At 38.5% G+C, this 288,358-nt stretch overlaps 4 protein-coding genes across 10 annotated transcripts; 3 read left to right on the plus strand and 1 right to left on the minus strand.

Moving 5' to 3' along the window:
• Positions 1–1,061: 1,061 nt before the first annotated feature.
• DACT2 (dishevelled binding antagonist of beta catenin 2) lies at positions 1,062–14,900 on the minus strand. The gene is given in 6 exon segments (XM_048935727.1): positions 1,062–3,101; positions 6,461–6,748; positions 8,162–8,294; positions 13,770–14,318; positions 14,320–14,519; positions 14,849–14,900. Coding segments are annotated over 6 exon segments (3,018 nt in total). The 3' UTR covers positions 1,062–1,305.
• LOC125689555 (sulfotransferase 6B1-like) lies at positions 14,375–51,792 on the plus strand. 2 transcript variants are annotated; one of them, XM_048936861.1, is made up of 9 exons: positions 14,375–14,477; positions 14,585–14,721; positions 45,415–45,491; positions 46,831–46,970; positions 47,646–47,735; positions 48,213–48,339; positions 49,525–49,619; positions 51,064–51,220; positions 51,388–51,792. In XM_048936861.1, exons 3-9 carry the CDS (start codon positions 45,434–45,436, stop codon positions 51,516–51,518), a joined length of 798 nt encoding a protein of 265 aa, XP_048792818.1. In that variant the 5' UTR covers positions 14,375–14,477; positions 14,585–14,721; positions 45,415–45,433; the 3' UTR covers positions 51,519–51,792. The 2 variants fall into 2 exon arrangements, with proteins under 2 accessions (XP_048792818.1, XP_048792817.1); XM_048936860.1 differs by lacking the exons at positions 14,375–14,477; positions 14,585–14,721 and having other exon boundaries at positions 45,290–45,491.
• Positions 51,793–54,986: 3,194 nt separating this feature from the next.
• On the plus strand, positions 54,987–61,183 carry LOC125689858 (sulfotransferase 6B1-like). Of its 2 annotated transcripts, none has more exons than XM_048937543.1 (7): positions 54,987–55,300; positions 56,727–56,872; positions 57,287–57,376; positions 58,078–58,204; positions 58,625–58,719; positions 59,097–59,223; positions 60,877–61,183. In XM_048937543.1, exons 1-7 carry the CDS (start codon positions 55,099–55,101, stop codon positions 61,005–61,007), a joined length of 918 nt encoding a protein of 305 aa, XP_048793500.1. In that variant the 5' UTR covers positions 54,987–55,098; the 3' UTR covers positions 61,008–61,183. The 2 variants fall into 2 exon arrangements, with proteins under 2 accessions (XP_048793500.1, XP_048793499.1); XM_048937542.1 differs by having other exon boundaries at positions 54,989–55,300; positions 59,097–59,253.
• A 35,231-nt stretch (positions 61,184–96,414) lies between these two features.
• Positions 96,415–227,666, plus strand: SMOC2 (SPARC related modular calcium binding 2). 5 transcript variants are annotated; one of them, XM_048935772.1, is made up of 13 exons: positions 96,415–96,902; positions 140,546–140,717; positions 152,902–153,008; positions 154,130–154,229; positions 160,290–160,337; positions 164,343–164,426; positions 165,252–165,326; positions 189,096–189,282; positions 194,010–194,092; positions 222,633–222,735; positions 223,630–223,904; positions 224,528–224,568; positions 227,368–227,666. In XM_048935772.1, exons 1-13 carry the CDS (start codon positions 96,828–96,830, stop codon positions 227,389–227,391), a joined length of 1,374 nt encoding a protein of 457 aa, XP_048791729.1. In that variant the 5' UTR covers positions 96,415–96,827; the 3' UTR covers positions 227,392–227,666. The 5 variants fall into 5 exon arrangements, with proteins under 5 accessions (XP_048791729.1, XP_048791728.1, XP_048791730.1 ...); XM_048935771.1 differs by having other exon boundaries at positions 96,417–96,902; positions 224,525–224,568; XM_048935773.1 differs by having other exon boundaries at positions 96,417–96,902; positions 223,630–223,877; positions 224,525–224,568.
• Positions 227,667–288,358: the final 60,692 nt, after the last annotated feature.

Genomic DNA, 288,358 nt, shown 5'->3' on the forward strand with positions numbered 1-288,358 from the left:
CGGGTTGAATTTCAGCTCAGCTTCCAAATTCCTGTGTCCGGAGGAAAGAATTGAGACTGCTTGTCTGAATGCAAAATAGTACCTTTATCAGTTTGTTAACAAATTTCAAGTTTTGTGTATGTGCCCTCAAGTCCACTCAAAATATGTTGTGTGTACAAATGTGTCTTACAGTAAAATTGCATCAGTTTAAGTGAGATACTACTGTCCTCAATGTAAAAAGTTTTCAAATTCACTCGTTTAGAAGCAGCTGCTAAAGTGTATGTTTCTTGACATGGAAGCTGAAAAGGATCCTGGTTCCTCCCGAGCTGTAAGTGAACCTCTAAAAAATAAATAATCCCTCTGCATAATGATAATGAAAAAGCTCATCTATTCCACCAGAGAATGCTCCTCATGCAGTGTCAGCATCTTACATTTTCCCAGAACCTTTTGCTTTAGATGTGAAAGACAGACAAGCAGAGTTTTCAGAAGTACATTAAATAATTTTTATTGAGTCTGTAATTTCAGGGACAAAGCTATAATCTCAGTCCAAGTTACCCATACACTGTTGTACCAAGCTCTCATATTCTTTCACTCATTCAATAAATGAACAATAACACAGAATGTTATTAAGAGGTGGAACTGAAAACAAAAACACCCTATACTCTCAGTTTTGAAAACAAAAAAGTCTTACTCTCATTTGCAAACAAACTGCCTTTAGCAATAACCATAGTATGTTTATACTGAAGGACAAAGTAATTCTCCTGAAGTTTTGGAGATGGTACATGAATAGTTGTCCTGAAAGAAAGTACAACTATGGAGAGCACTGAGAGCTTTTCCATATCAGCAGTGTAAAAGTGATAAATGCTGTTTTAGACTAGAAAGAATTATTCACAAGAGGGAGGGACATTCCTAAATCTCCAATTGGAAAGAGCCTCTTAGGAGGCCTTTGTATCTGAGGCTTTTCCTGTGGATGTGCATATGGACAAGATCCTCCCTGCAAAATGTTATGGCAGAGGTTGTTTGGACATGTTGTCTCTTACTGACGTTTTATTTTTATTACGACGACCCTTCTGCATAGTTACAAAAAAAAAAAAAAAGGCATCACAATATATATGGATACGTATTTACAGAATAAATGGCAAAAGAGGAAATTAGATACAGTGACATTTATATCCAGGCATTAACAAACAAAAAGGTCCCTTGTGCCGACTCAGAGGTTGTTCAAAGTTCGTTAAGCAAGTCCTTTTCTCTGCACATCGGTTCTCTTGTTTTGCAAATGAGAGCCAGCAGGATGTCTCAAGGCAAGAAACAGATGCTTGCTCTCCTTTAAACCATGGTCATAACCTTCAGAGAGGCAGGTTGGAATCTCCTAATCTTCTTCTTCAGTGCCTTTGAAGCTTTGATGCGGCAGATTTTGGGCACTGGGGGAAGAGGCTTGGAAGAGACCTGGACAGTCCCCAATTGTCTGACCGATCCTTCAGGCCAGATCAGCTCACTTTCATCCCCCTCATCATAGTCAAGCGCAAGGCTGCTACTGTTACTGCTGTCATCTGAATCACTTTCACTGGATTCACTGTCCCCAAAACGGTTAGCAGTGAAATCACTGACCTCTCCTTCGCTCGTCTCTGCGATGGTGGAGTGAAAGAGGGAAGCACACTCTGCTGAGTACTCAGAATGGTCTGATTCACTTTTGGCATAAGCTCCATGGTGATGACTCTTGGGGCGAGCCCTCATACTGACAGTGCGCAGGACACCGGCTCTCCTTCCCGGCTGCCTTGGTGCCCCTACCCCAAAGCCACCAGAGAGGCTGGCCCCATGGCTCTTGGCAGAGATTTCCACTGTGGACTGCCACTTGCGCTGCTTCTTCTTGCTGGCTGTGTCTTCACAAGTTGCTTCAAGGGAATAGAGTGCATTGGCAGAAGCTCCATAGAGCTCTGGCCTGGATGGCACAGTGGGAAGCCTGACCTGCACAGGGAACAAGCTAGACTCTGAGCATGACCTGCCAGTCACATCACCAGAGTACGAAGGTCTCCGGGCAAGGCTCTTCGCTCCATGTGGTCTGTGGGGCTGATTCCATTCAGCAGGCAGCCTGGCAGTGCCATGAGTCCCTCTCACCTTTTCCAAATAAAAGGCCTGCTTCCCAGGACGTAGTACCTTTTCACTGTTTCTCCTCTTTATCTTCACTGCTTTTGTTTTGGAGCTGGCAAACTTGACTCGGACTTGATGGGATTCCGCAGGGACAAACTGAGCGTGGACAAATTCACCGCGTGCTGCTCGCTCCTGACCTCCAGCATTAGCCAATTTGGCACTGCCACATTTTTTGAGGGACAACTTTTTAGGTGGGGTGTCTTTAGCGTTCCAGGTACAAAAGCTGGAGTCCTCCTGGCACAGCTGTGAGCATGAAGAACTGTGCTCCAAACTGTTCTCCCTTGCTTCTGCCAGGGGAGAGCCCCTTGCAGCAGACTTGGCAGGAAGACAACTATTCACAGCTGATGGTTCTGCATCAGGGAAACCGGACGGCTGCTCTTCATTCACACAGTGCATGGCCTCCTGCAGCTTGGCACATTCCCCCTCCGGCAGCTCTCTCTGCAGCTTTCCTTCAGCTTTGTTACTTTCCAGAGAACTTGCTTGTTTTTCCAGCTGGCTGTTGCTGCTGTTAATTTTCACTCCACCGGCACTGGGGGTTATAATGAGTCTCTGGTGCATTGTGGCTGGCTGGCTCTTTGTTGAAACCCGCTCGCTGGCATCGGCTCGATTGTTCCCTTTGCATCTTGTCAGCTGCAGTAATTTATTGATGTAACCCCCTGTTTTGGCTTCGGTGGTTGGCCTAGTCCTAATCAAGGTGGGACCTGTCACACTAGGCATGGGTTTGCTGGGGGAAGCCTGGAGGTCTGCTTCTGTGGATGTCCCCATTAGGGAGAAAAGGGGACTCTGTAAAGCCACTGCATGAAGGGGGCTTGGGTAAGGGTACACATCAATGCCATTCTTGGAGACCAAGTCATTCTGGAACTTGGGGTCCATGCTGAGCAAGTGCAAGTCTGCATGGCACAGAGGCGATGAGGATTTGGGATCTGTCTCTTTCTGAAATCTAGCATCTGCTGGAATGAGTCTCTCCAAGTCACCTACACAGTGGATGAAAATAAATAACCTAATTAAATCACAGACAATTACACTCAAACTGGCTTGTGTTAAAAACACTGTTACAGAGGGATGTGCTAACTTTTACTAAAATCAGTAGCATCAATGCAGAAAATAGTTTCAGTCCTCCAAGAATATCAAATTATCTCAAGGCTTTAGCAAAACAAAGATTAGAATACATTTTATTGCCTATGATAAAACTAATTACTTTCCAGGAAATTTCAGCTGTCCTACTTAGACGAAAGTGAATCTCTGTATATACAAAAATGTTCCAGAATTTCAGATCAAGAGGAACACACACACACAAAAAAAATATTTCTTAGTAGAGGTGAAAAAAGAATTCAGCAACCATACAGCCTGAAGCTAAATATCAGGTAAAATTATTCAATGCAACAAATACAGATTTTCTCATACTCTTTCCCCAGGATAGGATAAAGACTTCTCATGTCTAAATTACCTTATTAAAAACTATAACTCAGAAAGAAATTCCTGATATTTCCAGCATACAAAGAGGCGTGTGTGTGTGCGTGTGCGTTGGCAGAAGCTCTGTAGAGCTCTGGCCTGGATGGCACAGTGGGAAGCCTGACCTGCACAGGGAACAATATGTATATGTATATGTATATGTATATGTATATGTATATGTATATGTATATGTATATGTATATGTATATGTATATGTATATGTATATGTATATGTATATGTATATGTATATGTATATGTATATGTATATGTATAATCTAAAGTACTGATCCAGCTGCTTTAGAAGGACTTTGACAGAATAGTGCTTCTTAGCCTCTTTGTGGCTGGAAGCTGTATCGTCCTATAGACTAGAGTGATGTGATTCTACTTTTCTTCCACCCCAAATCCAATGAAACTTCCTAACCAGGTCTCTAATTTAATTTGCTATCATTGCCAGCCTCATGCCTTTCTCAAATAACTTGCTTTATACTCAAACTTCTTGGAACATTTAATTCCAGAAATAAATATTCAGAGGTTTTACTACGAGGCAGAAAATCAGGACTGCGTGTGGATTTTTAGTAAGTCTACCTTAACTACACAGAAAAATGGACTAAGAAACCTTCTTATTTTGACACAAGAAAAAAGACGTCTAAGGGCAAGTTACATTTGACTGCTGCATCTCCCTCTCAGGAGCATCTCCTATTCTGTGAGAACCAGGCTGTGTTTCAGGAGCAGGAGTGCTCCATCTGGATGAGTCTGCCAGTAGAATACTATGGTGCTAAGACTGCTGGAACTATCTGCAGTTAGCTTGGATTTCTTGGTATGGCAGTACAGACTGCACTACAAATTCTCAGCTAGCTAATTTCCTGGCTGCTGATTCGTGCTGCCATGAAAGCTAAGCATTACATCCAAACATATTTCAGTTACAGTGACTACTTCTGTTCTGTTAGAGGAAGCTTCTGGAAGAATTAAAATTTGGAGTTTTGTGCAGTGTCCTACCTAAGGTGCTCTCAACTCTGCTACAGCAAAGATCAGGATGATGACATCTCACACAATATAATTACATAATAATTACAACATTCTTTAGGAATGCTTTTTACATTCTCTGCAGCATAGAAGTTCCATAAAAAGGTGGTTTGTTCTACCACAAACTGATTTTTCCTCAGCATTACACTAAAGGGGAAGGCAAAACTCAAACACGTTCTAGCTCAAACAAAGCATGCCTTTGTGTAACAGAAATCCAGACTCATTACACGATGAGAAAGCATCAGGATCACAAGCTTTTCACAAGAATAACTTATTCACTACAAAGTGAACAGTTAGTTAAAATTCAAAGAAGTGACTCAGCACTGCGAACAAACCAGGAAAGGGTTAAAAGAAAGCTGTGCTTGTGGTGTTTTAGCAAGCTTTCCTGCTGCCACTGAAAGAATGGGCAACCTGTTTGTACCTGTAGTTACTGGTGGGGGCAAGCTAAGGAGAGGAAAAGAGAATTTCTTCCAGTTTTCAAATGATGCTTTTCTGAAGTAACATCTTGACTCACTTCTCTGAAACACGGTCAATTTTGCAGGAATTGTTTTTTCAAGAATACATGGAAGCAACAATCCCACTACTTATGGTTCTCATGTTGAAAAAAGGAAGAGGTTGTAGTCAGGAAGCAGGGAGTAAGAGGCAGGAAAGAAGGAGAACTACAAGAGGTCTGTATCCTCACTCTTCCCTGATTAACATCAACCATCCCTTTTTCTACTGGCCTATCTCCATATCCAAAAGTCATTAAAAGCCCCATTTGCTAAGAATAAAACCTTGCAACAGCAAGTCTGTAGTCTGAATTTGGAAGGACCATTAAGACCAGCTCCACTCATTAGCATCTGAGAAGACTTGAGAAGATTGTGATTTTATGTTGCAATTTACCATAATCACTTCAGGTGTGTCTGCACAGACAGGTACATCATACCTGGACTTAGCTTCTGCTCTAAGCAAGCCAGAGGTAAGCGAGGCTAGGGCAAGAAGCTGCAAAAATCACAGGAACATTGTACCTGAAAAGACATTGTCTACAGCTTTACTACTTCTATAATGGAACTGCCTCACATCTGGTTGGGTCACCCTAAGAACCACCCTAACACAAAGCTGTTCTGGCCATGGAAGGATTCAGAGTGAATAGTAACATGATGCCACTTAACAACTCAGTAAACAAGAGACTCAGAACATTATCAGGTTAATCCATTACATGTAAAGGTGTGACATAAATTCATAATTGATGCAGAACTAGGGTCAAGTCTGGTTTCCAGATGGTTGATTAATATTTGGTGCTTGTTATCCCTATCCCTAGTAAGTTATGAAAAAGAATATTGCAAATCCATATTAATTTCAATAAATATGGCTTGAAAAAGAAATCTTATCACACTCGTTTTACAACAGATTGAGAACAAAGACATTAAGTCTAGAAATGGCAATTTCTCTTAAAATTTGTTTTAAAATCTTTCTTGTAAAACTTGACAACTCTAATACTGAATTCACTTCATATTTTTCACACATCCTGTACTTTCACACAAGGCATTTCAAATATGCAATTTTTTAAAATTCAGAAGCAGGAAAAATTAAAAAGTTATCTAGAATTTCATTACAATTTTACCTCATGCACTTAGATACTTTTCTATCTCTAATTGCATCTGACCGCGTATTTGTTACTGTTATAAGTATCCAAGTATGAGGCAAGTGAAAGTGGTACAGTAAATGGCTGGGCTCTGTGGTTTCAATTAATTCTTACTTTGCGTATTTAAAAAGAGTGCTTTATATTGATTACACTAGTGGTTGTATATTGCTCTAAGAATAATAAAGAGGACTCTGACCTTCTCTTGAATGAGCACCAGTTCTGCAATTGATTACCTGTGGAAACTGGCCTCGGTCTGGACCTGGCAGGAGTCCCAGAAACGTCCGTGCTTGCTGTAATCCGACATCCATCGCTGACATAGGTTCCCTGCTGTTGGAAGCTCGTGTTGTGCACAGTAGTTTCATCTGCAGACTTGGGTCGGTAATCAAACACACTGAGCCTCGCTTTAGGGTGTTGAGAGCTGGGCAAGAGACTGGTGTGGGAGGAGGAGATGGACTCACTGTACACAGAGGTACAAGAATTGGAGAGTGAGCAAGAACCACCATCACTCAGGTCGTAGAAGCCTGCAGAGTTTAAATAAAGAAGAAAATATTTCTGAATTACAGTAACTAGGTGGAAGAAACAGAGAAGATAAATCTCCATTTGCTATTTGCTAAATTAGTGATAATTTATTTAGGCAAATTTTGCAAAGGCGTGCTCCAGAGCAGCTACCTTTTATTGGACTTCGGCATATGTACTTCGGCCCTGAGCCAGGTCAGGATGGATATGCACATTTAGTTCTGAGGGTGACATGGGGTTAAGTGTAGCACCATCATACTCTGTTCTTCATCGGAGAATGTCTGCGGTGTATGCTATGCAACTGGTGTAAAACAGAACCATCATATACTGTTCTAACTTGTGCTAGGTGCATACAAGCAGAGTTTGCTTAGGAAAGTAGACAAAAAGTAGCCTGTGCTCAGGTAAAACAAACAGCAAAGGACGCACTTAGCTTTCCAACTGTGTATGTGCTAAGTGTTCAACTCCTGAACACTCTTGACACTCACAGAAATTTGCACACTTTAGAGCTACCGCAAGTATTATCCTGCAAATCCATATGCATACCCATATAGATACAAAATGCATGATTGAAAACTATTGGAAGAACTATTTAGCGGTAAGATTCCTCTTTTCTGCTCAGCTGTTTGTAACATTTCAGGATAGTATTAATATTTAATGTTTATATATAAATCAGGCATTAGAAGACTTTCCCATAAGTTTTCAAGAGTTAAAAAAATAAATCTTTCCTCGTCTCAATGAAGACTGAAGGCTTTTCAGAATTCTGTTTAAGAGATGTTCCCATTGTCACAGACCAGATAACAGTAGCTGGTTTTAACAGACATTTCCCAGTTATAAAAGACAGAGGATCAGCTTTCCATGTCAATCAGACCAGAAACCTGTTTCTCTGTCTGTGAAAACTTCAGTCATCAAACTGCTGGGTTGTATTTTTCTCAGCCTCTTTCAATAAAGCTGCTTCATTTTTCTATAAATGATGAAAAATTCATTAGTGGTAATGATCTTCAAGGCTTCAGTTAAGTTCAAGATGCTACAGATTCAAGCAAAGTACTGACTTGGCTGTTGGTCTCCTTCTTTTCTACCAGGTACTCCAGCCACTTTGCCATTCTCTGCTGGACACAGTAATGAATAAATAAATCTGTATCCTCTTTCTCTTTCTGTTCATGGCTCAAATATCATTTTTTTAAATAAAAAATTTCCATTAAAAAAATACTATGGAGTCAAACAGCATTTCCCAAGTAAATTCACTTCCCAGGAAATTTCCCATCACCTCTGTGTGTGCATTCTATGTGAGATCACTACTCTCCACCTCAGTCCTGGGGCACTGTTTATGACCAGAACAAAAAAGAGCTCTGCTCAGCAGTTGACATCTTCAGTTCTACCCAATCCACATCCCTGGGAATAAATGACCAAGCGCACATTACCTGAGCTGGGGCGGCTGTCGCTGTCCAAGTATTCACTGGAAGTCTTACTGACGTCCAGTTTCAGCTCACTTATTCGCTGGTCAAGCTGATCCAGGTGGCTTTTCAAGCCGACATCCTGTCTCCTCAAGCGAGACTGTTCATAAATCAAGAAAAGAAGGGGGAAATGAAGAATAATCACAGTTAGAATCTCGGCAGAAAAACATGAATTCAGGCCATCTGTGCTGGTCAGATTCTGCACTCAAAGTATTTTGCTTAGCTAGGGACTGTTGCAATTGGCTCTCTGTAATGAAAGTGACATAATGGGCAAGTACAGTATGTTTTGTATCTCAGCATTTATTGCCTTCTGCCCAACTGAACGTTTTCTCAAAATGTATCATTCTGAACATACTATTTTAACCTTTGTTTATTTGTTTGTTTTTGTTATACCTATGGCAGGGACTGTATCACTAAGCAGGATGGCAGTCTTTTCATTAATTAACATATGATGTATGTACTGCATTTTCTGTACACTGCCTCTGGGTAGTGGATGAGATCAACATTGTGAATTGCCTGAAAGAACTCTAAGATACTTTCTGATGAATGGAAATTACTGTGCATGGGTACATATTCTACTAGCACACAAAGTACAGTCAGCATACTGAATTCTGCAAAACATTTAGTCTGATGACATCTCCTTATAGTAGAAAGAGCACATTACACAAATTGTGCCATCTATGTTGCTGAAAAATTCCCTTGCACATCTCATGTCTACCTAGCTACTTCCATATGTTTTATGCAAGGAAGAGTTGGCATTTGAATTCTGCTGTGAAAGTGACTGTATTTAAAATAATCCTTCATAAGATAACAACATGGCCTATTGCCTATTGCAGTCACTGACCAGGCTGATCTGAAGTAACAGCTCCCACAGTTGCTTCCCCAGTATTTATGCAGCCAGCTTAGCGGGGCAGATGGCCAATCATTAAGGTACCAGTCAAAGAACCATAGTTAGTTTCTGTCAAACTTCTCACATGGCACCTGGCAAATTATCTAAGCCCAGACGCTATTTAGGAGGCTTATAATTATATCATGCCTAGCCATGCATCCTACAGCACTCTAAAGAAAGGTAGTCTCTTGAAGTTGGTCGTAAAATGGTGCTCATAACCTATGTAAAGCCAGGTTTCCATTCAGTAATGGCAAGAAAAACATTCTTCTTGAAACACTCTTGAAAATGATCCTTCTTTATGAGTACATTTCACATTTAAAAGTGTAAATGGCAGTTCTAGCAGCATTTCCAACCCCTTATAAGTAAATAAATATGTAGGTCCCTGAAAGTATCTACAAAATTAAAGAATGTGCAGAAAATGAAAATCAGCATGTACGTATTTTCACCTCCACTTTCCTTATGTTGCGATTATTCACCTTTTAAAATTTGCATTTTTAGGTTTCTCCTCAGCTATAAATAGAAAACACAAGGAAAGCAAAGATCCTTCAGTAATCAGTAAATGATTAGAAACTGAGACTCAAACAAAAGGCAAAAGGCAGATGTCCTGAGTTTCACAAGGTTGTTGATAATGAAAAAACTAAGAAAGTATTTTTTGCACGCTGTTATAGAGAACTAGAAAACACATAAGCCACAAGAAATAAAGCTCCTTTCTGTTAGTGTTGCACATCTAGAAATGTTTAAGCTCAACAAGTTCGTTATTGCTTCGTAGGAAAACAGGTGGTGATTTTCACGCTTCCTGTCTCACATAAACAGAAGGAAGACCAGGATAATAAAGGAGATTTTCTATCCCATCTACATGATGAATGTATGACCTCCTCAATCCCTCTTCATTTCCTTTATAGCAAAAAAGCAAAAACATGCCATGCCTCCTTCAATCCCACCTACTCAGGAAATCATGGCTGGAATTAATTGCTTAATGATTAATGTTTTGCCAGCCAATCCCTCAGTCTGTGGTTTCTGATTAATGACGGAGAGGCCACAAGGCTCTCAGGTATTCAAAGATTATTTATTATACCTCCAGGTTCTGTCTGCGCTTTCACAGCATTTTAACCAACACACATGATTTACATCATCATCTTTAACCCTTTTATGGTGTCTCACACCACTGGGTTTTCGTGTTTCTGGCAGACTTCATAGCTTTGATCTTTCAGTTAACTCCTTCTGTTCTCCAAGACAAGAGGCACTTCTCACACTGGTTGGATAAGGACAACTTTTCCAGTGTGTTGCTTGAGGTTGTTATTGTTGTAATAACTATGCTAAACAGCACCCAGAACAATAAAACCTAAATACACTTCCCTAATTCACAATATGAATTTTATATAAGACAAAACCTGGAAGGTGAAACCATCTGTTTGCTTGGGCAACACAGATGCGACTTCTTCTGCACACTGTACAATGCAGGACCAAGCTTTTCAAATCAACTTGTACTACTGATGGACTACAGTTCATTCTGGAGCCAAGCCTGGGATATCATCATACTATCCACTATTCAAAAGGATGAACACTCTTTGCAAAGCAGGTTCCTTTGAGTTGAAGGAATTGGCACCCAGAATCAAGGCACCAAAAAGCACTCATAAGGTTTGACTATTCTGCTCTTCTATTCATCAGCTCAGTTCAGCAGTAAGGTTTGATATATACTGCTGTGGTCGTAGACAAGCATATACTGGTTTTATTAATCCAACTGCATTTTAGAATGAAAAAGAATATAGCATTAATCCTACCTCGGCCTGTACATCTAAAAATCTATTCACTCTTCGGTCTTTTCTGACTGATACTGCAAAGCAAACGAGTCTGTCTCAGACCCTTATTCTGGTGCAAGATGAATTCCTTCTGCAAGCACCTATTTTTCTCAGCTGACCAAAACTTTAATATTCAAAATATACATATCCAGGATTTACAAGATGTTTTCTCCTATTGAGAACTATTCAAAGGAGAAAAAAATGTGCAAAATGCAAGGTACCAAGTGTTTTATTTTCTTTTCATGTAATTGCTGTCCATTTTTTACATTTACTAACATCACAGGCTTGCAAAACAAAATCATCGGATTTCAATTAAATCAACAAGATCTCATAAATATATTATCTGGGAAAGTGTGAGAAATACTGTATGCTGCTGCCTTAGGTATCTGCCTACTTAATGAAAGTGTCACAGACTTCTTTCTTTGTACTGTCTGAATTTATTTGCATCTCTTCTTTCTCCTGGGGGTCACCATGATAGAGTTTGGCCAAGAGACTAGATTAGCACCTCTGGGATCATTATTGGCATCACATCCGCTTCTTTTCCCAGTATTTACTACAGATAATCACAGTATCTTGCACCTCTCAGAAGAGCCCCTGACCATGATAAAGAGCTATTTGTAGGGCAAAATAACCTGTGGTTGCTGGGGCTGCAGAAAGCTTGTGGCCTTGCTGCCTAAGACAAACTTCTGGATAGGCTAGTTGCTGAGGAAGAAACTGGGATGCTGGAGTGACATCCGCAAATGGTTCCTTAAGCATTTGAAGGCTCCGCTCCATCTGATCCTGCTGGTAGCACTCAACTCCTCAGGAAATTTCTGTGCCTGACTCCTCAGGATGCCTCTGTACTTCAGTTTCTCAACTTCATATCACAGGAGAAGCCTGAACTGACTCTTACTGATCTTGTATCTGTTGCCTGGAAGCCCTCAGCCAGCTCTGGCTGATAAAATTTCCCTATTTCATGTTGCAAAGACCAAACTTTTTATGAATTCAACAACCGCCACACAAAAGCCCAGGGCTACAACCCTACTTGAAACTTGGCTCAAGACACACTGCAAGGCAAAACCATGTTTACATTGTTAATGAGTTTCTCAATCTGAAAGCTTATAGAGCCGTGATCACATACTTCACTGTCCTTGGGCCAAGAACAACAATGATGAAGACATAACACTCCTCGAGCAATGCTGTGCTTTGCATTCCCTGTTGCTTTTAGTTTTAAATTAATTTCCTGTGATCATGAACAAAATTTTCAAAGGGTTTGACTGCAATATGCTGACCACAAGGCACAAAGGAACTTCTTTTCAGTCTGTGGTCTCAGTTCTTAGGATCTGTGGACACCTAACAGTTCTTTGAAGACCATGTTTTCACTTATGCTTATTTTAGTATAATGCAAAGTTGAGGTCTGCACCTCTTTAAATATATGTCTGCAATTTGCAGGGAGAAAAACAACAACAGAAGGCTACTGAGATGCCAGACTGGAAGGCTTCCAGCAGCCACGGGTCAATCGGAAGTGCTTTGTATGACAACCTTAGGCATTCACAGACAACCGCAGTTCTGTGGAAGAACCTGCCCCTGGTTTGATGCCATTGTGAATTTCCCCACTCAAGTGTTTCCATCGCTTCCCTCCCAAGTACCCCCAGAAGGTGTTCCCCATCTTACACTGGTATGTCCTTCTGAAACCATCTTTCCTCAGCACTGAGATACTCTCGCCCTCCGAATCATGCAGGCCCAAGGGACCATTTCTTTCATTTTATCGTCTAGTTTCTCCCATGCCCTTGAAAGCCTTCTCAAGTACCAGTACAGTAATAGCATCATAGAATCATTAAGGATCCAGGATCATCTAGTCCTGACAAGATAATCTTCTATTTTCAGCCCTTATGTGAAAAATACATAAACAAATGAGTAATTAAAGCACAACAGCTGACATTTAAAAAAAAAAAAAATAACAAAAACAAATAGTCACTCTGGTCAGGGGTCATGGGGTGTTTCTGTTAACCCAGTGGCCCCAGACGGGCAATAAATACTTTCAGTTCTTTTTTCTTTTTGTTAAACACGTGTATGAAGTGGAGTCATTAGTTAACATGATGTGTGACAGGTAATCAGGCGGCGGCAGCCCACTCATCCTGCGGTTTTTCACTTTAATCACCACAGGGCCTCTCGTGTGCTCTCACATCTGGCGGCCCCGAAGGTCCGAGCCAATCTTCTCCCCAGCTGCCGCCTGATAGACCTGCGATAGCAGCGAGCGTCCTTGCCGCGTTCGCACCCGGACGACAACTGACAGCAAGCCTTGTGCCAACACTAAGAGGTCTCTGCATTGAGATTACTGAGGTGCGCAATTGCCCACCTTGGAGATTAAAGCTGTGATTGCTGCCTCACTTTGGAAACTCGTTTCAGTCACGAGCTAGCGGGATTTTTTTCTGTCCCAAAAGCGTGAAGCAAGCGTGAAGCAAGCACAAGGCCTGGCATTCAGCTATTACTGTCCGTGGGAGAGCAAAGTGCTGAGTGCGCACGAGAGCCTTCTCCGCATGCAGTCCCGCACCTGTGTATACACACACACACACGGGCACACGCACACGGGCGCCCACGCCGCACCTGGCAGCGCTCACGCTGCAGCAGCGCTCCGCGCCCTCCTCTCATCTCCGCACAGCGCCGCATCCAGCAGCGCTCCCGGCCCCGCGCAACGCCGGCTGAAGGTTTCCCGCAGCGCCCGTCCTGCGCGGAGCCGCTGCCGACACCGCGCCCAGGTCCGGCCGTCCGTTATAAGGCACGGTTCCCCGCGAGTTCCGACGAGAGGGGATAGCGGTGGTGCCTTTTTTTTTTTAAAAAAAAAATTTATTTATTTATTTTTCTTTCCCCCTTCCTCCCCCCCTACCCGGCGCGTCCCGTCTCTTACCAGTTGTTCCTTGAGGGCGGTGAGGGTGGCCTCCAGTCGGAGCTCCTTGCTGTGGGCGCGCAGAGGATGCTCGCCTTCGCCCGTCGGCATAGCCAGGGCGGCCCGCACCAGCTCCCGCTGCCGCTCCCGCAGCACCTGGAGCTCCTGGAGGCCGGCCAGTGCCGCCTGCAGCCGCTCGCCCACCCGGCCGCGATCCCAGCCGCCCGCCCGCGGGGCGCCCAGCAGCATCCTCAGCGCTGGGCCGCGGCCCCGGCCATGGCAGTGGGGCGGCGGGGAGACGGCGGGGCTGGTCCCGCTTCGGGCCGTGCCTGCGGCCAGGGCCGCTCGCACCGCTCCGCGGCTGGCGGCAGAGAGAGTGCAGCGTGGCCGCGGCGGCTCCTGCGGTTTTGGAAGAGAGGTGGGGAAGGGGGAGGGAGCGAGAGAGGGAGGAGGCAGGGAAGGGAAGAGGGCTGCAGCGCCGGGGCTACCTCTCGGGGTGGAAATGCCTGGAGAGGAGCCAGCGCCCGTGCGCTGCCTCCTCCCCGCACGGGGCGGCTCCTGCCTGCCTGCCTGCTCCTACCCCTGCCCTGGGGGCAGCCCGCGCCTCGGCCCCCTCCCGGCGGCGGGGAAGGGCAGGGCGTCCTCCCTTCGTCCTCGGGAGAGAGCTGCTGGGGAGCGCCCGTCCCGGTCGGGACAGAGCACCCTCCGAGCAGGAGCCTGCAGAGATGGGTATAGCAGTGTCTATGTCTGTGTCCTGGGAGAACGTGCTCGCTGTAGGGGGACGTTTCCTGCCCAGAGCGTCTCTGAAAATACGAATGTTTTCTGCTTCCCTTCAGACTCTTTCAGATCCTGGCCGAGCCCTGCGAGTCAAGATCTGGTCTGGTTTGCCTGTCAGCGGTTCTACAACATGTGCACAAGACTGACATTGTCCATTTGAAAACAGTGAGGATTTTAGTGTACTGAGAGCTCTCAGGTATAAAATTTCCCTTACAAAACATATGGTACTTGTAACTTCATTCCTTCCCTTGTTCGTTAACGCTTTCACATTAGGCACACACACAGAGGGTTGGCACATGTCTCCTTACTCTCTAGAAACCAACCTTTTTCATCTAATTGCAGGCATTTGCTATTTAGTATTGAATCTTTGGTCATGTCTTTGGAAGCACAACAAACATCTATTTTGTGGGTTCAATGTATCTCTCAGCCTCACAAAAAGTCATTTCAAGAGCTCAGAATTTATTTTGAATGGGTTCTAGAAAATGTTTGGTCATGGAAATTCAAGTCTATGGAGCTGCTTCTACCAAGAGATGCAACTGTTTAAAGCTCCCAAGACAGGCAGCTAAAGTTTCTTAAGAGGCAATGGATTAGCTGTGTACATACCTTACTGTGAAGCAAAGGAGAGAAGAAGCCCTGATACCAAGAGCCTGGTGAACATAGTGGGGACTACATAATGTTCTGTTGCCTACACTGAAATAGGAAGCATTTGAATCCCAGAGAACCTGAAATCACTGTATTACGTTCAAGGAGATTCTAATAATTTCAGAAAGGTGTATGATTCTCTGCAAAGCAGTAAATTGGTTAGCCTGTGGTTATCTCCTTTTGGTCCTTTGATGTATCCTTAAAAGCTAGCATACTTTAATTTGAATGCCACTTGAGTTTGTACTGGAATACATAAGTTGAGCCTGTTGCTTTGTCAGTTGTTCTCCAAGTAGTCTTCTTTGAATACCATGTGTGGGTGGCCATTTCCTCCTCCAAGACTGAACCAGCCTAGCTTTCCTGGCAGCAGGCCCTAGCTGTAGAAGTGCCAGAAGCACTAGTGCAATGTGAAAACCATGTCCTTCTAGGAGGCCAAGTTATTGATGTGTTTGTTCACTGAATCCCATGAAACACATTATTTGGCAGCATCAGTAAGACCAAGACTTGCCTTTACTATGTTGCTTTTTACAGATTTCATGGTCTGTCTATTTAATGGTCTAGGAACATCTGCCCTAGATGTTGGTCCAAAGGGGTTCAGAGAGATCCTACTCCGACAGGTTTTGGATGGAACTCATGAAGAAGTATGACTGACGATCACAACCCTGGGGTGCTTAGTTAATGTTTTATAAAGAGTACAATATGAATGATGTAATCTATGTTTGTTTGTTTGTCCTCCCAGTCCATCTCACTGAAATCCTTTATGCAGAGAAATGCCTCAAAGTACTCAATCTATTAGATGGGAAGAAAAACTGACTGCAAAAGTGAGATGCTTTTCAAGGTGCTGACAAAAGAGAGCACAAAGTGCTGCCTCCTCTTAGGTGAAGGGTGGCAGACTACCAGCCGTGTGCCACATGTGACTAGGATCTTGCAAAATGGCATTGCAGATACGAGGAACTGAAGCATTTTCTAAATCACTTGGCTTGGAGTTGGTTTAAACAGACATACAGCACAGTTTCTTATTTTATTCAAACCGTATTTTAACTTGTTTAATACAAGTCACGCAAATACCACTTAGTGTATGTGTGTCCAACCTTTTGGTTGGATTGGGCTGCATTGGGTGAAGAAGAATCATCTTGGGCTGCATATATGTAGGTCACTCTAAAAGTGAGGCCTCCTATTTATTGCCATGGGAACTACAAAAGATACAATGAGCACAGTATTGCTGATAGAGCAAATTCATAGCTACAAAACACTAATTTTCAACATAGTCACCACCATTAGCTTTGCATTTTTGTCAGCAATGAACAGGAGCCTTAGTGTCATGCTTATAGAATCCTGCACCAGCAGAGGTGACCCACAGTTGCTTTTGCCACTGCTGAAATGCACCACCCACCACCTCGCTGTGCTTACATCCACTGGTCTACGTGAATGTTGGCAGGTGTTGACAAATGTCGATGGGTGCAACTGTTTCTGCATGGTGGAATTCAGTAACACATTGTGCTTGGAACTTACCTACATGTCAGGTGTTGTTGTGTCAGGCTGCCCCTCTGCTGCCATCTGTCTCACAGCAACGAAATGTAACAATATTGGTGGGAAGCTTCAGCTTCTACTGCCCTATCACAAACATCTACCTCTGATGTTGTGGACCAGCATCATAAAATAGGAGGCATTACTTTTGGAGCAGGCCTCATAAAATATATAATACTGTCAATGTATATAAGTAACAAAACATTTTTATTATTAATTAAAATACAAAAAGGAAGTCACAAAACCCTGAAACTAGTGGGATATTTGACCTTGTTTTTGTGGAACTAATGTATCGGCCTGGTTTGATGGCAGTGGCTGCAATTCTTGATGAAATTTTAGTTTTCCTGTTCTTCATCCTTGAAAAGAAATAGTTTCAACTGTACATACTGTCATAAAGTGATGATGTGAATCACACATGACTTTGATTGAGGAATACTTCTTTCTGCAATGGTAAGGCTTACAAAACTCCAGTAGAGAGACACGATCAGATCTTGGGGGTTGAATATCTGATTGCAACTCAATGCATTCCATTTGAAATTGTGCAGGTCATGTATTTTTGTTGACTGAAAATGGAATCGGAAGTAGACAAGAAAGTTGATAACTTTTTGGTGATCTTGAAACCTGTTTTCATATTCCTTTATAAAAATGGAATGCACAGCTGCATGTTTTTTTCCATTCACAGGGCAGTGCTTTGCCAATGTATCCAGATGCTTACAATTATTTGCCATAACTTTAGTTGGCATTACTCAGTGATGGTGTGAGGCAGGGAGTGGCCATATTGCAAGCTGTGCTGGGCATGAGTTGAACATACCTGGCTTAGTGTATAGTTGCTAGGTGAATTATATAATATGAGGTCATATATCTTTCTTTTCCTCCTTCACTTGCAAAGAACTATTATCTTTTTGTTCTTAATTTTCTTTCATCTTTTTTTTTTTTGTAATGTTTTCATACATTAAGTCCCAAATGGGCTATATCACAGCAGTATCTTTATTCTAATCAGATTCCTGATTATCCCCTGTTTTGTACTGATTACTTCACCAGAACTCTTCTGATGTCACCTAATCTTTTCAGATAACTCCACAAATAGCTTGTGCAATCTGATTTCTGGGGGGAAAAAGTGAAAGGTGTGAATTGCCCCCAGGTTTAAAACTATGAGATTATGTGGGACAATGGTAGTTACAAAGGTGAAAGCTTTACTCAGAAAGTGGTGAGTCTGCCCAGAGAAGCTGTGGATGCCCCATCCCTGGAGGTGTTCAGGACCAGGATGGATGGGGCCCTGGGCAGCCTGATGTGGTGGGTGGCAGTGCAGCCCACCACAGAGGGTTGGAGCTGGATAGGCTTTAGGGTTCTTCCAACCTTTTTTTCTATTCTATGATAGCAGTGAATTCTATGATATTCTTCTGTTTTGCATATGTGGATTCTGAGGTCATTACATAAATTGTGTTTTAAGAGAAAGCTGTAGTAAAGGTTTGATTAAATGATTGTGAAATCAAACACCAAAACGGTAACAACACAGTTTATCTGCATAACCTTACTCGGGGCCCTAGTTTATATGATATGATTGCTCAGTGTAGTTCTACCAGTCCATTTCTCATGCTGTGTATAGAATGAAAATTGTGTAGTGAGTGGGTGACCATTTCACATCCTGTTGCCTCATTTACTGTGGATTACTGAAGCTGCTTTGCATTCTAACTTACAAGTACCTTACAGTAGTGTATGGGAACTGCTGAGTCACGGCCTGAACCTCTGATTGATCACCTGAGGTGAGCAATGAGTCAGCCAGAGGAACACAGGTGAAGGCAATGGGCCTTCTAGGCAAGTGCCTCCTAGACCTATTTAAGAGCCGGCTACCAGTAGGGAAGGATCCCTTCTGGAGATCGCCTCTACTGGTGTTTTGTGGGTGAGCCTAGGATAAGGGTAAGCCTTCCATTTATTCTCTTTTGTTATCATAGTCTACTTTGCCTAACTCTCTTGTTTATTTTGTGATTACAACAGCCTAATATTCTTTGATTATATGAGTAGGAACTAATACTGTCTTTACAACATCCCAAAAAGTGTGCAGGTTTTTGTTGTTGTTATTTTCTAGGAGGCACTTCTGAGGCACTGCATTTCATTTCAGAGATATTCATTTTGGTGCCTGTTGGAGACGCCTTTGGTCTGATTTTTCAGACTACTTATTATTATATTGTTAATGTAGTTCTGTTAAATTTTTTTTCAAGGAGAGTTGTCTTTTTCTTTGGTTGCAGTTTTGAACAGTCAACATTTTGGTAAATTGAAAATGGAGTATTTTTGTTTGAATTCTTATAAAAATGAGGAATACAATTATTAAACACAACAAGAGAGCTGCTCTTATGCAGTCAGCTTGGGTGTGCCCACGCCTCTGGTATAGAAATGCCCTCAAAGCGTCCTAAACCATCAGAAATTAGGCAGGTGTTATTTACCCTATTTTGCAAATGAAGCTGTACAAAGATGTTAACACTTTTACTTGTAGCTGGTCTTGGAAGTAAAGCCACATCGTTAATTTCACCACGAAGTGACTTTACTCCCTGTATTATGAATACATATTAGCCATTTTGTGTGGGACTAATGTTAATGGGAGGGCAATTTGTATTGACCTCCAGATGTATTTAAAAGGAGAATAGTTGAATGTTGGCTTTGGATGAAGTCCAGCGTACAGAAAATGCAGTGGTAATACTAGACAGCTTCAAGAGTGAAACTACAGCTTGTTTTCCAGATTTGCTTATGTTTTGTTTTGGAAAAATCATTCAGAATCCTTTTAGTATTACCACCTTGTGGAGAGGTAAGTCTCTCCTGTATGGACTTCAGTCTGTGTACCTCTTAGCTGTGGTTTTAGCCTGTACTGACATTGGCATGCACAGCATTAACTGAGAGAGAAACTCATCCCATGCTGTTTGGGACTGCATCTTAGCATGACAGGAACTTCTTGGGTACACCATCATCTTTACTTTGCCATCCTGCCTCTCTGTCTCCTAAACTTTCTTGTTGCTCCTGGGAGCTCTGCAAGCCTCTTGCTGTCTATCCTGCTGAATGTCTCATGCAGAGGTACTGCCTGAAGGAATATTTCTGAGCTGTTAGCATCTGGCAGATGTGTAGGAGGTTATTTGGAGAACACTGAATCCAGATGTGGATTGAGCCTAACAAGTCATTATCCTACTTATGATAATCCAAAGTGCAATTATTGTACCTGTCATTACTGTTCATGTCCAAGAAGGCCTGTTCTGAGCATATCTTTTAATGGAGAAGGCTGAGGCACCTCTCAGAGGTGTAGAGTTTGCCTAGGAATTGGGATAGAACCTTTTGTTATTTTCAGGAAATGTTAACTTCAGCAATTAAGAATAATCTGAAAGTTGATTAAACCATTACGTTGCCCACACTATGTCGTGCTAGTTCTGTGCTAGCACTGTTTGCCACAGAAAGCACAGTACTTTGTCTTGCTCTGAGAGGTGACTGTAAGCAAATTGCATTCATCCAAGCATTGTGCCTAATTAGCAGAGCAGCTGCTTTTGAAAACATTATTCTTAAGGAATGATGATGTCTCAAGGATTACTTTAATTAGAAAGAAACAAATCACTGGTGAGATGGTCTCTTTCTAGAGGTCAGAGAATTCAATTTGAATTGAAACAAGTGACTTTTTGAACTATAGCTTACAAGGTAATGGATAGAGGGAAAAGAAGTGAGAATGCAGCTGGCGTACAGCTTCTGCTACGAAAACAGAGTTTGGGTGTGATCTTTATGAAGAGGATCTTCTAAAAACAGCTACTAGGGATTAGGAGGTGTCCATCTGTTTTTGCGATTATTTCTGTTTATTTCTTTCCAAGTCTGCAGATTGATTCTCTCCTGTTCTTCCCAGCAGGGTGGTGGGAGTTGTGCAGATGGGAGGAGGGATGAGCTTTCCCTCAGGACTTATACATGTTATCATGAAAGCGTTCTTTCTCACCTTTCTCCAGTTTGTGCCTTCCAACTGAAATCTTCTTGTCAGAAAGGCCTTGTTTTAGACCATGTAAGAATGTGTACCTGTTCATATATCTGTGGATAGATGCATAAACTGTAGATCAGGATCAACTGTTTTACAGATGGGGACTCAAAGTGCAGAATATGCAGGAGAAAAGAGAAAATGGTGGGCACTAGAAATCCAGGGAGGCAAAAGGAGTGGCAAAGAATAACTAGGATGAGCCTGAGGACAGAAGCTTGAGAATTAAGCCAGAAAAGAAGGGGTGCAATTATGTATGGCTATAATGGCTTCTTGGCAGGAACTTTGAAGGCGCTGCTGTCCTCATTGGACTGAGAAGAAGCTGAAGCACAAAGAAATCATTTGAACGGTAAAGGTCTAAGTTTATAACAGATTGTTACCAGAGGTGCCCAGGGAGAGCATGTGGTGAGTACAGTCAGTCTGAGGCCACTGCTCAGACAGTCACTGCACCTCTACCTGCTCATGTGACTGAACACAAAACAGGTATTAAGAAACTTTGGAATAAGTGAAAGATTTAATTTGGTTTCTGTGAGGGTGATAACTTCTTTTACATCAATCTCTCTCATCGGCATCTCAATGAGAATTCAGAACTGACTGCAAGTCAGTCCTGACATTATTGCCTATTCTCTCTCCCAGTTTCCCTCTTTTCCACATTTTCTCCCAATGACTACAGTGTTTTTTTTTTTTTTTTTTTTTTTTTCCCAGCATAATCTTATCTTCCTGATTTTGGTGGGCCCTGCAGCACTGTTTTTATGCTCTCATTAGCATTCATAATGCTCAGCATTTTCCTATCACTTGGAGATTTCATTAAATTATTGTTTAAAATCTCTTCCTGATCATTAATGATAATTCCAGCTATTAGTAGTACAGTTCCAGGCACTTCTTCTCGTTCGGTCCTTGCTCTTAATTATTGTTTTTCCTTTACTTCATTACCCTTCAACAGCTTTTCAATAGAAGTAATTATATTTGCCTATCCAAGCTGCCATTTTTTCTGTTTGCATACTAGATTAATCCAGGTGACATTTGATGGTTGCTCTCTTTTTTTACATGCTTTATCTATTTGTACTTTTGGGCCTTTTTGCTAATATTTGAAGTACTTCTGGTTTCCACACTTGTCTTCTAAAAATATTTGGAATCCCAGTCTGTTATTTTGTTGATTTGATCATTTATCATTTTCATTTAGCTTGAGGAATCCCAGTTTTCTCCTTTCACTTGTTCAGCATTAAGAGCAAATGGAATCATCATAACCTCTAAAGTTACAGCAATTGGAGGATGGCATCCCATTGCTTCATATTTCACACTGGACAAATCATGTCAGAGTCTTAACTAGCATTTGCATATGGATCTGTCTTTTCACTGTTTTGTGTGTGATCTATGATATTGGTATTTTCGACGTACTTACTTCTCTGAAAAACAAAGCAAAAGCAGTCTTGTGCAATATGTTAAGCCTACTTCTTTGAAAAAGGAATGTATCTCCAACAGGAAGAACTAAACATCAATGTGTGATTCTTCAGTATAAAATTTTCCTTTGGTCCTTCTTCAAGGTCTCTCTAGTTAACTCCGAAGCCCTATAAAGGAAGGGTACTACCTCTTTTCAGGACAGGTGAAATTTGAAGCTTATTGCAAAATAATCCCAAATAGTTTTTCCACCAAGAATGAAACTTAATACCGTGTTCTTTCATAGCAACATATTGACAAGCTTAGTTAAAGATGGCAAAAAATTTCAAGACATATGGTTAGAAAGCCCCAAGGCACCTATTCAGCAGGGTATTTAAACACTTGGCTACTTCAAAATAGGTGACTGGTCCTGCTGAAGTCAATAGCTCTACTTCTGTGCTTAAAGACAGGCATACACTTTAATATCTCTCTAAACTGAAGCTTAGGGTCCACTTATTTTAATCTTGTAAAATACTTCTTCACGTTCTGGATAAGAGCATTCAGAATGAAATGTCTTTTGTTAAAAATCGATCTGTTACTTTAAGGATAACCAGGAGAAACATGTTAAAAAAAAAAAAAAAAAATTCTTAGAGTCTTACAGAATGCTGGTATAGTTGACATTTCTGTTTATTTGCATTGGAGATCTGTGCAGGTAATGGGGGTTAGACTGCAATGCAGAGGATAGCATTTATTGACTAACAGACATTGAATGCATTCAGATAATGCACTTTTAGCTTGCTGGATGCTAAGAGGACTGCTACTCTTGGATTCTTTCTCTAAAAATAGCCCACCACCTCTACCAACAAGAAATACCTACGTCAACAACTTACTGACTTGTGAAGACTGCAGATTTTATTGGATGTGCTTTGAAATGCTTTCTCTCTTTCAGTAAAGATAAAATGGGGCAGATACAGTCTGCTTCACTGACGTGCATAAATGGTGGGAATATTTTTGTGAGTTTTGTCAGTTAATGAGGTTTGTATGATTGCTTGTTAAAAGTCATGCTGAGTGCTGTGGTGGCTGGGTAATGTATTCACTTGAATGACTTCCATTAGAAAATGCAGATCTATGTATGCCTGTAGAAGGGCATCAATGTCAGCAACATTTGAGACCGGAGAAAAGACCTTATCAATTCTTTGTTTTATTCTAATAGTATTAAAACCTAATTCCACTAGGATGCAACTGTATGGAAACACACATACTCAGTTGTGTGTTCCAATCATCACCTTACCCCTCTGTATAAGAAGCACACCTGTGTGCAAAACATGCCTTGGAGAGCATGTTTTCCTGCAGGCTACATTGGAAGAGTTATTCACAGAGCCTTCACTCTTTCCCCATTTTTCCAGTAGGTGGGTCAGTGGTAAAACCATAGCAGAAATTGCCTCAGAGCTGTAAACTGGCAAAAGTTATTGTGTACACCACACCACTGCAGTACTGCTGAATGCTGAATCAGTGGAACAATACTGTGGTGAACTTTTCTAAGCAATGAAGGAAACTTTTGCTTCACTTTTCATCTCTAAAAAGATGGAAAACTAAAATAATGGTATTTATTGCTCTTTCACTTTTTTATTTCCTATGAAGGTTAACTAAACCTAACTACTGAAAAAACCTGTATTACTTTGCAGAAATGGTTCTTTGCTCTCAGGCATATTGCAGCTCCTGTCATTTGAAGAATAGGAAGATAGTTCTTACTGTGCAAAACTATTTTTTCAGCATGCCCTGTAACATGAGCAGGTTTGTAAAACTGCTTTGACATGTCAGCACTGGCAGCATTCACATGCTTTGCTGTTCTCATGTAGGGTCTGCTAATTTCATTATTTGCTGCAGGATGGTGATTAGGGGACGTTTTAAGTCATTAGCGAACTATGGAAAAACAAATTGAAAACTTACATGCATGCTGAGATAGTGGCTGTGTGCTGAGCAATGGGATGGGCTAAAACACATATTGCACATTCCAGGCCAGGGAAGAAGAATGGGAGATGCATAGCTGATCTCTAATTCCTCTGCTCATGAGGCTACGGAGTTTAACATTGCTGTTCACCAATTTTTGTGTGAATAGGCAGTGAACAAACACGCATGCATACATTATCTGTGTCTTCTGACTGTGCTGTGTCATCCTTCAACTTATTCCTCTTCAGCAAATTTACATTTATTGTCACTTATTGTACCTGAGAAGATTTCTCATTTATATCACAGAATTATGAAATTGCATTTTTATTAGACTTGGTTGACTATGAAATACATTGCCATAGGAATAGTTGGGTAAGATAGAAGTCAGGAAATTAGAGCATTTTATAAAATATTAGGTCCTTAAAATCACTTGTAGTGTGTGTGAATATCAGCAACTCGTATCTAAATCTTCCTTAATCAAACCATTTGCTTTGACATATAATGCAGTATCAGTTAATTGTGCCTGAGGTTATTCAGTATTATGTGAAATACATACTACAGCACTTAACATGTTTTCCCTTAACACAAGAGGCCCATACAACTTTTCCACATGCCTTTCTGGTATAAGAATGTGAGTGTACGTGGTATCTCTTATTTCTCTTGCTGTCCTTTTGGCTGCAGTGATATCAGATACTCTTTCTTCACACCTGTGCCAAGCTACAAAATAAGTATATTGAATTTTACCTCCTGCTAAATATTCTTATAGTCAAATAGGTGTTGTGCAGTACTTTCTTGTGTGGACAGGTGTTCAAGAGCTTGCAGAAACTGAAGGGGGTCTTTATGAAGAGGGTGCCGGGTTAGACCTCCATCAAGACTGAGAAAGCAGAGTTGTTTTCCCAAAAGATGCCACTCTCTAAATCCTAGAGAAGCACAAGTGATGCTAGAGTGCATGACAGTCATAGCAATACTAGGAAATATTAAGTGGTAAGGACTCAGTACTTCCTACATATGAACTGTCTGTCTATTCAAGCTATTAATCCTGGTTGACTGTGAACATAGCTAAGTCTTTCTTGAAAAGTGTCCAGGTAATTAACTACCTCTGAGCTTGCTTGTCAGACTGTTCCCTCTGATTGCTATCGGGTTTTTGGGACAACAGACATGCTGCCACTGTGAGAGAGCAGCACAATTGCAGGAGTTCCTATGTCTCTTCTTCCACTGACTTAGGTAATTATGCTTTGATGCAGTGGGCACAGGTATTTTCTAAAATGCCAGTGCCAAAGACATGACAAAAGAATTTAAGAGGGGCATCTATTCCTCACTCGGGCTTGTATTACGTTAATATGATTTTTTTTTTTTTTTTTTTTTTGGCCATGCACATGCACAATACTCAGTATTGGCATAAGAACCAGAAAAAAAAAAACATGACTGCTGTGACTTTTAGGTCTGCATAGGGCCTGCATTTCTGGGTCTTGGTCAAAGCTTTACCTCAGTGCTTACCCCACTACATTAATTAAACCTGGAACTTGTTGAAGGGTTTGAAGATGTATGATCTGAAAATGTTTCCACAGCTTGGTATTTAAGAAGAATTACAGAAAAAAAACACCACTGTTAACCATGAACTTTGAGTGTCATAGAGAGAAGTAGAGAAAATCAGAAGTCACTTAAGGGGTTAACAGAACCTCAGAAATTATTCGGGTCCTGTCTGGATTTTATGGCTTCTCTTTCTATTATATCTGTTTCCTGTGTCTTTCAGATCAGAGACTTTTCCCTCTCAGGGAAGCCTTCTGGTCTTTTTGACCACAGAAGTACTGCTCCATTTTGAAGGTCTGAAATGAGGTGCAGCATCAGTGCCACTGAGTTCAGGCATGCTTTCTCATGTTCTGGCAGGACTGCATAGATGTCACTGTGATGGTGTTCCCAAGCTCTTTTGTGCCTCAGCACAATTCCAGCACAGCCATATTGTTTGTGATTGTGGTGCTAGCTCACAGCCTCACACCTGGGCTTGGGTATCCCCTGAATACATTGTGTGAGCTTGCCTGGCAGACACTGTAGCTTTCTCACTTCTATGAATTCTGCTGTAGACTTAGAGTAATGCAGGATCAGGAGGTACAGAATCTTTTTATCACTTTTGCTCAGCTGAAATTACCCATCTGGTTGTTTCCTTTCCTGTTTCTCAGATTTTTATTCCCTGCAGCACTGACAGGTTTCTTCTCTTTTCTGCCAGGGCAATTTTTAAAAGCTCTCAGCAGAGCAGGAAAAAAACCATGATTTCAATGCAGAAATCCTTATCCGGAGTTCGCCTTGCAAACGTGAAGTTAGTACCCAGACCCATGCTGGCAACATGGTAGATTTCTCTTTTGCCCTATTCCTCTGACCTTAAGTGAAATATATTAGAGCTTTTTTTAGAAAAGGAACGAAACAACAATAAAACAAACAAACAAAAAACCTTATGAGAAAAGCTAGAAGTCTTAAGACAAAACCTCTGTCCAAGAAAAAGGGAGGAACAAGGTTTTTTCCATGGTCTTCCAAAACTGAGGCAGCTGCTGTCCTCATTGTGAAGAACATCTGTCAAGTCTTATCAGCAGTCTGAAATTGTAGCTGGCAGCTATATTGGTGGATGTTTTTAATACCTGTAAAATAACACTGATCTACCAGCTGCAGTACAGATTAAGGACAAATACAGAAATGTTTGCAAAAAAACAAAGCATCTCCACATGTGTGGGCACCCAGAGATATATTTCATTGTCACAGGACAGGATGTTTTAGATTAGATGCCTAAATCTCCTTCCCTGCAAGGAAATTCTTGTGTGAATCCTGTAAAGCTGTACCCAGAGAAAATTTGGAACACTAGATTTGTTTTGTGTACATCTTCTGTTTGTGAATAAGCATGGTCCATTCCAAATCCATACTGGCTAGGAAACAGTAATCCACCTCTCCCTGGACATCAAATTAAGGTACCAACAGGAGGTCCTTGTCTTTATATTTGTCTGGAAGTTATGTTGAAATGAATGGCATTGTCTGTGCTCTCCACCATATAAGTTGATATACAGATATGGTTGCCATTATTTTGCAGTGACAGAGACTAGGACTAAGTTCTGATTGTTCTTTGGGTAAATATGGGAAACAGGAAAAAAGGTGAGACTGATGAGGATATAATGGTGAAGGAGATACTTACTTATCTTTTGAATGTTGCGAAAGAGAGGGCAGGTAGGACAAAAAGATATGTCTTCTCAGCCTGCAAAAAGAAACCTTCAGAGCCTTTGAGGATGCCAGCTGAATCATAGCAGTTTTTCCAGGGAATAGTTGTGGTGTATCTTCAGCCATCCTTTTTCCAGAGTATAGAGCAGCAACTTGCCCCTTGTAGTGTTGAAAGTGATGGTAAGAGTCAGAAACTGAAAGGTATTGGTATCCCATTGGAAAATAGGCCCCCTCACTTTGAAATCACATAGCTTTACCCCTTACTTCAGATAACACTAATCATGTGATGCTAGTTTCAGGACAGTATATACAGGCCAGACTGGACTTCGCAACACTTGGGTATTTTTTCCAGCTGTGCTGTATGCTTGGTGTTTGGGGGCAGGTGTTTGCCACTTTCATCCCTCTCATGTGTATTGAGGGCCTCCTAGAACAATCATGTGATGTGACACACAGGAGCTTGTGCTCTGTCTATGGACCTCTGGAAGGTTTCTGAACTAAGTTCTCCAATGAAGGCTGTCATTTCTGGTATGTGAGCTCTCAGCTTGACAGCTATAATTCTTGCTTACTTACGCAGCTGTCAGTGCTCATACCCAAAACCGCTGTTCTTTGGGCTTGCCACCTGTGTGTAGTTTCTTAGAGGTTACAATGCTTCTGCTATCAGAAAGAAGAGACTTCTGATTTTTATGATTCTCTCTTCATTTTAAATTAATCCAACCTGTCTTGCTTGGACATAAGTGGTGATCTGTCTAAAAATGTATAAATGTGTTTAAATTACGAAGTACTCAAAAGATGCTCCAATGTTTGTGAGCTGCCCAGCATTACTGGAAGTATGCAGCAATGGGCAAAAGTCCTATCTTGGGTAGAACTTCTCCCTTTGGTTTAAATTCCAGGATGTATCAGAAACACCACAGCTGATGTGTGCAACACAGTCTTGTTGTTTGAATTTGTCCTGTTTTGATGTGGCTGCTCTGCATAAAATGCTGTGATGCTTTTAGACTAGAGAGCTGGGAATATAATAAATGCCATAAGGGCAGTAAGACTCTGATCCTTCTGGAACAAGAAGTCAGTGTGTGCATGTGTAGGTTTCTCTGGATTTCAGCTTCTGTAGAATCCACCCTACACAAGTGGGAGTGTTTTACTTTGCCATCACAATCTCTAAGATCAAAGTTACAACTCCCCACTTCCCCTGAGGGATTAGCAACAAACTGATGAACCACTTATCTGGGAACAACTCAGTAGGGATTAAGCAGCAAACAAGCTAACCAAAAAGACTAAAGGAAGATGATCTCATAAGCAGCAATGTAAGAACAGAGCAGTTAATCAGTTGGCTTCAGATCCCATCCAGCAAACATCCCACTTACTCAACTGTTTGCTCAGACACCATGCTTGGCAATGCCTCCCAGAGGCATCATGCAGCTGTGTTTTTTTTATAATTCTCTACCTGTATGATTGATGGCTATGGCCCTTAGAAGTTGTTCCTTTTTGAAATTAAAGGAACACTGGGCCAAATTTGTGCTAGGTGAAGCCTAACTGGCTTTCTAGTATGTGCTGTTTTCTCAGCACTGCTGGTACCCATAGAGGAACATGAAGATGGAGTTGAAGGTGTGTGTACTGGAGAGAGTAAATGGATAAGATGCAGCCTTAGAAGATGTATATCCTATTCTGAAACTGGTGTTATTTTTTGCTGATCATGCTAGTTCATGCATTGGTGGGTTTTTTTGTGTGGTCCAGGGTGACATCTAATGGCAGCAAGTAGCACCACAGCTGAGGAGAAATAAACGGACAAAATAGTTGCCAATCATTTATCTAGTGACAAAGGCAAGGTAAATTTAGCAAGGGCTTTAAAAATAAATAAATAAATAAAAATAAAAATAAAAAAAAAAGGCGATATTAAAGTAAGCTATAATGTTCCATTTGAAGCTGTATTTCGACATACATTCCTTTAATGAAGCTGGCAAGCTGTCTAAAGTTAGAAAGTGGCAGAACTAAGTTGACTAAAAATGAGTAAAAATGTGTTTCAAATGTTAGCTCAATGAACTATCGGTGAGTTTAAACAACACAATTGGAAGAAGTAAGGGCAGTGCTCCAGAAATGAGTCAACCCCAAATATTTAGAATAAATTTTTCACATAGATAAACTTTTATCAAAATCAGCAAGGTGCTACAAAAATAGGTCTGGTAGTGGTTTGTTTGGAGGAAAACAGCATATTCTAATACAAGAACCTGTATCAAACATTTTCAACCAATTAGTGCTGTGTTGTAGCTGTTTTGAACTATGGAAATTGTAGATCTGTGTTCCCAACATAAAAATAAATTTACAGCTGCTGTATGAATTACCTTTTAGGCGCCAATAAAAGTGGTTTTGCATTACTAATTAATATTGCAAGACAAATATTTTATGTACTGCATTCAAGTGTAGGAGGCTTGAGTTTAAAACACACGATCCCAAGTAAGGGATAACAATAGCAAGAGAAGCTTTGGAATTATTAGGGCTTACCTTTTAGGGAAATAGCACTTTCCCTGTTTACCTTAGTTGGTAAACTGATCTTTATTTTCAGTACTGAGTATTGAATAGCATTGTATTTAGAATGGCTTCCGAACTGCAGGATTAGAAGGAAAAATTGAACTGTATTATATCTATATGCATATAGACAGCACCGCATTTTATCTATATGCATATGTTGGAGCACCTCCAGAGGAGGGCCACAAAAATGATCCAATGGATGGAACACTTCTTTGAGGTGTTCAGCCTGGAGAAGGCTGAGGAGGCTGGGAGGTGACCTGATAGTGGCCTTTCAGAATCTAAAGGGGACAGACTCATTAGCAGGGTTGGTGGTGACAGAACAAGAGGAATTGGTTTCAGGCTTAGAATGGTGGTTTAGCTTGAATATTAGAAAGTCTTAGTCTTTAGTGAGGGTGATGAGGCACAGGAGCAGGTTGCCCAGAGAGGTGGACGCCCTGTCCTTGGAGATGTTCGAGGTCAGTCTAAAGTGAGTTCTGAGCAACCTGACCTAGCCTAAGGGTGTCCCTGTTTGTTGCAGGGGAATTGGACTAGATGATCTTTAAAGGTCTTTTCCAACTCTAAGGATTCTACAATATATAGGTATATGCTTGTATGTGTGTATATGGATATATACAACAAAGTAGCTTGTGCATAGAACACTTAAAAAGTATCAATGCCTTAAAGGCATTAGAGCACACACATTTTAAAGGTAAGTTTTCAACTCTGGCATGAATCCATAAAAAAAAGCCTCACCTACAAGTATGTAAAACACATACATAGCTATTCATTTTGATTCCATCCTTGAAAAAGCTGAGCAGCATATGGGAGAAAGTGGCCTTAGTGTGTTTTGCATCTGTTTGATCATGGTATGCTGGTAATGTGTTCCTTCTCCATTCCTTTAGACTTGTGAATTCATCATAAAAGAATGAGGTTTTGCCTTTTGCCGTTGCACTAAATATACATGCATTATTTTCAAGTCATTTTGTTTATGAGTTTCTACATAAGGAAGTTTCTAGCTACCTTTCTGCCCAGAAAACTTTAGAATGGAAATGAAACACTGTCACGCATGTTGTAGTACGTTGTTCTCTGGCTGCATCATTTCAGGCTTTTTCCTTTAGCATCCAGAACTAGTTATGATCAGGAATGAATTTTAGATAGTTGCAGTGTTGCTGTCTAACCATATGGCTGTTATAATGGCTTTTTTTCCCTCCTTTTTTTTCTTTTTTCTTTTTTTTTTCTTATTTTTTTAGTATCATGTATAATTCAAACTGGAATAGCAGTTAAAATCTTAAACTAAGTACAAATGGGCTCTAGTTTTTAAAGGTAAGTGAAGTACCTTTATGGGCATGCCACTTTAACCTCATATCCAATGTCTTAGATGATAATTAAGGAGGCAAATCTGGAAATGTTTTTGGTAGCCTTAGGCTTCTCTTTGCAGTGTATTCATTGTGCTCAAAATGGGCTTTCAGCTGAACATCTCTAGCCTTCAGGCAAGGAGCTTTTCTTTCACAAAGCATTTGGTATCCAACAGCTGGAGGTCTGTCGTTTTAGACACTGGTTCTTTCTTCAGCTGTGGGGAAAGTGTTTAATTATACATAATTTCACGTCCAGGAAGTAACCTGGGAATGTGACAAAGAGAGCCTACAAAGCATACTTTGTCGGCACTCTTTGTGGAAAGACAAAGTGTTATTTTTTTCATTGTATTTTCTTTCTGAAGACCTTTATCCACCTCAGAGAAAAAAACCAGAATGCTATTTGGGAATACAAGACATTAGAAACAATGCATACTTTTTTTGAAGCCAGGACAATTAAGTACTGGAGCATTTTAAAACCAATGGGAGGTGACTTTTTAAAGGGCAGAAGTCTGAGAAATTCTGAATACTCTGTGACCTATTAGAGGTCAGTCTGACTGTGGTAACAATTTCTTCTATCAGCTGAACCGAAAAAAAAAAAACCCACCAACAACAAAATGTGTGAGTTGGGAATCTTAGCTGACTGTTACCTTTCAGAAACAAGGCCATGCAATTATGATTATTTCTTTAAAAGCATCCAATCAGCAGCAAGCTGCTAAGATCTGTAGAAGACAGTAGATGGCGCAAAAGTGTAAGGAAACATCTTGGGTTTTCTTTCCGGTAATTTTAGAGTGAGCAAGTTAGTCTCAGATTTGTTACTCAAATCCAACAAGGACTGTGTGTGGGAAGCAATGAAAGAAGTGCGATCTACACTGGTGCTGCACATAGCAACTCTGAAGTGAGTTGTCCTCAAATGCAATCTATTGAAATTCTTTGCTAGCAGTCCAGTTACACCTAGATAATTGTAGGTTTTTTTTCTAGTGTGATTTTTCTGTTGTGTCCTTCAAGTTTGGACTTTTGCTGCTTTACTTTGGGATGAAGTTAAGCCATCAGAGCCTCAGAATGATCAGTAAATCACCATGCAGTATGACCCCACACCTGGGCCATAGAAAAAGCTATTTTCAGCACTTTTGTTTCTGATTGTCCCTGTATCCTTATTCCAGGCTCTGTACCTTGGATGCTCTTGCCATTATCCTGTTCAAGGTAGACTGGTCTCTTTCTGTCTCCATTCATTCTGGAGCTCAGAAACTTTTCCTAATAACAAGAATGTGTAAACATTTTACTGAAGCAAGCGAGTCCTTATGAAAACTGATGTTAATCCAGCGTTTGCCAACAACATCTCTCCTGACAGGTTTCAGAGCAGTGTGGCATTGCCCTGCTTTCATGGGATGTGGGAGTTGGCAGTCTAGCTCACCTCCAGGCTCTGGCACTACTGTCAAGGAGCTGTGGGTAAAACAGACTAAGTGAAAAGTAATCTTTTTTTTTTTTTTGCCAGAGATCAAAACATTTTAGAATTTTTCTGCTGTAAGACGAAATACTGTCCTCAGATTGATCCAATCGCTTCATTTTTTTTGTGCTCTGTAATCTCTTAGAATCACAGAATGGTTTGGGTTGGAAGGGACCTCCAAGATCATCTAGTTACAACCCCCTGCTATGGGCAGGGAAGCCTCCCGCTAGACCAGGTTGCTCAAAGTCCCATCCAGCCTGGCCTTGTATGCTTCCAGGGAGGGGGCATCCACAACCAACAAGCTTCAAGGATCTTGGATGCAAGGGGCTCTGAACAGGCATGGAAAGGGAAGAAACAGGTGCCTGTCTGGTGCATTGAGTGAGGAGCTTAGTATCTGCTGGAAGCAATCAGAGGTTGTTTGATGAAAGAAATTCAATTTGAAAATTATTTTTTCGAAGGAAACATTTTCTAGTAATGTATTGGCTTCAATAGACTTCTGATAGATGAAGGTGGCTTCTTTCTATCCTACCTGGAGGCAAACTCAAACTTCTGAAAGTTGTGGCTATCTGACAACCAGGGTATTAAGGCTCTTCCTTACCATACCCAAAATAAACCATTGCTTGATTCCAGCCTAATTTATATGGAGTAAAGGACTCTGTGGAAAGACACTGTAACTAGCACTAGCCCAAGATGGTGCATACACCTGGGGCAGTATGATCTGCAGAGAAAAAAGACTGCCAAAATCACTAATGCAGGATCATCTCTGAGGATATAATGCACTCTCTGATTCTTTTGCTTACGCAGCTGATCAGGGAATCACTGCACTCCATTACATAAGGAGGATTTCTTGCTCAGCTTTTGCTGACAGATTATTGCTCTGCTGCAGTAGAGCCATACAAGCAGAATAAGGAAAGAAGTTTTGTCAGTACCAGCACTCCTGCTGTGGAGGTCAAAATCAAATGAATTTGTTGCAAGCTGTCAGAATTATATACAAATAGGCAGAAAAAGAAGTTCATGTGCAGTCTTCATCTGGCCTCCACACCTGTATGTGTATATACAGTACTTGTTGGCATTTTACTGTTATGTCGCATATAGTACAGCCCACTTAACTCTTCTACTGAAGAGGAGAGCTCTGGATTAGAGGAGATGTGGAGCGAATGTCCACTGCTGTTGGCTGTGAGCATAGAGAACTAAGCTGTTAACTTGAGACGGTTATTTTCTCATGTGTCAGAGGTCCTCATGGAGATTTCATTATTATTTAGTGGTCAGAGTTGAATAAGTTTATTTGCCAAATGTAGACTCAGGCTTTTTTTGGTAACAGAACTTGCCTTTAGTTTTTTGAAACAGTTAGAAGAAAAGGTGAATAGTTTAGTTATTTGCACCTGACATTTTCATTAATGTTAAAAATGGGAGCTTAAAAACAGGAAAGCATACAGATGTACAAGTACTTTTATGATAGGTATGTGCATAGTTGGAGAATCAGCTACTGCTCCCTCTCAAGTACTGGCACAGAACTGCCAAATAAGGAACAAGAGTCGTTTAAGTCCAGCAATAAATTGTGCAAATTGCACCTTGGTGAAAGAAAATTAGAGAAGTAGGTGACTGCTGCTGGAAGTCCAGTCCACGGCAAGCTGTTGGTCTTCATCCAGGAAACTGGGTAACAGTCCTCAGTCTCTATAGATGGTCAGATGAGACATTTAATTGTTCCTTTTGGATTTCAAAATAATGTGTGGGTTTTGTATACTACTGGGACTAGATTCACTGTGGGAAAAGCCTTCCCACAGATGGGTAGAAGATGGGTGGAAAATAGGGAATCTCCATAAAATAAAGAGACTCAATAAGGACTAGGAGAAATAATGTGTTTGTAAGGAAATTTAGGGCATGAGTACACTAAATACAGTCAGGATGATGGAATTTACTGAGTGATTTATGTACTCATATTATGGACATACGTTACAACTGAATTTTGAATAGTGGTCAAAAGGCTTAAACTCCATGGATGCAAGTTTGTCTGCCTTGTGATCTGCACTGAAGATTTATGCTTGAAGAATTTCCCAGCATTTTCCTCCTCACTGACCTCTGCTAGTTTTCCTGTGGTAAGGCATAGTCTTACGTATTTGAATAATTTTAGGGTATGATTCAGCTGAGTTCTGTGCAACTTTGTGGTGCCCTGGTTTCAGCTGACACAGAGCGCATTCTCTTCATAGTGCCTGGTATGATGTTACATTTTGGCTTTAGGAGAAAAACCATGTTGATAACGCACCAGTGTTTTAGCTGTTGCTGAGCAGTGCTGAGCAGTGCTGTACAAACCAAGGACATTTCAGTTCTTCAGCTTCTCATACTGACCAGCCAGCGAGGGGCTGGGGGAGGGCACAAGGAACCAGGAAGGGACAGAACCAGGATAGCTGACCTAAACTGGCCAAAGCAATATTCATAACACATGACATCATGTATAAAAGCAAAAAACTGAGGGGAGTTGTCCTGGGGGGTGATGCTGCTCAGGCACTGGCTGGGCATCAGTTGGTGGATGGTGAGCAATTGCTTTGTGTATCACTTGTTTTGTGTGTGTGTGTGTGTGATTCTGTCATTTAATGATAATATAACTTTAAAATGAATATTAATACAACTTTAAAATGAATACTAAAAATTAACTTGCACAAATTGTTAGGCACAGCACAAACATGAATTGTCTTCTTCCTTGTTATAACAAACACCAAGCTGACGGGTATTCAGTTTGATATAAAATTAGAAAGACAAAGTGCTTTAAAGCAAAGCACATAGAAAGCCATGTAGCCAATCAGATATGCATTTTTATCTCTTTTTTTTCTCCTTCCCACACTTACAAGAGGGAAAAAAAAATTGGTAGTATAATGCTGTGATTATGGATTTGTGCACCTAAAGGTGTTGAGGAAAGTCCAACAATAAAAATAGTAAAATAACTCTCATTATATGATGTATACATTGTATATGTTAGTGATGAATGTTACATGATCCAAAAAAATGAGGGAGCCATGTGTTTCACACATACTTTGCACAGGTTTTCCACTCTACTTTGGGCTTTTCAAAAATCTTTTTTGCTGGGGTTCTTCATTTAATAGTTTCAGTAGTTGAGGATCAAGTCCTCATTTTCAGGTCTATTGCCAGACCTGTTTGGCCTTCCGAAATCAACGATAAATGAGGCAACTAGTAACACTGGTTTTATGGTTTTTCCCATTACCACATAGAGAGGACGTTTTGGGTGTGCCCATTATAAATAAATAAGCAAAAGCACCAAACACAACAGTTTGCTTAAAGCACAGTGCACATCTGAACACCAAAATAACAGCTGACAGATATTTAGCTGGTGAGTGTATGTGAAGCTGGGGTGGGGGGGAAAAAAAAAAAAAGGTTTTGTATTCCAGGCTTGAATGAGAGCTCTGAGTTAGGAAGGGCAGGAGTTAGGGGTTAATAAACATGTAATTGTCAGTCTTAGATCTTTGAGAGACACTTAATGATTGGTAACTTGCACTGTAATACTCAGGTAAGAGCATGGAACATACCTGCATATCACTGGAAATTTATCGAACTGTTTCCATTTTGAGTGGTTGTTTTTAAAAATAATTTTTACATTTGAAGATCCTGCTCTTCATGAGAGTTGCATCTGAACTTGCTTTAGCAATACTTGTCTGAAGGGAGAAGGAGCAGGCACAGTTATCCATCAGTGGTAGTAGCAGATGCAGAAATGTGGTGTTAGCCAGGGCACTGTGTCACAGTGTACCCAGAAATTCAGAAGAATAAGATGGGAAATACTATTGTAGAATAATAATGAAAAAACTGGTAACTTTAATGTGTGACATTGTCTTCTAAGACATTCTATATTTGAGAAAATGCATGGCATATTTGAAAATGTGTGGCAAATAGATCTGTACTTTGGGAACTCATATGTGATCCATAGTCTTGTTTGTTTGTTTTTCTTTCCAGTGTCCATAGTACAGCTGATGAGAATTTTTCCTGTAAGTCACATTTTCTTAAAGATGTGTCCGTTATTTGAGAACCAGGTTCATGATGGGAGATTTTACTTCTGAGTGGACTGCAGTTTTGTCCAGAAGGTAGGGCTCAGCTCTTCTGCTTCCATGCTCTGTAGAGGTCTGTACTTTTATGATAGCAAAGAATGAAGTCAAGTTTCTACTACTTACCCCATTAGTGTACTTTATTTCAACTACATATATAGGTGAGGCAATAGCAGTATGCAGGCCAGAACAGCTTCCGTTCTTGTAATTTTCTATCATTTATACAACAAGTAAAATAATAAGCAATAGTGTGATTTATTGTAGAGAAAAGCTTTTTTTATTATCTTCTGAGTATCAAGAAGAAAATGCAACTGGACAAAACTCCCATGTTTTATACTATACCTGTTAAAGCCCCAACTAGGACAAGTCTTGAGTCATAACTACAGTACTAAATTCCTAGTCATAATGGCCATGTTAAGGAGAGAAGAAACTATTTTCCTAATCATTTTTCTCATACTCAAAAGTGGAAAGATTAATTTTCACGTAAGTTCCTGTAAAAATATAGTCTTTGGCAAAAAGTCATATTCTTAGTCTGGAAGTTTTTGAGGTGATTGACAATATTGACATGGTTCATTCTCCATAAGATAATATGAAACCATACTTACAGACCCTACAAGTACATTCATTGATATGTATGGCTAGGATCCTCTATTTTTAAGTATAATTGTCAGTTAAGCAAACAGAACAGTGAAATAAAAGCTGAAAACCAATCCTTTTTCAAATTGCAATCTAAGAAGTTGCTTAACTATGCACTTTAAACAAGTATTACTTAATATAACATATACTAAAGTTCTAGACATTTCTTAGATCAGATGTTTTATTTGTTTTATTACATGATAAATATTGACTCTGGCCAGAGTTGCGTGACAAGAGTCCAAGTTAAAATGAAGTCTTTAAAGAATATGAGATTCTAGTGTTCCATCCTAAATCAGGCTAAAGGTATGTTTAACTGTGCCCTATGTACAGAAGTGAACAAGAGAGTGTAACAAGAGGGAATATCCATTGCATAAAAATAATTCCTCAAAACAGTCTCCATGTCCCTAACAGTCTGTGACCTTAAAGCTTGTTTGTGCTCTTTGAAAAAGCTCTTCAGCTTTCAGTACCACATCATCATGCAGCAAGGATTTGCTTGAGCTGGTTAAATGCTTTTAAGATGAAGCTAGAACTAAGCTACTCTTGCTTGTAGCATGGAACATCTTCCTTTGTGTTACAGCTGGAACAGTAGAATTATTAGCTCATTAATGTAAAAAGTTATTTATAGATCTATGGTTATAAAAAGTAAACATTTTATTTTGCATTTGGGATCAAAGTACTTCTGATGTACTTAGCCCATCCTTGTATATTAAACCTGCCAGTATGTTTCCATGCCTTGCTGAGACCCTAAGTGGCAATAAAATGTTGACTAATTGTTCTGATTTTATTTTTCATGAAAAAGAAAATGTCTGAAAAAGCACAGATGTGCACTCTTCTTAGAGCCCATTGATCTGCTTCTTCCATCACACTGAGCCTGCTGGTCTGACGCTCAGTGACACTGCAATGTATGTTCAGGCTATCTGCCATCAAATGGAGTTGCTCTCAGATTGGCTAACCTAATCCCAATTCTGAGGACCTCTCTTGCAGTTCATCCAGCTCAGCTGCATTGTGAAGGTGTACTCTGGACTTTGTAAGAGAGCCTTCACTACTCACCATAGCTTTAGGCTATTGAAGAGTATATCCTCATTATTTTCAAATGTAAAACTACTTCTGCCATTTAATAATAGCATGTTTAAGAATAATCATAGAACAGAATCACAGAATATTCTGAGTTGGAAAGGATCAGCAAGGATCACCTTCGTGTTGCTGTACAGAGGAGCAGCTTCTAATCTATGAAGAACTCTAAGGCAACCATGAGGCATTTGGTAGTGTTCCCTTACATTAAAGTGAATTTTTCAGTCATTTTAAAGACAATAATCTCAGCATTCCTGTCAGAAACAAGGAAGGAGAAATTTAACTTTTGTTTCATAAGCATTAGCTGAATATTCTCAATGATGAAGAATCCATTCAATAGGCTTTCTAACTTTAAGAAATAATTAATTCGTAACTGCCTTGGAACTGGCTTAGCACACAGCTTTCTGCACGCCTTTGCTCTTTTGAAACCATGCGCATCAGATTCGCCAAATTCAGATAACCTGAGACAGAGTGAACCAAAGAGCTGGTGACAGGGCAGTGGTTCCTTTCCTCCTTTGCAGCAAAGAGGAAATGGGATCTGGTCCTACTGCAGCAAAACCAGATACTGTATCAGGCATGTTGAACCTGTGGCTTGTGGGCAGCATGCAGCTTGGTACTGCTGGCAGTGCAGCCCAGCTGCTGCCCCATGCCATCTGCCCCTCCTGCCACTGTGGCCCTGCCCCAGCGGTGCACCCACTGCTCAGTAGCAACCAAACATCAGCGGCCTGTTAACAATGTCTGAGCTGCAACCAGGGCGTGGGGAGAGTGCAGTGCAGTGCTAAGTCAAGTTATAGTGAATAGTTGTATGCATTTTGATTTGTTGGCTGAACACTGTCCCGTGAACAGAGAAGAGTACTCAGCCATGCTTTTCATTTTGATAAAGGAGTTTGAGAACAGGTTTCAAAATTACCAAAAAAATTATCTTTTCTTTTTGTGTATTTGCAACTCCATTTTCAGTCAACATAAATATGTGACCTGCGAATTTTCATATGGAATGTATGGAGTTGCAATCAGTCATTCTACTCAAAATTCTGATTGTGTCTCTTTACTTTTTATAAGCTGTATCTTAGCAGAGGGATATATTCCTCTCTTCACAGTCACACCTCATTCATGCCACCACTTTTTGGCAGAACATTTTTGAACAAATATTTTCATGGATGAAGTACAGGAGGAGTAAAATTTCATCAAAAATTTCTGATGGTACACATTGAGAACTCACTAAGAATTGCAGCCACTGCCATCGAAACAGAGTGGTGCATTAGTTTCGCAGAAACAGATTCACACATCCCACTAGTTCTGTGTTTTTGTTGCTTTCTTTTTTTTAAACTAAAAAAATATTAAGTAACAAAACTTATTTTAATATTTATATGCATTAACAATATTATATATTTTGAGGGCTGCTCTGAAAGTAATGCCTGCTATATTATTATGTTGGCCATGGTATCAGTGGTGAATGTTGGTGGTATGGAAGTAGAGGTTGAACCTTCCCACCAATATCCCATTACATTTTGTTGCTGTGAGACAGATGGCAGTGGAGGGGCAATCTGAAAAAAAAACTATCTGGCACAGAAGTGCTGATGAGACAAAGGTGTGTCACTGAAATCCTCCATGCAGAAAAAATGGCACCCACTGACATTCACCAACGCTTGTGAGTGTTTATGGAAACTGAACAGCAGATGTGAGTGCAGTGAGATAGTGGTGCATTTCAGCAACAGTGACGATGACAGTGGGTCACCTTTGCTGGTACGGATTTTTATGAGCACAACATGCAGGCTCTTGTTCTGGTGAAAATACATAGCTAATGGTGGTGACTATCTTGAAAGTTGGTGTTTTGTAGCTGAGATTTTGTTCTATTAAATAGTGTTATTGTGTTCTGTATCAGTTTTAGTTTCCATGGGACTAAATAGGAGGCATTACTTTCAGAGCAACCTTGTGTATGAGGCCCACTGAGGTTCACTCAGTGTGGCTCAAGCAAGATGAAAGGCTGGACACCCATGTATTAGATGACATCTGTAAGCCTTTTTCTCTAAAGTGTCATTGCCATCTTATACTGAAGTAAATCTAGAGATATAGACTATGGCAAGAGTAACTAGCTAGTTGATAAAGAGTTCCCAAAGTACAGCTACTGTCCAGTTAGTGTATTAAGGTGATAAAAAAGCAGGCTAGTCAACTTTATTTCACCCATGTCACAACCCAGGAGTTGGTCTGTGGCCACTCACTCATCCCGGAACCTGGGACAACCTGCTGGATAAGTGAAGCAGTGAGCTGATATTCAGCTCACCAAGGGGCCCCCTGTAGTCTGGCAGAATTGCTCAGGCTTGAAAAGAAATCACATCCACTAATAATATAAAAAAAGGTAAAACGTCTGTCTTGGAAAAAAAAAAAAAAAAAAAACCCCACAAAAACAAAACCAAACCGAAATAAAAAAATACCCCTCACCTCACTTGTCGTGTAGAAAGATATAAATGTTGTTTCCTATGAAAATATCTATATTGAATAGTAAAACCTGGGTTGGTACTGCTTCTTTTATGCTGCACTAGTAACTACAGGAATCTTTTAAAGGAAAAGCATAGATTGTAAATTAGCAAATGTTCAGTGGACTACTTGCAGCAACCACTTCTGGAACAAAGTTAAAATACAGTGTGCATTGCGAAGCCTGAAAGACAAACAGAGCTGGTAATCAATTCTTGAACTCTGATCAGAATTGCTGTTCCATAATACTTTAGAGAAAGGTCAAGGTTGCAGACAACTGTAATAGTATTCAGACTACACCTGTCATTACAGTGTTTATAATGTGTACCAGATTTTAATGCTGAACATTATGTGCTAAACAGTGTGTTTACTGGGCAGTATTTTAATTGATCACATACAGAGGATTCTAATGGCCATGCTTCACTATATTCCATGTTAAAGAAATATTCTCTTTCCTCTCTTATTGTGAAATTCTCTTTCTATTGTAAAATTCTCTTCCATGTCTCTAGAAGGCTAAGGGCCATTTGGCACCTGGGAGCCCTTATAAAGACCATATCAAATCAGACCACTTCCTAGCAGAATGGTGTCTGCCATAATTAAATTCTCATCTGAGTATGATAGAAATCAGTGGATTTTTTTTCACTGACTTCTGATCAGGAAAGATAAAAGCCCTTAACATGTCAGCACCTCTATTTGTTTGATGTGTAGTTATCTCTATATATGGTCAGAATATTAGACTCTGTCCCTGTAGCTTTGGGTACTATGAAATGAAGAGCAAACATCTGGAGAAGTTCTGCTTATAGACATCTCATGTTTTCTCAGGATTTGTTAGGTGTGACACTTACAAAAAGAGTTATGCTGGTAAGATCACCATGGAAGCGTCAAAAAAGTATTTATCACTAAATGATGTATCTGAGCTTTTAACTGTTATTCCTTCACTAAATATCATTAATCTTAATAACCATTAGTTGGGCTAAAATGGCACAGATAATTGTGAAGAGAGTATTTCTAGAGAATTGATACTCAAATTATTGTTTCCCCTGCTATTCGCTACATCAGCTTCTCTCACCTGTACTAATCTCTATGAGGATAGGAGGCTATGGATGCGAACTGATAACTCTCCATTTCCCAACCTCTCTTCCAGTAGTACACCGCAGTCCTCATCCTCCTCCAGAACACAAAACATGGAGTGCAGTCAGCTCAGTCCTTTGAGAACAAAGAAAGGATAAAGAATATGCTAGAGAATGGACCAAGAGTAAATAGGATGAGCTATGGGCAAATGCCCAAGTTGTCCTGGTGGCAAGGTATTCAGTGTCTGAATTAGCTTGTGCACTGGCAGTTCATCTTAAACTTTCTGAAGGATTAATTTACAGTATCATGACTGGGACTCAGCAAAATCCGTGGTGAAATATGTTCTGAAACAAATCACAGAAAAATGTTCTATAGTTCATTTTGCTTGACTTTTTAGTTCTGATGCTACAATATTTGAAGAAAACTGAACGTCTTTGATAAATTAAGTGAAAAAGAAGGCAACACACAAAACAGTTAAAATATGATACTTAGGCAAAGAATTATCTCTGTGAAAAAATAAAATTTTGACTTCATGTTTAAGACCCAAACTGCATACTTCCAGCTCCCATAGGGATATATACATTTATGTCTCATGTGTTCCACTGAGCGTATTATGTTTGCTTTAACATCCTGATTTGTGATCAGGAAAATATCTGTGAATTTTTTATTGTTTTCCCCCCTGTGAACTGTGGCAGTTCTATTTTTTTTTTGTTTGTTTGTTTTTTGTTTTTTGTGGGCAAGTATCCTGTTTCAAGATCCATCCTTAATCAGCTCTACTTAACATCTATTACGTTTGCGTTATATGCTTAGCCTCATTTGTATCAACTCATTACACGTTGTATGACATAATTGCTTTTATACTAAAGACTCCAGAAGTCTGACTGTTTCAGAGGTATTGACCATAGTGAGATTAATGAAAGGTTTGCAGAAAACAGAACATTTAGCGCATTAGCAAAAATCAGAAAATCCTCCAAAACATTGTGGAATGCTTTGTAAAGGGCTTAACATTCTTCTTTGTCCCCTCCTGCCCGTTTTTTCCTCTTCCTCTTTTACATTTAAGGTCAGGTTGTACTGATACATGATGATGCAATAAGTTACTTTTTGACCAACACTGTGAATTGGATCATTTTTCAGTCTCCCACTTCTACCCTTTTATGTGGTGATAAAGTTCTAGTTAATGTTCTCCTATATATATTTTTTTTAAGTTCATTTCACCAATATTTGATCAGACAAAACAAACAAAATAAATCTCTTTTGGTGGTGGTTTGAGAAGTCTGTTAACATACAGCTAACATGTTTAGGTAGTACAAGAAGACAGTTTCTCCAGCACAGTGTGTCACGCAATTCTCTGTATTTGCTGGCATGTTCTTTCTCATTACTTAGTGGAGCATTAACAGGAGGGAGAAGTCAAGCTTGCATCTGTGCTTTGGTAGCTAGCCCGTGCATTAATAAGAATGATGAAAGATGTGGAAAATTACTTATTTCCTACCTTGTTCCAGAGAGGAGATTAAGACAGTGAAAATTCTTCAGAGACAACAAAGCTGAGGCTGAAAAAAAAGCTGTGAAAGCTTAGATGGGACATATGGGAAAGACAGAGCTGGGTATTAATTTACAGACTAGGGGTGGTCATCTAACCTGATGGTGGGACTAGCTTTGTTCTGGTCAGGGGAGGTGACTGTCATGAAGGAGACTGTACAGTTCAGGAAGAAAGCAAAAGATGAAGGAGGATCATCAATAATTTTACAGAGGATTACACCCAAGTTTGAACAGCGTTTAGAGCAGTGAAGAATATGAACCTGTATCTTGTACTGAAGATTTCTTTTTCATCTCTCTATCAATATTACATATATTTTTAGAGTACCATAATGAGTGGATCAAGATCCATTTTAGATCACTTTGGAAAGCTGTTTTTGAAGACTTTTCCAGCATCTTAATGAGATAAATGCAGATCACAGAGATAGTTATGGAAACCTATCTTTTCTTATATGCCATCTGAGGGGACAGTCTCTGAATTCTGAGGCTATGTATGGGATTATTTCGTTAACTGGGAATGGCTCTTCATAAACAGATCATCTCACCAGGTAATTGACAGCTGGCAGTGTCTTGTAGCTATCATGGCAAAGTCACCAGTCTCTTTCTGCAAAACTCCACAACCTGGAAAGACCAGGTCTGATAAGTACGGGAAATGAGAAACATTTAGAGACACATTGGTGGCTTGACCAACAGACGCCGTTAATCTGGAGATTACCAAATCCTTTAATCTCTTTTTAATCTCCATGTTTTAAAAGCTGCTTCTTTGAAACTTTAAACCAAGTGATGTTTTCCATCAGTCTCCTGATTCAGCATTTGGCAGGATCAGAGGGTCTTTCTTATGCAACACATACAGTGCAAAGTTCACTCCTGTTCTTTCAGTTATGGTGTCATGGTTGGTGGCTATATCAAAAGCTCACATTACTAATATTAAGCCTGATTCATTTTTTATGCCAAGAAATTCAATTCTTCTCAAAATCCCTCCACATGACTTATTTCTTCTAATTAGTTTTTCTTCAGTAATACTGTTTTTCTGGTTCCTAAGGATAATGCATGTCTCCAGGGAAAGGCTGGCCTAACTTCTTTCTCTGGGAAAAATACATTGGAGATCCAATAGACTTTTCTCTCTCAAAATTTCTCTAGATAATTCTTCAGGAAGTAACTGATCTATATTTCTTTTATGGAAAACCTAGTCCAGCAATGCTATTGGCTTGAGTAGAAGAATCCATTTATATATCTTTTTTTTTTTCCTTCCTTAGGAAATGCCTACTCTCCCAACACTTCTTTAGCCAGCAAGTAAATATCCCAGTTAAATGCATTTCCATAATGCTAGTACATGTTTCATGACAAGGGAAATTAAAGAAAAAAAAAAAAAAAAAGACTAGCTGCTAATGCATTCACTAATATAATGAATATTTTGTCTCCCAATCCTAATACATTTGATCCAATTTCTATGGAAAAAAAGAAGAAAAAAAAGTTATGTAAGAAAACATCCCAGAGTGAATACTGAAAAGATCAGAACAGATATAAAGAATATGCTGGTGCTATTGAAACTGAAGTCTGTAATTCATGCCCTTCTTGAATTTTGATGTACTTTGTTTATCAACTCTGTGCTGTAATTACTTGCATATTTTTGGCATGTGATATTTTCAAGTTAGATTAGTGCTTTAACCTAGGATGCAACTATGTTTTTCTGTTTCTCTTATTCAATTATATCCAATTTCTGTTGATACTGAGATGTTCAGATGACTTAAGGTCTTTGTCTGGAGTTATGTATTTTTTTTACAGTTTCAGAAAGAGTAGTAAATTATTGCTTACAGTGTCCCACCCCCCTCCACCCCCTCCACAAAGAAAATACAAAGAAAAGAAAAAGCCCTGTAATGTGGCAACTGGTGTCTCTCTGTCTGTGTAGCATTTCACATTGCGACAGAGATCGTGTGTGAGAGGGAAGAATGGAAAAATCTAGGAAGAAATTTATTGATGTGATAGATAAGGCAATAGTTGCTGGTAATGCAATGGACCGTGATGAACTACTTTTTTCTTACAAGGGGATTCTCTACCCTGTTGCTTTTTGCAGTCTTGAAGTGTTCAGAGCCATGGAGTCCTTTGAAGCCAGAAGTGATGATGTCATTTTGGCAGGATATCCTAAATCTGGTGAATACTGCTTGCTTTCTTCATTAATTAATTTGTGTAATAACAAATAAGTAGATTGTATTTACAGTTTTCAGAAAAGTTTCCAGAACTAATTTTTTCCTCAAACATATACAACAGAGCTAATTACGAGAACATTATATAGGAAATTTTGCAAGTGAAATCTGATCTGAAATCTGATTTTCTTGGCTATAGTGTGATACATTTTTATTATCTTTAATTTTTTTTAGTTATGAATGTGAATGCACAAATTGGAAAGAATCAAAATGCAATTCTCAAACTTGAGATAACTAGATTTCTTGATATTGCAGGGTCTGTTCTTGCAGTTACGTAATATCGTTGGTAATAGTTTTGTATTTCTTAATATAATGGACTTATTGGTGCCTTCATGTGCAATGATACATATATTTTACTTTTTGATTTTCATATACATGTCAAAATTTTCTGAAATCTATTGTTATAAAAAAGACATTTTTGTAAATGCTGGAATTAGTCACACTGATCTTTATTGGGAAATCAAGAGATCTTTGATGGAGCTGCTGCTTCTGCCTGAAAGTATCCTACACAGGCTCTTGTATGTGTTACACATCCATTTTAATATAGTTATATTTACCCTTCAGCAATAGGATTCACTGCATCTTACAGAAGATAGTCACAGTTTACAGGTTTGTAAAGATTTTGTGTTTTTTTTAAAGCCTATTTTCTTTTCGAAGAAAAGATATGCATCAAAATGCACTTATTAGGACTGTAATGATAAAGATGTAGGAACCAGTGTCCACAGGTCAGGAAATGATAAGCTAATCATACAAGTTCTCAACAAGCTCTATTTTATGTTATTAATAAGAATACAATAAATATATACGAAATAATTTAGAGGTTTTCTGGATAAAACACTGTGTATTGGTAAAGAAAATGAGCATACAGAGCACAGTTTCAGATCTGGTATGTGCTGAAGTGCTGAAGTTCTGTGACCCATCTTTCTACTCAAGATAAAACTGTACAGCACATCAGAAAACATATATGATGCACTGGGTTTTGAGGTACAGGTTTACACCCTATCTGCTCTTTTATTTCTTACTTGAATCAATAGTTCTACTCCTTTCTTACTTATAATATATAATCCGTGATGTACTTAGTCATTTAAGTTGGTGAAAGATATGTATTGTTACGTAACAATAAATGTAGGGCCCTGAAGGCTGATTGTCCAGATAGCCAGCTGACATGTTAAAGAAGACCAGACAATTCATGAGATAGTACCAGCTACCTCTTGGTTGTCCTTTCAAATTGATTTATGCTTTTTCTCAATGCTTTACATGCAATTCTGTATTTTTTCCCCTTTCAGGTACAAACTGGGTAGGTCAGATCTTAAGTGATCTGGTGGCCACATTTGAAAAAAAAAGACTTGATGAAGAAAAAAGTGTTAATGATGAAGAGCTAGAAGAATTTCCGTATCTTGAAATTGGAGATACTGAGAAATATGAGGTGGGCACAGAATTTAATTATTAAAGATGCGAGAATGTGGTTCTTCAAACACTGAATATTTGAATATATGGTTTGAGAAATACTGCAGTCTTTGATGGAAACTATCCCATTTCTATGTAGGATGCATCTGGCCAGACTGAATCTCATCTGCATTACCGAATGCTGAAGGATAAATGATCGCTCTAGGGGGCTTGAGAGGAGCACATACTCATTAGAAATACAGACACTTCAGAAATTCAGTGTCACATAATCTGTACTTAAGAAGAGTTTCATGAAAAACTATATATTGAAATAATGATTTTCGGCTCTTCTACTAGCTCTTATTTATTACCTCTACTCTCTTCTTTGGATCCTTCAGCTTTATCACATCTCCAGCTAGATTCTGCATATTACATTTAGGTTTTATACCTTGTCTAACAGAACATATTAAATTCCTTAACACTAAAGAGAATGAGCAATGGATAACCTTCTTTCCAAATATTCATCCTTATGGTCTTTTGAAGGTTATTGCTGAGAGAAGTCCACTAAGATCCCAGGATAGCAATCATAAAGCATAATTGATCTGCCAAAAGCCGTTAATAAATTTTGCAAAGTAATATTTTATCACAGGCCAATGAAGGAGAATACTTGTAATAAAGGCACTGTCTACTTTCCTCCTTTCAATTGTTAATGCAGCGAATGAAGAAGTTACCTTCTCGAAGAGTTATATTAACTCATCTTGCTCCTGGCAACCTTCCAAAGTCTATCTTCAAAAATAAAGCCAAGGTGAGTGCTGATTAAATGTCATGTAAGGAAACACACAATCAGATGTCTTTGAAAGCCAATTTAGTACATTTCTGCCAAATTTAAAAATTATTTTTATACTTAGGTAGTATGCTGTCTTTTTTTGCATGGCTAACAGCTTCTGTTCATCTCAATAGATCTCAGTTCATCCTTATTGATATCTTTGCGTCAGTCTCAGCAAGGCAAACGTGGGGGAAAACAAACCTTCCAGCAGTAAAACACTATGTTTACAAAATTTCCTGAGTGGCTTTCTACAATGTTGTCGAAAGTTTCAGAAAGAATTTGTATTTGTGTGTATTCATCTAAATGGTTAATGCTATTTGTATTCTGCATGATTAATTTGATTAATCTGGAAAATATATTTTAATAACTATATGAAATTAACTTCATAAGGTGCTGATTATGAAGTTCTTTATTGCTTTTGTTTCCAGTAGAAATAAAATATTTCAAATTTTTTAGATATTGCTACTGATTCGCAATCCGAAAGACATAGCTACATCGTTTTTCCATTTTTCCAATGCCTTGTCAGCTTTACCTTCCTATGAGACCTGGGACGATTTCTTCGTAGCTTTCATGGCAGAGAAAAGTACAGTATATTCTTCTATGTTACTTATTCTATTCATTGACTTTGTCTAAAAACTTTGCATTTTGTAAAATCAGGTTCACCAGGATTTTTTGGCTTACAGCAAAAAAAAAAAAAAAAAAAAAAAAAAAAAAGCAACAAAAAAAGCCCCGGGGATTAAAGAGAGAAAATTAGAAAGCTGAAGTAAATTTTATGGTATCTGTCTTACTGGCTGAAGTTTGATATTCATCAGAACTGTTCTTCCATAAATAGCTTTAATTTGCACAAAGTGATATTTTCACTAGAAGAAGTTCCTCCTTATCTTCCTCTTGGATCTCCTTCACCCTTCCCCTCCACTGTATATCATCTTGTGCCCAGACAGACATTTGAATATCTACCTATAAAATTGGACTGGAGAAATGTTTTGGACTATGACTAAATGCATTAAAAAAAAAAACAACAAAAGAACAGAAAACAAATCTCATTATTTTATAATTACGTAAGTTCTCCAGGTTGCCATATCACATGGTTGGCAGAAGGGAGGGTTAAATAAGGCTTTCGAATTAAGGTTTTAGGATTAAGTTTCCATGCTGTTTTGAGTATTGATAGCATTTCAGCAGACTCACATTTGACTTGAAATACTGACTAGTTTCAACATATTGTCATTCAAATAGCATCATCTCACTGAGATGCGTTTCACACAGAGCCAGCTAAGCTGGGTTTCTGCAGACTTTTCCTTGGCTTCTTTGTTTTTATTGTGGGTACTGGCCATAGCCAGCCTTTGATCCCAACACTGTGCTTCTGCCCCACTGTTGCCCTCAGCTTGTTCCAGCACAACTGTTTGTGAAGTTGTGGACCATCTAGGGAGCTGATCTGGCCTAAAAAGAGGTCCTGCAATACAGGTGAAAAAGGGATTGGACCCCATATTTTTTGCAGCACAAGTGGAAGTAGCAGGCAGATCCTTTAGGGAAGGTGACAGATCCTTTAGAGCCACATTGAGCTGGTAAGAGAACTTACCCTGCTGGCTCTAGACTGTGTGTGTTGCAAAGATCTATAAATCTTCCAGAATGGGTTGAACTCTGGCAGAGCCGTGATTACTAATGGCTGTGGCTTAGGGATCAACTTACGGAGTAAAAGTTGATTAATATAATAAGGAGCTTTTCTTATGTTCGGTTATTCTTCATTTTAGGATTATTTTGTTTTATTTAGTGCCCTGGGGATCCTACTTCAATTACCTTTCTGAATGGAACAAATATGCTGCTGATGAAAATGTTATGACAATAACATATGAAGAACTAAAAGAGGTAAGGTTACCAATGGTAAGAAATATAGAATTGTAGAATCATTAAGGTTGGAAAAGACCTCCAAGATCATTAAGTCCAATCATTCACCTACCACCAATATTTTCCCTCTAAACCATGTCCCTTACTACAATATCTAAATGTTTCTTGAACACCTCCAGGGAAGGTGACTCCACCACTCCCTGGGCAGCCAGTTTCAACATCTGACCACTCTTTTGGAGGAGAAATATTTCCTAACATCCAAAATGAACCTCCCCTGACACAACTTGAAGCCATTCCCTCTAGCCCTATCACTACTTAAGTGGGAGAAAAAGCCAACTTGTACCTTACCACAACTCCCTTCAGGCAGTTATAGAGAATAATAAGGTCTCCCCTGAGTCTCCTCCAGACTGAACAATCCCAGTTACCTCAGGCACTCCTCATAAGGCCTGTGCTCCAGACCCCTCACAGCTTTGTTGCCCTTCTTTGAACACACTCCAGGGTCTCCATGTCTTTCTTGCAGTGAGGGGCCCAAACACTATTTCTGATACAAGCCAGGATGCCATTGGCCTTCTTGGCTGCCTAGGCACATTGCTGGCTCACAATTAGCTGTGCATCAGCCAACACTCCCAGATCTTTTTCCATCACGCAGCTTTCCAGCCACTCCGCTTCAAGTCTGTAGCATTGCTAGGGGTTTTTGTGGCTAAAGTGCAGCTCTTGGTACTCAGTCTTGTTGAACTTCATCCTGTTGGCCTCATCCCATTGATTAGCCTGTCCAGATCCTTCTGTAGGTCCTTCCCACTCCAAGGCAGATAGTCACTTCATCCCAACTTGGTGTCACCTGCAAACTTGCTGAGGGTGCACTCAATTCCCTTATCCACACCATCAATAAAGATATTAAACAGGATGGGCCTCAATACTGATCCCTGGGGAACAGCACTTGTGACTGATTATCAGCTAGGTTTATTTCCATTCACCATATTTTACACTTCCATATTTTACACTTCAAAGCGTAATTGTTTCTAAGCCAGTAAACCATTATACTCACATACTGTATAAAAACTGCATGATACATGTATGAGTCAGATCCTTGTTTTAGAGGACAGCAAGGTGGATTTCTAGCTTGTAAGCCTTTGTGTGTGTGTGTAAACATAATTCTTGCCTTCTCTCCCCCAAGTGATTTTAAGTCAAAATCCCCAGTAATTCATTTTTGGAGCTTTTGTATATTCAGCAGTGTAGATTTGGCTCAACTGTAAATCATATGCAATTTTCTGTGATATTCAGGAAGACAGATGATGTTTTCTTTAGAATAACAAAGAGAAACAATACATAGCACTCCAGTCCTGCTGAACACTGAAAACTCTAAATATGCAACCAACTGAGAGATGCTGGGTCTTGAAAGAGCTTTGGTAAGAAAGCAGTGTAATTTGTTTGAATGTCATATGGTATCTTACATTCCTCTTTTCAGAATCGAGCCCTGGGAGTGAAAAACATTGCCTCTTTCCTTGGGATTTCCCTGATTGGGGAAGAGCTTCGGAGTGTGGTAGAGAGAAGCAGTTTCCAGTCCATGAAGGAGAACTCTCTGAAGACCCATGGGGCTCTGGGCAGCATGCTCTTTCGCAAAGGTAAGGAGCTTCTTGAGGTCCAGAGGCAGAAACATGATACTCTCAAGAACCTAAGCCATTCATCACTGGCTTATTTTTTGCCCATATATTATAAAGTGTTACATTTTATGTATATAACTGAGAAATACGATTTCTTGTTTTTCAAGAGTTTATTTGCTTCTTTGAAGGTGGTGTAAGTGACTGGAAGAATCTTTTCAATGAAGAGCAGAATGAGAAAATGGACAAAGTATTTGCAGAACGTATAGCACGAACGAAACTAGGAGCAAAATTAAAGTATGAAGTGTACTGCAAAGCCTGAAGAGTAATGAAATGTGGTTAGACCAATAGCTTTCCACTGTGCTCTTTGATCATCTGAATGATATACAATAAAAAGCTAAATGAAACAATCAAAGCATCTCGGAATCATTGTAAAAGTCACCTTGCAGGAACTTTTACAATGACAACAATGAATAGCTGGCTTTTTAAAATAAACGCGAGATCTTGCTTTGGCTACATTCATTTGCTGAATATGATGGTAACTAACTATATTCAGATCAACTTGACAGGCTTGTTTCAGTAGCTACCACATGGAAGGAAATGGACTTTTTTGCTTTCCAGGCAAACTCGGTCATTCTAGATAATTTACATAGGGTTATTTAGCATGTGGAGATCTCTTTTTTTTTTTTTTTCTTCTTTCTTTTTTTTTTCTTTTCTTCCAAAAATGCCTCAGATCAGGTGACAATCTTGCAATCTTGCAAGATCTCCACAATTAAGATCACTATCAAAATACATGTCTGACATAGCCTTAATTAACGATGAAGAAGAATATCTTCCCTGTGACTTCAGCACAAACTGGATAAAAACTAGAGGGAAGATAATGAAAGGGAATGGCAGTCATCATTTTTAAGGACTTTAATCTGAGTGTAGAGTTTCAAACTGAAATTCAGATTACAGATTGGTATTAACAGCCAAGATGCAATGAGAAGCATTTTTATGTATAATAATTTCTCTTTGTGGAACAGAACAAAAATCTCAAATTAATTTTCATTCTTATATCATATACGTTTTCTCTTGGTCCACTGGAAACAATGTTTCTACCTGCATAAAAGTTGGTAAAAAGAAAATCATGGGGTCGATGTTTTTTTCTTGTGTTTGAAGATACTCCTTAGTCTATAGACCTTTGTGCTTCTTCTAAGAACTGCTGTTGTTTTCCCTGCTACAGACAACAATAAAGCAAAAGAGGTAGAGAATATAGACCTGAATTATGTTTCCTGCCATTAAAGCCAGTGGAGTGCTCTTAACCACAGAACTATACTTAGCATTCCCTTTGTTCATTCTTGATTTAGCAACAAGTCTACATTTAAGCTTTAATTTAAATTAATGCCTATAAATTGAAATAGATTAATTTTCATAACTGAAAATTCTCCAAAAATGCCAAAATGCTTTGTAAGTGGTTCTAATAAGCATATGGGATTGTTCTCGGGACTGTGGAAGACGTTACAGTATTCAGTTATTTTGTGTCAGCACTGATATTTGATACTGCAAACACAATATTTCAGACCTGCTCAAGGTCCATCTGCACTTAGCCACTTGTTCTGTGAAGAGGAAAAAAAACAACAACAAAAGAAGGCTCTTTAAGAATAGTTGAAATTTGAAAAAAAAGGTGATAGGGGCCCAAGCAATATATAGATACATCACCTAAGAAGTAAAATTTACAGATGCAATAGGAAAGAATAAAATGTTCAATAAGTTTTTTCTTTATTCTTCTAAAGATACTCAAGGCTGCCCACATAAATAGTAATGCAGAGTTTTGCAAAGGCACAGGAATGCTAGAAATAATACTTTATAATACTTTGTTTGGGGAACTAGCATGGAGGGTCCCATGGGATTTACTCTTGGAGGATAAAGGGCTCCAGGAAGGTTGGTTGCTCCTCAAGAAGGAAGTCTTAAAGGCAGAGGAACTAACAGGCTAACTAACTAACAGGCTAACTCCCTGAGCTATAAGATGAGCTGTTGGGAAAGAAGACAGGCGTGGATAAACAGGGAGCTTTTTCTGAGGCTCTAGGAGAAAAAGAGAATCTACCTCCTGTGGAAGAAAGGACAGGCAACTTGGAGAGAGTACAAAGACATTAGGATGTGCAGGGGCAAAATTAGAAAGGCAAAAGCACAGCTTGAACTCCTTCCTATAAATTGGAGCAAGACTCCTTCAACACAGTCTCCTGGGGAAGTTGGCAGCCCATGGCTTGGAAAGGTACACTCTTTGCTGGATAAGGATCTGTCTGGAAGGCCGGGCTCACAGAGTGGTGGTGAATGGAGTTAAATTCAGCTGGCAACCAGTCATGAGTAGTTTTCTGCAGGGGTTGGTGCTGGGGCCTGTCCTCTTCAATATCTTTATTGACGACCTGGATGAGGGCATTGACTGTACCTCAGTAAGTTTGTAGATTACACCAAGTTGGCTGGAAGTGTCAATCTGCGAGGGGGTAGCGAGGCCCTGTGGAGGGATCTGGACAGGCTGGATTGCTGGACTGGAACAAAAGGGGTGAAATTCAACAAGACTAAGTGCCGGATCCTGCACTTCGGCCACAAGAATACCAGGCAATGATACAGGCTTGGAGCAGAGTGTCTATGTAGCGGAAATGGACCTGGAGGTATTGATTGAAGCTTGGCTGAATGTGATCCAGCAGTGTGCCCAGGTGACCAAGAAGGCCAGTGGCATCCTGGCTTGTATTGTAAATAGTGTTGCCAGCAGGAGCAGGGAAATAATTGTCCCCCTGTACTCAGCTCTGGTGAGGCTGCAACTCGAGTACTGTGCTCAGTTTTGGGCCCCTCACTGCAATAAAGACATTGAGGCCATGGAACATGTCCAGAGAAGGGCGACGACCCCTGGGAAGGCCTTTTGAGGAGTGGCTGAGGGAGCTGGGGTTGCTTAGTCTGGAGAAGAAGAGGCTTGGGGGACACCTTATCGCTCTCCATAACTACCTGAAGGGAGGTTGTAGTGAGCTGGGGGTCAGCCTCTCCTCTCGTGTAACCTGTGATAGGACTAGAGGGAATGGCCTCAAGTTGCTCCAGGGGAGATTCAGGCTGGACGTTAGGAAATACTACTTCTTAGGTATTCTGAAGAGGCATGAGCCAGGATTCAAATAACTTCCCCCCATGTAAGAACAATTTCAACCAAAGATTAAACTATTGATAGGTATAGAAAGAAATAGAATTGATGACATACAGATGAATTTGACTAATGTAGTTGTAGAACATAAGCATTTGAGTTTCACATGAAAGCAATCTTTCTGTAGGAAATGGTGAAGTAAAAGATCTCAGATGTGATTATTTAATCATGAGAAGTATGATTTAGGTGGTACTTGACTTTAGCTCTCAATATATCACATAAAGCAATGATGTTACAATGATTGACTGAAAATAGAGCCAGCACCTGGAAGAAAGTTGCATTCATTAGTGGAGTAGTAGCAAATCAGATTAAGATCTACTATCTACATAACTACTATACGCTGGTCATTCTGTTCAGAAATTACATTGCATAGCTCAGCTGTTAAAAATATTTTAAGCAGTATTTTATGACCTTTGTAGGTCCTTCCTTTATTTCATTCAATGTTTTGAATGCTACCAATATTGCTGTTGCTTCCCTAGCAGTAATGCTTTGTAAAGAATAGACTACTCTTGGTATTTTCAGGCATGGTAGCGACTCCATGTCACTGCTATTTGTCTCCTGTCCTGTTATTTTGAAAGGGGATAACAGTTCAAATTGAGTTAATGAGTGATGTGTATCTTCATTTCTGAGTGAATGCCCTTTCCAGTTTCCTAACACACTGTATAAAGTTCTCTTGCACTGTGAAAAGACAGTTTGTATCTCTGCTTGAGAAAAGCTTCACGGGGTTATAAACATGAGCAGAAATAGGGAAAGAGTCATTGAAATTATAGAAAATGTTTTTTCAGAGAATGAAAAGACTTCCCCAGAAGATCTGCTGTTTTCCTATGATGATATTCTGTATCCTGCTGTGCTTAGCAGTCCAGAAACTTTGGAAGCTCTGAAATCCTTTGAAACCAGGAGCACTGATGTGATTCTAGCAGGCTATCCTAAAACAGGTAAGTGTTGCTTGCTTGATTAATACTTGATGCACTATGCTGTAATCCTGTAGTGTGTACCATCGTTTAGCACAGCAATAATATCTGAGTAATATCTGAGTTCTCCCACTACAGAGTTTTGTTTTGTTTCATGTAACTTTTGTGCAGTCAGACATCCCCTTGTGATTTTAACATTTTCCTGTTGTCTTAGCCTATTCTCAGAAGAGTTAGCTTCATGTTCACCATTATCTCCGATAGAGGAAGACTGTAGTAAGATGTGTTTCATTCACTGCAGGTCCCAATGATTTCAGCAGCTTTAAGCAGGCTCCTCCCCAGATACTTAAAATCTCTTGTACTTCAGTGTGTGACTGCACATTGTATACAAGTGGTAAAATTACCAGTGTTGTATTAATGCAGAATAATCACATTTCTTGATTTTCTAACTTGGTAATGCAATCTTGCTTGACAGTCTTGCTAATGCAGGACAGTATGTTGTTACCCTACTTTCTACAAAGGCAATACAGGAACTGTTTTCTAGAAATAAAGGTAGAAGAACTGTACTTCCCATGGACTTACCGCATTACAGAATATAAGTGATTCCCATGTGATTCCCATGTATCTAACTGGATGGAAAGGCATAAATGCTACCAGGATTCTTGATTTTTTTCCTCTCCCTTCCACACAGGCATTTTGGTTTCCTTTCTGTTTGTGCTTAATCACTTCACAGAGATATCTGAACAGGTCAAATGCAGAAAAAGGAGCTGATGATATTTATAACGTTCTCTTTGTATGCAGTTTGTAGAGCTGCATACAAGCAAAAATGTCCAGCTATGCATTCCAGAAGATGTAAAATGAAAACTGAGACTTGGATCTTCAAGACCAGTGCGTGCTTCATATTCCACCTGTGCCAGATTGCAGAAGTCAAGACAGCTGAGCCTAGTGCAAAAATAATGACATACCTTGATGGTCTTTTGATTTGGTCAATTAATCCTTCTCCTACCTTCCTGGAGACTGAGAATGAGGCCAAAATTTGTTGGCTGTGAAGAAACTGAAAACTGAAGCTAATAAGGAGGAGGGAACAGGGTAATGCCAAAGGTAATGATGTAGAACAGCCCTATGCTGGGAGCAACACTGCTGTTATTTTCCTTATGAGTATTCTGAGATGACAAAAGAGTGTCAGAGCTGTAAATAGCAATAGAGGTCTGCTTCTGTTACCTCTGAGGGATGGGATGTGTTTCTGAAGTGAGCAGGGTAGCATTACACATTTGGCTGACAGTTCTGCTCCTCATGGATTTTGGCATGTCCTGATTATTACTGCCCGTATGTTGAAAGGATAAGGTGCCCTGCTTCATAGATGTGAACCAGTTTGACAGGATATTCTGCAATTCAGTTGACAGGAAAAAGTGCAGATGTACTGGATTTGCTATTGGAGCATTTATTGTTTCAGGAACCAACTGGCTTGAACAAATGGTGAGAGAGATGGAATCAACAGATGCTAAATATACTGAAGAAGAAATGAAAGAGAGAATAAATGCTGAAAAAGAGCTACAGATGTTTCCACGTCTAGAGTTTGGAGATCCTGGAGTATTTGAGGTGAGTAGTTATTGAAAGAATATTGGTAATACTTTTTCTACAGGTACTAACTGTTGAAAAACAATGGCGTTATTTCAGAAGCAATAGACAGTTTTAGAGCAGTTACAAGTGTAAAGGTCAGCACGGCCAGCATATCCTATTGCCTCTAGTGTCCCAGTGCAAATGCTTCAGAGGACCAGCAAGTTGTGAGGACGCTCAAGGGGGTTCAGTCCTGGAACCAGTAGCTTTAATTCTCAGGCCTGTCTCATGTGAAATGCTGCTCTGTAGCAGAGGCTAGCAGAAGCCAACACCATCAGCATATCCCTGAGATTTCCTAAGGGGAAAGATCTTTCTCTGGTTTCCCCTTTACTTATTACCCATGATTCCTGAGTAAGTTACTTCTATTCTGTCCCATTTCTCCCACTTGCTTTAAAGAGGATGAAGAAGCTGCCTTCCCGAAGAATCATACTAACCCATCTGCCGCCTCATCTCCTGCCCCCATCTCTTCTCCAAGGGAAGGCTAAGGTGAGTCTTTTCTTTGTACCACACTGCAAAAGTATTTCCACCTTAAGTTAGTTTTCATCTGCCTGGATGAGATGGATTTTTTGCATTTTCATCTAGGCTGGTTGGTGCATAGATGCGTTTCCAGCAATGAAGAGGGAGAGTGCTATGCGTTGAGGGTATGAATAAAAATGCTCTCCAAAACCAGTAGCTCTGCTAATTCAAGTGTTTTCTGCCAGTGGGTTTGCATCTGGATGTTACTGCTCCTAAGATCTCAGAAACAAACTTCCAAATCTATATCAGGAAACTGAGCACGGCAAGTACTTATCCCACCTACTTTAACTTGCCTCTAAGATATGGGTACCTGTGGAAAGCCCAGGATGGGCTCAGGCTAATATGATCAGATAATCTTTGATGAAAACTGCTGCAGAGAAAATCGTGGGTTCACCCACAGCTTGTGAGTCTCCTGGTGTGGAGACCTTGAGCTCATTTCTTTGGATCTGAACTAGTTCAAAGCAGAGTCCCAAGGTTATCACTAAAAAGCTATTTCTTTTTATCTTTAAGCAAACAAGTTGTCTACAAAGGCTCTCATTTCTTATTAAACAAGAGGAATTAGACTGTCCTATCAGTGCGTGGTGCGTAGTTGTGAGCATATGATGTGCTGATAAGAATATGTTTTGGCCAGTCACCAAATCACAACCACATCATGTGTTTTCCTTCTGCAGATCCTTCTGCTGGTTCGGAATCCCAAAGACACGGCTGTCTCCTATTACCACTTTTACAACAACATGCCAGTGCTGCCCTCCTTTGCTACCTGGGATGAGTACTTTGCAGCTTTCATGAATGGGAAATGTACTTTGCCTTGCATCCTCTGGAATTCCTCTCCACCTGAGGGGCATACATAGATCCCTGGGCTTGGGAATCCTATTCCAACATACTTTCCCAAGACAGTCTCAGGACAAGAGGATAGGTTCATGTTATGGCTGAAAAGGGGTATGCCGGAGAATTTGAATGTCTTTTGTGACTGATTAAGAATGGTAAGATTGTGACAAAGACTGAGCCTGATCTTTCCGTTCTTTCAATAAAGCTGGAGGTTCAGTGCTATCTAGTGGCCATAGCTGGAGGATCCTTCATTGACCTCAACAAATATTACCCAGTCCGCAATTTCCCCATCATAGTGTAATGCTTAGATAGCTGTCTAGGCTGACTATTCTGAGTCAGCCTGTTTTGGTGAATATCCTGCACAGATATGCCTCTTTTCTTTATCTGCAGTGACTTGGGGGTCCTATTTTGACCACTTAATGGAATGGAACAGACACATCGACCACGAGAGGATGGTGATAATTAGCTACGAGGAACTGAAAGAGGTGTGGCATCTAAGCCAACTCTATTTCATGGGCATGCTCTGCAACTTTCCTGAAATGTGTAGGGACTATGGGGAAGAAAAACTATTGAATCAATCCTGTCTGAGCCTGTAGAAGGGCATACTTTTCTGAGCTATTCACGTCCCTGAGGAGGCCCATGAAAGGTTTGTTCATGTGTGGAAGGAATCATATCTGAATCAGTTGCTTTTGGGAGAGAAGAAAAGGCCTTGAACCTGAAGCCACCAGGAGTGGGTTCTCCCTCTGTGAATGCTTTCAGAATTCCATGGTGACACTGTGGGAGGAAGTTTTTCTCTGCTGGCATTTATAAGCTAGCCACAAAGTCTTTTGACTTCACCTCTTTGCAATGTTCCTTTATTTAGAATCCGGTACTGGGAATGAAGAAGATTGCTGCTTTCTTTGGATTCTCCCTGAATGAGGAAGAGTTTTCCAGAATTGCCAAGAAAACCAGTTTCCAAGCTATGAAGGAGAAGTCCAAGGAAACTCATGGTAAATTTGGGGACATCCTCTTCCGTAAGGGTGAGTCTTTGCAAATGGAGGATCTCTCTTCTAAAGTCATCTTCTGAGTGGTCACTTAACCATGAGTTTGCTGGGCTGACTGGGAAGGGCAGATGTGGATGAGGTCTTTCCTCTGACTTCTTGTACAACATGCTTCTGCCACTGACAGAATTTTTGGTCATTTGTGAGTACTGAAGTGACTCAGGTATCCACACTTAAGGCTCTCAACCACTGTTTCCATGTTGCTCTCCTTCCCTGTGGCAACAATGCTAGTTTGTTAGGCAAGTGAGTTGTGCAGGTGGAGGCTAACTGTGGAGTAGGTTATGTCAACAATTATGCACTAAATCTGCTTGGGTCCAGTGGTTCCTCTTTATGGATAGATGTTGGTGTTGCCTTTGTTTATGATTTATGAGATAAGGCTGATTGTGGATCTGGAGAGTAAGAAGAGCAAGTTGGTGTGATGTGTGGAGAAAGGACCCCTGACCATTTCTAACTTTGGAGTAGAGCTGCAAGCAGTCTAAGAGGTTGCTGTATGTGACTGTATGTGTCACTTCATTAAAATCCTTTTTTGGAGAAGCTGTGATAGTGTGGCAAGGATCTCTTGAACCTCATGTTCCCTGCTCTGTTTGCCTCCTGGGGATCATACTACATTCTCAGTGAGAGCTGAGAAATAGTCTCAATATGATTTCTCTCAGTGAACAGGCCAGTGGTGATTGTGTGGATATTTACTCAGATGTGAGGCCAGGACTGGAGCTTGGGCAGTCCAGCTGCTCCCCACTGCTCAAGAGTCTCTGATTTCTGACTGCTATGGGCATGGGCTCACTTTTGCCCCTTTCCTCTGCCATCCCTCTTCACGGTCTACCCTACTGCTCCAAATAACTTGCTCCTTCAGAGGGAGGCATCTGCAGATGAGCTCTCCCTTTGTGACAAAAGCAGTTTCCTCTTTCTTCAGTGTAAACACTGGATGAAACCACTTTGGAAAACCTCTCTGGCAGTCTGGCACCAATGCTCTCTTATTATCTTATCTTTGTGTCACGGAGTTAACTAGATCAATCTATGCCTGTGACAGGGGGCAGGAGGCCCCTGGGAAGGGAAAGAGAAAAGGTATAGGGAGATGGGAACTGGGCTCAAGGAAAGAAGAAAAAAAACAGCAGCAACGATGTGTGGAGGAAAAATTATTTTACTAACTATTATATCAGAATGTAAGATAACACAATATAATGCAATCTAATTGAAATTGAGACTAATAAATCAAATAAAATAGGTGAGAGAGAGAGTTCCCAAGACTGAGTCAACCTAAAAAGCACCCTCCAACACCCACTGCAAGGCAGTAAGAGGCTGCCCCATCCAAAGGGCCAGATCACATGACTTCTGTTATATAGGGATAGGTACCTGGAATTGGAGCATTAACACTTTAACTCCCAGTGCACTACATGTTATGATGTGGAATACTGAAAGCAAAAAAAAAGCACAAAACCATGACATTTTGCTACTTTGCCTCTTCTATGCAATCAGACCTCTCAGAGACATAAATCAGACTTATCCAATCTCACATGTGCTGTGAGTCTGCCCCACTGCTGCCTACATACTGTCCTCTTTCAGGAGCAGCTACCTTCAATCCTTGTTACTTCTTGTTGCACACAGGGGTTGTTGGAAGCTGGAGAGACCTCTTCTCTGAAGTTCAGAATGAAGAAATGGACCAAAAATTTGAAGAATGTATAGGAGGAACAATTCTGGCAACGAAGATTAAATATGATCTGTACTGCAAGACCTGAAAATGAGCAGAGGATCAGTACTGCAGCAAGTGATGGTCAAAGATGGTCAGTCGCCATGAGAAAAGAAAGAAACTCCTCAGATATTGAGCTTGTATCTCTAAGTGTTTGGGCTGTGATTCTTAGACTTGTGCTGGACCTTGCTTGATGTAACCAAATAAAATGTTTGCATTCCTTCAGCAAGCCCCTGACATCCTTCCAGAACAGAGATGGAGCACAGGCATTGTAAGTCCCAAGATGGTGTCCTTGTGGCTGCATTGTGGTCTGAAACAGAAAGCACATGGATAAAGACTGGAAGGAGCGGTCCTTGAGAGCAGCCCCGCAGAGAAGGACCTGAGTGTCTTGATGGATTAAAAACATGAGCCAGCAGTGTGCTCTGGCAGCTCAGAAAGCAAACGGTATCCTGGGCTCCATCAGAAGAGGGGTGGCCAGCAGGGACAGGGAAGTGATTGTCCCTCTCTACTCTGCTCTTGTGAGGCCCCATCTGCAGTACTGTGTCCAGGTCTGGAGCCCCCAGTTCAAGAAAGACAGAGAGCAGTTGGAGAGGGTCCAGAGGAGAGCCACAAAAATGATCAGGGGGCTGGAGCACTTCCCCTGTAAAGACAGGCTAAGGGAGCTGGTCTTGTTCATCCCAGAGAAAAGAAGGCTGTGGGGTAACCTCATTGCAGCCTTTCAGTTCCTAAAGGGAGCCTACAAACTGGAGGGGAATCAACTCTTTGAAAGGGACAAGGGGAAATGGTTTTAAGTTGAGGGAGGGAAAATTTAGGTTGGATGTCAGGGGGAAATTCTTTACAGAGAGAGTGGTGAGGTACTGGAACAGGCTGCCCAGAGAGGTTGTGGATGTCTCATCCCTAGCGATGTTCAAGGCTATATTGGATGGGACCCTGGACAGCCTCATCTAATATTAAATAGGGAGGTTAGTGGCCATGCTTGTGGCAGGGGGGCTGGAGATTCATGATCCTTGAAGTCCCTTCCAACCTGGGCCATTCTGTGATTCTGTTGTTGGAGGGACAACAGAGTCTCCTGGATAAGAGATTCAGGAGGTTTCTGGAATGCACTGATGATAAGTTTCTTCTGCAAGTGATACAGGAGTGTTGCAGATGGAATCTATACACTTTAAGTTCTGTGAACATTGTTGGCTCGTGTCCAGCTTGTCATCTGCCATTACCCCAAGTCCTTTTTGGCAGAGCTGTGCCCTGTCCTTCCACCCCCCATCTTATATGGATAATGGGGGATCCTGCAACCCAGATGTGAGACCTTGCATGTGGCTTTGTTGAATGTTACAAGGCTCTCCTGAGCTCAAGTGAGTCTAAGTCTCTCTGGATGGCATCTCATCCCTAAGATGAGTCAGCAGCACCACACAGTTTGGTGTCATCTGTAAGCTTGCTGAAGGTACACTTGATCCCACTGTCAGTGACATTAATGAAGATGTTAAAGAGCATAAGTCCCAGTACAGACTCTTTGAGGGATACCACTGATCTTCATCTGGACATTGATCCACCATCCTTCATCAGCACTCTGGGCATAATCTTGCAACCAGTTTCTCATCCATCAAACTCATCAAATCCATATCTTTCCAATTAGAAGGGTGTTGTGGGGGAACATGTCAAAAGCCTTACTGAAGTCCTGATAGATGACATCAGTGGTTCTTCCCTTGTCCACTGAGTCAGTTAGGCTATTGTACAAGGCCACTATGTTGGTCAGGCAGGATTTGCCCTTGGTGAAGCCATGCTGGTTGTCTCATTTCACTGCCCTGTCTTACATGTGCTTTAGCATAGCTTCCAGGAGGATCTGTTCCGTGATGACTGGGAGCCACAGACTTAGCAATATTCAAGTTCCTGAGGTGGTCGTGAATCTGATCTTTCCTTACAGCTGGAGGGACACTGCACACCTAGTCTCCACCTTCAAACCCATCTATTCGAGGCTGGTGTGAAGAGCAGTTGTTAGTGAGGACTGATGCAAAAAAAGTTGAGTATTTCAGCATTCTCCTTCTCTGTTGTTACCAGCCTGCCTGTACTGCTTACAAGGGAGGTTATCCCCTGTTTGGCTTTCTTCTGGTTGATGTACCCATAGTAGCCTTGTTCTTCTTTGTAACCTTTGCCAAACCCAGTTAACAGGGTGTAGGCATTTCTGACCATAAACAGCCTAACATCATCCTTACAGTCTCCTAGGATACTTGTCCTTCTTTCCACCGCCTGTGAATTTTCTTCTTGCTCTCAAGTTTGATCTGCAGGTCCCAGTTCAGCCATGTTGGTCTCTGCCTTCCTTTACTGACTTCCTCCAGCATCCTCCAGATGGCTCTTGTGCTGTATGGACAGCTTCGTTAAACATCTACCAACTCCGCTGCGCTCCCTTGTCCTTGAGAACAGATTCTCAGGGGGTTTTGTTGATTAACACCCTGAAGAGCTGGAAGTTAGCTTTCTTTGTCTGTTCCATATCCCTCAGGATCAAAACGGCACTGTTGCATGGTCACTACAGCATAGGCAGATCTGCGTGTGGACATGCCTCCATTTACTCCTTTCCTTCTGGCCTTCAGCTTGGTAGTGAGAGGATACAAGCTGCCGTGGATCTTGTGTTTTCTCTTGTGGCAAAGCTCGTCTGTACGAGGGCAGGTTGTGGTTCCTCTGCTCCTCTCTTTTTAGCCCCCTTTGACACTTTCAAACCCATTTACTTCATCATGTAACCTCGCAAGCAGGCTGACCAGATCATCTGCCTGCTTGCACTTCATACAGCTCTCCTCGCTGCTGTCAAAGGATGCAAATGAAAGGCTCAGGCACTGTGTGCAGAGGCCTGAACAGCCACCACGTGTCTGCCTTGGAATTCAGTCTGCATTTCTGCATCCTTTTGGATTTGTTCAGATGCCCTGGCTTTCTGTGGGGTGGGTATCGTGAGTGGGGTCTCTACTCTGGGAGGATGACCGTGTACATAGTGGGCGATAATCACCTACTGAATCTACCTCTCTAGCCTGCAGGGTGCTCACCTCCCTGATCCAACTGGCATGCCAACTGCCACATCATGTCCCCTGTATACAGGTAATGCTTGCTTGTGCTGTTTACAAGCTGCCTTAGTACACACAGGGAGATTATGCTGTCCCTTCTGGCTCTGCTTACGCTGCATCAGAGACACTTCTAGTCAGGGACTGGCCAGTGTTGTGCTCACTATCTATCTTAGTGCCGTCTTAGGCCTTCAATGTAACCAGGACTGTGCTGGAAGAAGGCCTTGAGTGAAACGGCCAGGCAAAAATAGCAAGGTGGTGGGGTGGAAACAAACTGTCACAAGGAGCCACCAACGAGAGGAGCTACGCTCAGCCTCACTCTCAAGGAAAAGTCTTCTTGGGACCGTGGCTGAGACAGAAATTGGAACAAATGTATGTCAACCAAGAAAGTAATTACTAAAACTAAGGAATTATCAGTTATCCTAAAAATGAGGTTTTGGACCCACCCTGAAATGAGACTCTGCATCTTTCAGATGAAACCTTGAGCCATTGGCATGGAGGGGCGTGGCTTAAAAATGAGTAAACGCCTTTCAAAAGTGTTATATGCATTTATTTCAGTTTTAAAAGTTTTGCTTAAAGCATTGTTGTATGACTGTGTTGCTTTGAACGCAGCATCCCAGACTTCATTTTTGTGGAAGATCTTTCTTGAGTGTTCTGATGAGAGGTCCCAGCAGGCCTGACTTCATGTTCACCAGTGACTGTGAGAGAAAACAAAAAGGTGTCGTGGTTTTCACAGAATTGTAGGGGTTGGAAGGGGCCTCCAGAGATCATTGGGTCCAACCCCCTGCCAAAGCAGGTTCCCTACACCAGGTCGCACAGGTAGGCATCCAGGCAGGCCTTGAACATCTCCAGAGAAGGAGACTCCACCACCTCCCTGGGCAGCCTGTTCCAGTGCTCCGTCACCCTCACTGTAAAAAAGTTATTGCACGCATTTGTGCGGAACTTCCTATGCTGCAGTTTCTGGCCGTTTCCCCTTGTCCTGTCTCCACTCACCACTGAAAAGAGTCTGTCCTCACCACTCTGCCCCCCACACCTTAGATATCTGTAGACCTGGATCAGGTCCCCTCTCAGTCTTCTTTTCTCAAGGCTGAACAGACCCAGTTCACTCAGCCTTTCTTCAAAGGAGAGATGCTCCAGGCCCTTCACCATCTTTGTGGCCCTCCACTGGACTCTTTCCAAGTGATGGATGGACTCTTTCCAAAAGATGGAGCACAAAGACTCAACAGAAAACTATAAGGTGTGATAGGAGAGTGCAAAGATCTGGAGAGATTTGAAGCCACCAGCAGGGAAACAAAGGAAGACAGGAACACAGACAACGCAAGATTTTTCATGCTTGACTCTCAGGCCGCTAGCTTTCTGAAGGAAAGTCCATAGTCTACACATGGGGAATAATCCCACCTCTGAAAGACCTGGCCTCTGAAGATCAGAAGGTAAAGCCCCCCTGTTTTCTCTTGGCGTTGCCCAGAGTCATTGGCCTCACGACAGAGAAATTTCTTTGTTGGTCATCCTGAGGCCTCTGCCCTTGGTTTCTGCTGGCCTCTCATTAGCTTTGCAAAAAAGGCAGAAGCGTGCGAGAATTGCTGTTGCTCACATTGTCACAGGTCTTATGCTACACTAGCAGGCCAGTAGATTTGTAGATTTAGGGAAGTAGACACCTCAGTTTCTTAGCCAGATGCTCTGCTTCTCACGCTTCCAAACTGTGTTGTATTTATAGGACTTCTCCCACTGTGTAATAAGAACACAGGACTATTTCTCTCCTCCCAGTGAAAACTCAAATTGAAGAGGTGCTGTCATGAGTGAGACTGAATGGATTATTTCTGTCTCAGAGTAATAATTCTTCTTTCCTACTAGAGGTAAGGAAAGAGGAGAAGATTACTGATAATTCTTACATGAAAACTAATTTTTTTCTGTAACTTTGAAGTCAGAAAAGGAAAAGAAAACAGTCCTCAGGAATAGAAGGGATCAAAGTGAACTCTTGTGAGAAGTATTCTGCCTTGAACTTGCACCCATCATGTGGACTGGAACCAAGACAAGGATGTTGGGTAGAACAGCCGTGAGATGAGGAGAAATATTGTATTACTTGAGGGAAAACCAACCAGCCAAACAAATGACAACAACCACCCCCACCACCACCAAGAAAAGGAAGAAAACTTACTTGTCTTATTTATTTGCAAGGCTTCTTCTAATGTCCTCACTCACCAGGAACAGTTTTTCTGACAAATCTAACTCTGCTTGCCAGTGTGCTATTTGCCACAAGCTCTCCTGATGCATGCTTTGGTCTCTCTCCATTTCTGATGTTAGAGCTGCAATTCTCTGCCTCTGTTGCTTTCTAAACCTTGCTTCTCTGGCATTGATCTCCTCTAGCTTGCTTTGAGAGGCTGCCTGCATCAGAAGAAGACAGTGCAACTTGAAGGAACAGGAAGAGGCAGACAGTGCCACATCCATGTGTCCTTGCAGCCAGTTCGCATATCCAATGAAAACAAGATAGCCCTGCTCAGTGAAGGAGCCGTGCTTCATCCCTACCATCAACACTCAGGGAAGAAGTCAGAAATGACTAAATGTCATTTTTACAATGTTATTTTTATCTCAGAAAGAAACATACCTGCTCTTTCTGCTGTTTTTAAATGAAAGCTGATATTGAGCCACCTCCAACTCTATAAGGAAGGGGATGAGGAAAAGGCTGCCTATTTCTTATGCACCAAGATCACACGACACACACAGAGGCGCTTTCACACATCTTTCTTCAGCTCTCCAGCTTCCCTACAAGGAAGCCAGAGGCTCTGCACTAACAGTAAGATAACAGATCATGCTCTGATCAGGAAAACCATCATTAACAATGACGTGTCTTCTACTGCTTTCAGATAAACGTGTCCTGCACTTGTTTTCAGATTATTTCTTCTCTTGCACTGTTTAGGAGAAAAGAACAGCTTAACCTGCGCCAACATGCTCACAGGCATTGCATACCTTGGCATTAACCTTGTCCAAGCCTTTCAGCATCAAGATGTCGTTCTCCAGGTAACAGCAGTAATCTTTAGAATGCTTCGGAGATGTTCCTGAAGCCGACTGCTTTCTGAAACTGTTGGCAAGTTTCTTCTGTATTTTTTCTTCTCGCCTCTTTTCAATCCATGCTGATATTTTATAATCCTCTGCTATAGCCTCTAGGCGCTGCTTGAGAACAGCCTCCTTTACTTGCAGCTCCTCATTTGTCTTTTTTTTTGCAGCAACTTTGAGTGCTCCAACTCCAGCTGTGCATAAAGGTCACGCACCTGTACGCAGTGGAAAAACAACAGGGTCCTATGTTTGCTCTCAGCTTATTTCTTCTCTTTCACTCGTTGAAGGAAATGAACAGCTTTGCCCCTATTAACGTGTTCACAGATGTTGCATACCCTGGCATTAGCCTTGTCTAAATCCTCTTGCAACTTGGACTTTTCTTTCTTCAGTGAGTCACTTAAGTCAGCAGAAGTTTTCAGGAATGCTTCTGCGACGCGCTGCTTTCCAACAGCCTCAGCAAGTTCTTGTTACAGCTGTCCAACTGTTCTCTAGAGAAACAATGGTGCAGGAGGGTGAAGCAAAAGGTAAAAAACTAAAGCCTGCATTTTTATTTTTGCTTACCAGTTCCTATACTTAGATCATATTTCTGAGTGAACCGCAAAAGGAAGAAAAGTGGTAGAGGAGAATCGCCTGATGCTCACTGGGGTGCAGAGCTGAGATTTGCCACTTGCCAAATGGCAGCAGAAAGGGAACAAAACAGAGGCAACTCGAGGGATGGCTTTCCAGACAGGTAGCTCATAGCTGGTAAATTCTAGAAGCACCAGATGCAATTGGGAGCTGCTCTACTTCAGTGTCCACCTGACCTTTTCTTCTACTTCGTCTGTTTCACGTTTAAAGACATTACACTGCTCTTACCTGGTTGGTGTTCTGCGCATCTTCCAGCTGCTGACTCAGTGAAAGGTTTTCATGTTGAAGCTGGGCCACTTGTTCCTGCAGAACTTCCCACTCTGCAGTTTTTTTTCTCAGTTCACCTTTTGCAAGGTATAAGGCACGATGTTCCTTTGCCTGCCTCTGGGCCTGGAAAAGTGCTTTTTCTGTTGCTTCTAAAAGCAATGTCTTTTCCTCAAGCACTTCTTCCCATTGCTCCAGTTGTCTCTTTCGCCTGTGAGCTCTCCTACTGGATTTCTTCTGCTGCTGAGGCAAGGTCTTGTTGCTCTTTTAAAACTCAGAGATGTTCCCAATGAGGTTTTCTACACAGGAGGGGTCAAATTGTCTCTTAAATCCCTGCTTAGCATCATTTGCTGAGCTTGAGTGACTTTCAAAGGTCTTGGTGAGACTGAGTGGGGCAGAAGTTTCCACTGCTACTCCATCTATGTTGGAGAGATGGAGCAGGGCAGAAGTTGCCACTGCTACTCCATCTGCGCTGCCCTCTGCCTGTTCAAAGTTATAGAATACAAATTGTCAACATTTAAGGAAATCGGCTCAAAAGAGGATGCCATGGCAAGCATTTTATAAAACCAGAAGAAGACTGTCACCTGCTCGACTTCATATTCCAAAGGGCCTTCTCCCTGGCTTTCCTGCTCTGTGCAGTCCCTGGGGTGCACGCGAGCACTGCGCCTAGAAAAGACAGAAGGCACGTTCAGTTGCGCACACTGCCTGTCGCACTCCTCACGGCCCTTTCTTGGCCACCTGTTCCAGACTGACAGCAAACTGGGAGAGAGCAGCACACACTTGCTAGTACATACTTAAATGTTGTTTTCCTGTATGCTATGGTATATCGGCAAGGTCTCCCTCAAAGCAAGACTGCTGTGAAAGACACAGCGCGCTTTACTCCCAGGGGTGCTGACAGCCCACAGTAGCCCCAGGCAGCCTTTCTTCCTGCTTCCAGTTGATACTGGCCAATGGAGGCAGGAGAAGGAGGGGGTGACCGGAGGGGAAGAAATGTCTAGAATGGGTGTCCCGTTATTCTGGAAGGTATATATGCACAGGACGGGCTATGTGCAGGGAGGCCGAATTTGCCTGTGGGCTGAGCTGCCATCATCAGGAAATGTGCTGATTTTCCCAGGCTTTTAAGCACACCTATGTGCCCTTGAGAACAGAAACCAGCAGGCACAGACCTTCTCTGTGTCTTTTTCAATCTCCACAAAAACTTCTGGATCTTCTCCATGATCCATTGGGACTGGGCACTACCACCAGCACCACCGCCACCAGTGCTAACACTGCCAGTACCAATACCACACATGCTATATGCTCTCTTGCAAGATGATCTGCTTCATAACCATCCCTGGCACCGAGGTCAGGTTGACAGCCCTGTAGCTCCCTGGCTCCTACTAATGACCCTTCTTGTAGATGGGAGTCACATTGGCAAGCCTCTAATCATCTGAGACCTCTATGGTTGACCAGGAATGCTGATAGATGATGGAAAGAAGCTTGACTATCACCTCTGCCAGCCCCCTCAGCACCAGGATTCCATCTGGCCCCACAGACCTGTGGCAATACAGGTGGAGTAGCAGGTCTCTTACAGTTTCCACCTGAATCAGTGGGTGTTTTATTCTGCTCCTCATCCAAGACTTCCAGATCAGGAGGTAGAGTACCAGATAACTAGTCTGACTTTTAATGTAGAGAAGTCATTGAGAGCCTCAGCCTTTTCCTTATCCTCGGTGGGCATGCTCCCTGCCACATCCAGTAAAGGATGGAGATTCTCCTTAGCCCTCCTCTTACTGTTAATACATTTGCAAAATAGGGTTTTTTTTCTGTTCTCTGTTAACCCAATGGCCAAGTGGAGTTTGAGCTGGGCTTCTGCTTATCTAATTTTCTCTCTGCACATCCTAACAAATTCTTTGTACTCTCCTCGATTTGCCTGTCCCTTCTTCCACAAGAGGAAGATTCTCTTTTTCTGCCTGGAGCCTCAGTAAGTGTTCCCTGTTCATCCATACCAGTCTTCTTCCCTGCTGGCTCATCTTGTGGTACGGGGAATTAGCCTGCTCCTGTGCCTTTAAGACTTCCTTCTTGAGGAGTGACCGGCCTTCCTGGATTCCTTTACCCTTCAGGACTGAATCCCAAGGGACTCTCCCTACCAGTGTGTCTCTTTCCAATTTATAGGAGGGAGATGACGCTCTTTTAATACCTGTATACCCGGCGTGATATTAAGAAACAACGGTTCATATGTTAGTCCAACCAGGTTTATTACAAATCCTAATCAGGAAGATGGGGAAGGGAAGGAGGGAGATAGAAAAGATAGGAAAGAAGCAAGAATTGCATAAGCGGGGACAGTCACCATCAGGATCCAGCAGCGGTCCCGTTGCACGACGTTTGAAGGACCGAGGCAAAAGCAGCCGGAAGGGGGAGGGGGGGGGGGCAGGGGGAGAAGGGAGCAGCAGCGTGGCCGGTATTGGGCAGCAACCAGGTAGCAGGAGGCAGTCGCAGAGCCCATGCCGGAGGAAGCACGAGTGCTCAGGCAGCAGGTCCAGGAGAGTTCGTCAGCATGCGGGAGGGAGTTCCGTAGTGAAGAATGTGATGGCGGACACCTATTCTCATGGTTTTCAATTCCTCTTTTATTGTTCTCTGCCTACTTAATATCCTTGGGCGCTTGAGCAAGAGTCATGTGAGTACCCCCTGAGATGGCCATCATCCTAAGTCCACACAAAAGACCACTTCACGGCTATTTAGCTGCACCTCATCTCTCTCTCCTTGCCTCTGGCCTCGTCCATCTGTGTCCCCCAGACAAAGGATTTCACAACCCTTGCCCAGGACTTGCCCATCAAAGTTCTCCAGGCAAAGGATTTCTCAACCCCGCCCAGGACTCGCCTGGACTTGAACAAGTCCAACTGTGTCCCCAGCAAGCTTTGAGACACTGATGTTAACAGAGTAATATCTTACACAGTGTCATGATTGTCTCCCAGTCCACCCTCCGGAAGTCCAAGGTAGCATTTTTGCTGCCCCCTCTCCTGACTTCACCAAGAACTGAGAACTCTACCATTTCATGGTCGTTCTGTCCAAAACAGCTCTAAACCTTCTTCTCCCACCAGTTCTTCTCTGTTTGTAAACAGCAGGTCTAACTAGTCATCTCTCCTGGCAGGCTCTCTTACCAGCTGCAGAAGGAAGTTACCTTCCATGCACTCTAGAAACATCCTAGACTGCTTCTTCTGCGCTGTATTGTATTTCTAGCATATATCAGGGAAGTTGAAGTCCTCCATGAGAACAAGGGCTGGCGATTGTGTAACTTCTGCCAACTTTTTGTAGAATGCCTCATCTGTCTCTCCATCCTGGCTAGGCAGTCTATAACAAACCCCCACAAGGATATCCGCCTTTTTGACACTCCCTGTGATCCTTTCCTATAGAGATTCAACCTTATCATTCCCAGCCCCAAGCTCAACAACACTAAAATACTCTCTAACATAGAGAGACACATCACCACCCCTTCTTCCTTGCCTATCCCTTCTGAAGAGCTTGTAGCCATCCATTGCGGCACTCCAGTCGTGAAAGCAATCCCACCATGTTTCTGTAATGGCAACTAAGTCATAGTTTGCCTACCACACAATGGCCTCCAGCTTCTCCTTTTGTTGCCCATGCTGCATACAATGGTGTAGATGTACTTCAGCTGAGCTCCTTGCCTCACCCCCAATCCTGTCACTGTACCCCCAGGCTCATCTCTAGTGGACCTGTTTTTATCCCCTCCCCCCTTCATATCTAGTTTAAAGCCATCTCCACAAGCCCTGCTAGCTCCGGGGCTAAGATCCATTTCCCACTTTGAGACAGGTGACACCCACCAGCAGCCAAGAGGCCAGGTGCTGAGTAAACTGCACCATGGCACAAAATCCCAAAATTCTTACATTTGCACCAGCCTCTCAGCCATGTGTTAATAAGATGGGTTTTCCTGCTCCTTTCAGTATCTGTCCCTGCCACTGAAGGGGGGAAAATATGACCCGTACTCCCATTGCATCTGCTAATTGTTCCAGTCCTCTGAAGTCCTTTTTGATAGTCCCCAGGCTTCTCTCAGCAAGTTCATCGCTGCTGGCCTGAACTATCAGTAAAGAAAAATAATCAGAGGAGCGAATCAGACTATGAAGTTTCCTAGAATTGTCCCCGACTTGAGCCCCAGGGAGACAGCACACTTCCCTGTGGGTAGTGTCTACTGACATACAGAGCCCTCCATTCCTCTCCCTCCACACCTCACGCAGGTAGAATCTCTGCTGCCTTTCACTGGCAGCAAGAGGCTTGGGCACTCACTGCGGCCAGAGACTTGAGACGACACATTTTTAGGCAGGCACTCTGAGTCACTGTGTTCTTTCTTGTCAGAGCTTTCTGCCTAGTGGACACCATTGCTAAATTTGCTGTCTGGGAGGCAGCTCTTCGGTGAATCAGTCTCCCAAGTAAGCAGAGATATTCCCCCTCTTCAGCCTCCCTGCCCAAGTGCGCCTCATCACATTCACTGTTTCTTGGAGCTGCATGGAGGCAGCATGGATCATAGTTCCCAGACACTGAGCAGTTGTAATTAACATAAGATCAGTGGGTGTTTTAGAGGAAGAGTCCAGTGCTTAGGGGAATGCAGCTTAGCTTCCAGTTAGTAGCCTGAGTTTTGAGGCTGTTTAAAAGAAACATTAATTTTTTTTTAATATATATATATTTTAAGATCATAATAGTAGAAAGGCTTTGGAATTTGGTTGGAAATTTCTCATACCTGATAAATTGTCACACAGATAGATTGGTCCTCTTGCATGGGAGGGAGCAGTCCCATGGAAGTGCCAAAGTGATTCATCAGTTGAAAATGAAAGATGCAGAATATCTGTATCATTCACACAGTCATGCAAGGATGAAAAACATTGAGGCAGAGTGTTTTCCATCTGAGTCTAGATATATCTCCACAAACACACATAGCTGGGACAGAGGTACCAGAGACCACGACAGGGGAACTGGTGGTGGTGGCCAGGCTCCGAAGGCCTCCCTGGTACTCCAGGATTGCCGCGATGGGCCAACAACTCCTTATGTTCTACTCAGTAGGCCACTGGCAAATGGTGCCATCGGCAGCTGTCTGAGAGGTAAAGGCTGTTACAAACCTACAACAACATTCTGGAGCCAGTACTCAAAGTGTAGGGCAAATAAATCCCTCCTGAAGAGCTAGGTTCCAATATATGCCCAGTTTGGGTTATGAATTAGTGTAAACGTACCTTCCCTTCTCACAGTATTGGGATGGTGAGAAAATGGCGTGAGCATTTGTGTTTGGCAGTGCATAAGCACAGTTGCTTCTGTTTGGAGAAATAATGCAAAGCAGGTTCCAGTTTCATAATTCTGAAGGGGCACTACCTAATTTCTATATCCTGTACTGTTATTGAAAAAGAATTATTAATCAAATATACTGTTAGTTACCCAGTACATATTTCTTTAGGGGGAATTCTGAGTTGCAGAAATTTGAAGGGGATTGTCATTCCAAAACCCAACAGAATTGGAAGAAACGACATCTACACATTGCAGATAACATTAAACTGAAATTGTGTTTCCACTCAAGAGGGGTGGGCACAGATTAGTGAGCTAAATGCATGCAGCCCTAATGGAAAAAGGCAGTGCCCTGAAGAGTGACTTGCTCATCTCAAGCAAAACAAAACAAAGCACAACAAAAACTTGCTAGGGGATCTCTGTGACTGTGTGATTTTGCATACAGGCTACAATCTTCCAGTCTTAATCAGTCTTTAGGATACCAGCTGTCTGTGAACACCAGTGCATGAGTATATCAAACTGTGAGGTGCTTGTAGTTTTGTTCATGGCAGTGTTTAGAAGAAAAACATTGTGGGGTCACATCACGGGCACTGAAGCAGGCAGAAGGGAAACTGCAGAAATATGTGTTGCAATGTCAGTAGTGCTTGCCTGTTATAGATACAAGATAGGGTAGATCAGCTGCTTAACTGGTCCCAGCCCGCTGCCTCCTAGGCCAAGACTGCCAGAGCAGAGATCTTCACACAAAGGTTAGCAATAAAGGAACTCCAAAAACACTATAAATACTGTGATGCAACTATATTAGTGATCTTGGCACCATGATTCAGTATTTAAAATAATAGGAAAATACTCAAAATTCATTAGAGCCACAGGCTATTTTTGCTCTAAGGATATGAACACTAGGTGTCAGTGCAGTCCAACGAAAGGCATTACAAGGGCTCCAGGAATTACCAGGAAAATGTCAATTTGGGTGGTTCGGTTTTTTTTTTTTTTTTTTTTCCTTTTGGAGGAAAAGTAGTTTTTGATGATGTCAGAGAACTTAAAGAAAAAGACAATCGTGTTATAAACGTAAGTGTATATATAAGTATAAACATAAATCTAGAAATTGTATGTGGACAGCATATTTTATTAGAAAGGAAATGGATGATGAAAACTACAAATTGCATTATAGGATGATCGTTTTTATCACACAGAAACAGAGCCCCATCTTCTTTAAGCTGAAAAGTTTTGAAAAGTTTTGCTGTGCTAAAACTTTTCAAAGCTATTTCCCTACTTAGCAGCAATTTTAGTATCTGATATGCACATCTCACACAGTTCAAGACCAGTGGGGCATGTTGGATTAAGGAGCACTGATAAGTAAGTACAGTGCATACTAATGTACAAACAAGCCCAGTAAGAAATCAACCATATCTCTTCAGCATCTCAAATTTCTTTGTTCATTTATCTTTTTTAAGCTTTTAAAATCTTCTCTCAATACTCTTTTCTGTCTGTGTCCGAAATATCCTTATCTCCTGTACTCCTTCAACTGAAATATCTCTGAAATAACTGAAGACTTTGAGAATTGGAAAAATGAGTGTCAAGTAAGAAATAGGGATTTATACTCAGAGCCAGTTAGTCCTTGTGTCTCCTCATGTCTGGATTTCATCATTTGCTTACTTGTAATGTAGAACAGTGAGAATGAGAAACAAAATTCTGGCAATGTGCTGTTTTTAATTTTTAATCTTTTTTTCTCGACTTTTGACAAATGATGACTTCTGTCAAAATAACCTCCCATAAAAACCTGCATACCTCCCTTGTGAGCTCTTCCTATGCTGATTAAGTTCCAATGAAATGTAGTGGCTTTTTATTTAACTTTTATTTATTAAATGTGACCAGACAGCCTTTGGATACCATTAGAAATTTGCAGATAAAGCAGAGGTCTTGTTGATCTGTGCCAGCTGAGTGCAGAGCCCCTCCAGTATAAACTAGACATGTTCACCACCACATCTTCAGGCAAGAGCCTGAGAAAACAGATGAGCCAAACATCCTGTCCAAAGAATCAACAGTCTGGGATACTGGCAAACCAATCAAGGAAATGAAATCCACAGGTAGATAGAATTCCTTCCAGTGAACTCCAGACATTCATGATGAAACACTGCTACTAAGATCAACAGGTAAAAGAATATCTCTGCTGTCTTCCTTCAAAAAGAGAACTCTGGAGAGTAATTGGGTATTTGCCATGCCTTCTGCTGGCAATGGGCTCAAAGTTGACTTCAGTCACCCACTGACAGGAGTACTTTTCACAGAAATGTGTGGATGATATACATCCACTGTTGCATTGCCACAATTGCAATACAATGCGTACTTGCAGAGGTGAAGCTCAAAGGACTGGGCTGTAGATTTTGCAGTTTCAAGGAAAGAATACTGATTTAAGGACTTGAGAAAGCTGTTCTTGACTGTGCTTTGAGCAAGGGGGCTTGACTAGAAATATCCAGAGGTCTCTTCCCATCACAGCTATGCTATGATCCAGAAAGTCTTGTGTCTTTCTAACTTCTAGGTTCATAGGTTATGTTACAGAGAAAAGATAGAGAAGTTGTGATTCTGCTTTATACTTTTGAATAGGAGAGAAAACTGTGAGTTCTGAAATGCTGTAGTAGGATCAAAGCACTAAGAAAAGAATGTGACCTCATAGTGGTTTTCTAAATATGCTCTAGAAATATCAGCTATTTTCACCCAGTTAGTTCAAGTGCAATGTTATCCTGTTAAGAATAGGTGTTAGCATGTTAAAGAGTTGCAGACTGAGGAACTTAGATCTCAGTCAAACCTGATGAGAGAAGTCACATGTCGTATGTGCTGCCAGCAGGACAATCTACCAACTCTGTAGGTATCCAGATCATAACCGAGGGAAGCTGGTAGATGACTGGAAATTATTCATAAGCCACAAATACAAAGATGTTTGACAAATAGTTTATGTCAGATGATGACTTTTTCTTGATCTTGTCGGAAACAAAAATCCATTTAAAGGTGAGCTGAGGTGAACCGTATAGTCTGGGACTTGAATTTAGCTTAAAATAAAATCTGGGAAAATCAGTTGTGCTGTTATATGTCAGGGCCTACATTTCCAGTTTCCTGAGTAAGCAGAATATATCATGATCAATGTGAAAGAAAGCATTTTGCTGAATTCTCCTTCTGATATCATTACTAAGCAGTATGGATACTCCGCTTTCTTCTGACAAACCCACTAGCAAAGTTCACTGTTTCTATTAAATCTTCACTGCCTTGATACATTTGCAATCATCCCATCATATTCCTTTCTTCTTCTGGTTTCCATCCTGTACTTCTTCTCATCTCAGCTTACTTTCTATCTTCTGATCACATTCATATATTTTACATAAATTTCACTGGCTTTTTAATTTTTCAACTGTCCTAAAACACAAATCCTCTTTCATCAGGGCTTTGTAAATGTCTGAGTCTTTCTGAATTTCTGATTGGCATCACTCAGACATTTCTCAAGCAGTAGTACAGCAGCACATCATGACAGCCAAGGAAAGAACTCAAAAAGAAATACAACCACCACTCAACATGCCTAGCAAAAAACCAACATGTGATGTAATTCCATAACCACAGGACTTGCTGTTATTTTGTCCTGATTTTCCTCAAACACTGATACTAGACTAGTAACTTGACAAGAAACATTTATTTAATAGCAGCCATACAAGTCTAAGAGTCTGAGCTAGCAGATTTACAGAATCACAGAATCACAGAATGGCCAGGGTTGGAAGAGACCTCAAGGATCATGAATCTCCAACCCCCCCTGCCACGTTCAGGGCCACCAACCTCCCCATTTAATAGAATAGAAAGCTTCGGAAAGGTGGAAACTGTAGTTTGCTTTCCACCCAGCCAGCCCACATGTACTATCTCTCTATTAACTGCCTGACAGGAGACATCTCCTTTCAGACACATCCCTGCCTCTTTGTTCTCTACCATCAGGTCACGAGACCTATATCGAAGTCTTGTTTTTTTGCATCACTTTTCAGCAACACATGGCCATTTTCTTCTGAGGAGCCTGGTCAGTAGAGGAAGTTCAAATAAGACTCATCTAGTAAAAATATAACAGGAAGTGTTCAGCCCCACCATCTTCAGCAAATCCTGGTTCTTCCTGAGAGCCACCAAGGCTTTGTTTGTTATACAAGCCATTAGGTTTCCTTGGCTTTTGGTCATTCAAATTTTGTCTTCTGTCTTGCTTTGTGAGGACAGCTGCAGAGAGAGGTTAAGAATGTGCAGTAACCCCATGCCTCTGACAGGGCTGAACTTGATACTCCCAGTGTTTATAATATATTGAAACTACAGTGACAGTAAGGTTTGCACATGTGCCCCAGGCACGCATGTGTATGCATGGTGGGAGGGCTCAGAAAAAAATTTTCTGTTGCTTCCTTTGCCACTCAGTGTTTTGAAATTATTGCTAACAATTCAAGACATAAAGTATCTATCGCTATGAACATAATCAAAAACTCCATTAATCCACACACACAAATAAATCAAAGTTTTCACACTGATAATTTCCCATGAATATACTTCAAGTTTTTTATTCCATAAATTGCCTTGCTGCAAAATTTGAGCTTGTCTTTAACAGATTTGTGGCATCATTTCTGCTGTCTGTGCTTGATAAATAGGAAAGCATTTCCTGCAAGAATTGTCACACATGCATTTTTTGTAATAGGCTTGAGGGAGAATATTTAGCCAGCAGTACTAATTCCTTCTCTCTGGGCATTCATGCCACTGAAATCTGATATCTTCAGTATTTAAAGAAAGACTGAAACATCGAATGATAATAGACAATAGCATAAGCATACATATTTCCTTGAAGTTATTGAAGATTCTTAGATTGTTTTTCCAATTCTGATCTTCCAGAATTTTAAATAGATTCATGGATTTATATGTGCCCACAGAGAACAAAATTTCATTTTAACTGCTCACAGAAATATAATTTATCCTCAAATATTTAATTTGCTATTCATATTTTAACTTAGATTGTCAGCATTAGAATCTGTGCAAAAAAATCAGGAACATCATAACCTCTAAAATGACTGATTTTCAGTTCAGTTCATTAGACACACGAAGAAACAAACACCTCTGTATTTTAACCACAATTTTGCATTATGTCATTGCATCATTCCAATTTTTCTTACGCCCTTTTCATTCAAGAGGCCAAATGGCCATTTTCTTTCCATTGAAGTGGCTTTTAAGAGAACCAAACTTCTCATTGTAACCTTTTAAACCCCTAACCTTTTAAAAGCCATTCATAGAAAGAATTACAATGATAATAAAATATATGTTGAAGGTTCATTGGAATTGGACAGACATTTTACAATCTGAACTCTTTTAGTGTTGTCAGTTCACAAGATTTAAGCTTTAAGATTTCTAAAGCAGGTGTTCTGCTTTGAAGCTTGAAGTTAGACTGTTTGTAGTTCTTAGAATAAAATATCACCATCATGTTGGGAAGTGTCCCATATGCGCAATTATACAATTTCTTCAGGGGGACAAATCACCCACTCAAGAGTGAAAATGATATCAGATGACTCAGTTTTGAACCAAAGTAACCCAATAGTGAGCATTTACAAATTCCTAAATAGAGAACATTTGGCATGTTAGCTTTGAAAGCAGAATTGTTAAAATCTGTGAGTAGAGCAGTTGCCATAAGCACGGAAGGCTGCTGCATAGAAGAGTTTAAAAATCTCTCAGGCATGATTGATTCAGAAAGGTGTGTGAGAGATGTATCTCTTTTTTTTCCTGCAAATCAAATTGAAGGAAAGAGGAAAATTAACATCTCTCCTTCCTATAGATGGTCCATTACTAGAGCAAGACATCAGCTAATGCACCTATGCATTGGACATTGTGTTATTAATGGTCCTCCTAATAGCTGGTGACAGTGAGAGAGTGAATTTCCACAGTTCACAGCCCTTTGTAAGACTTCTTCTGGAACATTTCTCTCTACTATCATCACCTTGACTCCCCCTCTGACCTCTTTATCAGTCAGTGAGTGGTACCAGAGGCTTAAGACACATAATCACAGCAGTGTGTGCCATGTGTGCTCTGCAGAGCAGCACAATGCAGAAGAGAAAAAGGGGGGGGGGAGAGGGGGGGAAAGAATTACTTTAAATTATACAGGTTCCTCTTAGTATTTCATGCAACAATGATAAAATGATTTAGTTTCACCTTCTCCTTTTGCATCTACTAACTTCACAGTAATTTCTATACTTAAACTTCAAGTGAATCTTCATATTTATAAATATTTATAAATATAAATGGTGAAAGTGCTGCCACTGATTTCAGTGGACTTTGGATCAAATCTATATCTATCTTAGAGCTCTGTCTCTGTCTCCATTAGAGACATATGAGCCGTGAAACCAGAGAATGAACCTGGCTTATGCAAATAGTTAAGGAATTTTAAAGTAAATTAAAAAAACACACTATTGTGTTTGCTTCCAGTTCTGCCTCACTTTGAAGTGAAATAGCTGCTTACTTTGGTGCATCCACAATTAAAGGTAAAATCAACAACTACAGGCTGTTTTATTTCAAACATGCTTTGTCCTCAGCAAAACACAGAAATTGGAAAACCAATGGGAAATAGTCTTCTCACAGACAAAGAGTCTGAGTGAATCCTAGTTGCTTGGTACAGATAATGTTGCGCAGATGCTTTTGAAGCACAGTAATGGTTCTTGGACTGCACTGGTGTCTTCAGGAGCTCCTGGCATCTTCCAGGGCCTCCAAAATTTTGCACTTGGCCTTCCAGATACATGTATCTAAACACTGTGATGCTACTGTTGGCTGTATCAAGAAGGGTGCTTCTAACGCCCTGCTTCACATGAAACAGCAGAGGCATAAAAACTCACTGTGCTGTCTCTTGAAATTGCCAAAGGTCCTCCTCTGAGACACTTCAGTTACTATTTGCAGTATTTGTGGTTGTTGTACTTCCACAGAGATCCTACACATAAGCTGTGAAGTGGGCAAAACTATCCTTCTCCCTCAGAAGAAACAATGAAAGAATATTAAGTACTAGATTATCCATTTTTTTTCTTTCAGAAACAGCAGGGATTCGTACTGCGTATCGGCTTCCATAATTGAAAAGTTGGTGACACTATTTTCAAGTCTATTCTACAGGAGAAGTTGCTTCAATCTTTCTGTTATTCTTTTCTTTGTGTGTTTTTCACCTTGCTAGGAGAACACTTGAATGTATCTCTTTGGATATGTTCAATATTTTAAATGGGAACTTAAATAAACCTTTCAGTTGGTTTGTTTCCTTAAAACGAAATGTGTATATTTCAAACTCAGAAAATCTGTTCAATTAGAACAATGCAAACAATTACCCCAGTTTGCACAGTATTTCTGTGGGCTGCTGATACAATGAAAAGAACTGCACCCTTTATATTCCTCTGTTTTTGCTGTGATGCCAGCAGTACCTTTCAAAAATCTCTGACCACAGATTATTGGCTTGAATACTCACTTAACCATGATTTTAGGCAGAAATTATGCCTTTTATAAGGGACTGTGTGGAGTGCTTTTTGGAATGTTCCTCTGTTTTTTTTCCTATGCTTGCTGTGTAGTTCCACACAGCCTACACAAAGTGCTTACAGGACACTGGATAGGTATAACCTTTCTAACCTCAAAGCACATCCCTCTCAGGCCATTATTCTCCGTGCTGTCTAGAATAGGGCTGTATGATTATTTGTCTTTTTACTCTGAGATGTTAAAGGAACAAGCATGCATATCCTCAGCCTTAGGCTCAGACATACTGTTCCATCCCTTTCATAGATCTTGGCCTTTTCTGGCAAACTTAGGATATCGAGAAACATTTTTTTCGTTTTTTTCCACAAGTCCCATTTCTTAGAACCAGGTCAATATGGGAGACACTGAAATTAAAGGCAAACAGGACCTAGAAATCATTTTAGAAACGCTATGGCTAATACTGCCTGGAAGCCTAATTACTGCCTCAGAGATTGCAGCAGCTGGAGAATCCTTTGGATTTTTCTCGTTCTGGCCATCTACTTGAAATTCTTAATTTCTTAATTTTCTTGAAGACAGCTATTTCTCTATTAAATTTACCAGTGGATTCAGAAGAGAGAGGCTGGAGAAGGGGTGAGACACAATCCAGATATATGCAGATCATGACAAATGCCTCATTTCTTTAGGAAATCAGAGAGAAAATCAGCTATCATCATTTTATATTCTAAAATTGTTTGAATTTCTGCAGGTTTCTTTCAGGTAGCATATAGCTCCCCAAGTTGGGCTGGACTGGCAGGCAGAAGCTCAAGTTGAACAGGGGTTTTCAAGCCTGTGGAAGTGTCCTCAGCAGCTCCATGGGAAGACACAGAAATCTGCTCTGTTCTGGACCCTCCTTTGCCCGGGACTAGACCTTCCCAGGTGCTCCACATACTGGCCCCACTCCAGCAAAGCACTTAAGCACATGCTTAACTTTCAATACATCAATTACTCATGGATAAGTGAGAGAAGCTCACCAGCCTGGAGAAGCTGCTGCTGCAGAGCTAGCAGTGAAAAGGAAGTGGGGAGGTGGTGACCTTATTGCCTCTCTTTCCCAATGGACTGATCTGCAGACATCATTCAGGCCCTGAGGTAAAATGATCACAGAGGCTAATAGGTCAGTGACCTGTTACTCTGTCGTTGGCCTAGTCCCAACCTTTGCAAAAGAGAGGGGAAGGGAGATGGGGAAGTCTGTACAGTTTGCCAGATGTTATCACACTTGATAAGACAAAAATTCACTTTCAGGAATTTTTCTTTCCTAGTTTGCTCCGAAAAAAGTTGTCAATTTAGAGGTCTGTGGTCGCAGAGAGGAAACTCTCAATCTTTTGTTCTGCCACTTGCATCTGTGACAGGTTTCCTTTCTCCATTAAGCTGTTCCAATTTCTAGCTCTGTGTATGTGAAAATAAGTTTCCAAAGCAAATCACAAATGTATGGGGTAGTTAGAGCTGTCATACTGATGTCAGGCGAAAAACACTCTCCCTTCCCAAGAAGAGGTACACCTTTTGCTCAACAGTGTTTTGTAACAATGATGAGGAATTTGAAATTTGTCTCTCTAATTTTTTTCTTTCTTTTGGAAGATGAGATAAAGGAAAAAGAGAAGAATTGCTTTATGCTGCTTGTCATGCCAGTCCTTCTCTGTTTCCAGAATTCTTGAAAAATGCTGCTGAGAGTTAGACAGCTGTGCACAACCACAATAACACATAGAAGTGACCCTAGGGTCACCTCTGCAGGAATGCGAACATCTAGCTGAATTTAAAGAACATTTAAAATATATATTCAAAAATAAAAATTATTCTGAAAAAAAAAAAAAAAAAAAGTATGGGAAATGGAAAGATAAGATCCATTCCTTTAGCTATGGAGCAACTGAGTAACTTTTCCTGAATGTTTGGAGGAATAGCTTTAAAAAGCACAGTGACAGCTAGGCATGCAGCTCAGATCCCCACTCACCCAGAGAGACCCTCAGGGACACATCTGAAGCTCCCTTCTTAAGAATCCCACAGTAATGACATTCTCACCAGGAGTCTACTCCAAACAGTTCTCAGAGTTTGTTTTTAACAGGAGTGTTTTATAGTGGTGGCAATATATATGGAGATAATTATTTCGAAGTCTCATTTTCCTTGTGGGACTTCAAGTGCATGCAAAATAATGACTTTCCAAGCAAACTTCCCTGGTTTATTTTCTGAACTCCTGTGCCATATACAACCCCCTGATCTTTGTAGAATTACAGATTGCTTCCCAGTCCTCTCTAGGATACCCCAGTCGAAGGAAATTTCAATCAGAACTGAGTCAAAGGTATGTTTTAGATGTAGAAAGACTGAAAATAGCTGGAAAGAGATCTCAAATGGATACTGAAGGATAGGAATGAAAATGGGCTTTCTAATTGAGATAGAGGACAGTTGTAATTAGATTTGCTCTCTAACTAATGTCTGGTCCCCTTTTGGTGAGTCATTTGCTCTCAGTGTCTCTGGGTCCGCAGCTCTGCAGAGGGAATCGCAATGATTCCTTTCTCCCATCTTTCATGCATTTTTTGCAATCTGGCACTTTCTTAGCGTGCAGGGAGCTACTGCTGTGAACCACTTAAAACAGAGAGAAGTCTCATTTGAGATGCAGTTAAGTGATGTGGCTTGCTGGTGACATCAGTTTAAGGACTCCTGCCCATCTCATCTGCTTGTCCACGTCTGTGTACTGCAATTCACTGCCCTGTCAGTTGTGCCTCTGAAAGGTTTTTCTGGAAGATGCTGAAACCAGAGCAGGAAACTTATCTAGCTAAAATGAAGTTTCGCCTGACAAACATCATTTCTCATTTAGGTCAAGTAAGTACAGTGATAAGTACAGTGTGGTCCCATCAACAGGTCCTAGCACAGGCAAGAGGGCTGAGAGACATAGCACAGGGGTGGGAACAACAACTTTGAGATTTCTCAAGATAGTTTAGGCAGCATTTAATTTCACTGCAGTCTGAGTAAAACTTTTTGGGCTGGAGAAACACTGAGTATGGTTATATGAGTATCTGCTGTAACTCCATTATGAAACACTGTTCTTCTGCAGAATTTCTATTAAAGTACCACAGCAGCTCTTCACAAACATCATGTGCTGTGTTCCTACAATACACCTGGCAGGCAGATACACTATCCTCTTATCAGATGGGCAAAATGAGCTGCACAGTGATCACTACTGGCTTAGCCATGCAGCAGGAGCTAATGCGAGAGGCAGCAAGAACCAGAACATCTTAATTGCTGGACTGGTGCTTTAACTCCCAGGCTTCTGCTGGAAACCAGTGTCCACTGTCACAAATTGCCAGAAGAAAGATGCTTCCAGCAGCAGTAAGAATGGGGTGAGGAGTAACAATGATATGACTTGCAGATGGCTTTCATTAAATGGAGTTTTTATTGGATTAAAGACACAATCTGGAGTCTCCAGTAGAACTGCTTGAAATACTTTCATCTAATCTTGAAGAGGCTTTTTGACCAAATCAAACATTTTGCTGGGAATTTTTCAACTCCACTGAAATTTCCTGGGGGATTCTTGGTTTGAAACAACAACAACAACAGAAGTCATTTCAAAACATTTATATTTTTTAGTTTTATCACTAAACATGAAATGTGCATTATAAAAATATATGCTTATGCTGCTGAGAATAATTGTTATTTTTGCCAGCTTTTAGGAGAAGCTTTGTTGTGGGTTATCACAAGGGATGGACTGGGTCACAAATATGGTTAAAAGTGATACTCTTCTATGTGTTAAAGTAGGAACGTGAAAGTACTTCATCCAAGGATGAAATCAGTGATGAAAGATCCAGAAAGAAAGCTTCCTTCTTGTTACATTCAGTGTTTATCTTCAACCTCTAGAAAATGTCCTTCTTTCATAATAAAAACCATTATCTTGTGACATTATTTTGGCTTAGGGGTTGTATGATCAGAGCAGTCAAAAGGTAATTGCATTTAGCCAAATGTTACCATTTTTATATACAATCATATCCTAACAAGACCCCATGAAGGTACAAATCATCTTGATTTGCAGTGCACAATTCCAATAGCATAATACAGATAGAGCTCACAGCTCTATATCCTGCTACATTCTAAGCTGTTAACATAAACTTTCCATATCTTTTCTTTTCCTGGGCAAATCCGCAGAGGTAAGCTCATAGACAGACACTGAAGCTACGAGTGAACAAAACTAAGTAAAAATTTGAGCGCTCTGAGAAGTCAAGGGAAGAAGCTTTGCCACACCAGGGTTTTGAGCCTATCTATGGTTGCTTCAAAAAACAAACCAACTGAAACTTTAGCTGCATTTTCCTTCTAATTTTCAACTGTTCAAAATTAGCTGTGGATCTCAGGCTCCAGTACAAACAGAGACCCAGACCCCACCTAGGCTGACTCCTCAAATGCCAGATAAATCCTTTCTGATTACAGTACATAAAAAGAAAAAACATTTATAATCATGGAAAATAATATCCATATTTTCATGAATAATGAGAACAAGCGGTGAGGGAGGTTAAGTGATACAGCTTGTAATTCTAAACTAAAGGAACAAAATCCAAAGCAAGTAACCCCCTGAAAGATTCAGAAGTCCCATCAGACCAAAACCAAATGTTTTCAAAATCTGCAAAAACCTTCTGGTGTGAAATAATGTTGAGTCTCAACGAGAGTGTGGTTAGCAAGAAACTGTAAATCACTGCACAGAGAGGTTTCTAACTGGCAAGTGGCAAACACATGAAGACTGTTTCTCCATACTTACGGCTTATGTGAATACAGTTTTTTTTATGCTGCTCATGTGGGAACAGGATTTATCTACTACCACTGTATTTCTCAGTCCTTTCATTCTCTTCTGAGCCCCGCTGGCTAACTCCAGCCCAAACTGACTGAAGGCTAGAGGCTTGAAGTGATTGTGGTCCTTTCAGGACACCATGTCACCAGACAGGTACTCAAGAGAGGTTCAAAGGGAGGCACAAAAGAGCTGTGGCAGGAGTTCAACTGCCTCAGCAGACACCAGAGACAGTAAAGAGGTGAGACCTGTGGTGAATATACTGACAGCAGGGACAGCTGTGGTTGGAGCTTACAGCCATGGGGTATTTCAGCTGCGGAATGGGCTAGAAGTTCTGCTGCTCATTGAACAGCTTCAATGTCTTATCACTGGCAATATCTGGGGAAAGAACCTCCACTCTGACTCAGTTATCTTTTACTCGTTTCATAACTTTGCTCTCTTTTAGCTTCATACTGAGAAAAAATTGAAGAACAAGTGCTGAATAAAGGCCCCCAAATACACAGGGATTGGGGCAACCAGCTTTCTTTCTAATACCTGATGTATGTCTTTCTTCTTCATCCTCCAGAAGTTCTTTATTCTACAGTATTTCCACTCACTAGGTTTAAAATTGTATGTATTCCTAGTTTCTGTAGCACTCACTGCTCCAACAGTATTGTATGAACCTCTGGTGAGGCTGAACTCCAGCATGACAGTCAGGGGTTCCTCCTGAGGACCATAAATGTTCTGAGAAAATGCCTTTCATAATTTTCCTCTCTCCAAGTCTTCCATGATAACATTTCTGTCACAGGCAGGAGAAGGCTTGTCTTCCAGCAGTTGATTCATACTTGGCAGTGGGAGGAATGAAGAGAGCTGTATGCATGAGGAGCAGTAGTTATCTGCATTGAGCTTCTTAGCAGTCCTTAAGAGCCTGTGGAAGACCAAGTTCTCCTGTAATACCCAGTGACAAAACTTGGACATCTATATCAGTGACGCTCCAGATTAAAGCTGTTTTATTTGCTACTTACTGTATGGCACAGACAAGACACAATCAGCGGTGGCTAGTCAGATGAGAACTGAACAGCTTGTTGGCAGGTTTTCCTAATTTTTTTGCTATAAATACATACATTTTTTTGCAAATTTCCAGTAATATATAGTCAGTCAGGAATCAGGAGCCTGAAATCTCACTTTCACATGCTGTGTGTATGACATGACTCTGCTGCTTATGGGAGACTGAACCTTGCTTGATTCAGCCCACAGCAACCTTAGCAGGCTATTCTGAAATGGTCTTTATTTTTTTGGAATGGGAATTAGCTGCACTGAGAAAAAAATCTGTGTGTATTGAAGGCAGAATTAAATGAGAGCAAAGAGACCAGCAAGAGAGAATGGATACTCCCCAGGAGCATTCAACTGGAGTTCTGCGTTTGGGGACAGAAAAGAAATGAGCCAGCTGAGCTTGATGTTGGAGAATGAATGTGATTTGTCTTTTATTAATGAAAGAGGTCTCCCCACAAAGGAAATTCCCATCTTGGCCTGGTGATATAGCACTAAGTGGTAATTGATACACGAAATGCCAAAGCCCATAGATCTCTAGTTACGCTGGAGTAGACCCTCTTTGGGGCTTGTAATTGCATGGAGTTGGCAGACATACAAATTTCATCTTTGAGAGAGAAAAGGACTATCCTCATTCCTGCCGGCTGGGACAACTGAGCTCAGTTCCAGGCTGGACATACCTTTCAGAGCATTTGTAAAGCAATGTTCAGTTGTACTTAAAATTCTTTCACACTTTGGGTTTCTGACAGAAATGAATAAAATATTTTTAATGGCATTTGGAGCAGTAAGGCATCTTGGAGAGAAAAGCCAAATCCTGCCTCCCCACTAGAGGAAGGCACAGTAGAGAAAAGGCAATAGTTCAGAGCTGTGTAGGAGGAAAACAGGGACAGCTTCACAGCGAGGCACAAATGATGGCTCAAGGACTACTGATACTCCTAGGCACTGCCCTGGCTGTATGCAGAAGCCTGCTTTCTGGAGTCGTCCTAATTTTGTGGATTAGGCACCGATGTACCAAACCATGGGACATGGTTTTTCAGTCACTCCACTGGAGGCAAGTTGTCCAGGGGACATTTGCAGAGTCTGGACTTACTGTAATGCCCCCTGGAATGGCAGACCTGCTTTCTGTTGCTCTGCACATTTCTTTGCTGATTTACAGTACTGAGATAAATCACACCAAGTCTGGCCTTAGAATCTACGCTGACTGCCATGGTGGCAGCTGATCAGCTTTCTGATATTTAGTTAAACATCTCCATATGAAATATGTAAAACCTGTGAGCAGAAGAACAGTGATAATATTTTTTGTCCAAATTCTTTCAGATCCACAAGACGACTTCAACTGAAGTCAATACAATTTACTGGAATTAGGGGCAACACTTTTTTTTTTTTAGTTAATAGGGCTGGCCACCAACAAATCTCAAAGAATAGTAACACTGTTGTTTGTTTGCTTTTCTTCTCTAACCTAGTGTCAGCCTCAGTCTAACAAAGCACCATAGAATATTTGCTTAGGCATAGAAATTAGCCAACTTATATTTACTTTTTCTGTAAAAATGTGCAAAACCCAAAATCATTAATGCCAAATGTTCTCAAATACTCTCTTTTTTTTTTTTTTTTTTTCCTGTGCTGGAATTTTTAAATCAATAATCCCCAGAGGAGTGGTGCAACTCCCAGAAGCGTACTGCTTCCAAGGATCAAACGACACATCCTGGCAACACGAGTGGTTTTTTGCCAACACCACTACAAGACTTTTGTTGATGTTGTTGTTGTTGTTGAGATAGAACACCAGAAAAAAAGCTTTTCATGAGAAATCAAGCGGGGCCTCCACATTAGCCAGCTGCTTGGGACTTTCAACTGGCATAAACATTTCCCCAGTCCTGGTAACACTGGCTGCCAAAAGCTCTCTCTGTCCTTCTATGCTCATCCATCAGAGCTGCTTCAGGACACTTCAATAAACCGGTTATTAGGACAAGGTGGCAGAGCTCAGTTTCAGTCAGGCAAAGCAGGAACTGGAAGCAGTCTCTCCTGTGCTCAAAAAACAGCCTTTTTGCTAGTATCAGAGGCAGAACTTTACCTGATTTTCAACAGAAGCACATTTCAGCCCAACAAGTCTTTCCCAAGAAAGATGATGTTGCATTCTGATATGCCTCTGTGAAGAACACAGCTTTTGCATACTGGCTATTTTCTGACAGAAGCATTTGTGAAGTCGTATTTCACACAAGAATTTCCGATCAGCTGTTGTCATGAGCTCAGGAAAAGCCATATGACCTAAAGGTTACAAGGTGCCAGTTACAGATAGTGTTTCACATTCTTTCTTGGAAAAATAGTTATGAAACTGGATTTTTTTTCCTGCTCTTTTTTTCTGTATCTCTTCCAATGCAAAGTACTTTATTCTCCCAGTTGAAACCAATCATTTACTAAATATTTAGTGTAATTCATATCTCTGTCTCTCAAGTGGGCCAGTGTTTACACTTCAAAAGCAAGAATCTTTCTTCTCATTACACAGTCACTCCGCAGAAATAAATACAAACCACAGAACCCGCACAGATCTTTGCTAAGGCACAAAATTTTAAACACCTTATAGATTAATGTTTATGGAGCCTGTCAGAGATTTAAAACCACAGCGAGAAAGAAAAGGTTTCTTCAGCTCTGAGAGATGAACTTTTTGCCTCACGTCAGCCCCACACTGAAAAACCCTGGGCAGGTTGTTTGTCTAAGCAGACAGCCCTTATTCAGTCGTTCATGATGTCTTTCTACTTAGTGCTCGCTGTAAATTTGTCTCTCTGCCACCTCCTTTATGCTTTACTTCCATGTGCCTCAGAGATACAGGCAGCCAGCAGCTTACCACTAATTCAGCCTAAGGGGAAACGCTAGCAACAAAGACCAGTCTGCCAAAAACCATAAAACATTCTGCTTTTTGCCTTGCTTTAAAACAAAAAGATAATATTGTCCTTTCTCTAAAGTGGTAAAGCAACACATGCCCAGCTGAGTTCTTGACATTACGCTACAGGATTTTTTAAGGATTTTGAAGCGACCTTGGCAGTTACCAACATGTTCTCCAAAATGTGTGATTGTTAATTAGTTTAGTAGTCAGCAAAAGTAACAAAACTAGTGGTAGGAGGTGCAGGCAGTAGCTTTTGGTATGGCAAATGGGAAGCCCATGAAAACCACAGGCTCTGCAATACTGAGTAAATCCACAAGGAAAGAACTGGTTAAGAGCAGAAATGTAGCCACATTCACTGCTGCCACTCTACCTACGGAAATTTACCTGTTTTTACCGACTGGGAAAAAACAGCCAATTAAAATCATTAAAAAAAAAAAAAAAAAGATGAGAAACAAGTATTTTTGACAAATTAGAGTATTTTTCTTGAAGGTTTAACTAAGCTTCTCTCATCACTTGTCAGCTTTTTCCTCTTTCTGAAGGTAAGAAAAAAAGATTACTTTCAACACACTGAAAACTACTGCTATCCACTTCAAAGCAGATCCTGGCTAGGTGAAGGATGGCCACCCTTGCACAGAGCACAGGGTACTGATAATGCCTTTCTCACCAGAATTGCTTGCCACTCTGCCTGCCCACTGAAGGCAACCAAGGCCTGAGGCTTTCTGGGGTAAGAAAGAGGGGCAGATGCACAGAGGAGCAACGAGTCTCTGCCACTTCCTACTTCCCATCTTTTTAAAGAGCGTTAGTCTTTGAGCACTAAAGCCTGTGTTTCTGTATAGACGGGAGGATGCAACAAGGCCAAAGGAAGCTTCCTGGTGCTCTCAGGTGGCTTCGCCTCCTTCCTGTCCTGGGCTGCTCTCTGCTAGTGGCTAGTGATGATGATGTGGTTCTGGCACAAGGCCCAGTTAGGCTCTGGCTCTTGGGCTGAGGCTGCTTGGTGCGGTGAACACCGAGCCTGGGAGCCAATCACCTTGACAAACACCTTGTGCCCACAGGAGGCTGGCCTGGCACCACAAGCTTACTTTACACTGGGCTGAGGGAGAAGCATGTGAACGTAACAATTTATTTGTTACTATGGGTTTACAAATCTGAAATAGCAAGATGGTACACAATGCAACTGTCAGTGCTCGGTACTGGTAATAAGAAATATTCATTCACCTAACCTAGCTTTTTATTCCGCATTTGAAGCCATATGAAATTTCCACTAAAATGCCACACTTTTCCTATGAAAGCATTTCCATCCGACCCCACCACAAAATTCTTCCTCCTATTCTGAGAATAGTGCATTTGGGATGGTGAAGTAGCATGTCTCACAGTTGTCCAGGATCGTCCTGATAGGAAGACCTCATTCAAATGGTTCACTCCTTCATTTTCTGGAAAGATCTTCCTCCACAAGTGATGAGGCATAAAACAAACAGGTAACAAGAGCAGAATAAATCTGGTCAAGGAAGGGAAAAAATATGAGGCAAGATTTCAAAGCTATTTTATGACTTAAACATTCCGCTGTTATTTTATATTCTGATTTTCTCCTTCATCCTGTGTTGCTTCAGCTACTCTGCTAAGCACTAAGGAAAGCATGTTGCAGTCAATATTTCACGTCACGTAATAGCCAATTTTTTGTAAGAATTTCAGCATTGATGTAAATCTAGTAAATCTAGCACTGGAGATAAACATATCTTTTCCCAGCCTGGGCTCCTCCCACTGGCTGTCTCCAAACTATTGTTTCTTTCCATGGCTCTGAGAATCATGTAGTCTTGTCTTTGTCTCCTGATGATCAGAGAGCAGACTAAGTTTGTCAGGAACATTTCCAAAAGCCTATTTTTTTTCTTTATTCCCTCTATCAGTGCTCATATCCTTTTTGTCATCCCAGGTGTTCATCTAACAGAGGAGAGGGCTGGTTTTTTCAGGGTTTGCTCCTGATCCCAATTGCACTGTTCCAAGGTCTATGTTTGGGTGGAAGGGGCCACAAAACCATGAGGGATGGTTTAATGTAAGATGAATGAGTCAGTAACAATGCCTCTCCCTGCAGTACAACAACCAACAGAACTGTGGCTCTGACAGATGGGGAATGTTCTAGCTCTCACCCTACAAGATACAGAGCAGCATGTGTGGTGCTGTTGTCATTGGCCTGAAGGATTAAGTCCTTTCCATCATGCTGATTGTTCATTAAAGTGTGATAAAACTCCAAATCATGATCTTTAATCATAAGAAATGCAACATGATAATACTGGAAGATCTCACCTAAGGATGACATTTTTCGAAGCTATCCAAGGAAAGCCAGTTATGCATGGGTCTGTTCTTCCTAAGCAGTCGCAACTTTTGCTTTATTTCTACATTCTGTTCCCTTTCTAAATGGCTGGTTTGATGGCTTTATTTTTAATGGTCAAATAATATGTGGGCCTTGGTGTTTTGGGACTAGGATTTGGCTCACCTTTGTAGCTCTCCAAAACAGGATCTCAGCTCCTGGTTCCTATAAACACTTTCAAAAATTCCACTCTACATTTCATGTGGCACAGAGCATGTCTCTGTCATCAGCTGTTTGCTCGTGGCTGTGTTAAAACAAACTGCACATTTGAGAAGTTTACAAAGATCATTTCTACTTAAAAAAAATAATAAAAGAATGAGTCATTTTTATTTTTTGATTAAGACTTGCTACCTCCTACATATCTCTGGGATGCCATCTTCCATACTACCACAAATAACTAAGACAGCAGAGAGTTTTATTATTTCTTTAAATTAAACATACCTTTTTTTTTTCCTTTTTTTTTTTTTTTTTTTGAGCAGTCATATCTCAAGTATTGTGAATAGCACTGTGAATACAGTGTAATACCACAGGTATGGTAGGGCTAAAGTCTGGTGTTGCCATCTGGTCTTTTCATTCGTATCCATATTAAAGCCCCAGGAGACTTTCTACAGATGTCAATTGGTTCTGATTTATTAATTTTGTTTATAAGAAGCTATACTGATAATATTTTATTTTTTTAAGTATTATTTGCTTTCTTAAAAAATATTTTTTATTTGTGCTTCTGCTGATCCTGTCAGTCTCTGTCACTTTGTGATGCTCAACAATGTAGAAACCTAAGAGGGAAAGTCACTTTTTGGACATATGACATAGAAATAATTGTTCTGCACATGTTTATATGTCTATAAATATCTGTATATTCTCTAAGTAATACAAGAACAACTTCTTTGAATTTCGATATTACTCTCCATTAATATTCCAAGGTTTTGCCTAGTAATTCTTTCACGGTGGGTGTCATAAAACATAGGAGAAAAAGAATCTCTTCCTACAAATTGTGTTATCTTCTGCCAACCAACTGATCCTGCAATGAGAAGCAGACTCCTGAATCCTTACATACTTCAGCCAAGCAACACAGCTCTTTTTGAACCTGGCGGTCCATCCTTTTGCATGCAGTGCTGCACTGAAACTTAAAAGAGGATTTACTTTCCATAGTCTTGATACTTAGGAGCCAGACAATTTTTCCTTTCTCAGTTAGAATTTCCAACATTCTTATTGGAACAATCCTGATGAATTTAATACAGAATGGCCAACTGTCTGCGGGATTTTAAAGCTGCCTGAACAACTCTACAGACAAGATATAATTTCCTTTTCCATTTTTTGACCTGATTAAAGATAGGAAAGGGAAGTTGTCATGTTCCAGTACATTGCACTGAGTATTTCCTGTATATTTGGATATATTGCTGTTAAACTATACAGGATTACACTGTGAGGCTCAATCTTTTAAGCAACTTGAGTTGCTTTCTACAGCTTCCTGAGCATACAGTTCTGGAAAGAGTTGGGAAAAAGGAGATGATGTGGGTCTCATTGTGCAAGAACCCACATAGGACCTCAGAAAGCTTATGTACAATTCCTAATGCAGCACAGATCAAGTCTGGACATGTCCTGGAATGGAGAAGGAGGTGCCTGGGTCAAAATGCACCCTGCTGTGACTCAGAACACATCAGGCTGTGAGAGAGGGCCTGTGCTCTCTCTGGGTAAAACCACCGCTCAAACTGGAGCAAGAAAGGGAAAACAATATTTTCCTTCAGCGCCATCTGTGCAAAGGGGACCTTTTGGAAATTTGCCAAAATTCTTAAATGAGAGATAGATTGTGTTTGGACTCGATGATCTTTAAGGTCTTTTCCAACCTGAGCGATTCTATGATTCTATGATTCTATGATTCTATGCGAAGAATCATGGACACGATTCTCCCATAGTCCCTTCCCCACCTATAACAAGGAATAACATTTCTTTCCCTTATTATACCCTTATCTTAGAGTAAGTAAGTACTTAGAGTAAGTACTTGAAGGCAGGTAGTTTTCTTACCACCACAGTGGTGACTGGTAGCTCTGCCTGTTACAGTCACTTTGCATTTTACACTACCAAACACTATTTTAATTTGCTTAGTTGTTGCCAGTATTTTTATCACTTGGTCTCACATTTTCATTTAAAAATATTTTCTTTAGGCTCTTTAGTTATCTTATGGGATGGGAGGAAAAGAAAGGGAAGAATAAATTTTATGTAGAATAGTCAAATCTCTTTTGAGAAATAAGTTGGAAAAAGGACATTAGACAAAATAATAACGTATATTTTGGCAATGAATTTTTATTTTGAAACCATAATGCCACCAGTTTCTTGACTCCAGACTTCCTTCCCACTTTGGCCTTTTGGCTATTGCCAACTCTGGAAATTCACTGAAATTTGATGACGTTATAAACCCTCAAAAATCTGAAGCTTGTTTTTATTAGATAAATTTCTCATCTATTCTGAGCTTGGATTCTTCCTGCAGTGTCAAACCCAAACTGCCATGCCATTTAGTAGTGTCTGCTGTGTAGAGCATTTGCCCAGCCGAATGGCACCACTGTGCTGATGGTGAAAGGGCCATGGGGTTAGCAAGCTACAAAGAGTGTGGCAGATGGGAAAGCAGCCACAGGGCTGAATGGCTGTATGGCAACGAAGATGCCTGGAATGGGACTGGGAGGCAGACTGAGAAGGACTGGTGGAGAAAGAAGGGCTGCAATGACAATGACTGCACTGACAAGGCAACAGGAATGAGAGGCTTGATTATAGGAAAATGGGACTAGGTCCACATGAGGGAAAACTGATGAATGAAAGAGGTAACACAAGGAAGAACTTCTTTACTGTGGGACTGATGGAGCACTGGAACTGGTGTCTCAGAGAGGTCATGGAGTCTCCTCTGAAGGTATTCAAAACTCACCTTTCTTATGCTACTGTAGGAAACCTGCTTTAGCAGGTGATTGGATTATGTGATCTCCAGAGATCCCATTCCAGCTCCTAGGGTTCTGTGATTCTATGTGATTCTGTGAACACTTGGACAGGGCCTAGCTGGAGGGGACACAACATGGATGGCTGGAAGCATGGTCAACAAGAATAAACACTCGTCTTCTGACAGAAACAAGGGAGGGGAATCAACTCTTTGAAAGGGTTGATAACAGCAGGACGCGGGGAAATGGTTTTAAGTTGAGGGAGTGGAGATTTAGGTTGGATGTCTGGGGGAAATTCTTTACAGAGAGAGTGGTGAGGTGCTGGAACAGGCTGCCCAGAGAGTTTGTGGATGTTCCATCGCTGGAGGTGTGCAAGGCCAGGTTGGATGGGGCCCTGAGAAGCCTGGTCTAGCATTAAATGTGGAGGTTGGTGGCCCTGCATGTGGCAGAGGGGTTGGAGATTCATGATCCTTGAGGTCCCTTCCAACCCTGGCCATTCTGTGATTCTGTGTGATTCTGTAATATCATAAGATTTTACCACCATCCCAGTTGAGAGGAAACAGCTGGAAAAAAAGGTCCTGCTTACTGCATCAAATGGCAATCTGCTATCCCTGCTATCCCTGCTATCCCTGCTAGCATCTGCTAGCTGCTGCTAGAGGGAGACTGTTGGGGGTCTGCATGGTGCAGGGAAGGGTCCCAAGCCAGCTGTGACCTGGGCAATGCCATATGATGATTTCCTTATCTTTCATTTTTCCCATTTAAAAAGTCCAGGAGGTATTAAGAAAACATTCAGACATTCACAGACTTTGTGTTATCGTGTTGTTTTATAAAAACTCCAGTTTTTTACTGCTCTAGGTGCCCAGCTGAGATCTGGCAAAATGGTGACCACATTGCTGGCTGCATGCTTTGAACATTACAGGATCTGGAACAGCCAGCAGTGGCTGTCCCAGGCAGGGCACACAAATCTGTCTGCAGTTGATTTCCACTTCTCTCTGCCTTGGTTCACTGTGCATGAGGTTGTTGCTCCATCCCCAGGAGGCATGACATGCCAGCGATGTCAGGTCTGGACTCCTAGGGGAAATGTCACTGGTGTGCTGCTTGTGCACCACTTTGCAGCCTCCCAAAGATGAGCGCACCCAAAAATAAAGAACCATTGAGCCACGGGGATCGCTGCAGGCTGGCAGAGAGCTGCGGGTCTCAGAGGAGGAGCGGGGAAGTCCTTCACTGACAAAAAAATGCAGTGAAAACGGTTTATTTCAGGAAGTCAGGGGAGAGGAGATCTTCTGACTGTTCTAAGTAAGGAAATAAGAAAATCTGTTTACATGCTTCCCAAAAGACAAGGCATAAAGGTGCAAAACTGCCAGGAGGGAGCTTTCACCTGGCACGAACTGCATGCGAAGCAACCTGCAGCTCCTCGGGGTGCTCCGCTCCGTGTGAGCAGCGCCCGCTACCCTTCGTGTGTGCATGTGCGACTGCCCCGCGTCCTCCCACGGGCTCCGCTACCGGGTGTCCCGGGCACGGGTAGGGGCTCAGCCCCCCGGCCCGCGCTTCCCGGATTTGTGCGTGGTGCTGCAGGAGGAGGCGGGGGAGAACGAGCCCCGCTGAAGTAGAGGGGGGGCAAGCCAGAGCCCCCCGGAGCATCGGGGAGGGTTAACCCGCGAAGTCTGGGAGGAGAAAGCGGAGGCCGGGCTGGGCAGGGGGAGGATAAGAGGAAAAGGGAACGAGCGTTTCGGCGAGGTCGCACACCGCCAGCCCCGCCGCAGCGGCAGTGCCTTCCCCTCGCAGGCGGCGGACACGGTGGGGAGGTGTGGGAGGGTCCAGCCTTCCACACACCCCCCCAGCTTTATCTCCTCTTCCCCCATCGCTGGGTGGACGCAACCGGAGGGGAGAAAGGGCGGCCCGGAGGCGCGGAGCCCCGAGGGAGGAGGAGGCAGGGGAGCATCTCCGAGCCGCCGCTCCCTGCCCGGTAGACGTGGAGAGGGGAGGAAAACTGCCGGCTGCGCTCCCAGCCCCGAGCTCCAAGGGGTGAGGGTTAAAAACTAGAAAAGGACCTGAGCAGGGACCTCCCAGCCTGAGAGCGGGCGTTGGGGGGAGCGACATCCCGGGGATAGTCCCCCTTCTCCGCTTCCCGGAGCTGCTGCCCGCCGCAGCCCCAGGATGTGGGTGCCGCTGCTGCTGCTGCTGCCCGAGCTGCTCCCCGCCGTGCCGGCCCAGAAGCTCTCCGCACTCACGGTAAGGCCGCCCGCCGCTCCGGCCCCGGGGCGCACCTGAGCCGGCGACCGCTGCTGTCCCGGCCCGGAGGACCCATCCGCCCCGCCCGGCCCCGCTCTCTGCAGCGGGTACTGCGCTTCTGCCGCGGGAGCGCGGTGGAAGTTTCCTGTGGGTCTCCGCAGAGCTTCGGGCCAGAGTTAATGCCCGTGGTGCCGCTTCTCTTTCCCAAAGGGGAAGAGCGCTGCAGTGAGGTCTGCTTGCGGACTGCTTTTGGTTGACCGATTTCATTTTATTTTTGCTCATAAAGAGGCTGGAAACAGCCCTGCTTGGCTATTCCAGACTCCATGATGCTAAACATGGAACCCTGCGTGGAGATGGGTGAGCCAATTCATTAGGCTTGCTAAATAAGCCATAACCACTTCTCCAGCCAAGACCTGAGGTTTGCAGCTAATAGCTAGTGCAGCCTTCTTGTAGGGCTCACAGTGTTTGCAAAGCTATAATTAATGCAATCTGTAGAAATAAAAACATTTTCCTTAAATGTTTTTAAACAAGTGCTTGAGTAAACATAACGGGCAAGGAGTATCCCTTGGAAGCTGTTTTCTAAGTGTTTTGGTGAAGGCTGTGCCCCTTGGAGTTTATTATGCTGAAGTCACAGGCAGTTGCAAAGTGAAATAGACCCTATTTTTGTCTCGGTCTTTCAGAAAACAACCCTCTGCAAAACACTGAGAGCTGTTTTCTTTTTATCTTTCTATTCAATGGGGAGGGGGCAGACAGGGAAAGCTCAAGGAAAAGTTGGGGCGGAGGGGGGGGGGGTCTGAGCTGTTCATACCTGAAATTCTTCAGGGGAAGTCTTGCCTTCTCATCTTGGTGGATTGCTTTTTGTTTTCTCTTTCTCTCTTTCTCTCTTTCTCTCTTTCTCTCTTTCTCTCTTTCTCTCTTTCTCTCTTTCTCTCTTTCTCTCTTTCTCTCTTTCTCTTTCTTTCTTTTTTTTTTTTTTTCTCTTTTGAAATGATTTGGAGATTAGAATCTGACAATTGAAAACCTTGAAGGAATGCTTTGTGGATTTTATAGTGTATGACATTTCCAAGTGAGGGACAGAGAAACTGCAGTGTTTTTTTTTTTTTTTTTTTTTCTCTTTTAAAAACCTCATTTGAAGCACCCGTGGGCCCTCAGGTGGTACCTTATTCCAGTTAACAGGGTAACACTGTAATTTAATTCCAAGTTCACTTTCATAAATATGTAAAGGGAGTTTGCAAGAGACTACATGTTATATTATTTCTAAGATGCATTTTAAAAGTTCTGAATATTAGCATAGAAGTAAATCAGAAATGCTGAATATGTCCAAATGTAAAATAGGAGTGATGGTGGCTGTTATATCACTTTAAAATGGTCCCTGAATGAAATGACACCAAAGCTTCTCCATGCGTGTCTGCAAGGCTCTGTTGAATGTAACTGTTGTTCAGTGGGTGGCTGCCTGCCTCCCTAAAGCTGGAGGAATAAAAATCTGGTTGAGGGCACTTAGGAAAACCCTTTAAAAATTAAATGGCATCAGCTCATGTGGATGCGTTTGACTTCAGCTGCTGCAGAAATGTCTACATTCTCTCCATTCCCCCTCTCACCCAGCCAGAGTGTGCATAATTCATTTCTGCACCTTACAGTAGTGTGCATCTTTATGAGCCGTGATCAGACAAGTTAGTACTGGTGGAATCCCCAGCCCTGTGCTACGAAAGAGGTATCAATGCTGGAGGCTTTAAGCTTTCAATCTGAGCAAAAGTCAAACATTTTGGTAGGAATAGCAGGACGTGTTGCTGTTGGGCTATAGTGAGCCCATCCTCATCTTCCTGCTGGCTGTGCTCTTCTTACAGAGATGGCCAGCACATATGAGTAGCAGTGCATATTGTGAATCATTCCATAAAATGGGTAATGAGCTGACAGACACGCGTGGTAAAAAAACAGTACACACACACTCATGCATACATGCTCTGCACTTCTTGCAAGACTAAACTTTGAGTTCTGGTGGCACGAGGCAGGTTTACTTTCTGCTATCTGTGTACTTCCCTGTTTAAACAAAACCAAACCAACTACACTGTAACAGCAACAAGTACCATCACTAAATCATTCTTCACTCCCGCAGTCATTTTGCTTATAGCTCACAGACTGTATAACCCCTTCCCACACATTTCTCAGATATTCGTGAGTGAGATCTGCCCAATTGTAACGAAAACCAAACCCAGGCCATGTAGGAACAACAGAGAAATGCATGACTTTCTTTTCACCTGCTGTGCCCTTATTGAGTGACAGAGAACTACCATTCTTTTCTGTGCATCAGATGAAGTTTCCCCCATTGTTTGTGGTTAGAATTAGAAAGAAAAATATCCAGATGCCACTGGGACAGAACACTTCCCCATGTCTTATCCCCTCTCTCTAGATGAGAGTTTTATGAAAACTGCAGGATGATTATAGGGAAGGTTGTGCCTAATCCTAATGATAGCACACTGTCAGGGATATGCGGCTTGCCAGGTGGTGGCAATAACAGCAGAGGCACAGTCTCCTTAACCACAGTGGTAAATCTGCCATAAGATGAACCGTAGCAACCTTGTGATAGTACAGTTCATGTTTCCTCTAGCAAGAATTACTTTAATGAAGCTCCTGGCATCAGTGTCATTCTTTCAGAAGTTGGCTGTATGAATCGGACTTTTTTTTATTGCCTACCTTTTGAACAACTCTGGGTTCTGAGAGACAAACTGGGTGATGGCTGGGCAGTGAGGGGACACTAGGTACGTTATGTTTTTAATTTGGCAAAACAACTTTCTGAGCTGTTTTAGCTTGATGTCCTTGCTAGCTTCAGAAGTAGAGAAAGTATTGCTTTCAGACAGTACTTCCAGCAGCTATAGACCTGTATCCTTTTTTAATTAGGAATAATGTTTTTGTATTAGATGTCATACTTTTCATTAGATTACATGCTTGGGTCCCCGTCTGTGTACCAGAGCAGAGGAGAAGCATGAAGGAAGAGCTGAATCGTTTTTGGGAAGCCAAGATATGCACGAAGGTCTGAGAATTTTTAAGTATTTGTGGGTTCACTGGCTTAGACATAGCCCAAAGCAACTTTAAACTTGTAGCAATCTTGGCCTCTTGTGGTCAAAAATTACTCTCTGCTAAAGCTGCTCCTGGACTTGTCTCCTGTTTAGAAACATACTGCAGAAATAGGCACAGTGGGGGGAAATGTGATATTCCAGTTCTGAGTTACTAACTGAGCCACAAGGATGGATGGTGGAGGAGAGCATTATTTAGTATTCTACTTATTGTTATTTCAAATAAACAAACATTGGCAACAGAACAATGGCTTTCATTTTGGAAAGGTAAACTGGGAGCTGTCTCATAAGAAACTGTGAGATTTGGAGGGACTGTAGCCAATTTGGCTGCTCCTGTTTTTTTCCTCCCCTTGTGTCAAATAATAATGTAAAACATTCTTAATTTCCACAAAATATCTTCAGTGTTACCTTGTTTATTGAAAGTCAGGTAATAGCCTGGAATTCTTGTAGCACATTGTTGGAATGCTTTTTCGATGCTGTGTTTTTATTCTGCTCAACGATATGCACCTATTCTTTCTCAGTGTAGTAAACTGGTGATGGCTGAGCCTTACTGGCATATTATATTAGAGGAATAGTCATATCTTGAGGCTATAGGTACTTTTGTTTTGAAACATAGTGTTTTGAAGAAAGAATAAGCTTAAGATCACCATGCTTATCTCCATATTAGTTTGGCATTGTTTTGCTGTGTTTTTGGAACCATCGGCTTAGCTTTTATATCAGTTACAGTGTTGTGTGTGTGCATGTGCTTGTACAAACAATAGGACACAAGTGGTTTCTTATTTTAAAATTTATATGACTTGTAACATACCACAAACTATTTAATTTTATGCTTTCAAAGCCTTGCTGAACTGCGTGTCTTTCTCTATCTAGTATTGAGCCTAGGCCTTACAAAGGAAGAAAGTCTGCTAGAAATCACTTCTCGAAATGAGCACCTTGAAATGAGCCTGTTAAAAGTTTCTTTCATCAGAGGCTGAATATTTCAGGGAATAATTGTTTTCTTTTTCTCCCCTGGTACATGCTTTGTGAGTATTCAATAGTATTTAATGCCCTGGATATATATATACTTATACTCACCAGTATGAGATGGACCACTAAGGTAGTTCAGTAAAGGGAAGCTCAATACAATCAAAGCTTTCCAAGTTAAGGACCCATTTGGATGGCGCCTGCAAACCCAAACATTTGGAAAAATTACTCTAATTCTGACTCAAAAACCAAGACCATAAATAAGACCGTAAGTGGCTCCAAGTCCTAGCAGCATTGTTACTGCAAATGGGCATTGGTACAATCAAGGTACATCAACTCTGAAAATAAAGTGCTTTCAACAATGCCTCCTTGCTATAAATTCTCTCTCAAGACACTTCTCATTAAAGAAACAAACCCAAAACCTGTGAGGATTTATTATTGAAAGTGTCAGCAAAACCTTTGATCAGCTGTTAAAAGTAATATTTCTGCATGCAGTCAACATAAACTGTACCTTACTATATGAAATACATAATGGAGATGGCAAGTCAACCTCTCACCAGGAAGATTGTAAAGCTAGAAGCAAAGAGTGGAATTGACTGTCAATGGGGAAGGAAGAGCAGGACAAAGGAAACAGAAAGAGGTAAATCACACATGCTTTGACCAGTTGTGATATTTTCATCCTTCCATTGTTGCCCACTGAATACCTTAAAGAACAGCTACGATTATTCCTTGAAAGCTGGTAAATCCCAGGGTTTGGTTTGCTTTGAGAAGTCTCTGTAGGTTTAGCTGCTATCCAAAAACTATCTGGTCTGTGTTGGTTTGGAAATCAGGCTACAAGTCTTTTCAAGATCTGGCTCACTCAGGACATTGCTAGCGTTTCCACTTCTTCAGCCAGACCAGATTTACCACAGGCGCAGCCATTTTCATGGTATTTTGGTACCTCCATTTCCTGTCGGGCCTGAGACCAGGAAGTGCAGAGGCGCCCGAAAATTAAAAAAACTGAGTAAGAAAGGTTTGAGATCAAAGACCTATTTTTGAGCAGCAAATAAAGATTTGAGTTTGGTTGAGGATGGCATTTTTATCTGAACAAATTCCTGCAATCTTTGGGAAGCTGTGTAATGGAGTTAGATTTTGCTAAGGACACTGAGATTTCCCAATCTGTTTGTTTACTTCAGGATCAATCCCTACATGTTTCTAAATGTTCTGTGAAGGAAATACTTCAGGTTGTTTCAATGTTATGTTTGGAGGTAGAGTTCTAGAAAGTTCAGATTCCAGATTGACAATGCTGGCCATGTCATGGTGCAAAGCTGGAAAACATTCTTCAGAAAGACTATCAAAATTGTTTTTGACTGTATGCGTACTGCCCTCCCCTCCTCTTTCTCTCTGCTATGTTCTAGAATCAAAGTATAGTGACACTGGTTGTTTTGATCTTGATGGCCCCACATATTCTCATGGGGCATGCTTCTGTTGACATTTCTTTATTAAATTCTGGTTATTAATCAATACACACTGCTTTCATTTTATCTACTGTGGTAAATAAGACACTTTCCACTGTAACTCTGGCTGGAACCCTGGAAAGAGGAATTGCATCAGGAAAAAAAATGCAGTTTACAGTGTGCTGATATCACAGAGAAAAAATTGATACCAAAGGAAAGGGAGGAGAAATTTAAGATGTGGAAAAAAAATTGTCCATAGGCAACGCTTGGTAATTGCCTTCAAGAAAAGAAAGTTGACTGTGCAGAGAAGAGCTGGTGTAGCATAAATAACTGTGCAGTTCTTCCTGCACTATTTTGATTTTTGTCTAGTTGTCTTATCTATGCAGGGAATTGTGCTGAATTACAGTCTTTGGTGTAGCGTGGTGGTGTGTGTAGAAAGCAAGAACTTTGGTTTCAGGAAGGTGAAAGCCACCCTAGAGTGCACTGACTGGGATTTCAGTTGATGAGGTAACATTTGGTAGCAGATGGTTTCTTAATATTACTGTATTAAATTATGAATTGTCTTCAAAAAAGCAACATTAACACATTATCATGCCTTAACACGAACCCAGGGAAATAAGTTTATGTGGAGTCAGTTTTGCAAACTGAAGTTTTAGTCAGTCTTGGCAGAAGATATTGCCTTGATGAGTTAGTAACTGCCCTTCAGTGATTTTTTTTCCCCCTTTCTAATTTATTAGCTTTCAGAAATGACCAGTAAGCATTTCATCAGCTGCCGAAAATCCAGGCTAATAGAGAATACATCCTAGACTTCTTGTCAGGACAGAGAGAGAAAACATTTCCTGAAGGCAATCCATTCCAACTCTCTCCCTGGCTTTCTCAATGTGCTGCTAGAAAACTCACTCAAGAATGCTTACCTCAAACCTATTCAAACCTTGCTTTTTTTCTTCGTTTACTTCAGACTGCTTATTCTGTCATCTTCTGAGACACCAAGTAAAGATCCTTTCTTCTTTTGTATTATCTTAAATTTGTTCTGGGGATGTAATAATATACTTGCCTGTCTTTAGGTGTTCATTTTCAAACTGCATACAAATTAGCTGTCATACATATGCCATAAATCTTCAACTCTATCCTAGAGCACCTAAAGAGTACTTATGTGAAAACAAAGAAGAATTCCACTGCTCTGGAATGCTCTTTATTTATGTCAAGCCCGCATGCTGTATTTTACAGATCCTTAGGATACAATTACTGCTATAAAGTGCTCAGAATCTTTTGTTGGGGCTACATTTCTCATACATTTATCACTATTCTGACTTGTGTTCAGTATTAAAGTGAGATACTGTCAGTGAATAAGCACATAAATAGTCTGGAGAGGTTGGTACATTTTTCAAAATGAAAGTAATGGCAGACAAAAAATCATTTTAATGATAATCAGGATGGACTCACTGTGATCCACATAGCAAGCTCTGATGCAAAGGAAACCTACAGATTGTGGGCATGTGTGGTTGTGAGGGAGGGAAGGCAATGACTCAGTTTCATTATCTTTCTCCTGCTCTTATCCAGAGTAAAGCAGAGGAGTGGTGGAGTTTAATCTGAGTAAAAGAGTCTGCCACTGAGTCTCATTAGTTCTTTGAAGGAGTGGGAGAAGGAAGGGTGATGTTCTGGTGGATACATGGGCTCATGAAGTGCTGCCTGCCATGCACTTACCTGTCTCCTGACTTCATACAGGCATACAACACGCGCTGCATTCGTATTTGAGCTGGGAGGTGGTGCTCTTAGAAAGAGAGTAACCATCAGGCATTGTAAGGACATGAGGAGCACAGCTTCCACAGTGACTGGATCAGTTGGCCCAGCTAGTGTATGTGTCTTTGTGGCCATCTGCTTAGGTGAGGAATTACTCAATGCATTTAATCACAATGTTTTAAACATTTCTTATTTCCTTTAGGATCCACAGGAAGACCACCTAGTTCAGCCAAAGTGAGGGCTTTGCAGGGTTGCATTTGTCAAGTACCACTGTCATTGTGGGCCACTTTTTAACACCAGTAGTGCTGCACAGCACTGCTCAGAGGGAGCTATCATGTGGACTGATAATCTCTATTGGAGTGAAAAATCACTGTGACATTGTTTTTTGAAGTCACAATTGCTATGGAAACAAATAAGTGGAACTTGGTACCAAGTATGCTACTTTGTAGCTGAGGATAGCACAAATTCTAAAGATGCCTTTATCCCCACATTAGGGTACAGGTAAGAAAAAAGACTGCCAGCAAAGAAGCTACAGAAGACTAATTTCACTTATGTTGATTTGTTTAGTAAATTGTCTCTGGTCTGTCGGATGGATGACTTTGTGGAAGCAGCCATCAAAGATCTGAGAGACTTTAGATGAGAGAGTGCGTTTATACACATCTTTCTCTATTTCTTCTCCTGTCCTTTCCATTGCTAAAACAGCCCAGTGGCAATGCTTTTGCAGCACTCTTTGGGGGCAGGGAGGTCACCTGTCTTCTTCTATGGCACTTTCGGGATCCACCACCGGAGGGAGTGCAAGAGCAGCACGGTCTCCTCCGTCCCCATTGGGAAGGGTTGAAAGAAGTAGAAACACTTATTTTTCGAGCCAGCTGCCTATGTCTGGAAAGGGCTTACAGTCAGGTAACCTTCATTTTTTGTCAGCACTTGTCACTCAGTTGCTCATCAGGCAGGAGCTCAAATGAGAAAAATCTCAACAAAAGATATTAAAAGGTAGAATTCAGATCTATGAAAAGAAAGTGACTTTAGTGTTGTGCCTTGCCTTGACACTAGTTACTCATTAGCATTGGTATTGGAGCATATTATTTGGAGCTCAAAATAGTCAGGTGTGAACAAGAGGGGAAACGAGCCTTAAAATACATGCTGCTCTCGACTCCAGGAAGGTTTCAGTCTGTAGAGGTTGTATGCCCTGTTCATTTCATTGCATGCACCTGTGTGATTTCTTCTTGCAGCGTTTACCTACAAGAGTTATGATAAACAAGATAAAAGAAAGTGGAAAACTTATTTTCCACATTGTATGTAATAGGGTTAAGTTTCAGAGTCCATCCTCCTGGGAAAGCAGATTTCAAGCACGTCAGTTTTTGATGGATTTCAGCCTGAGTGGATTTAGTTGCAAATCTGAACTTAGTACAGGAGGTTTTATCTTTCCATCTTGTTTCCTCCTTGAAAGGCTTCATAAATTACATTTCTGAGAGAAAGGAAAAGAATTTTTGAAAGGGGTATTCATTTGGCAAATTGCTCTTCTGTTTAAGTTTCCCCTTTCCAGGTGCTGAACAACTCCCAAAGTAAGTTCTCTCACTGCTTGGTAATGGAATTTCATTAGTTTGCAATAAGATTACAGGGCAGTATTCGTGCACTGATAACTGAGTTATTTGTGAAGGGAAGAAGGCAAAAATCAAAGGAGTCAAATATTTATTTGTCTGTACTTATTGCTGTAATTTTCTCCATTGCAAAATGGGTATGCAGTGCTGCGGTTCTGAAATGTCAACGTTTGCCTTCACTAAATGCAAAACCAGGAAAGACAGAAGGAAGTCAGAGAGCCAAATCAGAGTATTTCTGACTAGGTGCCCAAGTCAGATCTCACACCAAGGTGGAATGTTGTTAATGTTATTGACAGAGATTGCTTTATCCTTTTATTCAGGTGGCTGGTGAGAAACCCACAGAAGCACAGCAAACAGCAATGCTGGTTTGTTAAAGTGGTCATGGCCAAAGGGGATCTGCAGTGTGCAAAGGGCCAAGTGTCATCTGCATGGTATTTCCTGACTTGAGAGACCTTATCATTGCCCTAAAGCTGGGGTTCTCAAGCTGTGAATGTATTTCCTTTCACAGTGCAAAACTCTTTCTCCCCTAAAGGAGAAAAAGACCCTAACCAATACTGCCTGATCTCTCCTTCAAAGTACAAAGGAAATGTTTGGGTGTCTCTTCCTATTTGCACAATTATCTCAGCATGGAGTTGGGATTCATTGCCGCTTTCTAGCTTTTCTTGAGAGAGGAAAGAAGATGGGACTTGTGCAAGATGCTTCCATCCTGTGGATCCAGACCAAAGAGCTGAGAGCTGTTCTTGCTGCCACTCCAACTAGTGACTATGTTCTCTTCTATAAGCAGTAGCATCAAGAATTTTTGACGGGAAACCTTACCCAAAGTCTCTCTTGACAACCTCAGAGAACTGTCAAGTATTATTAAGGAGCACAGGTCTTCTTCTGTGGGATACCTGGGGCTTCAAAATATTTTCTGTCCACTGCAATAAATTCCCTAGATTGCAATCTCCTAACTGACTACCCATGTCAGTCATATATGTGTATGGAGGTGTGCTCTATATATACTCTCATTATGCTTTTCTTCCTTTTGTTTTCCAAGGGTGACTGAAAAACCCCAGTAAGGACCTAAAGTTACTGGGGTAAATTTACTGGGGTAAATAACCAGAAATTCAGACTTTTTTTTTCCCCTGACGTTTATTAATTTGATCTGAACAGTTTGATCTGAAACTTTTTTGTTTGTTTTGGTCTAAGAAAGGGGAAGAAGCTTAGAAGTCTAGTGTTAGCTTTCATTTGACAAGACTTCTCACTTGTTAGGTTTTGACCATGTTGGAGATCCTGAAGTTCGCCTGTGTTTGGTAGCTGGTAAATTTGTGGAGTTATCTGAAAACTGAAAAGAACATCATCTGCCTGCAAATTTCATATCGGGTCCACTTCAGGATTTGCCTCAGGCAATCACTGGTTTTATTTTAGAAGCTCTCTTGACTATTATCCTGAACTATGTGAGAATAGTTTTTTTTTTTCTTCTTCTTTTTTTGCTTGAATTTCTAATTATTACAGGAGAAAAAAAATAAAAAAGTCGCACTGTTTTTCTTCTTTACACCAAGTAAATGACTTCTTTAAAAATGCTATCCTGAATCTTTCCTCACACCTGGGCCTGAGGAAACTCCAGAGTGAGATTCATTTTAGAACTGTATTAGGAAATCACACAAGTAAGACGAGTAAGAAGCAACCAGAAGTGTTCACTGAAATTAGGTGGTTACAAAAAGACTATTTGCATGTAAAAACTTATTATTTCCAGCTGACAGCAATTAAACCAGTGTCAGAGATGGAATGAAATTCCCTTAAGGGAGCCTTGTATGAATGAGACAGTTAAGCATTAGAAAGAGTGTGTATGACAGATGGAAAAGCTTGAGAGAAATGACAAGTCTATCAAAGCTGAAGGGGGTCACAGTTCATATTCTACAGCTATTTTGTGGTATGCAGGATGTCTCTCAAGAAGAGCCCTGCAGCTCTCTGCTGTCAGCAACAGCAAAGCAGGTGTGCACATGTGTCTGAGAGGCAGAAGTAGATGCCTTCTATTTTGCATGCCTGATCTTTTTTTTTTTCTTTCTTTTTTCTTTTTTTAAATATACATCAACACTTCTTAAAACTTGGCTTTATTTTTTCAACACTTCTTGTTTTGCTAAAATTCTGCAGTTTAGGGGAGTGCCATTTAGAAGTTGTTAACAAAGTGCAATTGCAACTGATTACTTAATTTCATATCAGCCCTTTGCGACTGTAAAGCAGCCTGTGGGCTGTGTGTGTCATATACACACATTCTGAGTCCTGCCCTTTTAAAAAGGAGTGGGATGTGTGCCAGGTGTCTGCAAAACAGTTCAAAGAGTGGAGAAGCACAATGAAGGGAAATGAGACAGTTTGCCCCTGGTATGCTATTTTGACAGAACAGAAATGATTCTGCCTCATCATGTTGCAGTCCTTCACAGTTAAGAGGGGGGTCTCAGCTGCAGCTTCTGTCCTGGCCCTCAGGAATCTGTTTGCTCTTGTATGCCCTCATGTAACTTGAAAAGCAGCAGTATCTAAAACAAGCTTTTGATAGAAATAAGAGTTCTCTGATCATGTCATACGTGTCATAGATAGAGGAGCTGCAGGTGCAGCAGTAAATGAGTGCCATAGAGTTTACACAATAACAATTCAGATATTCCAGAATCGTATCAGAGGACATGGCCAAACTAGATCCTCCAGTTTGAGCTGGGCAAAGTTGGACTTGTGCTTGTTCTCGTAACTTTGTAAGAGGAAAATTCCTGAAAGGAATGAGGGAGAATAAACTTGACTGTGGGTCTCCCATACAGGGACTTAGGAAACTGGAGATGGTTGCAATACCTGAAACTGATGCTATCAGTGAGCATGTTTGGATGTGATAAAATCTCTGTCAGTACATGTCTGGGTAGTGGGGCTGTTCATACCCACAACCCTTGAAGAAAACAGGAACACGTTTTCAGTTTTCTGCATGTACAGGTAGAAAAGTGATCAGCAGAAGGATAGAAGTGGAAATAAACTGAACAAAGAGATAGCACAAAATCACCTCTCTTGACTCTGTTGCTAATATCCAACTATTGGTCTTTTGAGTCAGTTTTGTTGTAATAACTATGTTTCTTACATTTTGAGAACTGCACGTGACTGTAGAACTTACTGCTGAAGCAGTAAAAAGACACTCTTTTTTGCAATGTAACTTCTTACTGTATTGTCTGCTTTTCACTGCGCAGCGTAAATATAGCTCAATCTCTTGGTAAGGAGTTGATAAGGTAGAGCTGAATCTCGCATCCAACAAAACCATTATTACAATGACAATCCAATGTTTTTGGTGAAAATCACAGTTTTGATCTTGGCAACAAGGAGAGAATATTTTTTTGCAAGATGATTCTTAATTTTAGTATGATATACTATATCTCTGCTCCAAAAACTGGTTAAAGATTGGAAATAGCTGAAGGTGGTGCTGGCAGCAGTTCAGGTGAAATAGAACAAGTGAGTAGAACCTGGAAGGAGGCATTAATCGGAGTCAGCAGGATGGGAAGCTGTACTCATTTCAAAAGTGTGGGAAGAAAAAGGCTCAGCCCTTGCTTGTTTCTAAATAAAGGATTCGTTTTTATAAAGCTCTTCCCTAACAAGCAAACTAGAAGATTATCTTTAATGGTTTCCTATTACCTAGAGTCACATGTATTATCTGCACATGAAACTGTTAAACTAGAGCTGAGGCGACGTATGTGTATTGTTCATCAACACAATCAGTAATGAAAGTTCAGGGAAAGTTTGCAGTGCCAAGGTACCTACTGTTAATTCTGACTACATGATACTGGCAAGCAGATTCGGGATGCAGTGGTTTCACAGTGCACTTTGTTTTCAAATCTCTCACCTCTATCAGCCCTAAATACTGCTGTCCCATGGCCTGAAATCCTATCTGAGCTTGATTAAGGTGCAAAAATGAGGCTCCTCTCAAGCAAGGGTGTTTACCTGATTCTACCTTAGCTCTGAATCTGCCTTATTATCCAGAAGTGTTTGTGCATTGTGGTAAAACAACTATTGTAGATTGTATATGAGAGCATGTAACATGGGAGTTTATATTTCCAACAGCCAGCCTCTGTCTTAGTAACTGTATGATGCATGAAACTGGTTAATGTGTTATTTTAGTTAATGTGACCAATATTCCCTCATGTCCATTAACTTGAAGCTGTGAATGGTGCTGTAAAATGAAGGGATGGTTTTTCAGTGTGTGGTTCACTTGTATTGCTGTTATAGTACATTGATCAAGATTCTAGGCTTTCTCAAGCTTAGAGATCTCTGCTACTCACTGTTTCTCAAACAGCTGTTGACTGTGTGCTGTCTCCCAAATAGGCTTTTTTCTTCATCGCACTTCTCATGTCAAAGGTGAACACCATTGCACTATTGCTATTTCATTTTCCAAATTGCGTTAGGACCTGTGCCGTGGGAATCCATTTAACTGTCATGGCATTGTTCATTTACTGTAACTTGAATCAAACAGTTGGCAGATTTAGCTTGATGGGCTGTGAATCCAGATGTTATCCTTCTCTTTCTCATCACCCAATAAAATATGTATTCAGGACTTTGTTACCTTGGGGATAATTTATCAGCTTCATTATGGACCCTTCCCTTACCCTGAGGTAAATTGTTGATCTTTCCAGTGAAGAAGTGAAGTTCCACAGTATATAGTAGGTCATTTCAGAATGTCTCTGGAGGCCATTTCTCCCTGAAAGTGTATATTAGGGCCTGGGGACTACTTCTAAAGCTCTCATAATAGACTGTCACATTGGTGATAGTGTGCTTACAATGCACCTCAGAACTGAAGGAGACAGGTTTGTTTTTGAAAAATACAGGCAAATATTTCTGTTCTACTCATTAGTGACTGGTAAGTCACTGGTGCATTTCTGTTTGATGTCTGAGTGTAAGAACAAGCTCACATGAGTTGTCCACTTATTTCTGCTCATCTAGCATTATCTTGAGGAATTTACCATCCACTGAGGAACGGCCTCAAGCTGTGCCAGGGGAGATTCAGGTTGGGCGTTAGGAAAAGCTTCTTCTCTGAGAGAGTGGTCAGGCACTGGAACGCTCAGGGAGGTGGTGGAGTCACTGACCCTGGAGTTGTTCAGGAAACATTTAGTTGTTGTATTGAGGGACATGGTTGGATGGTTGGACTGGATGATGTTAGAGGTCTTTTCCAACCTTGGAGATTCTATGATCTTTGCCATGTATAATTCATAGAAAGCCAGTCAAAAGCCAAAAAGACATCAGCTATAAGATGGGTTGAGAAAGTAGGGAGAGTCACATATATTCAAATATAGGTGCATTTATATTTGAAGGATGAAAAAAGCAAAGCACAAGAGAAGAATGCTTTAGTAAATATTATATACCAGATAGCTATCAATCTCCACGCAGCCTGGAGAATATGTTCCCCTCTGGTCCGTGTACTATATATGCATGCACAGTCCTTCTCTTTAAACAACAAAAAAACCCAATGATACACTGTTTCCCTTCTTTTATGAATAGATGGCTTTTTATCATCCCAGATTTCAAAATAATTGCTATCAGTAATAAAACAAGTGAAACCTCCGCTAGCCAATCTGATAAGCTGAATGGCTAAATGTTTTCTTTCATGATAAGAATTGTGTAAGCAAAGCTACAAGTGATTAAAAACAATATTGGCATTAAAAAGGACCAAACAGTGAAATTTGGGTAATTTTTAATGTCTTTTTAAAAGATACTTTGCCTATGAAACATTGCATTTTTAAAGGAAATATTTCTCAACAAACAGCTCTGCTGTTTGAAAGTTTCCTATAAACTTTGTGGATGTTATTCAAATAATGTGTTTATGGCATTCTTAAATAGATGGAGAAGCAATCATTGTAATGCAATCTAGAAATCTGCAGTAATGCAAAAAAGTTCTGAAGGAGCTGCCAGAAGATAAAAATGCAGGAGATCTAGCCATTTAAAAGTAGAAGAGATTTTAAGAAAGAAATTCAGGTTGCTGTTGTACTATTGTGTGTAGCATCACATGGATAGATTGCAGGTTACTGTAGTTATATGGGTAGTTTTGAGGTGTCTCGGTGACCATAGCTAATGCAGTTTCAAAAGTTTCACAATGCGGTTCTGAGAACTTTGTATTTCCTGAAAGGTATTCTGCAAAATTTGAAACCTCTTCAGCTTCTCTCATGTAGTTTCTTTTTATCTTATGCAATCTTATTTCAGGTCTGAAAATGACACAACAGTGCTCGATGTTGCTTATTTTTGCAATTACCCTTTCTCCTTTAGAGAGTCCCTCTGCCATTTTTTTTTTTTTATGGTAAAATATTAATTTCTGATAAAGAATTCAGCGTACGTGGAGATGTAGCTCATTTCTAAAAAAGTTTGCGTCAAGACCTCTGTTCATTAATTTATAGCCTCCAATACAGAGTGACAGTAAACTCCAAGGATTTTTCAGATTTTTCAGGATATTTTTCAGCCTGGAAATAGCAGATAAAGGTAGACTCTATTAATGAAAAGTGTACAGGCATAATAAATATCGCTTAATTACGGTAGCTAATGTACAACAAAATTTTACTGTGAAGTATATATAAGTTTGGGCAAAACTGACACTTGAATTTTGTATGGTTTAGCATCACAAGAGACTGAGACAGATCGAGCTGTTGGTTGTTTCTTTTACCAACTTTGTTTCTGATCAGGCATATTAAAATAGTCACAGAGAGCTGCAGATTCACTTCTGTAGCAGTAAGGAAGAAAAAATTACAATCCTGTAACAATCACTAGAGACAATCCCTTATGGATTAAAATCATGCTCACATTTTTTTTTCTTTTTCTTTTTTAATCTGTTCCATACTCACAGTCTTCTTTGCATGGCAGATAAGATCATCTATAAGTGTTTAAGGATGTGATTTTGGGGATGTCTCCAAATATCCATTCTTCAAAGATGCCTTTGAAAAATCCCAAGCTATTTCATTTATGTATTTTTAAAGCTATCTTTGTTAGAGAGAAATTTGTTAGAGGTGTCAGAGAGAAATTTGTTTTTCAGATCGCTTCTTTTATTGGTTAAAAAATAATTTATTTAGAATTTATATCACTTGCACCATCTTAGTGTCACAGTGACTTTACCAATATAAAAACCTCTTGTGTCAAAATAATACAGTTTTACAACTGTCTTCTCTAAGTCCTAATTAAATAGTGTCAAAACATCCCCATAGCCTAGTCTAAACACATTTGAGTCCAAAAAATTAACACATGCAAGGCTTTTTTTCTAATATTATTATTCAATTAAAAATGAATTCCCCTTCCCTAGTCCAAAGCAAATCATTACACCACTCTCAGAGGACCAATTCCTTTCTATTTGCACCAGTACAGCTGCCAGAAATCTCTTAATATGGTTTAAAAAAAAAAAAAAAGATTTAAAAGGCAAGCAGTCTTCAAGTGAAGCACCATGAGGAGCAGGAGCAATGAGGGCTCCCTGTGGGCAGCCAGGGCCTGCCTCACTGCACTAGCCAGAAGCAGAGAGCTGGGGGTACCAGGACACCCAGGCTGCAGGCACCTATACCTCCCTGGGGATGGGCTGCTATCAAACTGAGAAGTCACATGAATCCAAGCAGACCAACCTCAATGAGGAGCATGAGGAGCATGCTCTCAGAGCCCTTTCACTGAGATCCAACGTAGCACTTAGGTGCTGCAATCCAAGAGGCGCCTGGAAAAATAACTGCCATCTCTGAAGTAGCCCTTCCAATGAAAAATCCCAGCAACTGTCTTCTAATGTGGAGGAGGTGACAGAAACCAACTTAGGGCAAGCAGAGGCCAAGCTGTTGTTTGTGGTTTTACAGGACAAAAGCTAAACGCTAACAGAAGTTGGTCAGTGGCAGTATAAGGACCCCAATACACCACCTCAGCATTCTAGTTGGTGGTGTATAGCATTGTACATTTCAGGTTTTGTGGCTTCAAATTGCCATGAAATACACAAGTAACTGAGACAGCAGACCTCTGATTTCATCATATATATTATGCAGAAGTTGCTTTGTTATTCATGAGTGAAGAAGAAAGTTGGAGAAGGAGAATCACAAACAAGAAGATAGCAGAATACAAACCTAAGGATCTCAGCATCTCAGGTAATGAAAATAGAGTCCAGAGTGATGGGAGAATCTGGGGAAATAAATCCTTACAATGTGAGTATAAGAAGCTATAAAAAAAGGCAATCATCTGCATAGAGGACTGTCTTGGAGAGACTGGAAACGATGTGTATCCAGCGGTTTTACAGCTAATCCACCAGGATGTCTAGAGAGATCTAGTTTTTCTAGGTTCCCACATCATATTGACTGTTTTTCACTAGACAGCAATTACTAGACTATTGAGTGCTCACATTAATATATGTGACATGACAGCACGCAGACACAGTTTCCCCATCCACGATTTCCTCTGGTGTGTGCTGGAGTAAGCTACAACAGGAAATGAATAAATTGCTTTCCACATTGCTTTCCCTGCTCTCCACACCATAGAAGCTGTAAAGTGCAAGCATGTGAAGTGCAAACCTGTGAAAGCATAGATGGGTCTGTGTGCATGCCTGAGTATGTGTACGAATACGAGGGAAGCAGGGTAGATGATTTGTGAGTCTTTCCATGCTGCAGAGCTGAGTACTGTGCAAACACTCCTGGCTAATAGGAAACTCAGCATAAGTATACTATCATGGCACACGGCTCAAGCTGCTATGGTCCTCAGAGACAATGCAATACTGAGTAAAGATACCTGCCTACATCATCAGTAATGTGGGAGTGCAGTTCTCCACTGGGCAGTGCAGAGATGCCATAGGTTACCATGCTGATAATCGTCAGATTTTCAATGTTTTTGAATTTCAGAAGACTAAATGGAATAAACGAATTGCAGGTAGCTAGCAGACGTATGACCTGTCTTCTAATGTTCAGCCCAGAAATGCCTTTGTGAGATCAGTTTCGATGAGGGCTGCTCTAAAAATAATGCCTCCTGTTTTCTTACATTGGCCCATGACGTAAGAGGCAGGTGGTGGGGGTGCAGCAGTAGATCAAACATGTTCAATCCGTGGCACATCGGCCACATGACGCCACCCCCTGCTCCCACACCATCATGGAAGTGGCTCTTTTCTGCCAAAGCCTGGCCCAACCATATACGTGCACCCATCACTCAGCAATAGTTAGACATCAATGTGTGATAGATGTCATCTGGGCTGAAGCCAGAGCACAGGGATGGAACAGTGCAGTGCTGACTGAAGTCATGGCAAACAATTTTATGCATTTTGATACATTGGCTAAAGTCCTGTGAACAGTGAAAAATACGCAGCTGTGCTTTCAATTTTGATAAAGGAATTTGAGAACAGGTTTCAAAATTGCTGAAAAAAACACTTTTTTGGTACATTTGCAACTCCACTGTCAGTCAGCATAAATACATGGCCTGCAATTTTTCATATAAAATCTACAGAATTGCAATGAGGCATTCAACTCAAAAATTTGATCACGTTTCTTTACCAGACTTCTATAAATCCTATCTTATGAGTGAGAAATAGCCTGCACTTCACAGTTGCACCTCATTCATGTCACTGCTTTTTGGCAGTATGCACATTTGTGAACAAATGTTTTCAAGGATGAAGCACAGGAAAAATAAAATTTCATCAAAAATCTGTCATGAACACCTGGAGAACTCACTGAGAGTTGCAGCCTCTGCCATTGAACCAGGCTGATGTGTTCATTTCACAAAAATGAGGTCTCATATCCCACTAGTTTTAGGGTTTTGTTGCTCTTCCTTTTTTTCTATTTTTTCATGTTTCAACAACAACAAAAAAATTGTTGCTTATATATATTAACTGATGTTGAGGGCTGCTCTAAAAGTAATGCCTACTGCTTAATTATGTTGGCCCACAACATCAGAAGTGACTACTGGTGGTACGGCAGTAGAAGTGAAACCTTTAAACCTTCCCACCAGCAGAGGGGCAGTCTGACAAAATGGTGTCTGACATGGAAGTACATATGAAGCAGAGGGGCTCACTTTCATAATCTGATGAACATTTTCTATTCATAGTTCTTTTATTTGACAGGAAAAATCTCACAGTTGTCGTAGAAGTTGTCATTGCTAGATAGCAAATTTTTTTGTGCATATGACCTAATTGATTTCTTTTGATGTATTTCTCTGGGATAAGCATTAGCTTGTGAAATGATTAAAACCTTCAAACAGGAGCTACTTGGGAATAATCTATGGAGGAAAATGGAGGAAAAACCATATCAGTAATTCCTATCTGCCTTCACAGTAAAAGCATTAAACTTAAGTGATTCATCCAGTTGCTTGCTGAGATTCTTGAGTGCAGAATTTGTCATCTTGCTTCAACAGTCTCGCTTTTTAACATAGTCTACTTAAAGATATGTCTTTCTTTTTATCAGCACATACTTTCAGGTAGCATGTTGAATAGATTGATGATATGGATTTCCAGAAGGAAGAAAGGAATGAAACCTGTCCCAATTCACAGCAGTTCCAATTGAAAGAGATATGCTGCAGCTGTGCAACAGGCCAGTCCTCTCCTTGACCTCTTTATAACAGGTGGTGCCAGAAATTAGTCTGATATTTGTCTGGGAGGAAGGTAGGGGAGCTGATGGTAAAGATGGTATGTGGGGAGAAGGATATATATATATATATATATATATATATATATATATATATATATATTAATATATATATATATATATATTTTTTTTTTATTATTTTTTTTTTTTCTCCTGTGTATGTTTGCTTAAATATGGTATTGATTTTCAGTTGCTGCTTATTTGTGCTGCTGATGGAGGCCGCTTAATGTGCCAGCTCAGAAGGTGAGAAGCTTCTTGCTGTGTGGCCCCTTTAGGTGTCCTGTTACCTTTTTTTGATTTCTGAGGATCTATCAGAAGTCACTTGTGCTGCTGGTGGTAGACTGTAATCTCACTTCTGTGCTCTGCAAAAGTTTTGGTGCTGCTGATGCTTAAATGTAGCTCTTCCTCCTGGCACATGTTCCACAAGAATGTTATTGCTCTAGTAATTTGTTTGTTATGAACCAACCTGATGCCTTTCAGGAAGGCTGTGAAAGTATGTCTCTTGAGAAAGCTGTGAGGCTGGTTGTACAGGGTGCTGATGGTTTTGTTCCTTCCAGGAACGAGGCCCATCTTCTTTCTGCTCTAGGGATAGAAACAATCTGCATACTGTAGTTCTGAATAGGAGTTTTGTTGCTGTATTTTGTATGTCTTCTGTGGGTACTACCTTTACTCTGTTGGAAGGCCTCCTGTGTAGTGAAGTTTGTTTTGAGGTAGGGGTACTAAATCACCATCCCACTCGTGCTCTTAAGGAGATGTGAGTGATAAGCTGCTGGGCAATGCTCTGTTGCCCTTTTGCCATCATCTTTGTGCCCTGCCTTGTTCTAACCTAATATCTTTAACAAGTTCTTTGCTCTGTATGTGTGTGAAATAAGAATATAGTTGTGAGGCAGTAAAACAAGTTCCAGGAAGCTGTTGTGAAGCTTTATGTGGCAGGGAAGGTGTTTGGGCGATGATCAGTTTTGCTGCTTTGATCTTGCATAACCATTTAGAGGGAGATACTGAAACACTGCTAAAGGGATGTGGAGGAGAGATTAATTTCTTAAAGAGCATAGTTCAGAAACGCATGTCTTTTAAGCTAACTGCCTCTATCAATCTATTTCTGTGTAGAAGAAGCAGAAACCTCTGGCTATCTGACAGGAGCAACTGTGGATTTCTTAGTGTCTCCTTGAGAAAATTGAAATTCTTCAACTTTTCTCTGTTTAGATGATCAGAGAAAAAAGACCCTGTTTCCAGTGGCAGAATGAAATGAAGAAGATAACTTGCTAACAAATCAATTCATAAATTATTAACATAACCATTAGAAACTCTTAGTGAGGTGAAAAAGGCTCCACAGCTGGACTTTAGAATGAACTTGGTGCCATCTTGAATGCTGTAATGCCTTGCTGATTCTTTCAGAAGGGGGAGTAGTAGTGCTGTGTGGGATTTGTACCATGACTTTGTAGTTGAAGGACTAAATCTTGGCCTCCTTTCTGGGGATAAGAGAGAGGAGTATGTGGAGAATGTTGAGAAGATGTTCCCAAAAGCCACATAGCAGAAACAATGAAAAAGGGAGGGCTACATCTTGGGCTGTTATATCCCCTGTGTATGTTTACTGTGAGTTCACCTGAAATTTCTAGCTGAAGCTGTTGCTGTGTACTTAAATTGCATAGTCTCTGTTGAACACTGTGAACTTACAGCACATTTTTCCAAACAGAAACTGAGTATTTCTGCTGATTGGTTTTTTTTTTTCTTTTCTGAGTCCTGCTTTATGTCTCTGTGATTAAAAGCTGCTGTATATGTACATTAGATATAGGAAAATCATTTCCTTATATAGTAGTCTTTATTCAAATTGAAGGAGCTGCACTGCTGCAACTCAAAATAATTTGACCAGCAGTATTAATGGATGGGTTCACAGTGATGGCTTTGACTTCTATTTACTTTGCTTTCTGTGAGATGCTGCTTTTTTTTTTTTTTTTTTTTTTTTTCCCAGGGATAATAGACAGAATTTCCTCAGAACCACAAAGTGATTCTTTGTGCCCATACCATACAACAGTAGGTGTTCTGCTGCAAGGATGAAAAAAAAAAAATCTAAACACCTTAGAAAACTCTTAACTGTAAGAAGAATGTACAATATTCTAAGGAGGCTGAAGATGAAACGTGTATCTCCTGAAATGTAGATGTCTTCAAGAAAGATAATGCTTTCTGATTTGCTTATTCCAGGATTATGAGAGTAAATGCTTCTGAATGTTTTATTAGAAGTGGATCCTTGGAGACATTAATCAGACTCTTAAGTTAGTAACAGATGATATCCACATCCAACTGGCCCCTGAATGTATGAAGCTCTTACCTGGTTGAGAACAAAGGCGCTATTGTTAGCAGCAATTTACTGATTCTTGGGCCGAGTTCACTAGTTCAGGAAAACACTAAGACTGTATCCATGGAGCTTTTCTATTAATAGACTCTAGAAAGGATAAAACACAGGATAAAGTAGTAAATTGTTTCTTAGTAGATAGAAAAAAATTCCTGAAGCTGAAGATTTTCAGTGCGATTTCTTTTACTTGTCCTGAACCATGCTCACTGGAATGCCATAATATAATTAATTTGCAACTTCCCTGGGCAGGCTTACAGTTCATAAAATAAATAAGAATTTGTAGTGATGCCTGGCTTTTAGCAATTGGAAATTGCAACATAAAAACAATGAGTTATGTGCAAGAAATATGGATAGAGATCCTCACCTACTTCATATGTCTGAGTGTTGAATTTGCATTTCAGAGAAGGCTTCAGTCATGAAGTGAGGTGATTCATTGTACTCTGCACTGGTTCTTAGTGGGTGTAGTGTGTGTTGCTAGTGCTTTTCCCTGTAAAATGTAACCAGTAGCTATTAGTTGGGTCAAAAATCTGGTGCACTGATCTTGCATGGTCACTTTCAGCTTCTGATTTTTGGAAGGAAATGTTTGTGAGTTACCCAGTCCTGAAAAAGCCATGTTTATTTATCTTTGTCCTGATGAATATGTCTTGTGCATACACTGATCAACCTAGCTAACAGTTTATTGACTTTAGTGGGTTAAATTAATTTAAACCACAAACTGCAAATCTCTCTAGCTCTATCTGCTAGGTAGTTATTTGCACTGGAATAATAGCACAGTCTAGGGAATGTTGTCAACTTACTAGCATAAAATGGTCAGATCTACAGTGTTACTTTCAGTACTGCTGAATAAAAGTACTGCCACTAATGAACTACTTCTAGAAGCTCTAGAAATCTGTCATATGCTCTATACAGCTAGAGTGGCAAGGGGTAATGTGGCCTTGGAAACTGCTGACATTTTTCCATTTATTTCAGTTTTGATGTAAAGCTTTTAATCAAACAGTGTTAATTAAAACTCTGAATGAAATATAGATGAATTTTTCTATTCCCGTTTAATGGGAATGAAAGTTACCTCCCATACTCTAACATTTGGAAAAAGGCACTAATAGTCAAATCGTAAACAGATTTATCCAGGTAAAACAAAACCTGTGGTTCCTGCCTGCATAATAAATCTGTTCTATACTGGAACTGAAGAACAGCAAAATTAAGCCACTGAAAAAATCTGATATATATTTTTTTTTTTTCCTGTAAATCTGTTAGTATACTTTTCTTTTTTTTGATATGAGAGTTAGAATATGAGTGATTTCCTGGGTACTCCCTTGCTAATTTGACCTTGAATCATATACCCTATAACTAAGTTTATTCAGTTAGCTTTCTGTCTCAGAGTTTCGTGGTAAAGTACTCCAAAAAGGAGGTTGTAGAAGGGCATATGAGTTGTATAAAAAAAATACCTTCTTAGTTCATGCTAGTTCTGAAGAGGTAGAAGCAAGTATACACATTGATGCATCAGATTTCTGTATTAAAAAAAAAAAATAAATCTTCCCAACTTTTGCATTGCATTTGCTGTTTGTGAAGAGCGAACAGCATCTGAATGTGACAAGTATTGCAGTGTAGATCAGTGAAGCACTGATGTTTTCTACTGATTTTTGAATGTTTGGAAATGCCTACATCTTTGGGCTTAATGGAGTCGTAGAAGACCAGGGTTACAAGAGACTGCCAAGATCATCTAGTCTAACTCTATCTACCACCATCATTTCCTCACTAAACCTTGTCCATTAATACAAATTATGAGTGTTTCTTGAACACCACCAGAGCTGGTGGCTCAGCCACCTTCCTGAGCAGCCTATTCTAGTACCTGACCCACTCTTTCAGAGATAAATTTTTTCATAATATCAGTTCTTCTAATGAATGATGCCATTGCTGATTTGGGGACTCATTTTCCTCATGTTTAATGCTCAGGTGACAATGTGAAATGGTATTGTTTTGCCTTGATTCAAATATGTTGCTTTGTCACAGATCTTCCTGCACAGTTGACTGGAATCTGTCCGTATTCTAGTGAATGTTGTTTTTTTTTTTTTCTGGCTAACATGAAGATTGATACTGAAGATCTGCTTGGGGGTGTGGCTCTACTTAATGCAGTGTTGTTCTTGCTAGTCCAGGGAAATCTATGGAAATAGCATAAATAGTTGAGTGGGAGCAGGTGGGCTGGATATCCTTAAATTGGAAAAAAACAAATTGCTGATTAATTGTGAAAATGTGGGATAGAGACAAGCATCTTGTATCTATAAGCACTACTACTGAGCATAGAGCTTGAATTTTGCATTTTGTCTTTTTTTTTTTTTTTTTAGTGTTCAGTTCTGGGCTTCCAGGTATAAGACAGGTGTGGACATATAGGAAAGTCCAATGAAAGGCCAGGAAAATGATTGCGACAGAAGTATCTCTCCTATAAGAAAAGGAAGAGAGAGCTGGGATTACTTAGCATGAGAAGAGTCTTAGGAGTGATCTCATCAATGCCTATAAATAGCTGCAGGGAGGATGGAGCCAGGCTCTTTCCAGTGGTACTCTGTTCCAGGATGAGAGACAATGGATGCAGACTGGAACACAAGAGACTGTCTAAATATCAGGAAGTGCTTCTTGAATGTGTGGGTGACTGTGCAGCCACCTCCTTGGAGATCTTCAAAAGCCACCTGGATGTGGTCTTGTGTGCTCTGCTCTGGGTGTCCTTGCCTTGAGCAGGAAGGGTGACCTCCTGAGATCCCATCCAACCTCAGCTGTTCTGAGATTGTTTTGTACTGTTTGCTGAAGAACAGAATCCAAAGTTGCATGACTACAGTGGTATGAAGGCTGGATTATCACAGCTCAGAGTGAAAGGGGAAATGAAGGCCTATTTTACATGGTCCTGAAATTTCTGAATTGTCAGCTTGATTGGCAGAATATACCACTATGATGAGAGAAAACATCTATGATTTTATGATCTGTGTCTAGAGTTAGTAGATCTTTAACTTAATTGAAAAACACATTATCAAATGTGCAATTCCTACTCTAGACTGTAGGAAAGAAATCTCCCACAACTAACTGCATTGCTGGAATATTTTGGTTTGGACACTGATTCTCAGGAGTGGGAAGATAAGTTCATTTTATTACTGGTTAAATCTTACAGAGCTAGTTTCAGTGTATTTAAAAACACATACTTTCAATTTCAGAAATATTTTAGGGTACTAGAGAAGAAGAATATCAAATATGTCCATATTCATATATGGGTCTCATCTGAACCTCCTCCCCCTTGTAAAGTGAAGTATTTGGGCAACAAAATGGTTGAGGGACTGATGGATAATATTCATACAGATTGAGCTTGAACTTCAAGCAGAGAATGTTTTTGGAGCCAGAACACTTTTTTTTTTTTTTTTTTTCTTTTTTTCCCCATGCTGGAATTGGTTGGGTTCTGTTGTAGCTGTTCCTACCACTCAATTCTGGAGAAAGTTCTGATTATCACATTTGCTGATGCAGCAAGTTGCTGTTCACATCTGAGTCATGGACAATGGAAGTTGTTATTTCAATGGAACATCAAGTTGGGACTTGCCTGCTAATGTGTTTATTTTCCATGTTTCTCTTTTGTGCTAGACCAGTACTCATTACTGTTCAAGTTCCACAACTTAATTTACCAGTTGCCACAATGTCTGTAAAATCCAAAACAGGTGCTGATCTGTTCAGTATGATATATTAGTTTAAATCGCCAAATTATGAATTGCTACAATTTATATAGACAGGAGTCTGAATCAAAATTTTGGATCTAAAACACCCCGAGCATGAGGAGGATTTGGATTCAGATCTAAACTCTGTGGTTTGGGTTTTTCTTTAATCACATGCTGTTGCTAGCCTCTATTTCATGTGTCTAAAATGTCCCAGCTGTGCAGAGTATTTCCATGAACATGTTGGACTTGTTTTTACACAGATGTAAATCAGGAGTAAGTTAGCTGAAGTCAGTGCAACTGATGCCAGTAGATGTGTGAGAAAATATCTAGGCTTTCTATACAATGTCTTTGTATGTTAGTATAAAAGGGGCATGTATTATCTGTATCATCTTTAGGGGATGCATATCTGCAAGTCTTTGCGTGTATGCTGGTATCTTGCAGATATGCTAGCAAGCAAAAAATATTATGGAGTGAGAACGTTAGTTCTTTACAACAGTCATTTGAAACTTTTTTTTTTTAAAGGTAGGTCTCAGTGCCATTGTTGTATTCTCCTTGCTATCTATCTCACACCTCGCTGGTCTTTTCTGTGCTCTCATACCATCAATGCATCGTCTTCACACTTTCATAACCATGTCCCAGTGCACCTTATTGATTGCCCTACATTTGTCATCTTTACTTTAAGACTGCCACTTATCAGCAATTAGGAACTAACATTAGTAAGTGTTTCAGGTACAGAGCTGAATCAAGCATTTACAGTCAATCCAGCTTTTCCTATTGAATTACTTAAAAGTTTCCACAGAGCTTGAACTGTGAAGAAACCCAAGATCTCCTTAGGTTAGACAGAGCTTGCGAAAGTCTTGTTTTTGTTATCTCTTTCCCTTCTTGTCCCCTCTTTCATTATTCTTGTATTCATATCCCTTTTTGGATTGAAATATAACTGTCCCTGTGGTATTTCGTGTCCTGGCCAGAAGCAAGAACTCCTGGAAGTGTTGTTGCAAAACTTGTCTTTTATCTAATGCTCCTGTGTAATTTTCCAGACTTGTAGAACTTAATCTTTGTGTGTTTCCAGATTCACGCTGGATGAAAATAAATTACTCTTCATTTACTTTTATCTTTACTTGAATGCAGTTGCTCTTTTCCTCTGTCACCAAAGGAGAGTGCTTGGCTTACCTGTTCTAGTAGAAGTGGTCTGACTTCCACCATATCGTACAAGCAAGGAGAAACTGCCTCACAGATTTTTGTATTTCCAAGACAGCATGCGGTCTCTGCCCAACTGCAATTCCCCCGGAGGAAGATGGTCAGACTTCTCATTAAGGGTTGTTCATTCTTGCCTCTTCTAGCCAAGAACAATATAAAACAGGGTGAATCAAGGGTAAGATCTGTGCAGTTACCAGATGGTGTTCAATAACACTTAGCATGAAAGTATTAGCCACTAAGGGAGCAAGAGTGAAAGTAAGGCCTGTGGAGTTTCATGTTGTACTCTATAGCATAGAAGAAATAGTTAACTCAGATAGCTCTGAAAAAGTAATAAAATAATGGGGGAAAAAAAATATATATAATTAGATCTGCAAGCCCTTCTTCAGCAAAGTATTTTGCCTTGGCTAAGAAAGATATATATCTTGATAAACTCTTTGTAAGTTGCCATTAGATATGTACATTTGGGACAGGCAAGGATGAATAGTCATTGACTGTTTCTTCCTGGGCCTGGCAGTATTCTAAACTTTACCAAAGGTGAATCATGTGAGGAACATCTGGGCTCCTGTTGCTGTGTCCATGAAATACAAGCCTTTTGAGAACATGGGCTGGCTTTCTAGCAGTAATCAGCTATAGCTTCAATCTCATAAGAGAGGCTTAAAAAGATGCAGGAAAAAACAAGTCTGCTTTGGCTCCAGTGTTTTTATTATACGTCATATATTGCTCATCAGGGATGAGTAATATTTAAATGATTATCAGGAGTGTTTTTGGAACACAAGTTCAAATGAAGTGTTCAAATGAAGTTCAAATGAAGATAACTTTCTAAACAAAATGAGAGCTGAACTGGGGAAAACTCAAAGGTGAAGGGATACCTATTATGGGAATAGGGGAAACTTCTGGCCCTTAAGGCTTAAGGATAGGCACACCTACAGTGACTGGATAATGGTATATTTTCCCCCACACTGATAACTGAGGCAATCTTGGTTAGGAATTAAAAGTTTAAAGTAAAAGATTGGTCACTGCTGAGAACCATGTTCCTCCAATTCTTATCGCTAACTTTCTCTACTGGAATTTTATGAATACTTAAGCATAGATAACTCCTGAATCCATTCCCTTTATATTGGAGGCACCAAATCACCTGCCTCTTTGTAGTTCAAAATTCAGCTTAAAAGCTCTCATTTTTCAGTACTTCTTCTGCAGGGATTGCTTGATATAGTCTTAGAATTCACTAATTAAATTTTTTGTAGCATCTTTCTGTATTTTAAAGGAACATCTGGAAGTGACAGAGGATTAGGTTTTAATGCTTCCTGGTTGTGACTTCACTATGGCCAAAGAACAGGATCTTGATTTGATTCTTGTACAGGATTATGTAAAAGAATGTAGAGTATCTCCTAACTGACAAGATTTTTAGGCTTAGAAATGCATGGAAGAAAAGAGGTTTAGTAATGGGCAAGTAACAGTTTATGAAGCAGTTTAGCTAATAAAAATACCATGTGGAAAAGTACTGCATTGGTCTATTATTTCTTTGGGCGTTATGTGCATGTGAAAGCATGTTTTGTTTCCATCTGTATAAGGCTATTCCGCATTTGAACTAGGAGATAGCAAATTTCATTTATTGTAGAATTCCTATGACTCTGCATTTGTTTTTTCTCAAAGACTAGGGTTGAAACTACTGAAAGAGCCAGGATTTTGACTGGACTTTCTGAAGCAGTAAGAATGAGCTGTTCTTTATCATATTAATTTCAGCTGACTCATGTCATTTCACCTCCCCAGACCAATGAGGGTTGGTTAAACTATATCCAAACCAGTCATAAATTACCAATGAATCAGTAACAGAATATTTTGGATTGGTATACAAAAACATTTCTTGCTCCATATTTAGTAAGTTTGGATCCTTGTGTGGTTCAACAATATTTTACAGAAACAAAACATTCTCAACTTCAAGCGGAGTCTAGTTTCGTTAATAAAATTTTTAGTGCATGGATGGCAAGGAGTTTAGCCAGTTTACAGCTGCATCCCTATTAAAGCAGCAAATAAAGGCACGTAATTTAAATGCTCTGTATTCAGAACTTTCTGCTGTCATTTATTTAGTTTATCTGGTAGATGTGCTGATACTAAATGCATGGTATGCAGTGGATAAATCATGATCTCAACTCCTTGCTGTAATAATCCTTGCTACCTTTCCAACTGGGAGAAGAAAAGATTAAAATATTTGGATGTAGAAGTTATGAAGTTATGCTAAGGAACATACTCTCCTTGGCTGGAGTACTTGGTAAACTTGTAATTTGGTTGCGATATTGCTGTTGAGAAGTTTTGTGGTACAGATTTTAGACAAATTAATGGCAAAATTCAAGGATAGGAACGTTGCTGAGAAAAACAGTATAAAATAGACTTCTGTATTGAGAGGTTCTATATTACTACAGGTATTCTGCATTGCTACATAAACATTAATGTAACACATCTATTTTATGCTTTGATGGATATGTTAAGAATGATGTCATAGTATCTATAATTTATAGCTACATCCAAGAAAATGTCAGAAAACTGAAAATTGTTCCTGGAGCTGTAGTGCACATAAGCACTGTGCTAAGCTGTTGTAGAAAAAGCAAGTAATCCAGGCTTAGCCAGAGAACTAAAGTTAAAGTCAACTCTGTGGCCTCATTCAAATGCTGATCTTGTGGCTTTGGCACTTAGATAATGTTTTGCTCTTATATGGCATCTTTCATTCATGATTTATGAAATGCTTTACAGAGACAAACAAGTATGGTAGTTTGATTTTTTTTTTTTTTTTTTTTTTTTTTTTTTTTTTTTTTTTTGGGGGGGGGTGACAACTGAAAAAATGCAAAGAGATAAAATGCATCATCTGTGGTTAGTTCATTGCAGGCAGAAGTGACAGTCCTGAGTACAAGTATTGCCTGATTTTTGGGTAGACGTGCTTTGCTTGTTTCTATTATTGTTATTATTATTAAGAACTTTGCAGATGTATGCATCTTAGAGATTCAGTATTTTATTGCTGTCCTATACACTTCTAGACTCAGAAATGGAAGATAGTTGTGTAAGTCCTTGAATTCAGGATGAACCTTGAAAGCTCAAAAAAATGACAAGTACCTCACTAGTTTTCAAAACATAGAGACTCAATGGCATGCAAACCAAACAACTCAGTCCATGCTTTTTCTTGGAACATCATCCAAATCCCATTAAGAATGACCTTCAACAAAGATATTTGCTTTTAATGGATGCGAAGAGAGTCATAATCTTGTTTACAGAGTATCCTCAAGTGTTTTTAACAAGTAAATATAATTGCCAATTTTGATGGATTCACACAGTTTCTCTTGCTGCAACCTTTGTTAATGGCATGGGCTTTTTTCAGCCATAACTGAATCTTTTTGTAGGAAGGAACATTTGGAAAGATGATGATTGTGATTAAAAAACAGGAATGGGTTTTTAGTCTTGAGTTTAATTCCTAATGTTATTGCAGACTTCCTTGGTAACATTTGACAAGTTACTGAATCTCTGTAGTTTAGTTCACAGTCTGTAAACCGATGCTGCTGGAATTTCTCTTCCTACAGGAAGGTTGTAAAGAGTGATTAATTAAACGAGATGCTCTTATGATGAAAGTAGCATATATTTAGAAAAGGAATGGATCTGCAGAGGACTTAAGTTTTTTTTTTTTTTTTTTTTTTTTTTTAAAAAACCTGAAATGTGTGAATCCTAAAGAAGTATTTAAGTGTGATCCTTTTGTACGGATTCTATCAGTAGTGGGAAAATGCTGCAAGGATAATTTGAGTCATTTCTATAATTAATCTGTAGTACTTGGGTACCTCCTTCATTTCAGGCAGCTTCACATCTGAACATCTTTACCTGGGAGACAAAATTTAAGCCATTGCCAAACCCATGGCAAATGTGTCAGAATCAACTAATGATTCAGTTTAAAATAAGTTGTGGCTGGAGCTATGGTGCAGAATGCATTTTAAAACAAAGAAGCAAACGAACGAAAAAAACAGAGCCAAAATGGACTTCACTGTTTCTTTTCCCCCTCTCATGCTGAAGCTAATTTCAACCAAATTTCTATGTTGCTTCTGGATTTCCGGAGCAATCACACACCATGGAGAAACACCTATGGCTATGCTTCATCTCATCAGCAACAGAAGATGCAATGGTTTGCAAGAGCCAGGTCACAGACTCCATTATATATAGCATGTAGACAGAGGAGGAATAGAATGTGGCATTGGTGGGGCGGTTATGCCTGTTAAATATTATTCCAAATGCTGTAATCTGTGTGAGACAGTATCAGGGAGCTACTGTCCACAGTGAAATAATATTTCATAGGTGCCATTCTGAACATTTTAAAAATTTGTTGGACATAGAAGCAACATCTGTACCATGGAGTAATTATGCTCCCAACTAAAATAATCTGAGAGGATAAGCTCTTGTGACTTTTTTCCAGTACAACTGGAAGCTGCAAATAAGAAATATTGCATCAAAGACTTTGGACTCCAGATATCTTTGTCCTTATGTTGTAGAAATATGTTGGTTATATGAGTTTTTGGGAAGAGTTGAATCTTGCTGGGCATTGGCTCTTCCATTTTGGCAAGAGAAAAAATCTAATTAAAATGATATAGGTGTTCTTTAGAGCTCTATTTCTTCTCTCCTTTGTATTTTTGAAGCAGTTGGAAGACTTTTTAAATACAAATATTACCTAAGCTTCCTTCAGTGTGTAATGAGAGTGTGAGAATTGATTCTCATTGCATCCTATCCCAGAAAGTCTCAAAAAGGAAGTCAGTCAATAGATGAGAGTTTCTCCTATCCTTAGATCCACTGCGTTTGGAAAGAGCACTGAGTTTTTACTTCTGGAGTGCAGTAGTCTCTGCTATTGTTAATTTGTCACTCACAGTACAGCATGTGTGAATGCCATCTTCAGTTTTACAGATTTTGCAGTGCCTAACGTGGTGGGTCCTCACTCACTGATTTTAATTGGAGACGGTGCAAATGCTCCTCAGTCAGATTTCTTATCCATAGCAATTCTTTTTGTTGTTGGGAAATCTCATGTATATGGGTCCAGAAGAGAAAGAAATAATGAACTGCCAGCATGACTTCACCATGACTTGATTTTTTTTTTTTTTAAACTTTCTCTGATGCTGCTGGGCAATCTTCTGGGAAAGATTTATAAGCTACAGGCCAGCTGATGTGTAAAGACAAAGAGCAGCAAGGGAAATGCATTCTGCCAAGAAAGCAAAGCCACTTACAATGTGACAGAGAACTTGGAAAAAAAACCTTTTATGTTCTGATGAATTGCCTGTTTTGTATCCTGGTTTGTTGACCCCTCCACTGTCTTCTAGATATACACAATTTTGTTTTTCATATATGAGAGTTTTTTGTTTCCAAAAGTTCTCGTAACAATTAGAAATAAATGGCTTCCTAATGACTTCTTGCCTTGCAAAACAATGTTTTGAATTAAAGGAAAAAATGTTTTTGCCCAGTGCATAAATGAACATAGAGTTCCGTAAAACCCCAAAGTTGGGAGGAAGTAGAACTGCCAGTGGTTTGAGAAAACCACAGCCAGGTTCTTCTCTCCTTAAAAAAAGTGTTTTCTCTCATTAGGCTTGCTTGTCAAACTCTGGTATATTCCAGATGTATACTATTTAATTATTTGCTTTTATCATGATTTCTCCTTTTGAAGATTACAGTATTTGAATCAAGTAACCTGTTATCTTAAAAATCAACAGTTTGTCAAGAGTAAAATCTACCTCTCGGGTTCTACTGCTTGCCTTCCTCCCAAAATACTTTGTTCTGAAGAAGCTGGTGGCAGTGATAAATGTAAGAGAATTGGAGCTCTGCAGTTATTGTCAGCAAGTTAGCTTTGTAGGTTGAGGATTAGACCTTTGAAGTCTTATCAAGTTTCTGCACTGCGTGAATCAGTTGCTTACTTGATTTAAATTATAAAAAGAAATGTTCAGTTGTGATATTGTCTCATACTGTGTCTTCGTCATTTGAGATGCCTTCTGTGTTCTTTAGTTCCCTAGGAAGGGAAGGCAACCAGCCATATGGAGAGTGGCCAGTTGCCTGCTGATCACGATAGGCAATAAATAGAGTTCCATAGAAACTCAGATATAGAAAAGCCCTGTTTAGCAGAGCCTCTCTGTCCCCCCACAAAGGGAGATTGTTCCCTGCCAGTCTGTATCACAACATCCTATACTGTTTCACTGTAGCTGTTGAAGGGATGCCCCTTTTTTCTTCGATAAATCATTTCTAAAGCTAATGGATTTATTTACTGGGCATTTAGACTACTTTCTTGATGTGAGGGAGAGAAGTACAAACCATCTGAAGTGAGGAAGAAGTGTTTTTTTCCTGGGGGGGATTCTGTACGTAGGAGAGGCTACTGATCAGACATAATTTGCGTGCATCTTCCACCAACCCTCCTGAGCACTGATTATGTGAATTTGTATGAATTTTTCTTTCTGACACCCATCCACTTGAAATTGCTGCTGAACTGGTATGGAGAGCTGGTGTCTTTCTGAGTATGCACAGAGAAGGTTGCAAAGGTGAGGTGGGAGGGAGGGATTCCCTCTCATGATTTCAGAAGAAAATCACATGAGAATGGCAGCCCTAGAGAATGCAGTTTGAGACCACCTGAAAGCTGATTTTCAGGGTTTCTCATGTCCTGTGTTCTGTACCAGTGGATGTGGACATTTCTGAATGCTAAGACAGAGATTCAGACAAATGTTTCTTATTTTCAATTGTGGATCGTGGCTCATAGTTTTGTTTTAAGCTACCTCAGACGCTGTAGGAGTATATGTGTGTATTCTTTAGTCCTAAAATAAATTTCTCAAATATAGAAATGTTGATCTGGCTTAGATTTTATATGCATTTTAAAATAGCATTTCAACACTTTAGAAGCCAAAATATTTTTCATATGAGCAGTCTTTGAATGAGATTAAGTAAAATGTTCCAGTTTTTCCCCAAGTATAATTGTGGTTATTAAAGACACAAACCAGGCAGATTAGCTGTGTGTGAGTAAACTAGCTGGATGGTTGTGCTGGTTCACTTGTATTCTGAAAGTTGGATCAGTACTCATGAAAAGCTTAAGTAAACTAGAGGATAATTCAATACATAGACAATACATCCCACTGTTTCTCTGTTTATTTTCTCCCTGTGTGACTTCTGGCAACTGACAAAAAAAAAACTAAATGAGAACAAGCCGCCAAAAAAAAAAAAAAAAAAAAAAAATTACTAATAACAGTACCACAGGAATGAAGGGCATAAACTTACCAGAGACTTGAGAAAAATGCAGAACATGGGGCACAGGGCACATGGAAAAAAACAGTGGATTGCTATATATGCAGAATAGGATACCTTCAAAGCTGAAACTCTTTCAGTTTGTGTTTAAGGATAAATTTAATGGTAGATTATTTTGTCTCTGGTAACCCAAGTTCTGTTAATCTGTAGGTGTTACATGACTGTTGAACTCCCATACTTAACTGAAAATACTTCAAAACCAAAGACACCAGTGCCTCTGGAAACAAGAAACAGTATCTATATATTTGCTGAAGAAATGCAAAGACTGTAATCTCTCCAGTTGAACATATGTGCAAAGAACACCACTTTTCTAATAGCAGTTCTGGTTTTTTTTAATAATTTTTTTTATTACTATATCTTAAACAGTGCTGCTTTCAGCACTGTACTTTAAAAAAATCATGTTTTCCATTCCAATGTACAGTTCATTTTTCAGGCAGTGCATACAGCAGGCTAATGTATGGCTGGTCTATCAGAGTTTCAATATGATTTTCAATTGTTTTGATGATGCGGTATGAAAGAAACCAATTATTTACCTTAAACTGGGGCTATGATTAATTATAGGAGGAAAAACAGGAAGATTTTTTTTTTATCCACAAAGAGCCAAGTAAACTATTTTTGGGGCAAAATAATGCAGTCTATTTGTCTTTGCTGTTGTAGCCTTGTGTTACTGCTAGGTATCTTCAGTATTAAATGCATGGGCTATTTTAATCTATGGTGAATACAATGGTCTCAGTTAACAAGAGTGAGTGTTTTAGTGGAATACAGAAGACTCCTAATCTTAGAGAATGAATGTAGTCAGATAACGGGTGTTTTAGTGTCACTGTCAATATTTATCATGCCTTGAAAATCAAGATCCTTGGTTCATTTTTTAGCGTTGGTTCTGTTGCTTAAACTTTGCAACTTTTGGCATGATTCATGTAAAGGGAGTGCTTTGTGTTTCCAAAGACGGTGTTATAGAAGCATTCAAGTGACACAGTGAAAGGTCCTTCTGAAAGGATAGTTCATCAGGACTGAGTGCTACTCTTGAACCTGAGCCTGCTCCTATTGAAGTCTGTGCATTTACCTTAATAGTGATGGAATCAGATCCTAGAATTAAACTATTCAGGTAAATAGTCCTTCAAGGGGTATGATTGCACTATCCTAAAGTATCTTTTCAAAACAAAACCAAATGGAGGGGAAAAAAAAAAGTTTGGAGCCCTCTTTCTTACAGTGTTTCTTCACGTTTCCAGGTATACGATACTCAGAGTGCTTAAACAACACAGAAAGCTCTTTGGGACCCTCCTCTAAGTATCTAGAGATTCAGAGTAAAGTAATTCAGTTAAATTTTGATCAAAAGTATAATAAATAGAAGAAAAATCTACTGAACTGGCACTTTTGAACCCTTACAAAGTTCACTCTCTCCTCCTCTCCCAGTCGTTCTTTGAATTGTTTGTAGCTCTTCTCTTCCCTGCCTTGCAAAAATATTTCCTTCATAGTAGATAAGAAGGGGCCACCAAGATCGCCCAAAATCTCTTTAAGCTGTTTGGAGGAGCTTTTCTGGTGAGAGAGTAAAGGTGGAATTTGGGACTGCAATTGCACTGTGTTACTGTGGTTTGTCCACTGCACTGCAAATTTTGATTGCATAAATTAATGTCCATCTTTTTTCAGAGTAGAAAAGAACTTGTCAGTCTGAGTTAATTCCAGCTCAATCATTTCTAGTTTACATGGATATAGAATTGACATGTTTTGCCTCTTTTAATCATTTGTGAAGCAATAACAGAAATAACTGATTGATGTTCTGACATTCCGACCCACCCTCTATTCATAAACACAACACAGTAAAGCACACTTAACAAAATAGTAAAGCACACTTAACAAAATACTTGTTAAAACAATGCTTAAAAAAATAATATGCTAAAGCCAAGCGTGTCAATCAAGCACAATCCTGTTTAACAACCAGTTTTCTGTGCTGTTTGTAACAAAATGATAGTGTAGTTTATCGTGTTTTCATAATCAGCAGATGTGAGTCTCCAAGAACTCCACTACACTTCAGGGACTGAGAGTAAAGCAAAACACTGCCCTAATTGGGTGGTAATTTGGAGCTGACTTTGGGCACAGACCCATGAGTGCTTCACAAAAAAAACCCAACCACCACCACCACCAACAACCCAACAACAACAACAAAAAAAACGCTCATAAAACCCAAGCCCATCTTCCCACTCAGTGAAACTGCATGCTCTAGCTGGTGTTTTCAACCATCTTTGCTACAGTTTATATGGCAGGAGGTTTGATGTGGTAAATTACATACAAAGAAGCTCATGAAAAATAATGAGGTAAAGTGAGGGATCTGCATTCAGAGGTTTAACAGACTCCTTTTGAATAAAACAATGTCTCAGGGAACATTAGAGAGAATTGTCTGTTCTGCACATCCTCTTCAGGTGGCTCTTGGAGACCTATGCTAAACATTATTTTTGAAGCCTTAAGCCCTTCTCATCAAACCTCTACCACGGAGAAAAGACACACAGGTGTTTTAATGAGGTTCTCTGTTACAAGTGCAAGTAGCCTTGCCTTGTGTAATAGCAGAAATGTACACATTCTAACTGAACATTATATTATCTGATTAGTCACATACGTGATACCTTTCTGCTTAAATTCTTCTGTGCAAGCTTTAATTTGATGGTGATGTCCTGTATGTCTGGACAAAGAAGGAGGTCACAGTTTGCAGTAGGCAGCTCTTGGCTTTGTCCTGAAACAGTTATGAAGGACTGTTTTGCTTCATTGGCTCAGTATGAGGTAAGCTAATCTATGAAAGATAGGTTGAGTACAGCATTTAAAAAGTTATTGTTTTGAGTGTGTCGTATGGTAAATTGAAGTCCTCAGTAATAAGGAAAACAAGATCTTAGACTTTCCACTGATTTCAGGACTGCGATGGAATGCTTTAGCATGACGTTGAGGTGAGAGTAAGGTTTGTTCTGTAAATGTACCTTCTGCTTCATTCTTAGTGAGAGTGATGAGGTAATCTTGAAAAATGAGTGGTGTTTTTTTAAAGCGGATTAACTGAGACAGTCTAGCTGGGTACGTGCTCTGTAAGCATGTTTTTATTTAAATATTCAGATGCATATTTCAAGCAAAAACAATGATATCACTTTACATATTATAGTCGGCATGTGTGGATATGTATACACAACGAAGTGTGTATATACAGATACATGCATATACATATATATGCATATCTATTACTATTGTCTAACTCATTTTCCCATTGTAGATGAGCTCAGAGGGAACAAAATATTCCTAGCTTGGAGGTTTCCACATCTGCCCTTCAGACAGCTATCAGACAAAAACAGCATGGCTACATAAATCACTGCAGTTCAGCACATTTTTTTCAACAGCACAAAGCCTTGAGTGCAGAGCCACTTTATAGCACACTGCTCCAAAGTTTGTTCACAGACCTCCCATGCCAGCAGCAGGCAAGTCAGATCATTCTATTTAACATCTTACAGTAACCAGATGCAGGATAAAGAAATTGCCTCTCAATGCAATAGTCTAGCACTGGTCTATTCCAAATAAAACCGTAATGTCTAGCATCCATCCTTTCTCTTCTGCTCGTTTATCAGGACTTTTCAACCCAATCCCCCAACTTGAAGTGCTCTTCACTTCATTATACAAGCTGATCTGAACTTCATCTTAGGCTGTGGAACAGTAGTTTTCACTCAGTTGGAGGGGAGGTTTTGTAAATCAGTTATAAGGAATCCACAAAAAGTATCAATACATACCTCATACTTGTCAGTATGTTTGAGTACCTAGTGTTGTTGGAGGGTACAGCTGTCCTCTGGCTATTGAAGGGTTTTGTAAGTTGAATAAGGGCTGAAAACTGATGAATGACCATCTGAATCCATACACTTTCTTTCTCCTAATCTACAGGCCCCAAGCTGATTTCATAGAAGAGAATGGAGTTTCTCTCCACAGACAGGAAAAAAAAGCAGGAAATTTATATTAAGGCAAAGTAAAAATAAGTTGAGAGTAGCTTGCTTTGAGCTAGGTAGATGCATGCATCTACCATTGTGCTAAGGACATCACTACAGAACTGTGAATAGGCTTTATTAGAGTGACCATTCCAAATTAAAAAATAAATGGATTTAAAAAGAAAAAATAGAAGTTGAGGGTATACTGTTTTGTCTTACTCAGATTAAAATCAGACAATGCCTTCTGACCAAAGACAATTCACAGCTGTGCACTCTATCATGGGTGCGGCAGTGCTTAACATTACTATTTAAAAGGCTGCGAGTCAAGTTCAATAACTAATTTTTATATTTCAGCCTATGTGCATCTCTCGGCAGCTTTTCCTCATGTCTGTGCTCCTGTATTGAAATGGTAACACTGGTCATAGAATCATGGAATCATAGAATGGCCTGGGTTGAAAAGGACCATAATGATCATTCAGTTTCAATCTCCCTGTCACAGGTTGTGTCACCAACCACCAGACTAGGCTGCCCAGAGTCACATCCAGCCTGGCCTTGAATGCCTCCAGGGACTGGGCATCCACAACGTCCTTGGGCAACCTGTTCCAGCGCATCACCACCCTCTGTGTGAAAAATGTCCTCCTAATATCTAATATAAGCCTTCCCTGTCTCAGTTTAAAACCATTCCCCTTGTCTCCTGGGTCTTTATTCTTCTGCTTTCTGGTACTGGTCTTTTGGCCTGTAGATGTATACGGTACTGACTTTTCAGCCTTGTGCCTCTTTTTCTTATGGCATGCTATATGATGTGCTTAGTAGAAAGAGTTGCTCTGTACTGTAGATGGTGGCATCCCAGTTCTGGAAACATATAAATATGCATGTGGTTCATTTTCATATGAAGACTTTTTTTTTTTTTTTTTTTTTTTCCGTAAAAGTGGTGAGGAGTCCGAATATATACCAGAGGGAATGAAACCAAATCCCTGCATAAAACTGAATAGTGTAAGACAAAGAGAAGATGCAGGTTATGCTGTGCGTAGTGAATAATTTTATGGATGTTATTTTGATAAACTGCTTAATGGCACAATAAAGAAACAATCTGATGCCTACTCTTGGACTACTGGAAAAACTGGCTTGTGGACTGCAGCATATTGCTTGTGGTTGAAGAAAAAAATATCCTGATTGTCCACAGCCTGGATGTGTGACCAATGTCAAGAACAAGGCAGAAAGGTAAAGCAAAGCAGAATACAAAATGGTATAAATAATTTTCCCCAACAAAAGGAAGGTTTCAGGTATCTACAACTAAATAATTTGATGATTTTAGTGTTATCAGACTGAAGTATCTGAAGGATGAAATCACACTGACACTAGTGGTTGAATAGAGGGAACTCATTTCTAACAGTACTAAGAGCCTTTGGTATGTGTGACAAAGAAGGAAAATTTCATGAAACACATGACTGTAATAATATTTTATCTATGGTCATATCTGTTAAGTAGATACATATAGTTTATAGTGAATTTTAGTCTTATCAGCTGAGGTAAACTTAATAATCAAAAAGTCTTCTGATATATTCCCATTATCCTTTCTTCTTGGAAATACTGTGTGTGAATTTAAAGCAGTGCCTATTGTAGAATAATAGCCCCTTGAGCTATCATTTACAGTTACTGTAAAATATAATGCATTGAAATGCTAAAATAAATTGGAGACCATAAAAATATTTGATTATATTAAAATGCAAAGCAGGGGACAAGTAAGTGCTAACTCCAGTAAAGGAGTCGCACTTGGTAGTCTGTAGCATAAGCTGAAATTTATTGTTGAAAACAATTTTCTGAAATTTGACTAGGCTGCTTTCTGTGCTATTAGGGGCAGGAATGCCTCTCTGAAAACTATTTGCATTCAAATACGGTTTAGTCATAATTGTTTATTTTTTGCTGAGTGTTCAGAATAGTTCCAGCTCAGGTTGTTCCACTGTTGTTGCCTTCATCTTGGTTGCTACCAGCAAGTAACAAAAATATTACTTTAAGCTTGTCTTTCTGTGAATCTTGTCTTTTACAATAACAAATTTGTTTGCTAAATGAACTTAGAGATAGAAGAGCCAGAATTCAGGATAAGCAACACTGACTCATGTTTCAAACCATCTTTCTCTCTTTCTGAACTCTCCTCCTTTAAGGAAGAAGAATGATGCAATAACTCTAAGATGTACATCAGTGTGATTCCAGTTTCTATGTCACTGACTGCTTCTTCCTATCTAAGGATATGGCAAATCTCTTATCCCTTGCATATTTCAGTGTCTCTACTAGCTTTGACACATTTATCTACTCTTTTGGCTATATATGCTGCTGTAGTAAAGATAACAATGGAATATTTTCCAATTTTCAGTCGCAGGTTTTATCTTCTTTTCCTTATTTATTTATTCAAAGTACGTTTCCTAGGCTCTCTCATATGCTATATTTTCTAGAAGTTACTTGCCTTTTTGTCCTTCCTGCTCTTAAATTTGTCAGTTACGCTAACTTGGTGGAAATTGTTGTAGATGTACAACCCAAATTCTCCAGTGAGGTTTGGCTAACTAACAAGCTATTCAAGTGGTTTTGTCTCCTGGGTATATCTTCATCCTCTGTTTTTCCAGGTTGCTAGAATATTCTTGAACCCATAATTTACCCTAATCTTCTCCAAGGCTTTGAAATAATAAAATACTTAAATAAAACTCTTTGGATAAATGCCCTTTAAAATATAACTTTATCTGTAAACTATCACGTTCTCAAGGGAATGGATTTTGTTCCTCAGACAATTAAGGGGATTTTCTGTCCACTGTGTCGCTGTGGTTTGTCCACATCAGGCATACCCATCTAAACTTCTGCATCAGCTCAGAACAGAAAAGACGAGGAAAGTCTGAGAGGAAAATAGAACAGAAACTAGACTGTTTCTCTCCATGATTTCTTTTTTTCCTGAGGCCTGGGTTCAGTTCCCTGATCTGCCACATGATATTTTGTTGGTCACGAAGTCTTCCTATACTCCTGAAAAATAATAATTTGCCCAACAGAGATGTTGCTGAGGATAAGTTAACAATGGCAAAGTTTCTAGCCATTACAGAGATGGAGGAGTAGTCTTACGAACAGTGAAAGGCTGTACTCTGCTCTTTACTTCACAAAATAGGAGAAGGGTGATTGTTTGACTTGCCATCACTAAATCCACTTGGAATGCCTGAGGCAGAGCAGTGAACTGGATCCAGTCCCTCTGATAGAGGCTCCATGCAGCCTATGTCCTTGAAAAGTGCTATTCATAGTCCTGACTAGGCCTAACCCCAGAGTCCTGCAGATGTCTTCAAGACTGCCCCTTCTAACAGCCTGACTTAGGCAAGAGAGGGAAGCTTTGAGGACCTCATCATGCCTCCCTGCAGCTCATGAGGACACCTGCCAGGAGAGCACCATCGTTTCGAGATTGGGCAGAGGCGTGGTCTTCACTGTTGCTCATTTTGCACATAGAGAAACATGACTTCAGTCATCTTCCCACTCTATTCAGCTAATTGTTAATTCCTGTCAGCGAAATGGATCTGCAAAATGTTTTGAATAGAGGATATAGGAACATCTCTTTCTGAAGACTTATAGCTAAATTTGAGGAAGGTGGATTTGAAATTTGTGTGTAATTTGTGAGCAATTTCCTTCTGAAAATAATTATGGTTAAAAATGAAGAAATGCTTAAAAATATCAGGAAAAGGAAGCTTTTCTTTTTGTATTACTGTGCCACTAAAAGATAAAAAATTTCAACCATGTTATTATTTTAAAGTGATACCACTGAGATTGTCTCTCCATTCTCAAGCATAGTCATCAGAAAGACGTCTGTATTTCCTCAGATTAAGTGGTTGGAAATGCAAACAGACCACAGTTCAAGTACAAAAATTACGGAATTTTATGACTCTCCTTATACATGTTTTTAGTAATAAATGCAGGGAAACTACATGTAGAAACAGTTTTGTGAATTTATTAGCTTGAGCTACTCTTTGCTGCTCAAATGCTACTCTTTGTCATCCTTTTCTTTCGTTTGAAAGTTTCCTTCTAGTGGGCTTCATTTGTAATCTGAATTCCAGAATTTCCATACCTAAAGTTTATGATGGTGAAACGGCACTGATAAAAGCAATGAATGAAGAATTTTTCTCAGATCCATTGCATTATGCTTCATTATGCTTGGGGGAATTATTATTTTCTGTTAGCTCTATGACTTGCATATCTTTGTGTTTATTGAGAAACAACAAAATGATAGAAAAATTCTTCTGAGGACTTGGTGGTTTCACTTCAGTCCTCATTCCAGCCTTTCAGAGGATAACATTCTATCTTTGTTCCTGTATTGCATGCAGCAGCATTAGAAATGATTTGGCTTTTGGCAGTATGTTCCAGGGTGTGTAGCTCCTCCTCCTCACAGTACCAAGAGGACACCAAACTCTGTTGGCTGTGTCTGTAGTTTAGAATCATAGAGTCATGTAAGGTTGGGAAAGACCACTAAGATCATCTAGTCCAACTAAAGCGTGCTTCACTGCCAGGACCAGTCCGCTGAGCATCCAGGAGATTTTAGTATTGCTCTGTGGCAGAACTATGCAGGGGAGAGTGTTTGCTGAAATTCAAAATGTGGCCAATGTTAATTACTTCTATCAGCAAATACTCAATCACTGTCTTCTAAAGAAGATAAGGTTGAATTTCTCAGAAAGGAGAAACCTGGGTTGTAATGAGCAGAGCAGAAAGAATTTGAGTAGCAAAGGGCTTGCAGGGCTTTCCTGTGTGCAAGGATGCTTAACCGCCCTATACCAGTCCAAAAAAAAATTAGTATTGTAGTCCATGGATTAACCAAACTAATGCAGGAACACTTCTGAGGGACTACACCTCATGGAAAACCCATGCCAGGGCTGGAAAAATCCTGGGAAACTGCAGATGTAGGTGATCCACATCATAGGTCGGACAGTACTTAATGGAGCAATCAGAACTTTTTGTTGTTGGCAAGAAATTGAATAAAATTACTTGAGTAGAGACATAGTGGACAGTCCATGGCCCATTTCAGATTTTGTCTTTTCTTCTGGCCCATTTTGAGACTCTTTGGAATAGCAGCTGAGACACAGTTGTGTCTATACTGTCTACAGCATTTCCCTCTTCAGTTTTGGCTTATGTTTTTATAAGCAAGCTTGCACACAAATACAAATGTATCTATACAGTGTTTCTGAATTTTTTGCTTCGTTGAAGAATCTTCACATTCTGAATGTGATCTGTTGCATTTCATATGGTTCTCATACTTTGCTCATGTTCTCCTCAGGCCTCCTGAACTGAGTCAATTGGACATATTATAGAAATATTTTTACAAAAGGATTGGGTGAAAAAAATGTTACTTAGATCCTTAGAATAGACTCTTCAGCCTGTTATTATAAGCTAGTTAATCCACAGCAAATAAATTTGAAAATTATACATTGCTGTCTCATTTTTTACTGGTGAAAAATGTTTCTGCTACCAACATTTTTTTGGTCTAGAGCATCCAAGACACTGTTTTCAGCTTCACAATAGTTAAAGGAGGATTCATAGATTCCCTAACTGTGATAGTGTTTTTATTCTATGTTACAGAAATATTGCAGTCATTGCCATCTTATAACAGAAGTTGAACAACCTCATATACATTGAATACACTATTATTTGAATAGGCAAAAAAGACAAAGCTTTTCTTTCATTTTTGGGTAATATTTGCATGTATTCCCTGGAGGAGGGGATCATGGAGCAGTTTTCACATGAGAATAGTATTCCAACAGCATTGATTGTTATTATTATTATTTTTTTCTAGTTTTTGAGGGTGGATCAAGACAAAGACAGAGAATGCAGCCTGGACTGTGCTGGTTCTCCTCAGAAATCACTTTGTGCATCTGATGGAAGAACTTTCTTGTCCCGGTGTGAATTTCAACGAGCAAAATGCAAAGATCCTCAGCTGGAAATTGCCTATCGGGGCAACTGCAAAGGTGAGCAAATCTAAACTTTCCAATATTTTCCTTTGATCATAATGCAAAATAGTAGGCAAAGTAGCTTTTGAAATTTAATGAATATTGAGAACTAAGAGCACTGTACTTTAAGAGTTGTCTGAAAGCAAATAGATTGCAATTTGTCTTGTTGATTCTATAGAAATGTGATACAAAAATTAATCTTCATCCCTCAGCAAAAATATGATTCCCTCACATCTTTACACTATAATAAATCATTAGGTCAACCTCAGAGTAATTCTCAAGATTGTTACCTTCTGAAGTTGCTTTTCTATTGCAGTTTGCCATTTTGAGTTAGAAAGAGTTGAATTCCGCTACATGTTTTCTAAATGTTATAATTTGCCCAGGAAAAAGTAAAATAAAGTCCAAATGGTTGCTGTTGTGTTGGTTTGCTTCAAAATATAATCCCCCCCCAGTGAAAGTGAGAAGAAATTGCAGGGTTTTTTTCTATGTAACAGAAAGTTGTGTGAACCTTCAGGTTGTAACTTGGAAAAAATTAATTACATGGTTTGTGGTGCTTAGAGCCCTCACAAGCTGTGTCTATCTACATCTTCTCTTTTACTTCTATCTTCCCTTTGCAGAAATTTTGCAACACATGATCCTGGTGCTCCAGCTCTCCAACGCTTTCACTTTCCACAGGTTAACCTTTTCACTTTTATAGTAAGCTGGTGCTAGAGACCTCAGTTGTCATGCAAGAGATACATGACATAGTTCCTTACTGAAGTGCACACAATGATCTTTTAAAATGTAAGAATAGCAGCACTCATAAAGATTTACTTTCCCTTTCTCTCCATCCACAAAGGAGAGGTGGGAGGGAGAATAAAACCCCAGGGACCACACAGATTCAACCCTTAGGAGGCAATTTTCCACATGGTCTCTCTTCATTAGCTCCAGCAAGCCTCTGAAGCATCAAGACTGTTTCAAAGAGACATTCAGTCTCATCTTCTGCCTAGATGAAACACTGTGGTCATTTTTCAGCCCTTTCATAATAAGCCCTTGTATTAGCTGATGGATCTATTTACTTATGTGGACAAGGATAACATAACGATGCTATCTGAGCCAAAGTTTTTGTTACACTTATGAACGACAGAGAGAATTATTGTGAGCTTTGTTTCTGTTCATTGTATATATGTATTTAGCACATTATACACTTCAGCAGAAATGAGTTTTTCAAAGTGTTTTTCTTTACTGTTTTTTTCTTAACAGGTTGATAATGCCATCTGCAAATTTTTTTTTTCTTTTCTGTAGGGGTGCCTTTAATTGCCCTATCCAAAGTGTATCCTGTAATTCTGGCAGTTTCTTCTGCCAGCATTTGGAGAAATACTAATTTTCAATGTATTTATTAATGTGTAGCATGTCAGTACAATTGTAGACTTGGAATTAGACACCTCAGATAGCTTAAATATTGCTAGTAACAAATGCATATTGTACTTTCATGAATCAGACACTGTGATCATTAGAAATATTTCAAGCTGTGAAAACAAGTTTTAGAGAAGGAAGAAATGATCCACTGACCTAGTAGCTGCTTCAGTCTTAGTATTGATACTTTTGGTAGTCCAATCAAACGTTCTCCTGAGAGAGTAGAGGAAATCCTCAGATTAAGACTGCTTTTGGGCCAGTTGCTTTTGAGCACTGAAATTAACCAGCAGGTGAGGCCTGACAAAGGAGTGAAGAGTTCTTTTATTAAACTAAGCAAAGATGATGGTTTAAATTCAGGGCAACTTTCAAGGTTTCAGCATTTGTTTTCATTCTGTGTTGGAATGAAAACAAATTCTTTTGAAAGTGTTCATGTCTCCCTAAAACCAACAAAAATAGCACATTAAAATATTGGTTTTGAATCAGATTTTGAAGTTCTTAACATTAGTGAAAGAAGCATCTATGTTTGCATGTGGAAGTTATGAGTCCTTCCCTTTTTTCCCTACATTCCCTTCCTTTCCTTCCTTCACTCTTTTCCTTTCCTACCTTTCCTTCCTTCCTTTCCTTCATTTTACAATAAATATGTATGTTTTTTCCAGTCCACTTGCACACAGTGCTGGAATTTTTTGCTAAACTTGGAAAAGTTATAAGTTATAATGCTGTGAAATTCTCTGCCTGCTTTTGCAGTTTCAAAGAGTTCAAATGATCTGCATAAACTGTAGATGAATATCCACACTTCTGAATACTTTTCCAAACAAAATCTGAACTCTGAAATTCTGGAAGTTTGCCACTTACCTGATAGAGAAGTTTACTGTGCAACAAGATTATGAATCTAACAAATAAATGTATGCTGACAGCTGAGAAATATTGTTTGTGTTAGAGGGACTGTTAAAGCATCACCTGTGACTAGGATCCACCACACAAACACACAAATTCTTCACAGTAAATCTGGTCCTGTGTATTCCGAGAAACAAAACAGAAGAAACGTGAGCAGCGTACTTGCTTTTAAACAGGTCAGAAAGACAAAGAGGCTATTTCTAAATTATTAAATTAAACAGTGCCAGGATGCTATTTGACTGTCTGCTCTAGTAAGTTGGTAAAGTGATCCCTGCTATGCTTTGAGTGTGGGCCAGTTAGTATTTTCCCTAAGACTTTATCTTTGTGGCTTAGGAGTTACTGTGGGCTAGGGATGGTCCTCAGTAGGCAGCATGCACAGAGCCACCCTCTTGTAATAAACGGTTCAAGGCCATTCAGCCTGAGAACTGAGCCTAGCTGTTCTTGTGTATCACGGTAGATCGATTCCTATAGGTAGCTCAACCCTGGGAGGATTCATCTTTCTCATCATCCTTTTCATTCAGTATTATTTTTAGGCTGGTTTCCTGAGGATGAGCAAATCCCTGTGAGCCTTAGTAATACCCTACTTGCAGTCTTCCAAGCTATGTGACTTTTCAGCTGCTATTCAGTCACACACACTGTGCTTCTTGTAGAGTTTGAGGGTCCTTTTGAGTACAGGCTTTGCTTAATTCATGTTTTCTTTTAGAAAAATGTATTGCCCAGCTGAGGAAATAGGGGCTGTAAGCATTTAGGCCTTCCTGAAGTCATCTTAGCTCTGAGGAGGATAGCACAAAGTCATCTATGCTATGTCTCTTACCAGCCTGAAACAAAGTTACTATATGGCTCTGTGAAACTTCACAGAAACTTGGATGAAAATTCTGTCTTATGAAAATTCTCAGGTTTTACAGCATGCTTTGACAAGGTTTGTGTAAGCAGTCTTTGTGGTTCGGGCCATCAATCCTCTAGTAGCTTATTGTGTTAGGTGTTCAGAGACTGTCACCCACAAATCGAGGTCCTTGACCCACAAAGTGGTTGGTACAAACCTGGCTATAATCCAATGTATAGTCCTGATAATTGTTGTGTGAGCTCAAACCTAAGTACGCACCTGTTTATTACTTCGTTGATTGAAGACTTCTTTCTTGATCTGACAAATTTAAGGATGAATGTCATAAGCTATGATATGTAGGACTACATATAACAGGTTTGTTTTGTTTGTTTGCTTTGTTTCATGGGGCACCTTGTATATTCCTTGTAAAATACTTTCTCTACCTGTGAATGGTTGGAATTGCTCTGTAAAATTTAGTCTCATCTCTGTAGAATGACACTGTAGAATGTTCATATTTTCCATTAAGTAATGAAAATTTTACATTATAGATATAGAAAAAAGAGAGAATGCTTAAAATAATTTCTACAGATTCCAGTCAGTTTCCATTATGCAAAAATCAATAAGTAATTTTTTTCTATCATGTTTGGTTTTTTTTTTTCCCCCCTTCTTATTCATGCTACTGAAGTTTTGCCCATCAACTTCAAAAGCATGAACTCATATTTTTCCTGCAGGAATTTTCAGATAAATTAAGGTTTTTCAAGTCTTTTCCTATGACGGTAAGTAATGTGTATTACTTTTAAACCTGAAATAATGATGCTGGGCGGAACTGAGTGGCATTGAAGGTTTTTTTTAATGAAAATGCTTTTTAAAATATTTGATTGATTTATTTGATTGATATGACAACAAGTGTTAGTCCTAGCTAGTTAAAGAAATATTTGGGATCAGTGTCATTATTCTACAGCTGTGGAGACCCTCTTTCTCCATTGTAAATGCTAGATAGCACATGTTAAGCTTAACTCGCTTGTGATATTCTAAAGAGCCTAGCTGTTGAAAGAAATGCCTTTCTTCTATTGACTATCACAGACAGAACAAAAGGTAGTATCTTAATTCTTGTGATTCACATAGAGAACTGGAATGCATCAAAATATGAGTAGAATTTCCTATAGAATCCTTAGATTTGGAAGGGATATTTAAAGGTCACTTAGTCCAACTCCCCTGCAATGAACAGGGATATGCACAGCTAGATCAGGTTATCCAGGGCCTGATCCAGCCTGGCCATAAAGAACTATTTTGCTATTTGCTTGATTTAGAATAGAGAAACACTCAGCATTTCTGTTTCATTATAACTGAGCTTTCAGAAAGTGTGAAGTTTCAGTCATTTAAATCATTAGTATAGTGATTGAATGAATGATGAGTATGTGTTTGAATTGTATGAATCAATATGAATTTAGGTAAATTTCTGTCTTCGGCTTAAACTGCAGGTATGATGGTTCCTGTTTTGAAGAGAAAGCAGAATGTAACTGAGCTGCAGTATTTTCTTGGCTTGTAAATAAATCTTGGTCCCATAATTCATGAATTCAAGCATTGTTATGTTGCTGTTGCTTCCTAGCTAAAGAACAGGCTTATGGATGCTGGACATGCTTCCTGAGTGCAGACCTAATCCTATATTCCCTCGAAGACTGCCCTCAAGCTCAGGTTTGCCTGAGAGACAGGTGCGAGCCCAGTGCATGCTTGCAGGGCAGGAGCACATCCCTCAAGTCAGGGATATTGGCTTGGGCAGCCCTCCTGCTACCTGAAAGGCGGGCTTGTGGGCTACATTTGGAAGGCAGAACATGTTCCTGAGATGCTTTGTTTGGAGGGAGAAAGCCGTAGTGAGTCGGTTTACTTCTTTTCCAAACTGCTGCAGTGAGTGAAAGACGGATTGGATCAAGGTATCAATCAATAAAGTAAACCTCAACACATACTGAAAGCTTGCATGTCTGTAGATTGAGAGAAAATCAGTTTTCACTTCTCCTCCTTGCCTCCCTTTTCTCTTTTATTTTCGATTCCCACATTTTTGAGGAGAAAATGGGAAGAAAAGAGGGATGCAAATTTTTTAAAATATTCTGGGGAAAAATATACTAAAGTGAGGCAATTGAGATGAGGTATCAGATTTTTTTTTTTTTTTTTTAATAAATATTTTCCCAGGAATATTATTATAGAGCAGATTTGTGTCTCCAAATGTTTCTAGCTAGAACCTACCTCATCCTTTTCTGGATATTTTCTCACTGTGAGCACTGCATTTAATCTGTAGGATGACTGCAAGTTTCCAGACTGCAGTGCTGCCAGACCTGACACAAATCCTGTTCAGCTACAGCCTCTTCATATTTTGTTTCCGAGCCTTCAGTTATGCTGTGTATCAAGCTTCTGGAGTAAAGTGTTAATTTAAGACAAAATATTCAGCAGCTTGATGAAGAAGTTATAATTTATGTAGTTCCTGAAAACAGAAGGCTTCTGATTCTGCTTTCTAGTAGATATTTAATGGGAGTGGATACAGTGCTAAGTATGTGTGGAGTATTTTATGTGGAAAATCCTTTGGTTTTTTTTGTGTGTCTACTGGCACATGGAAAACAACACAAACAACACTGAAATATTATCCAAAATTTACTGGAGATGGAATTTATCTCTTTGAAAAACAGTCTATTTTTCTTGATCATATTTCTCAACTAGGAATGTGCCAAAGCCAGACTGCACAGGAACAAATCATAGAAGAGCATTCTTAGGGCACAAAAAGAGTATCTTTTTAGAATTAAAATGTTTGTTTTTTTTTCATTTCTGGTCATGTAATTTTTATTTAACTTTCAAGTTCAATACAGTGTGAAAATCTTAGGTAAAATAGAAACTCGTAGTGCTAAAGCAATAATACTGCACTGAAGACTTGCAACTATTTGTAGTTTCAAGCTTTCTCAGACTTTCAGAGCAAGAATTTTAAATTGGCCCATATTATGCTTATCCAAACTATTTATCAAATCAGTCTTCTGTTCAGAAAGCCTAGTCTGGCCTTTGGTATGTAAAATATCAGAAAGCTGTAGCTTTAGTTTTTATTGCAAATATTTGATTCAGTTCTAGTCAGACTATATCTCTCCAAATGTGACAGTTAGCAAATTGGGAGAAATATTATTGTGCCAGGAAGGATTCCAGCACAGCATTCCTTATTTTATCTTAAAGCTTAGCTATCTAAGCTCTTAGCTATCATAGCTGGGTGGTTGCAAAACATGAAAAAAAGAAGGCAACAGAAAGAACTCCATGCTGCCTGCCACTGTCGGATGCTGGTAGGGGAGAGTTTAGACTAAGACTTCTTTGCTGTTTTGTTTGAATCCTGAATGGAGCAATAAAAATAAATAATGAAAGAATCAGCCAGCCCTCGTTACAAAGCAAGTTTTTTTTTTTTAATATCTGTGTCAGGCTAAATGTCTGTGGAGGCATCCTTTCTGACCCAAAAAGCTAGTAATCTCTGCATCTTTGAAACTAGAATGTTGAGCACATGTAGTTTGTTAGGTGTTTCCTACTACTAAAGTCTACTGCTATATATGCAGTAGATGTTGACATGATGAGTTATTGCACTGAATATGCATTGCCTTAGACCAAATCTCCTAGAAAATTTTCACATTGTTAGTAGTTTGTGCCATGGAAACAAAGCTGTGCTCTGGATGAAACTTTTAGATGCCAAATGACCTACAAATGACGGACATTAGACTTTCATTCAATAGTTACTAGTTAGTAACTAGTAATAGTTAATAGTTAGGGTATAAAATTAGAAAAGCACAGAGTTAGGAATAAACCCGGTACATCCTTAGGGTAATTCAGTAAAGAGTTCAGCTGGATAGCTTCACGCACTTTGTATTTCTAAATCTAAGGGCAAGTAATTGTGTATAGGTATTCTAGCACACTGGTGGGTCAGCAAAAGAAACCTGTAGTGAAACAGCAAGAGATATTTGGATTACCTGTGCCTATGCTAGATCTGCTTTTTCAAATCTGTGTGAATTTAGAAGCACTTTCTCTGTCCCATAGGACTAGGTATATGTTTTTCAGGTATAAGCTGAAGGTATAAGCTATGTGGAAAGCACTCAGGAGAACATTTTCTTTATATTATTAATCACTTTACAAGTAGCTTTGACTGAGTTGTAAATATTTCTGAAATGTTCAGTGACATACTCTATCTATCATAAAATATCTAAATAAACTGTGAAGTGCATTTTATGCATAAATGCATAACAAGCCCATGTGTCACAGTGTCTTTTGAAAGCAAGCGAAGTCTGCTTCACTGTATAGGGACTGGGGAAAGTGATTTTAGTTTTACTGAACTATATAGCAAAGCAGGAAACAGCAGATGAGCTAAATGAAAATATTTTCAAGGACACTGATCTTTGCCTTTGACAAGCTACTTATTTTTCTATGAGAGAATCTGACATCTCCCTGTGGAGCCTCGGATCTGCCGTTGTACTAAAAGTCACTTTCTAGATGATGTTTATGCCCTTGATGAGTTTGTGTCATTATTTTAAAGATGAACTTTAACTTTCCATTAATAGACTTCTTTCCCTGATATATTATTCAGATTACTAAGATTTGAAGTTGATGGATTTTTTTTTACGCTTAGTATTTTAGGTTATGTGGTGTTGAATATAAGACATAAAACTGAAGTTCCACGTTATGCTGTTAGTAAGTCTAATTCTGTTTTCAGAATTTCCTTGGTACTACAACACCCTTAGTGTTATACCAGGAATTCTTCTGCTCTTACCCCCTCATGTGTGAAAGAATCTGTTTCTGGATGCCACAGCTGCCTACTGCTGCCACCTCCTCGCTGGAAGCTTTTGCTGTTGCACACTGAAGCTTAGCACAGAATTAAGATGGCTTTAAATTTCACCTCTGCCTTCCAGACATTAGACTCCTCTGGATAATTCAGAAAGACCTGTCCAAACAGCTACAACACTGTGTTTTCCACAGTTTTGTGTATTCTGTTCATTCCCATGTACTCTTGTCTTCAGTTAATTACTTCAGGCTCCATATGTCTTTGAGTAACCTCTGGTTGCCTTTCCAGTCTTGGTGCTAAGTCATAGTGGTACCATCAACACATCAGCCAATGTTCTGTGCTAAAAACCATCAAGCCCTGTGTTAGCCCAGTTTGACATCTAATACTGTCCAAATTAAGTAATTTAAGGTAAACTCATGCATCTTCATGCTCAGTTTCTATGCCAGGAGTATTTTTTTTTTCCAGCAAAGTTCTGGGATGTAAAAACCCGTTTACCTGGAGATGAGAGAATACATTCTCTCTGAGTCATCCATTAACATAATTCGAAATTACAGTTGGGCATTTATATCTGCAAGATTAGTTTTTCCCATTGTCTGAAAGTAAAGGCAAATAATGTGTCATTTCAGCCATTTTTTTTCAGACATCTTGGTCTTTATTTCAAAAGAGATCTGACCTAAATTATTCCTGTTCTAGACAAAGAGGAAAATTGAATCTGTATGTGAGAGACTGTACTGTGGTCCTCATAGATGTCAGTGTTCCTACAAACCTTCTGACAAGCCACTTCTGCCTAGACACATCCTACTAATTTGAGATGCTTATGAGTCATATTCATTATACTTGGGCCAGGTGCACAAGGGGAACCTTCAGTAAGAACTGGCTTGTTGCACTCAAAGGATTTTACATGGTGAGTCCCAGAATTGTTTTTCTTCATGAGCATGAGCAGTGGCCATGTGAAATTTATTTTCCCTATAGTTAGGATATCATGCCTCACTGACTTTGACCTGTTAGGAGCTACATCTATTTCATCTGATATTTTGATGTGAGCTCACGTTTCACTCTTAGTTCCAGCTACAGCAGAAATATACATTGTCTTGTCCTTTTTCAGCTGTTACAAAAGTCTAGCCCTTAAGTGTCTTGAATTCTTTCTTTCCTTTAGAAAATCTGGTTGAAACCAGGCAGTAGGTTCAGAATATGCTACAACCAGGGCAGAAAATGAGGTGATCAGATATAATCTTATAAAGTTATCCTAAATAATAACATAACAACTTGTTTTGGCTTCAGTAATGTTTTATTTGGGAGGAAGTTAGCACCTTTGAATAAATAACCTAACATCCATTAATATTCTGAGGAAGAGTGTTTTACACGTCTTCTTTTTAACTTGACATTCCTGTTACATTCCTTCAAAAGGTTTGGATTGCATCTCTGTGTCTCAAAGTTATTCCCCTATGGTACTACATCGATGAAATAAAAAAGCAGATTTGGGAATCATGTTTTGGCTACACACAGTTTCAGATGCTCAGCTTGATAAAAGAGCTTCCTCATGGGTATTCCGAAGCATAGTAATGCCCAACAGCTTTAAAATGTTTCCATGGTTATATAACACAAAACAAGGGTTCAGACTTGAATTTTATATTTCATTAAATTTGGTCATTGTTGATTTTAAAGCATATTAGATCATCCACAAATAGGAGGCTTTTAGAACATCAAGCTATTTAGGAACAAGTGGTGGACAGTTTTGGAGAGCGTCTCTTTTGCCTTGGCATGTTTTTAGGATAATTCATATATTGGAGATAATTTACAATCCTGATGGTACTATTGCAGAAATCTTATGTGATGGAATTTATATCACTTTCCCTTTTAGACATTTAAACCACATGTCATTCTAGAAAAACGAGGACAGAGGTCCAACAAAGAACTGATTTATTTTCAGTTAAAATACTAGCTACATTAAAACCACATGTTATTAAGTACTGTATAACCAAACCATGCTCAGAATAAGGCTTATGATACCAAAGCTTGCCTAAAGTATTTCATTCCTTTTTTTTTTTAACCCCATACTTTGGCAGTGCATACTTTAGCAGACTACCTGAGCTGCACAGCACATTGACTGTAATTTTCCCGTGAGAAAACAAGTTGTTAAAGTAACAGAGAACAAATTAATTCAGTTCCTTATTATTTCTCTCAAATTTCTGGATGGTTGAACTTTTCTGTCCATTTTAAATGATAATACATCCCTGTAAATCTCTGTCGTAAAACAACATAATACAATTAATATTGTTTGAGACTGAAATTTAATTTTTATAAATGAGACAGTTTGTTCTTTGGGCACATTACCAATATGAACTGTCTGACTCTCATAATGCTCCTGAGAGAGATAAATAAAATCTCATTTAGAAAAGAAAAACTAATGCACAGAAGTAAGGCACACAAGTCCAAGATCAGAAGGGAAATCAAAACGAAGATTAGAATTAGAGGGGCCCAATTTTGTGTACACAGGGCATGGATTCTGAGAACTAGTTTATATTGTCATTATGCTACACTTCCCACACCAGATTGCTTAGACCTGAAGGGAATTTTTTGGTTAAATTTACCTGATGCTTGGTGGAGATGACTAGTGAAGAATTCACCCTGTACAGTTGAATTTTGCAGTTGCACCAGGCTTCCATGTCAGCTTTTTGCGTGCATAGCTTGGTGATGCTAGCACAGGGAGGGTGGCTGGAGGAAGGGGAATTTAGCTGTCTTACCTGTGCCTGACCGAGTAACTCCTGTGGACTAGTAGATGATAAAACCATGTTAAGGTACTTGGGTATCCAATGTGGTAAGGCAAGTGTTGCCTCATTGTCCATATTCTGTTCAATGTGCAACTTGCATGAGCTAGAAAATCTGTCCTCGTGTTTTCTAAGAACTGTACTAACATTCACTAATTAACATAATGCTCCTTTTTCATAGATAATTGATGGACAGTGCATGCCCTTAAAAGGATCTGGCCAATTACTGTCAAACAATCTTTAAAGAATGCAGAGATCAGAAGCAGCAAATTTCTGTTTGTATGCCTAAGATCTTTTTAATTCAGATGTTACAGTCACATCTTGAAATCATTAATAGTTCCTTAGGCTTGCCTCATATTCTCATTTGTCTTGAAATTGCCTAGCTTAAGCAGATCCTGAAGTATTGATTCTGCATCAGCAACATGCTAAAATTTGCAGTGCTTTTAGGAAAAGTAAAAGGTATGAAAGCTTATATTATGTGTCTTTTCATAGCTTTTGAATGCCTAATTGAAATATCAGATATTTATTAGACAGTAGAAATATTTCAGAAAATAGGAGCTACTCAGTTAAAGCTTTCTAATTTGCTGCCTTGTCTTGGATGGAGACTAGTACTAAGGAGATACTGCAATGAACCACAACAGTGGCCAAAAAAACCCCTGCTTGACTAGTGCCAAGTCTAAATTGCAAGTTGTTACACTAGATTTTAGCATTATGTGATTTATTCCAGAATTATTATTGTACCATCTGCCTGCCCATGTATTGTATAGTGTATATATATGTAAAGTGAAGAAAAAATATATGTATATCTGTGCCTGGTAGGCACAATTCTAGTCATAGCTCAGTTCACTGAGTGGTTGAAGTAAACAGTGTATAAACACATGGAAGCTGTACTCTGCTGCCTACTTTGCCTTTACCAAAGCACTAGAAAACTGATCTCAGTGCTGCTGCCACCAGCACTGGAAGAATGTTGTGGAGCATGAAGTGGCAGCTATTGTTTAAATTTGTTGAAAAAGTATATATTTTTTGGCCTTCTGCCCTTTTGGCAGCTGCAGGAATGGCAAAGTTGTCAATTAAAGCATCTCTTCATCTCATATCTGTGTTCTGTCCTTCTACTTTGTGCTTCACTTTGTGGCCTCTTGTCTTTGAGATGGCAAAATGTTAGTTTTGCATAGTCTGTTAGGCAGCGTGAGCATATTTGGGCAAACCAAGGGGACTCACAAGCTAGACAAACAGTGAAATGTTGGAGGAAGCTGATGGTTATATGAGTAATTGATATATGCTCCTCAGTAAAAAAAAAAAAAAAAAAAAAAATCATGAAAGCGAATTAGGACAATATGGCCCAAAATTGATTGTTTTCCAATAGTTTTATTTCAAAAGTATAATGTAAAATATTTTATATTTTCCCTGATTATAATTCTGATTCTCTTTATGTGGTCTTGGAGCCTTCTTTCCTGCCTCTCTCTACTTAAGGTTATTTTCTATGTTTTTCTTACATTTCATCATCCAATTGACATGTCTTCTCCCTTTCTCTAGATGTTTCCAGATGTGTGGCTGAGAGGAAGTACACCCAAGAACAAGCTCGAAAAGAATTTCAACAAGTGTTTATTCCAGAATGCAATGATGATGGCACATATAGTCAGGTTAAAATTTTTTTTATTATCTTGCGTGTCTGAAATATGATAACGTGTGTGTTTTGCAAAGGGTGAAGAAGAGAGAAATGTAAAGAAATGAAATGTAATTTCAAAATGAAATGCAATTTGCCCTAACAGTGATGTTAAAAAACAGAAGGAAAACTCACGTTTTATGCCAGCTGAGTCTTGTTGGGTTTTTTTTTCAGCATTGGCCAGCAAAAGAGCCAAACATTACTGTTATTCAGATGATACACTCCCTATTCTTCAAGGCTGAGACAGCTGAGTCATTCTTGTAGTCCTGTGAATACTTGTCAGATGGTAAAATATTTGGAGTTTCTGATCTATTCCTGATCTGAACCAGAAGTTGTGTGATTAGAGCCTGTATCAGTGCTACTAGGATGAATTGTACAGGATTATTCTTTTTCCTCAGCTGATATTTAGCACAAGTAAATGGCTGTGCACAAGCATGTGACTTATTTACTTAGGTTAGATCATAGAATTCAGAAGAGTCACGTCTAGATGTTTACTCTGTGATATACATTCCACTCATGGTTGCCTTCTGCTGCCTTTGTGATACATTTCAGTTGTGGAGTTGTGCAGAAGGCAATCCTTTTTGATTTAAGCATGGTGAGAAAGTGATATTGGCCCTCAGCACGTGTAATGCAATTGATTTCTAAGAGGAATTCCAAGAGTTTCCTTCCTGACAGCTTGGGATATGAATAATGCTGGCAAAAGCACTCTGTCCTGCACTTTCAGTGGTGAACAATATGTTCTCTATGTGGAAAAAAAATTGAGATTGCTAGCATCAGGAACAGTTCATGTGTCCCTTGAGGAACTTTGTTGTGAGGTTTTCATAACACCTGCACTCTCCTGAAATAGGCCATAAACAACCACATATTTCAGTAGTTTCTCTTCAACTGGATTCTGAGGGATCTACCACACTTTTGTTGAAGTAAGCTCTTTATGCTAAAGAATCACATGTCTGATGGTCATTGTGGTGCATGATGGTTTACCAATCTACATTTTACCAGTGTGCACAGTTAGCTGCACGCACTACTCATGTTGTGAGTGCTTCAGGACAATAAGTGCATGTCTGACAGACTGCATGTGATTCATGTCATTGCTGACAGGTTCAGTGCCACAGTTACACTGGATACTGCTGGTGTGTCACTCCCAATGGTCGTCCAATCAGCGGTACTGCTGTGGCCCACAAAACTCCTCGTTGCCCAGGTAAGGTTTGTTCAGCCGGCTGAGTCTTACAAACTGTCTTACACATAATAGAGTTGAGTTGTGCCGTCTGGCTAGACTGAATAAGAACGTTTTTCATTGGAGGAGCTGTTCAGCACAGAAACAGATGCTTGTAGAAGGTTTGGAATCTCCATCCTTCAGCATTTGCAAAAGTTGACTGCACAAAGGTTGGTCAATATTTTAAGCTAGCTTTGCTTGATTTCTTCTGAGATCACTATCAACTTAAATCTTTCTATGATTCTGTGATGTATCTACTTTGTTTATTTTATAACATAGCTACTGAGGGATTTTTTGCAGTGGTTGTATGTATGATGTTTGTGTCTAACTAGGTGAAACTGACTTGTGGAAGTAGATCGTTCTTTACTTTGTAACTCTCATGCTTGTAAACTCCTTGCAAAAAGAAAAAATAAAGCCTGGAGGGCTTTTTTCTTTGTTTTGTTTTCTTTGTATTTTAAGTGTTTTGAGGAAAAAAATCCAAACTCAATGAAAAATATTGATTGTGAATATCTTGATGTGTTATAGCCCAGAGAAAGAACACTCACAGCAAATCTTATGAATGGCCAATCCCAGAGGAGAAATAAAATTTAAAAAAAGTGCTAAGAACATAATGAAATCATTGTTTGTAGAAATTAACTGGCAAATCAAACTCATTGCCATATGTATTGGACCTGTGTCTTTCATCAGGACAATTAACAAGTTCACTGTTTTTTAGGAATTTGCTTTTTGACTTTATTTCATTGACACTGATAATAAATATGAAAAATCCCCAGTGCAGGAACAGTTGCCAGAATTGCTATTCACCTTGCTTGAAGCTGATATAATTGAATCCTTTCAACAAAAATGGCTTTAAAAATACTTGAACTGTACGTATTTTGATTCTGCTTGTGCTGCAACACATTTTCTGTCAGAATGGAAGAAATAACTTAAAATTTCAAAAAGGTAACCCTGTAATAGAAATGAATCTGTAAATAAGTGGATTAAAGCCTTTTCCAACTTTAATAATTCTAAAATAAGGGATATTAATGTAGACAATAGGAACAAATTCTTCATTCAGAGAGTGGTGAGGCACTGGCACAGGCTTCCCAGAGAAGCACTGGATGCCCCATCCCTGGAGGCAATCAAAGCTGGGTGGGATAGGACCCCGAGAAGTTTCATTTGATGGATGGCAGCTCTGCCCTCAGCAGAAGGTTGGAACTAGATCTCTAAGGATCCTTCCAACCCAAGCCATTCTATGATGATTACTTTTGACTGAAAATTTTGGTAAGACAGTTACTGTACATTTACTATTAGTAGTATTATTATCAAGTAGACGCTGCAGGATAGATTCAATTTAGTTAATAGGTTGATGTGAGAACTATTCTATCTGGAGGGAAACCAAATCCCAGTTCCTTTCAAAGACACTCATGTGCCTAGCAGATAAACTTCTGCTTCAGCTCATTTTGAGAGAAGTGAAAAGGGAAATCAGTTTTGCAGAAGTGCTGAGGAGAAGGTCGTAGTAGCATTTGATTTTAATTTAGTAGCTCCAAAGTAAGTAGACTGCTCCAATGTCCAGGTGAGTATGTAGAGTCTGTTTCTGCTCCATGGAAGTTCTTGGGTAATTTTGCAGTTGTTATTGGATCCTTTGGGACTCTTTCTGCAGATTTTCTACCCTGCTTGTATCACTGCTCTTAAATTACACTGCTGACCACTTCTTCTTTGTCTCTCAGGAAAGAAGTCCAGCTACAGCAGAGCTCGGATATAGATTTGATGTACTAGGAGATTTTGATGTAGTGGTGGATAAGAGTTCTGTCTTGAATTGTCTGGAGAAACTGTCTCATTCAGTAGAGAAGGTAGCAACAGATTTTCCAAAAAACTTACGTGGGTAATAAGGAAAAACTTTGCTTTTATATTGTAGAATGAAATCCTGAAGCACAACTGCACCCCTCTCTCATTTCCCAGTATGTTAAAAATTGCCATCTGTTTAGCATAAGATTTATTCCCTCCCCACTCCCCCCCCCCTGCACCTCCCCACCCGAAGTTGAAACTTTCCAGGTCACCATTGATTTCTTTTTGTACTTTCTCCTTAGTTCCACCATGCACAGGAACTATGAACAATATGTTAGTGGGTAGCTGTTGTTGGGGAGATATACTCCTGTCTTAACTATTGTTCCAGGAATGCCATTACTTCCAATACTATTAATACAGTTTCTCTCTTAGGATAGAAAACTATCACATGCATATTTTTTTATGTATCTACAATAGTTGTGTGAGTAATTTTGTGTTCCTTCTGCTGTTCTGGTTGCTCTTATCAAAGCTGTGGGTTTTTTTTTAGTTAGAGACGAGAAAGCTGCAGGTTATGACGTGCATTAAAAAGGCACAACTGATTGAGGTAAAACCTTTAGTTTATCTATTAGATCTTTACCTGAAAGAAGCTCCTCTTCTGTCCTTCCCATTTCTTCCCACTCCAACACTTGTTACTGCCAAAACACACCTGATAAATCTCAGAATGCTATTCCACCCCGTGGAAATAATCTCCATTACAGCAGGAGCAGTGGTGAGAAGGAGAGTAAATCAAACACATTCCCATGACAGCATTGAAAAGAAAGCTCCTTAAAAATGATGAATGTTCCCACAGTCCTTTCACTAAAGAACACCAGACATAAGAAAGACATTTTTAAGGCTCCTCATCTCTTATCAGTACTAAAGGGGGCTGCAGAAATTCCATAGGCGGAGTCCTGGGAAATGGGACAGAAATAGAGAAGCAGGTGTTAAATTATTGTTGGAAAACACTGTGTTTTGCTCTAGGGTTTTTTTAATGCCATATTAACTCCTCTGGGCTTCTGCCAGTGGGATTGCAGAGATACGGCAGCAAATTTTATTGTTCTGTGATGTAGTTTTGCTACCTCATATTTAAAATGCTGCTATCATCTTGTAAGTCCAAAACCAACTATCTTTAAATGTTTAAAACTCTTCCTGTCTGTATAATATTATTCTCAGATAACATACTGGAAATGGATGCAATTGGTAAGGTAACAAACTATTTGATTTATGTTGTATTGTTCTTTTTATGTTGGGAAAATTATCCATTCTTGATTTATCTAGTTCTTTTGTACCTATATGTAGTACTTTCCCTATTCCCTGCAATTCCCCGTCAGACAATCAGACATGCATATATCCAAAATATTAAGCAGGATGGGAAATTTACTTTCTTGTTTCTTGATATTCCATATCAAATATTCTTTAGCTAGACATGAGGCTTTCACTTTCTCTTTTTCTCCTTTGAAGTCCACCCACATCTGATCAGAACTGCAGAAAATGTGTTAAAATCACAAATCACAAAACACTAATTATATTCCCTGGAAAGTTTATTGTGCCTCGGAGATCATATGACTGAAAATGGGCTGTATGGTGGGTTTCACCATAAACTAAGGAATGATTCTGTGATTTCATGTTTAATGGCTTCAAGCTGTGCCAGGGGAGATTCAGGCTGGACATTAGGAAGTATTACTTCTCCAAAAGAGTGGTCAGGCGCTGGAATGGGCTACCCAGGGAGGTGGTGGAGTCACCGATCCAGGAGGTGTTCAAGGAATGTTTGGATGTTGTTTTGAGGGACATGGTTTAGTGAGAACTATTTGTGATAAGTGGATGGTTGGGCTGCATGATCTTGGGGGTCTTTTCCGACCTTGGTGATTCTATGATTCTGTGATTTATTATTTTTTTCTTAATTCATCACAACCATGCAAATGGAGGAGAAAAGGTAAAATGGTACTAAATTCTTCTTAATAAAATAATGCTGCTGAATCTAAAAGGTCTCCTTGACTCCTCGCCTTCCATAAAAATACTTATATGGTGATTTGGTTGTTTACAGTGCACTGAAAATTAGGAAGCAGATTGTATTGAATTTTACATAAGTTATATGTTGCTATTTCTATTTCATGCCCGGCTGAAAATGTGAACATTTTTTGTGAGTATTGAAGACATAATTTCCTAGAAATTTGGAAATCCATCTTGCTATCACCATTTTAAACTAGCAATACACAAATATATTCAGAAAATGCTAGAAAAAATTGATATAAGCTCAATTCTCTCTCCGCTTCTAACTTAGAAAAAATACACTTTCTGATACGTAGTTTAAAATTCAAGATGAAAGAAAGTGAAGGGTACTGATTGCTTTTTTTATGAAGTTCTGAGAGTATTTTTCTTCATTTCTTAAGACTGCAAAAGTTAATGTTTGCGCACTGAACCTAATTTTCCTAGCATTCATCTAATTTCATAGTGAGATTGGTTTCACTATGGCAAAATTAATCTCTGTGAATGATACTATCTTCTACCATCTATCAATTTTCCTTCAAAATTTAGGACTAATAATAGCAAAGTGAAGAATATCAAATCTGGTGCTGAGTGTACATAGAAACAGATAATATTGTTCTCAACCTGAGGCTTTACTTATAACTCTGCAATGCAAAGGAACCATCAGTGGTTCTTCATCACACATACACCTAGGCTGAATACTGTTTGTACTCACAAACTGGTGTAAATCACTGTGGTGTCAATGAGAATGAAACAAAATCTCTGTATTTGCAAGAAAAATTTTATATGTACTCCTATACCTCAAAATTAAATTGAGAAACTATGGAGTTAATTGCAATTTGATGAGATTTGAGGAAAGACTGGATCAGTTGGTCTCTAGTGCAGTTAGAAACACCTGTAATTTTGAGCATAGTATTTTCTAAAACTGAATTATCTGAGTTCATGCTTGGCCTCTCAGCAAAGTCAGGCCAACTATCCAAAAGCTCTTCATTTAGTGTAAAGGCAAGCATCTGCCTCCTCTTCAGGATGAACAATGGTGATTAGTATTGCAGTCTATAGCAAGCCATCCCAAACACTTTTGGATATACTGCCTTTGAATATACTGGCTTTTATTTTTCTTGTCTGAATTAATACTGATGCATTGCTAAGTATATTGAATTTCTAATAATTCAAACAATGCAATAAAAACATACCATCGTGCAAAAATGAAACAAGTCCAAATTAGATTATTTTTGATATGAATATACATATGTGTTAGAAGCTGAATACTCCAGAACATAATGCCAACATGGTTGCATTGTTCTGTGCTCTTTTGTGGATCCAATTGACTTGCCAGATCTGTGATGTTAATTGCCTTTCCTCTGGCCGACTCCTGTGTCTACACTTCATGCTGAAGTAACCTTCCATTCTGTATGGTAAATAAGGCCTTTGATTTAATAAGCTTTCTCATTTAAATAACTCTGTTATAACATCTTTATTGTGATGAAACGTTACTCTTTTTATAATCCACAGTAGATTTCGATCAATTAATGTAACCCAATTATTTCATACACTTTAAGTATCTGTCAAGTATTGTTTGCTTAAATACTGGTGTATGTAAGGAGAATTGATGTGGTAAAAACTGATGGATAATATGTCTTTTAACTTTTGATCACTATATTTGACCCTTCTGAGAGGAAAATAAACCCACAAATTTCATTTTAAACTTTATTGTCAGAGATGGATATAAAGACAAGTGACTAGCATGAGGATCAAACAAACTGTTGCACTAGTGAGACATATAACTGACAAAAGGCATTGTTTCTTTTTGAACCCTGAAGCCAACTAGCTCTTGTAAAAACTACTAAGGAAACCAATGGATTCTCCATTTCTTGATGACTTCCAATAAAAATTGGTGGGCTGGTATTCAGGCCGGTAGAATAAGCAGTTAAAACACACCTTTCGACTGCAGATTTCGTTACTCCTTTCCCATCAGCAATGCGTCACTTCCCAGGTCCCCAGTTCTGAGAATACCTCTCTCCTACAGTGAACCCGGGCTCAGACTTTTAATGCCTTATCCTGCCTCTCCAGCACGCACAATGCAAAGCTAAAATACTTGGTTTGCAAAGGAAGAATTTAATGTTGTTATTGCTGTTAAAAAAAAAAGAAAAAAAGAAAAAAAAAAAGAAGACTAATTGTTGAAGCTGTGTTTCTTAGGAAAAAATTAAATATGAAAATATTTTTTTTCTGGTTAATTTCTTTCTACAATTGCAGGCTCAGTGAGTGAGAAACTGCCACAAAGAGAAGGTGCAGGAAAAGCAGGTAAATATCTTAAATGACCTTTAAATAGGGATTAAAATAGCTGTGGGATATACCCCCTTGATTTTTCATAGTTCTGAGTATCAGTGAATATTCATCTCCTATTATATTTGCATATATAATATGCATATGTGTATATGTGACATATTTTTCTAATCTCTAATCCCCTATGGATTTTATGCTGTTTGGAAAATAACTTTCCTTCCCATAGACATAATCTGAGCTGTTTTTTCATGTTGTTCTCTTGTCCTGGAGAACAGATTATTCTGTCTGCTCGATAAAGCCAGCATTCTGCAGTCCCAAGGTCTTGGGAATGGAGTTCTTGCTTTATCTCTGTATCAACCAGTCATCTTGGACCCAGCCTTTGTTCTACACTGTGATTAGTTAAAGTGATTGCTTAAATTCATGGCCAGATGATTGTTATTCTTTGAGATAGATCACAGTGTGTATCTTGTTGGCAGGACAAAATCTGATGCAACTCCAACATAGTTCTTAGATTTAAAAGAAGGGGGGATATCTTTTAACAGAATTAAAGCTCACACTCTCCAAACACTTTAAATAATTTTAGACTTGGCTCAAAATAACATTCTAAATTTTTGTGCCAGTTAGGATGGGATAAATTAATTTTAAAGAAGTTTCTCCTACTTAGTGTAAATGCTAATGACTATCCAGTTTGGTCCACTGTAAATATAACTGAAATAAGTTTTACAGGATTTTTTACAGCATTGTAATATATCCCAGATTTAAGTTATCCACTGTACTGTTCAGAAACTCAACGCTTTTTTTAAGACTAGTAGTGATGAGGTTATTGAATAAGCGCTAGAAAATTGATCCTTTCTGTACTTCCAGATATATTTCTGTGAAAATTTGTTTTGGGTCAGTACATTTATTTTGACCTTTGAGCTTTATGAACTATTCCATATATAAATGTTGGGGGTTTTTTGTTTATGAATGGGAGGGCAGAGTTGCTGAAGCCTGTATGAATGCTCATAGAACAAGAAAATTAAATGAAGACACTTTATTGTGCCTCCCTTTGCATCTCATGTACTTGTTTCTAAAATGGCACAGCTGCAGTTCGCTCACACCTTGTTTTTATTCTCCAGCACAAGCCTGTGGCACAAAGGCTGATGTCCTTGTTCTCAGGTGGTCCATGGCTTTTCTCAGATACAGCTAGCTCCTTCTCCTCTCCCTTCTAACAAGTCACTGCCATATGATTTAAATGAAATAGCATTTTCAGAAACATCACAACCTTTTTAGGACCATCACAGGGTAATGAACTGAATCTGTCATCTGAGTTAAAGATGCGTGCTTTTGCTTCATAGTCAGTGTGGTAAAAATATTTTATAGACAGAGCATAACAGTAGTAGTTTTTGGAATAAATTCGGAATGCTCCCCTGCCTGCCCAATGTCCCTCAGCATGTTGCTGTGGACTAACTGGAAGTGCACAGGTGAGACTGATAATCAAACCCAGTAAGCTTAGGAAGGTCCTCAACATTCCTGCTGATACAGAAGATGTGCCCCAAACTTGTTTGGTCTTGATGACTATACTCAAGAGTATACATTCAGGCCTGAGACAGTCTCTTCTTCCAAAATGCCCTACACAAACTCAGAAAGCATTTCCTAGAGGGCCATATCTGTTGCAGTTGAGCATCTCACTTTCTTTGAATATTCCAGTGCTGAACAAAAAACTCCAGCTACAAATTTTGGAGGTTGGGAACTCTGCTTGAATGTTTGCAGATTTGCACGTTAAATCAAACAGAAACAGAGCTTAAAGGATTAAAGCGTATCCCCTGCACCACAGTTCTCTCCTTTAGCCAAAGAAAATATTCAGACTGTCTGAAAAACACAAGTGTTAGAGATGGAAGCATGTTTCTTCTGAATCTTAGCTGACTGCAGGACCCTGTTCTTATTAAGGGAACTCTGATAACTGAATGGTTTGTTCATATCTATGTACATAGGTAGTGGAATGTAGGTGCTGGCCAGGAAATCCTAGGAAGTTAACTTTTGAAACATCTAATTAATATGGAGATGAGGTGCTTTGTAATTGTGATGGTATATTGAATTTTGTTTTGAACAAGGAAGTTGTACGTGCTTCTTCATTCTTAGCACAAAACATTTTTATGAAAAGCAGAGACACTTTGACAGAGCACAAGCAGAAAATTAATGCGAATATCCTCCTTCACATTATGGGTACTACACGATCTGACATTGCTCCTCCAGTTCTGGATGTTATTGCCTTTTAGATTACACAGATGTCCCATACCAAACATTTGATTTGATGGAGATGAAAAGAAAAGCTCTTTCATTTTTGGGGGGAGAACCTAAGACCAGTCTTATGACTGTTAATATTGCAGTTAAGCATCTGAGTGTTGGGATTTTTAACATGTATTTATATTCATAAATTGTGCCTTAAATGCTGCTTAATAAATACTGTTTCAACGAACAGAGTTCTTTGCCAAGAATATAATTTTGATTGGGCTGTTAATTATTAAAGCTTTATATTGTGTTATATTACAAAAATTATATCTTAATTTTAGGTAGAGACTTAAGATCAAAAGAATCACAAACTGAAACTGTGTACAGGAAGATGATCAGAGAAAAATGTTACTTAAACCCAAAACAGAATTTGTGGTTGAGCTCTTGGTAATATTTACCACCCAAAACTGCTCTCTAAAAATCTGGAGATTTTCTGAATCTCACATGCTGATTGATGATCTAAATGCATATCTTTATTTCCAAAGCACTGGATGTTCAATGGCCTCTCTGAAATTAATTGATGATCTTATTCCAACACCCAGCAGATACCATAGAAATGCTAGCAAAACTAATGGGAGGTTATGGTCTGTGATATCATTAGGGCAAAGTATCTTGTCATTGCATGGACAGGATGAACATTCTTTCTTTAAAAAAGTCTCCTTATGCTTTAGTTAAAACATTTTGCAATTAAGATAAGTTCCTATTTTTGCTGCTTTACTTGTGAAAAGTATTGAAGTATTGAGGTATTGAGGGTAGCGTTCCATGTCTCTAAGTTTGGTTTTATGTGCACATCAGTATTTACATTGCATCTGTATTTGTTATGAATTAGCCTCGAGATAAGAAGGTCAGAGAGCTTCTAAACTCTCCATTAAAAGGAAGTTCCACAATTACCTTAATCTCTAGTTTTTTTGAAAATTCCAGGAAAACAACCTAAAAATTCTGCTGGTCCAGTTGTGAAACTGTGAAATTCTCGTAACACCTTTGTGTGAAAGATGCCATTTGCTGAGGGGTACCTTGGTCTTGGAGTTAGCTCCTTTTTATGAGAAAATAGGTGCAGTGAAGTTCTGCTAACTTGCATTTACTCAGTGTCTGAAATAATTTTAAGTGACAAAAACATGGCATGGTAAAGATTTTAAACTGCTAATTTAAAACTTTCTCATAGTGAAATTTTATTTTCCAGCACTGCTTCCACTGTATTTTACTGAGGTGAAGATTATCCACACACTCCTACAATTTCTGTAATTTTTCATCCCTCTTGTTTTGCAGTAATGGTTGATTGTGGACTAATGGAGATAGCTGGCTAAAGGATAAGAATGATGCAAGCAATGTTCTGTTTCTTTAATCTCTGAATCTTGCTTTATTTTAAGGTTTCAACATGTCTGCAACCACTTGTTCATCTCAGGCTGCTTTTGCTTTCACAGGGCTTACCCCTTTTATACATTTGCTCGATTACGTCCTCAGAAATGTTCATTTTTCAATTATAATTTATAGGAATCCATGTGCATCATTAAAAATGAAGAATTACTATCTGGAAAGCAACCTGGTCACTTCATGCCTTATCAATCAGTTTATCAGCCATAATCTTAAGATCTATCCATTTATGGCAGATGTAGCCTGCAGATGTAATGTATCTGTGCTATGCAGTTCATGCTAATAATGCTTAAATTTGTTTGTTTACCGGCCGGGGCTATGTGCAAATCATTAGCATCAATCATGTATGTACACTTATTTAGCTTACTCTCATAATTGTAGTCTCCTTGCAAATCTTTTCCATTCTGAATTCAGATGATGCCTCAGCTCCTGCGCTGGAAACTCAGCCTCAAGGTGATGAAGAAGGTAAGTGTCAATAGGAATTTAACAGTGTGATATTATCTAATGCAGTATGAACAGCATCAAATTCTACCTTAGAACTTTGGTAAATGTGATAGCTGATTAGACTTCCTGAAGTGAAAAGAAATTAAAAACATACCTTTTTGGGAATAAGTAAAAAAAAAAAAAAAAAACAGTGAATTTGATTGAGTAGTTCAGAGGTGACACTTCAACTGTGGGGTAGTTCAGAGGTGACACTTCAACTGTGGGTTCCTGACATAGCAAATTTGCTACCAGTACTCAGGGCACAGACAGGTTTTAAACTTGAGCCACAGTGCAAATTGAAACTTAATAGCCAAACAAGGATGCTAAAAGCCTGAATGCTACCCTCAGCCTATCGTGTAGCAATATGAGGTTGGTGGTTGGTGTTTTGTCAGGCTTATTTCCATCTGTGGAAATTCAGTGCTCTGTGAATGGAAAGCTCAAGGCCCATATGCAGTGATAGTCGTGTATTTTGACTGTCTTAGCATTCAGCGTAAGTCTCTGATCAGAATCTGATCTAAAGTCGTTACGTATTTTGGGTCTGCACTGGGTTATTTTTATTCTGTTTAAATATGATTTTATTCTTCAAGTATGTATTTTAACCCTTGTTATAAATGGAATCAGAAAAACTATTTGTGCCTTTCTGTGACTAAAGATTTTACCTATTCAAATGCAGACCAGTGTACCCTTTTTTCTTCTTCTTAGTATCCATGTATCTTTAAAATGGAACATGTATTATATAGCTGCTGGTAACTTTTAGAAAACTGGAACATTTACAAATTTTTTTGTCTTTTTTTTTTTTCTTCTTAGATATAGCTTCTCGTTATCCTACATTATGGACTGAGCAAGTAAAGAGCAGACAAAACAAAACCAATAAAAGCTCAGGTAAGAAGCTGTTGTGTCGTTATTTTGCCTGTGAAGGCATGAACTGAACCTTGCTTAAACTGCAGTTATCTAAGTGAAATGCTTTTTTTAGTCATTCTGCTTCTGCCTTTATCATATGATAGTGAATTAATGATTTGCCTTCTGATGATTTTGTTGCCTCGTGGCGTCCGTTGATTTGTATAGAAACAATTGTGCAGGTTTTACTAAGTATAAACTGCCAGTACTCCACTTAAGTCTCTGGCTCATATCTGTATGCATCTGTGAGCACATCTGACATTTATCTTCCTCTTGAATTCTCTGTCTCTTTGTTACCCACTTCTATTTTTTTCTGGTTTTGGTTTTTTTTCCCCCTTTTTTGGTGATGTGCAGCAAGAAGGTAATTGGAAAAGAACAATGGGATTTATGTGTATTTGGTACTAAAACTTTAGGAGGCAAACCTGAAAAGAAGAAAACTCCCATCAGAAACCAGCTGTCAATTAACAGGAAATTGGAAGGACAGTGTTACCTCTTTTTTAATTAAATCGGTTATCTGTTAGTTGCAAGATTGCCAATTTAGAGTGGATTAATTATGTTGACCTTTAAAATAATTGTTAAATTCTTGTTTGACTTTTTTTCACCACTGCACAAGGAATGTCGAAGTCTTAAGACTGAAATCTCTGAAATATTCAGACACTCTCTTTGCTTTGATGGGCTTGGAGTAATGGTGCCGACCTCACTGTTTCCTCCTTCAGTGGGATAATCTTTAGAGAACCTTACTGAGTTTCCTTGTTTCTTTTTCTCTAGAGGAAAAAACGTTAGTTTGACAGGGAACATTAATGATACAGACCATTACTCAGTAAATCACACAAAAGCACATTTCAAATCAAGGGGAAATTGAGGCTATGATTTACCTTAAGTACTGTGCTTAAGTATTTTACTGAATTGAGGCCCAAAGGAATTTAAGAAGACATGCCATCGCGGTTGGAAAAGCATATTCTTACCTACAAACTCCATTATTAAGCTGTTTTAAACATCAAGGCAACAGTTATTAATGCTTTTTCCTCTCCTTGATGCACCAGTAGGCACTTGGGGAAAGGACCATAAGCAGTTAATAGAGAAGAGAAGCAAACACTTTCCATGCTGAGGATTTATTCTGTCATTTCCTTAGCCAATGTCAGCAAGAATAGAAATGCTTCAGTATTTCTCAGTGTTAAATCTGTATAAAAATATGTCACTTACAGAAGTGTTTATTTCACTTTTACTGTGCTAGATTTACTAGTGAGATCTAAAGCTTAAAGTTCTTGAGTTTTGCAGTGCTGCTGCAGGAAGTGAAAGCTTAAACATATGCACAGAAAATTAGGGAGACATCAAAGAAAATATTGATTTGTAACTGGGAATTTGTCTCCTGCAGTCTTTCTAAAGACATTATTTGCAAAAGAAGAGAGACTGGCAGTCTCTCTTTCTATTGTATAGTCTGTCTGTATTGCGATAACTGGCCAGTGGTGCGTGGAAGGAGCATGCAGCTTTTTATTTAATTTTCTGAAGTAATGGAGTAAATAGTGTTTTATTACTTGGATTTTGCTACAGACCATCATTTTCAAGGCTTTCAAAATCTGTTACAAGTTTTAATTAATTAGCCCCAGAGAGCTTGATCCAACTGGAGTTTCATTTTCAAAACATCACCTGGGAAAACACAGGAGTGCACATACAGAAATGTAGCACAGACTGACTGCAAATATGATTGACAACATTTAGTATAATATCTACATGAAGACCACAAAGTAGGAAATTGAAAAATCCTGGTCTTGTTTAATGTAAACTGCAAATTTTTATCACTGCGTATACCAAACTCTTTCTTGCATTGTGTGCCCTTACATTTTGAATCTGTTGGCAAAGTCTGCCAGTGGAATTGACAGATGTGATAGAGGGACATTCTCACTGTTGAATGCAGTTTTTATTACTCTCTCATCAGACTGCTTTAAAGCACTTGTACATATGAGTTTTCTCACATGGAAACTATGTTGGTTGTCAGTGAGGTTTCTGTTTTGCTAGATTGTTTTGTTTTGTTTCTCAGAGGCAATTGTTCCAGTGGGATCCCTGTGTGCTGATCATTCCCTGAAAGTCATCTTCTCGCAGGGGACCAAGGTTCCACACTCCAGTACTCACATACATTCATTCCAAAGTGAACCTGGCAATATCTTTGGGCTGTGTCTATCTGAGCAAAATTCAGTTCTGAAGTTAAACAGTCTGCATTTAAAAAAAAAAAAAAAAGTGGCAGTGGAAATTAATATAAGAGTATGTGTGTGTGCCCAATCATATCAATTCTCATAGCCATTCCTCTCTAAGCACAGGAAAACGAGTAGCTTACAGAGAGGAAAATGAGTAACCATTCAGTGACTTTGTATTTATTCTCATTTATTGTTGCATTTTCCAGATGTTGCTTTTAGCATTGACTCAACTGAAATTATATGCAGTTGAAGATGTGTGAGCTAGGAAGAAAAAAATAAGATCTGTTGCAAATTCCCAGTTAAAAATATACTACAAAATAATTAGAAGTTTTTGTAGAAATTTGTATTACGTTCATTTTGCAATGTGAATGTTTGAGATATTAAGCCAGTTATAACAGAAGAAAATAAAAATGGATATCATAAACACTCAGAAAAGAGCACAGGGAAGAGCTAGTTGCTCTCTTTTTCCAGTTGGGATTCTTAGCAAGTTGTGTGTTGGCCTGCAGAAGCCTGGCCAGTATTTCATTCTCAGATTTGCTTGTATTCAGCACTAGAGGGGAAGGTGAGGACTTTAGAACAAAATATACACATATGACCAAAATGTCCTACCGACTCTATATGCAATACGCTAGTACTGAACACATGGAAACTTAGTTAAATAAGTATATAAAGTTGACTTGCATAAGTAAATAGCCTGAATAGGACTGGCTCCTTCAAGGCAAACTGCAGATTACATGTTGAAAACAAAGTATTTTTTTCCCTGTTATCACCTCATTTCAGACTTAAGCTTATTTCCCTGCAACAGTTGGTGAGGTATCAGCCACACAAAAAGCAGGACTTGCATTCCCGAACTGGTTTGTAAAAACAGACATTATCCGTAGCTGGAGAAAGGAAGAGCACGAAAATAAGATGCTGAAATGCATGCATCTAGTGTCTTTTCATATGTCCTAGGGATATGGAAGGTAAAACAGCCTACTAGAAGTCAGTGCTCTTCTGGCACTTACATTTGGAATGACATATTGAACCCTGTGTACCTGAATTCAGACCGTGAGAGGTAAGCAGATGCAGGAGCACTGATTCAAAATAAGTCTTCAAACATATAATTTTATTAATAAGTCCTCGAACTATGACAGTGGAAGCACCATTTTAGTCCATTTTAGATGGACTCATGTCGGCAGGCGGTCTTTGCCAAGCATTGAACAAGTTCAAACCCAGATATTATTATGTGAACTTTATAGTTCAGCTCATCTGGAGGTCAGAGACAGCTTAATCTTCTACACAAGAAAAGACTAACATTTTTTACTGAAGCCTAAATGTTTTGTGATGGCTACTCATCTGCCTTTTGCATTTTCTGAAAATTGTGGGTGTTGGAGGATGTCTGCTGGTAGAATATTTGTTTGGTCTGTTATCTCAGAAAGTTGCTCACAGAAGATAGAGAAAAACATTTGAGGCAGTTGAGTAAGAAAACGTGATACAAACGAGAAGGACTGGAAACTTTCAGGTCAACAGTATTATGATTATGGCCTCACTTTCTGTTTTTTTTTTTTTGCTAACTCATTAAGTGTTCTCTTTAGAGTTTTTGAATGAACACAATTATTTGGAGTGAATTATAATTAGAAATTTATATTTCACTTTAAAACCAGGATTGTTAAGACTGTTGGGAATGGAGAAGTGAGACACTGTCACTTCTTACTGTATCCCTTATTGTTTTATTTTTAAATATTTTGAAGTGTAGGAAGTAGTTCTTTATTTTTACAGTCTTTAATGAAATCCTCATCTTGATTTAGCTATTACACAAAGAGAAAGTGGTATTGTTATTCTTCATTCTCTTCACCTGTGAAGAAAAATACTCTTCGTCCTCTTCTAGGCCCCCTTTGCTTTGTTTTGTTTTTCCTTTATTTTATTTTTTTTCTCCAACTCCTAAATTAGTAAAGGAAAATAAGTATTTTGTTTCTGCTCTTTCAGCCTGTTCCAAAAAGATAAACCTCTCCAGATATCCCTGCACTGCTTATGTATAATGAGACATTCTTAATTTCCAGGCTGCTGGATTATACTTACAATAGTACTATCTTATCTTTAATAATCCTTTTTACAAGTGTTTTCATTTATCTTTATTTTAATTTTATGTATTAGTTCAAAACCTTTATAAACATCATGTTCTGGCATTTTCAGTTTTTCCTCCCACCACAGAGGAAGATACTCCCATCCTTAACCATTAAAATTTGAGTTCTGTTTTATATCCAGTTGATGTTCATTATGCTCAGGATGTTCCAGGGTTTTATTGGACCCCCATTGCGGAAGGAGGGGGCTGGGGGGTAGAGATCTGCTTTATGTAAGGTTTATAATTTTTATTTTACTGCTTGTGTTAAAATTTGATGCCAAGAGATACTAATCTTTCCTATTTTTAATTATATCATATTACTTTCTGCAGAAAATAAATTAAATTGTTTTACTTTTTAGATACACACTCCCCCATCTAACTACAGCTTTCAACAGTTTACCAAACATCAGACTGCAGAAGCATAAAAACATCAATAAACTTCATAAATCCAAAATTGGATGTTAGGCTAACAGTTGGTATTTTAACAACAGTGGTTAGAAAATAATAATCATGTAAATCATATTTATGCTGAGAAACACATTGTATTAGATCCTATCTGAAGACACAGTGTTTCTGGGAAATTGATAAATCTTCCAGCCTTGAGAGTCTGGATTTGTCTTTGGCTAAGCAATGATTTCTGGACATTATATATAAGGTAATCCTTCAAGTGGCTTCCAAACTTTGCAGGCAGCTGAAAGACCAAACTAGTCAACAGTAAAAGCTGCAGGATTTCCATCATTGTTCCAATAATTGGATAATTAAGAGAAAATGCCCATGCTGAATTTAGAGATGCCTTTCCTTCTCTGCCTTCCCATAGCCGAGAAGCAATCTAAGAATGTAGAAAGTTTAGCATATGGATATGCTGGAAGCAAAGATTTTTTTATTTCCATGCGCTTTCTTTGGCAAGAGATCTGGGCCAACTATGAGCACATAGAATTAGGCACCTAAACCTACTATAATCTGAACGATTGCCCTCTTTCTTCTGAAATGAAGAGTCCAGTACTACTCTTGAAATTAAATCAATACTACCAAATGGAAGAGATACATGCAATGTCAGGGTAGCCTTGAGATTCATCTTCTCAAAATGTCAGTAAACTTGTGGTTACGCTCTTGAGCAAGAGTAAAAAACCTGTTTTGAATACAGATAGTACAGAATGTTATTCTAGCAATCCTATTATATCCATGGAACTCTGCCACATTTTGCAAGGCTAAGAACGCTGCATGTATTTGTCTGTGAGCTGATAAAAATTATCAAAAATGTTAACCTTTTAGAAAAACAAAATTCTAAGTTTCACTGTTAAATTTAATCGGAATGATTCAGTATTCTGGCAAGATTTTTCTAGTTTTAAAGGACAAATTAGACTGTTCTGAGGATAGTAATTTTATCTTTATTTCACAAGGGTCAGTCAAATGATCAACTGCCCATCCTCCTATTAACTGAGTAAAAATATTTTAAAAAGCCCAAAACAGTCATGACAAGATATGCATTTTTTAAATCACTTATGTGAATATACAATTGTGCTGAGTACTCTGTACAAAACAATTCTTAACGGCTGTTAATGGGAGAACTGGTCACCGTGTAACATCAACCAGCCCTGCTGGCTGGAATTCAGATTTCCTTACATCGACATTTCTGAAAAGGCTGAATTCATTTCTGGGTGTTCTGTTATAGACCAAGTTATGAGCAGTTACATTGGTTTAAATTTGGAAGGATTTTTAGTGAGATGGTATTTCATATATAACTTCCAAATGTCTTTGCTGAGCCAAGCAACTCTGAACAAAATTCCTGAGAACTTTGATAGCTCATGATACAGCTAATGAATTGCTTAATTCATTATTTTCTTTTTGCTTAATTATTTGCTTAATTATTTTCAAAATAAATTATAGGCTTTTTCCTTTTACAATGCTTGAAAAAATATTGTGTATCTTCATCAATAATGCTAGCATTTTCCATTTGGTATAAAAGCAAGAATCATTCAGCTTCTACAGATACTTTGTTGGGAGTAGTGGAATTCACTCCAAAACCTGTGTGCTGGCCATGCATTTTTGGCGCAGGTATTGCACCAACCCAAGCATCTACTGCAGCATCTGGTTTTATGGGCTGTTGAGGTCCCTGGTTGATGTCGTCATTCACCGATCCTTTCCCCTTGCCTGTCCTTAATGCAATGCATTGGCTTTTCTGTTTGTGACTAGTTTAGAGTCTCCTTTCTATGAGAAGTCACACCAGGAGTCATATTTGGCATAAGGTAACTTGTTCCAGCCAAATTGCATTATTAAAGTACACAAAATCACTTTGAGATCTTTTCATCTGTAAGATGCTATATATGTGTAAGTATGTATTACTACTGGCCTGCTTCCCTCTTCATTCCACTCTGTCCATCATGCTCTGTCCTCTCTCATAACAGCCTGTTCCAGATGTATGCTAGACACTGTGTTTTCCCTGCACTCTGCACTGCTGAGAAATAACATTAACTATTCTTGCCATAATGCACTGGATTTCTGTGTTAGTGAAGGAAAAACAGTGTTTCAAGAGACAGATCACTGTTTTTCATTAAAGCTATTTTTAATACCTGTTTTAGTTTAAGAATGGCAGGCCAAGTATCTGCATTCAACCACAAATAAAACTATGTTTAAATAAGATTAAGGCTGTAAATTAGATTTCAGATTTTAAATTCTCTTGGTACATTACAAAACACAAGAGAAAAGAGATACTAAGCCAAATATATTAAACTAGTTGAATACAGAAAGAATGTGAATTCTTAGGGAGCTTTTCCCAAAAAGGTGTACATTTGGAGCTAAAAACCTTCATTTTCACAGTGAAAATTCAAGCAAACAGCAAAAACATGCCTTCAAAGATCTGAATAATTACGTCACAAAACTCAAAATTGTGACTTTGAAATGTTCATTGTAATGACTTGTGGCAGCTGTAATTTTGAAATTTCATGACTTCCTTTTTCTTAGTTGGGACTTGTGTCCGCAGGCTGGCTACACATACAGAGTATAATAGTTTCCCATTTTAAAAAATGCACTTACCTCAGAGAAGTTATATGCATTTTGGATCATGTTGTTCCCTGGGAAGTTCCATGTAAAGAAATAATGTTTTGTTATGGGTTTTTGTTCTCATTAAAAATCACTTGCTGTTGTTGTTGTTTTGTTATGAAAAGGAAACACTTATAATGGAAAACATTTTTTCATTTAAAGACCCGATTTTCCACCAAGCAATCACAATGAAATTTTTCAACCAACCCGATTACGGTCATAATAGGCTATGAAAAGATTATATTATCACTGATTAAACAGTGTGTTGTTCCATTGTTTTGCAGTGAGATCTTATTGTTACTTAAAATTACAATTTCTACTGTCTTTAAGTGAGTCAAGACCTTCCATCAAAATGGAAGGACTTTTATTGTCATCTGTTTTGATCTTAAATATAGTTTTTGTTTGATAAGAACACATTATAAATACTAGAAACCTCAAATTTTTAAGTTTTAAAGTGTTATCAGAGTCCATTTGGACATGGCCCTGTATTTGTATTACAACACTCATTTAGAAACAAAGCCAAGAGGTTTCCTTTCCCTGCTAGCGTGAGTTAGGGACTCTGGCCTTTTCTGAAAGAGCTGGTGTTGTTGTGCAAGCAAATAAGGTGACTGAATAGATGACTTCCTGACTTTTTCCACTCACCTCATCAAGCTTCCACTGGCATTCCTCCCCTGACTGCAGTGGTTTCATTATGTGTCTTACTCAGAGTGAAAAGAGGCTTTTGTGACCACTGAAGCCAAACTAGCCTGTCCTGTGGTCAATTGCTGTAACACCAAGCAGTTTAGTTCAAGGTGGTATGCGTGACTAGTTTGGAAATAACTGTTTCATCCCTCCTCATTTTTTCATCCTAAGCCCCATTTGCACTGAGGCAGCCATATAACTCCACGTAGTTAGCTGCTCTTAGCGTATATCTTTTATAGTATTCCAGTCCACTGAGGTATGCATAAAGGATTTTGTTTTATTCTGTAGGGTGCTTCGGTGTGTACATGACTGCTGGTGACCTGTAATGGCATTGAAATATTTCCTAGTGTCTATAGTTAGAGTAGGGCAAAATACTGGTTGGTATTTGGCCTGGATGCAGAGGAGTATAAAGTTAAATTAAATCCTCTTGTGCCCCCAGATGAGAGATACAGTTTTGACAAGAAAATAGAAAATAGTTTCGGGTTTCAAGATGAGTTCAGTTTCAGTCATAGGTTGAGGGTCTGCAGTGCTCCCTCTCCATCACTAGGCTGAATCTTCAGGTCTGTATTGAGGCAAACTCCTATTGATACAGGAAACAAGGGTTTTTCCGATCTGATACTGTCTTCTTGTCATTTTGTAAATTCACCTACAGAATCCATTAAAGTAGGGACTCCTAACAGGGGCAAGGGTGTGATTAGTTGTAGGGCTTCACGTCCATCACACTTTGTAATCGTGTAGTTCATCCTGCTTTCACAACAGCACTGTGCCTAGTTATTCTGGCTGAGAAAAAGCTGTTTACTTAAATAATTAGTTTGCAAGAAAGTAGGCAAGAAGCTTCTGATCCTGGTCATTTACTCTCTTGGTTCCCCTAATCTCTGACCATGTGCATAAAGGAATAATCTTGATAGACCTTACTGGCCCGAACAAGCTAAAGAGAATCTTTGTTCTCATTGCTCTTCTGTTTGGCAGGTTAAGCCCTTCCTAGATTAAGAGCTTTATGCAGTTTCTAATCAGGTTTTAAAAAAAAGCATTTTAGTATCATTGCTAATAATTTTTAGTGTTTTTAAGGTGATTCAACAGGGAAACAGCAAACCAAAAATATTATAAAAGGCAGTGGTTTGAAAGGTCAGTTTTCTCCCTCTCCCTACCAAACTATCCTTCTAAGGATAAAATGGTGACTTCTAATGTAGTCATGCATCCTGTAGTTCATCCCTTAAACTAAACAGTTCGATATAATAATAGCAAATTATTGTAGGAGGAGACAGTTTAGTTTTAACGGGCATGAAGCTTTCTTTTACTCAGAGAAGTATATACAGGAGTGAATCCACAGCAGTTTGAAAGGTAAATAGTGAGTAGAGAAGGGAATCAGTTTTGGATTTTTTTTTTTAAATTTGTTCATTTAGTTTTCTTTTATTTTTCCTCTAAATTTGGATGCTAATGGTAGGGGTCTGGTGATACTATTATTCCGTATCTTGGAAACAGTGCATACTCATTTCTCTAAGCAGCTCGCATATGGTATATCAGTCTGCTGAATCCGTGATAAAAGGATGGTCCACCCCAAACCTGTTGCTATTGCATAGCTGGAATTCCTCTTGACATTAATGGATGTTCTGTCGGCATAAGGGCTCAGATAGTCCACTTCTATTGCTAGATGAAAGGGTGAACATTGGTGTTTTCCCTTTATTACCTTTCTATACAAATATATTCTCTCAAGATGAGATGATGTTTTTTGGCATGTTCAAGTCAGAAATAGCTTTTTGCATGCTGGAGAAAACTTTGTTAAAGGTATTTTGATTTTCTTTAAATTAAAAAGTCTTAATCTGGTAAAGAATACTGATTAGTTGCTGCCAACACTAGCCTGAGTGGAGGTAACCGGATGAGACTTGTGGTGGCCTGTCTAGTTCCATATTTCTAGAGAGAGACATAAGATTAACAACAGTTAGTAATTGTCATCATGTTAGCACCCAGGAGCCAAACAAGAATGGAATTTTGTAGTGTTAGTTGTACGTAATTTACTCATCACATAGGATATGTAGAAAAACCTCACAAATCTGGCAATGGTGCAGTGAGGAGCTATACTGGTGCCCAGTTGTGCAGAGTCTCACTATTGGTCCTGTGCCTCTGATCCTCAGTGGATGGTGCTTAATGTTAGCTACATGGATTTCATATAGCAACAAACATGTATGAAGGGTTCATGATATTTCTGATTTGTTGAATCTCCTAACAGTGCTGCATATATAGTGTCACATAACTAACAACAGTGCTAGCCTCAAAGACGTCATTGTGCAATGACTTTTTCAATATTGTTGTCAAAATGAGCCTACGTGCCTTTTATATGGAATTTTCCCACATTCTTTAAAACACTTTTTCCCTTATTAGAATTGAGTAGGAAAGCTTGTGAGTCAGAATGTTGTCTCTAAGCTTATCTGTTTTCATATCTGCCTTTATTGGAGCCTTGTGCACTTTTTCATAGTTTTTGTTATCTCTAGCATAATAAATTTTCCTCATTGTTTGTTGCACAAACAGAATTCACTATTCCATTTCTAGTCCTTTATTTTTTAGTCTGTTTTTTTCTTCTGCTAGTACCTGATCTTCACTGTGAGTTTCTCCATGTTTTACCCAGGCATCACTCTTCAGTCTCAAATGCTGTTGTTTTAGGGTTTTCCTGCAACACAGATTTATTATCTTTCCATTCTTCCAACTTCTCTTTTTGACTGTTACTGCCAAAGGCAAGATTGGACACCATGGAATAAAGACTGTGGATCATAATATGAATCTGTAGTCTGTATTCTGAAAATGCAGTGACTCCAAAAACAAATTGGCAGTTCCTAGGAAAAATCACCTGAACATTTTGACTGATGGAGGAGGTACTTTGACTCCTAGAAGGAATAAGCATAGGAAGGTGTCATTGCCTATCTATGCAGGATTTCAGAGATCCCACCAGGGATGCCTTATTCAGTTATGGTATCCATACTGCAAGATACTTAATGATACCAAACAAGGGGAGAGACTAGAGCTAGTAGAGTACATGCTTAACTTTAATCCAGCGCTTTTCTCGGTTTCCACGATTAAGGCTGTGAGGTTTTATTGTTGTTGTTGTTTTATTTGTTTGTTGTGGGAGGAATCATCAGTTTTTCAAATAAAGGATGCTGCAAGTGTCATAACATCAACACTGTTGGCCTGAATGACCAGTGCATTCCTGGCCTATATTCTGCGCCAGTTTTATTTCCTCAGGATGTTGCTGTGGAGACTTGAGCAGCCTACAAAGTACTGTATGCGAAAGCATCTGACGTCAGCTACTAGAGAGACAATGTGGTTTGATTGCTTACATTAATGGCAGCTAGCCAGCAGCTCTGGGGCTCTAACCCAGGCTCTGCTTCTCAGGGAGCTGCAGCAGCCTGGACAGATCAGTGCAAGCAGAAGCAAAGTTTTTAACACAGAGGTGACTGAGATAATGTCTAGTGCAGATCAGTCAAATGCAATCAGGAGCTTTACAAACTTATATAGTATAGGAGGTGGAAATGAATAAAAATGTTTTGCATTGACCAGTAGAAGTAGTAGCACTTCTATAAAAGAAAAGATGCAACCTACCCCTTCCTCTCAGTTTTAGTTTTGTGTCTAGATTCCTTGCCTTTTTTTCTGTTTGTTGGTTTCTTTGATACTATCATTTAAATCACAGTTACTGGGTTTTCACTCTTTTGCCATGCAACTGATTGGCAACTTCTGAAGTTCCTCCCTGTCTTTCTGTAAACTCTACCTACCACTGTGTGGTTGGGATAAACATATATGTAGAACTTAAATAAGCAAAAACTGCATGCCCATGACTTTGATCTCCATGTAAATGCTTATCTGTATTATTCTTACGTAAATGAGCCTACATATATGCAGCAAAATTTCTAGTATGTGTTGATTACAATGGAATTTTACTGTAGTTATTCTCAACAGTGGCTCAAGGAAAACAGGTTTGTAAATACACAGGCTTGTCCACTCTACATTTGCCTATGCTTTATTTCTAGTGATTGATGAAAATAGTTCTACTAATGGCTGTTTTGACTCCATTAATTATGTCAGCAGTTGATTGGTTTGTCCCAGAGTGCTTTATAACAATGGATAGATTTAATTAGCAACAGCTTCAGCTGCAGCAGCTTCACAGCCTCTTGTGAGAGTTGTGCACTGTGCTTCATTTAGCATTATTTTCAAACCATCAAGTAACCTTTAAACTTCTCAAATTAAAAAAGAATACAAAGCATACAATACATAATACGTAGAAAGAATGACAGAACTATCCTCCCATAAGCTATAATAAAAACGTTTCCTTATTAGGTGACTGAATGCCAACATTGCCATTTCCTGTGATGCTGGTTATCTGGAAAAGTTAAATATTTAGAATCTGTTTTATTTGAACAGTTCTGCCAAAAACAGTCCTTTGGATTTTCTCTGTTTGTCATAGAGAGCTCCAAAATAAACAAGGCATGAGGTAGATGTGCATGTGTATATGGGGTGAATAGCTCTGAGAGGGATGGCAATATTTGTGGGAAACACGCTAAGAAAACATTTCAAAAAATAACTCTTTCTGAAATCTTTTTTTTTACTCTCACACACAGTGAATTGTTGAGAAGTATTTGTGCAAGGCTTTTTCCATTGATATAAGTCACTTTTTCAGTAGGTTGAGCATTTCAAACTAATTTTCTTAGCTTTTAAAGTAACTGTCAGACACTGTGTTGTAAAGGATTAGGGATCATTAGTCACACTTTGAAAATTCTCATTTTAGTAGTTCAAAAAGCCTTAGACTTTGCCACTACATGTCTTTAAAATTGCTCTGAGTATGGTAGGGACTTGCTTTCTCTTGTTGATCCCATCTGTGTACAGTGGAATTGCTCCAGTTTGACAGGAGCAGAAATTGTGATGTGGGGTTTTCAATATGGTAAAGTGTTTTCTATCCTTCAAAAGCATAGGGGTGTTTCAAAATCACACTATATTTAGCATGATATAGACTTCAGATGGATATTTCTTTTTGAAGACAGAGATGAAAGTGGGGTGGAATTAGGATTTTTATTTTTAATTCACATTGCCCAATATGAATGTTTTTCTCCAAAGTTTGAAAGGAGAGCCAAGCCAAAGATTTGGCTTTGCTCTTGAAACCAGAGCACAAGCTGAGCCATTTAACCATGGCCATATGAGAAAAAAAGAAAGGAGAAAAAAAAAAGAATAAAGCTACCTAAAACTATATTAAAAAGTTTCTGGAGGTGGAAGAAATAGTATTAGATTATTCTTATTGGCTTTTATTCTTCTTTGGCACATCTTCTTTATTGCACACAAAACTTGGCCAAAAGCAGTAAACATTCTCTTCTATCAGAATCTTGTACTTCTGCTGCAGCTAACTTCCATTGTGCTATACAAATAACATGTTTTGCATATAACTTGCCGAGAGTCAAAGCAAGACTTGTACAGCAGATAATCTAACTTTGGATTTGTGTAGGGTTGAAGCAATGCAGTAACCTTTTGTATAGGGTTTGTGTTCACTTTATCTGTTAGGTCACAGACTGAGGATGAGGTAATGCATTCTGGGAGAAGTGCGATTCAGTGGATGATAGCACTTTACAAAACTTGCTTCTGATTCTCTCCAATGACATTTCTTTGTGCAACACAGTTCCTTTAAGTAGAGACACGAGTATTCTTATTTTCCACCTGCTTCCTGGCATCTCTTTGGCAAAGTGAAAAAGAACAAGTCAGAATTAAAGTGGTCTGGTTTTGATTCATCTGTCATTGACTAGCTTTTAAGGGTGCAAATACATTTGCAATATTAATACAATTTTAAAATGCTTGGGCTTTTTTATCAGACAGATTTGAAAGGTATGTATCTGAGAGCCCTAGGGGTGAAATAATTCTGCTTAACCACAGAAGAGGCAGTGGGAGTGATAGTAGCATAAACGTTTGCTTTATGGCTGTCAAAGTTACACTCTCTGAAACACTGAGGAAGAAATGAGAATTTCCATTTCAACATCCTGTTTAATCTCTGTTTAGTTTCAGAGGGCCAAAGCATTACCATTTGTATTGCCCATCTAGCCTGCTATAAGCTAGCAGAGGTGCATTTTATATTTATGATTTTGTAAGCTACGCAGAGAATATGCAGAGAATATTTACAAAACGTAAAATAATATTCTCTTCCTAACTGACCACTTTGGATCACATTGCAATAAAACATCCATAAGTCATCCCAGATTCTACTGGCTTCAGTGGCAGTAGCCAGAGTTCATTTCCATGAGGCCTGTTGTCCTTACAGTGAAATCTGAGACAATATGATGGTCAATAGTCCCACCACACTTTGCCACTGAACAGCCCTACACTGGTGCTGAAGTGAGACAGTTACAGAGGGAGACACGTGGGCAGGCTGCAGAGTACATGAGCAGGTTACAGAGGGTGCACACACAAGGCAAGTCCCATGAGTGGGATTCCAGGAAGGTTTTGTATAGGTAGGGTTGTGGTCCTTCTGTGGAGAAACTTTGGCAGAGCATGGCATTATTGGCTTGCTCATGGCTTCTCAGGGTCACCTAAGCAATCAGGTGCAGGAGGAGGCAACTTCTGTACCACATTCACTTTACACACAGGGAATGCCGGCTGTTCCACGAACTGATGGTGCACCCACTTTGCAAACACCATATCCACAGGAAATGGTGCAATGGAACAAATTCATGAATTACGGAACAGCTATATGATTAAAAAACAAACAAACAAAAGTATTAAAAAGATTGCTTGTTTCTTATGTTAATCCTGTTTACATTGTAACATTAAGTCTATGTCCAGGGTAAGCCTCTGTGATGGGGTTGGAAATGAGCTGATACTTAGAAAATAGAGCATAGATGGAATGCGGCCATCTCAGGCTGGAGTTAGGCAATAAGACTGGAAAACACTGCTCAGTGCCAACAGAATTAGCAGTATAGACCAATGGCAGGAAAGTGACACAAACTGCAGCCAACTATGCCACTGAAAACCTCTGAAATTAAAATTGCTTAGGTGCCTAACATCTAGTAATCAAAGACAAACCCAGGCACTAATATAAGTGTCTCAATTTCCCAAATGATGAACAGAAGCAACTCCTGTTTCACTGAGTGGAAGTGGTTGGCTGATAAACATTCCTGCAAACTGAATTTAAGCACCCCTTTGCACATTTTGTGTTGTGATTTTTAATAGAGCTATTCAAACAAGTGCTTACCCTCAGCTCACCTGGCAAAGACTTTTGTTTTCACAGCTCTATGGAAAAAGTGAACCAGCTTTGTTTTCACTTCAAGTATTTCTTAAAAATTGAGAGATTTTTCCACTGCCAGATGACTAACACTTACTGGTCAATATACTCATAAAGCAAGAATGGTAGCTTTACGCAACTTTGTTTAATGAACGAGCCTTCAGATTGCTATAGCAAACTGGCCAGCTAACCACTATGTTTGGGAAACATCAACAATTTTCATTTGCTGTAATTTTGGGTGGTGGATTTTTTGTTTGATTTGCAGTTTGAAAGCTTTGGTGCTGCTTTGCTTTGGAAGTGTGATGCAGTCATACTGAGCAATAATAGGAAGTGATGTTTCTTTTCTATGTCTGAGCTTAGAGAAAAACCAGGTTTCACCCCACTTGGCAAATGCTGCCAAGTTATATATATAACACAAGTTATATTCTTGCACGGTGGTGCACTTTTTTGCACTGTGTCTTCTCTTATGTCTTCTCCAAATCATCAAGGTCAAGCAGGAGCACATGAAGATAGTAATCCATCTTCTGTACAGCTTTGTATTTCAGCGAATATCCTCAATTTATTGAGCAAAAGGGACTGAGGGAACTTACCTCCTTAGAAAGCCCAAGGATTTTTCACTCTTCTTGTGAAACCTGGTGTTGCATGATTGATCACTGGCTTAAGAGGTTTCTTTGATTTGTATTAAAGTTCTCTCTAGAATCCAATGTGGAGTGTAGGTTATAAACAATTCTTTGTTCAAATCTGTCTAAAGAGATTCACTTTATACACATATACTATCATTCTCACACTCTACTGTTAAAGATTCAACCAAAATGTCCTACTCTTGGTTTCCTGCTCTCACATTTCATAGGTGTTTGACTAAGGATATTCAGGATATACATTTTGGCTGTAATGCAAAATGCATCTCTGAAAGATTTATAATCTAGTATATATTGACTTCATGTTTCTTTGTCATTTACCTACAGGAGGACTAAATGCTATCACTTAAACATTTAGAGCCAGATTTTGTTGTACATGTAGATGAAGACTAATTTCTCTGTAAGTTTTCACCTAGTCACTGAATAGATCTCATACCATTAATTTATTTAAAGTAAAGTAAGTAAATAAGAATGCTAAAATTTAGAGTTAAATATTGTTTGAAAACAGATAGCTTATTTGTTCCCTTATAATTTATACAGTGCAGCGGGAAAATACAGTGAGGGAGAAGAAGTAGTATAAATGAATAACTAAAATAAGCAATTTCAATGAGCTATAATTCTTTTATAGGAAAAAAAAATTTGAATACTTACAAAATACTTCTCATCTCTTTAATCAAGAAGTTGTACTAAAATTTAAAACAAACATAACAGGCAAACCAAATACAAAAACAGCAGGTTTCTGTGACAAAACAGTTCTTGTATTGTAGTTATGGCCTTTCTCACAGAGTTCCCAGCATTTGAAGTTTTAAGAAAAGAAAAGAAAAATGGGGTGTGTGTAAAATGGAGGTGTACATTAAAAATTCCAGTGGGCCTACATGTTTAGAACTTTGATTAAAGCGCAAGTCATCATATTTTCATCTGAGAGCTTTGTTTTATGAGCACCCAACTTTTGTGTTCTGCTAGAGCCAGAATTTGTTAAATCTTGAGTTGACATAGTGTCACCTGACTACTCAAACATAGGGTAAAAGGGGAGATAATCCTGGTGCTTTCGAGTAGATTGGAGTCACTGTGACTTTATTCTTTCTAGGTAAAGTTAAGTGGAAGCTCGTGTTTTCTGTGTTCTGGCTTTTTGTTTCTATGAGCTCAGTGAACTTCCAGATGATCCTCCTTATGTACTGCAGTGTCTTTGTGTATGAAGCCACATAAATAAATGAGAGCATCTGTTGGTGATTTATCTTGCTTTGTTCAGTGGAGTGAAGTACATAAATTAATGTACAGCTCTTTGTTGAAGCCATCAGCTTTTTGTTTGGCTACAATAATTGACTCAAACTCCAAAAGTGCAAAACAGTGATCAGCTGTAAATCGAGAGTAGTCTTCAAATACACAGAAGGGGCCTGAAATATTTGGTTCCCACAAGTTTTTGCAAACAAGAATAAGCATGAGTTGGAATGTTGCCAGCTTTTATCAGGCCTTGGGAACCCTCATGCTGATGAGTATCTGAACCTAATTTAAATCCAAACATGTTCTATCAGATAATTTAGTTTTACGATTTGGTTGCCATTTGGTGTTGGGACTAAATCTGAGTGTATGTTATGTTACTTGTTACTTCCAATCAGTCCTTGATCTATAAACAAATATTGGGCTTACCTGGAAACGTACATACCGTACATGAGGACATATTCAGCTGAGACCTGATGTATTGTCCACTGAGTTTACCAGGTCACAGAAATGTTTCCCATTTGATAGGTTTATGAGTAATCTCTATAAGAAGCTAGAAGCATGAGCATGTTCCTGCTTTCGTTTCTATCACTGAATTACACTTAATTTCTGTTAGATATGAGTTTACTTAAAAATTAGGAGAGGATAAGCAGACAAATTCTTGTTGCAACAGTGCTTTTGAAGAATGATTACTGTGAGATGTTCACAATATGGCCATAAAGGATGAGAAAATAATATATACATAAAGGATATGAAGCTGGCATCTTAAACCCATTCATAACACTTCATCGATAGTAAGTTAACTTACTTCCTTGCATGCTGTGTTCATAGTGGAACCAGATGTCAGGGATTATGAGTGACTGAATTGGCTGGCTACAGGTAAAGAACCTGTTAGTTTGTCTTGCGGGTGCATATTTGCTGGAAGTAGGAATAACAAAGCCATTGCTGTTATGGACTGTTTTGTTTTTCAGATTTGCATCCAGTCAATGTAAATTCTTCTTCAGGGAGAAAGAAGCTTGAATAGAAATTATCCCACTACCTACTGCCTTTCTAAAGTGAATGTTTTATTCAGATGTGGAAGTATAATTTGATGTAGTGTAAGTGGAAATCCATTCAGTGAAACTTGAAGACCATAGAAACGATTTGAAAATATAAAAACACATTGTAATCAGTTTCCTCTGTGCCTGTTAACTTCACTAGTTCAGGAAGGGTTCATCCCAAGCAAAAGAATCAAATTCTTATTCCCAAGGGGTGTGAATTGGTTTGAGGGGGTGCATGGTGTCAACTGGAGGATTATCAGACATACTAATTATTATGATTTTGAAATAAACTTCTACAGGAGTTGTGAGAATCAATATTTGAAGTATTCTAAAAATGTACCTAAATTAGGCTAAATTAAGTAGGATTGCCTGATGATTTTGATAACATTTTGATTAGTAGAAATTGTCATAGCAGGTAAATCTCTGTATGCTGAAATTTGAACACAGATGTGTTTTGTCTGGACATCCTCTCATAGTCATGGAAGAACTGCTGTAGTAACTGCCTCTAATATTATGCTGTGCTCCTCTAGAGTATGCGTATCACTTTTCAGAGTATTTTAGTTCACAGGTTTTTTGTTACTCCCTTTCTGTAGAAGATATTGAGCTTTGAGGTCTAATAAAAGACCCCTTAAGCTTGGAAAGCAGGCAGCCTAAATTGTCCTTTCATGGCCCATTACATTAATGAGAAAAGGAGGGAGAAAGAATCAACTGAAAATATAACTTTTTGGAATGAATTCTGTTTGTCATATACACATTGTAGGGTTAAGAAAATTGAAATTAAATATTTATGTATTGGCAGGAAATGTTAGAGTAGCAAGCAAATGCCTTTGTAATTTTCTGCAGATTTGGCAGAAAGAATATATATAATAAACATATAAATATAAATACATATTTTACATATATCATATATATTTTTTTCTTAAATCTGTTTCTGCAGTGTGTTCTGAAGAAACAAGCTGCCAAATCTGCAGAAAATTACAAAGGCGTTTGCCTTATATATATAATTTATAATCATGACAATTCCGCATGCTGTGAGAAGCTGCGATATGACACAGCACAATAACTGCCAGAATTTCTGAAAACGGGGCTAAAACATCTCCTGTTACCAGACTAACGTGATTATTATATTTTACATAATATGGTGCTTGGTGTTTGCATATGCTACAGACAAAAGCACAGGTATGCCTTATGATTACTTTCCCAGAAAAGTTCCTTTTTCTTCACTCTAGGATATCACTTAGTAAACAAAAGTAAACACTTTAAATAACCCATCAGAGATTAACAAGTGTATTCTATCATAAATAATAATTCGCAGCATCATATCCCATGTCAGTTGAGGAATTTTCTGTTTATGAAATTTGCAAGATTCTTTAAAACGCAGATGTTTATTTTGAGGAAGGATTGGTCACTAGCAACAGGAAATGGCTCAAGATTTTATACAAGACATTAAACTTCTCTATATTCTTTGTAATTAGCTGGAGTATTTTTCCAATTGACAGAAGATGAAGCATTTCTTCTGGTTATTTGTAGTGGACAAAGATGGCATCTTGAACCAGAACAGGAAAAGTATATTTAGTTACAAACATTTAAAGGGAAAAAGGGAAGAAGTTAAATATCAGCATGACATACATTCTATTTAAAGCACATTTTAAAACTCATTCTTTGTGGTGAAAAATAGTTTAACCACGTCTTAAAAAAAAAAAAACAAAAAAACTTTTACAGGGCTCTTGTTTTAAAACTACGTAAAATATTCCTATTTTCTTACATCACTGAACATTGTGTGCTAAATGACTGATACTTATGAGTCTGCAATAAAATATAGCTTTAGGTAGAAACTGTAGAAAGGTTTATTAACCTGCAACAAAGAATGCCAGTGCTTTCCTGCTTCTGGGAGGAAGGTTTTTGCAGTAATACACTGCACGGTAAGTTGATGTTTTAATGACTTCGGTTTTTATTTTATTTTTTTGTACTGAAGCATGTATCTTTTTTTTTTCTCCATACCATTTTATGAACTTCTGGCATCCATCTGTTACAGTTCCAGATCCCAGTTGTTGTCAGATTGTTTGGACAAACTGTCAAGTATTTTTTAAGTTAATGACATTTATCACTGGTTCTCCTGGGAAATTAATGTTTGTTGACCATGACTCTTCTGACATCACTGAGACAATTATTTGCAACAGTATAGTAGCTCTGTGATAAGAGCTCTTAGATATCACAAGGCTACAACTGAATCTTTCCAGCGCTCCTGTTGTAAATAATTTAAAGGAAAGTTTGAAAGGAAATGAATGGTTCCTTAGAGAGGAAATTACATGGAGGACTAAGGTTTTGTTCTGGAGAAAGTAAGCAGGGTTATATGTAAATACAGTTTTACACATCTTTATGTAAAAATATTGCTCTGGTAGTGAAAACAAATGGGGAAATAGTAATGATGGCACATATGGTCATGTAAAGTATGTACAGACGTAATGAATCTGAGGAAATTACTCTCTTGAGCAGTAACAACATTGCCTGATAGTGACCTGAAGATCATTTTCTCTGCCTTTGTACAAGACAGAGAAAAAACAAACTATTATGCACTTTTGGTGAATGAAAAAAAAACCACCAAGCTATATTCAGCAAATCTGCCATTTGACACATACAAAACTGACAGGTATGATTTCCATCAGACTTATTTATATTTGTAATTTGCTTAAAATAACCTATATTTTATCTGGTTCATTTTATCTGACAAATAATTTAGGATTAATGATAAGTTCATCTTCTTTGTATCATTTCCCATCTGCAGCGTAAAGATATGGAACTAAAGGTTCTAAGGGGGAGTGTTTCCTGGAAATGTCGTAACTTCTTTTCTTTATGTTTTTTATGGTCTTGAATGCCTGCGCTGGTGCTGCAGTTCATCACTAATGTTCTCCTAGTTACAGGACTTTTCCCTTAGCATTTGGTATGAATCCTGTCTTTATCTATTTTTCAGAGGCTCCTGCCATTAAGGACTTTTCCTTTTTAAATCTCAAAACTTTCCTTGTGGTTACTGTCACTGGCTGTCCTGTTTCTCATTTCCCTTCAACCAGTCCTCTGACTGTCTCTCCTAAATCTATAAACCACTTCCACAACCCTCCTTTGAAACCTCTCCACTATTACTGTGTCACTCTTCCTTTGTGACTTAGAACCAGACATAACTGAGGAAAAAGAAAACAACAGAAAAGGGACAAAGTTCTAGCTTGAGCAGTACCTTGTTGAAAACTTTGCTTTGGGAATTCAGTCAGGACTGTAACACTTGCTACTACATCAACACAATAAGTGTTTGTACCAGTGGCTCATGACTCCAGTGGTTTTGAATCATCAGTGCAGTTCTTTGCTGGTCATTTCAGTCAGTAGAAACCAGAGCTGCTCATAAATGGTGATACAGGGTAGGCTCACAGTCTGTATCTGCATCTACACTGGGAATTTTCCATCACGCTTCTCTCTGATTTCTGTTGCATTTTGCCTATCTGGATGACCTGCCTGTGTAGTCTCTAGATTTTCTAAACAAATCTGAAATCATGAAATGTATTGCTCCTCTGGGCTAGCAAGAGATTATAATACCTGCACATCTGCCAGATTCTGTTGCTAGTTACAAGGACGTAAAACAAGAGGTCACAGTAGACAATGGGATGATTCCAAGGTTTATCAGTAGGAATGAGAAAAGAATTTAGTGGAGTTCACAGAGGACGAATGATTTCCTCCCTCTCACTGCAGCTGTTTCACCCTGTTTGCTTCATTTTGCTTGACTGTATACAAATTGAAGTACCAAGCTAAAAGTGATGTGATTTTCAGGGTTGTCATATTTTTTAAGTCAATAATCATTATAATCCAGATTTACTGAGGAAAAGATTTATTTTGGCTGCTGTAAGAGGATGTTGGTGATGGTTTTCTACTTTGAAAACCAACAGTTATTTCTGTGAATGCTTTAACATGTAAATAATTAACTGTTTGCCTTTTTTAAAGGAGCTATTCCCTCTTCTCTATACTGCTTCTTTAATTAGTTTATTATGTAAACACTGGTGTTTTGAGAACTGTTGACTCTCTGATTATGTTTATCTCTGAAAACCAAGAGAAAACTATGCAAATGTTATCAATTTGTCCAGCTGTCCTACTATATGAAACAAGTGAGTAATTTAAAAATCAACTAACAAATATATAAATAAATCAGTGCCTTCTAATGAAATTAGCAAGTGGCATGCTTGATTTTTAAACTTTTCACAGATACTGAAATAAAATACAATGATGTGGAAATTACACTATTGTGTAGATGCTGAATGATTGGCTTCCTGCCTTCTTTTCCACTGCACCAGAAATCTTTCTGACTTTTTTCATGTACAAGATGCTGGATATAGTAAATTTGTTCAGTTTTTCTTACAATTTACAGAGCTTTTTGAACCACGTGGATAAGAGTAAATGAGATTAGACTGCAGCTGAAACTCAGTACAAATATATTAGAAAATCCAGTCAACATTCAGCTTGTTCTTCTATGGATTGAAAAGTGAAAAATTCAAGAAGCAGAACTTGATGGAGATTCAAAGAATCATTTGTTGCTGGTCTTTGAATGACTTGAGAGAAGAGCAAAAATTATCCACAGATAATTTTCTGGCAACATTAAAAAAAACTTCTCTTTAACTGAAGGGACTCTCTCATTGATTGAAATTCCAGCAACTTGAGATTTTCCTATTATTAATGTGTGTTTGCAGAGTTGCTATTGTTACCAACATTCTAATTTTTCAAATAACTGATTCTTGTTCGCTGGAGTAATTTGGGAATGAAACCAAAGCTGTTTTGTTAGCCAACTAAATTTCACACGATAGGGGACCGCTTTTAAAAATCCTGGAGAAAGGAACTGTGTGAGTAAGTAGTCTATCATCTCATTTACTACCTCCTAAAGAGCCACATACAACAGCTTAGCAGTGATCAAAATCTATCAAAACAAGTGTTTTATTGATTGGTGTGAAATGACTGGCACTCTTAGCTTGAGGAGTTTCTGCTCTTTGTTCCCTGGTTCGGTTTCATGTAAAGGCCAGTAATATGTAGACATGTTAGATTTCCCACTTTCAGAAGGATGTGAAATATGCTGTTAGGACGGAGATAAAAATGTAGTACTTTTTTGGGGGAGTGTTTTGTCTCCAGAGCAAATCATTCATCACAAATAATAGCATCATCAGGAAAGCAGGTGGAAGAATTTTCGCTGTATGAAGATGTTCCAAAACTGGAAAGAAAAAGCAGAAAATGAACAGTTAGATGAATATTTCCTTCTGAAAAGAATCAGTAGTTAAGGGACTGTGGGATGTGAGAGAATTTTTAAGGTGGCAGAGAAAGTATTTGGTTATTCGCAGATTATATCTAGTGTAGGAGTTGAGGTAGAAGATAGCATTAGGATTATTATGAAGCACCTGCATAAAAAGGAAACTAAAATATAAAACAGGAAACATAAAAAAGTGTACTTGCTATTTATGCTGTAGAAAACCTCTTCAATCCTTATATATGATCAAATAAAGTTATAAAAGCTGTTCAAGAAATCTGGTAGGCCCTTATTATAAAGCTTCTTCAGTATCTTTTCTTTTCCTTCCAAAAGCATCATCGTGTGATCAAGAACTGCAGTCAGCCCTGGAAGAAGCTAAACAACCCCAGAAAGATAATGTGTTCATTCCAGAATGTGCTCAGGGTGGTCTTTACAAACCAGTGCAGTGCCATCCTTCCACGGGCTACTGCTGGTGTGTTCTCGTTGATACAGGGCGTCCTATCCCGGGTACATCAACAAGGTAAGGGAATGTTCAGTGCTTAAACCTTTAATGAGAAGATGGAGAAGATGCCTTTAATGTGCGTGGCCTAGCATGTAGATTTCCATTACTAGTGGAATTATACAATGTAGATATATTCCTTTAGGAAAATGAAGTGAAATGATCAAAAGCAAGGCCAGATGGCCAAAGACCAATACACTACAATGCTACAGACAGTATGGTCCCCTAGTCCTATTTTTTTTATTTTTAATTTCCATCTATTTTATGGTGATTAAACTAATGCTTGAAGCAGCCCAGAGAAAACCTCACACTTCACATAGCCTCAACATACAAGAACGAAGAAGGATGGTCTGTGACAGAAACCATGTCCAACCTCAGAAATGCGCAGTTATTTTTCCAGCAACTTCCTCAGCTATCTCATATGACTTGCTTTGGTGGAACAATTGCCTGGAAACCCATAGAACGGAAATATCATTTTAGTGTGTTACTAATAGAAGCTTTAGGAGTTCAGTCATCTCAGCTGAGCCGGATGCACGGTAGTGTTGTAAGCCACATTGAGCAGATGTAGGCAAGGCAAATATCAAATTCAAAAGGATGTTATTTAGGCTGGTTATTGAGGTTTGGCCATCACAGGAATGCTATAAAAGCCCATATAAAGCTGGCAGGAAGTATGGGTATCTTGATGCAATCATAAACCATCTAAAACCTAAGCAGAAACCATTTTGGATCATTCGCCTAGTATTTGTGAAAGATATTCTAAACCCCTTGCTATAATGTGTATTCTTGTGATGCAGTTTTCATGTAGTCTTCAAGTGCTGACTGAGTGATAGCTGTTTATACCATAGTCTATACCAATTAAAGTAATAGATGGAATGAACATGACTTTATCATTGATCTGCTTCTGGCAAGCTGAGGTCCATAGGTTGTCAAAACTAAGTATTACAAATTTGGTCCTGAAATCCAGGATCAGTACCGAGACTTGAAATGTTCTTCTTCTCTTCCTTTGTTCACCACTAGGTTTGTTTTCTCTTTGTTGTATTTAGTGATAATCCTTCACTGAATGATAATTTAAATCATTTCGTGGAGCCTCAGTTCTCATTCTCTAAATTAAGTCCAAATCATCTTGTTCTGGTGAAGCAATAGGATTTCTACTTTTATAGTTCTCTGTATGACTGTCATTATGTTACAGAATAAATAGCTTGGATTGGAAGGGACATCTGGAAATTGTCTTGTTCCAGCTCACTGCTCAAAGCAGGGTCAGGTAGAGCAGGTTGTTAAGACCCATATCCACTTGAGCTTTTAATAGACTCCACAGCTTGTCTGGGCAACTGTACCAGTGTTTCATCAGCCTCACATGTTTAAAAGGAAAAAAAAAAAAAAAAAAAAAGAAGAAGAATTAACCCCCTTACATTTAAATGGAATTTCCAGTTTGTGCCCATTGTCTATTCACTGGACATCATTGAGAAGAGTCCATTTTCTCATGATCAGATATATACACATTGATAACATCTTCTCTGGGCCTTCTCTTCTCCTTACAGTACAGTATCTGAACAGGCTTACTCAGTCTCTCCTTTATTATGTCAAATGCTCCATTCCTCTACCATTTTCACTACCCTTTTCTTGACCGGAGCTAATATGTGTTCTGGGCCCCAGAGCTGGATCCATTGGTTAGCAGAAGGAAAGGTCACTCCCTTGGCTTGCTGGTAATACTTTTTCTAGTGTAATCCAGAAGGCTGATGGGCTTTTTTGATGCAACAGCACATTGCTGCCTTATACTTACTTTAGCACTGAACAGAAATGCCAGGTCCTTTCTGCAAAGCTGTAATTCAAGTGGTTTACCCCAGGCTTTGCTGTATCACGGGGTTTTTCCTTCTCAGGTAATACAATTTTACATTTCCTTTTGTTTAACTTCATGATACTCCTGTTAGTCAGTTTCTCTAGCTTGTTGAGATTTCCCTGAATGACAGAACGTACTTGGTGTACCAGCCACTTTCCCAGTTTTGTATAATCTGAAAACTTGCTAAAGGTCTACTCTAATCATTACTGAAGAGATAAACAAAAGTGGCTCTGTTATGAATCCTAGAGCACACTGCTGGTGACTGGATCCCAGCTGGAATTTCTCTGTCTGGCCATAATACTTTGAGCTTGGCAGTTGATCCAGGTTTCAGTCCACCCCACTGTTCATTAATGTAGTCTGCAACAGTTTGTTTATGACAGTGTTACAGAAATAGTGTCAAAAACCTCACTAAAGTTAAGATTAACAATGTCTCCTGCTCTCCCCTCATCTGCTGAGCAAGTCTTTTCCCTGTATAATGAGGAGTGCTGTGTTAGACAAACAGTAAAATGCCCAAGAAATAGATAAAAATGCAATACAAAGCTGGCTTTTATGAAAACCTAGAGAGCATATCCATTTGACTAAGATGAAGTAATACATGTAAAGTGTACAAACAACAATCTCCCTAAAAGTCTTATCAGAATGTCCTCTTCCAGCTTGCTTCTAGTGCTTTCTGGACGTAGAGCATGATTGTCAACCCTTTTGCTCAGCAGGGCCATGACTTTATGTTCTCACCTGTGACTTTGAGCAGCTAGGATCATAGGCAAAATAATCTTCAGTCCATTTACACATGATTCTCTAGGATAAGGTGCTTTACGAGTTTGCCCACTGTGGAGAATTCCTGCGAAACTCTCTATCCTCCAGTACTACATACACCTCTAAGCCTCCAAGCAGACTGCTCAGGGATATAAAGCAGCTTTTATGAAACCATTGCTGACTCTTGATACAAGCTCAGTGTAAGGTGTTTTGTTTGTTTTTTTTTCTCTCTTTAAAAGTTTTTGAAGAGTAAATTGGGGTCTTTTGACTGCATTATTTTTAACCTGATAGTACTCCATTCTGACATGCTATCTCTTTCCCAATGAAAACTGAGGCAAACGTGTTTTACTTATCAGTTCCTGTGTGTCACAGTGTGACTGTGTCATCACGGCAAATTTCTCATGATTCACTTTATCTTTCTTGAGTTGTTTAAAGAGTTAAAAGTATACTTCTCATATTACAACATTTTAACAGCTATTGGGATTTAATAGATTTAGCTGGTATGCGATGAGCTACATCTGTATATAACAAAAATATAAAGTGAAGGGGTAGAAGAAAAGAGGTGAAACAAGAAAGTGTAGGCAGTAACAATAACAGAAGTAGATGAAGGGAATCCATAGTCAGATATCAGATTAATCAGGAGCCAGGCTGGTTGCCAGACACTGCATTAGTGCGTATTGCTCAGAGATTTCCCTTTCACTCTTTTTGGCTGATTGAAGTGGGCATCCATCAGGTATCTAAATCCTAGTCATGCTATCAAAGCAGCTTCTATTCTTGTTGTTTCTATACCTCTCCCATGTCTGTGAAACAACACTGTACATTCTTGAAGAAGCCAAAATTAGATGGACCGGTGGGCAGTTTCATCAGATGATGTGAAAATAAATTATGCGCTCAAAGGAAGAAAATAATTTATTTTTCTCTATCCTGGCTGGTAACTAAAGTCTGAACACTTGCATATTGTTCCTTGGGGCAGTCTAGCCTGAACTTGAAGACACAGACACCATTCAGTGTTCTTGCAAAGAATATTCAGTACCAAAAATCTGAATTAGTATATTCAGATTAGACATTTTAGTATGTCCCTCAGTAAATCTGATTTGTAGGAAGCTAGAACAGAGCATTTCAAAGATGAGCAGTCAAATAGGATATAAAAGAACCTGGGTTCAGTTAACATGTATGAGCACACATACATACGTGTACACAAGTCACATTACTATGTTTAACTTAGAGTTGAAATTTCTCTTAAATGATGTACACTGGATTCTGCAGCTTCAATCTACTATAGCTGAATGAAAAAATAACATTCATCAGAAGGAGATAGTGCCAAACTGAGTGAAAAGCCACCAAGAGTTAATCATGGGATTGTAAGAAGCAAAAAAATTCAGTAAATATTGCCATACTTCCAGTCTTGCATGAAAGATATTGCAGTGGTGTTGCACTGATCACTATTTTTTGAAGGTACAAATAGCATAGGGTTTCTTGTTACAGACTGGACTAACAACCTGGCTTTAAGTAAATTTTTCAGAAAGAAGAACCTGAATATTCATGTAGCAGGTGGAAATGAAATTTTTTCCACAACACATTTCAATCCATTCCAGTCCAATTCCCGTCCTTCCAGTTATTCCCTCTTGTTTGAAATGCTAGCTTAGCTGTTCATGGTCAGCTCTTCATATGTAAACTAACATTTGCTTTGGAGAGGATACAGTAGTAAATGCATTTAGTGCTGCAGTATTAACTAAATACAGTACCTGCCTTGCTGTGATTTTTGAAGTTGCTTTTGTGGTGTTTCACAACATGAGTACTGTGTCATATGCCAGAGTTTGTTACATTGTTTATAGCTTTTTGATCTGGCAGGCTTGAGGAGAACCTCACTTTTAAAATATTTTTTAGACTATATTTTTTATTATGGATTTTTTTTAGCAGTTCTCCACAGTTTTCTCCTCCCTGTAGAACAATCTGTTTGAAATAAATAATAATTATTCATTCTCTTAAGTAAGTGGAAAATAAGCAGATAAATTTGCATTGCCTCTTCTGAATGAGAAACCTTTTTTTTTTCCCTGAACAAAAGAAGGTACAAGTTTAATTTGGAATATAGTATTGGAAATTATTTGTAAATTAAGTTAAACTTGGCTGTTTTATTTTCTTCATGTTTGTTCTTTAGGTATGAACAACCTAAATGTGATAACAGTGCCAGAGCTCACCAAACCAAAACAAAGGATTTGTACAAAGGACGACAGCTTCAAGGTCAGTCAAACAGATAAACATGGCATCATGCATTCCAGTTCTTTGATTTGTCATTGCAATAACTTAGAAAGCAATTCATTACCTCGTATCTAAACAGTATATCTCTTAGAAATTCATGCATTGATTTGCAACTAAATGAAGCATTTGGCTTTGAAACAGTGTGTACAGATATGGATCTTAAGATGTCAAAGAAAGCAAGGCACATTTTTTCAGTGGTTATGATGCTGTTACTGAAACTGGCATTATTTCTTACTTTTACCATACCAAGAAGTGATCAATATCCTTGGTAAATTGGTCTCTATCTTCAGATCAATGTAAAAAATGTATCGACTTACTGTTTTCCAAGACTTCAGTTTACCTTAGAAAAATATTAAATCTTCTAGGGTGTTGGAACAAACTTTGGTGCTTATCAGATTTTTCATTTCCCCCCCAACTTTTTATAAGAGTCTGAGAGATCATATTTCTGGGTTGCTGAGCTACATAGCAGTCAGATTTGCTTTATTTTTGAATTGGTCTTTTAAGGCATGTAAATAACAAGGTACAGCCCATTTTAGTGATAATGCCCATGCAATGGGGAAATTATGAATCACTGCCATCTGTAGTAAAGAATCAGAAACAAGCAAATGATTTGAGCAGGTTTTCTGTGTCATGAGAAATATTTTAGTTTATCACTGAGAGAAATGTCTACATAATAATTCTGAATTAAACATGTCCATCAGTGTTGAAAGTTGTCTTGAATGAAGCAGACATTAATGCTCTGTCATGAAACAAATGCTGTACAATTGCAATGGATGTAGAAGAAGTAAGTGTAATCCCAAAACATACCTGTCTGGGTATGATGGGACATAAAGACAGGAACACACATTCGAGACAGACAAGGAAACATTCATGCAATTTTAGATGGACCTATTTTTTTCTTAATTTTTCCAGAACCACGGGTGTTATTCTCGTCATCCATGTTCAGGGAAAATAGATGCGCACAGGAGAAATAAGCTATCTAGGTACAGCACTTTAAATCATGGAAAAGAGAAGGTAACTAGTATTTGCTTCATTTAGACAAACAAGATAAGAGCCAGAGGAGATACTGTTCCTCTGAGACCATAAGGAAGAGAAGCAGAATAGTTTTCCTCAGGAGCAGCTTTGGTACAAAAAACAAACTACCCTGAACACATTTTGCCTGGAAACCGTAAAGTATTTTCCAGCTGTTATAGCAGTCAGACAGCAGTCTTCTAAGCACTAGTAATGGGGCAGAAACTCTGGTTGGGTTTCAGGTAGTCTATGGTCTATTTATGAGAGAAATAGTAGGAGAGAGGCTAACATGATTGAGGTACACTGCATTGTCTTTTATCACATAAGATACTGAACAGCTACACTAAGAGATGAAAAACTGATTTATGCTAAAATTTAATTTTGCAGCTTGACTTTCACTGCTCTTTGCAAGTTGTGTCCTTTTGGTTTCCTATGCAAAAAAAAAAAAAAAAGGGGGTTGAACATGCTTGGCTTGCAGTTTTGCTGTTTAGCTCTTCACAGTTCAGCAAGAGCCATATGTGCCACATAAATCTCCATATATGTAAAGTTTAGTGGTAAATACAGCTCTGGTGACAGTCAAATTTATTATGTTTATCCATCATTTCATCAGACAGTACTTGCTTACTAAAGTTATTTACTGCTGCTTTAATTTAAAGGAAGTTAGCAGGTAGTTCAGGGATAATTTGGGACATATTTTACAGTCCATGGAAAGCTGGCCACTAATTTCTGTGGAAATTAGATCAGGCCTATGCTCAAATGTACTCTGTTCATCTCCAACAATTTCTATCAAAACAGCACTTGCATAGTTGCAGGCTTATATAATTACTTCAGTTAATTTGTGTATTTTTCTGAGTGAGAAAAACATACACTCAAAAGGGAGGATAACTCCATAAGAGAGTGAAAAGTCAAGAAATAAATTTGGCACTTAGTTCTGCAAAAGATACTGCTTATGGGTCACTTCTGCCTGTTCCCAAAAACAAAAAGCCTGAAAAAGCATTTGACAGTTGGTTTCTAAGAGCCATGATGAGGAGCATCCAGTTTTCACACTTCTCTTTCTTATGCAAACCGGTAGTGCTTTTATACAGTGCAGTAATAAAGATTTATCCAAGTTGGGATACTTTACCAGTGAAGCAATTAACAAGAATTTTCCATGCTGTAAGCTCCTTCCTGATCATTTCATTAAGTTGGGCAATGGTCTTTTGATTTTTTCTTACCACTTATGGTATTTTGTGCTACGTGAGTTTTAGTCTAGCAAACCTCTGCAGCAATGTGAGCTCACAGTATCGTTATATTATACATGACACAGATTTGCTCTCCCAAGTTCATGTTGCTTACCCACAAATTATCTTTGGCTTTCAAATGCTTTATGTTGTTTTAAAATAAGACAAATACCAAAATTTCCTAAGATTGCATGAACAGTTATGAGCTAGCTAGAAAAACCTCCTTCTTCTACTCTGTGGCACGAAGTGCATACATTTAAAAGTAATGGATGGAGTAGTTTGCTTCACAGTTACAACTGTGTTAGAGGTGTTTATTGTTCTTTCTCTCTTTTAAGGTTTTCTCTTTTCTCTCATGGCTAGTCTAATAAATACTCAAGAGACTCATTTGAAAAACTTCTCTCTTACCATCACCAAAATGCAAACACTAGATTAAGTAAAAATGAATTGAGTTTGTATTAGTGGAAAGAGGATCTTGCACAAATGAGATTCAGCCTTAACCAGTAACAGGTAAAGCCATTCAGTTAATGCAAGTCCACTTTTCAGTAGAAATGGACTACTGTTTCTTGAAGTTTTTCTACTGTAAGCAGCACTGTAAAGGCATGTTTCCATTTGAGTTGTCTGAAGTACAACACCTGATTGCTGAGTGGTGCCAGGATTGAATAAAAACAAGTAGGTAATCTGCCCTGACTTTCAAGAGATTATAACGTTTTTGAAAGGATGATTTTGCTTGATGCTTGATTTGCAGCTTATACCCACAAAAATGCAGTAGCCATAGGTGAAACCACTATAACTGCCTGCTGTGTAAAACTAGGAAGATTTTGAAACAATTATTTTATTACTATGGATGATCATAAATAGGATAAGATCCAGTGGTACATCCTCAGGTGGATTAAATTGGCATAGTTCTGTAGCTACACTGATTTATACCACCTGAAAACTCAAACTTACTACATGTTAAGCCAAATATTTTTAGCAATGATTTGCAATAAATCACAATGCAGTTTTTGGCAAACACTGATATCTTGTTAAGGCAAAATTGTAGAAAGTAAGGGCCCATTATAGTCCATGGCAAAATTCCCACTGATTTAAACTGTGCTAAGAGTATATCCTCACATCCCGAGGGTAACATAATATAAAGCATCTGACATTGAAGGCTAATCTAATGTTTTTAAGAATGATCCAAGCCACCTGTATCTGTTAGATTGGACTGGGGGTTATATTATAATAATTCTTCCCATAAGATTTCTAGTCTTTTTTTTTTTTTTTTTTTTTTTAAGGCCAAAGCATTTTTCTGAGGTTACTTGTGGTTTTGGTCCTGCTTAGAAACCAGTTATTCTGAGATAATGAAAATGAACCCAAAAAGGAGTCCAGTGAATGTCGCAAACAAGGGAAAGCAGATTTTTTCCCTTTCTCACAGAGAGAGTTTTCAAACATTCCTATTTTGACCTTTTGTTCACCACCATGTTATACAGTAAAATGGAAGCCCAGTGATGAACTGGCACAGTCTTCTGTAGGGCCTTGAATGCTTTATTTCAGACTTTTGGATAACTGGTATGTTAAAATGAAATTGAGTTTTCTGCACAAACCAGTTGCAAATATTTAAAAGTGTATAGCATGAAGGCTAGTTAAAGCTAACCCTCTAGAATGACTGAATGAGGTATAGGTGCCACTGTGTCTTTCACAATGTCATAAATCATTGGTCAGGAATACTTAGTAACAGGTCAGGAAATATTATTTCCTGGATCTGTATCTTTAGTCTGGGTCTATGGGTGAAAGAATTGTATGTATTATGTAGCTTTCAGTAGGTGAGAACAATCTCAGAGAAGCGTCAGTTTAGTGACTATGTGAGGCTGATAATTTTTTCAGAGAAAAAAAATCAAAAAAATATTTTAAAATATTTAAAAAATTTACTTTAGATCATCTGGTATTTAATTTCTCTACTGAATTTAGTAATGTGATGCACTTGCTGGAGAGAAGACATTGGGTGTTGCCAGAAAATAAGGAAAATCGTGTTATAAATTTCATGTAAAACTGCCTGTGAGACTTTCCTATGTGCATGGGTTGGTTGCTCCTAGGGCACAGAAGGGGATTGCATATATTGGGAGTTATATTTCATGTTGCATTTATTTCAAAATTCTTAATAATACATTTCCTAATCTAGTCATTCTCTCAAACTTTGCAGTTCCCTGGGATTCAGTGGGCACATAAATTCCGTGTAGGCTGCTTATTCCAAAATGAAGTTTGTCTCAAATTAGAAAAGTGCACAACAAAATTAGGCAGAAGTGTAATACAGCATATGTTACATACATAACATACTTCAGAGATTTCTTCACTAGCTGATAAGGACAACATGTAAGCATATGGATGTATCTGTCTGTATCCAGCAGGGAAGTTTTGAATCTTTGAGACTATGCTCATAACTGCCTGTATCTCAGGATGGTGTAGGCTCCACAGCTGATCAGCACCACTCCTGACTGTAACCAGGCTTTGCAGAAGGCAGTTCCAAAGAGACCAAAGAGAGATTTGTGAGGTCACCTAGGTTGTAAGAAGTGCAATTCTCAAATCTTCCAAGCCCTCAAAAACAGTTTTGAGTGTACGCTTTCAATAGATGTATATTTATTTTTATATTATATAAATATTATATATATCATAAAATATATAATATTCCTTATATTTAAATTAATTGTATAGATTATTTATATTCATAGATTTTACTCCTTTACTTGTATAATAAATAGGTTATTAAAAGGTATAAAAGCACAAGAACTAGAAAAAAATGAGATAAAGATGAAACAACACTTTAATTTTTTCTTAAATTTTTTTCCCCTTAAACTCCAGTGGATTGTTCTGGGATGTCCCTGGGGTGTGCGTGTTCTCAGCAACCTGGAAGAAAGGGACTTGTATATGTAAGAGAGCAAGACATGATAGCATACTGGGACAGAGCCAGACCACTCAGCTATTTTGCCTCAAGGGCACTTCTTTTTCTTATTGAAAGAGTACGCATCAAATGCAAGAAGGATCTGTTTCAGACTCCACTGTGTGTGAGGGCCAGAGAAACTTTGGATAATCTTTTGTATAGTTCAAGGCTTTTGTATTGTTACTCGACCTGAGAATTTTTGTTTTTCATTTTTATTTTTCCCCTGTAATACAATTCTTATTATCAAGAATGTGAGGAGTATTATGGGGAATGTGATTTTGCCAGCACAACTTTCTTTAATTATAAGTACAATTATCTGTTTGTTAGCCAAAAATAAAGAAATCCAAATGAGTGAAAGACATGATAGCTTGAGAGAGGGACACAGTGTCAAGCTGGTTTTTCAGACTTAACTGGGTTTCTATGGTTTTGTGGTTTTATGTCAGACCATTAATTTTGTTTATCTTTCATTTCAGTTTGTTTAAATTTCTTCTTCTTCTTTTTTTTTTTAGGAGAGCTTGTCTTTTAAAGTTCCTATGGTTGTGATACTTCCTCTCATACAAAGGCATAATTTGGGAGGGGAGACTGTAAAATTGAAATGTAATACTATCTACTGACTTGGGTGAATATACAGACTCAGTAAGCCCATATACTGAAAGTCCTGAAAGTGTTCTTTTTTGAAAAAGGGACACTTCTCAAAATAATAGCATTCTTTACCACTAAACGTTTTCTTTTCCTGAGAAGCAGTTTTCAATTAATTCAGACAGAATCCAGTAAGATGCAGCACTTGCACTGAAGTTTCTGCAGATTTCTACTTGTGAAATAAGATCAGTATTTCAGTTTTACTTCATCTTTCCTGCACTCTCGGTGATCTCCAAGAGGTCTCACTAAATATGATTCTCATTATATTTTTTGATTGTAGAGCATTTATCTAAAAAGATGAGTATTTGGGGGGCGTAAAAGCACTGAACTAAATGTGTGAAAGGTTTCCATTTTCAGTAGTTTTATTCAGTGACACAAAAAGGATAAAATTTAGCAAAATGGCCATGTTTGCTTAGCCTCTATAAGACAGATTTTGAAGTCTCAGCTTGAACAAAGAGTATGGATCATTGTTCTTCCTGCTTGCAACCCAAAGCTAAAAAACTGGTTTACATCCAGGGCTGAGGATGATCACTGTATTTGTACTATGCTGGTCTACAGTTGAAGGCATGCTATGAATCTTTGCATTTTACTTATTTGGATTTCCTGATGCACATCTCTTGCACAATCAGTCAATTTATAAAAAAGAAAAATCCCTTAAAACTTTACATTTCATTTGAATTTAGGGTGTTTTCTTGTTTCAGTGCCTTCTCGTGACTCAGTTCTCAATTGTTATTCTCTTCTATAGATCTTCATGTTAGTTTAACTTTGGCATTCAAGCAGCTTGTATTTTCTCCCAGAGTCATGCATGAGAGCTCCTGATATAACTCCTATCATTTATTTTGCATTTGTGTTTTACTGAAGAGAAAGGCAATTATTCTAACTGCTTGCTTTTCTTCCTGTTGCAATGGCTTCATTTTCTGTTCAGACGGGATATTCAGCACTGACTTGAACAGTTTATACTTTGTGGAGCAAACCTCATGATTTAAGTTATGGGTGATTTGTGTGTGGATAACTACAGTTTGCTTTTGGATGTTGGCACCACATCTTCTTTTTTTCCAAAGTTAAAGAGAAATAATTGGAAATGTCCAAACCACAGTGATGCAAGACCTGCAGCCAAACAGCCATCATATACAGTGACTTACTTCAATGGCAGCCTTTAAAGAAAGAAAGCAATAGAGACTTAACTGTTTTTCCTTTACAGGTATGTTCTACTATGCTGTTACAGCTGCTCTATCTCTGATCACCAGAACCTTAGGCGGTTTCTCAGCACCAGCCTACCTATCTTTTTTTACTGTAGTTTCAGACTGCCCTCTGCTTCCTCTTTGGAGGTAGCACCAGCACTGACACCAAGGCTAAAATGACTTACCACACATTCTTGAATGCATCAATGACTAAAAATTTGCTTGCTTTTAAAAGTATCAATTAACTAATTGAGTTTTTCTGATCATAAAAGAGATTATGTATGGACACCTACCTTCCCATGAGTTTCATATTGTTAAGTCTGTTGGCATGTAGTATTCTCCACTGACCTGTGATTTAAAGGGATTCCATTTTTATTCTGTAACCAGCTTTTTGGCTGGATGAGCTAATATTGAAAGTATCCATTTCTGTTTATGAGTATTAAAACTCTAAGTTGCCTCTTCTGAAGTCTATAAGTAAAAATAAAAACATTTAAAGTTTCTGTCAGTTTTGGCTGAGTGTGCTACTCTTGTCTCGAGCCCTGTATGGCTTTATTTACCAAGAGACACTTGCCAAAAAAGCTCTCTACTGAGAAGGCACATGCACTTAAGTGCTGGATCCCTAAGTAGTTAATGCAGAGCTGGTGCATGTGTCCACAGTGGCAATGGCGGAACCATGAAACCATGTTACATGGACAAAGAAAAGAGTCTGCCTGCAGCTTAGCTACACCTGCAACAAGGATAGGAGAGGTGAGCCTTGACTTTGAGGTGGAGATGGCTGCTGTAGGGCCAGGCTTGCTCCTCCTCAGCTCCTTAATGCTGGGAGAGGAGGTCAATGACTATTTCTCCTTCTAAAGCACTAGCTCTCTTCAGTAAGGTGTGGAGCTGCAGGAGGGAGCCCAACTTTCCATCTGTCTGCTTTCTTGAGTGTCTGGATATCTTTCCAATACCACTGATTTCATGCAGGTTAGTGAGAAGTGAAGGGCTCTTTCCATGTATCCAAGTCCATTACATTATCCTGTGCTGGAAGCCTGAAAAATGGCTGTGAAGGATGCACACTGGGCAAAGAAGTGGATGTCAAAGAGGAAATCTGCATGTCTGTACAGCAGTAAGCTTCATGCAAAACCAGAGCACTCGCTGGATGGGATGAGGAGGGTACACAAAGCACAGACTGGTGTTGCAAGCACTGGCTGAGTAAGGATGCCCACATTGTAACACAGCTATTTAGTAATGAGCAGTGGTGGCCTGGGGAGGATGTTGGGCTAAGGCAGGGTTTTTTAACAACCACGTGCATCTATTGGTCAAACCTTCTTGTGAAAACAGAGGTCGGCAGCAGTAAGCCCTGTATTTCCAGGGAACAGTACAATAGCTTCAGAACAGCTGAACACTGAAGACTCTGTCTCTTTAACCTACAACAGTTTGCTTGGGCTTTTTAGTAGCTTCAATATTGTTACCCTTTTGTCAGACTACATGATTACATCATATAGTCTTCCAGTAGGCAGCTTTGCTACAGAGGAAAGAAAGCCTGTATGTTATTTTTCAAGGCTCTGCAAATCACATTTATTTCCTGCACACTCCCTTCTGCACATCTCCTCCTCCTATCTATAATTACTAATGGTCTAGTTACAGTATTTTACATTTTTTTTATTCTTGCCTAAATTTGTATTTATTTCTTAACAAAAGAATATCTTCCCCTCAACCTAAAAAATAATAAATACTAATACTGGGGGAAAAAAAGGCTCAAACACATAACTCAAGAGCTGCTGTAGTTTCCCGTTATGTTCATGTTTGTCCAAAGAAATTACAGTGAAAGCATTTGAGCTCTAGCACAGCAGCAGTGAAAGACACAGCTGTGTCACAACTAGCAAAAAAGAAAAGTTGGCTAATCAAAGGTGATGCTACTGGCTCAGCAATAGCATTTCATTCATAGCTGTATTTAATATTACCCTATAATTTAATGTTTATTTTAAGGGGCTATATTAGGACTAACAAACACTGACTTCATTTGCTTCTCAGCATTAAAAAAATGCTGGAGGCTATGCCAAGGAACACAAATTCTGTTTCTCACCTCACTTGTTGCTATCCTCCCTTTCCAGCCAAATCCCTTGTTAAGTGCAGTGACCTTGTCTTCTGTGCTGCTCTGTGCCACTCCATTCTGCCTTTGGTGTGAGCTGAGAAGGTCCCTGACATGGGACACTGCCAGGGGACACATGTCCAGAGACAGTGTTCTGTATCTGGCTGCCCTCCTGGGAGTCTGTCACCCAGCTGTTGTACAGCCATTGCCTTTGCACTAGTATTCTCCACATGAATTTCTGATTGTCATTATTGTCTGCTGGGGAAAATAATTTTTGAGAGAATGCTTTCCCCTAGAAATGCCTTCCCTAAATACAGGTGCATATCTGAAAAGTTACACTGATAGTGATGATGCTGTGTTTGTTTATTTCCATTGAGGATGTAAACTTGTACATATATATAGCCTGTGCTTAATGGAGCTGTGAGAGGGGGAGCAATGGTTAATGCCCTACTGAAATTTAGTCTAATGAAGTCTTGGATTTCATTCTCCTTAAACTAGGACTTCATGCAGACTCCTTAGTCCTGCTTCCTTACGACAAATTCTAAGCAGCTCTGCATGGATAAATATTCTGTACTCTAAGAGATGTTTGTTTGTCAATGATCAGGTGCTTAAAAGTATGCAGCTTTGCAAAATGTTTTGAGGCAGCACTTAAAGTCTAATATCTGGGTGCAAAACAGTGTACATTAAGCAGCTCTATTTCTTTTAGCAAGGGCTATGCAGAAAAAAATATGGATCAACTCAAGGTAGTTCTTATCTTTTAGAAGAAGTCTGTAATTTAGAATGAAAACCCTCAGACCCTTTTAAAACAGCTGCTTGTAAATACATGACCATAGATACAAAGGTATTGTCAGTGCCCTGTGTAAAATCCTGACAGAAGCAGAGTGAACCTTTGATCATACTGGAACCTGAAAGGGATTAAAATATTTGCTGTGACTGAACAAACTTTGACACTGTCTTCTGAATGCTGCTAAGCTTCAAGAAATGCATTAAAAAAAAATACATAATTTCTGGTAGAGTGAAGACATGGGAGAAGTATCTCATTAAAATTAGGGGCAACTAGATTGCTGTTTTGGAGTGAAAAGTAGGAAAAAAAAAACAACACAGGAAGAGAGAAAGATTGATGTATTATAATCTCAGTGTTTTCCACCAGAATGTCTGTAATCCTTATCATCTTGCAATCTGAGAGATAGCAGGAAAACACTGAATGGAAAAGGCAAAAACCTTTTAGTCTGCCAGGACTGTAATCATAATGAAAGATGACTCCTGAGCCCTATCATCACAGTCACATAATAAGACATTATTTCCTTTAAGAAGCATTGTATGGGCCTTCTCTTTTTTCATCTGATAGAGTATATACTGAATAAAAACATGCCATTGATTTGTAAGGCCATTCCCTGCAAAATGGATATCTTGCACTGTTTTGTTTTCATATATGGATAGAAGTCCTCCTTGATTACCTGGCAGAAATAACCTCATGCTTAATCTGTAGCAGGGAGAAATAAATATTTTCATTTCTGAATGCATGTATAACTGCAGCTATATTTTCAAGAAGGGCCAGCAAAGATTAGCCATTTATTCCTCACATTTAGTCACTTGGAAAAGTGTTCCAGTTTTGAAACAAAATGAGCATTTTATTCCCAGTGTGTTTGATGGGATTTTCAGTTCTCAAAAACTTTGCAAATACTCTCTATTGATAATAAACCACCCTAGTAATTCTGTGTTTTGTATCAAACAATGACTTTTTGCAATCCGGGCAGAATTATGAGGTTAGGGCTTGTGAAATATCAAGTCATTACAAGGCTTCCCAATTCATAACATTCTGTGTAATTTAATGTATAATACAGAAATGACCTCAGTTTTGGCTGCTGAGTAATGACTGAAAGTGTCAGGCAAATGAGCTCATCTTGCGTGACAAGGAAAATGTGCAAGATTAAGTCAAAACTGTTCACACTCTGATCTCACATCAGTATGTATATTTTCTAAGGAAAATATTTAGATTCTAGCCTGCTGCATGAATATTTCTGTTCACTTGCTTTTGTGGAGAAAGCTGATTCTGACCAAGAGTGTTTTCAGTGTTCATGTTTTCTAGATACTAGCATGACTTGCCTGGGAAGATCAGTGACAGATTATAGAATAAAACAGTACATGAATATCTATCAATTCCAAAGTTTATTGATAACTCAGGATAACTCTGTAAGCTGCATGCAATCTGATGGAGATTATTTATAGACCATAGTAGTAATGGAAGAAGACTACTTACTAACTCACTGGTCCAGAAATAGTCTGTTGTTGTTATCCTTTCCCCTTGATAGATATCTCTGAAACTATCTGAAGTATCACAATGGACCACTGAGAACAAGCACTCTTAGTTCCTGTGGCATAGACTAGACATGAATTTGTAAATGGTAACTCACACCCTGAGCTCTCTTGAAAGGGGGACTGGTCCCGAGCACAAGGGACAGTGTAAGTGTTGTGTGTTCTTACTAAGGACGGCTTTATTTTAGAAAGTAAAATATCAGGCTTAAGGTAGAGTTTCCAGCTGATGTCCAAAAGTTATGTTCTCCAAGTCATGCAGAAACAAAGGCATGATTGACTCTACATGTTCTATCTTAGTAAGTGCTGCAAGTCATGAAACAGACACAGATAAAAGGTGGCATACCTGCCACTAATATGAAGAATGTGGGAACAGACAAGAGCTTGGTAAATCTGCATGCTTAGAGTGGCTATTTATCTGTATCACACTATTTTATAGGGACTCTTTGTGTAGTCTGGGATCCCAGTGTTCTGAGCACTGTACAAACAAGGAGCAACAGATGATCCTTGGAAATTTTACAGTGTAGTTGATTGCAGAGCCACTTGGACAATGGATGGACAAATGCCATCAGTTGAAGAGGGAGAGAAAGTTCCTGCCAGAAAGTTCCTCAAAATGCTTCAGTCTGCCAACATGTGTCACCTCTGTTTCATGCTGGCTGAGCTTAAGCCAGCTGGCTTTCAACCAGATCCCTTTTTGCATCAGGTATTTAGGCAGAATACATTTCTTTGGACTCAGTGAAGAGATGTATAACAAATACTCTTGTTCACAAAGAATAAAGTGTATACAAGACTCTCACTGGTTTCAAATATATAATGTTATCCCTTGTGTTCAGTACAACTTCTAGGCTCCTGCAACTGAGAGCCCCTGAGGAGAAAATAAAGTTACTCCATAAAAACATCTGGGAATTCTGTCAAAGGGTTCAGAAAGCTTCACAAGATTTGGAAATTTGCTTCTCTATAGCTCAGCAGGAGTGCTACTGTTCATAGATTCCTGGTGTTGGCATTTGGCAGAAAGCCATGAATAATCTGGGGAAATAAAGTATTCATGAATATTGCCCTTTAAGCTTGTGAAGTTCTAGAATTTGTTTGCTATCTAGAAATGTCTTCTAGTAAAAACTCTAGCTCTGTAAGTCATCTACAAGCAATTTACTGTAAATATTCCTAAAATACAATTCATGACCTGCTGAACCCTGGTCCTGCAAACACTTACATTCTTGTTGTGATTAGTCCTGTTAAAATCAAAGGAACCTTTACATGTGGTTATAAAGTTAAGCCTAGGCATAAGAGTTTGTAGGATGAAGGTTTATGTTGGTTCCATAACCCTTGGTATTCTGCATTCTGTATAGTCTCTTGATTGCTAAATGAGATGCAGGCTCTCAAAGCCAGTGGAAAGTTAGTGCCTTTCAGTTACGGTACCATTTACAGAATCCACCCTTACAAATCTGAATTTTAAGTACATAAATTTGCAGGTTAGAGATGCAACTTGAAATCAGTTTTGGAAAGCAGCAAAACAAAGGCAAAGCAAAGGTTATCAAATGAAACCGATTTAAAAATCAGAGTGAATATTCATCAGCATTTTATTTATGATTTATTCATCGCTATAGAACCTTCTATGCTGTGAACTTTGAAACAGGGAGAAGTACAAATAAGAAAAGAGTTCGTAGGTTCTGTACTTATCCACAGTTAGTAAGGGAAAATATTTACTAGATGTTGGCAGAATTAGTCACAGAAAATGCAACCTGAAATCTGAAAAAATTAGCTAACTGAAGAAGTAAGCAACATATAGGTATAGTTATTGATTGGTCAATTGTATATTTACCTGTATTATATGTTATCTGAATTGTGGTGAAAAAATATGCTACATTTTGAATTTAAGTGACAAATTGCTTTTGATATTCACTATACAATCTCACCTTCTGCCATTATTCTTATGTGTCTCTGATTTTCAACATTTGAAGCAGGAAATCATCCTAGAAAGCTCCATTAGTTACGTATGTGTGTGTATATGTGTGCACTTAAAAAATAACCAGCGGCTAAAAGGAGTTACTATTCCATGTATGGTGGAGATTTCCATCCCCACAATTTAAGTTTAGAGAGGTTACCTTTAAATAGTCATGAAATAAGGTCTTTGAACCACTGTAAAGAGAAGATTCCTGGCACTCCATTAAGATATGCAGCACGTGTTTCCACCCTTGGAAATTTTTCAGAATATCTGGTACTTGATCCATTTGAATAAAGAAAGTCAATTTTGAATTAATTAGAGAGGTATTTTATTAGTTGGATTTTTTTTTTTTTCTCCCACTGAGCTCTGCACAGGCAAATTCACAGTACCAGAGAAAGAGCTGGAAGGATAGAAAAGTATTGCTAATAAAATGTTCTAAAGCTCTCTAAGAGATTTATGCAAGAGAGTTCTGGATTTTTTTTCCCTTTTCCCCAAACACATGTGGCTTGTACACCATTTGTGAAGACACATTGGGGTGTAATGTTTCCACTGGCATTTCTTTGGGTGATATGTGCTTGCAATTTCACCGCAGCAATTTCAGCAGTAATGTGATTCTGATTTATGCAGGTTAAAACCCCCTATATGATAGTACATATAGTGCTAAATTTAAATCTATATCTATACTAATATCTTCATGTGTATGCACACAGATTGTCCCATGCATCTCAACTCACCCTCCTATGAAATGGCTCTACTTAAGACTTAGGTTGGTGTTGTCTCATGAAGAATCTTCTCATGTATTTTGAAAGTTCTGTAAGCTGCATGCTATTTCTGCTATTATTTACAGTTCTGACACACTTCAGATAAACAAATTAGGATTTTCTTTAGCATCATTCAAGTTGACTTTAAGAAATCAATAATTTTGTTCTCAGGATTTTTTGCTTTGTTAAGTGCAATTTTATTACAAATTAGAGAAATTAATAGATGAATACAGTGCTAAAAAACCTCCAGCATTAGTTCATAACATCGAGATGATTATAAAGATAGCTCCTTGAAAATTGCTTGTAATTGGCTTAGTAAATAGCAGTTTATTGGCATGTTTGGCAGTTACTTGCTGTAAAGAAACTGTATTTTACTTAATCTGTAATACAAATATGAATCAAACAGAATCTACTTCTAATTCATTGCTTTGAATTGACAGTAATCTCACCATATCCAGTTTGATTAGTCAGGATTTAAAGCAGTATAAATGACAGTAGTTAACCACAACAGTATGCCTGCAAGTCTGTACAAAGGACTTGGTTATGAAGTGGAGAACTCTGATATTTTCATTAGAATTTTTATAGACTTCTATTTTACAGAAGGGAAGAAATAAATGAAGTTCATTGGCAAAGGCTGTCAGGAGGTTTCCAGAATTCTGTTACAGTCTATGTATCTCACATGAACACCAGCTTTTCCTGGAGAGTATTGCTGGGAGTTGGAACGCGAGTGTCATCCCTTCTGCTCTCCAGAAGTCCACATGGAGGGCATTCCTCCATTTCTGCTCCCCCACTGCAGAGCGCGGTGGCTCAAACTTCAGACTCTGGAGAGCCTGTGCTGAGATGTGTTTTTTCAACTCCTTCCAAACGTGGCAGATATCAGCTTGCCTGGGCATGAATCTGGGCCAGGGGGAAGATCTGGTGAATGAAATTGTAGTATCTCTTCCTGACAGTGAGACCTGTAAGGGTTTTAAACTATTCCCTTACCAGAAAGGGACTGTTTCAGCCTACTTTTCCTGTAGGCACATTATTTGCCTACACTGTTTCACTAAATGTCGTGTGACACATTCCTCTTTTGGTGGGGACAGTTATGCTATGCTGTGTGAGCTCAACATCCTCAGGTGACATCATACTCACTACATATATGGTATATAGCTTGGGGATATCCACGTTTATCAATGATTTCAAATCATCCCAGAGGTATTAAGTGTTGTTTTACCATGTACTGGTCAAAATGGCTGTTAGGGCCACAGTCTTCATCCCTTTGTACTAGCTTTGCATACTTACATTTCAGATTTCTCATGCAGACCTATTAAGAAACTCAAGTTTATTCTAGCATGAGAGAAAAATTAACTTTCCAGGCCTTACAATAGTCTCAACATCTTTTCTCTTAGAAAAGTAGGAAGGTTCCTTCTGAAAAAATACTGTTGGTGCGTCTTATGCTGGATATATTTCAAAGGACTGCATTCTTTATACAGTATGATTTTTTTCTTTTTTCCCCTGACAAGCCAAGAGACTTAGCTAACTATGAATTTTGGGTTAACATCTCTCTTCCTCCTCAATTATTTAGCGGAATCCAAGTTTTTGGATGTGCTCGTGCAGTATAATTAGAAGACCAGCTGGGCTGTAGAGGCTATCTAAACTATGTAAACAGCACCCACAGAGAGTTCATGCTCTGAATGTCATTGATAATGCTATATTGATTTGAACCAGAGTCATGGATAAAAATAATTGATGTTTGATATACAAATGCAGTGTCATATTTTGAAGGGAATTGTTTTTCTCTGATTTAACTTAGTCTGGTTCCTACTGAATCAAAGAAAGCTTGTCCCTCAGGTAAAAAGAAATTACTTTAGTTTCCGGATTTCTTTTTTTTTTAAACTCTATTTTTTTCATGAAATTCCCATGTTCTCCTATCGCAAGATGGACTAAGGTTATTTTCTTCACAAACACTAGAATGCCAACTGTAATGAACTGTTTAAATTCATGTTCTCTGTTCCAACTATCCACTTTCCTTGACAGAATGCTGACTTCATCCTTTGTCTGATGTGCTTCTTTTTCCTTCGTTCTTGTTTTATGATTAAAAAGTCAAGGCAAACTGAGCCACATCTGTGTCTCACGTGTTTATAAGCCCAGTTCATTATGTCTGTAAGCTGTGCAGGATTTATATCTATGATTTTGTTCACTAAATGTGTTTTTCAGTTGGGATTATGAAAAAAAATCTACACATTTGGAGTTCCTATAAAAAATCAATTTCTTGAGATATATATTTTGACCCCAGTATTAAAAGAGTGCACAGTTCTCTTGATGCCAAACTTGTGGTTCAAGGCATGCATCATACAACCTTACTGAAAACTTGGCACATGAATCAAGGAAAGAGATTAATGTGCAGTGCAGTGGCTGAACATGTACGGTACAGAAATCAGGCTTTAATTTACAGCTCCCTGTATGGCTTGGTAAAAAAAGAAGTCTCACTGCTGTAGTGCTGGCATTTCCGATGCTTGGATAAACAGGGCTCACTGTTCATCTTGAGTTGGTTTTACTTTCGAAGTTCATTAATTTCCCTGACACAGGCAGGTGGCTTGGTGAAGCAAGAGTTATTTGGGAAAGCAGAAGTCTCCTGGGAGAGTAAAAATGGTATGGTTTATTCTACAGTGAAACCTTGTTTTGTCAAATTCTTCAGCTGCTTGTGCGTTAAGCTTGGAGACCTAGTCAAGCGTCTGGGTGAATGCTTTATTGTTGCTAGCTGTCGTTCATCTCTAGCTGTGGGGTATCTTGTGGGCAGGCTTCACTTGATAGTCATGAGGAAGACTGGAGGGGGAAGGAGGAATGTGAGCAGATACACACTGCTCTGATTCTTTGCAGTTGGCCCAAGGAAAGTCACCTTGTGAAACAGGTCAGAAAACTCTGGTTTATATTAGAAGCATGCATTTCTTATCATAAAACTATTAAATGAATGAGTCTATTAAACCTGGGCTGTCAATGCGCAGAAAGAGAGAGGTAACTTGTGTCCCTTGTATCTCAGATGACGCTCATGAGTGGACCTGTTTTCAGTCATAATACGTTTATGGATGTGTTTATTAATTGAAACGTTTGTTTGCAAATGTATTTTTTATTTAACCAAGGATTCATGTTCCTGTACATAGGCTCAAGTCTTTTCCTGTCACGGATTTGTCTTCCCTCTCAGAAACTACTTGCAGCACCGTCCCTTAGTAAACATCTGTAATTTGGAGACAAGTAGGAATTAACTGCTTTTGCCTATAACTTAACCAAAATTTGAACTCCTTTATTCAACAGCAAAATATGGATTTCCCAACCTCTCTATTCCCGCTTGCCTTCTTTGTGTTTTATCTTTGCTTACAGATAAACCAGAACACTTTAAAACAGCAAAGATAAAATGAGGACATTCTATACTCATTATATTCTCAGCAGAGCCTACGGATAAATGCCTGGCCTAAAATAAGAGCAATTTATTCTTAAAATCTGTTTTGAGAGCTATGCAGTTATATTTTTGTTCAGTGTTTCCCGATAACCACTTCAGAAGACATCACCAGCATATGTGGAATCTCTCACGTATTTGAGAGATGAAATATAATTTGTTTTTATGCAGGAAAAAAATGAAATCCTAAAGATTACAAAAGAAAAAAAAAAAAAAGTTGTAAAACATGAATTTGGAGCTCCCAGCTTCTCCTCTATTCTTGGTAAATGCTTCTATCCTTGTAAGTCTGTGAATTGCATAGATTGTAGTAGGCGAATGCGGGACAATAGATTGCTATTCACAGTTGCTCCAGTAGACCACAGATGTCAGAATAACTTAAAATGCACTTAATAATCAAGATAATCCTGGATTCTTTACTATGCTGAGTCACTGAGTATGAAGTTTGGTGATGTTATTGAAGGTATTCTATGAGAACCCCAAGTTTCCCCTCCATTTAAAATTCAGTAAATTAAACGTAAGCATTTTCATGACAAGAAAATGGAAAGGCAACTGAAATGAAGCCTATACTCTAAGTTCTGAATGGAAACATGCCTATCAAATTGAGATATAACAAGTGAACTACCCTTTGCCATATTTTGGCTATCTCAATGAACTTTTTTTTTTTAATTATTCTTTTCCATAATATCTGAATGTTTGATTCCCTCCAACTGCTCTACTTTTTCCCATCCACTGTGAATTCACCTTTATCCCACTGAAAGGTATATTTTCTCTCTCTGGTTTATGTCTCATAATTGAAACATTTATCCTAAATAAAGAACAAGTCAAACACTCAGTATTAAATAGAATGGATTTATACATAGAAAATAAAATCTACAGACTTAATGAATTCCTATATCAAAGAACAGGCTTCTCTTGTGTATGAGCACTGCTGAAAAAAACCCCACATTTAAGAGTGCCTTATAGCATGACAGAATGCTAAAGTGCTGCTTAAGTATCAGTTCCCAAACCTCTGTTGATTGGTATGGAGGAAACTCTGAGCCCAGAGCATGCACAGCAAAAAAAAGAAGTTTTCTGAGAATTCAACTCTTCAGCGTGCAAAGTGCAGTGGCCACGGTCCAGCAAACTACTGAAACACATTCTTGTCTCCAAGCTTATGCATTCATTTGGCTCAGTGAGAGTGCTCTGTTAACCCATTTGCCAGCTTTTTTGGAATATGTTTTTGCATTTCTCTATACCGTGCAAGATGAAGCCGTAACTTACAGGCCGTGCAGTCCAATCTGAAGTTACTGTTATTTTTCTGAAAATGTCTTTATGTAGTGGTAAAAATTAGTTTTTGACAGTCTTTGTTCTGAGTTTGCTCACAACAAAAGGACGCCTTCTGTAAACTCATAATAGCTTGGTGATTAGAGCACTCAGCTGAGGAGGAGAGGATCCAGGTTCAACTTGCTAATCCAAACCAGACAGGGTAGGGAACTGAACCTGACTCTTCAGTGTCAGAGATCAGTCTACTCCCGAGGGATAACAGCAAGCCAGGTTCAACCCCCCTTTTGCCTGGTTTGGATCAGTGAGCTGAACCTCAGTCTCCCCCATCTCAGCTGTGTATCATCATGTAATTGGCCAAAATGGGATGGGTGTTTAGTTCATAAAAAAAAAAGAAAGGTTAATTCCGCACCAGAATAAAATCTAACTTGCCCAATCTTTACACTTTCCACATGATGGAATTGTTGTTTTCTGGTCAGGCTTCGAGAAAGGCACATTGTGATCTCCTAGTGAGGGAGTTAGAAGCAATAGAAGATAGAAAAACCCTCTATCTCTACAAATGCAGATAAAGATACAGAGATTCAGCCATGTTATCTACATGGCTTTGGAAGGTGTGAGGAAAGAAACCCTCCAGAAGCATTCCTCATGGTAAGCCAGAGCTGTCTCAATGACCTACAGTTTTGTTTGTGTCAGAGTACAATCTGTTTCTAAGGGTCTGCTGTAAGCAGCTATTTTCCCCACTGGTTTCTGTGCACCTCTTCTCCCCTTGACTTTTTACCTGGTTACCTCTAATTTCCATGCTCGTCTTTTCCTTTCACTGCCCTTTCATATTCTTCTGATTCACTTAAATGTTGAACTTCTCACACAAAGAAATCATTCTGGCTTAAACTTCGTGTTTGGTAATGGCACAGGTTGTAGAACCCTGGCACAAATCCCACTGTGAATATGTCATATGTATTGGCAGAAATTGATTTGTTTTAGCTGCTTATCTTGTCCTTGCAATCTACAAACTTTCTTAATCTAATCCTAGGCATTTTAAAAGGTTTAAGCACCTTTACAGTCTCTGCCTTCTCTTCTGCCTTCTGTTTCTAACCAAGCCTCAGAGCATTTTTTCAGTTTTGAGAATCTAGCATATTAACCCCTTTATAGCCATCTGCATAGGGGTCTGCTACTCTGGTTGTATAAAGTTCACAGACTCAACATCTTTGTCAGCTGGAATTTGCAGTGCTGTATATCTCTAAGCTTAGAGCATGGACCTCTTTTGTATGAGTGCTTTACATTCATTCACTCAAGATGATAAATGACTACTGCTTGCTAAATCAGCATGAGAGTATATATATTTGTACCGAGGAAATATTCTCAGGAAAGCTAGAATAGAAATGTGAGGTGTATGAGTTCTAATCAGAGCCATTATTTCAGTTCCATTCACCCACAGATAAACACTGTTGCAAAATGTATGGCTGCAATTTGATTTGTCTCATTCCCATCTCTTTGCATTTATGCAGCCGCAGTTAACAAGGTGCCAGAGAATCTCCTTTGTGTGTTGCTGTTGCTGTGTTGTCAACAAATGAGGTTTCACGGCCTGCTCCAGAAATAAGATACATATGCTCCTACAATTGTGTACCCATGCTCAGCTTTGAAGCAGTTCCAAACACTTTGTGTCATGTCAGTCTGTATGAAACAAGGTCATCTTTTTTTGCAGATCAAGTCTGCCTGCTGGAAAAATACTTTACTTTTCAGCAGCCACTGTCCTCAGCCTTCTCAGACATTACCTGTTAATACCAAATGACCAACTCTGGGCAACCTGATTAGCCTTAAACTCCACTATGTATGACAAAGGCTGTAGGGTGGGCTTCTGCACAGAATATAAGAAAATCTAGGCCTTGGCATGGCTGCAGAAAATTCCCCTCTAGGTTCCCAAGCAAATGCAGGACGTGCAGCCTTGAGGGAAACAGAACGCGCTGTACATAACAAAATTAGCATGCAGTGTAGTGATCCAGTGAAGAAATCATCCTCATAATCCATAATGGAGTGCTATCATGTAATTGGATCTTCATGGTGTAAGACAACTCAAGGCACTTTGTAATCAAACCACATGCTGTAAGCTCTTTTACATGAAGTCAGCTGCATTGCATCCCTCCTGGCAGACACTTTAGAACCATAATGACGTTCATTTCCATCTTTAATTTACTCTATTGTGCTTCAGTCATTGAAGGATCTTTGCTACCAAGCGCTACATGTTCATTTCCTCAGTGCTTACTGTAAATTGTAAATTATGGATGGCATTGGTTTTAACTCTGAATTGTCATGCTTTTTGTGGGATGAAGCAAGTTCACAATTACGTGGATATTTGTTTATTGTGGTTTAATGAGAGGCATAGTATTTTTTTTTTACCTGGGGGATCATCCATTCTAGACAGATGCCAATTTTAATATGACATCCATTCTAGACAGATGCCAATGAAAAGAAATTTCATTTGCAGTCCTGCTATAGCTACAGAGATCTCGCTCAGTCCTGGGGAAGTGAGCTGAGAAATGGTGAATTAGGTAGGAGTGCTTCTTCACTGTTAAGGCCTGAGCCTGCAGTTTGTCATGGCATCTCCACTTCCTTCAGCAGGAATTAAGGGCATTTTATTCTTGCATAATATCATAGCTTGAAAAAAATTCATTATGGGCAATTGTAAGGATGTTTTTATGCTTTTGTATTAGTCATTTTGCAAATTTCTATTTAGTAAAAGATGAGCCACTGAAAGTTGAAATGTTAATTGCAGAGGAAGTCTGTCATGTCTAATGGAAAGCATCCAGGAAGGTAACTTAACTGCCAATCCCAAGTTAAATACTACATAAAAAGAAAGAAAGACTTTTGTGATGCCAGTTTTCCAAGGACTAGCTCATTCCATTGTGCTCAAGTAATACTTCAGCCATTCTTGCTGACTCTTTTTTACTTCAGTTACTTCCAGGATTTACATTTTATAAATCTCTTTTAATCACTGCTGTAAAAACTCATTCTGTCTTAAAATTTAGTGTATAATTACAGTTCCAAGAAATAGCCTTTTGGCCTCCCCTTGCTCCCAGCTCTCCTCTATGTTTGCAGTTTCTAGATCTTTTATTTGCAAGTTATGGAAAGGAAAGAGAAAATACAATCAAACAAAATCGATGACAAATATATTGCTGATTTAAATTCAGTACTTGTAGATGTCTGTGCAAGAAAATCATGCATATGTAGGATTCTGATACTTCAGCTGACTGCTTGCAATCTATCTAGATCTTCTGTTTCCTATCTGCTCCTTCCTTCCCCACCTTCTTTTCCAGATTATCCTACACCATCCAACAGTGTGCTCTGTGTCTGTGATGAGTGTTATAATTAGTGGCTCTGCCACTGCTTCCATTTCCAGGGTAGAGAAACACCACATCACTGCATTTGTGAGGTGGGGGTTGCTATTTACATTTGGATTAAAAAATACCCACACATCAAAAGTGTTTCAGAGGTGTGCCCATCATGTATTTATCACCCTTTGAGGACTGAATGGTGTTTAAGGAGTGCTATAAGTTTCCATCTGTCCCATGTTTGGACAGCATAAGGACCACAGACTGGTATGAAGGTTCTGAGCTTCTCTGAAAACCTGGTACCGCACTGTGGGCAGGGACTCTTCAGAATTAGCTCTCAAATAAATGTGTGCTGCTGGGCTGACTCAGTTTCTCACTCAGCTCTGAATTTTATTCATCTTTTGGCTTTAATGATCAATAGTTCTTAGTATCTAAATGGAGAGCTTTCTCGTGGCTTTAGTTTAGGATGGATTTCAGGATTCTCAGGAAGAGATATCTAGAAAGGTTAAAAACAGCATCAGTTTATAGGAAAGACTGATTTCATACACATGTCCAAGGAGCAGCCTGCCTATATTAATAAAGTAATGTAAAAAACATTACCACTAAGCAAGTCTCTATAGTTCAGTTTTTTTTCATCAGGAGACAAGAATTATGCACCTTATTTCTGAGGTCACTTCCATAATTGCAACAACATACATTTTTTTGTAATAGCTTTTCCTTTTTTTAATAGATATTTAAAGAGAAGTAATTAAATATGGTTATTTATCCCCATCTCCAGAGAGGTAACATAGCAGCATGATGGAAAATACAAGTGAATAAGTAGTAAATTTTGGTCAAAAAGGACTGCATTTTAACTTCCCGATTGTTAATTGTTAAGACTCACAGTGTTAATGTGGAAATGCCTGTCATGCTGTAGAACTCTGGATTCCAAAGACAGTTCAATTTAATAATGTATTGTAGAAAGTGTTACTGCAGGCAGAAATATCAGCTGTATATCTTAGGGACAGTAATCATGAAATACTATTGTATTTATCATAAGGCAGAAGTGTTACCTTTTGAAAATCCAGTTCCTTTTTGCCTCTGGACTTTTTGGGGGCCCATTTTTAATCCTGAAGCTCTTCTCTCTGTGCCCTGATTGGAGTTCATTGGCTTGTTTCACTGTGCTGACTTCAGGCAAATGCATTGTGTTTCTTTCACTGGGACTGGATCCACACAGCCATATTGCAGATCTTGTTCTGGTGGCAAGGTGACAAGCCTCTGAAGGTTTGGAGTTTACATTGGCACAGGCTGAACATAAATGTTCCGAATTTCAGATTCTCCTCAACATTCTGAAATGTCTTTGGGCTCCCAAACTGGCATAGATACTGTCTAGGCAGTGACTGCCTAATAAAAGCAGCTGCTTTGTGTCCAGATAGGTAGCAAAGCAAGCATGAACTCCTTATCACCTGACTTTTCAGATCTTTTTCCTAGTCTCAATAAAAAATATGAAGGTAAGAGTCCACGAATGAGTATTTAAAAAGGCAACTAAAGTCCACAGAACTTCACAAGTTCTTTTTTTTTTTTTTTTTCATTTTCTTTTTATGGCATTAGGGAGAATTACAGTATACTAGCCAGTTCATGTCTTCCTATTTTCATAGTAAAATCCAGAGATGTTACTGTGAAGCAAGAAATTTGTTTCTCAAAACCATTTCCTAACTTTGTCATTCAGTTGCCTGAGTAGGCAACTGTTTACTGGCTCATACATGTTTCTTCTGTGAACATAATCTCTTCTTTCCACAACATTTACCTGAAGAATAAGAGCAGTTGAGGCTAAATTAATTAAGAAAACAGACATGTATAGAATTAATCACAAGCAGCTTTACACCACATGAGGTGTAGGTAGATTAGTGGTCTGGGCTTCCTCTGTAGGCAGTGGGAAAAAGAGATACATTTTGAGGGAGATATTGTCCTGTTATAAGAAGAAATCTAAGGTAGTTGGGGTGAATGCCTTCTGAATGTATTCCTTTATTCTGAGCTTTAACTGTTACGGATGAGACACCTCCTTTCAGCAAATCTCATTCAGTGGACTTCTGTATGATATGAATGTCTGGGATTGAAGGGTAGGGCCCTGAAAGAGCATCCTTTGCCTTCTCTTTTGTTTTCTTGTCCCTGAATACTTAGACTAGTATTAAAAATAAAGTTAACAAATAAAAGTAGAGAACTGAACTATGCTGCCTGCCCTTCTCCAGATATAATACTTCCTCGCTGAAAGATATAGGGCTCCATGTTACAAACCTTTAGAATCTGTATCTGCCCTCCAGCTAGCATCCATTCTATCCTACTTTATTATTTCTTTGTTGGTCCTTTCAGGTCACAGAAACCCTGGCCACAGTGCTATAGGGAAAGGCCTATTGGATTCTTCCTCTAGACTTGACATGAGTAAGATCTCTGGACAATCTTAAGGTTACAAGTATGGCCTTAACTTGGTTAACAATTTATTTAAGAAGAAATTAAAAGAATGGTTAAGAGAAACTGAATTCATTGGAACTGGTAATTTCTCTTTATTAGGCCTTTGAAAAAGAATTTGGAAAAGAACCATGGAAGTGGCATAAGCGCAGTCATGGGAGAATATAGCTCCGAATTTAAATTCATTCTTTTTATTTTTAAGAATACTTGAGAAAAAAAAAAAGGCCAGTGCCTAAGGACTGTTAACAAAGAGAGATGAAAATATCTTTAGCCCCTCTAGGATAGAGAAAGAGAGAAATAATTGCTCTTTGTGACAGGTTGCGTGGAGGTACAGTAAGGGAAAAACTGTAGTGAGCCATGAAACCACAGACCCTGTTGAGGTAATGATTTTTAGTCTCTAACAGAGTTCCAAATTTCAGTTCCCAAAGTCATCTTTTCAAGGTTGCAAGTTTTTTGTTTTTTGTTTTTGTTTTTGTTTTTTTTTTTGTTTGTTTTTGTTTTGTTTTGTTTTGTTTTGTTTGTTTTTATTTTTCCTTCTGGTATGGAGCTATAGAGAAGCTCTGAAAGTCCTCCATAAAATGAGGAGGGCCCAATGCATATGTAGAGAAACACCAACTAGTTATGATTTGTGTATGAAGTCATGAGCTTTACATAAACATTTGTATAGTAAAAAAGTCCAAGAAAAAAACATTTTTTTCCTGCATTTTCTGCTCTCCAAGCATAACCAATAGCACTGACAAACCTTGTTAAATTCAGTTCTTCCATACACCAGTACTTCAGGGATGTCCAAGGTGAAAAAAAAAAACCCAACACTGATCATTCCTGTTTTGGGTGGATCAGAACTTATTTATGATAAACAGATATTTCAGTGGCTGTTGAGTTTGAGTGCATTTCTAAGCCTGATTTTCATATAAACAAATACTAAATAAAAAGGGATCTTAAGGTTTGTTATTAGAAGTTGTCATATTTCTTTTTGTTAATTGAGTGACTGACTCAACAGTTTTCTCTCTTACAGGAAGATTAATATATAAAGTCCTGCTTGAAATGAATAATTCTTCCTATTGTATGAATATTTTAGTAGAAACGAACAGAATAATTTTCTTGCCATAACTTCAGATGTGCAGCAAAAGCTATTCTTCTGAGATTGACAACAGGAGCTCCAGGCAGGGAGCTCCAAGGCAGTTGGTTGCATATTTCAAGAAGGATAACTGTCCTACAGATTAACTACAAAAAAATATATCCTTTGTACTAATGTTAGATGTATTTATAGAGAAACATATGAGGTTTATAGTAATATAGTAAAGATTCTTTGATTGCCTTTATGCTGTAGCTGAAATGAGGTGTTGGTATCTTCCATCATTTGTGGTGTGTATTTATTGGTCTAAGGTTTGCTCTGGGTAAAACTATCCTTAAAACAAACACTCAGTTCTAAGTTACATCTCTGAACCCGTAGAGTGACTCCATGTGGTTTCAACTTTACCCTTTGACAACAAATTATTATTTATGTAAGCTATCAAATCTGGACAGGACGAGCAGCTGCATGAGAAAAAAATGAAACACATAAACCATAGTTAGAAGCATGAGGCTCTGATAACAAACTACACTTTCCTTTCTGTATTTAGTCCACTAAGAGTGAATTATTCATTACAATCAAGCTACAGGTCCCCTAGTCTTGCCATTTCATCCACAAGTTTTTTGAAAATTAAAGCTCAGCATGAAACCTCCAGAGAATTACTCTGAGTTAGTAACACCTGCAAAGAACAGAGATTTACTGTGAGGTAAATTGCTATGTGATTGCCCACACATCAGCAAAAATTATAATTGAAAGAAATTGAATATTTTCTCTGTATTTAACTGGTGAGGATTTTGTAGGGTGTCATTTTACGTTAAGTAGAAGAGTTACCATCTAGAATGTTTCACAGCAACAGATTGTGTTTGTTTCAATAGCAAGATTTCTTTTTTATGAAAAGACTTCTGCTACTGTCAGCTGCAATTGCAACTTCATGCAATGTGTATTTAGAAACCTTTCTTAAGCTTAGAGAATATTGTCCAAGACTTCGTTTAAACTATAGATTTCACCCCCCTCTCTGTGATGTCTTGTGAATTTAGAAGTTGATTCTTTACCTTACCTAGCTTTACCCTACCTAGCTTAGCTCTAAGTGATGATTTTGATCTCTCCATCTGTAGCACATGTACACTCAGCAGCTCCCTTGACGGCAGTGGAAACTACCCAAAGCATACTTCTTTGTTTCTTCCAGATGTTTCAGGAATACACTAACTAACATGAAAAATTCAGATTGAGCTCCTAAATCAAATTGAATATTAACATTATCATGTATCCAAAGAAGGACAGAGAAACAAAGATGTCAAATTATCTTGTCTCCACATTGTGATGCATTTTTATATTCTGAGGTATTGCTGTCTGCATTTTCCAAGAGCCCTGTATCAATGCACAAATCATGTTTGGAGTAGGATTCAGGCTTCTGTTTGATGACAATAACAACCCTGGTAAGAAATTCATGAAGCTCAAGACAAGCCTCCAAGGACCGCCTTGGAGAGAGAAATTTCTGCCTATGCCTTCAGGAGAACCATGTCCACCGGCCAAGTGGATTCTCAGTGACATCTGGTTTCAGATGTGTGGTGAAACTTGCTTCAAACTCGCCATATGCCTTTCACAATTACTGGAATAAAATATCTCTGGTGCTGAAGACAAGCCTATAAGAGACAAAGAACTCATAAGTTCATGAATGTGTTGGGCAGTAATAGGTAGTGGGTGCTGCTGCTGTATGTAATAACTGAGCTATTCTTACTGCAGCAGAGCTCGAGGCTAACATAACAGAAGTTCATTTCCTTCAATCATCATGGGATGTATTAAAAAATAATTTGCTGTGCTAGGTGAGGCTTTTCAGACACAGGTAACTGCCTGCTCTAGAGGCAACTGAAAAGTGTAGTGACACAACAAATCCCTACCAATGGATTAATCTTCCCTTTCTGTAACCTTTCACACCATTTTCCCTTTTTCACTTAAGAAGGGAATTGTGGGTAAGTGGGTCTCCAGCACAAAATTATCTGTGAATGGTGGTCTCTATCTTCAAGCTTGTGATGTTTATATCACTGTCTGTGATATAGATTCATAGAATTTAACTCATGTTACAGGGCTGGGCAAAGACCTGGTCTTTGGCTCTCGGCTCTAGGAAAGAAGAGAGGAAGCAGGTGTGTTGTATAAGCAAACCTTCATGTGTTAACAACCGTGTGCTTATCAGATGAATTTATCTGCTCCAGCTGCACTGCTCTAAGAGTGGATCTTTCATTATATACTTATCTAATGTACTATGTGTATGAAATGTGCTGTCAGTTTCTTTCAGAAAAGAGTTTCATGGCATAAGGAATGTAATTATGAGGATGATCTAGCATCCCCGAAGGATCTCACAGTATGAACAAAAGTACAATCCAACAGCATCCTATTTTGCTAAGTACTGTATTGTAGGAGTTAATCCCCAGAGAAAAGTGAAAGAGGAAAACAGTTGACTGCCATTTTACTTATCAGAAGGTTGATATACTGAGAGAATGTGCATTTAGAAAACTAGTGGCAGTTCAGAGAAGCAGAGGTGGAAATCTGAAAGAAGTGTAGGACTTTGGGCTTCTGGTCCATGTTTCAAACAGTCTTTGTGATGTTCAAACTTTTGTGGATTCAAAGCTGCTCTTTTCAGAATGTGACACCTGTGGAAAAAAAACACAACATCTTAAAGAAAGAAGATTGAAATATAGGGTATACAAACCAGATTCCAATTTGCTTGAGTTCAAAAGAATGTTTTTCTGTTCCTGTTCTATGACATACATGTCTGAACATAGATGCTTGTCTTTGAATTAAGTTCTAAGTTTGTCCACCATTAATACGAGTCAGTATACAGGAATCACATCTATCTCTAATTTTGAAATATTTTGGAAGTTAAATGTCATAAAAATAAGAGACAAGAAAAAAAGTCCACTGTTTTTCTAGGTTGTCCTGGGGCCAAGAAGAATGAGTTCCTGACAAGTGTTTTGGATGCACTGTCCACAGATATGGTGCATGCAGTCTCTGATCCATCATTGTCTTCCAGCCGGTGGGTTTCAGATCTTTTTGGTGTGTCTTTAAAAGAGTTCTGGCAGTGGTGAATGAATTGATGAGGTCCTTCAGAAGTAATTCTTCTGCCTTCACAAAAAGTAGATTTACAAGAACCTATTTAGGATAGTTTACTTCAAAGTTACCACTGTGGACTATGCTCACTCAGTAGAGATACACTCAATGTCTAGATTCTCATCAGCCACACAGCTTAGAATTTATTTTTGCCTGCTGGTGCAACTGCATCTCAGTCTTCCTTTGTGTTCTTATCAGACTTGATGAATGAATCTGACTTCTTGATTTATGTTTTGCCTAGTTGATTCTAAAACAAACCAATGCTATCAGTATATACAGACAATTAAAACTATATAACTGCTGACAAATTTTGAACATCTGCAGGTCAGATGCTTACTACCTGAAGAGGAGGGGCTAATATTATTATAATTTACCCTGTAATTCAAGACTTTTTTTTTGTTTTATATCTGAGACCATTCATCATGGGATGTAATTGGACTCCAGTTTTTTGGCCAGCTATATCCTAAATTTTACACAAAGGGCTATCTTCTTAATTAATTGTATTGGGGTGAGCACAGTACTGAGAACACGTTGCATTTCCCTTTCATTTCCTGAAATAGAAAAAAATGAAGAGAGAAGTAAATGAGGGAAAGACAGAATCATGAAAACACATAATGTACATAACTGAAGTACGTCAGAAGTCAGTATCACCAAAGTGAAAAGAGAAGATTCACTACAAAGAAGCTAGTAGGCAAAAAAAGAGAGGTTCATGGAGCAAAACATCTAACAGTACTTTATGTATTCAGAAGTAAAGCTATAAACTGAAGTATGTGTATCAGAATAAAGAGTTGTGAGTTTTTCTTCTTTTTTTCCATTGCAGGGTTTCAGAACCTGATCCAAATCACACCCTGGAAGAGAGAGTAGTCCACTGGTACTTCAAACAACTAGATAAAAATTCCAGTGGTGACATTGGAAAGAAAGAAATCAAGCCATTTAAAAGGTTCCTAAGAAAGAAATCAAAGCCCAAAAAATGTGTGAAGAAATTTGTGGAATACTGTGATGTGAACAATGATAAATCCTTGTCAGTTCAAGAATTAATGGGATGTCTGGGAGTAACAAAAGAAGAAGGTAAAGCAGAAACAAAGAAACGCCATAGTAAGAACCTTTTCTGTCTTTTTGTCTAGATTCTTCAAAGACAAAGGCAAAGTCTGATATTTGTATATACCAGAAGTATACAGTATAAAGGAATACACTTGCCAGTAACTAGTAGAGCTTTTGCTTAAGAAAGATGACAAGGAAGCTGCTTCTGTGTATGCAAGTTATTACTTTGCTCCAAGAGAATCAAGAACTTCCTTTGACCTAACCCATTAAATGCTTGCTTTCTGGAGATATGTTTCTGCATTACAGCAAGAAACCTAAGATTATGTAATGTATCCTCATTTCCATGCTTCTTTCCCACCAGACATAATAGGCTAGATTTACTGCTAAAGATTTAATAACTTTGAAATGCTCAACACTGACTAAATGCAATCTGTCTTAAGCAAGTGCCACATAATAACTGGCAAGAAATGTTGTCATTCGGCTTTCGTATAATTCCATGAAAGAAAAAGAAAAGGATGTTTCAATGGAAGATATGAAATATTTTATCTTATTTTCTGAAAGCTGTGCAGTTACCCTGCTATAAAATTGCTAATTCAGAATGAGAGTTTCACTTCTTGGGATATTATATATAACTTGCAAACCATGTTAATAATGTTTTTTTTCTCCCCCTTTAGCAGCCCCTAAAACCAATACTGAGAGCACTTCATCTAGCAGGCAGGTGAGTATTCAGGAGAACACAATCTCTGTTTAGTCTTACCTACATGAATTTCTTGGGTTATCATTTGCAGCTTCAAAATGCATTAGTCTGCCATTTTACAGACCAGCAAAGAAAACAGAGCAGCATAGTGATTAACAAATCTTGACTTCATTTCTATCTGTGGCAAGTTGAATTGGTCAACTACAGGTGGAGTAAATGTGCAAAAAACACATAATGGATTAGGCATACTTGTGGATGTTCACAGTAAAGTATAAAGTGACATCTTGGTTAGAATAGATAGCTGTAAGTGAGCCCTCGTATAAGTCTTCTGCATTCCTGAATGAAGTCACTGCGATACATTTTTAAATGTGCATTGGTTTATATTCGTTTCCCTTTTGTTTTTCAGTGAATTAAAACTGCTCACTTTCCTGTCAGTTATGCTATAGACACAAAGTTACATTGATTAAAATTACTCCTTGTGCAAAAAGCCATGAATTTCTCATACCATATGAAAACCCATACATTTTGTGTACACCACTGAATTATTGTATGGTGGTTTTAGATACCTTTTAAAATCTTAGTAGAGAGAAAAAAGCTGTCACATTGAAGTGCGTTTGCTGGCTGAGCAAAATGATGCTGGAGAATGTAGGATTTGTACCAGTCTGATGATATATGTTTAAACTAAAATTGGTTTGGTCTCTGGAATGATTTTAACAATTAAAATGTCAAGTGCCCTGACAACATAATCCACGATTTGTTTTTGTGTCAGTTTTCTGCAAAGACTTTATCTCACCTTTCTGAATAACTCTGGTGTATCTCACTCATAGACCTTTGGTTACACAAGGCATTCAGAGCTAGGAAGGCACAAAAGTAGAATTTTTTAATTTTTGGATAGAGATAAAATAGACATTGAAGAGAAGGGATTCAAATGGAAGTTTAGGAGAAAGGTTAATAAAAAGTCTCATTATGTCTGTGTTTCTGTTTTTATAATCATTAATCCTAAGTATTCACTTTTATGGATTGCATTGGCACAACTTCCCGATACTTTGGCAGGTGTCTGAAGGACTGTGAAGGAAGTGAATCTGACAGTTATTTAATGATCTAATAAGAGAATCAACTTCTTACTGATCTTGCCTCACTTTTGTATTAGTTAGAGGAATCAAATGGTTACTGCCCACAAAAACATCAGTAATTGGTGATTTGTTTTAAAAGATATTTACGTATTATATCATCAACTCTGGTAACCCTGCATCTACAAAAAGACGAATTTAGCTAAAAAATAACCACTACTGTTGTTGTGTGGTCAGTGTCTTCACATCTAACAGAAAGCTGCATTAATTTGTTAAAAACTCAACCCAGAGTGAACCCCCAACAAGCCAAAAGAAATGTTCCTCTTATGTTGCTAGCCAGTTTGTTACTTGCTTTATCTCTGATTTGTTTAATATTAGATTCACACATCCTAAGGCAAGCTGAACATTGGTTGTTGGTTTTACCAGAGACCTCCTACATACCTTTGATGGAATATAAAATGTTCTAACAGCAAGAGGGATGTGATAAGTTTCTGTTTGTTTAAACAAATGTTTGTGGTCATAACTTTTCAAGTCCCCTCCTACAAATCACTTATGCTTTAAACAAAGAAGCCTGAAAACAATTATCCTGTTGGAACTCAAAAACATTCAAAGGGGTTATTTTAATTATACAATGGCAATTACTGGCACACGTGCATTACACTTGAAGCATGACTAGCCCTCTCTCTTTTCTCGTAATCTGATCTTGACTTGCAGAATATGTAATAAAAGTGTCCTAGAGTTTCTATTTTTTAAAATTTTGTCCAATAATTTTGCTGAATCAGCACCAATTACTTTAAAAGCTGTTGCTGAGAAATGATAGCCTTGAATTAAGGCTGGCTCAGCAAACCATCTGTTGGCAGTTTCAGACTTGAACAATACAAGGCTGCAAATGCAGAAGGAGGCTTTCATCACAAAAGTTTCCCTTGAAAGGAAGTTATTAAAAAGGAGCTGGGCCAAGTAGCTCCGTATAGGAAACCACCCAACTAAGAAGAAGTGATCAGATTGCTACTACTCAGGAGATCATCAGTCAAAAGCTCATTTTCAACTACAGCATTGTAGTAGTTAATATATATATATATATTTATGTGTGCTTTTGCATGTATATATTGCTGAATATGTTTTTTTAAATATGTGCAAGTTTGCAATTTTGCACATACAGAAGCTTACTGAAAGAAAGCAGATATGGATACATGCACTAACATACTGAGTATCAGCAATTGCTGTTCCAAATGAGATTACACAAGTGATGAATCTGACCCAACTAGGGCAGTGACCAAGTATATTTACATTTCTCAGCTCCATCCTGCCCAACACACATACATGCTTACATGCTGTCAATGAGACCCAAAAGGTCTTTTTGCAGCCTAACATAAAGTTTACAAGGAAACTATAGAATGTTCATAAGACTTTGGCCAGCAGCCCATTCTGTATGCATCACATGCCATAGAAAGGTATACTGCATCAGGGACTTGCCAAGGCAGTTGCAAAAACTGTGTGCTCGATAGGCATATGTTTAAAGAGGCCACAGGTAAGAAATGGACAAGATGGATAAAGGTAAGATAATGCTCATAGCCTTGTCTTTAGATTCCTGAGGAACTACAGGCCAGGGATTATTTTATTTCCTATATTTAATTGTTCAGAACTCTTCCCCTGAAGTGGCATGTGGACACTGTTGAAATATAAAGAGATGTTTATGCTTGATTATTTGAAAACATCATTAATAAAGCAAATATTTCTGACTGTCTTTCAGCAAGTTTCCAAGAAGCAAGGGTGAGCAGCTTACTGATCCAAGGCAGAACTCTTTGACATGTGGGAGATTTCCTCACCAAAAGGCAATAAAAACAACTGTAGTATTTGCACTTTGTACTTAAAAATGTAAATTCACTTTGTAGAAATGAAATATTTAAACAGACTTTTTATAATCTGTGAAAATGTAATAGCTGATTTTGAAAAATTATCACATACAATGTATGTGCATTCGTTTGTTGTCTGAAATATGTAAAACGTGTTGGAGATGTAAAAGTTTGCATTTAAACTTTTTGGTTTTTTTTAATAGCTCTTTGGCAAATATTAGCGAAGAAACCTGTTTCTATGTAGTTTGGTTTCAATAGTATGCCTTCTTTTTCTTACCAATACTGTCATTTAAGTAGAGTTATGCTGAAAAGTCTACTGTATTCTCAATTATGTCCAAGAAATGTTGGATGTTAAGATTTCTAAGATTGAGGGAAGTGTGTAAATTCCTGTTGACTTGTTCTTGCAGTTTTTAACTGAACAATTTTGTCACAAGTGGCAATATTTTCTTCATTGTGTTTTTATTATTATGCTTCCCAAAGATCATGCAATGAGAACACAACCACTAAAGGATTCAAAAGTTATTCTACAGTTAGGATTCTGTTAGAAAAGTATATCCTTCTATCCGTTTTTGAGGCATGGTAGTTTTCCTCATAGGAGTAAGATGGATAGTAATGTGACTCCAGCGTGGTTTAACCTGAGCCTAAAAGCACGATCCTGCAGTCAGCAGAAGTAGGAGAGGAGTCTGTATGAATCAGAATTGTAAATCTAACTATGAAGAGACAGGGAAGGCTAAACAGATTTGTCAGCCTTTTCTTCTACACCTGTCTGTCCCCATTTGCCTTGGGGGTCTACCAGAGCCAAAGCTGAACAAATTATGTATGTATGTTATGAACAGTTCCCATAAGGAGGGGCTATTCACCACTCCTGCCTGAAGTTTCACCTTGCTGTCTGAAAGAAGCTCTTATAAGTTTTCATACCTCCTCTGTCATTTACCCCCACACAACACTTATTGTATGTGTGTTTGAGTGGAAAAAGAAAGAACTTGTGATGTGAATTTAGAGCAGGAGACTCACATAAATAAAGATTCATCTCTTGAACTGTTGCAAGTTACAAGCAGTTGAGTTGATTGATGTGGTTGTTGATGGACTGCTGGCATCTAGGAACTGTCATGAAAAGTCAGGAATGTTGCAACAAGCACTGATTTTGTTCTGGCTTGTTTAAATAATGTGTGAGATTTAACATGAGATTAGCTAATCCTAATAGCACCCTGGATTGAGTTTGCACCAGAAAAAGCTTCGTTGCAAATAGAAATTTTCCATTTTAATTCAGTGTATGGATAAATGCTGAAGTGATAGGAAACACTGTATACAATGGGACCATACCCCAGAAAATGTGTACTCTTAAGCTTTGACAACAGGAGGAATCAAGATGCGAGTCTGTGTTATCTTGTATTTTTGTTTTTAAAAGTACTTGTTCTTTTATAATGTTAAACTTTGAATTTAATCTTCTTTATAGATTAAAGCTCAATATGCTATCAAACTATTCTAGCAGTTTTTCTTCCGTGACACAGCCAGCTTTGAAACCAAGTACATACAAGTACAGCTATTTCACCATTGCAGTAAGTTTATGAGAAACCTCATGGTTTCATATTGTACCTGTCTTTCTCTCTTCACTTGACCCTTCATGCTTAGATTCATACCTCATTTACTTCTAAAATTCATACTTTATTTTCACCACTATTTACTCATAATAGTGATTTTTGAAGCCTGATTCTTTGTTACTGTCATTTGTATATAGCTTTAGCTGGTTCTTTTCATGAAGAAAACATCACACCTTTTCCCCTTAGTGTGATTGTAAGGTGCTGAGCAACATTCCACCTGACTGGAAATAATAAGGAGAAAGAGGCAAAACATGAGGAATATTCAGCAACTCATGGGATCCAGGAAAGTTAATAGAAGATTTATGTAAGATTTATGTATCAATGTGACTTTCCTATATAAATGCGTGCAAATATTTGCTATGTCCATGAATGGAAGATGAATGCCATGCCCACAGATTTGAAGCAACTGCCTATTTAAACTGGGAACTTGTGTAGAGAAGTGAATTTGGACTAACACCTGTTATTAAGTAGCCTTAATAGATTTTGAAATCACAAATAAATTCTATGGGCATTCTCTCAGGTAACCAAAATCTTCTACAACATCAAGTAATTTAATGACTCAACAATGACAGAAATTCAAGGTATTTCAACTTCACAGATTTATATTGTCACACATATGGGCCGTTTCAATTTTCATTACAACATTTTTCTACAAGGAATACCCAATTCTCCTAGATCTGTTTAGATCCATGTTCAGATCCCTTCCTGGAACGCACTTGAACGCCTGGTAAATTCACTTTTGTTTCCTGTATTTACTTTAAATAAACAGAATGGTGAAACTTGAAGAAATTTTGGCCCTTTTAGTAGTAACCAAGCATGGCCTTGATAGCAAAAAAGAATCCTTGTGGATTTGCCCTGAGGGTTACAGCAGAGTACCAGTATTTACTTAGTTCCACAATAATTAATTAGTTCTAGTATTTACCCTACTTGATGAGTTGCAACAACTGAGATGCAATTTTAATTCTGCTCTTACTGAAAGCTGTATGGTAACTGCTGAGTCACAGCTTGAACCACTAATTGAGCACTTGGTCAACCCTAGGAGCACAGGTGAAGGCAATTCACCTGTGTGACTGGATGAGGTGGAGCCTGGCTGCACCTCTCATAGATCTCATTTAAGGGCTGGCTGAGCTCCTTAGCTTTTTCCTGTGAACTTAGGATCTTCTGATACAGGTAGGCAATCTTCTTCCCTTCTTTCATGCCACCTTCTACTACTGCTAGTTCTTCTGCCATCACACCTGTGTTGTAATACCTTTCCCATCATATTGATCTGTCACACGGCACAATGTATGTTCTGGTTCTCACTGATCAGTATTTGTTTTAGTTGCAGTTGTTCTTAAACATTTATTTAGAGTTTTTATATTGCTGTATGTAGAAGACTAATAACCTTGTAAAATATCTGTATGTTCAATGATTTGTCTAGTCTGTTGTGATATCTATTAGTTAACAGGCCACACATTGAGAAACATTCCGTATTTTGTCAATGCTTGTGATAACTTTCTTATCCTGATCCTAGCCCTAGAATTAGGTCAACTTCATAGTTCTAACTTTACCCAAGCGCATTGTTCTCATTCTTCTCCCAGTCTACCAATGTGCCTAGCTTTTAAACCCTCATTTTTCAGAACTGGTCCCTATATGATTGCTTGGGATGACAGAATTTCTTGATAATGTCATTTGATGTAGTAAAAGAAGAACACAGCAAGCATCAATTCATATGAACATAAAGGAGAAGACAAACTAAGTACTCTCAGTATGTAAGACCAGCATTACACTTTGCACTTTCCTCATTGGGAACAGGTTTTTGCCCTCAATAAATGCATTAAGCCAATGAAGAAAGCAAGCCTTCCTAGAAAGTGGAAGGAAGAATTTAAATAGAGACCACATTAAAGACGTTTAAGTGCGTGCATAGCTTGATAGATTTAGTTAATGTTTTCTTTTTACAGTGGTAATAAAAGATGGATTAATAGGGGTTAAGTAATCTTCCCTGGCAAAGATATTTTAACTGTTCCTTTCAAATATTTACACTAGCATATTATATAACTACATTTTACATTAGAAACTGGTGTGAAAGAGATTTTAATGTAGAAAGTGAAAGGTTTATTACTTTTTTCTTTAAGATGGCAAATTGATATCATTTTGGAGTAATTACTTTGACATTAAATAGTGACCAACTAAAGTTATTAATGTTTGAAACATTAGAATGACTATAGTGAAGTACTGATACAAACTGTTCTCTTTGTGCCTTTCGATTATTTTGTTTTCAGCGTTATCAGTGAAAAGACGCCCTTTTTTAAAAAGCATAAATGTTGCTTGTTATTTTTTTCTTTAAACAAAAGTGTATGTGGAAAGCATTCAGAACAACACGTCTCTAGAATGTCAAATGTGATGGGTGGTGTGGAGAGAAAGAAGCCTGTCTGCTTTTCATCTGGGTTAGAAATATTCACAATAACCTACCTTTCCTATGTTCACCTTTCCTACTTTGTCATATACTTTGTCCTCTGACTAATTTCACTGCTGAAATACAAAATCTATTGGGAGGAAAGACAAAGTGAGAATCAGCTTTGTGCACTTGAACAATCTATTCTATGATCACCTCCCTGCTCCGGCTGGCTACGCTATTTCTGATACAAGCCAGGATGCTACTGGCCCTCCTGGTCACCTAGATATACTGGTGATTCATGTTCAACTGAGCATTGACCAACACTCCCAGATCCTTTTCCACCTCATGCCTTTCTAGCCACTCTGCCCCAAGTCTTTAGCATTACATATAATTGATTTGTCTGAAGTTCAGGACCTGTAACTTGGTCTTGTTGAACCTTACACAATTGGCCTCAGCCCATTGATTCAGCCTGTCTAGATTCCTCTGTCAAGCCTTCCTATGCCCAGGCAGATCAATAATTCCTCCCAACTTGATGTCATCTACAAACTTAATGCAGGTGCACTCAATCTCATTGACCATCAATAGAGATGTTAAACAGGGACAGTTGCTCGTAGAATGTTCTATCTGCCTATTTGTCCTGGTTGGGCAGTATACAACAGATCCCCACCAGGATGTCAGCCTCAAAGGCTTTCCTCCAGTCCTTACCTATAAGGACTTAACCTTATAATTATCAGAATTAAGCTCTATAGAATCAAAATACCTCCTAACATATAGAGTTCCCCCACCATCCCTCCATACTTGCCTATCTCTCCTAAAGAGCTTAAAGCTCTCACTTACAATATACCAGTGATGAGAGTGATCCCACTGTTTTGGTGATAGCATATACATCATAGCTTGCTTTCTACGCCACATTATTCAACTCCTCCTGTTTCTGCCAATGCTGTATGCATCAGTGTAGATATGATGCATCTGGGTTATCAGCCTCATCCCTAACCCAGGAGTGCTGCTTCTAGGCTCATCTCTAGCAAGCCTTGTTTTATGCCCTTCCACCTTCAAACCTTGTTTAAAGCCCTCTTAATGAGTCCCACCAACTCATGGGCAAGAGTCTTCCCTTCCAAACAAGTGAATCCCGTCTATTGTCAGCAGGCCTGACAATTGCCCACTAATAAAAAATAATAAGTAAATGTGCCTTTTATCTGTGTGTTCATCAGGTGGGTGTTCCTTTTCCTTTCTATACTTTTCCCTGCTACTGAAGGGATTGAGGAAAACACCACCTAAGCTCCTGCTTGTTGTTCTTATCACCCCAGCACTCTAAGGGTCTTTTCAGTAGCTCTCAGGCTCTTTTCACAACTTCACTGTTGTTAACTTGAACCAACAAAAATAGGTAATAATTGGAGGGCAATACTAGAGCAAAGAGCTTCCTGAAGAAGTCAGTTTTCTGAACAATTATTTGTTATGCTTCATCTCATCACATTTTACTGTTTCTAGGTATCTCTTTATGCCCTTATGAATCAAAGAAGTGCTACACTTTTATTTAACTGGGTTAGTGCCTCATGAACTGATAGATTTAGCACTGTATATTTTGGAAAGGGTCCAGAGGAGGGCGACTAAGATGATCAGGGGGCTGGAGCACCTCCCCTATCAGGACAGGCTGAGGGAGTTGGGCTTGTTCAGCCTGGAGAAGAGAAGGCTGCGGGGTGACCTCATTGCAGCCTATCAATACCTGAAGGGAACCTACACCCAGGAGGGGAGTAAACTCTTCAAAAGGGCTGACAACAGCAGGACTAGGGGAAATGGTTTTAAGTTGAAGGAGGGAAGATTTAGGTTAGATGTTAGGGGGAAGTTCTTTACTAGGAGAGTGGTTAGGCCCTGGAACGGGCTGCCCAGGGAGGTTGTGGATGCCCCGTCCTTGGACGTGTTTAAGGCCAGGTTGGATGGGGTCCTGGGCAACCTGATCTGAATGTGTATGTTTGGTGGCCCTGCCAGGCAGGGGGGTTGGAACTACATGATCCTTGAGGTCCCTTCCAACCCGGGTGATTCTGTGATTCTGTGATTCTGTATATGCACATAGAACATGAAGAAAACTGCAATATGGGTAAGCCTATTTATACCAGTTGAATCTACATAATACAGCCAAAGCAGTGAAGCCAATTGGTGGAGCAGTGCCAAGTAGTGACCTGTGGAAATATATAGGAGTAAGCCTGCTGTGAGACTGAATGAAAACAAGTTTACACCTAAATTTGTGTGCTAGTATATCCTGATCTTTTATTGGTCATTTAATCTAAATGTTGATGCATACCAAACCTCACTTTGAGTACCTGAGGAACAACTCTAGCTCTGTCAGCATGCAGTTGCTCCCTAGGTAGTTTTCTTGAGCCTATGTTCTGGGTTCGGTCTTCAGAGACCTCAGGCTGGAACATCAATGGAAACAAGAACCAGAACATCTGCTCTGCAGATGAGAGGTGTGCTTCTCTGAGTCTGTAGTGTATTTCTTTGTGTTAAACACAAAGGGTCCTAGGAAGATACAAAGAACAGAAGGGACACGGATGGAAATGACTTAGCTTTCTTCTTTCTGGGCACAGCATCTTGCTCAGACACTGCAAATCCACTTTTTGACTAATAAAAGGAAGACCAGCCTGTCCTTGGTTTGCTTCTCTGTCCACACATAAGGTCTGAATTTGGTCTTCTGTATTATGGTGACTCGGGTGCTTTGTTCCAAGAGAATTTGTTTTCATGGCCAATCCCATGGCTTTCTTTAGATCCAGGAAGTCTAAACAGCATTTAACAAAAATGTGAAAGCAGAAACCGGCATCTTTCTAAATTAAGAGCAGATTGGAACAGGATGAGGAAATCTGAACCACAACAAAGATAAATTCCCTTTTGTATTACTTATTCCCTAAAGATGCAAGTGAAGTGTAATTAGTTTTTTTTTTTAATGATTTTGTTCATTGTACCAATAGATACTCTACAGTCTGATACCCTACAGTTCAACATTTTCTTTAATCAGCACATTGATGGCAAAGGATTACAAGGGAGTACTGGCTTCTCATTGTCTTTTTTTGTGGTTGCCTTTATGTTTGCTCATGGGGTGGCTGAAAACTAATTACATAAATACTTCTGAAAATCTTTAATCTTCAATCTGAAAGTTTGTATCTGTGTGTGAGAATGAAAAACACAGAAAGAGTGCAAGAAATATGTTCAAGAGAACTTTGGAGTCTACAGAAAATACCATAGGTTCAAACTGGAATTGTTTTCAAGGTACCAAATGTTGTGATGACCTGATGACAAGCAGCTTGACCTCATTAGACTTGAATGCTCATCCAGAAAATGACTTGGAAAATAGCTAATGACAGGAAATACCTCATACTTCATATTTTCAGAGAAATCTTAGAGAAGGCAAAGGAGCAAGTATATGCTATCCTAATGCAAATAGCAAGCAGTTATACTTTGGGCAGCTGGGAGAGGGGAGAGGGCCAGCTACATGACAATGCATAGCTCAGAGATAGGGTAAAATGGAAGAGGCTTTCCATAAGGATGCCCAGCCAATCTGTCTCAGAGCCAGTGTCTGCTTCACTGCTTAATGCAATGACTGTCCAATGCAATGACATGACTGTCCAGAATGTACATCCTTGCAGCAAGAAGCACAGCCAGTTCAAACTGATATTTTCAGCACAAATTCTGCCTGGAAGTTTTTCATATGAAGTTAGTCTTTATGATATAAAATGCAAGAAAATGTCAACTGGCACAGATTTACCAGTTACTTGGAGTGCATGCAGAGGTGTGTGTGTGAAAGTAAGACTGTTATAAATTCCAATGCCTCTGTTGCATGTCACGCTTTTAAAATAGAAAGAAAGGATCATTTATTTCCTGAAATCAACCGCATGCAGCTTCCCAGGGCTCAGTGTCCTATTCACAATGAGGAACAGGGATCAAGGCAATAGCGTGAGCCAGTCTTTGTGTTGAGATGGTCCAAATGCCATAGCTGTTTAGTCAGAAGCACTGAGAAAACACCTCTTGGCATTTCCTAGCCAGTCAATATGCTAACATTTATGGTACATCAGAAGTTTCATATCCTTCTCATGCTTTTTCAAAAAAGTGAAAGAATTGCTGTAGCTGAGAGCCGAAAAGTCTGCTTATTTCCTATCATAGAATTAAAATTGCAAGGGGTGTCTTCTGATATAAATCACTTTTCAAATATGCCATTGCTTTTAACCAGTAGCTAAACACATAAATCAATGCTGAATCAGAGAGACTTGGTCATCACATTTTTCCTCTTCAACTTCTATTTTTTTTCTTTTAAATTTTAGCATTGCAGTTGATTGGTTTTTGCTTAAGAAATTGAATTAAAAATCTTTATGACCTGAGCCATAGAAATGAAACAGTAACAGAGACTACCCATTTTGAAAATATTTTCAAGTGTAATTCTTGCCTTAGTTTGTATTAATTTACAAATGGGAAATATAGGCCTTGTCACAGAGAAGTCAGTAATGGGCACATTTGTGGCCTTGGACAATTGCAACTGTTAGTGTATTTTATTTTAATGTTATATTAGATTTTTAGATCAGATTTTTGTTCTTGTGGGATTGAAGTGTTTTTCACATCACTGAATACAGCACTTGAAACAATTGCTTTCTTTAATGAACAGTGTTAAACTTCTGGACAGTAAAATACACAGATGAGAGAGATCTAAGAGGTCATCTTATCTAGCATAAATATATTGGTGACAGTGTTTTACTGATGGTGTTTTCACATTTTGTTCTTCACATACTTAGATAATATTTAGTTCCCAATATAAATCTGTTAATTGATATTTAAGAAAAAAAAAAACAGTGAAATGACAAAAAAATCATCTATTTTAGGAAAAAGAAAACGACAATGTGTCAATGAAGCCGCTCTATTCCAAGTTTTGTTAGTGTTCATCTTTTATATGCAGTTCCAGAAGCAAAATTCAGGTTATACTGAACTACTATGTTGTTCTTCCATGCTACAGGATTTCACAAAGTTTCCCATCCCTGGAGTGTCTGCCATAAGCATAAGGGAGTTGAGTACATCCTAACCCTGATGTGGTTATAGACAAAACTATGAAATAATTGGATGTGGCTAACAGCCTATGTTAAGAGACAGTAAGGAATGAAACACAAAGCATGCAGGTGGAAGTGCAAAAGCAAAGCTGCACGTGGAAACTTGTAAAATGCCTTCTTATGCTATTTTTAAGGTTGCCTTCTGGTGAACTTTCAACTCAGTTTTTTTCAAGAGCAACATTTAATAGAAAAATGCTGCTTTTGCTACAGGAAGATGTGTACAGATATTTCTTCATATAACGATAATACCCTCTGTCTAATATCCTTTGTGAATTGCCTCCTATAAACACTGAGTGCAGTGGTTAATAGCAAAACCTGTATTTGCAGACAACATAACTCATAGGAGGATTTCTGTTCCCACATAAAGAACTCTACTTTTCCTTTAAATCCTGTGCAGACTAGCTATGTGCTGGTCTATATATTGCTATGCCTAGCAATATTGAGACGGTGTTCAATATCAGACTCCAGTGGGATTCCAATTAGTGGATTTAGAAAGTGAGGAAGATCTGAGGGGGAATGTGGAAGCATCGCTTTATCATGCTTTGTTCCTATGACAATTAATATTCAGATGGTTGCACATGTAAGTAGGTTAAAGTACTCTGAAATACAAATATGCTTACTTCCCTGAAAGCAGGGATTGACAATGTGATGGGTCCCATCTTTGATCTAATGTATTTGCAAATTGCTGCTACCACTGTTCCTTGCACTTCATCCTACAGTACAAGCAGTATGTTACAGTCATATTTCATATACCATGGAGTACTTGTGCTCTTTGCCTTAAAAACCTGTCTGGAGGGTGCTGTTAGATGGGCTAAATGCACATCTGGCTAGAGACCAGATTTTATGTGGTGCTTGGGTCCATTTCAAAGCAAAACTCCAGAGCCATCATGTTAGATCATGGCCTTGTGGTCTCAGCTGCTGAGCAAGTCTCCAGACAAGCTCCAGCACGAGCCATCCCCACAGTGCCAGACTCACAGCCTTTCCTTAAACTTAATAAGTACAGGCATGAACAAACAGATGAAGTAGATGATATCTACTCTGTATTGCAGAAGTGTGGAAGGACTGGCTTCCAGGAGTGATGAGAAGAAATGGTTGTTTGCCAGCACTGAATTAGGACAACCATAACTTCAACTTTAATTCACAATAAAGCTTTAGACTAGTGTGTAGTTGACCTCAGATACAAAGCAATGTATCTGCTGTGCTTATTGGCTTATTCTCTGACTAATGAGGAATATGAGAATCCAAGATAGGGATTTTGAGAACAAGGCAATGCTAGTTTTATAGACCAGATATATTTTTATAAGTTTAATTTGATTTTTTTTTTCTCATGGGTGAAGCTAGGATCAAAGTATCTAATGTGTAATGACACATCTGTACTGATGTAATGTGTAAGCCATCATCAGAAGGAAAAAATGTTGAACCATATATTGTGGAAAGTCAACAAATTGTATGTTTCAGATTGAGAGATATTATGAAAGTTGAGACGGAAGAAATCACATAATCTAAAATGTAGGAGTTGACCAGCAGATTACTTGTTTCTAATAGTGGATAAAATCTGTTCTGATAAATAGTCATAGAAGTTATAATCACTGCTTATATCTCATCGGAGTTTCACCATCCTTGTACAATTCTTTTGAGAACTTGTTTCCAGTAACAGAATGAGGTTGGTAATCCAGGTTACACTCACATCTGTTTCCACAAGCATAGCAAATCTACAGATTGCATCACAAAACAGTGTTACGTATGTGGTAGAAAGCCTTGGGAACTGATTTTGAAGAAAGAAAATATTAATATGTGTTGTTTTGTAATGTTTTTCAACTTAATTTTGTTTTTTACTCTGAAAACAGATTCCATACTGAAATTCTCAGGAAGTGCAGAGACTTTGAAGACAAAAAATCTTTTTGTCTAGACTAAAGCTAGTGTGAAGTTTCTGATAAATAGCTAAATCACCCCTAAAAAGCTATGCACAAGTTCTAGTTAGGTTTGATAAAGAGTGCTTGCCATCAAAACACAAAACAATTGTTTTCAGAAAATTGAAATGAAGGCCATTAGCTTATTTATCAGTTGACTCAAAGCATGTGTTGTTTGTCCACTTGACAATCAGATAACTGGCAAGTGAGATTCATATTTATATTTTATTCTTTGATTTGGGAGCAACTAAAGTGCAATATGTATAGCAGCAAGTTATAGGTAACTTTCCAGGTCATGAACTGGGCTAAAATCCTGGATGTTGGAATTTGGTTCCTTCCAACCCAAGCGATTCAATAGTTCCATACTGTGGGGAAAAAGAAGATATTTTTTCCAAGCAGGATTATGAATGTAAACAATACATGAAAAATACAAATGAAGAAGATACATTGCAGTGAAAATGTGTTTTCTTCTCATCTTCACAGTATTACATTTGCCCGTTCCATTGCTTTGGACAACAGACTGCAATCCTTAGTCCTAATCTAATTTCATTCACTGCAGTAATCTATATTTCCAAACATAAAGCTACTACGGTGAGCAGAGCTGCTAAGCATGAGACACTGAATAGTTAAATCCAACACTTAAGACCCTACATGTGGGATTTTGGTTGGCTGAGGTCTAGCATCTTTGTGCCAGCAGGTGTGAAGGCATGCTGTACTTCTGTGACTTTACAGTAAGCAATTCCAAATAGCTCACCACCTTGTTAATGCAGATTCAAGTAGTAATACTCTCCACAGGAGGGGAAAAAAAAAAATTTAAATTTAAGTTTTTTAGGGCAAATGCTGTTTTTTCATAATCCTTTTATGTATATATTTTAAAATTTATTCTTTAAATCTATAAATATTTATCTTCATTTTGCCTCAGCTTGTCTACTCTTTCAGGAGACAGCTGTCCTATTAATTTGATAATTCATGGAAGAAGACAACATACTCCTAAATTAGTAGTTTCTAGCCTCTTCCAATTTGTAAACCTATTTTTGTTTGTTCATTTGTTAGGATTTTGAAGGAGGTACTTTCTCCAGCACTGCTCACAATGATGTTTCTTTGCTACCAGTTGTGATTTCCTTAGAAACGGTCAGTGGAACGTGAGCCAATGCAGTTCATTTTGAAATTACCACTGTAAACTAGGAACACTGGTATAGAATCATAACATGGAGTAGGTTGAAGGGGACCTTAAAGATCACCAGCTTACAACACCCTGCAATGGACAGGTGTCAGTCCATGTAAGATAGTTATAGAATTTGGCGGTATCTATATAATACTACTAATGAATCCACCACAACTCATTTTTATCTATTAATACATGTTTTCAAACTTTAGAAAACAATTGTTTCCATCACAAGGTCTATTGGGAAACTTGATTTTTCAGTTTGCGAATAATTTGATGCTGCAGCTTGCTATTTTGTGCTTCGGTACTAGTGCTGCATAGTTTACATGTCATTTCAAATCAGTCTCTGAAGAGTTATTCAGACCTCTAGAAAGCAACTACTTCATCAAATAACATCACTGCAGATCCCTGAAATGGAGTTGTGTGAAACAAATATTACTAGTTTCCTCTGTATTTCTTCATATTTGCTAAAAGCTTCTCATAGACAAATGTTTAGACTAAAATTACAAAGGCGAAATGTGGAAAGACTTTCCATATGCTGCTGTGAGGACAGAATTTCACTTCTTAAGTCAAGGTTGGTGTTCCCCTGAAGATAACTCAGTCAGATTACTGGGCCTGGAGCAGTAGTAACTAGGCAAGGGTCTATGTATATTCACATAACAGGAGGGCAGACTGGATTTCGTGGCTTTTCTTGACTTCCACACTTCTCAATTTCAAAATAAGCACATAAATGTGATGCACAGAAAGAAGGGGAAGTGCTTTTAATGCCAGTTGTTTAAAATGAACTTTTAACATAACTTTCAATTAAAGGTGAGAATTACTTGTAGGCACTTTTTTCCTTGTCAGCTAACAGTCAGAAGTAGGAAAAAAAGAAAACATACTACCCTTTTTTTTTTTTTTTTTTCCAACAGGTTGGGTTGCTTTTTCTCATTTTGACTGCCCCTGAGCTAATAGATGTAAAAATGTATAGGGATGAAAGCTTTGAGAGATGGACCTAGGAGCTATGGACAGAGATGGATTTAACCAAAGATGCTTTTTTGTCCTGCCATAAACAATCGAAGTTCTCTGGACCCGTCAGGAGCTACCTATGGCTACAACTCAGCAAATCAAACAGAAGTTTACTGAAGCACTCGCTAAGTGAAAGTCTCAGAGCAAGGCCCAGAGACTCAAACATTGAGGTCCTGCAGCTGGTCTCGCGTGTGTGTGACCAGCTAGGCATCTTGCCCAACTTCTCACATTAAATGTTTATGCATTTCCCTGGAATGCAAAAAGTCCTGACATTTATAGGGAAGTTTTAAAAGTTTCATGAAGCTAATTATATAAATAAGACAAGACATAGAACCCTAAGTACTGAAAGGAGACTCGTAAAGTAAAAAACAAGTATATAATGGAGAGTGGCTAGGGCCTGATTTCTGATGGCTTAACATCTGTGATTGAATTCCCTGGTATTTAATAAGACATAGTTTTTAAGAGACTTGTGGAAACAGTATTTAAAAGATGTTCACTCATTTGTTCTGAAATTGTCCATAGAGTTTAAAATTTATAGGAATACTCAACACTCTTGCTTAGGGGTTCTGGCTAACAATCCATAAGAAACAAAGATTTTCAAACTTAGGTCTTTTAAAACAGCTACATAAAGACACGCTCTGATGCTCAGATTTTCTAACCATTTCTCTCAAACATACGATTTAATATTCTTTAAAAAAAATCAGGTCTCTTCTTCAGGTATCAAGTTACACAAATATGAATCCCTTGTCCTCGAGCATAACTCACATTCACTGATTGAATTTATAGAAAAATATCAAAGCTCAGCTAGCCAAAGTGCTGATAATAGCATCTTTCAAAGCTTTCCTCCAGATGAAGCATCTGTCCTCCTGCTGCTGTCCCAGTGTCTATAAAATGCACTACCACTAGCTCATAAAGGACTTTTATTGCCTATAATGAAACCAGAAGTCTGTGGTGTTTTAGATTATGGTTTCATTTATTAATATTAAGTATAATTTCTCAAACAGGACTATTAAATGAGAGCTGGCCTAGGCACTATGTCCTAGCCTGCTGGTTTTAGTGCTGTAGAGGGATGCTAACATAACAGTTCTTTAGAATTCAGTCTCTCTTCAAACTGTCTAAGATATTATTTTAAAACATCAGAATTGCAAAGGTGTTTATAATCATTTAGTAACTCCAGAAAAAATATATTGTTCTAAAGAAAAAAAAAGTCACTCTCTTACTAAACTTTGACTAGGAGCAATTGCATACTGTTGAAGGGGTTATTATTTTCTAACCAATGTTAATATGCAATGTCTTCCCTTTCCCCTTAGAAAAATTGAATAGTTTATTTTCTCTTCTTTTTTTCCCCATCATGTGATACACAATGTTCTTTTTTAGGTTAGTTTAGTTAACTTTCTTCAAACAATGTCTGCAAAATTGTTACAGTTATTTTAGAGCTTTCATGTTTCTTTTTTTTTTATATATGTGAATATCACATTTCTACCCCATTGCAGCAATAAGTCTATTACGCAGTGCTCTTCCTTGGAGGAGCTTTAGCCACCTTAGCAGTGCTATTTTGTCATGGTCATACTGTGAAGAAATCTAAGAGGAGCATGTGATAATTTTAACTTTCCTAACCTCCATGGAGCCAAGTCTTTTATTCATATATACAAGGGTATGCTGTATTACACCCAGGAGAGTCAGACTGTCTGAAACAAAGATTTCAGGACTGATGGGAGTCATATAAACAACTCAGATCTCACGAGAATCTATAAGGACTTAAAGAAGATTTACAAATAGGTCTTCTGTCTGGCCCTGTAGAAAACTGAGTTTCAGCTTGTGAACTTAATGCCTTCATCTTGTATTAAGTACATTGCTCAGTAGAGAAAATGATTTACGACTAGTTTCAGTGGGAGTGAGACCCAGCCTCTCATCCTGCTTGTGTTAATTATGAAATTAATTCAACAGAGAGTTGGCTTAGTATTGCATTTTTGTGCTTCAGCTACAGCACCTCACAGGCAATTTCCATATGTACTTCTGGTATGTTGATCTGTAAACATGTCTGGATAACAGTCTTTTCAAATCTTAGGCTAGTGGAAATTACTCTTTTCCTACCATCTCAAAGACTTGAAAAATCAATGGGCACATAAAATACAACAGCATTACCAGAACACTGCTGCCACAGTTACTTATTCCAGTAGGATGACAAGATGTGAGTCAAACTAGAGTGAGGAGAATTTACACTTCACTCTAGGAAGCTCTAAGAGCTAAGTTCAAAGAAACATTGAGCCAATGCTAATATATAGTTTAATTTATATAGTTTGATGTCAGTGAGCTAGTGACAAGAGGAACTTTTTCACCTGAAATGATCTGTGTTTTTTTTTTACCCACTGAAATGCAGCTGCTAAGATTTGATTTGTATTTGATCCTCTGTATCTAATTTGTGAAGGAGAAATGTCAACTCTGTGAATGCTGAGCATACATCCTAGGCCTGGGATCAATTCTAACAACATTTAATAACCAGTGTCTTAAATGACAGAGTCTACACCTCGCTCTGAAGTCTGGCTCAATCTTAAATAAGTTGAGCATATGTAAACTGAGTTTATGTGCACATCCAAAGCAAGTTTAATACCTGCTATTCTGCAATGCCATCAGAGAACTGGAAGGCAAATTAAGCCCTGCAGCACCTCGATAGGATTTAGTGAAAAGAATACCTACGTTCTGTTAAGCATTAAAGGACAGATAGACATGAAATTTATACAAAAGTCTGGCACCATGAAATGGAAACGTGGCTTTCTCTTGTCTGCTTTAACCTCCTCCCCACCTGCTTATGGTTATTACATTTAAATATTTAATTGGAGCTAAAAAGCATCACCTTTATTTGTGGACAAATTCTGATGGATAGATGTTGTATGATGTTTGTTTAATTCCTGTATATAGGTTTTCTTACTCAGTACATAATCAGCCTATGGAGAACATAGTAAAATTATGCTTTCCCAGCCAAGTAAACTTAATACTAGCACCCTTTTATTTCCATTGGGACAGAAGGAAAATGAACAAAATGCTTCTTTTAAAGACCTTTCTTTACATGCATTCTAGTAAACAGTTGCTCTAATTCTTGTATTCCTGTTCTGCTTGGATTTTGCTAAGAAAATGTTTTTGGAAATACAAGCTGTTAACTCTCAAGTTTGTTTGTGTTTGTGCTGTGAAGAGTGTAGCATTTTCTCAAAAAAGAGATGCCAGCTGTGTTGGTATTACACAGATGGTAATCTTTTCCTGTTGTGTGTTTTCTTTTAACAACCAGGTCTTTCTCTCAGGATACACTTAGAAAAAGGGATTCATGCAGAGTGTGTCTTGTTTTTTTTTTTTTTATTATTATTATTCTGCCAAGAATTTTTAGGTTGTTACGGAGATATAATATGCTTACATGGGGAACAGAGATTCAGCTTAATTTGAAGGTCTGTTATTCTCATATAGCACAGAACTTGACATTTGCAGTCAGACTCGTGTTTGATATACCAATTACAGAAATTAAATCTATGGGGAGTAGAATCCAGACTTTGAGTGCAAGAGGAACACTGTTCCATGTTTGCTCTCAAAAGAAAGAAAGACAGCAACTTTCATAGACTGCACAGAATTTATGGCAGTTTTAGTTTGACTGGGACAACACTGAACTCCAGTTTCAGAAACCTGTGTCTGAACAAATAGTTTCACACCCAAGTAGGATTAAAGTTCTTAATTCTTTTCTTGTGCAACAATCAACATATTTTATAATGATCACCAGTGTGAGAGAAATATGCTTTAACCGAAAGAAGGACAATCAGGTGGTATTGTTATTATTACTATCTGATTATATGATCTGAAAAAAACCCAAACCAACAGGTAGTTGGATATCTTTGATGAAAATTTGTGAAGGGCATACTGAAGGCATAAAGTTAGTCTTTAAATTAAAGGCCTAATTTATTTTTGTAGAATGCCATTGGTAAACAAAGCCAAAGCCAGTGTCATGTCAACAAACTAATAATCTACTACTGCAAGAGCTGTTTCAGATACATTTTTGTTCCCTCTGTCTGAACTTTTAATCTTTGAAGATGCGAAACTTGCCACCATAAATAACAGGAATGTGAGAGAAGGTAAAGGTTGCAGTCACTTTCTTAGTCCCTCCAAGGCAATGGCTCAACAGCACCAATAATCTGTGTGGCTCTTTATATTAGTAAGACAACCTGTCTCCTCTTGTTCTATTCAGAACAGTCTTCTCAGGAAGATGTTTTTCTCTGCTTGAAACGTTACCAATACTAAAATGGAGCATTATTTTCTAATCTGAAGTTTTTAGGAGTGGGAGTGGTGTAAAAAGCCTTTCTGCCATTTGAACTATTTTCCTTTTTGCTGTTTTAACTATTAGAATAAAAGAAAGGAAGAATTGCATTTGGGAAACAAAACAAAGCTAAAGATGGGGAAAATTACCACAAAAATACCTAATTTTACTGTTAAAAAAGAGAAAAAAGCTTTACTTCTGTAGTCCTGAAACTGAATTTAGTCTTTCTGTTGGAAACCTCAAAACAAAATAACTGGACTTTTTTTTTTATGATAACTGTTGGACAAAATCCCCCTTGCTAGCAGAAAGATGACACTCAAACTTTCTGAGTAGCTCTACTTCACATTTTGATGGTATAGCCAAGCCCTCCTGCATGTATTTAATATTGTCAGGAACAAAGGCACTCAAGGGAGAGATATTCTTGAGTATACTCTTTCCCTGGCAGTCATTCAAAACTGGTAGGAGGAAAACAGGCATCCTGTAGTGAGCCAGCATTGTCCTCTCTGCTTTCCACATCTGGCAGAAATTCCTGCTGCCACTCTCACCCCATCCTATTCTACCTCCCACTGGAACCTATGGGGAGGGTTTATTTTTTATCATTACTGTAACTGTGTACTGTGTATGTGTACTTCTTCCTATTTCTTCCCTCATTTTTCCTCTGAGTACCTGCTTAGTAGTCTGAAGGTGCTTTCTGTGCTGCCCTATTCTTGTATACCATGGGGATAACTGCATGCATACTGTCTCATGGAGAGTCAAAAAACAGAATGAAATCAGGACAGTGAGTTATATTGAGGGGAAAAAGGTAAAAACATTTTATAAGCATGTTTGTCACCACTTATAGCAATCCTGAAGAGCAAAATGACCTGAATTATCAAGAAGGATTGGGATTCCATATGTGCATTTATTTCTTGCATAGCTGTTCCATAGCGTTGAGGTATGTTTTCGTTAATTTTAGTGTTAATTCAAGTGCAGAGCAGGCGGAGTACCTACAGATCTGCTCCAATTTGCACTGCCTTCCTTTCCTCCATCATGTATGTCTAACTCCCTGTAAACCTCTACAAGCCTGATGTCTGTATGCTAGACTCTCGGAGGTTGATGAGACAATCTCAGTGGTATGGGATGTTTTGGATCTGCACTCGGTCATCTTCCAGAAAGCTTTTAGAAACTCCTTTTTATCTTTGATTTTGGGAACTCAGCATGAGATAAATTTTGCATGTATTATTTTCTCTGACACCCTATCTCAAGCTGTGGCCTAGAAAATAATTTAATCTAATGCTAAAATGGATTACTGAGGTGAATAATTAACAGTAACGCTAGCAAAAATAATAACATGATCACTTCAGCCTCTGATCTCTGTGCAAGTGGATTGTTTTTCCATTTTAGAATGATCAAAGAACACAAAGTTACCTAAATTAACAGAAAAGCAGGGAAAACAAGCAGGATGGAAAACAATTTTCTTGTTTAGGAAAAAATCTGACTCTTTTTAAACTCTTTTATCCTTATTTGGGTCAAGAGAAATTACACTTAGAAATGAAAAAAGAAAAGTTTATTAAATCATTCCGAGGAGATCTTTTCTTTTATTAGAAAACTTCACCAAAAGTTATTTTTCAATGTGGAAACAGAAATCAACTGCAAAATACCAACTGTCTTCAAGAAAATTAGATTTTTTTTGTGTGTGTATCTGTTTCCAAAGTTTTTAAAGCAGAAAATTTAGTTCTTTTCAAAAGTAGTATGCTTCCACTTACAGGAGTCCTTTTTTTTATATATAAAAAGCCAAAGTACTTGCTGTGTATTATAAATCCTTCATCTTCTTCCATGAGTTTGTCCTTTGCTACCAGGAATTCACAGTATCTCATCCAGCAAGGCCATCACTTTTGCATATACTAAGACTGCAAGTCTAATTCAGGCATGTTCCCAGGATTTATCCTGTACTTCCTCCTATACATCCAAACTTCCTTAAGAGATATTATGGCTGCAGATTTTCCTTATTAAAAGGCAAACTACCTGTAACATGAACTTCTTTGTCTATTTGCATTGTCTGATTGTTTTTGCTTTATGAGTCCTATATCTTAGGAGGAAACCAAAAAGAAGTAAGGAAGAGGGCCGTTAAAATTCCTTGTTCTGGTCCCAAATGGGAAGACTTGATATTTTTTTCATAGTGTCTGGTATGATGCTGTCTTCTGGTTTTAGGACAAAAACAACATTGATAACACACTGATGTTTTAGCTATTGCTGAGCAGTGCTGTACAAAGCCAAAGGCATTTCAGTTTCTCAGCTTCTTGTACTGTCCTGCAAATGAAGGAGACTGAGGGGGCACAAAGAGTTGTGATGGGACAGAGGCAGGACAGCTGAATTAAACTGCCAAAGGGATATTCCATACTATATGACATCATGCAAAAACCTTGAAAAATCATAAGGACTTGGCCAGGGGAGAAGCTGCTGCTCAGGGACAGGCTGGGCATCAGTTGGTGAGTGAGCAATTGCTTTGTTCATCACTTGTTTTGTGTGTATATATATAAAACATATATATGCAATTACTATCGTCTTTTTTCTTTTTTTTCTCTCTCTTTAGGTCTCTTAGTTTTTTTTATCTCAATCCACAAGTTCTACTACTTTTTTTTTTTTTTTCTGGTTCTCTCCACCATCCCAATGGGAGGGGGCAGTGAGTGAATGACTGTGTGGTACTGAGCCACCTGCCAGATTAAAATTTTAACTCAGATCATGCACATTTGTTATTCTAGAAAACTATTAGACACAGAAATGATATGCTGTAGCAGAGTTATATTTAATAGAATTTCTATTTCCACTAAAGAGTTGTATTGCAAAAGTTTCAGAATTATTCCTACTATTTCACATATAACTAGTAAAGTCAAATAGAAATGGTCAATCATATTTGAATGGTAAAATGTATTATTGTTTTGTAGAAATGTTTAGATGCTAGGGAAGGTTGTACTGAGATGAATACAGTTTTAATGTTGTTCTATGTGGCATCAGATTAGAAAATATTAAATAATGTTGTAAAGTTTTTAGCCATTAATACACTTTCAGTCAGGATATGGCTTCAAACTGGTATCCATGAAAGACTAGTGCAAATGCTCTCATTCTCATTTGTGTTTCTTGAATTTGCAAAGATACTGGTGAGAGGAGTTTCCTCAACATATCCTGGCAAGGTTATGAGGCTGGCAAATGAATTCATCTTTTTGTACCACATTTGATTTAAAAAAAATAAAAGGACATCACCTCTCACTGCACTCTCTATTTCACATAAGTGTTTTCTGTTTGGAGCTATTATGAGGACATTGCTCCTTCTCAGTCTTTCCAAATGAGAACCACATGTTGGTTAATTGGGATATCTTGGAGAACAGCAATGCAGTTTCTTGCTCCATGATTTTGGCTATTTGACTAACAGCTTTCTCAAGGGAAGTAATGAAAAGCTCAGAATGACAACTATTCTATTACAAATATTATCACCTTGGGAAAGAGATTGCAGAAGGACAGAATGAACAAGAGCAGAATTACTGAGGCTTATTTAAAAGGACTCCTTTCATCACAAGCAACCAAACACATTAAGCCAGCATAAACTGTGATAGTAATTAATATTCTCAAGTAGACAGAGCATCAAGCTGCAGGTGAGACTTAGTTTTGTAAACAGAAAAGATAAATGTATTTTACTCCCATCTGAGCTGCAGTGGGGCTTCTTATTTATACCTTCTCAAATTTGAGTTTGCACATGTATTGGCACGATTCCATCTCTCAATATCATCTTCTCCTCTCCCCTTGCCTCCCTTCCCCTCCAAATAATGGAAATATGTCAAGCATTAGTAGTATGTGCAGACTTCAAGAACCAATAAGTACTGTGGTTGAGGTTGATATGCAACCTGCTACTCTGACGTTCTCAAATGCTGGCATTATTATAAATTGCTGAACAGGAGACTTGTGGGAGTTCCAGAAAGAACCCCATTCCTCTGAGTCCTTGATTGGTGCTTAACAATTTAAATTAATAATAAGATAAATTTTATGATCATAATACATTTTCCCCACTAAGTTCTCCTCTGTCCTGGTGTCTGTGCAGTGGGTAAAAACAGATTTCTGACAAGTAATATGTGTGTTCTCATAGCATATCACATGCATGTATGCACAGGATACGGTTTGGTCCCATGGCCAAGACACAAGCTAATAAGTTAATTCTGAGTGTACTGAGATTGCAAATTGCAATGCTCTTTGATTTTTTCACATGGGTCTCCTATTCTTACTTTTATGCTGTAAAAGAAAGCTGGAAACAGCATTTCTACCTAATAATTTAAAAATATATATATATTATATACATACGATATTACTATATTTCTGGTCCAGAGTGAGCATCAAATCTTTGAACAACGTGTTTTTTTTTTTTTCTTTTCTTTTTCTGCCTGTACTGTAATGCCTTTGTATCTGAAAGGCCCCAGCACAGATCTGAGGGACTGTGGATGCTTTCTCAGCAAAGTCACAAAGTCAGAGACAGTACTTTCAAATCTCCATGGGAAACTGCAGAATATGAATGGCATACTTAGAAATCCTCATACCAAAAAAGAGCATGTTTGGAAGCAACTTCACTCTCCTTTACGTGATGTGAAAGTCATGACCAAGACAAACTAACTCTGAGCCTTTCTTAAACAGTATCTACTACAGCACTGCCTGTCTGTTTCTTGGCTTCTTCAAACTGTTCTAGAAGTAAACTTCAGTCAACCCTGTTTGCAAATAGAGCTGCAAGGTAAATGCTTTGTTTTAATTGGCAATGTTGTCCTTTAGACAGAAAAGACAATGTGGATGGGATTGGAAGAAGCAGCAGACCCACCACAGAGGACCTTAAAGTCCTCTTGGCAATCACTGCACTGGCTGCTGCTTTTGCTGGCATTCCAGACTTCCCCCATTTTTTATTTTTTTGGAAAGGATCGTTTGCAAATAGAAAATAGTTTATGAATAGAGACACCCACAGATATTTACTGAGGCTGATAAACAATGGAAAACTCAGTGAACAATCTGAGCTCATTTTTATGCAGATGAAAACTTGTTCATGTTTGCCAGGTCTAGAGAGCCTAAGGCCATCACCATTAAAGCTAACAAAGGCATCATCAGAATAAAAGAGACTTGAAAACAGAACTCCCGACCTTGTCACCACAGTAAAATGCACCTTTTAAAGTAACAATGTGTTTTTTACATCATGCTACTTAAGCATATGTGGACATCAGGGTGTCATTTATTAGAATGGTCTAACAGTCAAGTATGAATCTTTTGGTAACGTTATTTCCAAAAAAGACCTTTGGCCTATTACCTGTGAAGAATGGAGAGGTAGTATTACCTCTAATATGCATATAGTTTGTATGTAAGGAGTTTGAATATTTACATCTTTGAAAAGACTTTTCAGAACCAGAGCTGGCATAGAAAGGAGTTTAAAGAGAATGCTTATAAAATTACCTTGCAAGGAGACATGTAAACACTGCAGTGTGCTTAGATAATCAAACAGAAAACAGAGAAGCAATTTAATTAGGATGGAGTGTCTTCCTGGGAAAAATTCCCAGTGATGCATCACTCTTGAATCTGTCAGAGTACTAAAGCCTTCCAGGGGCATTAGTGGCTCCCTTTGGGTCTGTCAGGGCAAGCGCCTGTAGCAAGTTCCCATCCACCTAAACCACCAAAAGCAGAGCAGCCTGAGACACGGGCAGCCCAGCCAAAGGCACCTACCTCCTTGGGGTGAGGACTGGCCATGGCAGAGCTGTGGATGTGGATCAGCAGGGGGGCTCAGCTTGGCGGGGCCCATGTCTGGGCAGGGCTGCAGGGAGCTGGAGTATTAGTGATGAAATTACTCTTCTCTGACTCTTCCAGAAGGTAAGAATTCACAGTTGAAAACATTTAAGCTCAGTCAGACAATGTGACCTTTTTGTATTTTACGGGCTCGTCATTTGTGAATTTACTGTCTTGCTTCACTTTACACTTGGTTTCTGGTTAAATCAGACCTTCCTTTCATTGGAAACAAAAAATATGAAATATGCTGTCTCGGTACTAAGTCTAAGTTGTCACTTACCTCCATTCAGTTAAATTTGAGTAAATTTTTTTGCATCTATTGGCTCATATTTGTTATTAGACTAAACTTTGGATGTATTTAGATCTTGACCAATGTATCAATCAGATCATACCTTTAAAACCTTAAAAAAATAAGATTAGCTTTCAAGGAAGAGCTAGAAGAGTCTAAACAAGAACATCAAGCAGCAGCAATTACCAGCTGCCCACAGGATATGTGGTGGAAGCTTGGATAGTAACAGAAGCTGGGGACATTAATGGAGGAGTCTCCTCTTGATCACTGTATAGCAGGATGACCTCACCCAGAACACAACAGTTGAAAACGCTTTCTATAAACAAAACACACTCCTGTGTAATACAGTATGCTGACTTGCCATATGAGATGGCACAGTTTGTATGCCAAGATGCATTTCCCCACAAAGATAAGTTATAGGCACATGGCAAAGCAGTTTATAAAGACAAGCATTTCTGGGAGCTGGTAAACACAGCTCACAGTACTGTAGCAAAGGCACTGGCACTTGCCAGAGGCTATTCAACTGACTGCTGTGTTAACAGATTGCCGACTGGGTTAAAGGAACCAGGAGCATGAGGATTTGAAAGCTTTTTGGCCAGATGTCCTGCAGCAATCAGTAAAGCTGTAGTTGTCACTGCTTTTTTGCACAGTGGATGATAGGCATGTTAATACAACTTTTCCACTGCTGTTAACATCTATTTTAAAAAGCCACAGAGGCTTCAGAATTTTTGGGGGGTATGGAGTATAAAGATTTGTTTTCTCATTTGACAGATTGCTGTATGAAAGATAAATACTGGTAAATGGTAGAGGTACAAATCTAAGATGTTTATGACAGGGAAACAATGTGAAAGCAGACTGTAAAAACCTGTGAATAAGAATGCTTAAAATGCAATCACAAAATAGTATAAAAAGCCACACATACTTGTTCTGCTGTGCTGGTACATATGGACCTTGGGGAAGAAAGCGGGTTTAGAAAACTAGACACTTATCTAGTTTTAGTAATTCATATGGTGCCAGGGCAGTGTGTGAGATCCAGATGGTTTAAATGCCACTGTGGCAACATGGTTTTCCTATGACCCAGGGTCTCTGTTCCACTACAAAGTTCAGAATTTCATGCTGCTGCCATGGGCATTACTAGCTTGAAGGAAACATGGAGGGATACCTTCATCTGTTCTGCCTGGCAGAAAACAGGCTACAAATTGCAACACAGGCAATCTTGGAGGCAACAGAGCTACAGCTCTCCAGGCTTGTGCTTGAGAGAACTGTAAAGTCAATATTTTGAAGTCCACTTGAAACAATTAAATGATAAAAAAGGCTTCTGAAGAGTTTTCTCCCTATTTCAACATTTCAGTAGTACTAAGTGAGTCAGCTTAACTGCTTGTTGTGAATAATCAGATAGTCATTTCTTACTTACAGCTCATTTTAATGAAACTAGCTTGATTGCAACTTGCCTTCCAGGTTGAAAGAATTAGGTGTATTTACTGTCTGTGAAAGAAGAAAAAACTGAAGAGAGACACTGTAATGATCTAATGATCTGATCTTACACTGCTGCAGAGGAAAGCATGTTCTTGCCTTCCACCAAGGAACAGAAATGATGAGTTTCAACTGTAGCAGGAAAGATTCAGGTTTGACCTCACAAAAACTTCTCCAATAGAAGGTTGCAGGAAAGGCAAGTGCCTTGGTCTTAAAGAGCAAACTGTATATGTTGTAGACAGGAATTAGAGTTGATGCTCACCTGAGCAAGGATGTGGGGCAAGCCTCGTGGTCTCCTGTAGCCTCTTTTTCTTCCATTTTATGGTTGTTGTTTGTTTGTTTGTTTTTAATTATTTGTTTTTGTTGTTGTTTTAAATCTTTCAGACTGTTAGAGTTTAACTTCTGGAAGCTACTGACAATTTTTTTTGTGAACAAACTTATCTAAATTATCTCCAGCCCCACTCCCAGTCTCCAGCTTCTTCAATTTACTGTGTATTTGTGAATGGTCCAGTATGAGAACAGGTATTAATGACTGTCCCAAGAACAAAATTTAAATGTCATCATGACAGAACATTTGAAAGATTTATATAAGCTCAGGGATTATTTTTATGTCAACAATTCTTTCACTTTCCTATCACTGTGCTGCCATTAGAATGCTAATGTAGATGCAGCACCAACTGGGCTGGATCTTCGATATCTTTGTTATTGTCATTTCCTCTTAGACCCTGAGGCAATGTCAAACATAGTATAATCTAACATTCATTTATCGTGAGACAATGAGTAGATTGTAAGATATACTTCTTTCTCTTCCTCTTACATTTTCCTTTCCTGGCTTCATCTAGTAGTTTTCCAATACAGTATATTCCAATCTTTTACTGCAATTTGATTCTTATGTTGCATTTCCCCAGGCAGTTCTGATGATAGTGCAAAAGATGATAATGGTCTTCTTAACTGTTATTTTTTATGACTTAGAATGCAAGAGAAGTTTTGGGACAACAAGGCTGACTGAGTATACCTTTGTTCCAAAACCTAACCTCACTGTGTTTCTTCCTCATGTATAGCTTAGAGCTATAGTTTTAAATACAGGCTGTGCATTACACAGCAGAACTGTGTAGGGAATTCTACTTTTGTATGAAAAATATGTAGAAATGAAAAATAAAGCAATTCAGCAGAAGGACAGGACCTCCATAAAATGTCAGTGAAAATATCATCTGAAGGGGAAGGACAGGGCTTGTCCTTTTTCTTCTTTCCTCTCTCATTTCTACAGTGGTTTGTATCATCCCTTGCAAAGACATTCAATAACAGGAAACTGTGGATATAGGTGATATATCTGGACGTGGATTCCAGAGTTTCTTTCTGTGGAGACAAACATATACAGCCTATTGTTAGGCTGTGAGGTCTATTAGACCGCAGTAAATGTTCTTTTTTCTCTCCTGCATTCATAGTTATCAGGTCTTTGACATAAAGTGACCTACAGCCCAGAGTCTGTGTCCCTTCATTTGTCCCTGGGCTCAGAGCCACCTTTGTTCTGTTTCAAGGTAGCACTGAAACAGAAATGCTGAGATTAGCAGAGCAAAAAAGACTTTTCTCTCTCCCCAAACCTGTGTGTAACAATAAGAAAAAATGATAGTACTCTCAGGATATTTGGCTAGACTGTTACTAAGAGATTTTATAGTACAGGGTACCGGGTCCTAATGAAAAACTTTACCTATTTCAATTTAAAACCATTTCATAAATTTAAGTACATTTTTATTAAATTGGAAGTCTAAGAAATGAAGAAATCCAAGGTTGAAGAGCAAGACAATGAAAGTAGCACAAGTGAGTCATGAGCAATGAGGTGAAAAGACCATGCATTTATTAGCACAGCAGCAATCATCCTCATGTACAGCTTAGAACCACTATATTTATGTTGGTGCAGGCATCAGTCTAAGCTGCCCCCTGTTAGGGATATGCATCTTTAAGATAGGATTGCCATGATTTTATCAAAGTTAGAAATGAAACCATTCATGCCCAGTATTAAGGACTGAGAAATGCAAGTTTTCATCTCAGTAACAATTCCATGAAGCCACAACTATTCAAAAATAGCACATTTTTTCATTATTTTGATACTTTTATAGACAATTAACTGCTAACAAGCAAATAAAGAATGATGCTTGCCATATGTCTGTGAGCCTTCAGCAATAAACTATTTGTCCCCATTTACATCTCTTGCACATTACAAAGTGAGGTTTTTAAGAGCTTATTGGCCCTGAGGAATGTGACCAGAACCCACCACTTCAACAGCATACTAATGATGGTGGAATAAAGATGCTTTTATTTCAGAATAACATTTCTAATGTAAATGATTCCAGACTATGTTATTACACAACATTTATTTGAATGACTTTCCTCATGCAGACAAACTCTGGTCTAATTTTGTTAAATAAGTTAATTCAAACTTTATCTAGGCCTCACAGATTATATATTTACATTTACTTATATTTATACTATTTATAATTATATTTATTAACTCACAGGATTCTTTTCTCAAAATAGTATGCTGTTTCCAAAGGACAAAACTAAACAAATTAGACAGCTAGCCCTGAAGATTTCACTTTTCTTATTTTTTTACTTATTTTAATAAGTTAGCTTTTTGAAGTTGAATCATTGATTAGCCTGAAAATACTTTTTAACTTCAGCATAACTGAAAAAATTCTGTAGCAGAAATATATCCACTCTTTAGAATGCTTGGTAATCAATGGTGCTTTTGACGGGTTGATTCAGTGATCCTGTGGGATGATTCTCTTCTCAAAACATGGTTTTTGTCTTCCCTTTCTTGGTGACTATGTTAGCTCCAGAGGTGTGCTCAGGGGAAAAAAACAATTCAGCTTTTCCAAACCTCCAGCTTGCTCTGTGTTTTGGGCAAGTGGCCACGTGAACTTTTTTTTATTAGACCCCGTTTATCTATTATTAACTGTTAGCTATAGAGAAGCACAGCACTGTGGCTTGGGTCTGTTGCTTTGTTGTTTTTTTAATGTAAACGGCCTTTTGAACATCATGCTTCGCCTTCAGTGGGCTGGGGGTACAGAACAAAATTATACAATACAAAAAATAAAAACAAAGAAACCACACCAATGAGCAAATAAATAATGAAACACATGACATTTTCTGTATGGAACTAGCTGCAGACAAGTTCATTAATTAAATCATCCAACATGAAATGTAATGGACAGTAAAAATTAGGCTAGTGGTAGTTTCTCACGTTATTCATCTTCTTTTATTTAAAATATTTAATCATTCTCAGGCTTTCATTCTCTGAGACGAGTGATTTTGAGAATAATATATTCCAAATGACTTGTAGTTAACATTGGAAAACAAGCCTAGAACAGCCTGTAAGCCAGACTTCCCTCCTAAATGTGACTCCAAGAAAAACACAGAATTCTGTGGGACCTCAATCTACCAGGGCACAAATACAGACATTTTACAGGGGCCGCAATGTCAAGCAGCTTTATGGAGCAAAGTTTTATGTCAAATTAAGTGTTTACTCTTCCTTGGGCTATATTTCTTGTCACTAGCAGCTGAACACCAGTGGCAGTGACAGTCTGTACAGGAAAACTGCTCAGAATGGACTAGGTGTTCAAGATTTCCACACCACTCACCAGCTAAAACATGAAGGAAAGAGTCTGCTTGTATACTTAAAAGAAGGGGAAAGTCTAAACCAACCTATATAAAAAGCAAACAAAAACATAACAATCTGAGTGAACTGAGCACTGACTCAGACAAGCTGTGCTTACCAAATGTCACATGAAAGCTGTGGAAAGCTGGGATTTGATAGGGAGATAATTCAGGTTGAAAACTGGAAGTTTTCCACCCCTCATCTCTACTAAGTTTGCCCCAAACTGATTGTAGCTGTTGTGGTTTGGAGGCATTCAGTACATGCAAGGGCATGGTTTTAAGAGGAAACATTGTTATTTGTAGATCTAAGAGAAAAAGGAATCTCTACCAATTTCATAAAAAAAAGAAAACATCAAAAACAACAGATGATGAGATTTCCAGTTTAGATGTAAGAAGAACTAATTTAGGGAGAAAAGAGTTATACCCTTCAGAAAAGCTTCAGATAAGGATGCAATTCTCTTTGGGCTAAGTTTAAATACTAAATTTTGTACTGTCCCCTTTAGGGAAGTTTCAAGCACTGTCTTTCTCTTCATTTTTCTGTGTTTGTATGGAAGAAGCCAGGAATTCTGAAGCTGTTTCTTCAAGGTCAGGGGTCCTTGGGGACAGATGCTTGGCTGCTGGCCTTCACCGGCTCTGGATGGTGACTGAGGAATATATTTTCCTCTTTTCTACCCTTAGACAAAATTCCCTCAATAATTTTGCACCTCTTTTCACCCTTTTGATCCATAAAGTGAGGCTTTACATCACAAAGGAACAAATGAATACAGTGTGGACAGGTCAGCATTGCCTTGCCCAGACCCATAGTCTGTGCAGGGAGAGGCTTAAACACACCCTTCAGAACATACAGATCTTGCAGGTCTAAGCATGCTGTTCAGGTTAGCATGCCAATAAAGATGCTCAGCAAACTGCAACCTGTCTGTGAGAAGAGAGCTCATTATAAGAGGTCCTCGAAATTTCTTTGCCTGTTTTTCTTACTTCCAGACTAATTCCTCAGAGTCCTCTGAGACTGATGCCCAGATACCTATGGACGGAATTCTATAGTGCCTGGCTGGATATGAGCCAGATGGGCTCCAAGGAATGTTACCCTTTTGTGATGGATACAACTTCTGAGCAGGCATGGGCTTTGAGTATGGTCAACCCTCTGACATGTCCCACGTAAAAACTACCTCCAGCCTAGCAAGAAGATGTTGAACCTGACCACAGCTTTACTGTGTATCTATATTTTCCCAAGATAGTCCCTGCAGATGAAGAAACCTGTGTTCTTTAGGGAGCCAGTTCAGTTCTATAACAGTGTACGGAATGAGAGGTTAATGAATGGATGCTAAACCACTTCCAAATTTTAGCAATTATACCTTCAAATTACTCATCCAAATAATTTACAGAATGACAGTTTGTCATTTCTTCTATTTGTACTCATGTTCCTACTAAGTCTTTAGAGCCTTTCTTTTACTCTCTCTGTTTCTGTTTTCTTATTGTTTTTTACATGTTGCTGTCATTGTTACATTGGCTCAAAGGTAATTTTTCCTGGCAACATAGCCTTTTATTTGGGGACTTCCACTTATGTTGTCTTAAGAAAAGATTTTCCATTTAGACTGGTAGTTTCGAATTCTTTCAAGTCCTTTTTTTCCCTTTCATCAAGCAAAGGAATTTCTGTTGTGACTAATTTTCCTGATCAGTGTTCTGACTAAACATTAATACACGTATTTTGTATGAGTATGATATATGAAATATGCACATGTGCATTTTTGAATTATATATATATATATATATATATATATATATATATATATATATATATATATATTTTGCTGCTCACAGTCCATCACTTCTCAGTTGTGCGACAGCAGTGTAAATGTCCTGGGGCTTGTTTCAGTCAACAAATAGGAAAGAACAGCTGTTTACATTTCCTAAAACAGACCTGATAATTTTTTCTTGTCCTTTTTCAAGCAACTCCTGGGACAGGTTGACTGTAGCAGTAATCTCCAGCTGTTTGCATGAGGTATGGGAAGGACTGGAGGAGAATTGTTGTGAGTCGAGTGATTGCTTTGAATAGGATGAGTTGACCCATGAATCTAATACAGGAAAAATGTCCATCATCAAAAAAATTGTACCTGAAATATTGAGCAGAGAGAGATGTGGGATGGCACTTCAAAAATACAAGACAAAACTGATTCTAGTTTCATGGGAAGGGGGTCAGAGCTAATGCTTCCAAGTCCTACAAGAGATTATAATTCAAGCACTTTAACAAGAGTTTAGATTTTCCCTGGAAAGCCATTAATCTCCCATTGAAAATCCTAACCAAGTCTGAATGGATATTTCCAGCCACACTGATCATTCAGACATTGCAATGTCAACTAGAAGAAATCCTAATAACATTGTTGTGTGGTGGAAGAGGGGAACAAGGTTTTCAGAAGTCACTATTTAGTAACTTTGACAAAACAAGCAATTTCCTTTCTACACACTTGAAACAACGTAATTCCAATAAATGATTCATGCTCCTCTTCTTTGTACTCAGTCATGGGTGGCTTTTTTACATATAAATAATAGGAAAGTATTAATGGGCACAGCTTCTAAATTCCTGTAGATCTTGTCCTCCTAACTTTCTGAGTCACTTCCGAAATAGTTGAATGCTATTGTAAGCAGAGACATAAGTGCTTGTGACTCCTTGTGTAAGAGCTTTTGCACATATGGACAGAATCAGGAACTGAGAATAACAGATGGCATAACTCAGGTATCTCCACTTCAATGTCTGTTTTTTAACTATAAACGTTTTCTTCCTCAGGCAGCTTTTCAAAAACAGTCAGGTAAAATACATTCATAACTGCTAATAGAAAAGCTGCTCCGGAAGATAGAAGTGAGCCTGTATGAGATATGAAGAATGAAAATAATGAAAATAATTCAGGTATGGTGGATTTTTGGTAGATTTGAAGACAGAAACTATGACTCCACTCCTATATATGTCTTCAAATCTCCCTCATTTCACTGAAGAAGAGCATCTCAGATTCAATTTGCCTGGGATTTATTTCTATCTGGACTGCTGTCTTTCCAGTTTGTATTATTTCATCTCTGCATTGGTTTCTCAGCTTGTAAAAGAAGGTAAATGTACGTGTCTTCCCTTGTAAAGCTACTCAGAATGCACCGATGGAAAGTATCCTTTAAGAATGAGGCATTATTACTGAATTCCATTCATGTGAGTATAACTGCAGGACTGGCATTACAGATTTTTTGTTGGTTATTTAAATAACCATAAAAACCTGAATTAGTACTGATTACTCCTGCCCTTATCTGCAAATAGATTCTGACTCTACTTGCAAGGATAGTATTGCCTATGTGGGATTGGACTCACTTTCAGTAAGGCCATATACAGCCCACAAAATAACAGATTATCAGACGTTTGTATGCTGACTGGCCTTCTTGTGACATGTTATTAGAGGTTGGTGCTTAAGGGAGGAGTGCAGTGTGCAAACAACATTTAGCCAACATTTCTGATATTTTCCTGTATGTTCACCACAGAGCCAACACATTTCATAGCAGTTCATACAATTTTTATGTATGCCTTATAGCATATAATCACGTATTTTGATTACAGTAAAGTTATGGCTGTCAACTTTCAAAACCAATGAGTTCCTTGTTCTTATTGCTTGCAAATAAAAACTTATAAATATGAATGCTAAAGGATCAGAAGATGAGAAACAGTGAACAGATGTCGCTGCTTAAATGGTTCCGTCTGGATTTAGGAAAACTGAAATGTACTCCACCAACATTCACCTCTGACATCATGGACCAAGATAATAAAATAGGAGGAATTACTTCTGAAGCAGCCCTCTTGTGATTCCATGACTCCCTTTAGTCTGGGCCTTCCTTACCAGCCGTAGTAAACCTGAATTTGTTCTCTAATTACTCCAGAAACTTCAGGGAGGTCGTGTAAATAGGCAAGTGAGGTGAAAGGATCACTGAGATACTGAAGGTTCTGTACTCAGATGAAATGTGTTCAATCCAGAAAAGTAATTTCATATAAAAGTAAGCTTTTTTCAATAGAGGATTATGAATAATCTTTTCTTAAAGGACTTACAGTTATGTAAATAACTATTTCAGACTTTCAGATCTTCCTTGGAACAGGAACTCCAGAATGGGACTAGTAACAGCAGAGCACATCCTAACACCCAGAACAGAGTTGCCCATGGTCACTCTGACCTGCACAAAACCTCTTAGTGTTGTAGTCAAGTGAAATAGCTTGAGCAGCACAGGAGAAAGGCACTCTGTTAGCATAGACAGGCCTTGGTTCAAAAATATCCCTGTTCTTGATCATAAAGCAAAGAAAGATGAAACCAGATATCCTTATCTGGGGCTACATAAGGGAGTAAGGGAGAGTATAAATACTCTGTGAGCATTGCTTCAGTGTTCTTGCAGATTGTATCTTTGACTTTCACTGGGTGTGCTCACAAGTAATTTTTTCATTTTTTCCAGAGGGGAGATTATTTTGCCTCCGATTTCCCCAGATACCTTTAAAAACAAAAAAAAAATCCCAACAGAAAGAAAAAAAAACATTCTGTGAGTCACATCTATCTTGTAGTTATCATCATTCTGTCCTTTAGGGTTGATAGCATTTTACTTCCCATCAAGTGTAATCAATTTCTACTCTTAAGAGGGAGCACACTGTGTAGATCAAAGAGATCAAACAGATAAAGTTAAGGATGTGCACAAGCTCTGAAGTTGGTCATTTGTGCTGGGAAACTTAGAACCATTCCTTGAGAACAAGCAGGCACAGACAGGAGCTAGCATGAGCTAGAAAAAATCAGCAATAAGATTGCTGTGGTCAGCCTGTTTTTGGAATTACAAGAGTGGCTAGTCTATTATTCTTGATTTCAGGGCCAGAGAATGGGCCACAGCTGCTTTTTGGCTTAACAGTATACACGTGGCCACAAAAGTTTTGCATGCAAAAAGGATGGTCTTTAAATTTCTGTCCATTTAGATATGTCAAAACATATCAAGCCAGGCTGTACCAAATCAGACTGTGCTTTGGTCAAAAAGACACTACACTGCAGTTGCATTGTTCCATCTAGTTCTGTAAGGATAAAGCCAGTCCAGAAGTTGGGCCAGAAGATGAAAAGAAGCATATGAAAATTATAACCACAGCTGTAGATTTCAACACAACTTAGGAAGGGCTGGGCTCAGGGAAAACTTTCCTTATTCTGTCCTAGTAATTCATTTTGTTTTATACGGTTCTTGATGGCTTTCAACAACTAAGTTGTTGCTGATGGTATAAGCATAATCTAGGAATTAAAATAACCAATTGGGACAAATAAGTATTGCTGTGGAGGAAGAAGTCCCAAACTTCTCCCAGTCTTAAGAAAACAAATTTTCCAGCATAAAAACAGTCAGATTCCCCTGGCGTGAGAGAACCTATAAGTTTGCATTGTTGTTATGCAAAACACCACTGCTTTAACTCACAATATGAAATAAGCTTTCAGTAGTCATGTTGTATATCTTCAGGCTGAAAAGGATATATCTCCTTGGAACTACGAAATTAAGCTGGAAGTCTCAAGAGAAAAATGCTGTCTTGTAAGGTTATTAATCTTTCCTGTTTCCACTCTGTCCAAAAATACCACAATTTCAGTTTTGGTCACGGCATTTCAGCACTTCTTTCCCAGCCAAAATTTGAAAGCACTCAAATGCAAGGAAAGGGATGATCTCAAACTTCAAAATCAGATATTTGAAGATGTCAGTACTGCGTTAGCTTTGAATACACAGGGTAAAAGTTCATGAAAGTAATCAAATTGGGGGATTTTCTTGGACATCTTTTTGATATTGCCATCTCTGAAAACCTCTGAAGTTTGTTTCAGGTATTGTGAAATTCTGAAGGAATTCTGTTCTATTTCAAAAGAAATGTATATCCTCTCTTTCCCTTTACCCTCTTCAGGTATTCTTACTGACCCTGTCCCTCCCATCCCCTTTTGTTTTCACTACTATGTCAGTATTTGCTATTGGCAAATTAAACTTGATCCAGTAGAAACATACATCCCTGTAGTTCTAGGATGGTTTTGTTTTGTTTTGTTTTTTGCTTTTGTGGAAATAAAATATTGGAAAGTGTAATTATTTGTAAAATAATCTTTTTGACTGGCATAAAAAAACTGGATTTTTATCTGGAAGATCAAAAGGAAACATTTTGATAGCAAGTATGTGCATTTATTGTGTAAAATATTGGGTTGGATGATTCATTTTCTCTCCAGTTGCTAGACTTAGAGCGTAGTGATTTTAAACCTTGCAACTTTAAACTGACTAATTCAGGTTTCTTCTCAGACCTGCAGTTAGCTACTTTTAATTGTGAGATTAGGGGCTTAACAGCTTTCAGGAATGCACTTTACAATACAATGCTGATAAATTTATTCTAGCCACCTAGCCCTTTGAGTAAGCACAAAAGGTTTTCTTATAAAGTCTGTTCATTTTTTGCTTTAGTTTACAAGAAATCTTTCAGAAATAAGAGAATGGCATACAGCTAAAGGCTAATGTTTTCTTTATTCGTAAGACAAACATTTCTCTTTTTGTAGTTTAGTAGAGAGGATAGTAGAAACAGGAATAGTTTAAGACAAGAGAAAAATTGGAAAGGAATAGTAATGTACAATCTAAAGTGAACAAGCCAATCTGCAGTGCAATTTAAGCTAAGCAAACTGCAGAAATTCAAATGTTCTGTGTCTGGGATGGCAGTAGGAGGCCTCTCCCACCTGTCTTCTTTATTTCTTGGTTACATCTCCTGACCAGCAGAGTAGGAAAGAGCTGTTTGATCCTCCTCTGTTTCCTCAGAATAAACTAATAGTTTTCAAATGTATATATATATATACATATGATACATATATGTATCTCAAAAGGAAATGATCTTCAAGGGTGAGGATGTGTTACAAACTCACTGTACTGATGGGTGAGCTGCTGTCTGACACATTTGTCTGTTTTGGCGTCTGATGGACTCCAGACTTGTTGGAAGACTTTCTGACCTGGTTGGGGTAGTGAGTTAGCTCTGGGACAGAGGTTCCTGGTGCACCAGGGCACTCTTGTTTCCCTCTTACCATTTAGATTTGTTAAGCTAGCAGTTACCTAGGCTGAGCTTAAACTCTCACTGATACTTTTTCTTAACCCTGATCACTGCTGGAGAACAAAACACAGTCACAGAATTGAGTTTTACAAAGTTTTAAGGCAGCAGCAGTAATATAAAAAACAGAATGGAAGTCCCAAAATGCTGAAATGAATGAACTGTACTAAAGGATGCCCCAAGCAAGAACTGAAACTAATATATCCACAAGGCATGATGTGGAGGTATGAATCCAGGCCCCAAAAGCTGCTTGGTCAAGTTAGCATCGTCACTGCAAACATACTCATTACACATGCAATTTAGTTACTAGGCCACATGTTCATGTGCCTCACATGTGCAAGTGAAGGGAATTATATAGATTTATGTTAATCTACTTTTTTATTTAATTTCAGCATTTAATTTCAGAATGTAAGTCATAACCTACTCGTAATATATACATATATTTATATATAATACGTATATATAATACGTATATCATATGTCCTACAATAGACATGTATTAAAGATGCATTATTTCCCCAGCAACAAATGTTTAATGTGACCTCTCATTTGCTAAAACAGTCAGGCATCTTTTGGGAATAGCCAAACGCAGAATACCAGAAAGTGAATATTAGCTCCTAGAAAGGGTGAAAGTGTTTTGACAAGCCATGGGAGTTGGAGAACTTATGAATAACACTTTGTTGTTGTTTAGTTTTCAGAACTGCAGAATTGTCATAGCTCTATTGATTAAATTCAATTCCTCTTTAAATGAATAAAAGCTCTTTAAATTCAATTTAAAGCTCAATTCCTCTTTAAATGAAAAAAAGTGCTGGTTTTGTGTTATTTCTTTACATTTTTATTCATTGTTGTAGCATATGAAAGAATAGAACCTGGAAAACTAGGATTTTCTAAGTAGTTTTTCACAGGACTAGATAGAAAATAGTTCAGTAACAACAAAGAATTCTGTTTAGGTTTGTCCTTTGGTAACTTCAACAGCTACTCATTGCTGTAAGAAATGAAGACTTTGTATAGAAATTATTTAGAATTAGAGAACAAAAGCTCCTCCAGTGGGTAACTTCTGATTAGTGAAAGATTTTTTATGAAATCTCTTTGACTTTTCTAGGGCTTTCGTGCTGACGGTTTTCACTTTTTAAATAGGTGAACTGTAGCTTCAGTAGGCTTTGCCTGACTTAAGGTATGTATTTGGCAGTCTGCTATCGTCTCTTTTATGAGCATATTACTAGAGGCATCTCCCAAGATAAACACTACAGCTATGAGATGCTATTCAAATAGCATAGGAAATGCTGTCATCTTGTCAGTCAACTCAATGCTGTATTTTCCTTTCATCTCCTTTGCAGCTGTCTTTGAAAATAAAACCTAATACCTGTTACATGATTTCCAGGAATGGATTAACTCTTCTGTGAAAACGCATCATTGATTTTTTGGCTTAATCAGACAGTGATCTCTCCTGTTCTCAGAGATATACATAGCCAACTCCAGCAGTCTTTGGGAGTTCTAAAAGAAGCAGTTATTCATTGGTTTTAAAGCCCTCTGTAGAAAAGAGAAGTATCTTTTAAGTGTACCAAATCTTATCCAAAAGCTGATGAGTTGGAAACTGTAAAAATTGACAACTGATACAATTCTAAATTATCAAAAGGGAAAAGTCTAAATGAAAAACAAAAGACCCATACAAGATGTAAGGTTTCATAAATCCTCTTTCATAAAGAGAGCCTTGAAGTAGAATTCAAAAGAGAAAACACAGTATATGAATGTGGTTTTGTTTCAGTGCCGATAGGTTAAAAAAGTACTCTCTGCATTCTAGTTCACGTTCTGAATTACGAAAATATATGCTGCTCATATATTTAGGACAGATACTGAAAAATTTCAGAAATTGACAAATGCTCATGTCCACAAAAGGCTAGAAAAATCTCCAATCTTATTTTTATTTCTGAAGAATGCACTTCTGTATGTGATTTCTTGGGGTGCATTGAAACAAATGCAGTGTGTGTTTTCAGCAGAGATGTTGATGTTATCCATTCATTTTTAGAAGAACTAACAGGTTGAACACAAGCACCATTACTGTTTATATTACTTCTTATATTTTTTTTATTTCACAAATAGGCCTGGAATTAATTTCTGAGCAGCCTCATAGACCAACTTCACATCAGTTGCTCACCATCATTGTGGGATTGTGCAAGTGTATTAGTGACATTTCAGGTTCATGATGTCCAAATTTTGTATTGAGTCAAATTGTATATTGGCTAATTTTTTCCCTTCTTTACAGACACATCTGAGAAACACAGAAAAAAAACCCCAGTTTATATAAAAAGTAAATATCAGAAAGTTGTTAAGAATCTGTAACAGAATCTGTAACATTGAAAGAATGAAGAGGCAGTGGGCAGTGTGAAGAAAAAATGTTTAAAAAGTTATTTCCAGTACAAAGAGAGGCATTTCTTTCATACGTTATTTACCAAAAGACAAAAATGTAGGGAGGATAGATGTAAAGATTTTCATTTTCTTTTCTTACTTTATAAACATGAAAAAGTTTTTCAAAGAGTAAGATTTTTACAGAAGAATTACTGTATGAAAGTTTTTGTTAGTTTGCTAGTTTTGCTTTTTAACATTTTGCTCAGTTTGAGTGTTTTCATAATTATCTCTCTGCAGTAACACACAGGGATTCTCTTCTCTTGATACAATGCATGTTCACCCATACTTTAATCAACTTTGTAATGACCAGAGTCAGTCTGTTTTGGGGGCTGTACCAAATACAGGAATTTCTTAAAAAAATGCAGAAACCTCCTTATTTTTGGCTCTATACTGGACATTAGTATCGCCACTGTTTTACAGAAGTTCAGCAGATTGTATGAATTCTTGCATTTTTATGAGCCAAAATGTTACTATCATTAAAATGCAAAATATTTTGTGAAAATATAATTTCCTGTATAGCTATATTAATTGATATTTATGATATCACCTTTTCTTAGTGTGTATTAAAAAATACTACATCAACCTTACAGTTAGCAGCACCAGAACCAAGGTTTGTGAAGATCAAGATAATAAATGATTCATTCATACTATTCATCTTTTATGAGCATTGGCATGAATATTGGCATTTTTCTATTCTACTTAAACTTTCCTCCTCTTTCCAATCTTTTCTGGAAAACAATATTAGCAGTTTAAACACAGACTTGTTGAAGTCTTGGATGCAAGTTAACCTTTATTCATCAGTTGAAATGTCAAGTTTTAGTAGTTTTTGCTTAGTGGAAATTATTCTGTCAGACTGAAAGCTAACAGATTGGCCAAAATCAAAGCAGTCATGCCTGATTTCTTTCTATACAGTAACAGTAAAGAGTGCACAGAAGTTGTTTTACATCTTCAATTTGTGAAGTTTTTGACCATCGCAAGAGGATCTTAGAGGTATCTTGTGTTGAATTTAAGCTGTGTGCAAAATGAGATGGATAACAGTTCCAGACAGTTAGCAATGGTCCATAGTAAGTGGCAGGGTATATCCAATCTCACTCTGCTCTGGATCTTGGTGTGCTTAATATTTTCATGACTTACTGATCTCTAGTAGAGAAAAAAGAACATTTTTTTATATTTACAGCTGGGGGGCAGGTAGGAAGAGAAATCAAAATGATGGTAACAAAAGGAAGAAGTGGTCTGAAAAAAAAAAAAAAGAGGATTGGATTTAAAAAAAAGGCAGGATAAAATCTGTTAGTAACAAGTGTAAGAAAAAATCAGCCACACAGTTAGAGAATGGAAAAAAAACAAAAGCAGGAACAAACAAACAAAAAAAACCTCACAAAAACAAACAACAACAAAAACAGCAGGGTAGTGGTAGACAATTTTTAGCAGCTCATCTAGAGCTTTGGGTGAATCATACATTGAACACAAGTCAGCAATGTTCTGACGTTGTGGAAAAGGCTAGCTTCACAGTGGGATGTATAAACAAGACAAGGCATATGAAATAATCCTTCTGTTCCACTTAACACTGGTAAAGCCTCAGATGGAGTTCAGTCTTGAGGACTGCACTTAAGGAAAGACGTGAAGATACTGGAGCTAATCCAAAGAAGAGTGACGAAAATGATCAGAGGTCTAGAAAACATGACCTATGATGACAGAGTGAAATAACTGGATTTGTCTTTTCTGAAGAAAAGATTGGTGTGGGCATAAAAACAGTGTTCATATGCATTAAGAGGTTTTGCAAGCATGAAAGGAATAAATTATTCACAGTGGTGATGGTGAATTGGACAATAAGCAGTGGGCTTATTCTGAAGCAAGAAATATGAAATATTGGAAAGGGTTAGATGGGAAACAACTTTATAAGGACAAGAACTGTAGAACACAAGAACAGACTGGCAAAGGAGACTGTAGAGTTTTCAAAGCTGGATGTCTATAAAAACAGATTAGACAAACAGCTGTCATGAAAGACAAATACACTTTGGGATCAGGAAATGGACTAGATAACCTCTTAAAATAACATCAAGATGTTTTTCTATTGCCTACTACTCTATTACTTCTATTACTTACTTTCCTGTGAAATCCATAAAGTGTGAATAAAGTCTCTGATTTTCCCCTATGTACAGACAATGAAAAAATATTGAAATTCACATTTCAGTTTTCTGCTCAAGCTTTATCTGATGGAATATTTCCTGAGCACATCTATCCTTTTCATGCTACAATTAACAGTTCTACCACTGACAAATAAAAAATGTCTACTACTGCAAGGACTCTATCTGTTCATTACAATTTTTAGTTTTCCAAATCAATGTTAAGTCTAAATTTCTGGTTCACATTCATTTTTGCCAGCTTAGCCAGTTTTCCATTTTTAATGTATGTTTTAAATAGTTGCTTTAATTTTTCACTATCAGTCAGCCTGTTTTCTAATCAACATGACTTTCCTTCTGGATTATGAAATTTTCACTTCTTGACAAACAAGTGAAGATATTCTCAAAAGGTCACAGTTAAGGTTCATAACTTTCTACTTAAAATTATTTGTAGAAATGTATTCAAAAATTCTTTGATTTTTTTATTTTTTTATTTTTAATTTGATAGTATTTAAACCCCGTGTAACTCCATCTTGGATTCTGGTCTCCTTGTGTCTGTGTGGAACTTGATGCTTAGACTGCACACCATTTTAGTGTGCTGTGAGAATAATAATAGCATCATAGAATGGCTTGGGTTGGAAGGGACTTTCAAGCCCACCCAGTTCCACTCTCCTACCATGGTCAGGGCTGCCACACACCAGATCAGGCTGTGCACAGGGCCATCCAGCACGGCCCTGAATGCCTCCAGGGATGGGGCATCCACAGCTTCCCCGGGCAGCCTGTGACAGTGCCTCACCATCCTCTGAGTGAAAAATATCCTCCTGATATGTAATGTAATTCTCCACTCTTCTAGTTTACAGCTCTTGTCCTATCACTATCTATGTAAAAAGTCAGTCCCCCTTCTGTTTATATACTCCATATAAGTACTCAAACCAAAGACATTCCTCCCCTTTCTATTATAACCCTTTCTTTTTGTATCACTGGAAAAGACTCTCTCTTTGGGCAAAATTTGCCACAAATTACTGAAGGAAACAATATGCATTAGAAAGAGAACCATCAATGTGTGAGAAGATGACCCTCAATGACCCTCAGTTTACACTGTATTTTGCTGATGACAGAAACAGAAAGAAATAAAGGTGCAAAGTGTAGAGGAAACTACCTGAAGGTGCTGGCACAGATGCTTGAAGAAACAGTCAGTAGCTTTCAACTCATATGAGTAATGTAGTGTGTGGACTTGATGTTAAGTTCAAAGTGAAAATCCTATGATAGTATCAAGAACAGCTCGATACATAATAAGTGCTGGAGTGAGGATATTTGCAGAATTTCCCTTTTAGATGCTGGAAACTTTGCCTCAGTCTGTACCTACAGGCACTGTCAGTTCTTTAATGCTTACCATGATGTAGAGAGTCTTCAAGATTTTTTAAGGCCAGCCATCAAAGCAATCACAGTGCTACAGTTATGCCAAGGCAGACATACAATACAAAAACAAAGCTTGGATATTTTTCCTTCTGGTATTCAAGAGCTCAGAATCATGCTAGTAGGTGCATCGAGCTGTTAATTAGTTCTTTTTATGCCCTTTGGCCAACTTCTTTAGCTATGCAGTACTTGGGCTAATCCTCAGAGCTAAATGCAAGGGGTATGACTCAGACTGAGATGGGGTGCTCAATAGCCAGAAAGGCTGTGGTGGTCTGTGAGCCTGGGAGAACTCACCTCTATGGGAAAAACACTGAACAAGCAAAATAAAAGCTGTCCAAATCACAACCCTGCTGTTTTTTATTTCAGAGACTTTTATCTGTAGCCATTTTCTTTACCCAGGCAATCACCATCTTGTCTTCACCTCTTCTGCCACTTTCCAGGCTTCCTGTTGTAGGATCCACCTGTGAAAAGACAGAAGCATGGGTTGAATGTCCTTGCTGTACATAGAAAAATATTCCCAGCTGGAGAATACAAATAACAACAGCATCACAAATTTAAAGCATGGAAGAGATAAAAGATGTGTTTCTCTCTCATTATTATAAACCTTTCAAGTAAATAACTCATCTTACACCTTTGCTTCATGGAATCTGAGTTTCCAGAACTTCAGTAGATATCCTTGTCATGGTAATCCTCTGGCCACCATCCTATATGCTCCAGCTCTTGAAAAATCATTAACACGACATACTCAGAAAACTATTACGCAGTTATTCACACTTACAAATTTAACCTAACTTAGAAAAAACAGAGCTGCTGAATGAAAGAAAATGAAGTGTTACACTTTTGTCCATAGCACAAAATACATAATTGCTTCATTGAGTTTTGCAAAAATAAGGAATTCTTTTTTGTAAATATTCACAAAAAATGTTTTCTATTCTCTTTCTAGGCCACCTGACCCAAGTTTTTCTTTACCATAGTCTTTCGTGGCAGAAGAACAAAGGTTGTTAAGTACTTAATTACCCAAATGGTACACATGGCTGACGGATTGACTTGGATCAATGCAGTTGTAATTATTTCACAACGGTGTGGCTGATTAAGATGGATATTTGGACTTCACTCAGTGGTCTTCAACATTCCACCAGAAATAAACAGAGCACAGACTATTCTCAATATGTTTATGCATCACTAACTTATATTAGTTTTGGAAACTGTGAAATTTATGCCAATTGTTTGTAAAACAGAGTACAGTTTCGATTTTTTTTTCTTGTCCCACAGTCCAGAATCAATATGTATACAATTTTCATCCTCCTTACATAACATACTATTCCTAAGAGCTGAGGCCAAGAGATAAATCAACCTAATTCTTTTCCTCCATCAAAATTGTGGGTTATCCTGTTCCCTTCTGCATGGATTTTGCAGAAAAAAAATTAAAACATAAATCCAGGACTTCAGTTTCTTTGATCAAATATATGCAGAGTCAAAAGTTTGGCTAAGATCAAGGCAGGTGAAAACACTGTCACAAAATTTGAATTTATAATCTAATATATTTCTACAAAGCCTAGAAATGGGTGGGCACATGTAAGCTCCAGCCCCAGTGCAATGCCTGATTACAGGATGGCTCATAGTAACAGTGCTGTACTAGTGACAATAAATGTCTTTCAACCAGGAATCAGTCGTGTAGAATCAGCTCACAGGTCCAGCAAATGACAGAGCTATTGTATGTGAGCATTTCTAAATCCTTGTCTGCATTTAGTTCCCTTTTAGAAGTACCCTCTAGAAGCAATGATAGGGATACTGGAAAAGACTCCTTCCCTGTCTTCCAACTTTTGGTCTGAAAAGGATGATGAAATTCCTGTTACCTTGTGGATACCAATGTCTTCACTGTGGCAACCAGCAGGACAGATGTTACAGTGCTGTTTGATGGCAACACAATTAAAGAAAATGTTTGACATGGATGTTACCACAGAACTATAGCAAGCTGTGAAGTACAGGCTGGAGTTCATACAGTTCATTAAAAAGTCTTTACATTTTTCAGCCTTGTGCCTTTTTTTTTTTTTTTTTTTAAATGTAATGAAGAAGCACATACAGATTAAAGATTAATGAATTTGAGGTTATTTTTTTTTAAATGCTTTTTCGTGTATTAGTTTAAGTAAGGAAAAACATTAGTTTCCTGAAACATGTAAATGATTTCCTGACATTGGAAGACCAATCATCTGTGCTACGAAGACTATTTTTTTAATTGATTCATTTTATGTAATCTGAATGAGGCCTAACAAAACTCTCACATCTACAGGCCACTCCAGACAAGGCTATTGTTCAATGTCACATGAATAAATAATTTCCATATAGTGGTTTTCTATTTACTTGCCATGTTCCAAAAGACACATTGTTTATTTGTATCGGGTTAGTTCGGAATCTGCTCTAAGTTAGCAATATCATGTACTCCATATGTTTGTATGATTTTTTTGTTGTTTGGGATTTTTTATCATCAGGATTAATTCAAGAAAGAGTTGGTGTGCAAGAAACAGGAAAACACCATCTCAATTGGTTTATACCATAGCTCCCAGTCATCAGTGGTATATTCAACTAGTCTAAACAGCTTGAAGGCACAAGGAACAAGAGATATCTGATTTTGCCAGTAACATGCTTTCTCATGCATACAAAATACAGGCTGTGGGATGAAGAAGCCAAACTGCATAAGAGAGAGGCAAGGAAAGAAGGGCTGACCTAGAAAAAGAGGGAAGGTAGATGTGTAGAGTCTTGGATTTTATTACAATTAATAATTATATAATGTAAATAAAACTCATATTACGATTACTTAAAATTTCTTCACTTATTTCTCTCATGACAGTTGTATTTAAGTTACTTATAAAGTGTCCCCTCTAGCAGGAATAATGTGATTCAAATGGTCAAAATTCTCAAAACTGAAGTAAGACAGTGATAAGTAAATTCAATAAGAACAGTTGATACCACTTAATACAGTTAGTTATTCACCATAAGTCACCATAAGGAGATACCATAGCCTCAGATATAGGGATTTGTAATGAGAAAAATATGTAGAGGCAATAAAAGCATCCTTGGTACAAATCAAGAACTATGGAAAGCATGGATGCTCATGCAGCACTGGTGCTGCAAAGTCAACATGCATAAATGACAGAGTATAAGTAAAAATAAATAATTGGGATATTAGCTTGACTCGTTGTCTATATGCTACTTTTTAAAGAAAAACGGTGCAGGTATTTAACAGTAAGGCTTCACTTAGAATCTATTTCTCATGTAGTAAGCTAGTGTTCCCACAGCTCCAAAACCAACTCTTACAATTTCTCATTTACAATGTGTCAGTCTTTCACTTTATGCCCCTCCTGGTACTTTTCATCTTTCTCAATTAATTTGTAGTCTCCCTCTTTCTCAAAAGAACTAGTTAGAGAACATACTAAGAAATGTGCATTTCATGCAGAACAGATGAATATCCATATCAGTAAAAAACAGAAGTGGGTACAGACAAAATGAGCTTTTACTTCTTCGCATATTCTGTTTATTGGATACACAGAAGCTAATTAGGATAAGTTTATAATTTAAACATTATCATGCTTAATTAGTTTTTCATCGCAGCTTATTTGTTTGGAAATTGTCATTGTCAGCAGAAATAATTTTATATTGGAGTATTTTAAATGTCACCGAAATTAAATTACCACTGTTTTCCTCCAGCAAACAAGTATTTATTTCAGAAATACATAAACCTGTAAATGTGGAGAACAGCAAATAAACTGGGCTTCAAATTGCAAACATTCACAACTTTGCTGACTTAATCGAGGCCTGCAGTACTTACACTGGGTGTTGAGAGAGTCCAGTATCCACCATTCAGACTAGACAGAGAGAACAGGCTTAAGCAAATAGAGGTGTTCAGTATATGAACTGAGACAGAATTTGAAAATTTCTCTACTCTAGTAGTGTTCAGAATAGGCTGTTGCCTCCTGCCTTAGAAAGAGTGATATTAGAAACCATAAATCCATGCACACTTGCAAAACTTAGAAATACCCGGGGAAGACTTTTTTATTTAGATGTCCTTGCAACAGTAACGAAATTACTTTGTGCTGAATTCATGTTGCTAACTCACAAGTTCACAGCTGAACAAAGGGCAAAGTGCAGAACTGAACCTTCATAATTGTTATTCACTTATTTTGTCTAAAATATCATTTCCATCATTCTCATTGTTTTAGCCACTTTGTGGTTCATGAAAATCCTGGTAGCACTTCATTTAAGAGCTAATCATAGAAATACATCTATTCATAGTGAGACATTTGAGTGATGCTAAAGCCACTGAAACTTTTTTGGGGGCAGGGAGTGCGGGGGGAATCTTCCTAACAAAGGCTGTTGCTAATTAGTGAATCCTGGCAAAGGTAAGCAGGCTGATGTGGAATATGTTTATTTGTTAAAGTCTCCCACACTTCTAAAATCTCTTTATTTTGTCACTTGTTAGTACAAGATCCTGCCACAGGCTTGACTGGTATTAATTTCCAGGTTATCCAAAACAAATGGAAAACAGGGAATTAAGGAGAAGCCATTAACACCCACATGACGCCTGAGACAGTTTGGGATTGTTACAGTGACTAAATGAGTACACAAACAATAACTGCTACAGAACTAACTGCAGGACCATCTAATCTGACCTTCTGTCTTCAACTGAGCTGGTGCCAGTCGTCTCAAATGAAGACAAAAAAAAATCCCTAACACACAAAATTGTGCAATGGTCTGTTATAGAAGATTTTTTCCCTGACTCCAGCTGTTGCTCAATTATGTCTCGAAGCATGAGGACTAACAGTTCTGGTGATTTTTGTCCCCATGTGAGGAATTACAAATGCCATTCTTACTCAGATTGATGGCTAATTCTTCGCTGTACTCTCCTCAGTGCTTTCCCTCATACCAGTCTGTGACATTCAATGGCAGAAGCTATCACAGCATTTTAGAAACTCATCCCAGTCGTACTCAGCCACAAGCTGAAAAAGCACATTCTCTCCCCGCGTGAAACTGCATTTATCTGCAGAGAGACATTAACTAAGTATCAGTTATGCTATCTATTGACTGCTGTCCCTACCTACATTTCACCCAGAAGAAGACATTCTACTCTCAGCCACTCTTTTCACGGTCCAATAGGGACAGTGTGTCTGAATGGATAGGTGAGAAAAGAGACGTTGGCCCTGGTTAGCGCTTAGGTGCTGTCTATAAGGTGCTGTAGGTAACTGGAGTCTGACAGACACAAATTACTGGCATGTTTAACTGGCCAGGTGAGAGGTTGTGTGAGGAGTGCTGCACAACCTGTACCTGTGCTAACAAGTCCTGGCTGCTCAGGATATGCTGTTGTCACAGTAAGAAGCACTCTTTGGTATTTTACATTTTGTTTTCTGTTCACTGATAGATATTAAGAAAATAGGTTTCAATTAGTATATTGGTCTGATGATCTTATAAAAAAGGCATACTCACTGAAAGGAATAGGAAAAAACATCTAAAAATGCCAGTATGTCTTTGAGTTACTAAGAAACCTTTCAGCAAAAGTTTTACTAGCTATAAAGGAGCCCTTGAATCCTGCCTTGTATTAAACTATTTCATCTTAAAACAGAGGCAAAATACACGGGCAAACTTTGCCCAAGTATTATTAAAATGCCTAGAAGAATCAGCAGAGTAGCTACAATAACTGGTCATGGTATAAAGAAAAGCTGATGCATTTTTATGGACAGACTAAAGAAATTAAATATTTATAAAGCAACATTTCTCACTCCCCAAGACATGACTGTTGCCAAATATTTTCCTACACTTGCTGCATCAGCAGGTTTCTGGCAGGTGTCTTAAGGAAACATTTCTGCACATTCTTTATTCCTGTTAGGAGACACTGTTCCTCAGACTGCCATTCGGGTTGTGTTTGGCAGCCACAGTGATTCACCAGAAAATGAAACACATTTCTGATTGTGCAGAGTACACTCAGATTTATACACATGATGATTTGATCAAAAGAAAAATGGTAGAAAAGCAAGGCCAGATGTTCAGAACCACTTTTGGAAGAACCAGACTTCTGGCCTAAAACAAACAAACAAACAAAAATCCCATGGCATAAACTTCATGTCAGAGGAATAAAATATGCAGGGGAAAATGTGCACGCACAGAAAATCACAGAAAGATTGAAAGTATCATCATGCACCTCTATTAGAAACTGTGGAAAGGACAAGTAATCTGAGAGCTAGCTGTGTAAATGTTTGCAAATCTTCAGAAGAAACTGTGAAATTAAGAAGTTTGTTAATCTTTCCCCATCAAACACAGCTCTCTTTTGGTCATAGCCATTGCGTAGAGAGAGGGATTTTCCTTTAATTTTGAAGTGGAAGGCCGGTATTAGCCCAATCTGGAAGACAAAATATCTAAGTGGCTTTATTTCTATTAAGTTACTCACATATTGGTAAGTGATTTTCTGACAATGTGTAAGCATACTTTCCCCTGCAGCGAAAATCTAGGTATTTGTTTTCTGTTCCTTCTGCGGTGCAATGCACACTGATTCTGAGCAGCCCTTTTTACCTAGGCTAAGAGAGCCTGATGTAGTACAAGTAAGAAGATGCCAATTTACAAGCCATCCTAGGTATGGACTAAGCTAGTTTATAAATGACTTTAAAATCTTTCACAACTTCAGGAAAAAGGTCTCTACTCTTTTCTTTGCCAAAGAAAATAGAATGTTTGAGCAAAGCCCTGTTCATGTTTCCTGTAACGGCCCTCAAATCTTTAAATGTTTTGACTTTTACTTTTTCTCCTAAAACCTTTTTGAATTGTACATTTTCAGAAGCCCTCCTGAACTTACAAAATCTTACAAAATTTAACCATGCTAACTACTCTCATCACAGATGCTGGTCACTGTCCTTGTGTGCTTTTCACTTACCAAACTCCTAGTGATACTCTGAGAAGAGCTAATAAGATTTATACTGTTACTTCATTTCCATTCTTTCAGCAAACTTTCAGAGATTGCAGTCAGAAAATGGATGTGCATTTTACTTATAGGCTGAGTCTGTTCTTATTCATAAGCTAAGATTGTCTTCAGCCAGAACAGTTTCAGAGGGCATCAATATTGATTGCTGCTTAAGATGGATACATATATACAGATTTGAAAATATTTAGAAGAGAGTGAAGTAACTAGGTCAAATTAAGAGCTAGATCAACAGATCTAACAGATCTTTCAACAATAGTTAAAAAATAGCAGAACTCCTGAATCTAAATTGTCAATTTCATTTTTACAAATACAGTGTAAGTCTAATGACAGAGAGGGACTACATATAATGCATGTTTGTCAATATAATTTGGTCTGAGCACTTCTAATTTTTTTTAAATAATGCTTGCCTCTAGCAACTTGATATGACCTGGCTTAACTTCAGGTACATGTAACCTATAAGTAAGATTACATTTGAAAAGCAAAAAGGAAGATACATTGTTAAACATGGAATAAAGCTTATTAAGTTTTTACAAATAAGGATTTTTTTTTTAATAGTAAAATTAAAACACATTGCAGTTTGTTAGCTTACTTAAAACATCACATAATGGTACTGTTTCTACAATAGGTATAATATTTTTATTAAAGCTGCTACTCTTTTGTATGAGAAAAATGCACAGATAAATGTGCATAATTTTACTATAGACAATTAAAAAAACATATGAACACCGCTCTAGACTTATTTGCTTATAACTGCGAAATGCCATATGAGATGTGGCACCAACCTGATGGATCAATTACTATCAAATTTCACTGGTGTGAAGGAATATTCCAGAGTCCTTGACACAGCTGAGAGCGAATTGGACAGCCACTTATGTTTTTAAATTCTTTCCTCTGTAAATCATTAATGTTGGTTATGAGCACATGGTAAACCACACATGGGTTTATGGGTTCTGGGACATGCAGAAAATGGGGATGTTCATGAATTATTTTTTTTCGCCTCCTATCAAAGGGCAGTGTTATCAAAGATAACACTGTTTGGGGGACGAAATTAGACAGCATGCTTAAACCTCTTTTCCATGTCCTGAAAAAGGCTATACTGAGGGAATCACAGTAGCATCATCTCCACCAAATAATTGTTTGATATCTACTCTAGTTTGTTTAAGGGTTAAACCTGGAGGAATGTGCTCCGCCTGCTTTACTCTCTGCTTGAGAGAAATCACTCCAGAGATGGCTAAATAAAAGATTATATCCATAAATGTGTAACTGTTAATGAAATTCATGCTGATTATTATTGTCAGTGGCCAGCCACAATCACATGGGACATTTTGTTTGGAAGCTTCATTTGTCTGCTGAAATCTCTCAATACTCCATCCATTACCAGCACAGTGTGGTAAAGAGGAGGAGAGAAAAAGTAAATCAGACATATTTCTTTCCTAGATACTCACAAGAAAGGATACATGAGAAAGAACATCTATCCAGCAGAAAAACGATACTACAAATCAGGGTTCCAGGTACAGATATTCCTTTCAAAGCCTATCTATGGAAAAGAAAAAGCCACCAGTCAACAAGATATTACTATAGTTTACATGCAGGATGAAGAGACCAAATATATGAATCCGAATATGCATAAAGCATGCAGAATTTGTTCTGCAAAGCCACATAGTTAAAAATGTAAATGTGTGTGGGTAAGCCAGTGTTGAGCTTGTTTACACATGAATAAATCCTAATTAGAGAAATGGAAAAATGTCTGAATCTAAATTTAAAAGAGTCCATCCATAAGAGCTATGGGTGACTAAAAGTAATTAAGGCTATCAATTAACTAAACAGATGTGACAGATTAACTATGTGGTTCTATCTTTGATGCAATTTTTTTTGTTGTTGTTTTGGATACAGCTGCAGTTTAAAGTCATTTAATATTGTCTGAGATACATCTGCTGTTATTTTGAGTTGGTATATTTCATGTTGCAATTGCATTTAGCACTGGCTGACATTTAGTTTGCATAAACAATCAAAAGTGTTTACAGTGCAGAGTACTTGTTCAAGCAAGACACAGTGCACTGAAATGTATTCAAAATGTAAGATTTAAGATATGCAGATAATAAAACAAAATTTTATACTTCCTTTTACTCTAATTTGTGCTACAGACAGATTTAGATTAAAAGAAAAAAGGAATCAACTTTCATTAAAAAAAATAATAATAATCCAAAACCCCAGACAAAATGCTAGCCAGTTTTCTTCCACAATATTTTATTCTTCTTTAAGGGGAGAATTTTGCTTTTGTTGTTTCCAACCCTGAAAAGCTCAGACGTACTGAATTCCTAGGAGTTACATTCCACCTCTTCTCTCCCAAATGGAAGGAAGAAAAAATGCCAGTCTTATTCAATCTCATTAATTGCCCTTGGAATATCTTAATTATGACCACTTCCTGCTCCTCCAGAAGCTGTACGAAACAAGTCACTCTTTGCATTAGCAAGTTTAGTTATTTCTTCTAGAGAATGAAAAGAGCCAACAATGTGCCGTTATGGCCAAGGAGGCCAGCAGTATCCTGGGCTGCACTAGCAAAAGTGTTGCCAGCAGGTCAAGGGAGATCATCTTTTCCTTCTGCTTAGACTGGTGAGGCCTCACTTGGAGTGTTGTGTCCTGCCCATTACAGGAGAGACAGGGAGTTATTGGACAAAGTACAGCAGAGGACTGTGAAAGCTATGAAGGGACAAAATGGTCTCTTTTACAAGGAAAGGCAGAGAGATCTGAGACTGTTCAGACTGGAGAAGAGAATGGTTATTAAGGGAAGGTACTTAGGAAGCTTGATGTTAGTCCTGGGAGCCTTGTCTCCCTATATTCATTCCCTGAGAACAGCAAAACAGAGGACACCTGTTCACTTCAGACAACTCCCATAGGACCTTAGACTAAGGGAGCAATCCTGAGGAAAAAGACTTTTTTTGGTTTTTTGATTTATCCACCCCAAATTTTGTATGCTCATTTACTTCTCATACATCGAGGGTATGAAATTCAGAGTCATGCCACAATTTAGGTCAGCTAGTATTGCTAGAAGAAAAAAGCCTAAAAGTACTAGGTCATCTTGTCTGTCCTCTGCTTGCGTGGGATTATTTCCCACAGCATCCATGGATATGCCACCCATAAAGTCAGCAACTGAGTCTGAATCACACAAACAAGGGGGGGGGTGGAAGCTGTGTAAACTGTGTAGTATAAGAAGATAACATTTTCTCCTGTGTTTTAAGGACAAGGCTTGAATCTGATGATTCCTAGCAGCTGGAAACCTAAAAATTTGAGAATTTTTCCAGGTAGTACTGTAGCTCTGTGGTGTCTCCTTTTGTGTTCCCAGAAAAGAACATATCTTCAAGAAAAAAACAGATGAGAGAAAATGTCAATATGCTTAGTGTAGAATTATCATACAGCTACAAAAGCACCCAGCCTGCAAAGCCATTACATTTGGTCTGGCATTACTGTTTTACTGTGAGGTGAAACATCCGTATGAAGAGCCTCATACTGTTTTAAAACCAAAATATAGATTCTAGGTATGAGATTGAGAGATGAGCACCAATAAAGTCAGAACAGCGGCATCAAAAAAGTGACTACTCAAAACCACCTCTTGTCTTTCCAATTACACATGGCAGTTCAAATGAAGCCTACTAGTTTTGGCAGTGTTCAAGGCATTCGACACCTGTATGCTATTTTCAGTCACTGTCATAAATTGAATCATATTTTCTATCTTCTATCTCTCTCAGCTAAATTAATGATTTCTTAAATATTTAAAAACAATACTTCTAGTAGGATACAACTTTTTCTGAAAATTTGATTGAAATTAACAAGTGTATTTACAAGTTATTAAGTTATCCAAAAAAACTGAATTACTGAAATATTAAAACTGAATCACATGCATATACAATCATCAAATACTTTTTAATATAGAAATTTGTGTTAAAAGGAAGATAAAAGGATTACATTTATTAATATTTTTTACAATTAAAATTACAATTAAAATTTTAAAATTACATACAAAGATTCTAAACTACCAGGTTTGCCAAAAAAGGCAGAAAATTTAAAGCAGATCTACATATTACAAAATGCTGAATACAAATACTTAATACTTCAAAATCAGTTCAGCTAATTCCTTATTAACTGCCTCCATCTTGGGTTTCAGTACAGCTGTCTATCTGTACGATTTTCAAGTAATTACTGTTTTTACTGGAGTAATATTAACAAAACACATATAGATCCTTAAATGCTTATGGTACTGATGTTCCATCATAAACATTGGATTATAGTCAGTTTTTCTGGGGAAGAGTCAGAGAAACTTTGGGCCAACAAAGAAGAACTTTTCAAATTTTTATTGGGAGAATGAGGTGGTAACTTCATTTGAGTCATATATGATGTAAAATAAATTACTCTTGACAGACCATCAGTCCTGCTGTAGCTCGTACTGGGGAATAAAAGTAGTTTTTCCATCTTTTGGTTTTATTCTTATTTAGCTTAAAAGTTCTCTTCAGGATGCTCTTTAAGTTCTACAAGAATACCCCATGATAATAGCAACGAGGAAAGTAATCTTCCATCTTTCCACATCTCACTTAAGGGATAGCGATGGCCCAGATACTCTTCTGTCCACTTCTATTCATGACTGTGAAGCTGTTTACTTGCCCTTTATAAAATAACGGCCCCTGATGTAAGAACAAAGTTGATCTTTCTCTGTGCCAAATTCGTGGTCAGCTGTAACTTCCTCATGAAGTCCATGAGAATTCAGCCCACCGTTAGTCTCAGAGCATGAAGAAGTGGAAAGTTTTCTACAAATAACTCTGTGTGCCATGTGGTTTGAGCTCTTCATGTAACACATAACAAATTCTGGTAAGGAATGATGTCCAAATAAATGATAATATTCGTTACGCTGTTGTGTTCCACACACTGTTCACCCACTTTTGGGAGATTATATAGCATATTTCTAGAACTGTCCACTCCCAGGATTTAGCCCAAGTATTTAAGACTGTTTTCTTTCCTTGCTAAGAAAGTAAATTAAAATTGCTGTAGAGTCTTTTTACATATCATGAACGTTAAAGCATAAAGCCAAATGGCCTTGCCAGGAAACAATCCCATCTGTTTTCTGACCAGAAACTTTCATGTTTGACTTCTACCCAAAGGCTGGAATTAAGTATACTTTATTGTGTAATGTTTAGGAATCAAAAACTTATAAAACTCAGTGGGTAAAATCAGCTATAGGCAAAGGCATTTTCAGAGGGTCTTGTCTCACAGATAACAGTGCTGAGAAAAGGGAATCCATCACTTACTGTCTGTTGGAGAGAGGAGCAGATTTCCAGAATAGATCAGAGGAATAAACTATCTTCTAGAATATCAAAGGATCTTGAGAATAAAAGAACTGAACTATAATCTCTATTGACTTCAGTGCAGATGGGCCAACTTGCTTCAAATTAATGTAGTTAAATCCTGGTATGTGTTTAAAACTACTTTTGCTGACAAACTTAGATGAGAAACCTTCTGATTCTTACACTGAAAGTACTGGCACAATGCCTTTTACAGTAAAAATATTTCTGTGTACACATTAGGTTTTTATGTAAAGTGCATTGTTTATACTTCATAATTTGATTTAAGTTAATAGAAATACCGAAAAAGAACATTGTACTCAGTTGAAACATCAGTTGAAGATTTTTAAAATTATCGTTATTTGTTTCTTTTTCTGCAACCTAATGTGTGTTAGAAAGCTTCTTCCACTTTTAAGAGCTTTGCAGGCCTCAGTACATCAACTGAACCAAGTGAAAAAACATTCCTTCCAAACAGCATTATAGTGTGATCTGCTTCTAATTATTTCATCGTGTATTCATTTGTCTTTCCTTTTAACATCTCTTCTTTACACATTTGTATTTGTGCATGAAAGCCATTTTATAGTTGCTCTATTGTAGAGTCATATATTTCACAACAGCTGAGGAGATGTGTAACTGAAAATATGCTGAAAATCTCTGTGTAGTGGAGGCTGCTTGCTGTTAGCCATCTAAGAGTATTTGTCCCTTGCAGAGATATTAAGAAACCACTCAGCAAAATAATACTGAGCGTGTCAAGTTCACGTTACATGCAGATACCAAAAGCGGGTTTTGGTTCACCTACAAGATGCATCTAGCTTCAGTTAGTCATTGTAGCTTCCTGTGGAGACAGACAGAGGCACGTTGCAAGGACCATGCATTTTAGATGCCCAACTTATGGTGAAATAGACTGTTCATTAGAGAAGGATAATTCTCTCCTGTGGTGATAAAAGAAGCTGGGATGGACTAGTTTAGGCTAGACACCTAAACTTTGAACTGTCATGTTAAGGAGAGATGGATCTGCCTCATCTGTTTGCAATTACTGAATTTTGATTTTTGCCCTTGTTTCCTTACTCAGACAGTGAATATTTCTGGTGAGGCCCCACTGATTGTGCTGTAGCATAGAGAAAAGTGGTCTCAAGTTGCTACCTCAAATAAATATAGTAAAATAGATAATAAAAATAAAAGTAGATTAGCAAGTACTTCTAGAGCAAGGAAAACTAAAGACAGTAGGAAAAACTAAGCCAAAGGAAGAAAACAACTCATACACTCAAATTACTGGAACTGTATTTTTTTCCCAATAAAGAATGAAGCTGCATGGGACAGATTCATGCTGCTCTAGTGACGGATGCCAAGTGCAAGTCTGGACTCCTCACAAAGCAGCTGACCCAGATAAACAATTACCAAACAGAAGGCTTGCTTGTATGCATTTGTATTTTTGGCACCTGCGATGCTGGACAAGTGCTGCAACTTATACAGTTTCTTCCCCAGATGGTGGAGGAATGGCTGCAATTTGGGATGACCTCTCCCCTGTGCAGCCCCAGCCTTGTCCCTTGCACTGAAATTGAGCACTGCTGGAATCTCCACGTGTCCCCTTCCTTCTGTAGGAGGTTGTGGGCACGGCCAAAACTGCGGTTTGGGGGATATTTCATTTCTTGGAAGGAGCTGGGAACTTGAAGGCATTCACTGTGCTTCTGGGAGACTGCAAACAGCAGAATAAACTTGGCTGAAAGTGGGGCCACTTGGGAAAATTTGTCTCATTCCAGAGTCTTTTCTGGAAACGTAGTACACCTGCACCACAGTGGACTCTCTAAATAATAAGTAAAGACGCGTTATTTTATATATACATATGAAATTTATATAAATACATGTTTTAGAAGTATTTCTTCTGAAAGCACTTGCTTTTGAATGTATAGACGGCTAGACCTCAAAAATGATTTAAGTGCTTTTCTTAAAAACAGGCCAAATGTTTTAAAGACATCTGTTTTTGGTGAGAGAACACTGATCGTTTTGTAGAGTATTTATATATATCTTGATACTTACACTTTTTTAAAAAAAGAAAATATTTATTTTGTGGTTTCTGAATCAAACAACATTAAGGATGTTAATAATGAAAGACTGGGCATTTCTTTTTTGAGTATTTTTTTTTTTTTTTAAACATAGGGTAATTATTTGTGGATCTAGACTTAAATGTAAAATGAATTGAATAGGGTCAAGTGTAGGTGGGTGCCTTTAGACATGGAAAAAAAAAAAAATAAAGATCCATTTGTTTGAGAAAGACTTTACAGAATTTGATTGACAATTAATTATAAGCCTGAATTTCCTTTAATTAAAGTTAGTATAAATTAGAAGTACTTCATCTGAATTTAGGACAAATGCAAAAGTTAAACTGTAAAGAGTGTAAGAATAACAAAGCCTTTTTCATATGAGTTTGTAAATTTCATATGAAGTGCACAGCCTTGTGAAAGTTCCATCTTTCCCTAGCAACTGGCTTGCCAGATGATTTTTGGTGGACAGAGGGAACATACAAGAGATTATTTGTCATTTTCTGAAGTGGGCATGTTTTAAGTTGTCATTGCAATCCTCAATTTGTCCCAAATTTGTCGAAAAGATTTTTCTAGTTTTGCCAGCCTTTCAAATGAACTCTGGCTGAATTTATGAACTATAGGCTGACTGTCAAGTTAACTGTTTCCTCAGGTTCCACAGAAATTTTACTGTTTTGTTTCAAACCATATAAAATTAATGATTATGGTTGAATATTACATTGAGTTTTTGGATTTGCATTAACTCAGAAAATCAGAGCTGAACTCAGTGTGTGAACCCACACTAAATCACACACATCATACACAGATAAAAAACCACCAGAAAATACATTGAGCCCTGGGGATTCAAAACTGCTGAAGTTCTCATAGCTTCAGTATACGAAAAAGAATGATACTGCAGCACCAAAAAGTTCATGTTGAGAGAACAATACTATTTCTGAAAGCAGTGAATAGCCACGTTGCTTTGGGAAAACATGCCACGATTTTGTCATGAGATCTGTATATAGACTATTCAATCATTTGAGCTCAATTTAAAAAAAAAAAAGGACAAAAGCACTGTAAAATTTTTCCTAATCTATATAGAATCTAATAATCTGACTAACAACACATAACCAAAGGCATGAAGAAATATTGCACTTAGGTACATTAAAAAGCTGAATTACATAGAAAATCCAGAACTTTAGCTTTTAAGTCTCCCTGAAATCTGTAAAAAACTCTTGAGTTCCCGCATCAAGTAATAAAATAGTCACTTCTTCTGTTTCAGGAGAATGTATGAGAAAATTTAAGTTTTTGGAGTGGCTTAGTCTCTTAGAAAAGGAGAGCAGTTTACAAGATATTTTTTAACGTGTTTTATGCTTTGCATCTTATGTATTGTGAATTCAGATTAATGAAGTTGGCCAGCCTGTACTAACAGTTTGATAGTCCCTTTCACTTCACAAACAGGGCAGAATATTTCAGCTTAATAAGTTCAACTTGGATATTAATAATGTTTCATTTTATAGCTCTTTTTTTTTTTTTTTTTTTTTTTTTTTAACTGTCATGCTGCTGAGAATGGAAACAGTCAGAGAAATTCGCAAGTAAAGGAATTTAGTAAAAGTGAATGTTCATCATATCTGTAAGGGAATCCGAAGAGTATACAAGAAAAAATGAGGGTCATCATTCTTAAGTGCTTTCGCTGACATGGAAATAAGTACCATGCTGATGAACAGCAAATAGTCCTGCAGTAGTAGTTCTTATGTATGTGAGGCAGCTGACATCCCACTACTTTTTTTTCTCAGCAAGTTAGCATTTTGATAACTACAATTTGCAATATAAAAAAACAAGTAGATCAAGCTGCTGGGAAGGTGTTTGCAAATACTTTCATCTGTAACAGCTGCTTGAATTATTATGTTCATTCAGATCCCACAGAATATCTTCAGCCTTGGCTGAATTCAAGGGGAATTTTGCCTACATCATTTCAAATACTGTAGGACTTGGTTCTTTTCATTTTCCTAAGATATTTGATATGGGAAGAAACTCTCAAACTGTAAAGACTAATCTAAAAATTTCATGTTGCTTCAAAGTCGTATTTACTTTAAGAGAATCTCTCTGCAGAACTGAACAGTATGTAGAAAATTTTTGGACTAATATTCTCCAGATTTTCAGAAAAGAAGAAAGCTGATTAGCAACATATTTTAGTTTGAAAACACACTAATCAATCATTTGCCATTTTCCAGGTAATATTTCTCATATTTCTTTACAGCATGTAAAAGAGTGTAAATGCTCAACATGAAAGATGATGGGATTCAAATCACCCAATATTCATTGGGTGGTCAAATGGTCAAAACTATTTCCCTGCACTCATTAGGGGAAGGGGAGAGCTGAGCACTTGCCAAGGGTGATTTAGAATTTCATGTGTTAAGATGGTTGTGTTGTAGCAAAATTCATCTTTCTCCTCTGTCACAAGGAGTGCCTGGTTAGGCTCTAGCTTTGGCTAGATATTTCAAATTCAAATAATACTATACAAACAGCCTGAAAGTGGAAGTGGCTGGTGCCTTTCCATTGTGCTGGGCCGCCTATTTTAATCCAGCCCATTACTGATTTTCCGGTTCCTCTTGCCAAGGCTCTTCAATATCTCCACTGCTTCCTAAGCATTTCAGCCAAAGAAGCCTTCACCACAACTGTATCTCTTTGCAGCTTTGTAGCTGCCGTCCATACCGCAAACAGTCCACTACTGGCTTAACCACTAAATATACATTCACAGACATTGCTTTTTTATTTCTTTGTTTTATATTTTGCAGAACTAGAGAGACATTTCCAAACATACAGAATACTATGATAATTCCCCAAAGTCTCATTTTTTTCTAACACTGTCACCTTTACCATATATATTATGTGATCAAAAGATTCTTAAGATAGCTAATGATGTATTTATTTCACAGGATATGAAATATTTCAGTATTTTTTTCTGGTAAATCAAGCAGATCTGTGAAAAGGTTTTCATCAAAACATAAATGGAGCAGTTCAACAATGCTGTCTAAACCTAAGAAGACCAATAAAAATCACAATGAGCCTATTATAAAAAAATTATATTGTAAGTCCCTTCTGGGGACATTATGGAATAAAAATAACATTCTGGAGCATTTGAGCAAACAAAAGCTTTTGTTTTTCTCCCAGATTTTATTAAAGTATTTTAAAAGAGCATTATGTGTATCACCAGAGTTATTCACACTAACACACAGGCAAGGTTAAGGCTACCTTGGGTAAAGGTGTAGATATTTTATAATTACAAGATGAATGAAGCAAATTTCTGATTTTTTAAAAATTTTTTATTTTTTATTTTGCTCCTAATTTAGAAACTCAAGGATTTTTTGCGCCAGTATTATTTCAATGATATTTAAGAACTGTCAACAGTAAGTGATTTTGTAAGATGCTGACATACAGTAACAAGACATAGCTGGTGAAAGCTTTCATTTCCATTTTACAGAATTGCTGCTTCATGCTGATTGAAGCAGCTTTTCTTTTTCTATCACACAACATTCACTGTTTGAATTATGTTTAAGTCATTTACATTTTAACACAGGTGATATATGAATGGAAATTAACTTCAAAAGAGCAAAACCTCCCACAGTGTGGGAAAGAATCCAGCTTTCATCAACTGTATAGCCAAATGCTAGTGAGACATATCGTGCTAACTCAAAATTAATTCAATATTTGTTGTAGATATTATAAAATTACTAATGATGATTCTGTAGTTATGGCTGAGTACTGTATATTCACAGACTTGATACTCATTAAAATCTACAAATAAAATATGGGGACAGGAAAAAAAAACAACAGCACATATTATAAATACCAGTTAGGAAAATACAGTCTTCTTAAACTAATATGTATGTTTTATTGGGTTAACATGGTCCTGTGACTGAGGAAAGGAGAAGCTTGAAGGTGTTCTGCTATCTCTCCAGTCCCACTGCAGATTGAAGGTCTGCAGACCATTCAATTGTGGATAACACTGGATTTTCACAGCACATATTTGCACATGTTGAAACTTGAAAAACCTGTGTAATTACTAAAGTACAGCAGAAGAGAGTGGGAACTGTTAGGGCCACCCAAATGGAAATAAACATGTAAAGTACACAACTGAACTCAGGGCATCTGTAGGCTACCCTTAGCCCATGCAGACTGGGGTAACATCTGAGAGCTGTTCCTTCTATTTCCAGTAAGAAAATCACTATTACTGATACAGACTGCTAGTACTAGTGCCACTGTCCTCACTTGTGGCTAAAAACATACTATTCCTGAATTAGAAAAAAACTGAAATATACTTTTAGTTTATAATGTAGAATAAGTGGATGAGAAATATGAAGAAATACTGTGCTGAGATTAATATAGAATGATTTATCTTTATGGTGCAAATCATGGGCATTTTCTTTATACAGGAATGATACACACAGAATATAAATAAATAGAGTATGAAATATGTCTATTGTTTTCTGCATATATAAATTAAATGTAGAAATGAGCCCAAACATATATTTCTGTCCTAAACCTAATAAGATCTTTCAAGAGGATTTGCAGCCCTCTAATATTTTGTTGTTTATGCAGAAAATTTCAACCACCAGGTTTTTACCTTCATGGTATAAATAATTGCAGGAGGACGGGGACAGGTGTTTAGAAGAATTCAGATTTGAAACTCTTCAAACTAGAAAGTGTCTCTGATGAGAAAGCAACTTTTGTTTGCTTTATGGCTTTATCCTGAAAGAGATCAGAAAGATGTTGAGGACTGTAAAGTATGTATTTATATGGTTATTCCATTTGATTTAGCATTTGACAGGGTTTATAGAAGTTTAAAATCCCTCTACATACATTGAATTTCTGAGTGAAAGATGAAACTTCTTTTCTCTTTGAGATATGGTTTCTTGG

This window comes from Lagopus muta, chromosome 2 (genome assembly GCF_023343835.1).
Source record: "Lagopus muta isolate bLagMut1 chromosome 2, bLagMut1 primary, whole genome shotgun sequence".
Classification (NCBI taxonomy): Eukaryota; Metazoa; Chordata; class Aves; order Galliformes; family Phasianidae; genus Lagopus; species Lagopus muta.

Excerpts from the sequence above, each read along its gene's own strand:
- LOC125689555 (XM_048936860.1), top strand. The coding sequence starts at position 45,290 with ATGGAAAAATCTAGGAAGAAATTTATTGATGTGATAGATAAGGCAATA. Across the intron at positions 47,736-48,212 it reads TCTTCAAAAATAAAGCCAAG|ATATTGCTACTGATTCGCAA; the intron begins GTGAGTGCTGAT and ends CAAATTTTTTAG. Across the intron at positions 49,620-51,063 it reads CATATGAAGAACTAAAAGAG|AATCGAGCCCTGGGAGTGAA; the intron begins GTAAGGTTACCA and ends TCCTCTTTTCAG.
- LOC125689858 (XM_048937542.1), top strand. The coding sequence starts at position 55,099 with ATGAGCAGAAATAGGGAAAGAGTCATTGAAATTATAGAAAATGTTTTT. Across the intron at positions 58,205-58,624 it reads AGCTTTCATGAATGGGAAAT|TGACTTGGGGGTCCTATTTT; the intron begins GTACTTTGCCTT and ends CTTTATCTGCAG. Across the intron at positions 58,720-59,096 it reads GCTACGAGGAACTGAAAGAG|AATCCGGTACTGGGAATGAA; the intron begins GTGTGGCATCTA and ends TCCTTTATTTAG.
- SMOC2 (XM_048935771.1), top strand. The coding sequence starts at position 96,828 with ATGTGGGTGCCGCTGCTGCTGCTGCTGCCCGAGCTGCTCCCCGCCGTG. Across the intron at positions 140,718-152,901 it reads CTATCGGGGCAACTGCAAAG|ATGTTTCCAGATGTGTGGCT; the intron begins GTGAGCAAATCT and ends CCCTTTCTCTAG. Across the intron at positions 165,327-189,095 it reads CAAAACCAATAAAAGCTCAG|CATCATCGTGTGATCAAGAA; the intron begins GTAAGAAGCTGT and ends TCCTTCCAAAAG.